Below are 288,358 nucleotides of genomic sequence, written 5' to 3' on the forward strand. Positions count from 1 at the left end.
TGTGGATTGCACTCTCAGCAAATTTGCGGATGATACTAAACTGGGAGGAGTGGTAGATACGCTGGAGGGCAGGGATAGGATACAGAGGAACCTAGACAAATTGGAGGATTGGACCAAAAGAAATCTGATGAGGTTCAACAAGGACAAGTGCAGAGTCCTGCACTTAGGACAGAAGAACCCAATGCACAGCTACAGACTAGGGACCGAATGGCTAGGCAGCAGTTCTGCGAAAAAGGACCTAGGGATGACAGTGGACGAGAAGCTGGATATGAGTCAGCAGTGTGCCCTTGTTGCCAAGAAGGCCAATGGCATTTTGGGATGTATAAGTAGGGGCATAGCGAGCAGATCAAGGGACGTGATCGTCCCCCTCTATTCGACATTGGTGAGGCCTCATCTGGAGTACTGTGTCCAGTTTTGGGCCCCACACTACAGGAAGGATGTGGATAAATTGGAGAGAGTCCAGCGAAGGGCAACAAAAATGATTAGGGGTCTGGAACACATGACTTATGAGGAGAGGCTGAGGGAACTGGGATTGTTTAGTCTGCAGAAGAGAAGAATGGGGGGGGATTTGATAGCTGCTTTCAACTACCTGAGAGATGGTTCCAGAGAGGATGGTTCTAGACTATTCTCAGTGGTAGAAGAGGACAGGACAAGGAGTAATGGTCTCAAGTTGCAGTGGGGGAGGTTTAGGTTGGATATTAGGAAAAACTTTTTCACTAGGAGGGTGGTGAAACACTGGAATGCATTACCTAGGGAGGTGGTAGAATCTCCTTCCTTAGAAGTTTTTAAGTTCAGGCTTGACAAAGCCCTGGCTGGGATGATTTAATTGGGGATTGGTCCTGCTCTGAGCAGGGGGTTGGACTAGATGACCTCCTGAGGTCCCTTCCAACCCTGATATTCTATGATTCTATTCGCTAATGTAGAGTGAAGGTCTGCTCTATTATACTAATGTAAATTCAGAGTAGCTCCAGTGATCTCATGGCATTAGTTCAGATTTATACCAGTACGGCAGAATTTTTCCATAATAAAGAATGTTATAATTAAAAGTAGTCTGTTTGGGGATTTAAATATAAATAAGGCCACGAAAGGAGAGTCCCTTTCCAGGAACTGAAAATTTGAGATAAAAGCTTCAGTTTATTATGGAGATAAAAGAAAAGTTTGAGTTTTTATAAAGTTTCTGAAGAGTGGAGCATTCAGCATTGAGCATGAGAGCTCCTTCTTCCCTTTCCAAGGGCAGCAGATGAGTGAGTCTTTATCTGAAGACAATAAAGCTAAGGGGCCCTACGTGGCATAATAACAGATGGGGAATTTATAAGGCCCATTAAAATGCAGAGTTAGGCTGAGTGAAATTCTGGTCACTTCTACAGAGGGTGCCGTAGCAACAAAGCCACAAGATTCTGTGACAGTTGGGGAGAACCCAAGGATCTTCCAGGAAATCTGGTCTGGTTGCCCCTTCCCCAGCCGTGTAAAATATTTGGGCCAGGGACCAGAAGCATCATTTCAGAATAATTCAGAGTGGAGTGGGGTGGTCAAAGGTGTGTCAGCATATGGAGCATTATATGTGATTACATTATATCCTGCAGAATTGGGTGAAGAGGAGTGGAAGACACAATGGAGCATATAGAGCTATGAAAAATCTGGAGAGGGGACAAACCAAAGTCAAGGAGTGAGGTAACTGCCCCCTTACCCCATAGCAAATGCTGTCCCTGACTGGGACTGGAGTGTCAAACATTGGAAAGAGAGTTAAGACATCAGGCCAGAAAGGTCTGAGTCGGGCACAAGGAGGAGGTTGGGCAGAGTCAGTTTAGTTTGCAAAGAGAGGATGTGGTTATTGGGTAAGAGGAGAAGGGAGGAGGAAGCTTTGAAATACTGCAACTAAAGCCTGAGAGAAGAGATAAGGAGGATGTTTGCTGCACTATAAAATGAAAAACCTACTCTTGCTCCCATGGAAGTCAATGGGAGTTTTGCCATTGACTTCAATGGGAGCAGATGTTAAAGTAGCAGGAAGGGTCAAGTTGGTGAATGGCATCAGTCGGAGAGGCAGAGGGGGAAAACTGCAGTACTACACAAAATAGCAGCAACGGCATATATTATTATAATTTATTATTTGTATTACAGTAGCTATGAGAGACACCAGTCAGAATCAGGGTCCTCCTGTGCTGGGTATTGTATTAAAAATACAGCAAAACAGTCTCTGCTCCAAAGACTTTACCATATACTTAAAGACACTAGTACTTAACTGGAGGGCACACAGTAGAGAGGGTCAGGAAATGATGGTGACTATAGTAGGGAAAAAATGGTTATACAGGCCTCAAATCATCAAACACTTAAGCACATACTTAACTTTACTACTGTGATGTGATGACTGGTGTGTGTGTTGCCTTTCTGTTTCCTACTTCTTGTTCCCATTCCTGTTTTGTTGCTACCTACCTGCTGTTTGGACTGTGATCATGTTTTGTTCAGATTGTTGCTGACTTCACCAGTTCATGATTATTACAGGTTTTGATCGACAACCCACCTGTGTGTCCTGCTTCATTTTTTTTGTGTTTTTAGATTGCTATTTTGGGGTGCATCAGAGCATAACACGTGAATAGTCCTATTAACTTCAAAGGAACTGCTCACAGTAGTAAAGTTAAGGTCATGGTTAAGTATTTGCAGGCTTAGGGCTGGCAATGTGAACATTCCCTAAAGTAAAATTACTTATAAGCCTAAGTCTTTGCAATATTGAGCCCTATACACATAACCATACAAGAAGAGCAATCAAGTTGCATTATTTTCCCAGTTTATTGTTTATAGTATAAACAATTGTCAGAAGATGGAGGAAATCAAACTAAAACTCAAGAAAAATGGACTAACAATGTATAAGAGCAATGGATAACAAAACAGGAGTTGGAACTACCTACATATTTTAGAAAAGGAACACAATTTGTTTTATAAACAGGAACAAAACAACAACAAAACATTATTTTTTTCATAAAAATGTACCCTCACCCTTATCTAAGCCTATTTTTATTAAATATTTCCAACAGACTCATGCCATCTTTTGGGTCAACTCAGAGCACTTCTTTGAGGATGATTTGAGGAACTCCAATGTTCACCCGTCTCTTCTCACAGGTAATGTAAGAAAGCGACTGTTTCAGTCATTTTCTAAACATTTTCTAAACAGTTTTAGAAACATTTTCTAAAACTATGTGAACTATCTTAGCTTTTCCCAACTACTCATGCAACATAGACCTGCTTGGCATACAGCTCCAAATTGACTTACTGAGTTAATAATCCCAGGGGAAAAATGAATAGAAGTTTCATTTCTGTTACCTCAGAGATGCCATGGAGAATCCATGAGATAATCTTTCCAAGTTATACAACACCTGCACCACCACTGCTATGCCACATTCAGATTGACTAAGAGGAATCCTTATATATATATATATATATATATATATATATATATATATATATATATATATATATATATATATATATATATAATCTGTGCATTTAAATGTATTGTGCCTTTCCCCAATAAACCTCTATTCTATGTATAATGTAGAGATATTATGTAAATGCTGTGTGTTGGTCTAATGCTATTCTTAAAGTATTCTTGTTACAGATAGGTAATGCCACTGGCTAACAATACCAGGATTGCATGCAATTATAACCTGGAATTATTTTCCTCATAAGTCATGATTATAATAGATTCTCCCTCTTTATTCACCAACTGAAGAGGGGATGATTTGCATTTCAGAAGATTTTCTTAAACTTCTTTAAAAATAAAGGAATTAATGTTTGAGGCGAGGATAATGACATTACCCTTCATTGTTGGGTATTTGACCCACTAGTGAGAGAGATAAGAACTGTCATACTGCAGCAGAGAAATGGAGTCTACCTTGATATTCTGTATTCAACAATAGCCAGTGTCTGATATTTTACAGAAAGGTGTAACTCTGCTCCACCCATCTAAATTGTTCAGTTGTGTAATAGCACCCATGAAAGGAAATGTCTTCCTAACCTTATCAATCAGTTTATGCTTTGTAGACTGAAGATGGACAGCCCTTATCAATACTTTCTTTATTATGGTAATTTAAGTTGCTTTAGTTGTTCTAGAGAAACAGTAGCTCCTCCATAGTTAAGGTTGTAACTAGCTTCCATTATGCTCTAGATTACATTACATTTCCTTGAAACCAATGAAGCATCTGCAGTGTTATGAAAATATATGTAATTAGGCAAAAATATTAACTAGTACTATATTCTGTAAATAGTTCTGAGACCAATCCTGTTCTCAGTGATTTGAACAGTAAAATTTTGCCACTGATCTCTGATCATGTTGCTATTGGCTGATTGCCGCTTCCTAAGAACACAAGGAAGTTCACTGTTACCGTAATTCCTTCTTGAGACCAAGTAGCGGTGGTCAGTGTTTTTAGATCTGTAGCATCAGGGGGTCTAGTCCACCTCCCCAGGTGGATGGGTTAATTATGATGAACTTGATTGTCATGCACATTGTGTAAAGAGTTGTCACTTTGGATGGGCTATCACCAGCAGGAGAGTGAATTTGTGTGGGGGGGTGGAGGGTGAGAAAACCTGGATTTGTGCTGGAAATGGCCCACCTGATGACCACTTTAGATAAGCTATTACCAGCAGGACAGTGGGGTGGGAGGAGGTATTGTTTCATATTCTCTGTGTATATATAAAGCCTGCTGCAGTTTCCACATATGCATCTGAGGAAGTGAGCTGTAGCTCAGGAAAGCTTATGCTCTAATAAATTGGTTAGTCTCTAAGGTGCCACAAGTACTCCTTTTCTTTTTGCGAATACAGACTAACAGGGCTGTTACTCTGAAACCTATGAAGAGATGGTGAGCAGCTTCACCACAGCTGGTATCCACCCATGACCATAACTGGGTATGGTTAAAGCATGGGTGCCTTACCCCGGTACTTGTGGGTATGGCTGAATTACTGATACCACACAGACGCAGAGAGAAGGAACCACAGCCTCTCGACACCTGCCATCTGATCCCCGGTGCCACATCAGAGTGGCAGAAGGTCGTTGTGGTTTGCACAGAGGACTCAAAGCAGGCACCCACGACCTCTGGGGGAGGCTCTGCCTCTGCTCACAGAGTGCCTTTCGCCATCCCACCGTGCACCCCTTCCTGGGGTGGCCTCCCCGGCCCGTCAAGCTTCCCTCCGGAGCAGGAGCAGGGACAGGGACTCCGACATCCGGGTGCTGGCGCCCTTTGCGCGCATGCTCTACAGAGCCGCCGCTGGGTGGGTGAGGAGGCAGCGGCGGCAGCCAGCGGCAGTGGCAGCAGCTGCTCCTGAGGGCGCTGCGCTTCCGCGTTGTGGGGCGAGAGGGCTAGACAGGGCGGCGGCGGCGGCGGCGGCTGGAGCAGGGGGATGGTGGTCGGGGGGCGGGCCGGCAGCCGGCGGCAGCGGCAGCGAGAGGCGCTCTGCTAAGGCACGCGCCGCACTGAAATTGACGCGCGGAGGCTGCTGAGCCGAGGGAAGGGCGAGCGTGAAAGGCAGGGACTGCGGCGGCCGGCCGGGGCACGTGGAGGGCTAGCAGCGCGGCCACCGCTACCGCTATGTGAGGCGGGGTGGGCGAGAGGGGCCGAGGCCGTCGCTGTCACGTCGCCGCTGCACCGAGAGGCAGCCTCAGGCGGAGGCCGGGGGCCTCGGCAACGGGAAGGGCCCGGAGTGGGGCCAAGGCTGTGTGCGCGTCTGGGGCCTCGGCGGTTGCAGGAAGGGGGACCGGGTCGGGGGGGGAGGAGTGTCGTCTGAGGCCTCGAGAGGAGGCGGCGTGGGGAGCAGATTTACCGCCTAGGGGTCACTTGGGGTGCCCCGTCTCCCAGGCTGTGTTCCACCCCGCGCCCTAGGCTTCCCCCTGCATTAGGATCTCTCCTCCCCTGCCGGCTCAGGGGCTCGCCGCCTGCCCGGGTCCGCCCGCCGCCCTGCTTTTGGGTCCCTGCTCCCGTGAATGAGGGGAACCGCTTGGACTCCGCCACTCGCCTAGCGCCGCCTGCGCTGCAGGGCTCTCCGCTTCCCTCCTGGTGCGCGGCGGGCTGAGGCGGCAGGGAGCGCCCGGAAAAGGGGGAGGCGGCGGCGGGCAGAAGACTAGGGAGCGCCGCCGCCGAGACCATGAGGAAATTTAACATCAGGAAGGTGCTGGACGGCCTGACAGCGGTCTCGTCCTCCTCCTCGGCGTCCTCCTCCTCGCAGCAACAGCAGTCCGGGAACCGGGAGAGCGACATCCCGGAGACGCTCCAGTCCGAGCACTTCCAGCTCTGCAAGGTGAAGGCTGCAGCCAGGAGCCCCGCTCGCAGCCCTGAGGGACATAATGTAGCCATGATGGGCTCTGCAGGCTTTGGGCTCTTCGGTTTTCAATACCTACAATTATCTGAACCTCTCCACTCTTTAGGGATGGGGAGAGAATGCTGGGGGAGTTGTAAAGGGTTTATTCGATTCTTTTATGGGAATCATCATCTTTTCCTTCCCTTGACAATTTCTGGATTGATTCTCTTGACTCTAGGCTATTTCATGCACATAATATTGTGTCTGTTCAGAACAAGCTGGGGAGGGGGAAAGTGGAAAGTAGGGAGGAGAGTAATGGTACCTGGTTATAATGGAAATCTGTTTGCTTTGCGTTTGGCTGATGGACTGGAAGTATGGGGAACCTAACCCTTCACATTTGGAAGTGCATTTATCCTTTTGCACCTAAAACGGGCTGTAGACGTTTGTGCCGAATTTGTTGGATCTTGTTATCAAGTAGACACTGCTGATATTCACAATGTGAGATGGGAGAGAAGTTAATATTGTTTATTGCTAGTATAATTATTGCAGTTGAGGTCTATACATTTATAAAAGGATGATGCAGCAAATTAATCCAGCAGCTGCACCAAGAGGAATACAAACTAATTTGAATATTAATGCCCATCTTTATCTTTACAACACCCAGGGCCTACTTGTTATTTGGTTGGGCTTGTTTGTGTATATTGCTTTACATTTTATCTAGTGTTCCATGCATTTTTACCAGCAATTTAAAAGAGGCAAGGGATCTGGAAAGGAAAAAGCAGTGTTGAGTTAAATGGCCTTGTTTACAGTTGCACTGTAATACCTTATCACTTGCAAAATTATTGAAAGTTGAGAGGCATGGCTGTTTAACATAACCTATTTAACCTCATTAAAGTAAAACCTGTGTGAGCGTGCATTTCTGAAGTCCTAAATCACCACACTGGCATCTGTATATTTATATTTGTAATTTTAATATAAGATTTCTTTAAAATAGAAAAGCTAGCATTTGTATGTCTTTTTTTTTTCATTTGCATAGCTGTGATCAAGGTTAGATCATTATATTAATATTTTTGTGTGAAAGTGAGTCATGTAGTAAAACAGCACAATTCATTAATTTGAATCAATTATTATTGTCCTACAGTACAGTTAATTTGATAACTGCACAAGCAGTAATTAAAATCCTGGCTAGTCAAAATGGGTAGCCATTCCAATAGCTTAATATTAAGTATTGGTTTTGTGGGGGATGTGTGATTTCTTTTAAAACACTATCCTGGAGAGAGAATGCACTGTGTCCTGCTTGAGAAATGGGGATGGCTCTCTGAAGAGCAGTTCTAATGATTTGTAATAGTTTAATTTACAGTGCTGTCTGCGTTGTCAAGCTTCCCAGGAAACGTTTCATATTTTAATTGTCAAATGACTTTTGTATACCACTATAAACAAGAAGCCAGAGAATAGGGGAAGGGTCAAAATGAAATGGAAGTAGTTGGTGGCTTTTTTTTTTTTTTTTTTTTTTAAAGAAAAGAGGTAAAAATCAAATCCAGGTTTCGGTAACCATCTTTTATTTCATGTTCAAGGATAAGCGAATAGATTCTTTACCAGAAATTTTCTGTAATGAATTCAGGCTAAAGTGCTGTTTTGCATCAAATATTTTTTCCTAAATGCTTGTTTCCTTACTGAAGTGTAGTTAAAACTGAATTCCGCCTCCTAATACACTCTTGATTTTATTTATTTTTGGTCTGCTGCTTGACCCACCGTTACTTCACTGCTCTGACTTGTTAGACCGTACGCCATGGTTTCCCCTATCAGCCTTCGGCCTTGGCATTTGATCCTGTTCAGAAGATACTGGCAATTGGGACTCAAACTGGAGCTTTAAGGCTGTATCCTTTCATTCTGTTATAAAAAGAAAATCACTGTGCTGCTGATTGGAGTCCAGTCCTGGCTTATTCTTCTGCTTTGCTGGAGCTAGTGTGAGGAAGCACTCTGGAAACCAGGTATGCGTTTGCATTTGAAGGAGAGGGAAAAGGGGGGAGGGATAGTTCAGTGATTTGAGCATTGGCCTGCTAAACCCAAGGTTGTGAGGGGGCCATTTGGGGATCTGGGGCAAAAATTGGGGATTGGTCCTGCTTTGAGCAGGGGGTTGGACGAGATGACTTCCTGAGGTGCCTTCCAACCCTGATGTTCTATGAAAAGCCTTGGTTGCTGTTGTTGGGTTCTCTCTTTGTGTGCGCAAAGGTGTGCACAAATCGTTTGAGGATGTGCCAGTGCTGTGATGTATGGCTCCTCAGTTTCCAGTATCTTGGGTTGGTATATGTGTCTGTGAAGTCTCTGTTGCTTTGGCATTTTTACAGCAGTTAATCACAAATCAGAATAGAGGCCTGGGCTAGGATGTGTTAAAAGTTTGTGGATTTTCTTTTGGGGAGCTGCTTTCTAACGCTGTAATTGTTTGCCGTTGGCTTTTTAGCCACCAAAAGATTGTTTTAGCAGCACCATTTGATCTTCTAACAGTTACATCATCATCACTGAAATGAACAAGTTACTCAAATTAGCATATGGAATTTGTAGCATAAATCAACAATAACTGTGGTGTTCTATGTTTAACAGTGCATACATTGTACTAACTAAATAAAAATTTAGGTGCATTTATTTGGTTGAGAAGGGGCCTAAATGTCTTTCCAAAAAACGTTGGAATTTCCTGAACATCACTTAATAGGGGAATGTAGTCAATAGAATTTGCTATTATCCTGAAATCTACTGAAGCTTTGACATTTCTAGAAGCTTCAAATATATCTTTCTAGAAAAAATAAGTTAATCCCTTTATACACTGCCGGTAAATCTCATCTTTTTTGTTGTTGTTGTTGCTACTTTTGGTACTCCTTGCGACTGCTTGTAGTATTCTGGGAGTTAGAGTAACATGATGATAACTCCACCTCCTTCAACTAAAAATGAAATACAATATTAATGGATTTTTCAGTCCTTTTAAGCTCTCTTTTCGATGATTTAAGTTTTATATTTACAAAAAGTTAATTGTTATATGAGAGATTCAGAGAGGAGAGAATTTTAGATATAAACGGAGGTTAGACGTGTAAAAACATACAAACGTGATGTATTTTATTATAATTGTTCATGGTAGCATCATATTATAAGAATAATCTTGATATTTTATTAAAACTATTCTTAACTAAATAAATACTATTTACATATATCGAAGATATATCTTACAATTAAGTTGCTATTTGTTTCCTGTAAATAAATAGCCATACATGGCATCCCTAGTTAAGTATTATGAGTGTTACAATGAAGGAGGATGATAGTGAGGGTGACCTGTAAAAGTGGTTAAATGAAGAAGGGAATTAATTGCCTAATATCAGTGTAATAGTATCTTATGAGTGTGCTTGCTTTTTAGTAGGCAAGAGTAAGCATTCTTGGAGGACAAGGAAGTTTAGCTTGAGCAGCAGTGTAAACACAAATGTTTTGTTTTACTCTTCTGATATTTTAATGGAAAAGTTGAAACAGTTGTACCAAACTAGTGAAACGGAGAAAAATATTTCAAAATGTGGTTCTTATCTGAAACATATAACTGGTAAATCTTTGGCTAATGTTTGAAAAATACACTTGCTAAAGGCACTTAAATGTTGTCTGACTTGGAATGGAGGATAAACCATCAGTCTCTGCAGAATTTAAACCTTCACTTCTTGTTTTTGTTTGTTTGTTAGAGAGGGGAAGCATTCCAAATATAAAACAATGTTTGTCTTCCTGAGTGTATAGGCATGACTTTGCTGCTAATAGCCTTCTAAAAGAGAGGGAAATTGACTTTTATTAGTTTTCGCTGCTATTAGCCAGAACCTTGCAGAGGGCAATGAAATTGACAAGAATAGCTTTCACTGTTGATGATTTAATGAATACTCTGAACAGCAACATGGCCCAGAGCTACTCACAGGGGAATAGGACCCGAAAATGGAGTCTAAGGAACTGTATTGAGAAACAGACCCATCTTTCTGCCTCCACACACTCTGGTACCATTTAGATTGAGGTAGGGTGTCTTTCAGCTAGATGAGAAGTCTCCCCACCCCCATTGTCCTGAATCTAATTGGTGGGATTTCCCCTTGTTTTTTGTATTGGCCTCTGACTAGTAAATAGTAAATTTTTAGGTTATGAAATCCTTCTAGTGTTTTGTTACTCGTTGCATATTTCTAACTCTAGATTTGTAATGACTGCTGTAGCTCATATTTAAAGAATCAAATCAGTCTAATCTCAAGTTAAATCCAATACGAGGTATGATGAGTAGGTTTTTAGGCATTTCTCCACCAATTTATATGGGAAATTCCTTTTCATGAGAGGGCCTCAATGTTGCTTCTATTAAAATTTTTACGTGATGCAGTTTTAAACAGGGTTCTAAGGCACTTTAAATTTTAAAAGGTAACATGATTTAACTCATGAAACTGAATGGGTCCAAAATGTTTTACAAATCATGGGACTACCTAGTAATGAATATTATTCAACTATTTTAATGCTTTTTGGACGTCTACATTGAGTAGTTTAAACCATTTAAAAATTGTTCTAGTGAGTAGTTTTGAACTGCTTCAGGTTTTAAAATCAGTACTGGTTAGAGCTATGCATAGTGTGGGCTGGAGTGTGACACCTTCCCTACAGCTTTGCCATTTAATTCCTGTCCATTATGGCCATGTCTGCACCTGGAATAAAAGGTATGTTTTTAGTACATTAAATGACTGTTTAAATATCAGGATTTAGCACACATGATAGTATTAAAAAAAAACAAAAACAAAAAACAAAAAAACCCGCTTTTTTAGGGCTGTGCCACTGTAACATGTCTGGTGAAAATGCTCTAGGCTGACGGGAGAGAGCTCTCCTGCTGGCATAATAAGACGGCCTCCATGGGAGGAAATAGCTCTGTTGGTGGGAGAAGTTTCCCCACCAGTATATCAGTGTCCACACCGTTGCTTAGGTCAGTGTAACTTACCTTGCTTAGGTGGGTGGCTTATTCACGCAAGGCTTTGCTATTCCATGGCCAGCTTGTTCCTTCCTTGAGCAGCAACTGCTTTTCGATCTTGTTGTAGCTTCAGAAACAGAGCTATGGATAGAAAAATGTGGTGACCTCACTCTAGACCTTTCAAACAAAATCACGTGACTTTTTAGTAGATGGAGGCAGAAGATACCATGGTTCTTGTTGCCTTGTCTTAGTCCTGAGTACAGGAACTTCTCTATGCAGTCTCTCTCTTCCAGAATTTCATGAAAGATTGTGAAAGATCTTTAATAGTACGCCATGCTCACAGATGAGACCCTAGTTCTTGCACTTGATAACTCAGTAGATTCGATTCCTTCCCTTCCCTGGATGGAAGGACGTGCTAAGAAATACTTAAGAATTTAGACAAACTTTTTTAGTATCCTAGATGCTGCAAGGAAACTATTAGGGGGAAAAAAATTCTTTCTCAGTCATTTCACATCTCCTTTTGTTCAGAAATCACTCTACAGATATCGTATACTCAGATTTGTCTAAAGTGTATCTGATAATACATTTCCAAAAAATAAAGCTATAGCTGCTAGGCTTTCTCAATACTCGTCTTCAAGATGACCTTTCTTTTGGTGTCTAATTCAATAATGGAATTGTTGAAGGCCTTGTATATGCCAGTGTCTTAGTTAATAAACCTGCTCCTTTTTTGGTTTTGTTCATGCATTTTAAAGATCATTAAAAGCTACAGCATAAAAGATTCAGGGAGTCCAACCGGTTGAAAACTTGATCTGGCTCTTTTAAGGGAGGCAAGGTAAAATTAGTGGTTAAAGCAGGAGATTGTGAGGAGACCTAGATTCCATGTTCCACGGTTGCTTATTTGCTCCATGAACTCCATGAAGCAATTTTCTATGCTTTAGTTTTCCCAGCTGTGTAAAATCCTTGGAGAGTCTCTCAAGAAAGGTACTCCATAAATAAAAATTATTATTCTACAGGCCTAAAAGCCTTCAGTTGCATCTTGGAGTTCGGTCTCTCTAACACTCAAGGTACTCTTCCTGGCTGCGATTATTTACTCTAGAAGATCTTCAGAAGTAGGGGCCTGTCAGTGGAATTACAGCATTGCGTCTTCTGCACAGACAAAACTGTGTTTAGGACTCCATCTGAGTAGGTTCTTTTATTAACCACAGGAGACATTTCTTCCTCATGTATATACACAATTCACAAAAAGTAAACAATTGGTGATCTGGCTGCTCATCATATGGTCAAAATAATATACATTGAAAGGTCCAAGTTCTTCAAAATGCCAGACTCTTCTCTTGTCCTCTTCTTTCTGGCAGTGAAAGAGAAGAAAACTATTGAATCACCAGTAAGTGAATGGCTAAACTTTTACATATTTGAGGCACAGAAAACTTATTTTGGTTGATTTAAGACCCCTCTGCAATGGTCACATCTACAACATGGGCAAAAAAGACGTACACTTGTGTTTTCGAGGCATTATAAGCTGAATGTGAAGTTTTTGATCTCCCTTCTGGCAAAAGAATGCTTCATGCTGTAGTACCTGAATAATCTTATTCTAGATTTGAATCTTTTTCTGTACATACATTTTGACTATATGTATAATTCTCCTTCAGAGTTCCACTGCAATGAAGATCCCATTGTTCTGACTGATGGTCCTGGGTGTAATAGAGGGAAGAAATGGCATCTTATACTTTCCTCTGAATATCTATATCCACCAAACCGTTTCCTCCCATCTTTGGGTGTTGACTTATTCTTTGTGTTGAAGAGAGACTAATCACTAACTTTCTTACAGATCGTAGAAAGTATTTTAAAAGAACATTGTTAATATCGCCTTATGTTCTCTGTGCATGTGAAGATATTATACAGTTCTGATCCCTACTTATTTCACCCATTCAGGGAGGCAGACTGATGCTTGTCTTATATTAAATAGCTTTAATTTTTTGCCACTGTCTCTAGGGAAATAGAAAGTGCTTAGTAAGTTCATAGAATTAGTGGCTCTATATATTCAGAGTAAAACTAACTTTTGTTTTCGATATAGGTCTTTTCTTCTAATGTTTTAAAACATATGTTTTGAGGATTCAAGAAAGTCAAATTAATTTGCCACTTTGTGGTGCAATAACCATTTTTTTTATCATTGTCTGATGAAGGTCTTTTCTTATTCAGAGACGACTCTGTGCCAACACAATTTTGGATGAGGAGTATGTGATAGCACTGAGCAATACATATGTCTCACAAATATGGTAGGTAATTGCAGAGCATGTTCTGACATCATGACATACTATTCTATTGCTTCTGTTGTTTAACCTCTTGTACTCCTTCCTACTATTCATATTTGTTCAAAGTCCAAACAACATGGTTACAGAGGAGGTTTATGAGGGTGGAGCATATCCTAGAAGAGGATGTCCTCACTTAGCTTTGGAAAAGCAGTAGAATTTTCATCAGTTAGTATGTTTTCCTTTATCTCTGAATTAAGGGCCTGGAACAGTAAAAGTATGTTCAACTTGTATGTTACAGTGTGGGACCCTGTTGTAACAACCAGGCAAGGTACTAACAAACTTCAACAGGACTTTATTTTTAAAGTGGAAACCTCTTTACCAAGCTGCTGCTGCGCCCTTGGTAGCTCTCACTCAGCCTCCTTAACACTCCTCCCCCCGCCCCCCCGTTTCCTGTCCTTTCAGACAGCCAGTGCTCCCAGTTCTAATAATTACAAGCAGCATCTAAACGCCACAGACCCCTGAAAAGCAGCACGTGCAGTGGGGTAGTTGGACATATATACTGCTGAATGAGAGCTACAGAAACAGGGCTCATTTAAATTTGGCAACCTGATGTCAGCATGGACTCCTTTTTCTAGAAGGATATAGTTTTGGTCTTGCTAATGTGTCCAATAAGCAGATATGAGGTGACATTAAGATGAGACCTCACACTTCAGAAAGCACAGACACAATGGGAGAAAAGATGTTAGTCTGATTACTCAGAACAGTGTCTATCCGAAAATAGAAGATAATCAAATTTATAAAGTAAATCCTTATTCCTGTGGTAGTCAGCACTTGAATGACCATACAGTGATAAATGCTATCTAAATATTTGTAGAATACGAGAACTTGGGTGAAGTTTTCATTCACTCCTGCATAATAATTCTATGTTAATTGATTCTCATCTGAAGGACGCAGACCGCCCTTTAGGGTAACTTTTTTTTGTGAGAATAAAGGTTACATTTTGTTTTTAATGTATGTCATATTTTAATCCCTTTTTGTTGGTGTGCCTGGCCCATTCCCATCATGAGGTGACACTGCTTTCCTTTTTGAGAGGGGAATGCTGGTATTTAACTTTCACTAGGGTGTGCTCTGCATGCAAGCATGATACCACTCACTAGGAGACCTGATGTATTCACTCTCCACTGGCTAGGAGAACAAGAGACTCATGTCTGTGAGTCAGAATTTGTGAACCAGAATTGTCTGCGTGGTAGTACATTGTCTTGCCAGTGCCATCAGATTGTCTTGCAGCAACTTCTTAAATATGGTTCCTGGTTATTTCGTTTTGTTGAATCACAGTAGGTTCTTGAGTTGTGCTAACTGATCAACAGTCATAATGAGGCTATGCCAGTGGTTGTAATGTTCAGGTCAGCTAGTGATGTGTAAGGTGACCTGTATTTGTGTCATTTGATTTATTTCAGGCACGCTCTTAATTATGATCTTGCATTAAAATGTTTTTTCTTATTACTTTATTTGCTTTGTAAATTAAAATATTTGTTCACACACTACCTTCACTGTTGATTTAAATGTGAGCACCTACCCTTTTAGAGGGTTATGTAAAGATTTACTGGCATAAAAACGATTCACAATCAATCGCAGTTGCACCCTGTGCACAACTTTAAAAACTTTGTGGGAATGGCCTGATGTGAAACAGAGCCTTGGAAATAGAAAGCTTCAGTTTTAACTATCATCCATTTCTTCTTCTTCTTCATATGGCTGATGTAAATGTAGAGCAACAACTATAATTTTACGTTCAGATGGTTAATCCAGATAATTGCATCTGGAGTAGCAGAGTGTATTACAGTGATGCCTCCTTCATATTTGTGAGTAGCTATATATTCTATGGTCTGTTCTGGGTGACCACAGTCGCATAATAGAGAGTCTTTAATTTTCTGTTTGTGCAGCAATTATCTGCGTCTACCATGGTCTGTGCGGATATAGTTTAGGGTAGCTCATGAGCTTCATGGAAGATGAAAGCCAGGGATCTTCTAAATCAGTCTCTCATAAGGCATTTATTTATGATTTCTTGTGAACTCCGTTCAGCTTTCCAAGCTTCATCCGGGTTGAAGTTGCATTATTGAAGGTTAAATGTGTGGGTCCAAAAGGGCTTATGAGACTTCAGGTGGTGGCGATGGATGTTGTTAAGGTTCTGGTGGTTGGGAAGACATACATTTTCCATGACCCTCTGGAATTCCCGGAGGATTGTAGCATCGTGGCAAATGGGTGAGGGAGCAATGTGCAACACCTCCGGCATCCCAGGTGTTAGGGTTGACTTTAGGGTTCTAGTGATTGCATTGCAGTGTTTTAGTTCGACATCAACAAGTTGAGTATGGCTACTTCTGGTCCATACTGGTGCACAGTACTCAGCTGTGGAGTACACAAGGGCCATCGCTGATGTCTGTAACACTGATGCTGATACTCCCCAGCTTGTGCTTGCCAATTTCTGGACCACTAATTCTGTTGCATGGAAGAGCAGTGTAAATCTATATACAGTGTTTATAGGATGAGATAAACATAGAGATTCATCCTGAAACCTGATTTACCTCATTTTTTATTTAAACCAGATCTTTAATTTTATTTTAATATGTATTTTCCCATAAAATGACCTTTTTTTCTATTTAACTTGAAGATTTTAAAATGGTGATTACTTATCTGGTTTGACATGTTGACCGCTCCAGAGGATCTGTTTGAGAATATCCTCATACTGCAAATTAACATAATGCTATTTTGTCAGTCAAAACCGCATCTTTGGTGGTGAAATGAAAAATACACTTTAAATCTATCTGAAATTGTCCAAGTGTTTTGGAGGGGTGCAATGGGCAGTCAAATCCCACAGAAGGCAAGAAGTGGTTAAAGAGCAGATTTGGGCTCAGGCAGTCCCGCACCTGCAAGGCATGCCAATCTTGGCAGAGGAGCTCAGTTTATCAGGGACGCAGCCTGGGGAGGTGGATGGACCTCTCATCTTCAGCTCCCAGAAAGGCGCACCACACAGACTCAAGCTACCTTTGGTTGCCTATGAGTAAGGCTAAGTTTTTGTCAGATATTTTTAGTAAAAGTCAAGGACAGGTCCCTGGCAATAAAGAAAAATTCACAGACGCCCGTGACCTGTCCTTGACTTTTACTAAAAATACCTGTGATAAAATGGGTAGCCTGGGCAGCTGTGGTGGTGGGGGGAGCTCCAGGGTCCCCCTCCACTGGCAGCTCCAAGCTGCGAGGGTCCCTCCTACCTCCCACGGCAGCTGGAAGCAGCGGGGATTCCCCCTACTGCCAGGTCCCCCAGGCTGCCCGTGGCAGCGGGGGTCCCTCTTGCCAGCTGGGAGTGATGGATTCCCCTGCTGCTCGTGATGGCTGAGAGCAGCAGCAGGGAACTGCAGGCTCCCGCCTGCCACCCATGGTGGCCAGGAGTGGCAGCAGAGCACTGCAGGGGCTCCCCGCCTTCGCAGGCGGCAGAGGACCCTGCAGCTCCCATCTGGTGCTGGCTAAAGTCACAGAGTCTTTGGAAGTCAGATTGCATGACTAAATTGCAGCCTTACCTATGAACACAGAGTGATAGGACAAATGGCTGGAGGATCATGATAGGACAGAGAAGTTGGTACTGCTCTTTATTTATGTTAAATTAGTTTCCTTTCCTTTGTGGCCTTGAGAACTGGGACTAAGGGTTTTGCTCTGGGGTAGACCCCCGCACTGAGAATATGAGCCCTCTGAGAAGAAGGTGGGCCAGCGTAGGAAGTAGTCTATGGAAGAAGCAAGATGTCTGACCAGACACTTCAACTACTTGCTACAAGGGTAGCTGGGTCAGAACCCGGCGTAGAGGGATGGGCTGGGTTTCCCTGCAACATCACTTGGAAAACTAACTGGAAGACCTCAGACACAAAGGGCTAGAAGGGCTGTTGAGCCTACATCAGGGCCATTAACCTGGTATGAGATCCTAGGACTATTGGGTGAAAATCCTATTTTACCTGAAAGGGATGAGACCAAAAGTGACCTGACTGGAGGGCCAAGTCACAAGGCAAAAGGGGACCGTAACTGGATCGGGACAACAGGTGTATAGAGGGGGAAACTTGGCCAAAGACAATTTTTTTTACTTGATATTGGATTCAAACATGTTCCCTTTTAAAAAGTATATGCTAGGTAGCTGCAGTAGTTCTGCCAACAGAGATTCTGCAATACAAGTCAGTCAGAATGTATCTACCTTATAGTTCTTTAAAATGTGTGTTTTTAATTTTGCATTGCTGGAATTCAGGGATAGGACTCTCCTAATTTTAGTATTTCTACTGTATTGGAGAGAGGCTCTAAGCACAGATGTTTTTCATTCAAGTGAATTCTGTCAGCTTAAATGTTGAGGAGTTAATGTGTAAAGGTCTTGAAACGTATTCTTTTCATTAGTACAGAGAAAATGAAGTGTAACTGAAGTTCTGCTTTAGGGTTTTTAAGAAATGTCAGGCAAAGCTGATCATGCCAATTAAAGTGTCCAAAACTTGGCTTTCCAGTAATAAGAATGATGCTGAATAGAGTTTTCTTTAAAAATAGATGCCAGGGCTGGTCTTAGGCCACTTGATAAGGTGAAGAGTAGATATAAGTTTTGCAAATCTGCCAGATCAACTGCTAAGCCACTGTTTGTCCCAACTGAAGGCAAGAAGCTGGACTGTGGCCATCATAGGAAAAAGAAGAGATTTTTATCTTGATGTAAATAGTAGCCAACTAAAGCACAAATGAATGTGCCCACTAAATCACTGAAGACCATGCAGGAGTCCTCCATTTTTGTTAACTTTTTTGCAGATTTTGTCTGCAGGCAGTTATGAAGGTCATGTACTTTTTTTTTTAACTGATTGCACAGTTGCTGTCAGTGTTTAGTTTTCAATAACATTTTTAATTCACACACAAATTGAGTCATAATATATTACTAAATAAGAGAACAGCAGAGCTGTAGAAGTATCAATCCAACCTGTATTTAATGCAGTACAGTGGTTTCAAGTTGTAATAACAGTTGCTTTGCAAAATTCTGATCTTATTTGTGAAGGAGGCAGCAATTGTTCTGATATCTATAATCAATAGATGGACAGAAATGTTTAATTTGCTTTTTATGTACTTGTTTGTTACTGTATTTGGGTATCATGGAGAATACAGTAATAGATTTTGTGATTAATTTACATTTAGATTAATTTTACATTAACTGGATTAATGTACTTGGTAATGCCATTAGTATGTATCCCCTCAAGTAGTTAACATTTGTTATATTTTCAAATATATTAATTTGTTTACCGATAGTAATTCACCTTGTGCAGTTGAGAACTGTTTCGTTTTAGAGATACAATTTAGTCATTTTAAAAAGTCATGCTTACTCATATAGAGTGGTTTGCCTGTGTAATACTAAAATAACAGTTTGATTTTGAAGCCTTCCTTTGTATTGCACTTGTCACATGATACTTGTGTATCAAACTGGCTCAATACAAATAAAACCAGAAAAGTATCAATTTGAAGTTGGGTTGTAGCAAGGAAATCAATTATAAAACGGATGAAAGTAAACATAGAATTTTTCAATTAGAGTTCCCGTTAAGTAACTAAGGTGTAATCACTTTTGGCACTAACATGGGAAGGTTTTTAATACTCTAATTCTTCAAAACAGTATTTTTTCGAAGAATTCCAGATTAGTTCAGCAACCGCTCTCTTGAAAGTACAGTACCTAATCCTTTTCTTGTACTGGCAATTTTTCCACAACTGTGCCCTGCCAAAGGTGATTGTAGATCCAGTGGCATCCACTAACTCTGTGTCTGCTGCTAAATTGCTTTCCTTTTAGTTTCTATCCTCCCATTCCTTTAGAAATCTATCCTGAAGATTCTTCCATTTTCTGCAGCATATATAGCTGCCTATATTCTTGACTGCTTCATTCTTTTGATTTCAGATTCTACCCATGCAAGCAGTATTTGCAGTAGACCCATTTTTAGTGACCATTCAATGGACCTGCAAAAATAGGTAACTTAATGGATTATAAAGGTGGGGCAGACTTGTATTTGTTTTGAGGATGCTTTAGAGTAGACTCATGTCATAAATGTAAAGGGAAGGGTAAACCCCTTTAAAATCCCTCCTGGCCACAGGAAAAATCCTCTCACCTCTAAAGGGTTAAGAAGCTAAAGGTAACCTCGCTGGCACCTGACCAAAATGATCAATGAGGAGACAAGATACTTTCAAAAGCTGGGAGGAGGGAGAGAAACAAAGGGTCTGTGTCTGTCCGTACGCTGCTTTTGCCGGGGATAGACCAGGAATGGAGTCTTAGAACTTTTAGTAAGTAATCTAGCTAGGTACGTGTTAGATTATGATTTCTTTAAATGGCTGAGAAAAGAATTGTGCTGAATAGAATGACTATTTCTGTCTGTGTGTCTTTTTTGTAACCTAAGGTTTTGCCTAGAGGGATTCTCTATGTTTTGAATCTAATTACCCTGTAAGGTATCTACCATCCTGATTTTACAGAGGTGATTCCTTTACTTCTACTTACTTCTATTTCTATTAAAAGTCTTCTTGTAAGAAAACTGAATGCTTTTTCATTGTTCTCAGATCCAAGGGTTTGGGTCTGTGGTCACCTATGCAAATTGGTGAGGATTTTTACCAAACTTTTCCCAGGAAGTGGGGTGCCAGGATTGGGAGGATTTTGGTGGGAAAGATGTGTCCAAACTACGTTTCCCAGTAAACCCAGTTAGAGTTTGGTGGTGGCAGTGGATATTCCAAGAACAAAGGATAAAATTAATTTGTACCTTGGGGAAGTTTTAACCTAAGCTGGTAAACTCTACCTTGACTGAGGGATAAACTGGGTTCTTTACCTTCCACTCACCATGGCCAGAAATAAAATTTTTTTAGATGAGATTTTGTCCTCAGTTATATGTGTGCTACTCAATTTGTCTTCAGATTAGGCTTTTTGTAACCTCTTTACCTTAAATAGATTTTTCATAGGTTTAACTGATAGGACCTTGGTAAACAATTCTGTTGATGCATGAGACATAACAGAAATTATATAGCACACTCAATTTTAGCTGTGTTGGCTCTTTATTGGTAACAAAAGCAGTAAAAACGTTTTGTTACTACAGTTATCAAATAAGACTCTGATAACAGATCTGTTTTCTGGATTTTAGTGCAGTTTATACATATTTTTCACTCTTCAGAATGAAACTACCCTTTAATGTTTTGGAGTAGAGTTTTAGGGTCTTTAATATTAGAGAAGTGATGTATGGCTGTAAATGCCAATAATAAACAAAGATCACATAATCAACATTTCAGTTGGAAAGGGCCTCTAGTGTGTGGTCTAGCCCATCTTCTGCATTGTCTGGATTAATTTAATTTAGAACAGCTGATAGTTGGATGTCTAGTGTAGTATTAATAGCTCCATTTTAGTACTAATGACTGCAGTTTCACAGCCTGCCTTGGCAGAATGAAAACATTCCAGAAACTGGGGATTTAAAGCCCTAGAGCCAAATTTTCTGCTGGTGTGACTTCAGCCTCTTCTCTTGTCCTTCTGGTTTCAGTAGTGCCCCAGAAATAGACTCATTCAATGACTGGTGCTTAAACCAGGGTATGGGACACGAGAAATACTGAAAATTTTCATCAGTTGCTCTTTAAGAAAAAACTGTAAATTTCAAACTGCATTGTACAAGGCTGCAAGGAAAACTAATAATGAAAATTATATTTTATTTGTACTTCCTATATTCAGTTTGCATGAATTTCTTTGACATATTTGATTTGAAAACCTTTATTCATCTTCCGTAATTCTTATACTTTCCCTTCACATATTAGAAGAGCAACATGATAAAATAGAGTATAAAAAAGCAGTGCTCCAACTTATGATATGCAGTTATGGAACTTTTGGTCAGGTGCTGCAGCACATGAGTGATAGGTAGAGGAAAAATTGTGCCAAATATTTTGTTGCATAGTACTTTACATTCTGACCTCTCTGCTGAATTCACTGTTGCTGCCTTTCATGGAATGAGTTGCAGAAGTATGTTCTCCTGAAAAAGGCAAGACCAGAACTCTATTAATCAAAAGAAAGATGTACAAACACAGAAGAAATGTATGTTTTTGGTTTTTTTTTGTTACAGAGAACTTTGTTAATCTGTTTGTGTTTTTTGTCTCTGCTACCTTGAGAGCTATTGGTTGAGGGGGCCTAATACACCTGTTTTGGAATCCTTAAACATTGGTAGTTCTGGCAACCCCTTTTTGTCTTTCACAAGTATACGAGAGTTCAGAAACACTGCTTTGTATGTAATTTCTTAGTAAGAAATGTATAACCCTCATCATTCGTGTATGGTTTGGTTTTTCTCTCCACCTAAGTTGGCGTCTGCTAAAGTTTAAGCTATCCCTTGTACTGCTTATCTCATAGGGAGGACATTGATCAAACTGCTGCTCCTAAGAATGAGGCTATTGTTGCACTTCATCCAAGGTAAAGACTTCTCTCTTGGCTTAGGCTTACTCTAATACTGACAGTCAATGTCACCAATTTTTGGGGAAAATGACTGCTGGCCTGGGCCAGCCTTAGGGAAAATGGCACCCTGGGTGAACTTGCATTTTGGTGTCCCTGGTCGCCGTGGGCGTGGTGCCCCCCTCTCCCCCTGGCCGCTATGGGCTCTCCAGGCTCCCCTTCCTCCCTTTGCCCCAAAGGCCTGCTCCCCCCTTCATTTGCCCCTGCATCCTCCTCCTGCACCCACGTGAGGAAACTGACCTGGATGCACGAAGCAGCTGGTATTGCTGCTCACTCCCCCCAAGACTGCTGCTCCTTTGCCCTGCACACCTCTAAGAGGCTGTGAAGTGGGGAGCGAGGAGCAACATCAAGGCTCCCTGCATCCAGGTCACTTTCCCTGTCTGGACTGTGTAAGGAGAGGGCTCAAGAGCAGCAGCTCCTGATGTCTCACAGCCCAGGTGGGGAAAGTGACCTGGATGCAGGGAACCCTGGTATGTTTGTTTGGAGTGGGGACTGTGTGTGGGTGGGGGTGGGTAAAAATAGCTAACAAAAGCCAAAGCTGGCCAAAACACCAGCCATGTGCTGATCCCACTAAAAGGGAACCATCACACTATCTCGTCCTTCACATTTCTCATATGAACTACCAGGGCTTCAATTAAATTTTTGAGCCTATCACCACCTAACCCCAATTAATAAATGTAACTTAATTTAAAAAGAAACTGCTGTTAGTAGGGATGGGAGGAAAGAAGACTTCCCACAAATCTGATCTACCTTGCTCCTTAAAGAAGGGGTGAGAAGCTGAGGTGATCATTGTGATACTGCACCTCATATTCGTCATAGTAATATTACTATAATATGGTTTTGGCATAATTATGATGCATTCTGTACAAGATAAGTCATGTGAGGTGTCACTGGAAAAGTTATGATTTTCTGAATATGATTACCTGGGTAACGCCCACTAGACAAGATGCTTTCAGTCTAGATTGCTGGTTGGGAATGGCCTATTCAGGGCAATGAGCCATTAGGGAAGATAATAGGCCTTCCTGAACAGCCTCCAGACAGTCTGTAAGTAATGGCTGCTATGACTCTACAAGGATATGTGACCAGGCCACATGATTCTGTACTCCATCTTGGGATGTCAGTATTTTTCCATAAACTGTTTCAAAACTTGGTTCCCAAACCAGAGTTCCTGCCATATGCTAAAGCTATATAAGGCAGGGAGTGACGTCATCTGTTGTTCACTTCCCACACAAGAAGACTCCTGGAAACACTTGAGGAACAAAGACTAAACTGGGGGAAAGTGCTGGTCCCAGTCAGGAAAGAAGGAAGCCTGCCTGAAAAAGCTAACCTGAGACACTGCTTCAAATACTAACTAGTATATTAGGCTTAGATTGTGGTTTTGTTTTATTTCTTATGGTAATCTACTTTGAGCTGTTAGCTTTTAAGTGATTATAAGTGATAGCAATCTTTCTGTAGTTAATAAATCTATTGTATATTTTAGCTAAAACACTGTATGTTTGAAGTGCAAAGTGGGGAAAAATCTCAGCTCATGAACAAGAGCTGGTGCACGTCCACTTTACTTTGCAGAAGTGGCAAACTGGGGAATAAATTCATACTGGTCCAGTTTTCACCAGTGCAGGACAGTACAGCTCTGGTGTCTTAGGCTGGGGAGTGTACTGGCTGTAGCCTCTCTGTTGTTGGTTCACATGCAATGGTTGGTCAGGGAGCCTGTGTGTAACTGCAGCTGGGTGTGTCCATACCTGTGTGTATGCTGGTGAAAGTGTAAGACTGGGAGTGTGTCTGCAGCTTGTCACAGCAGCACAGAGTGAGGGAGTCCAGGCTTGTGGGTCAGAGGGCTCAGCCCAGTTCCAGGTGGCACCCCAGGGGGAACCCGTCACAATCAGTATTAGGGATGCATGTATATTAATATGTTGAGTGTAGTAGTTAAATGGAGCAGAGGGACTTTGTGACGTTCCCCTGGTGTTATCTGGACTGGTGATCTGCTAGGTCACTCCAATCCTTGACTTCCCTAATGGAACCAGCCTTATCATGCTCTGCTGTGAGAACCCCCATTCCTGGGCTGCTCACACACAGCCTCTGGTGTGTAAGCTGCTTGGATTGTGCAACTAAATGACACAGCCAATATGTCCAGTCCCAGAAACAACCCTCGGAACCTCCGTCTTGCTGTGTCCAGTTATGACTGCTGGACGCTGCAAACTTATACGAGTTTGTCAGTTTAACAAAGAAATTGATACGCACCAGGCTTGTTATCTGAAGGGGAGTGTCTGACACGCTTCAAACCAAACACCCTGCTTCAGGTAGAATAAAGAAACAAATTTATTAACTACAAAGATAGATTTTAAGTGATTTATAAGTCAAAGCACAAGAAGTCAGATTTGGTCAAATGAAATAAAAGCAAAACTCATTCTAAGCTGATCTTAACACTTTCGATGCCCTTACAAACTTAGATGCTTCTCACCACAGGCTGGCTGGTTGCCCTTCAGCCAGGCTCTCCCCTTTGATCAGTGCTTCAGTTGCTTGGTGGTGATATCTGTAGATGGAGGTGGAAGAGAGAAAGGAAGAGCATGGCAAATGTCTCTCCCTTTTATCATGTTCTTTCTTCTCTCTAGGTTCCCCCCCCCCCCCGCTCTCTTCAGAGTCAGCTGAGCATTACCTCATCACAGTCTCAAACTGACCAAAGGAAGGGGGGTGACTCACTAAAGTGTCCAACAGATCCTTTGTTGTTGCCTAGGTCAGTGTCCTTTGTTCCTGTGAGGCTGGGCTGGGTTTGTCCCATACATGCCCTGATGAGGTGTGAACTGCCCCTTTGCTCTTGGAGAGTTTTTGCCTGGGTTTGCCATGAGGACACATTTTCAGCCTCATAACTATATACATGAAATTACAACCTATAACAATGATTACTATAATATTACCATAACAATGCTCAGTACATCATGAGTCTTCTGAAGACACCCGACACAACAGACTTCGCATTAGATACCACACAATCATAAGGCTGAACATGGGGTGTAGGGCGTTCCCACGGGGTAAAAAACGTTACAGACTTAAAGTAACATTAGAATGGAGGGGTGAAAAGCTGAAGAGCATCTTTTAGTATGATGATTTGGAGGTCTTCCTATTAAATAATAACTATATTGTGATGTGCTAATCCACCCTGCCTTCAGCCCTTACGTTTAGCTGAGGATACCATTATATTGTAAATAGGGCACTGTCTTAAATTATTAAAAATGTCCTTGAATAATAAGATCCAAGAAAATAACCCTGTGCTATTTTTTAAATATTGTACATTTCATCCTATGGTAGGATGGTTAATACAATAAGACAACTCTTTTCATAGCACAGATGCTCAGTGATTCTTTCTTTTCTAATTCTTCTCATCCCTAGTGGTGGTTGTCCCCATTTCCTCATCAAGAAATAGTTGAAGCTTATTCTCTATGGTGTACCTGTTCTGAGGAATAACAAACTTTTAGTAGCTTGACCTGGTAACTTACATCTGAACTTAAATGCATGAAGGTTTTGAAAAATGAACAAACTAAGCCCAATTTTTTTGTTACAAAATGTTGACAGTGATTTTGTTAGCAGCATTTAATGACTTTACTGTTTTTCACATGGAACATAAATCTTAACATGAACATTCCTTATCTACTTTACTATATGAAAAGTGTACATCTAGTGATAAGAAAATTGTTACTTTTGTTTAAATACGCTCTTTCTGTTCTTAATTTTTTATGTTTGTTAAAAGTACTATTGTATAAGTAATTTCATGGTGGTGTCCCCAAGGGGGAAAAAATCTTCAGAACCTCTCTAAGGAGAGGTGCTGAAAGGCTTCTGAAACTTATATCTCTTCTCTGTCTTGGTTAAGGGGCTTGGACAGAGGGTTAAGTGTCCAGTGAGCTGCGTTATCACTCTCTGCAGCCTGATGACAACAAGGGAGAAGCTTGAAAGACTAAGGAGATGATGGTTAAGGGGGCGGAAAAAGTGTTTTTTATAATAGGAGACTTAGTATTAAATTAAATAAAAATTTTGAGAGAACAGATGAACTGGATGCACATATTGTTTGGCTCACCAGCATGGCTAGGCTAACCTGAGTGTAATATTAATATTGAGTTAATAGATGGCTTTTTCCTTTAATTACTCACTGGTTTGTTCTAAGGCTTAGTTCTTTGTATATATTTTTTTCAAAAATCAGTCAGAAGTGTGAATGTGCTTTTTCCCCTCCTTAGTAGACACAACAGCAATGTTGTAGACTAGTCAGTTTACTGGTATATTATACACCCTCTTTAAAAAGCTCTGTATAAAAACACTCATCATTCACTTACTTATTTTTAATAAAACCTACGCATAACCATTGGTTTGTTTTTTTTTCGTGGCTTCTTATGTACTTTTTTCCTCCCCTTGTCACAGGAGGAGAATAATATACAAATTGCCCTAAAAACTGTTTTTATTTTCAGAATGATTTTAGTTTAGGATAGCTGCTATTGTTCTGACTTACTTTTTTTTTTAGGCATAAATTGACTCCAAAATTTCATTTTATACTTGTATTTAATGTGTTTTTGTTTTTTTGTTTTTCATCTCTGGTATTCAGGAATTCTTAAGCACCAAAGTATTCCAATGTTTCCACAGTTTATTGCTATTTAACAGACTATCAGATGTAATTTTTTTTTTTTTTTTTTGCTATAGTCAGGGACTTAGACATGCAACTACCATAACGAAATGATGTGATATGGATGAAATGCAAAAAATATATCCTGCAAATGGAACAATGGATTAACAGCAATTTGACATATCTGTTGTGTTAAGCTACTGTTTTTTTTTGTTTGTTTGTTTGTTTTGCATTCTTTGTATTGTTTGACTGTAGTAATAGTTTAAAATACTGCCTAGATTAGGATATTCTTTAGTGAATTTACTTGCCGATCATGGGTTATATTTGCTTCATAGAGTAGTGTGTAGGGTAGCCATAATGGAGGTGGCTTACAAGTGGGCGTTACTGGCAGCCAGAAAACAAAATTAGTGTGGACAACCCACAGTGTGTTTTGTTTAGTGTTTTGAATAAAATTGTGACTATTTTTAAATTTACATTAGTGCGTCTCTACCTTTTCATTAGTGATGTGCCCTGTTACCAGTGAGTGTTGTTGTGCTCAGGATGGATTGATTTAAATCACTAAAAAGGGAACCTTGATTTGCATTTCTACTTTTTAGCTACTTTCCTAAAGAAAGGTTGGTTGGTAACCATTAAAACATGTCTATTTGTAATCAAATATAGCTTTTATGCTAAATTTGATGGTACTTACTGTATCCTGTTGGTTAGCAAAATCTATACACATTTATTTAAGCAATTGCATAGCTTAACAGTTATTCAGATTCTTAATTCTTTCTCTTTTTGTTATGTTAGAAAATGATGGATAATGCATTTCTTATTTACAAGAGTAACTTTTTACTGGTGATTGAGTCAAGCTGCATTTGGATGAAAATTACAATTCAATTAAAAATGCATATAAACAGCATTTTACATTTTTTAAAATTGGTTTAAACAATTGCAACAACAAAACCTATCTTAAATGTTCTGCATGCATAAGGAGAGAAAGTAAGTTTATCAAAAATGCTTTGCATTTAAAATAACATTATCTTTGTTTAATAAATAATTATCTATAGTTAGTGAATAGAACTTATTTTTCTTCTCAACTTGTCCTTCAGGATTTTAGAACTACTGTAGTAGATCTCATCGTCTCACATCTAGTTTTTATTCATCAAGTGGAAGAGGAAAATAAGCTTTCCTGCTTTTTCAGCTGCCCTTGGTTTCTTAACTTTGAGTGAGCTAGTCATCGAACTAAATTAGTTGATTAAGCTAAAAGGAAGAAAACACTCTCTGCACCTGCAGAAGAGGCTTCTGCTGTCAAAAAGATGGTTTAGCACAACAATAAATTTATAATTCTAAGTGCATATTGGGTGACTTTGACCAGCTCAGCACTTCGGCTATTTTTATACATTCTAGCACTACGTTTGCTGCTGAAGTTATTTTAAATTAAAATGATTTTAATAGATTATAGTAAGTTTAGGCATTAACATAGGTTGTCAAACTTAAAATTTAAACATTTATTTTTAAAAAGAAAATTCTGTTTAAGTATTTTGATATTTTTGAAATCCATTTTTATCCACCCCGATTGCGCATCTATAGGGAGAGAGTAACCACTATATCTTGATTTTTAGTGTACACAGAGTGTAAAATTCCAGTTTGATGGGTTAGTCTCTTGCAGGAGAAACACTGACACTTGTATATCTCAGTTTATCTAAAAGTTCTTGAATTCAAATGTAACCACGTAAATCCAATAAGATGCATATAAAACATTAATATATTTTTCAACAAACCTAAAGGAGAGTCTCAAGAAACCTGTATTTGAATGGAAACCTTGGTATAGTTTAATCAGTGCAGTCTGAAACAAGATACTGTTTAAACCATCTTATGCAATAGCTTTCACAAGGAAAACAGTATGTTAAAATTCAACAGTAACTTCAGTAGAAACTTTTTTTCTGCTCTCTAGTAATCTTTATCTGCAACAATTTACAATAAAATGTTAATACCTTTCCAGCTTTCTTGGTGCATGAATATACTCTCTGATAATTCCATTTCCTATTTATTTTCCTCTTTCCACTTTTCTCTAGTCCTAAAGGGAGAAAGTCATTTGAGTGCCTCTTAGGCCCGAGGCAGGCATCTTTCCCTTTATTTTTCTGTCTTTCCCCAAGTACCTCACATTCTTATGGGGTTGTAACTCCAGCAAAGGAGAGTGGTGGGATGTTGCTTCCCCTTGGCTAAGAGCAACCTTGCATTGCCCTCTAGTGACACTTTTCCCCTCTGCAGATAAGAACAGTGCATTCTTAATTTGTATTTGGAAGCAGCTGGCTGTGAAACTCAGATTTAACTTCAGATGTTTGGCCAAATGGACACAACAGTTCTAAAATGGAGAAGCCAGTTAAAAACGTGCATGCGCACCCAGCTATCCAAAGACTCTAATTTTAAAAGCTACATTTGTCCTTCTGTTTATGTGGCAAATTAAATTGCTTAGCATCTACTTCATTTGCCTCTCCTAATGTGACTCAATAATATGTCACTTCTTGTACTTTTTTATATAGTTATCTCATAACATATGGTACATTAGAGTAGTAGTAGTGTTTAACATGTATATAGTGCTTTATATCCATAGATCTTAAAGCAATTTCCAAAGAGGTAGTAAATAGATACACTTTAAAGAGAGGGAAGTTGAGGTGCAGAGAAGTAAAATGCCTTGCCTAAGATTGCAGAATGAGCCTCTGGAAGAGCTGGGAATAGCACACAAATTGTTGTGTATTATTTGTATTACCATAGTGCCTAAGAGCTAGTCACATGCTAGGCATTGTACACACACACACACGCAGTCTCTGTTCCAAGGAGCTTACAATGTAGGTATAACACAAGCAACAACAAATGGAGATGGACAAACAAGGAAGCACAACGATCAATGAGACAATATTGATTATTGAATAGGCTGCTGAGACCATGGGCTAACTGTTGTGAACATGTGTGGGGTTTTTTGTTTATCACAGCAAAAGAGTTCTAAGGAGGGATTTGAAGGTGGCTAGTCAGGTAGCTTTGCAGATGCTCACGGGGAGTGCCTCCTAAATCTGTGGGTCAGCATGGAACAAAGCATGAGGTACCTGTTTGAAAATTTAACAAGTGGACAATGGAAGCTGGCATTTTGGGCCAATCAGAGCTGTGTATTGACTGCTCCATAGGAAATAAGAGATGATAGATAGGGTAGGGATTGTCTGTGAAGGGCCTTGAAAGTAAAGTCGGGTTTCCTGACTGCCAGTGCAGTGTTCTATCCACTGGACAAGGCTGCCTGCTTCCCCTAATGTTTTAATTATGCTGTCTGTTTATCCTGATCCCCCACCATGGATCTGATTGTCCAATTGTCTTCAATGTAGTTGCATTTGTTGTCAGTTGCATCGCACAATATTGACTACTCTCGCTCCAAGCAACCATCAGGTCCATCCTTGTCTCATTCTATCCAAAAGGTACACACTAAGATAGTATTTCATTCATATGAATTGCGACCAGTGTCTTCTGATTGTGTCTTCGTTGTTTACAGATACACCCCCCTGCATGTCAATTTCCTGCTCCCTCAGGCTCGCCTTACCTTGCAAAATGAAAACATACATTTCAACAGATTAACTTTAATCTCACAGTAAATAGATCCTACTAGCTTCCCATGTTCTTCTGCTCTTTTTCTATTCTCTACCCCTACCCAGTATTTTCAATGTTGTTTTAAAGATCCAGAAAATACAGTACAGACTTCCCAGCCCTTTTTGAAATAGAAATGTGTTTAATTGCTGCTGCTTACAGAGTATTTTTCCTACCATATTTTAATTATGTAGTGACAAAATCATAATTCCTTAAAAACAGCGTAGTGGTGTAAGAACATTTGCTGGCTCTTTACAAACTTAACAGCCTCCAAACATTTAAGCAAGTCTTCTTTTGGCTCCACAACTTCTGCCTTTTTTTTTTTTAAAAAAAAAAACTTCCTATAATTATTGATGGATGATTATTTTATTTTATAGCACTGCACTTTATTTCTCTGCATTGGACCATGCTGAGTGTTGGTGAGAGAAGACTACAATATCTTCTTTTCAGTTCCCAGGCAAAAAAACTCCATTAAATTGGAGTTAGGATTAAGAGTGCATGATGGTAATTTAAGGATAAAATTTCTTACAGGGATGTTTTAATTATCCTAAAACTAAGCATAACAAATCGAGGCAATTTAGCGTTAACAAAAAAAAAAACGCATACATGTTAAAGTATTAAATTGAATTAAGGCATCCAAAGAACCGTAACTCGGCCCTGTGTGATGCTGTTCAATAGTCACATGATTAAGGCATTTTACCCAAATCAGATGAAGCTACTTTAAGAACACATTAGGGTTTTATATATTTCCCCTTATGGTTTTAAGGATTAGATCCTAATAAGGCTACAGCTCCTTATTTTAAATGAAAGAAGTAGTTAAATTAGACTGGTTTACTTTTCCTATTCCCAGCTAATAAAGAAATCAATTTTAACATAAACTGTTGAGCAAGACATTATGTGTTTGGAGGAAGTAAGTAATGCAAAATATCCTCAATACCACTTCTCATTGGTTCCAGCTAACTGTTTTCTTTTATCTAAGTTCCATTGATTTACTTGCATCCTGTTTGTATTAATTTGTATTCCTATTTCTCTTTAGTGACTTTCATTTTAATGTAACTGTTAGCTGGTATTCTTTTCTACTTTGCTAAACTATATTTTGATTTTTTTTATTGCAAACTCTCACTTACCAGTGAAGAAATCAGATGTTATATTTTTTAAAAGTAAAAGTGCTGAATTTAGAGTCCTAGAAAAGAAGTTTATTGCTATAACATCAACTGTATGTTTGGTACTGTATAGAAAGGCATAAGAACCAGTTCTCACTCATTAAAAATGTGCCGTGGGGCTTGGAAGTGACACAGAACAGTGATGTTATAAACAGGCCTTGCCGGTTGTATAATTTTAATTTCCCTTTTCTTAAAGGAATAAAGATTTAAAAGAAGTGATGCTTTTGTTATGTACTCATTCACAAGTGAAAGAAAAGGCAATTGGCTCCTTTAAGGGTCTCTACTGCATTTGGGTTCCACTTACCTGAGTGGAACCAAAGAGGGATCAGGAAGTGGCCAAACCAGGTGATCGACAGTGTGCACTGTGGGAATGGGAGGATCTTTATGCCCCGTGCATTTGGCAAGGAACTCTCTCATGTCAGTTACCAATCAGCAGCTGAGGATGGCTGTAACAAAGATTCCAGTAGGGAAACTGAGGCGTGGTGTCCAAGATACATAGGCTGCAGCCGTGAGGTTGTGACCTACAATAGAGGGACCCATTACAGAGGGTGTCCATGGATACTAGGGGACACCACAGTCAAGGGGTCCTGACTCTCAGCTCTCTGAGAATCAAAACAATAGGCTTGTGTATACTGTAGACGCTATAGTGGCACAGCTATGGTACTGCACATACACTGCTGTAGCACTGTCATATAGACACTTGCTACAACAGCTGAAGAGGGTTTTCCTATCGCTGTAGGTGATAGTTCAGTTGAAGAAAGAATTCACTTGTCGACCTTGTGGTGTCTACATGTGGGCTTAGGTGAGTGTAACTGCATCTCTCATGGGTATGAATTTTTCACACTCCTGAGAGACATAGCTAGGTGTAAGTTTTAAATGTAGCCCAGGCCTTAAGAGGGAGTTGTCCTTGCGGGACGAGCATGGTTAACCTATGGAGGGGAGTTGGTTTCCTCAAATACAGCCCAGGAATAGAGAGGGACATCCCCTGTTCCCACGCGTAGAGAGGATGTGCCATAGCATGAGGAAGATGGACGTAAATCCCTTTGCCACCTGACACTTGGCAGTAGGCTGCTTCCTCAGCAGACCCAATTTATTGAAGGGAAAAATAATGGAGGTTTTATGGACTTTTGGGACAATCTTAATGCAATAGGGTTTCCTGGAAGGATTGGATGCCAGAGTCAGATTGGAAAGTTGTGCAGTGCTCACTGGATTCAGAAAGGGATGAGAGCATAACCAGATAGAAGCTCTCTCCTGTCCTTGTGGCAGTGGCTACCTGCAAGAACTAGGTCAGGGGTCAGAGAGGAGAGTCAAGCAGTGATCCACATTGATAAAGGCCAGCTCAGGTCACTTAGTCTGAGGTGGGTGGAATTTGGTAGTTGGTGCTGAGAGCCAGTGAGGAGACCATTTGGACACAGCTAGACCTCTGGAAGCTTGGATCTTGATTGGCCAATTTTGTCTGAGTGTAAAGTAGCTAGTACACCTCTACCCTGATATAACATGGTCTGCAGGAGCCAAAAAATCTTACCGCGTTATAGGTGAAACTGCGTTATATCGAACATGTTTGGCCTCAAGCATTTCCATTATTATTACAGTATTTGACACAAGAAGTTTTATTCTTGATGTTTTAGAAAGGGCGCATTTGATGTCGTTCTTCACATCAAGCCTGGGGTCGGGGCTCGCAGGCCCACGTCCCTGTTGGGGCTCGTAACTTGCAACCGCGCTCTGGGATTGGGGCTCGTGACCCCCCATAACCAGGTCGCAACCCCCAGTTTGAGAACGAATGTTGTAGATGAGACATTTTTGCTTTACCGTGTTCTATCTGAATTTGTGTTATATTGGATCACATTATATTGGGGTAGAGGTGTACTTTAAATATTCAGGTGTATATAGTCAGGGGGTGTTCTACTTCTCTATCAGGGTTAGTAAGTGCTTGAGCAAAGAAAGATTTTAAAAAGATCTTCGGAATTTAAGGATCATAGAGATCTGAAGGATCTGATACCTTGATTCTAAGTTAAAAACCAATTAAAGGATGGCAAGGTGCGTCAAAATGCTATAACAGTGTGCGGACATTGGGATTTGTTGCAGAGGCAGTCTCTATTAAGATTAATAAGGGATTCAGCAAGGAAGGATTAAGATAGGGTTTGGAATTCAGCAGGGTGGATAAAAATCAATTTTAAAATAGATTATTTAAATTAGTTTTTTAATTTAAATTACATAAGTTTATTTTTTAAATAACAATCTGTTCTAGCAAGCATTGAACAGCTCTGAACATAGTTACAGTCGGGGGGGAAAATTATGCTTATAGTCTATGGTTTTCACATATTTATAGCTTTCTGAAACAATGACCCTTTAGCTGAAATTTCCAAAGTTTAATGCCTTCCTGAAGACAGTTTGTTTTGTTTGGGTTTTTTGAGTATTTAAGCAAAAATATTTTGTCTTTTATCTGGCAATGGTGGAAAAATAGTTTTTGTTGCTTTGATACTGCATTAATGCATCCACAGAATAGCTGCATTATAGGTAGCAAGTACAAGCTTGCACTACGCTACACCATCTTATCATTGTCTCATGATCGGAGAGGAAAACCACTGTCTGACACTCATTTATTGCTTGTCGTCTTTGCTGAGACTGCCAGCAAAGTTATCAAATGTTAAAATGATTTTTCTGATGTCACTGAAACCTGTTGATAACCGTTTCAACTCAGAAATGCCTCTGGCTGGATTTGAGTTTAGTGACTTGCAGGTGATCATCTGAGCTATCCTGACTTCCAGCAGAAGTTTTGGCATGGTTATTTTAAGTACTGTATTTCAAAAGGAAGAGGTAATCTAGGATACAGAAAATATTCTTGATTAAGTTTAGTCTTCATTAGCTTTTAGAGGCAATGTTATATTTATCTCATAGCAAACTGAAGTCCCTGATGTTGCAATGAGTTCCCCTGTGGAAGAGTTACAGCAAAGAATTAGATAAACAATATCAGTTATGTCAAATTCTCAAATATTTTCTTCTTGGTTTTCTACACATTTAAATATGGTGCCATTTATACCCTGACAACTTTTGCTTTTTTTGATTTGGCTTGGGTTTTTTTACTATAACCCAATAAGCAGATGTCTGTTCATTGATTTTCAGAACTTATGTAATAGTTTGTAATAGCTTATCTAAAGTGATCATCAAGTTGGGCCATTTCCAGCACAAATCCAGGTTTTCTCACCCTCTCTCCCCCCCCCCCCACACAAACTCACTCTCCTGCTGGTAATAGCCCATCCAAAGTAACCACTCTCTTCACATTAGTTTGTATGTAGTCTCTAAGGTGCCACAAGTACTCCTTTTCTTTTTCCAAAAGAAATGATTCATGAGTAATTTGATATTTTACAATAAGAAATAGTAAAGATACTAGTTTATATCTATTGCAAATTCAGATGAAACCCAATAAAAAGATTGGGAAGGAAACATAGCTAGCTGTTGCATTTTTGTTGGCCCTGGGGGGTTAAAGTAAACTACTAATTCTGTGTGGAAGAAAGCTGGCATTGTGGAGGATGCTGAATTCTCTGACATCTGTTCCTTGCGTTTTGCATCACTTAGTCAATTGTGTACTGGTTCATCATGTAGTAGAGGAAAAACAAATGAACACAACACAATATTAGTATGTATTGAAGCAGATGGTAATTTAGTATACTTTAATGTGTCTGTACTTTTGGTAAGTGTAGTGTTTAAAAAAACTTGCAAAGACCAACTCCCTTACCATAAGTACATTCCTGCCTGAAAATCTCACTTGTGTTTCACTCCCCGCCAACCACCTGTTTGAAAGTTGTTGGAGGCACCTGACTAGCCAGTTGACATCCACAGCATTTCTGATCTTAGCTGCCAGCCAAAGTGAACGCAGTAAATGCAATTTGTTTTCATCCTTTTAATATATAGGCTCCACTTTGAATGGAACTGACAGTACACAAAACATGTATATATTGTATGCATTCCACTTTCCAACTGTAAATTTTCAGTACAAACAAGAACTAGTTGCAGAACTGCAGAATGCTCAAGGTTCTGCCAGTTTCCTGTAATGAACTTTGAGGTTATATTATATGTAGAAAGAATTAATTGCATATTTTCCATTTTTTCCCTAATTGACATTCTGAGCTGTTTTGTGCTTTTAAATAGTTGCCTTATTTTTGAGAACAAGATACACAGCCCTTTGGCAAAATTGCTACTATACTGCAAGCTTGCTTTCTGGGCTACTTCACACAGAGCATTTGTGGTGTTCATTGCTTTTTTCCCCTCATTATTTTTCTCTAAGTATTTTTCTCTTTCTTCTGGGGTGGAAGAAAACCCTTAATCTTTTATAAGTGAAATTGTGATTTACATTAATTTAAACTTGAAATTGGTGCCTGAGAAACTTTTGAAACATTGTACTGTTGCAAATTCTAAACTAAAACATCTGAAATATTTGATGTGGAGACAGAAGAGAATCTCTGTCATTTGTCTGATATTCATTCTGGTGGCTTAGTGCTAATTGTACTATTTGGGAAAACCCTTTGTTGCAAATATTTTTTTGTTACTCGTGTGAACCCAGGAAATCCTAGCATACAAAGCTTGATAATTTCAATTGTTACATTACTGGAGATGGTGCTTCTAAATAGCTTACCACTAATAACATTTGGATATGAACCAGTAACTCAGATAGTAACTTTTACCAGACTTTTTCAGTATATCATACTTTATACAACTCCATTTTCTCAGCAGTAGATATTCAGAAATAGCTCTGCACGCAATTATACGTGCGTGATTGTGGATTTTTTCTTTGCTTTTGGATGTGCCAAATCAATTTCTCATTTAATTCTGTTTCTACTATATAACATCTCCAGAAAGTAAGAGTGCCTCACCACCATCCATGCTATGTACTGAATAAGGCAATGGTTCTCTGGATAAAATGCTATATGCCCATTCAATTAAAGACTGTATCAATTCTGCTCCCTTGTGCATACACACTAAGGTTGTACAGACCATCTTAATTTTGGTATTTCTTGACTTCTGACTTCTTGACTTTGCAGTCTTAACATTTTTAATATAGTTTATGTGTAAGTATGTAGATTTAAAAAATAAAAGCAAATTCTATTATTTGCAACTGTATAATTCACAGTCCACCCTCAATCATAAATATCATCAAGGTACCTTGGACTTTCAGTACTTTAATATGAGCCTCTATTGCTGAGGTTAAAGTAGTAACTACAGTTAGCTAGCAGCGGAAGACTATTCTCCTATATGAACTAGGTATTAGTGGAGCACAGGTGACACACTGAAACAGTGTGCAGAATGTACTACATCTGAGGCAGGTTTTGGGTTCTATTCTCAGCCATGTGACTTTTTAGTGGGGCATTAGACCTCAATTAGTAAAGGTTACAACTACTCAGAATCAACACTGATCAGTAGAAGTGTATCTAGACATCAGTTTTCTAGTTACCAGCTCTGTGCACCAACTCCTTACGCACAGGGTATTTTGATGGGGGAAAGCATCATGATTCACCTTTGTTTTCTCCAGAGGCTTAGTGCTCTGAGTTGCTGAAGCACAAGACTGGAGCTGTGAATGACCAGTACTGATGAAATTTTGTTGCTTTCGGCAGCAAGCCAGGAAGAAGGTGTAGTGAACAAAACACAAAATAAAAATAGTGGATTTTGTTTTTATTTATAACCTGGCCAGATATGATTGGATTATCACTGGGTCTTTCTAGTGCCAGTCCTGCAGCTTTTCAAAAAATGTTTGGAAGAATTTTCATAAGGTAATGGGTTGACAGTGTTAATACAGAGGTAATTACTGCTATCCCTATAGTATCTGTGATAAATATTTAGTGTTTGGAGAGTGATTTTGATATGTATGATTCTACGTAAGTGCCAAACTTTTTTTTTTTTTTTTAAAATACAACCTTCTTTCAGTAGTTGTGGCTGTGTGGATATACTGTTGTTCCTGGAGAACCTGTTAAAAGATAAATACAAGCTTCTCTGATAACTTTCACGAATGCTAAATCCTCCTTTTTTTGTCTTTTGGCAGCAGAAAATATTATCCTATCAGTTTAATTTGCTGTCTAGGAGTATACCAGAGTCAGTTGTCAGACCATTCACACTGGAAAGACTAAGATTATTTTTGCTGTGAGAAAGGAAAAGACAATCCTGTTTTTAAATAAGATATTTACAACACGCAGTGAGATTAAGAACTCCCATCTTTTTACAATCGCCTATCAACAGTCCATATGTTTCTTTGTGAAATAACTACTGTTTTTCTCTTGGCTGTTCCTTCAAAAAGTTGACATTTTATGAGGTTGTGGTGGTAAACTGATTTACGGTACTGAGTGTCACTTCAATAATACAGTTGTAGATGCTCTATGAAACCTTTAGGTGTCAAATTAAGTTAGACAAGAATAAGATAACTTATTGTGTTATCCTATTGTGACGTAAGTTTTCTGTACCATAGCTGAATCATAGTAGGAAGTAATGTTGATTGAACATTCAAACAGTGTTGTTTGGCGCTCCTAAAGGGTTAAAACAGATAGGAATTGCTGTACTGGTCCAGATGAGCTGTCTATATACCGTAGACTTCTGTCTCTGACAGTAGTCAGTATCGGATGCTTTAGAAAATGGTGCACAAAACCATTAGTGGACAAATATTGAATAACTTTGTCCACAGGGAAATATTCTTTCTGCCCTCAAGCAGTTAGTAGCTGGCTTATGCCAGACTACTTAACTTGTCTAAACCTTCCATATAATTGATGCTGTCCATATAAATGCATCTTGCATCTTTTCTTGCATCTTTTCCTCAATTTTCTGTGGCAGGGAGTTCCACAGGTTAATTACATATTGTTAAAATTCTTTTTTCAGTCTTAATTAGTTCTTTCAATTTAATTTAATGTCGTCTTGGTTTTTGTATTAAATTTGATTGTCTTGTTTTCCTTCTCCATGTCATTCTTTATTTTATATATCTCTACAGCATTCCCTCTTCTTCACCTCCTCTCTAACCTAAACAGACCCAATATTTTGATCTGTCGTTGCATGGAATTCTTTCCATTCTTCTAGTCATTGTAGTTGCCCATCTTTGGCTTTCTTTTCTTTCTGCTATATCTCTTCTGAGATGAAGTGATAGGACCCGAACACAGTAGTCGAGGTGGTGTTCCACCGATATATTGCATATGATAGTGTTATAATATTTTGGCCTAAGTTCCGTCCACTGAAAAGCCCCTTTGATTGTTTCTCTAACCCTGAACTAGAGTAGGAGAGTCAGACCGTTACTGGAGAGCATAAGAAGACTAGAATTTCCTTCAATGAGAGCTCTCAAATCGTCTTTTAAATACTAATTTAAACATGGCCCTGCATTTCTTCACTGACCGCTTTGATTAGCCTGCTGGTCTTAAGGTGTTCCAGCAGCTTTTTCCATTTCCTCACTGCTCTGTAACTAAATGTGAGATAGTGGAAAGGGCAAAAGATCAAAATTAACTAGCAAGTAATGTTTTTCCTACAGTTCTGAAAGGCACCAAAGAGGAGGAGTCCTTATTTCTTAAGGAGAGAAATAAAGGACTCATTGAGAAGTAAGTCTAGGTTTCACCTTTTGTGGTTCAGTCCCGGGTTTACCTCAATCCTACCAATATGAAAGCCTTTCAGTCACCCTCTGAGCATAGAGAGGGTGACAGTGAGTTCACAACTGCCATAATACCTCATTGTCCTTTGGAATTACTTCTCTGCCATTCCCTTGCCACTTTGATCCTTCCTCAGCCAAATTTGTGAAAAGTTTAAGTAATAGTTTTGGAACATCATTAAGATGGGGCTTAATTTATATTGTAAATAAGAACAGGAATAAAGTGTCTGATCTGCATTTTGAAATGGCTTTGTGATTTATAACTTTTCTGATTATTACATAAGCATGTTTTATAATTAACTAAATTGGTAATAATGCAAGCACCAAATTGCAAAGCTATTTAGGACTTGTTCAGAAACATCAAGTCTTTTATAATATTCATTTTTACTAATTTTTTGTTACATACAACAGTTATTCCTTAATAGCATTGTCAGTTTTGGTCGGCCAGGAGTTGAATGCTACTGCCAACATGACAGTGAAGCTGCAGTAATCCAGCTCCAGTTCCTGATTAATGAGGTTTGTAAAGAGTTTAATCTTTACTGTCATTCAAAAAGAATGTACGTCATATATTTAAGGCTGTATTTTTAAAGCATTCAAATACAAATAAGAATATGAATTACTGTTTCATATATTTATCGAATAGTAATAATTTATTCATTGTCCTTATATATTAACTTTGTTCTTGCTCTGTTCCAAGAAAAAAATACAGGTGTCCAAAAATAAACTACTAAAGTAATTTTCTCTTTGGGGTATTTTATCACAGTAAACAAGATAATAATGTTCATAGGTTTTCTTAGAAAAACTATGGTCAAACATTGCAGAATGGATAAGCTCGAAAGCTTGTCTCTTTTACCAACAGAAGTTAACCCAGTAAAAGATATTACCTCATTCACCATCTTTCTAAACATTTGCCAAAGCTATTTAGTCTGATCTTTATTAAAAACATTGTTAATTGAGTAGCTACACATCTGGAATTTAAAGGGACACCATTAATATGAAAGATAGGTCATTTAAAAGAGATTAATTTATCTACATCTGCTCCAGAAACACCTTGCCAATTTTTGTGGCTTAACAATTCTGAGATTTAATTTATTTTTTGCTGTCTGCTGTTGCTTAGTTCAGACAGAGGAAACTAACAAAAATGCTGTCACATATAAGAAGTAAACCAGCTGGAAAAATAAAAATATTTGTTTTCCTGTAGGCTCTTAAATAATTTACTCGGAGATGTAATTTGTAAGAGTTAGTAGGTGTTAACATTGTCAGACAGAACTGGTAGTTTAAAAAACAAACCTTTAATTTATAAATTTTGTGGTAGTTTCAAGAATATTCATGAAATGTGATACAGTAGTTCTGGGATCTTACGGAACAAACTACTGTTTTTTCTTGAGACATTGATGTAAAATAACAGTTATAAGGGATATCAGAAAACTAAATAGTTTTCTAAAAAGAAGTGGTAAATATTTTTCTAAATACTCCATCAGAAATATCACCAAAAGCTTTATTACTTTCTACAAGGCAATATGTGACTTATTTAAGAATTAGTCTTTTTTTCTGTGGTGAAATACACATAGTATATTGTATTTAATGTGATCCAGTAGCTTAAAATATGTACCTTCTCAATAAATAAAACTGGTACTCATTTCCATGTTTTATTAATGTTCTTATTACATTTACCCCAAAAGTAAATTTTTAAAGTTGAAGCTGTTACTTTAAGTAGTAGTATAAATTTACTATAGCACTTTTCAGTTTGAATGATGGTCTTGCTATAAAATTTCTTCACATTGATGTTGGTTAAACAAGTCTCTGGAAACTGAATATTACACAAGTGAAAGATAGTATAAACTTTAAATGTAGATGAACATCTGAATGATCCTTTTTCTCAAGGGAGCTCTTGTGAGTGCCTTGGCTGATGACACCTTACACCTATGGAATTTGCGTCAAAAGAGACCCGCTATACTTCATTCACTCAAATTTAACAGAGAAAGGTAAGAATTGGGTCATAATCACCTGCATATGTATATTTTTAAAAATATATGAAGTGGGTGGGTGGGGGGGTGTGTAAATCTAAAGAACAGATTGATTGAACAGCAAACTATCTCAAGAATATTTTACCTAAACTGCTACAGATTAAGGTTCTGGTCCTGCAACTGACTGTGTGGGCTTGAGTTGCAGGATAATTGGGACCTAAGTTAGTTGAATCAAGTAGAAACACTAACATATTTAAACACCCTTTTATTTTCTACAGTTACTTACAATTCAATTTGTCTGATAAGAATGAGTGCTAAAGATAGTCACCATGATGAAAATTACTTGCAGCTTGATCCAAAACACACTTAAGTAAATAGAATCTTTTCATAGAGTTAATGGGCTTTGAATTTGACACTTCATAATCAGTTGTATTTACATGTTCGGTGTATCCGAGTAACACTGGTACTAAAAATATTTTTAGTGTTACTAATCTCATTAGACCATTTAAATCATCCTTGTATGTGAGACACTGAGTTGGCTTTCAAAGTGGGATTTCAATTTTTTTATTGAAAAATCCAAAATATGTATTGGAGAAAAGTAGAAAGGGTTGATAAACTTCCTTTGAAATTAAAAGGAGTACAAAAAATACAAAATTTGTGGCCTAGAAAACTAGATGTCATTGAATATTGAAGTGCTAGTCCTAAATTTTTTAAATGCTAAGAAGTACTAAAGGATGCATAAGTAGATTGGGTACACATTCTGTAGTAGTTCATTAATTTTGCTTTGTGCTGTGAGAGGAGCTGAGATAGTTGGCTCCTGATTTTATAGTAGACTAATATTTTTGTTCCAAAACTCGTTAAGGAGAATGTTATGATTAGCGTGAAACACAATAGGGTTCACCTATAATTGAAACGGAGGTTGCTGCACTGACTGATGGGATTGAATAGCCTTGTTTGTAGTACTTAAGACTGATCCTTAATGTCTCATACTTTGTTTATTTTTACATTAGGAGTAAGTTTATAGTTAAGGCTACGTTTTAGTCAGGGTTATCTTTAGTAAAGTCATGGACAGGTCATGGGCAGTAAACAGGTTTCAGAGTGGTAGCCGTGTTAGTGTGTATCAGCAGAAAGAATGAGGAGTACTTGTGACACCTTAGAGAGTAACAAATTTATTTGAGCATAAGCTTTCGTGGACTAAAGCCCACTTCATCAGATGCAAAATTCACGGCCTGTGACCTGTCCATGACTTGTACTGTATACCCCTGACTAAATCTTGCAGGTGTGGGGGAGAGGGGGGCGCCACGAATGCTGGAGGGGGGTGGGCAGCACAGGGGCACCGCGGGTGTTTGGGGGCAGGGAGTGGAGGCAGTGCCGAGAGCTGCCTGGCCATGCCTCCGCCTAGGAGCTGAGGGATGTCGCTGTTTCCGGTAAGCGCCGCCTAGAGCCCTCACCTTCCCCCAGCCCTGAGCCCCCTCACATACCCAAACTCCTGCTGCTGCTGCGGGGAGGGGGGCACAGTGGCCCAAGACTGCCCCAGCAGCAGCTGGTGCGGCTGGCCCGGGGCCACCGGAGCTGTTCAGGCGGCCCCCAGGGTCAGCCGCACTGGCCGCTGCAGAAGTCACGGAGGTCATGGAAAGTCACGGAATCTGTGACCTCTGTGGAAAAACTCGCAGCCTTATTAATAATATAATGGAATCTGATAGTTTTAACTGTCTCTTTACATTCAAACTTTACTATTTAGTGAGAATCATAACAAAAATAAACATCAGTATCTAAACACATTAAGATCATACAAATGCTAGACACTGGAAGACAGGTGGGGAATTTTAAGAATGGTTTTATGTATTGTGGATATTGACTGTAGTATCATTAGCATAAGTGTGAGCTTTCTGATAAATGTGTGAATCTTCCACAGCTAAAAAAGACACATTCAGAATCATACTTGTGAATTTAAGCAGGATAAAAGCAAAGTAGATAACCAAATGTGAGCAATCTAGCAAGAGCTGCAAAGACAAATTTTGCTGGTTCTCTGGCAGTGCACAGTTGTTTGTGTGTCACTATCAAAATTATTTTATTTACACAATTGAATTAATTTCAAAGTCTCTAAAGTAGATATCATAGGTCTGCAAAAAAAATGGCCTCTTGACCTATGAAGTGATCAGAATACTCTCTAAAACTCTAATAAATGCCTCCAACACTACATTCCTATCTGGTATTGTGGGATAAGTTTTACCAACTTCCTTGAAAGGTCAGTTTTTTCTTTTGACCATATCATTTATAAAACAAAACAGACTCCAACTCTGTTAGGGGACAGAAAGGTGAAGGATAATTGTATTATGATTACTACTGGGTACTATAGGTATATTGAAGACAAATAATTCTAAATCCTCATTCTTGGAGTCTACAGTACTCCTGGAGAGGATGTATGTTGATTTTTTTTTTTTTAACTGGTTGATATAAGTACTCTTAGTAAGGTTTGTATTTGTATTTATAAGTTGATATTTTTTCATTATTTTGAAGTAGATACTTTACAATGCCTTTGCTTGGATCAGCTAATTTCTTAGGGTTTTTTTGTACAATAAGTGAAGTTTACCCATGAGAAATTTCCTGTGAGCAGAGTTGACTGACGTGTGAATTGAGGACAACCTATGACAACCTAATAATGGAAAAAAAACCTTCAAAATTTTATCGATATTTTTACTTGGATTAGGATTATTTCCTTATAATTTACACTAATATCTCAAATATCAAATACTAGAATTAATCCTTGCACTAATCTCTTATGTAGTTATCAAAGTACGGCAATGTGTTGCTTCAGTAGCAAACTCACTTAAAAACATTTAAACGTTATTTAATTTCTACACAATTACAGTTCAAATGCCAGTATACATATTTTATCCAAATTGAAGAACATCATAGAAAAAGCTACATCTCCCTTTCTTGCCCTTGCATGGTAGCACAAGAATGCACAGCCCTGAAGCATACTGCTATTCCAAAGAATCCAACATTGAACATTTGGGGCACTTAAAAGGGGCACGTGTGTGTCCTCTGACAGTGGAATCTATACTGAAAACAACTCTTAAAGAATGACAGTGGCTGTAGGATAAGTAAGCATTTTTTCCCTAGATAATTGTTCCAGTGATTAATTACACATGATTATTTCAAGTTTGAAAGAAAGATAAATTTTTTAAAATTTCAACTTTCAGCTACTGGTTCTTATTAAACCATTGCTTGCTAAATCAGAGCCTTCCATGTTTGGGTATCTTACCCTTGTATATGCGTATTTCTCTGAGAAACGGTGTCTGAGATATAGAAATAATAAACTGCTGTTCAGAGGCATGTCTCCAAACATGAGAATATCTAAGTGTATAGAACATGGGTGCTGTGAATGATTGAAAGACAGATGTTGAGGCAATTTGTAATTGAGAAGACTTCCATTGAAGCAGTGCACAGCAGCTCTTAGGATTGCCACTAAATTAATAACTGTTATATGACAGAAAAACTAATGGAACTATGGTATGTAAAGATAAAGAAATTTACAAGATGCCAAATGTATATTGAGGAATGTAGAAATATTTTGGTATTGTATTTGAGAACACAAATCATTAATAATACAGCTGCGTTGTAGTGCATACATAGTAGCATCCTAAACTTTGGCATTTAATGACTTTTTGGTGCTTAACCATTCAAGCTTTATCCTTATTTTTTTTTAATAGTCACACAGACTTCTCCACATAAGACACTAAACATGACAACTGTTTCCTTAAGACTCACTACAGTCAATTCAAAACCAAAACAGCAAACATCAACCTTTTTATTTTTCAGATATTTGTAATAAAGGAGAGCAGAACTCTTCTGAAAATGTTCTGTCTAGAGATTTTTTAGAGTTGGTAGAAATGACAGTTGGCAATACTTTCTTATGCTTCATTCACCAAAGTACTCGCCACAGTGATAATTTTTAACTAGTGGCAAATAGACCTAATTGTGTGCTTGTCAATATATAGTGCATATACTACATGTATTCTTTGTACGTTACAGTAAATACATGGGAAATGTCTGTGTCACAAGGAAAATATATACACTACAGATCCAAGCTGGTCTATTGGATTCAGTCATGAAACTCTCACAGGGACAACTCCTGGGGTCATGGTGGCTCAGGAAGAACTCCCTGTGTATGCTCAGAGCTAGTGTGATGCACAGTGGATGATGACAGATGGGTCAGATGCTGAAAGAGACAAATACTCCCAAAAGCATATACAATTAGAATTTAATTAGTCATCAGCTAGAAATTGAAAAGCACCCTAAGGTTAAACTGGTTGATAGCATTGGTGCTACTTAATCTTTCTCTAGACATTTTCTAAGGAAATAGCTCTTCCCTTTCCCCACCCCAACCCCATATTCTGGAACTATCATAGGTAGAAATTGAAAAATAAGGAAGGAAGACATGATGGGGGGTGGAAATGAAATAAACACAGCCTATGATGAATTCTGTTCTTTATGGACTGTATATTCACCAACAAAAAAAGCTTGTTAAAGGAGAGTTAAGGTTGTTTATCAGTGCTTTGTACCCTTCCAGAGCATGGAAGCTGGAAGCTAAAAACAGAAAGTTCTCAGAACCAGTAAGAGTACTCAACCACACAAAAACAGAGACATTAGGAAAAGCCGGGAAATTGACCGGCAATTTAAAGTGAAGGTTGTGCTTCCTGAAAATCAGCAAGAGCATTCTTAAATGGCCAATTTTAAAAATTAAAAAATTTAATCAAAAACACAAAACTTATTCTGCACTTCAAGTGCTGTAAATTTGTAGAGGATACGCTATTTTTCAGTATAACCAAGGTTTACTCTCTGCTTTATTTCAGTGCAACCTGAAGCATAGCCTAAAGCTCCTCTGTTGTATCCATAATGAAATATGTAAGACATCTTAGGGTGCACTGGTACCATGTTTGTTCAAGAGGATGTTGTATATTGGAAGCAAATGATACCCAAAAGTGTGTAGTGATATATTTAATCATCTGTGCTTTATATTGCGGGGAGGAGGGGAATGTCCTTCCAACAGGGAAAAATAAAGACAAAGGCTTTACTAGTCCCTGGGCCTCAACCATAGTTCTGGATGAGAAAATAGATGGCAGCACCAGATTCTGTGTGGAGTCACTTTAAAGTGGAAGTGGATCGAAAATACAAAGGAAAAACTACTTTCACGGCAGGTCAAGGCCTGCGATAACTTGAAATAATTGTTTTGCTTGTGCAATGCACCAGACACTTTTGACAGACAACTGGAGAAAGTATTACATGGCATGCCTCTTTCAGCTGCTTGTTTCTATGTTATATCTTGGTGAACATGTATTGATTGACAAATGGTCTGTGGTAAACAGAATGTTTCCAATCTGAAATTGAACCGCCAAAATGTGAATTGTTTCAAAATGGAGTAATTTATCTTGAGCACACAATCAGTGTGGAAGGAATTTCCACTGATAAAAAGAAAAATTGAAGTTGTACAGATTGGCCGTCTCCCAGGACATTCATAGATATGTAAAGTTTTATAGATCTCTGCTCCTGTTGCAGAAGATTTATTGGTGTTTGCCAGTGCTGCAAAACTACTGCATAAGTTGGTTGAGAAAGGGAAACCATTTCAGTGGTCAGCAGTGTGTGAAGAGGCATTTTCAGAGTTGGAAAAGGCTCTTGTGACTGCTCCTGTCTTTGCCTATCCATGTTTCAGAATGCTTTTTTATATTGGACTAATATGCTAATGCTTTCGTTTGAGGTCAGTATTGACACAAGAACACAAAGAACTGGAGAAGGTAGTGGCTTATTATTATCAAATGTCTAACTTTTCCTGAGATAAATTCTTGCAGTACCTGAAAGGAACTCCTGGAAGTGATTAAATATGTAGAATATTTTCATCACTATTTGTATGCAAGAAAGTGTAAGGTCCCTGCAATGGCACTTCAGATTCAGGGTATCCTGAAAGGCAACTTCCCAGGTCGTTGGAAAAACTTGCAGTACTATGATTTCACAATTGCACACTTGTCTGTGCACAGACATGATAGTGCTGATGCTTTGTTCGGGGTCTAATTGCAAACAGTGCCAGGAGAGCAAGGAATTCATTGCTAAAGAAAGAATGTTCCTAGGAAGAAATGAGTGTCTGCCTTCTTCCCACAGTTTTCAGAAGTGAAAATGTTCCTGGTGTCGTAGAAGTAGACTTTAGAGCAGCTAAAAGCTTTCTAAAGAGAGGATCTTGATATAAGAATAGTATGTGGTGGGAAAATCCATTGGCAAACGCAGCCATTCTGGAATGCAGTATCCCTTCACAATACCAAAATAAATGCTTTCTGGTCACAGTGGGAAAACCTGAAGTTAAAAGATGGAAAAAACCAGCAGGTTATGGGTAAAGGTATTAGCTATTTGTGCCATATAGATTGAAAAGAAAGTTCTGAGGTTGTGATTATTTTAAAACTGCTGAACACTGTGGTTTTGCAAAAATCTTAGCCAAGCTGAGAGGTTTTCTATTGGGTAAAATGCAGGCAGGATGTAAAAAACTGGTGCAGGAAAATTGATGCTCACATTGCAAAGAAGGGTTCTCCTAAAACTGGGAGAGCCTTTCTGAAACAATATTTTATTTATATGTTTGGGTCTTTGCATGAGACAGGCTAGTAATCAATTATTTTGTGGTAGCTATTGACTACTTCACAAAATGAGCTGAAGTTTACCCAGTAAGAAATCAAGGCACTGTGATGGTGGCAGGCATCCTAGTGAATGACTTTGTCGTTCAATTGGGGTCCCAACTGAGTTTCTCCTTTTGATCTCTTTGAAACTTAGAATCCAAAGTGCTTCAGCAGGGATTCATAAAACGTGCAATACCCCAGCTCGTCCATAGTCTAATGGGATGGTGGTGTTCAGCTCACTACCTTTTTATAGAACAGCACCAAATGGACTGGTAACAGAATATCGCATTCCTTTTGAAGGTTTATAGCAGTGCCTCTCAACCTTTTCAAACTACTATACCTGTTTCGGTGTTATACTTAAAAGAAGCACATGGGATCTTTATGGGGAGAAGGCAGCACGCCACATTTATTGAGAATACAACAGGTAGCATATGCTTTACTTACATGCGTGCACACGCGCGTGCGCACACACACACACACCCCTTCCTCTGCCAGTTGATGTTTATAGTTTGGATCAATGTAGTGGCCAGCCAGATTGGTCGCAGAGGGGAGCAGGGCTCTGTTGGTCACGCTCCAGTGCTCCTGGAGTGTGGCAAGACAAACCCAAAGTCCCATGGCCAACCACCCTGTTCTTATAGTCTTTTTTTGTCTGTTGAAGTCTATGGATTTTGCTGTGTCAGTTTGGGACCGGTTAGTTCTTAATTGGTGTATCTCTTGATGTCAACATTCCAATACACCTCCGAGAGGGTCATCCTGTCCTGATTTCGATTTAATCAATTGTCCTGTCTTTACGGGGGCCAGCCTTCACCTCAGGGTCATCAGTCTGCCCTTCCTTCATTATGGATGCACATCGATGGTTCTCTGATGTCAAGTCTCTTCACTCCTTCCTTGACCATCTGGCTATAACAATGGCCTTCATACCTTATCTTTTCCTGATGCATACGTTCCTCATTCACACAAACAGTCTTTTACAGAGACCTTTAAGAATACTAACAGCAGTATTTTATATCAAGTAAAAGACATTGTAAATTAAAGCTTACTACACTTTATAACCAAAACAATTCACATTGGCGCGTAGGCCTTCAACATTCCTCTAATCCATTTAACATAAGACACAACACAGGATCCTGTCTCTTACTAGTTAAGCCTTAAAACAAAGAACTAAAAGGGCCTTATTTGTAATGCATGGGAAACAGAATCTCTCCTAGCCCCAAAGGGTCATCTTTCTGCTATTCAAATGGGGTGGCTGGTAAAATGAAATCAAGACATACATTAGTACCTCTATTCTTATAGTTCAATTATACAATCCTGCTCCTACATCAGAAGTCTAATTTGTCTTGTGTAGCCCCAAGTTTCACCTCACTTAAAAACTACTTGCTTACCAAATTAGACATAAAAATACAGAAGTGGTACAGCATACTATTACTGAAAAATTGCGTACTTTCTAATTTTTACCGTATAATTATAAAACAAATAAATTAGAATATAAATATTGTATTTGCATGTCAGTGTATAGTATATACAGCAGTATAAACAAGTCATTATCTGTATGAAATTTAGTGTGTACTGACTTGGCTAGTTATTTTTCTGTAGCTTGTTGTAAAACTAGGCAAATATTTAGATGAGTTGATGTACCCCCTGGAGGACCTCTGTGTACCTCCAGGGGTACACATACTCCTCGTTGAGGACCACTGGTTTATAGAACAGCAGTCAGTGAGAGTACCACCTATACCCAGCATTCCTCATGTTTGGGCTTGCACTAAGGACTGCAGCAGCCTCTTGTATGGAGATCCTAAAGAGGAATAAAGGAATTTGGACTATGTAGAAACCCTACAATTCAGAACTGGAAAAGCTCACACCTTTGCTAGAGAAAATTCAATGATAGTTTCTTGATAAGATGAAAAGGTCATATGGGGAAACTTTTTAAAGAGGGGACTTGGTCTGGTTCCAAATAATCCTGGAAGAAAGAAGGGGAGGAGTCCAAATCTATATAAACCTTTGGAAGGACCCTATACAGTACTGACACAATAATAAATGAAGTTGTGTATAGGATACTGTTGGGTCCCAGGACTAAGCACAAAGTTATCCCACAGGACTATTCAAGGTGGAACATGATTTCATCATGGCTGACCCCTGCAACTGAGACTGTTCCTGTGGAAGTTGAGGGTGGAAAATTCAGAGTGGTGAATTCCCCATTAGAACAAAATGAGCATGTTCTGTGTAAGCCAGTAAATTCCACAAAATAACAGAGACGCTTCAAGGGCTCAAGAGACCACTGCCATCCACCCTGTTGTTAATTTTCTTTCAGACAGAGAAGTACACAGAAACAGACAGAGAAGGAAGCTGGAATCAGGCTGGACAAGTGGTATGTGAGAAGCATAGAGAGAGGGCTTTTGGGTCTGGTGCTAGCTAAAAAACGTTTGGCGTTATAAGCAAAGAAACTATATCCTATTGTTTTGATTCCTTCTGGGTTTAGGGGAAGCAGGACTTTGTACATTATTTGTAAATAAGATTGCATTAAAGGTACCTATTTCATCGTTACTTTCTCCTCTTAACTGGAACAACCACTAAGACTCTGAATTTTTGGCTATCCTCTTGGTTCAAAATACAGGACAAACTCAAAGAAAATGGACATTAACTTGGCAATGGAACTGTTACAGCCATTTTTAGTAGTGTGCATTGTGAATGGCAATCTAGCCTGCAAGGGTGAAGGGCTTAATCTGTTCTTTCCTTCCTGCCCCCTTCCTATATTTAAGAGGAGGCAGTGTTGCTAGAAAACTAAAAATCAGCACTCCTGAGTTTGAATCCTGTCTCTTCCCCTGATTTGACTCTGCAGTCTTGAGCAATCTACTAATTCTCAGTAGTAGTTTATCCATTTGTCAGATGAGTATGCTAGTACTGGTGTTAGAAGAAAGATGGAAAACTTAATGGTCATGGGCAGGTCTACACTACTGCTTAAGTTGATCTAACTTTACGTTGCCCACTTTGCGCCCCTTGCCCCAAACGGCACAAGTTTCATGCTGTCCACACCAATGCTATATCGGCAGAATTTGAGACAATTTGATTGTCTCTTGCTTATTAAATACTTGCTTACTAAATACTAATTTTGAAGTTCTTTCCTGCTTGGACAATGGAATTTACAGTTTGCCTGGTGTTTGAATCTCCTCCACCTTTTTTTCTTTAAACAGTATACTTTATTTTTTTGTTACTGAGTTCAGTTCTGCAAGTGGAGATTTAACATCACCACAGATATAATGTATTGACTTACTATGACTGAGGTTTTACCTGCATGTGAAGTCTTGTTTTTTAGGTAAGGAAGGTTTTTGTGGTGGTGGGTTTTTTTCCCCCCCTTGGTATTTATCTCCTGCTAAGATTGTGAGGGTCTTGAAAGACAATAACAGACTATGGCCAGAGTTGTCAAACTTGGATGCCTAAAGTTAATCACCTAAATTCATATTCAGATATTTTAATCAATGACCAGATTGTCAAAGATTCTGAGCTTCTCATTGAAGGGTCTGTAGATTAATATCTTTTGTAGCAAATCTGAGAATATAGGAAGTTTATTTGTTAGCATTTAGTTTTCTTAACATATTACATTTCTATCATTTAAAATGCTAGATATCCCAAAGACCTCCACTAGTGCCGAGAAATAAAAATTCCCTTAATGCTCTTGAATCAGGTTTCCTGTAAAATACAGTAAAGAGTCCATGGTAGATTTACTGAAGCATAATAAGTCCGTGTACAAGCATGAATCTACAATTTCCAAATGTAGTTCAACTTTCTGAAGTTTAAGTTGAGTCAAATTGAATCTGGTGAATTTTCCCATCTTAGTTTCCTTTTTAGGCAAAGTGTAGAAAACAATAAGTCACCTTCATAGTCCCTTTCGTGTCCAGTCTCCAATTCATCAGTTTTCTCTCATAACACTGATCATACACAGCTGCTTTATCAGGATGTCAATCAATATAGTTGTCTATTACACTGATTCCAAAACCTAGCCTAGAGACTGGGCACACATATCCCAATTCTCAAAAATTCTGTTTCTAAGGCAGATATTCCCTTCTACTCCATAAAAGGAAAACTTCCCCATTTATTTTGTAAAAATTCTTCTGCTGCAAACATGGTATTTCAGACCATGCAGGATTCTTGATGTCTCAAGAATAGGATTGTTTAGTTGGATAATTTGATAGAACTTTGTGAAATAGCAACACGATAACTGGCAAGAAGGCTTAAAAATAAATTAAAGTAACTCTAGGTTAAACAGAGCCAATATCTTCAACCACTGTCTTAAAAAAAAAAAAAAAACCCACAAAAACCTGATGTATCCGATGAAGTGAGCTATAGCTCACGAAAGCTTATGCTCAAATTTGTTAGTCTCTAAGGTGCCACAAGTACTCCTGTTCTTTTTGCGAATACAGACTAACACAGCTGCTACTCAAAAACCTTTTTACTATGTCATGTGGGGTGTAAAGTTTTTATTGCAATAAATTTGGGAATAATCCCATTACTCCTATCCAGTAATTACCGCTTAGTTCCTTAACATTAATATACTTAGTCCCTTTTTCATTTTACATATGCAAATGCTGTGCTGAAAATGAACAGAAATTATGGTAAATGAAAAAAGTTGCTTGGTTAGCTTGGCAATTTTTAGAATTAAAAAATTTAACCAATACAAAATAATTTAAGTTGGTATATTTTCAAACTGTAAACTTGAGCCAGTATTTTGTTCCTCATTCAGATTACAGTACACTTGTGAATATCTAAAAGGCAACTTTATTAATTATTGTTTTTGAAAGATCAAAGGCATTTTACATGACCTAAATGTATGATGTAACAAGTAATTGTATGAGTTTAATGACTCTCTGCAGTTTGCGTTTTAGAAATGCATCTAGTTACTCTGAATGAAAAACAGTCCAATAGATCAGTGTTCTCCATTGATTAAAATATTGTCACTTTGTCCTTCAACAAAGCAAGGGAGTAACCTGATGAATAGAAGTTTTGATTGGTTTGACAGGCAATTAAATTGAGATGTACTGTAGGGAAATTAAAGGTTAGTTTACAAGGATTCTTGTTTTTTTAATAGAAACACTGTTAAAGAATAACAGTCTTCTCTATTTGGTATTTGACATACGATTTCCATAATATGCATATAATACAATTTTTAAAAAGCTAGTACAAATATCAGTGATCCTTCTTTGAGACTTCCATAATGAAGCTGTTCTTTTCAGTAACTGTCTCTTGTTGTAATTAGTGTTTTGATATGTCTTGTGGTGGGATCATGATAAACATTTTTCTTAAATAACTTTGACAGTTGATCAGAGGCATATGGTATGCAACTAGCAAAGGAAATCCTTGGAGCATGTCCGTAAATTTCTTCTCAAGTGATCCGCCTGTCACTGTTAATATAGTCCCACACACAATTATGCAAATTAGGTTTAAAAATTCATTAATGTAAAATAAGGAAAAATTAATATAGTAAGTTTATTTGGATCAGTGCATGGATAACTAGAGCACAATCTACATCTATATAAAAGGTTTGTGATGTTTTTACCAAGTGCTAAATTTGTAAAAGCAGTATTACTCAAGGATCTAACAAGATCACCACCACCACCCCCAGCCAAATTACATGAAAGAAAGAAATGTGGGGTGCTCTCCTGTAGTCACTGGTAGTGATACAGTCTACACCATCTCTTTTGCTTGTTTTTCCCAATGCTAGATTGTATTTCATTTAACTAGCCCATATCCAAGCCCAAATCTCATTCTGAAATTTCTATTATGCTGTTTGAGATGAATTTTAGGTCTTTAGAGAGTTTGATTCACCGACTAACATGCATCTGTGACTTCCCAGCATGCTGTGATGCTACAACTGCTGAAATTCAGTGGACCTAACCCATGGGGGCATAAAACATGCTTCAACCAGCATGTGTATTTTATGAGGTGCTAGGTTATAACAATGTATTACTAGACTACCTGCTCCTTCCTGTTCATTCTGATACATTGTGACATTTTCCACTGTGATATGTTACCTTATAAATGTTTCTTATAAAGCACAAGACTCGGATTTCCAGTCAAGTTGTTTATGATCTGCAGCATTAAGTTTTTTAAACAAAAGTTAAAGGCTCCCTGTGGAAATCACTAGAAAAAAATAAACTCTCCAACAAATGCTAGATGATTCTATATATTATTCTATTAAAAGTTTTTATTATATTAAACTACTCCCTAGAAATAGTACAGGAAAACAAATATACTTATCCTAGAGTTGACAAAAAAAAATCTCGCTTTCAATAGAGTTAAAAGGTTTGAAGTTTTTTTTAGATTCCTTAAAAGTGGAAAGTGAACTTTCTAATAACATAAAGGCGAAAACGGAAGCAAGCTACCTTATTTTTTGTGTAGATTTTAATTTAATATATTCTTTGTGCACAGAGGTGTATATGATGATGGCCTTTCACTTATATCCTTTTATTCTGTAGAATCCTAAACTACGTTACATGCTATACAGGGATCCATAAATTCCACTACAGGAGTAGCCTACTCCTGAATTAAAAACGATTGCTTATAAGTGAACAATAATCCTACACAGCAGTGACAGCACTTTATGACCAAATTGCTCATTATACAGTTTGCACAGGTGACCAGAAATAGTCGTTGTCGGTGATCCCTCAAGGTCGAGTACGATCTCTTTCACAGGTTTTATTTTTCATCGGTTCTTTGGTGACTGAAGAGTCCGATTCTTGAGCCACAGGCTCTTTGGCAGACATTGCAGGAGGTGTTGGAAGACAGGTTTGGGCTGCGATTGCTGCATGACCGTTGTCTTTCCTTTCTTTTCTGGTGTTTTTCTATGACCATGGCAAGGCGATTTTCCTCAAGAGTAGACCTCTCTGACAAGTCTTCGCCAGTTATCCCTATCATGGGCTGCTGTCTCCCAGTGTCTGGTGTTGCTGACACCCTCAAGATAACATCAAGAGATGTGGCTTTAAAGCGTTTCTCTTGACCTCTGTTTTCTTTCTCCTTCAGTGAATTGTGCATACAGCAGTTGTTTTGGTAACTGTACATCAGGCATGCTCACACAGTGCCCACTCCACCTCAGCTGGTGCTGGATAATCAGGGCCTCAACACTGAAGAAGTTGGCCTCTGTGAGGATACTGACATTAGTGTGATGATCCTCCCACTCTTTTTTGAGGATCTTCCGAAGAAAGTGCTGGTGCTGGCGTTCCAGGTTTTTCAGGTGTTTTCTGTAGGTCACCAAGTCTCACAGCCATACAGGAGACTTGGGATTACCATTGCTTTGTAAACTAAAAGTTTAGTATGTATTCTGATGTTATGATTGTTGAACACCTGGCAAGACAGTTTGCCAAAGGCAAGGCTGGCACAGCAAATTCTGCGCTGAATCTCAATGTCTGTATCTGCCCTCTGTGAGAGATGGCTGCCAAGATAGACAAAGCATTCTACATTTTCCAGTTCTTCTTTGTTGATATAGATCTTCCTTGCTGGGTCTGATGATTGTCTGGGAACTGGCTGATGGAGAACTTTTGTTTTGCCTATGTTCAGAGTTAGCTCTAGGCTGTTGTAAGCTTCAGAGAAGCAATTAAGGACTGTTTGGAGATCCTCCTTTGAGTGTGCAGCTACAGCACAATCATTTGCATACTGGAGTTCAGTTATTGTTGCCAATATTACTTTAGTCCTGGTACGGAGACAACAAAAGTTGAAGATGTTGCCATCAATCCGATATTGGATGCCAATCCCTTGTGGTAGATGGTCTTGGGTTAGTGTTTTCATAGCTGCTAAGATAATGAAGCAAGGGTGGGTGCCATTACAAAACCTTGTTTTATGCCAGTTCGGATGACAAAGAGCTCAGCAGCAGAGTCACTGCACAGGATGGAGGCAGTCATCTGGTTATGGAGGAGTCTTATAATGGTGATAAATTTGCTTGGGCAGCCAAACTTTGACATGACTTTTCACAGAGCCTCAGGGTTTACAGAGTCAAAGGCTTTGGTCAGATCGATAAAGGCCATATACAGCTCCTGGTGGTGGTGTTGACATTTTTCCTGGATCTGCCTGGCTGTGAAAATGTTGTTGATTGTGCCAGCACAACACAACCCAGTATAAGACCTCAATGACAGAACAAGTGGATGAAGCAGGATCACCTCTCAACGGCTGTGAAGGCTGCAACAGAGGAGAAACCTCTAGTCATCTTGAACCTCCTTACCACCAGACACAGGTGCCTCTTGTGCAAAGATTTGTGTGGCTGCTGGTGCGCATCAGCTCCCACTCCATTAAACTACACATATGCAGGCTTCTTTCACAGGAAGAACTTTGTCCCCACCCCTACCCATAAGTCTTGTGGCAATGGGCGAGTGGCAACAGATAGGTGAAGTAATCATCAGGAGTCCCTAGTCACAGACGAACACACAGGTGATGACTGCAAGATGGTCATCATGTGCCCCTGGACTGGGATGGGGGGCATTTTCGGCAAAGAGGGCGGTGGTTGCACTTTTTTCTGGAAGGGAAAACCAGCAAGTGACAGGCAAATGTGTACATGGTGTTGGCTTTGCAATCAAAAACCTGCTAGTCAACCTCCTGACTGAGCTCACAGACGAACACACAGGTGATGACTGCAAGATGGTCATCATGTGCCCCTGGACTGGGATGGGGGGCATTTTTGGCAGCAGCGGTCATGACTGAACAGGCCTTTTTAGGAACCCCTCTGCTCACCCCATATGGGGAAGGGACTAGAAAAGGTGCCCTAAACATATGCTATCCCACCATACCTGACTGGATAACCGTGTCCAGAGAGATCACTCCCAATGCGGTTGAAAAACAAAAAGGTTTCTTGTAACTTGGAATGTCCGTACTCTACTGGACGGATCAAAAAGTGAAAGACCCAAATGCAGAACAGCAGTTGTTGCCTGAGAACTCTCAAGGTACAACATCGACATCACGGCTCTCAGTGAAACAAGATGTGCAGAAGAAGGCCACTTGAGGGAAGAGGGTGGTGGTTGCACTTTTTTCTGGAAGGGAAAACCAGCAAGTGACAGGCAAATGTGTACACGGTGTTGGCTTTGCAATCAAAAACCTGCTAGTCAACCTCCTGACTGAGCTCCCCGTCGGTATCAACGGGCGCCTTATAACCCTCTGCATCCAATTGGTCAATAAGTCATTTACCACTATCATCAGTGCATGTGCGCCAACTCTTTATGCTGAAGAACAGAGAGAATCCTACACTGACCTTGATAAAATTGTCATCCATTCCAAAAACAGATAAGATAATCCTCTTAAGGGACTTTAATGCAAGAGTTGACCAAGATTCTAACATATGGAGTAGCACCATTGGGAGGGAAGGAGTGGGCAAGACCAATTCCAATGGCATCCTTCTACTCTGCAAATGTGCAGAGCATGATCTTGTGATCACAAACACACACTTCAGACAGAGCAACAAGTACAAAACAACTTGGCAACACCCCTGCTCAAAACAGTGGCAGGATCTAAGAGATGTCAAAATCACCTATGTCATGAGAGGAACTGACAACTGTTGGACTGACCACCGCCTGGTGAGGTCAGTCATGCCATCAGGATTGCACTGAAACATAGAAAGCAGTCCAAATCCCACAGATGGCAATAAAACGCCCAAAGACTTGAATCCTCAGTGCACCAAGAGAACTTCTAAACACTCCTCAGTGGAAAACCTGGCCATATGCACACCTGGAAATGACAACACAAGTGTTGAAGAACACTAAAAAGCACTAAAACAGACCATCCATGAGGTTTGTGAGGAATCCATTGGCCTTGCTACCCACTGCCATCAGGACTGGTTTGACGACAACACTGAGATTACAGCCCTTTTGGACCAGAAGAGAAAAGCTTTCTGTGACTGGCAAAACCAACCACTATCCAGTCAGAAGCAGAGCTGAAGTTCAAAGGAGGATCCAAGAAATCAAAAACAAATGGGAGGACAAAGCAAAAGAAATCTAAACATTCGCTGGCAGACATGATATATGTGGAGCTTTTTGGGGGAGATGAAGACCCTGTACGGACCAAGGTCATGTGGCCTCACACCTCTGAGATCCAAAGATCTAGTACCCTTCCTAAAGATAACGAATCCATCAAAGAGCGCTGGAAGGAGCACTACCAAAGGCTTCTAAATTGAGAATTGACTGTGACTGACGACACCATCGACTCCATCTCTCAGCACCCAATCTGGGAAACGCTTGCCAATCCACCAACACCTGAGGAGGTCTGCAAAGCAATTAAACAAATGAAGAACAATAAAGCTCTAGGTCCTGAGGGCATACCAGCTGAAGTACTGAAAGTGGGGGGAGAGAAACTGACTGACAAGCTCCTCAAAATCTGGCGCACGGAAGAAATCCCTGCCAACTTACATAATGCTAACATCATCACCATTTTCAAAAAGGGAGATGGCCGACTGTAGCAACTATCAAGGTATTGCCCTCCTCTCCATCACTGGAAAGATTCGTGCTAGAATCTTACTGAATAGCCTGCTCCCACTTGCAGAGGAAGTACTTGCAGAGTCCCAGTGCAGCTTCAGACTAGAAATAGTGTGCCCACTCTTAATGGGGGTGGATGGAATTGGGATCTTAATGATTACAAATGTTCAATAGAAAGATAGTGTCTTGGAATCCTATTCTTTCCCTTTCATAACTAGCTTCTGTTTTTTGCTTCCGTTGTCCCACTCTGTCTGCCTCATCCTGTGTTTAAGTGTACAAAACAAGGATTAAAAGTTATGAGGCAGTACATGATACAAGTCCTTCTGTCACTAAAGATATACATATTAAAGGATTCCCACTCCTACAGCTCCAAGTTTTAAGTCATCGGCTTTATCAGGAAAGCCGCATGCTGCCATCAGTGGTCCAGTTCAGTTTAATTGAGTTCCTTTGGGGCTGTGCCATTCTAACTAGCAATACTCCTCCAAGTTCCATGCAGTGCATATCAACATCCTTTTGCTCCCACTCCACCATATTGTTACACTGTTTCCAGCAAAAGTAGTCTTTTGTAAAAACTTTTAAATAATTAAAAAACAAATGTTATAGTTCATATTGAGACACAGACTTCCAGTAGAATGGCTGCTTTTATCTACAATTGTAGTCTTCACATGCCCTTTTCCCACTCCTTCAAAGTAGCTAGAGGTGCTCCAATTGCATTGTATCTTTCTCCCCTCTGCCCTGTCCTCCCTCCAAAAACTGTATAGTTTTTCCTCTGAACCAAAGAATTCCACTTACAAATGCATGACACATACTTCCTTGGGTGCTCTGGTCCTATTCCCTTTGAAGAATCCATTGCATCAAGGTGAATATGAAAAACAATGTGCTATTGAGCACTCTACTTTTCTACTCTTAGTGTCACCAGAGCAATTCTCAGTGCTAAACTTTGGGTTTGAAAGCACCAACCATCTCTGTAACACTAAGTCTTTCTCTACACAGAGTTTTGGCTGTGCAACACTTGTTATAACGCATAATTTAGCTGTGGCACCAAGTTTTAGTTCTCTAGCATAATTTATAGTGCTAACCTCCCTTGCAGGAAAAGAAAACACCATCAGAGACAGGTTGAACTAATGAGTGGAGAATAAACCTGAATGGATGAATGTTATCCGTATTAGGGGATCAGTTCTTAAATTGTGCACCTGAAGAGTCTGTTAACTATACTCCTAACGAAGTACCAATATTATGCCCCAGGAATAAAGTGAACCAGTGATTTTCTAATGTGGACTAGAAATATTGTGAATTTCCCATCAGTGTCATATGACATCATTTATCCTGGCACTTGGGAGGTAGCATGCCATCTTACTCTCTTTGTGAGCCACAGATGTCTTTTTCCAGACTTTTCACTATGGTGGCACTGATCAGTTACTTACCTGTTACTTCTTTTTGATGGCTCCCGTTTTCTTTAGAGCTTGGATTGTGGTTAATAGTTAGACTGCTGACCTCTCTCTTGAGTTCTGTTCTTTCTCCAGTTCTTGAAGGCAACTTATTAATGTTGCATCAATGCAGCATTGCTCTGTATTGGTTTCCTGTATGGTCTTCCTACTAGTTACACTTCCATGATATCTTCATTTCTCCATCTTTCAACATGTACCATCTTTATCTCATGTGTACTATGGACTTTCCTGTAGTGCTCAAAGGGAACAAGATTTCCTGTGCACCCGTAAATCTAGTATGCCTTCCTTTGGATCCTACTGACAGTGCATTTGCTAGTCAGTTTGTTGCTCTTCTGTGAAAATGTCAGTTTGCACTTAATAAATGTCTGTCATGGCCTTCTTTCATGTATTGGATATATTCCAAATCAGCTTACCATGGATCCTGCAGTAGATTTCCTTGATAGCAGTTTCTGCTTATTTCAGGATGTTTGGAACCTGTGTCAGGCTGCTCTGTCCAAAAAACTCTATTCTTTGCAATGCTCTGTTCACTTAAGATTTTTCTTATTACTTGTGAACCAATATGTCAAAACATTCTCAAGGGGTGCAAATATAATGAAACTGTGCTTTACTTGCATAACTTTATACATGACCCTTGTGTTAAATCAACAATGCAGGCAAAACTTCTTGATAAGAGAAGAATGCTCTTCCCGCTCCCCAACACCACCACCTCTTCAAGACTTACGATTTTTTTTAAAAGGAACAATTTAATCCAGCTTTTACTGATGATGCCTTGACTTTTTAAATGGACATAGATACCTTACCTGGATGTGCAAAGATATGTATCTGTTTGGCCATATATAAATAATAAATTTGCACATGCAGGTATGGTATTATCACATGTAAATTAAGCTTTTTACATATTTGTGCACACCTTCCATGAAAATAAGACCCTGTAGGAAATAGTATGTGGTATCCATGCTGTGATATACCACCTGGTGTTTGTCGTATAGTTAAATTGGCATTTGCAGTCTCTCAAATTTATAAGTCTTAATCACAATCTAACCTTGCACATTTTTTACATTGCACTTATCTGTATGTTCAAGTAGACTGGAACAGCATCACATTGCTGGCACCTAAATATGTATAATTATCTGGAAGATCAGATGTTTATATTATAAATGCTTGCATGCCAGATTTTCAAACTTATTTTTGGTGCAGGCTGCAGCACATCTGAGAGGTTTTTTTTCAATGAAAAATACTGAAGTCATCATAATAAGTAATTCAAACAGTTAAATACACTCAGATTTGGGAACTGAATGCTTATTATAGTACCTATGTTGTAAAATATACAGGATCTGCAATATAGCCAAATTAACGTTGCTGTTAGAACTTTAATTTCTGCTTTTCATACTTCAATATTAACTGTGCAGCCTTAATGTTGATTTCACATAAGTTTTTGCATTTAATAAGATTAGAGTTTATAACTAGCATAGAATTGTTGCTCTTTGATATCAGCCCTTATGGATTTTATTGCTTAAAGGGGAAAAATGTACATAGGTTTAATACATTAATTTTCCTGTGTGATGCTAGTATAACTGAAATATTTTAGATTTGAACTCTTGCCACCATAGTACCAATATTTAATTGACATTCATTGCAATGAAAAACATTACTTTTTAATCCGTTCAAGAAATAAAAGAAACATTCTTGAAAATGTAACAGCTCATTTACTGCATTCAACACAAAACTGAAACAAAATAACTGATTATTTTATGTGGTTGTAATATGGTTAGTACAGGTTTCAGAGTAGCCGCCGTGTTAGTCTGTATTCGCAAAAAGAAAAGGAGTACTTGTGACAACATAGAGACTAACAAGTTTATTTGAGCATAAGCTTTCATGAGCTACAGCTCACTTCATCGGATGCATTCAGTGGAAAATACAGTGGGGATATTTATATACACAGAGAACATGAAACAGTGGGTGTTACCATACACACTGTAAGGAGAGTGATCACTTAAGCTGAGCTAATACCAGCAGGAGAGTGGGGGGGAAGAAACAGATTGACAGAGCCAGAAGAGTACCCAGAAGTCACCTACTACAGGACAGGCCCAACAAAGAAAATAACAGAACACCACTAGCCATCACCTTTAGCCCCCAACTAGAATCTCTCCAACGCGTCAGCAAGGATCTACAACCTATCCTGAAGGATGACCCATCACTCTCACAGATCTTGGGAGACAGGCCAGTCTTTGCTTACAGACAGCCCCCCAACCTGAAGCAACCACACAACAGAACCACTAACCCAGGAACCTATCCTTGCAACAAAGCCCGTTGCCAACTGTGCCCACATATCTATTCAGGGGACACTATCATAGGGCCTAATCACATCAGCCACACTATCAGAGGCTCGTTCACCTGCACATCCACCAATGTGATATATGCCATCCTGTGCCAGCAATGCCCCTCTGCCATGTACATTCATCAAACTGGACAGTCTCTACGTAAAAGAATAAATGGACACAAATCAGACGTCAAGAATTAAAACATTCAAAAACCAGTTGGGGAACACTTCAATCTCTCTGGTTACTCGATTAGAGACCTAAAAGTGGCAATTCTTCAACAAAAAAACTTCAAAAACAAACTCCAGTGAGAGACTGCTGAATTGGAATTAATTTGCAAACTGGATACAGTTAATTTTAGGCTTGAATAGAGACTGGGAGTGGATGTGTCATTACACAAAGTAAAACTATTTCCCCATGTTTATTGCTCTTCCCCCCCACCTCCCACTGTTCCTCAGACGTTCTTGTCAACTGCTGGAAATGGCCCACCTTGATTATCACTACAAAAAGTTTTCTCCCAGCCCCCCACCCCTGCTCTCCTGCTGGTATTAGCTCGTCTTAAGTGATCACTCTCCTTACAGTGTGTATGGTAACACCCATTGTTTCATGTTCTCTGTGTATATAAATATCCCCACTGTATTTTCCACTGAATGCATCAGATGAAGTGAGCTGTAGCTCATGAAAGCTTATGCTCAAATAAATTTGTTAGTCTCTAAGGTGCCACAAGTACTCCTTTTCTTTTTATGGTTAGTACAGTGAATTTATATTCTGTATGGCATTTTCCCAATTTTTGGATTTTTGTTCCTTTGAAGTTGTTACAGTTGTACAGGCATACTTTGATATATTCTATGAAGAGTTTATTGAGCACTTTTTGTGGTGTAAGGATTTTAAAAATACACTTTGAATAAATAATAAGGATCAGATTCTTGATATTTTATATGTTAACTCTGACCCATACGGGAATATATTTATTAATATATAAAAATTACAAAAATATGTTAAGGTTGCAAAATCAAGAACTCAAAAGCTGGAAAATGCCAGAATTGTTTTTTTCTGATCAATCTTTCTTTAACCCACTTTGGGTCTGTACGCATTGTGATAATTATATTTAACTGCCTGATCACATACTAACTTCCACAGAAACCTCAGTCTTATTCAATGCACAGGGAGAATGGTTAATGAGACATGGCAATGTGGTGAATGACATGGGGTTGCAGGTATGAAAATGCTTATTTGCAAGCTACATACAACCCCACTTCATTCTTGTTCAGTCTGTATTCAACTTCAGCCTGCCAAGTGACTTTTTTTTTTAAACTCTGGAACACAGAATATTTCAAACCTTATAGCTAGGGCTCCGTGCCTGTCGTGGAGGTCACCGAAGTCACAGATTCCGTGACTTTCTACAACCTCTGTGACTACTGCAGAGGCCAGCGTGGCTGATCCCAGGACTGCCCAAGCAGCTGGCTCTGGCACAGCCACACCGGCCACTGCTGGAGCAGCCCTGCAGCCGGCTGCACTGGCAGCTGTTTGGGTGGCCATGGGCAATGGTCCCTGGGTGGGCGGTCAGAGCAGCCACAGCCCCCAGCAGCCGTCCCCGGGTGGGCAGCAGCCCATTGCCAGTCAGCCAGAGCAGCTGCAGTCCATGGCCCCAGGCAGCTGGTACCCAGCAGCTGGTACCCCAGCACCAGCTCCCAACCTCCCCCCACAAGATATTTAGTCACAGGTATTTTTAGTATGTCATGGACAGGTCATGGCTGTCAATTTTTGTTGGTTGCCGTGACTTTTACCAAAAATACCTGTGACTAAAATGTAATCTTGCTTCTAGCTGAAGTAACCAGATAATCCCTACACTTATTATAGCTCCCTGCATCTTGTGGTGGTGATCATTCTACTAGCTTAACAGCTCAAATAAAAGCAGACAGAGTGTAAGTCTTGTAAGTGTTTTAGAGTGTATATTACATTATAACACCAGTTCTCAAACCCACCAAAAATGAGTAGTGTCATTAAAGGGGATGGAGAAGGTTGCAATGAAGCTCGATTTTACTTTACTATAGAAGATGATTGGGAAATTTCTCTCACAAGCATTTGTTTATTAGGGTGTCATAGTGTAGAATTAACAGTTATTAAGGCCTCTAGAAACTTAGGGGACGGTAAATTCACATGGCTGGATGAGATCTATCTTTAAGTCCAAAGAACCTAAAGTGCAAGATTCTGCTGACAGTTACGTTTTTAGACAAGCATTAGAGGGGAATGGGAAGGGCTGGACACTTTGCCCACAGGGTTTCAGAGAGATTTATTGACTGCAAAGGAAGGGTAACTCTAGGAAATCTTGGATTCCATTCCGGACTCTGAAGGAATGTGCACTCAAATGAACACAGATTCTTTAATCTGTTCCCTCTTACAGGCTGACACTTTTTGTCTTGTCCTCTCCAATCTGTCCCTATCCCAGGCCTTCCTATTCAACTTCCCTTGTCCTAATCCCATTCTTCTTGCCTATCCAGTCTGTCTTCACTCCTCATGTTTCTCATCCCAGTCTCCCTGCCCAAAGCACGTTCTAGGTAAAAACTCTGTTTTCTACATACTTGTGGTGTCTTATGCCTGCACAAAGCTGCTTCATAAGTGACCATTAGCTTTTTCCCATGTTTATGTACATCTTCGAGACAGAAATACAAGAGCCAGAGGAAAAAAATATGGTTGTAAAACTCTAATGTTTAGCAGGGACGTAGTGGAGCAACTTCACTGCCTAAAATTATTTTTAAATAAATTTTGTTGAGATTGGTTATAATTCAATATTGCATTATTTAAATATTTTTTGGAAGAAAAACTTTTGGTATAAAATTAAAATTACTTGTCACAATTTATATTTATTGTATTTGATTTATTAACCTGGTGTCTCTTGAAACCAATATATAAAACAGAAGGCAACATCTAAAATGCATTGTGCCCTTGAAACTGGAAAAAAGTAGTAATATGGTGAGATTAATTTTAAAAAGAAGTTGGAAACCCAGTGTACAATTAGAATATCTTAAAATAAATTGCAAATAAGGTATTCAAATTTTAAGTGAAGATTTATCCTTTGTTCCAAGGATAACCTTCACACTTGCAATTTTTGTTTGTTATAGACCGGTTTAATTATATCATAATTTCTGAAGCATGCTCTTTTATGTAGCAATTACACCAGGTCTCTGAAGTTTAAAATTTCATATGGCTGAGTGATTTATATATACAAATAAAATACAATAAAGATAAAATAGTTCCCTCTTCCTGGATTTGGTTTTCTGATGTTGGGCTTTAACAAAGTATTTGTAGGATATATAAACAATTTTCCTAATTACTTTTTTGAATGCATTGTATCTTGCAGGATAACATTTTGCCATCTGCCTTTCCAAAGTAAATGGCTGTATGTGGGTACTGAAAGAGGAAACATTCACATTGTCAATGTGGAATCCTTTACGCTCTCAGGCTATGTCATCATGTGGAATAAAGCCATTGAACTGTGAGTTTGGTTAAGTATTACCTAGCTGAAAACAAAAATATTTGTCCCGGATACCATTGTTAATTATAGAAATGTCATTTGTGTTAAATAACAAATTTAAATAGAAATAATATAAACACATTTTATCTCCCAGAAATCTGAAACATATACATATGTTCTGGTCTAAAATTCTTTTCTACATGAGTGTGGGGAATAAACAAAAAAAAACTTACATCTTTTATGTGATGTGATGAGCATTGCCAGGATAGGTATGTAGATCATGTTGAAGTACAGTATTGATTTCATTTATCTGATGTCTGAAATTTAGAATATGTAATTTTATTTTATAGTTCTTAAGTGAAACTGCAGCTGCCAGACTTTCTTAACAGAAAAGTAGTCTTAAAGTACAGTACAATTCACTTTGTGTGTGAATCTCCCTGAATTTTCTACAGTATGTACAGTTCTCTATATTATATACGCATCTGCATGTTTCTAGAAGAGGGATTCTCAAACTTCATTGCACCACGACCCCCTTCTGACAACAAAAATTACTACACGACCCCAGGAGGGGGTGACTGAAGCCTGAGTCCGCCTGATTCCCAACCAGTTTTTCGGTATTCAAATATTTGACTACAGGATTGTAATGTTCAAAAAGTGTTAATTTATCTCATCCATATGACTTTGTCTGGTAGCTTTTGTTGTAGTCCAATGTCAGATGGCATCATCATAATGATAATTTAATTAAAGGTTTCTGGGGCTCTTTCTAGTTCAGATCTTTTATAGAACATTTATTGTAACTTTAACTTAGGCACACAACTTTTGGACCCGTGCATGCACTTTGTCAAAAATGCCATTGTTTAAATGGCATTTTTGAATGGAATGAGCGGCAGGATGGGCCCATAGACAATAAAACTCATTAGTCATTAACTGTACAATTCAGCAGGATTATTTTTGTGCTCACAATAAATTTTTAGGCTTAAATAACAATGGTTAAAATAAGTGAATTTGGTTTTATTGATCCTGGAATATTTCTTTCATTACTGAACTAACAGTTGTCACATACTAAGTATAGCTAGGGATAAAACACTTATGTGAAATTGTCTTTAATAAATGATCCTGATATTTAGGTTAAACTGAAAGGAACAGAAGCTGATAGTGTATTGACAGAAATGGAAAAGAAATCCAAAAATAGTGCGTGTTTAGCCGGCTCTTCAGTATAGTGCAGACCAATTCATATTTGTAAATTATTTTCAAAGCTTTGTTATTTGATGATTAATTGATGGATTACAAACAGAGCATGCAATACCCTGTGTCATAAATATAAAGGGAAGGGTAAACCCCTTTGAAATCCCTCCTGGCCAGGGGAAAGCTCCTCTCACCTGTAAAGGGTTAAGAAGCTAAAGGTAACCTCGCTGGCACCTGACCAAAATGACCAATGAGGAGACAAGATACTTTCAAAAGCTGGGAGGAGGGAGAGAAACAAAGGGTCTGTGTCTGTCTGTATGCTGCTCTTGCCAGGGACAGAACAGGAATGGAGTCTTAGAACTTTTAGTAAGTAATCTAGCTAGGTATGTGTTAGATTATGATTTCTTTAAATGGCTGAGAAAAGAATTGTGCTGAATAGAATAACTATTTCTGTCTGTGTATCTTTTTTGTAACTTAAGGTTTTGCCTAGAGGGGTTCTCTATGTTTTTGAATCTAATTACCCTGTAAGATATCTACCATCCTGATTTTACAGGGGGGATTTCTTTATTTCTATTTACTTCTATTTTTTATTAAAAGTCGTCTTGTAAAAAACTGAATGCTTTTTCATTGTTCTCAGATCCAAGGGTTTGGGTCTGTGGTCACCTATGCAAATTGGTGAGGCTTTTTATCCAACATTTCCCAGGAAAGGGGGGGTGCAAGTGTTGGGAGGATTGTTCATTGTTCTTAAGATCCAAGGGTCTGGGTCTGTAGTCACCTAGGCAAATGGGTGAGGCTTTTTACCAAACCTTGTCCAGGAAGTGGGGTGCAAGGTTTTGGGAAGTATTTTGGGGGGAAGGACGCGTCCAAACAGCTCTTCCCCAGTAACCAGTATTAGTTTGGTGGTGGTAGCGGCCAGTCCAAGGACAACGGGTGTAATATTTTGTACCTTGGGGAAGTTTTGACCTAAGCTGGTAAAGATAAGCTTAGGAGGTTTTTCATGCAGGTCCCCACATCTGTACCCTAGAGTTCAGAGTGGGGGAGGAACCTTGACACCCTGTTTCACACAAAGCTATATCTATGGGTCTTTCAGTTAATGTGTAAAGTTTTTTTTCAATAATAAAACGCAAATTATTACCCAAAAAATGAGATGTGGCTGGGGCTAATGATTTGTGAGGCTGTAGAGTCCTACATTCTCCGCAACTTTGTGATTTAGCAGCTAATAAATTAGTTAGTGGTAATATACACTTTTGCACATTGTTTTACGCATACTGAATGGTCAACATTAAGGCTACTTTTCTACTGTGGGATAAAATAATAAAGGCTGCTGTATCACTGCTTCTCAATTAAAAAAATCAAAATACAGGTAAATAAAATAAATGTAACATAGTAATAGATTCACTATGGTTGCAGCAATTGCAATAAGTAGCTGTTCACAACATTTTTATCAGTGGGCTGGAAGAAAACATAAAATCATCACTGGTAGAGTATGTAGATGACACAAAAACTGGGCAATGGTAAATAATGAAGAGGACAGGTCACTGATTTAGCATCAATATGGGTTGTTTGGAAAACTGGGTACTAGCAAGCAATATATGTTTTAGTATGCCTAACTGTAAATGTATACATATAGGAACAAAGAATGTAGGGCCATACTTACCGGATGGGAGACCCTAACTTGGAAAGCAGTGACTCTGTAAAAGATTTGGTAGTCATGGTGGATAATCAGCTGAGCATGAGCTCCCAGTGTGATGATGTGGCCAAAAGAGCTAATGTGAATCTGAGATGCATAAATGGGATTTCATCTCAAAAGGAACTAGTTGTAATAGATTTTGGGGGGAAAATGTGTTTGTTTTATTTAAGATGGAAATGTTTTCCCTTTCAGATCGTCCAAATCTCATCCAGGACCTGTTGTCCATATTAGTGACAATCCAATGGATGAAGGAAAGGTATGTTGAATTTGAAAATCTCAATAAAGAGCGAGATTGAGTGATGTGAAAGTGTATTTATTTATCTTTTAAAAAAAGAAATAAACCAAAGACAACCTGATACAAGTGCCATGGATTTTGAGGAAGTACTCAATACATGAGGAAAAACTCCTGATGGAAAGGATATATCAAGGATATACAGGGCTAGGGGAAGCCCAAAAGTATTGAGATAGGCATAGTAAAATAGCATGAAGGGTTTGATCAGATGAGCTATTTGGGCTAAATGAAGTGAGTGTGTGTGCTGAAGCAATGATGAAAGCGGAGATAGAACAAAGGTTAGTTGTGAAGATCCTAGAAGGTATAAATGAAGAAGGAGCTTACTGTGATGGGCAATAGGGATATAGTGAAAGAAAATGGAGAGGCTGAAAACAGTCAGAGGCAAGATAGATAAACTTTAGCATGTGCTTTTTAGGGCTGCTGTCATCAGTGACTGCATGACTCACATGGAGGATTCCTTGTCACGTGTAGGAATAAAGATACAAGAGGGTGGATCTAATGTTGTTGCAGTATCTACTTCATAGAACAAGAATTACAGGTATTTTAAGTAATTTTCTTTCCTTCAACGTTCTTTACTCTGATTATTGCAGCTCCTGATTGGCTATGAGTCTGGAACAGTAGTATTATGGGACCTCAAGTCAAAGAAGGCGGATTACAGATACACACATGATGAGGTAATGACATTATTCTTCAGTTGACTCATTTCCAGTTGTGTTGCAATGTTTTTGTTTGTTGTGATTTAGTCATTAAATATTGGCAATGTTTTGTATGTTTGAACAATGATGTTTAGAAGTGAATACTGTATTCCTCATAACTGTTTAATACCTGCGTAAGTGAATCTGTACTGTCTGTTGCAAGCATACCAGTTGCTTCTAAACATTTTGCTATATTAAAATCATTTTTTCTAAATAGGACATTTATTATTAAATTGTCTTTTTTGCTGTGGTTTGGTAAATACAACTCATATGTTTAAAATGCTTAATATATTTTCAGTTTCTCTAAATTTCCTGCAATGGAAGATTTTTATTGAGAAAAATAGGAAAAAATGCCTATAACCCATAATTCTGTGCAGCTGTGAAAATTTAAATATATAAAAACAACTTACAAATAGATATTGATATCTATAATAATCTATTGTTATCTAAAAATAAAATCACTGTTAATCAATAGTTAATGGACCAAGTCCAATAAAGATGGCACAAGGGTGTGAAGTACTCTTTCCTGTGTCAGCTAAGGCAATTGTACTCAAGGCCGCAAAGGAGTGATTTTCTTCTCTGCTTTGGGTTTACATTAGGGAGACTGTTTCAATATCCTTTATTTCTTCACAAAAATTAAACCAATGGAATCTTGTGAGGGGAGGTGCTGATTTTGTGCAGTTTAACGCCATCCTGGTAATGCTTACTTTTTGGACTGTGCCTCACATTTTCATGTCTGCACAGGACCCATGCAGTCCCCATTAAGGTGGATTTGTGACTAGTTTGCACAACCTGGTTGTGTAATTTTGGCCACCAGAGCTTTCCAACATAGTTTTTACTGATATAAGCAGGCAGTAAACTTGATCCATTGTATGTCTCCTGCACGTATGGGTAAGTGTAAAGCAACAGTCTTACATCTGTCTCGTGTTTAACTAAAAAGAGAAAAGCAGAGACAAATATTTATAGTTCTCAGATTTTCTTCTCCAGATTCAGTAGAAGGGCCAGGCTGCAGGTGGAATGCAGCTACTGCCTGCCTCTCCTGTTGTGTCTATACTGCAATTGGGAGGTGTGATTGCAGCACAGGTAGACATATGTAGGCTAGCTTTGATCTAACTATATCTAGCTTTGAACTAAAGCTAATTTGAGTAATAATAGCAGTGAAACCACAGCAGCACAGCTTATCCTCTCAAGTATGTACCCAGGGTTTGCGGCAAGCAATGCTGTCACATTTTCACTGCTATTGTTTGAGGTAGCTAGATCTAACTAGGTCAAAGCTAGCTTGGGTATGTCTACACATGCTGCATTCGTACCTCCCAGTTGCAGTGTAGACATGCTCTCAGGGCTTCTGGGATGTATCGTGGGGAAGCTAGGGTAATACTTCACCTAAGATGCGCTTCTGGTTTGGAGATGGGAGTTGGGTCAGGCAACAAATGGAGAAACAAATCTGTCTTTGTCTCTCTCACAGTCCTACTTGGCTGTAGAAAAGTGGGAGGCTCCTTTGAGATACTTTTCAGGTTGGGAAGGAGGCCTGGCCAGATTGCAGATAAACAAGCAACCCAAGCTCCCATCTCTCATATAACATAGTGCTTCACATATTGTAAACACTGTACATCAGTCCTGTGAAGGACTGTAGTTGATATTGAAATATTTATCCTATTTTATAGATGAGAAAACTGGGAGAAAGAGAGAAATGACTTGCCCAACTTCATATGGTGGTTGTTTAGCAGGGCTGATACCGGAACTGAGGAGTTCCTGTCTTCCAGTTATGCATTCATGTTCCTAGAACCCGGACTGCCTCTGCAGCTGCTAGTTAAGCTATTAGTTTGGACTTCTCATGACCTAGTCATAACCATAAAAACCTTAGTATCTTTCAGCTTTCAAAAAGTTGTGATAGATATGTATTTTTAGCCTAGTGCTAAAATAAATGAGTCGAATTTACATGTGAATCTAACATTTACATTCTAACAGCTTACTGATTTAGAATCACAGTATAAATCTGTAGGTATAAAAATATATTTCTACTCTTCATATTTTTCATGTAAGAAAATCATGAAATAGAGAGAATTAAAAGTTTAAATTTACACTTTCACAATCTTTTTGTTTTGTCTCTGTTTTCTGTACTGTGCATTGCCACAAAGCAGAGAGGGACAGAAAAAATTGAAGACTTTGTATTGAGAGAGCTCAATACATTTCACAATATTCACTATAAAAAGAGTGGTTTCAGAGTAGCAGCCATGTTAATCTGTATTCGCAAAAAAAAAAGAAAAGAAAAGGAGAACTTGTGGCACCTTAGACTAACCAATTTATTTGAGCATAAGCTTTCGTGAGCCACAGCTCACTTCATCGGATGAATTCAGTGGAAAATACAGTGAGGAGATTTATATACACACAGAACATGAAAAAATGGGTGCTATCATACACACTGTAAGGAGAGTGATCACTTAAGATGAGCTATTACCAGCGGGGGGGGCGAGAAAACCTTTTGTAGTGATAATCAAGGTGGGCCATTTCCAGCAGTTAACGGGAACATCTGAGGAACGGTGGGGGTGGGGAAATAAACATGGGGAAATAGTTTTACTTTGTGTAATGACCCATCCACTCCCAGTCTCTATTCATAGATATGTGGACACAGTTGGCAACGGGCTTTGTTGCCAGGCTTTGTTGTAGTGGTTGTGTTGCACCAGCAACCACACACCACACAACAGAACTACTAACCCAGAAACCTATCCTTGCAACAAAGCCCGTTGCCAACTGTGCCCACATATCTATTCAGGGCACACCATCATAGGGCCTAATCACATCAGCCACACTATCAGAGGCTCATTCACCTGCACATCCACCAATGTGATATATGCCATCCTGTGCCAGCAATGCCCCTCTGCCATGTACATTGATCAAACTGGACAGTCTCTACGTAAAGAATAAATGGACACAAATCAGACGTCAAGAATTAGAACATTCAAAAACCAGTCGGAGAACACTTCAGTCTCTCTGGTCACTCGATTACAGACCTAAAAGTCACAATATTACAACAAAAAGACTTCAAAAACAGACTCCAACGAGAGCTTGCTGAATTGGAATTAATTTGCAAACTGGATACAATTAATTTAGGCTTGAATAGAGACTGGGAGTGGATGTGTCATTACACAAAGTAAAACTATTTCCCCACCCCCAGCCCCCACTGTTCCTCAGACATTCCTGTTAACTGCTGGAAATGGCCCACCTTGATTATCACTATAAAAGGTTTTCTCGCCCTCCCCGACCCCCCCTCCCCGCTCTCCTGCTGGTAATAGCTTATCTTAAGTGATCACTCTTACAGTGTGTATGATAGCACCCATTTTTTCATGTTCTGTGTGTGTATATAAATCTCCTCACTGTATTTTCCACTGAATGCATCCGATGAAGTGAGCTGTAGCTCACGAAAGCTTATTCTCAAATAAATTGGTTAGCCTCTAAGGTGCCACAAGTACTCATTTTCTTTTTATAAAAAGAGTGAGAACAAATTTACAGTAAGGAAGGAGGAATTCCTTCCTCTACAAACTTTCCACCAAGGATTTTCTGTTAATTTAAATTAAATCACTTGTCCCATAGCACATTATGCTTGCTCAACTAGTGAACTTTCTGCATTGTTCTCATGTTTCCAGGTCATGTGACTTAGTGATTGACGTGAATTGAGAATCTAGCTTCAACGCAAGCTATTAAGTGATTGACATGCATGTCTTGAGTGTATTTATAATCATGCCTTAAGGAGTTACAGGCCCCACCTAGCTGTGTAATCATTTTTCTCTTGATTCATTGATTTTGGCATATTTTAGATTTTGTTCTATGCTGAAATTTTTTTTTGTAAAATAGTGATTTGTTTGTTTTGAGACTTCATGTTGTAGCTTGGTACCTCAAACCAAAAAGATATAATAGAAATAATATTTTTTTTTGGTTAATGTAAACTAAATAATTAATAATCTAGTTCAGGGTTCTCAACCTTTTTCTTTCTCATTCTCTCCCCCCGCCCCCAACAAGCTATAAAATGTTCACCTTTGCCACAACTGTTTTTTCTGCATATAAAAGCCAGGGCCAGTGTTAGGGGGTAGCAAGCAGGGCAATTGCCTGAGACCTCACGCCACAGGGGTCCCCGCAAAGCTAAGTTGCTCAGGCTTTGGCTTCAGCCCCAGGCGGCAGGGCTCGTGGCACTGGGCTTCAGCCCCATACAGCATGGCTTCAGCTTTTTTCCCTGGGCCCCTGCAAGACTAACACGGGCCCTGCTTGGCAGACTCCCTGAAACCTGCTCGTGGCCCCCCAGGGCGCCCCAGAACGCTGGTTGAGAACAACTGATCTAGTTAATACTGCAGGCTAAAAACAGTCTGAATGCAGTTACCTATGGGCTGAGAGGACCAGTGCATTAATTGCTTTGGAGAGAACTGTGATGCAATGGATGTTTAAGATCTCTCTTCTACCATCAGGAACTTGTAGGAAAGGCCCTTTTGTGAGTTAGGGTTGGGAGCAATCTAAATCTGCAGGATAAAAAAATCAGAAAATCACTATAGTCTCTAGCCTTTTTTTCGTTTAAATTAAGTGTAAAATATTTCCTAACTCTGCAGACTCTCATTCCAATAATTGTATGCAGACAAGTGTAAACCTCATAACAGCTGAAGTACTGTAATCAGTATTAGCTTCGATAATAGATTAGATACTGAAGTTCAGTACAGCATTGACAGAAGTGCCCAGGTAGTAAAAAGGAAGAGCGTGGCTTTTAGGGTAGACTGTCTAGCAATGACTTTTTTGGGGAAAATATTTTAAAATGATTGAACAAAAGCGTTCTAGATCTTGGATCTACCTCACCTGGGGGCGTGGGAGGTGGTATCTATATGACCTCTATATTTATATAGATATTTGTATATCTATATTATATCAGCCCTATATTTCTATAATTGTATGTATGATGTATCCTGATGTTTTAAAATAAGGAGAGTAGCGTGTCTAGGTAGGTTTGGGTCCATCCCAGCAAATATTTCTTCCCCTCAGAAGAAGAAAAATATATAAAGTAACAATTTGTTAGCTCATTCCTTGTTGTGCAATACTAGTTAGATACTTTTTTCCTCCATGGACAAGGTGCTTATATTTCATGTTTTCAGGACAGTGATTCCTTCAGCTTATAACTTGGGTTCAGTATTGCTAGTCAGATTTGTTCTAGATTTGGGGAAGCCTGAATATGCAGAAAAGATAAATTAATTCTGTTTTGCATATTGCATCAACAAATTAGAACAACCTATGTAGAAGTGAATGGTGGAAAGGAAGCTTCTCTTGATTGCTGCTGTCAGAGTAAGTTCAATATTGCACTTATTGATGTTGTATCTACAGTTTTCTGAATTATTTTTATTGAGCTATTTGAGTGTTTCTTGCCTATGCTTATTTTTCATTTCTTTTTTTCAAAACCTCTGTTTTGAAGTTAGCTGCTAGAATAGGAAAATACTAACTCAAGCAAATGACAAGTCATTGAGAGAGTAAATATGGAACCTCACAATGTCATTTTGCTACTATTTTTCAAACCAACCATATGTAACAGCACATATAAATGTGTTCTTGTTTGTGAATTTAGTTAGTATGGCATTGTTTCTAATAAGGTCAATAATATGTTAACGTATGTGGCTGAAACGGTTTTTAATTTGACAGTATCGGCTTGTCAGTGTTTATAAGCAGTCTCTTTAAAAAACATAACTGCACCAAATCTGCTCAGCACACTTTGAAAGTTCATGCAGTATTTTTCATCATGTGTAGATTGTGGGTCATGTATGTAACTTATGTTGGTGTTTCTGAGACTTTTACTGTAAACACCAAAACAATGTTATTGAAAAGCACAACTGTTTGTGATATTGGCAGAATTGGGATTTGGTGTTGGTAATAAACCAGCTTGTCCTACTTTAATAGTGATTGAACAGTTAAAATAACTGGTCACACAGGAAGTGTCTTATGTGTTAAACAGATTAAGTTTTTAGTGGCTCACTAGTAAAAAGCTGGATAGATTAATTTCCACCTCCACAAAATTCCCACATCTTTGCCTAAGAAATTGGTTTCCAAGGTTTGTCAGAATGCCAAACTGTCTGCTTATTATTGAATCATCAGTAGTGTCTCTTTAGTTGAGCTTTTCACTAAAAATTCTTTTTGTCACGGCAGTGACTGAAGTCTCCACATTTAACACACTACTGTTCTGAGGTCAAATGATTTTTTTTTATGGCAATTTTTGGATAAAATATTAGCTCTCTTTTCTGTAGAAAATAAGAACATGTTTTTAGCTTTTAAAATTGGGCTTTGAGAAGTCTCATTTTTATTTGACCGCTAAAGAACCACAGCCACCTCAAACTTAACATACATGTACTTTATCATATCTCTGACATATTTCATGTTATAAATTTTACAGTTAGAAAGAAAGTTATTTTTGTTGATCATTACCTTTTTTGTTGCTAAGATGTCAGTATGCACCATGTACTTAGGAGACAGGCTTGCATACTGAAGTGAGCTGTAGCTCATGAAAGCTCATGCTCAAATAAATTGGTTAGTCTCTAAGGTGCCACAAGTACTCTTTTTCTTTTAGCCTTAAGAATGTATCTGCACATTCTCCATCTGGTGGATCTCTTTATATGTCTGCAAAAGCCTTCAAAGAAATAGGAGGAGGGGAGTAAGAAATTTAAAATGGGGATGGGATGGTTGTCAACAGTTATGATCATGATCCTGTATGGCCATAATTCAGCATGTATTTAATCACATGTTTATGAACTTTGCTAAATTGGGGTCTATGTGAGCAATCTTTAGTCAGAATACCTATTCTGTCAAAGAAATGCAGACTACAGCTCAGTAGTAAACATGAGGAACTATGGGAGCATGGTTCTTTGGGTCTGTTTTGGTTTTTTTTGCAGTCCAACTGTCATCCACCAAAACAGCAATATTCACCCTCTCTCTTTCTTAAAACTCCATTAGAACAGTTGCTATCCCACTTATAGCCATTTTGGAACAGTTGTGGTTGCAGTGATAGCATATCAGTATTTGACTTTGACTCTGCAATTAATGATGAATGACTGGTTTCCTGACAGAGACCTGCTTTTGAAGTTATATTATATGCTGAGACACTGCCCAAGCACCCATGAGAGCGCCAATAATGGATATGAGCATAACCTCTGTTTTAAGGGAGCGTACTGTAAAAGACAGAATATTTTCCTTTTTTAGGCCGTCTTATGACAAGTGTCTCCAGCACATTAAGGAGGCAGAAACCTATTTTGGCTGAGTGATGTCACTAATGTGGCCCTCGGCTATGCCCTAAGGCTGGAATTTGGCCTACAGCCAAAGGTTAGTGAATACCAGTGGGTTCTAGATCTTGAATAACACTAACTGTACTGTTGTTAACATTATCAGCAGATAACCTATGGACCCTGAAGGAGAGTGGACTAAATTAGTCTTTCTCTTAGAGATCATTATTATCCCCTCAGCTCTAGATAATAATTCGTAATTGAGTCAATTCCTGGTAAGTCTTGCTTCTAAATGTCTGTGCTGTACTTCAGTTTCTAATGCTGAATATATGACACTTTCCATGAACTCTGCATTCACTTGATGAAAACAAAAAGTCTGAATGATAATGCTTTGCACTTCCAAAGCACGTTCCACCTCAGTCTGAGTTTCATAAATATTATTGAATTAGGCTTCCTTGACCCCATGTAGCAACTAGGTAATATTATTCACTATTTATAGATCAGGAATCAAACTACTGAGATGTGACACAGGAAGAGCTGTGTTCAAGGAGGGAATAGAATCCTCTATCATGACTCCCAGTCCTGTGCAATAACTGTAAGAATATTGCAGTTTACTGTACTTTAAACTTTGAAAGAGTGACTAAGGCTTTGTCTACACTACAGAGTTTTGTTGACAAGTTATGCTGCTTTAATTAAACTGCTGTTGCACGTCCACACTATGCTCCTGATATCAGCAGAGTGAATCCACGTTAGCAGCTCTTGCATCAACACAGAGCAGTGCACTGTGGGTAGCTATCCCACTGTGCAACTGTGTTTGGGAAGGGTTTGCAATGCCTCATGGAGCAGGTACAGTCACATGATGAAGGTTTCTCAATCCCATCATTCCATGAGCATCTGAGTAGATTGTCGGCTGCTTTTCAACTGAAGTTTGGGGGGGGGGAGGGGAGAGGCAAGGCAGGGAGTGTGTGGGGGCGGGGGACTAGAGACAGAAACAGTGTGGGGACATTCCCTCCCCTACGGCTCAGCAGTCTCCCCCTCCTTTCCCTGTGCAGCAGCAGCAGCCTGCTCTACCTGCCAATGGTTTTGTTGTGATTCCCTCTGAGATCTCCCACAGCCTCCTCAGTTTCTGGGAGTGGCATCCTCAGCAGCTCTGTAAACTTTCCATGCTAAGGAATGTCAAAGCTTCCCAGAGCTTTGAAAGGAGAGGGACTCATGCCCTACATAGTTAAATGCAGGGCAGCTGAGTTCGTCAGCCAATGCCTGCCTCCCTCCCTGGCTCTGCACAGCACAGCAGTCCTCCCTGCCCCACCCACCCCCCGCAGCAGCCGCCTGCCTGCCGCTGTGTTCCTAGGGAAGAGCAGGAGGATTCCACTTTAATGATTTGCTCTTTGCTGCCAGATGCTCAGCTGTCAGAACTCCCCAGAGCTTTGAAAGGGGAGCGGTGCATGCCTGCAGGACAGCTGAGTTCAAAACAGCGAGCAAGAGCGGTCACGGTGGGCATCCTGGGATACTTGGGGATACCAGTTCTGGCAATAAAACAAATGGAAAAGTCTGCAATGACGTTTTGTCGCTTTAACTTTGCCACCAAAAGCTTTATGCCTCTCATCGAGGTGGTTTTATTTTGTTGGCTAAACAGAGTTTGGCCACCAAAAGTAACTTCTGTAGTGTGTACACCTCCACTGTTTTGTCGGCAAAAGCTGCCTTTTGTAGCCAAAACTGTGTAGTGTAGACAAAGCTTAAGCATTCCAATCAACAGTGAGAAGTAGAGAACAGAATACTTAGCATTTAGGATACTATGTTTGTCCTAGTAATTTGAAAGTAGTCCTTGAGCAAAATTGTTTAGGGGATGTTAAGTCAGTTATTCCATCCTCTGCACTTTCAATTTTTACTTTGGAGGCAGTGACGATGATTGCGCAGGTTTCTGCAGGCAGAAATGAAATAAGATTTTATGGATTCCTTTCATTTTTAACAGCAAAGATAATGAAATCTTCCAGTATAATCTTTGCCTTTACATTTTAACTACAGTCATGGACACCTTGAATTAAACCTGTTTTCCAGGGAATTTCCTTTCTTTGCAAGATGAAGTCTGTAGAATGACACTCAAAGTGTGTTTAAAAAAAACTGCTCCCTTCGTGCAAGACAAGTTGGATTTTAAAACTGTAGTATTGTATGCTTTATAGTAAGAATAATGCATGAGCCATCATTTCTTTGACAGAGAATCATCTGAAAGAATACAAAATCTAGCATTCATATTTAACAGAGCTAGGGAAAAAAGTTTATTTGGAATGTGATAGCTATAATGTTAGAAACCTGTGGTTATAAATTAACTTTTAAGAGCAGTTATTTATAATGCCTATCAAACCATCCTGTGCAGTTAGTTTTTTTTATCATTGTCTTGCAAGATGTTTATGCACAGTGAAATGATAGAATGGAAAATGAGAGCTTTCTTTGTGTCTCCTTTGTGAGTTTCTTTGTACTGAAAGGCTCTGAAGTTCAAATATAGTTATTGTAATAAAAAGCATTTTCATGCCTTATTCATACAATATGAACATAGAATTAATTTTATGCTGTAAACATTCATTTTCTGCTGTTTTGTGGACGTGAAAAAAATAAAACAAAGATATTACTGCATGATTTTTTTATCTGCTTTTTAAATAAATGTTTGGAAATGTTGTAACTTTGTCATTTAAAATTGTCAGGTTTTAAATGAAAAAATATTTTGCCTGCTCTGTTTTAAACTAAACTTTAAAAGCATTAACTCTGAAAATGTATTATAGATTACTATTTTTAGGCTCAGTATTCTGATAAGTGGGTAAACATCAGAGCTTATCCCTGAGCTTTATAGAGGATATACCAAAATGGCCCAAGGGATTGCCATTTAGTCAACAAAGTAGCAATTTATTTATGACAAAAGAATGGATACAGACAGGATCCTTTCCCCCTGCCACTCTCTCTCATGCACATAAAAATGGAAATGGTATTTTTAGAAAGGTCAGAAATGCCTGCAAGTTAGCCATACAAAATGAGCTAAGAAGTAAATCTATTTCTACCAAAGACAATGGAAGATTAGAGTATGGGACAGTGTTATCAATTAGTTGTACAATTCTTGATTATGCACTTGGTTCCTAGATGTCACATTGAGTGGTGCGTTAGAAATACCTTGATGGGATACTATTGGATTTTAAATGCTTTCAGATACTGTTTACATTTTTATCAAATAGGAATTAATGGTTTTATTCCATCCCATCTCTCTTCCTCATCATGGCATTTCTCTCTTTCCTTCTTGTACTACTTTGGAGTATTAGTGAAGGGAAAGGACTCTGGGTTCACCCTTTTGAACTAGTTCCCAAGCTGTGTTCAGTTTATACATTCTTGCAAGATCATAGAAATAGGGAAACAATGCTCTTTACCACCCAGGAACAGTGGAAAACACTATTTTACACCATATGGGGAGAAGAGTTCTCATATACATAGAATTATAGAAATGTAGGACTGGAAGGGACCTCGAGGTCTTCTAGTCCAGTTCCTCGAATTAAGGCAGGACTAAGTATTTTCTAGACCATACCTGGCAGGTATCTTTGATTTGTGAAGTCTGAACAGCACTCTAAAAATAGGCGAAGGCAAACATTGCTAATATAAAAAATGGCTACATTTCCTAAACCAGATCTTCCCAGTAGTGTTGTAATTGCTACTTAATTGCACAGAAGAGTTAATCATCAGTGTCAAATAGAAGGGAGAGAAGTAGAGATTGGAGTGGGGCTAATTCCTGTGGGATGTGGAAGAGATGAGAGGGATCTTGTAGAATGGGGGCAGAGGTTTGTGGCCTGAAATATTGCGGAAGAACAGAGGGAAATATAGGGTGGCAAACACTGAGCTGAGAAGGAAGCTAAGGAACTGGTATCAGGACAAGAATAGAGATGGTGAAATGAAGAAAAGAGGACAGGATGGATATGAGGTAAAGAGAGAGAGAAATGGGGAAGAAAAGAGAACCTTTCTGAAGCACAAGGCTACTTGGAGCTCCCAGTGGGCAGTCTGTTTCCACCTAATGCCCAGTGCTGGGCTGTGTTTATATCAAAATTGATTCATGAATACTTGTTGAAACAGAATAACTTTAATCATACTATTTTAGTTTTGTTCAGTCCCCAGTTTTTCTCCCAAAATAGTAGTATGAGCATATGCCTTGCCTTAAAACAAATTTGAAAGTTTCCTGCTTTCTTATACATTCGTATAAGAACTAGTGCCCTACTCTATTTAGTTGGGGATTGGTCCTACTCTATTTAGTTGGGGATAGGCCCTGCTTTGAGCAGGGGGTTGGACTAGGTGACTTCCTGAGGTCCCTTCCAGCCCTGATATTCCATGATTCTGTGATACTCTATTGTACAGAATCAAAGTGGATCACTCTTTGGTAAGAGCAGGTATCTGTAAAATAGCAGCTTCTACTGAAAAATATTCATTTATAGAGACAGTGAATGACATTTCTACATGCTGTTTTAAAAATTGACTTATTCTATATATTACTTACAAAAATTCATAAAGACCGTTATTTAGATTGCAAATTGAAGCATTCAAAAGTCAGTGCCAGATTTAGTCACCCCTGCCATCTTAACTCTCTCTGCTCTTTTGTGAGGCCATTCTGTGCACAGAATGAGTCATGGAGCTTGGGGAAACTGGTGGAGGGGGAGAAATAGTACATGCTCCTGTAATTAAAGGTTGTTTCATAATGCACATACACAAGGAATCAGAATTAAGATTGCACTGCCAACCATAAATGTGGCATTTTCTAACTTAAGTGGTTGACTTGGCAACCTAAATTAACATGTATAGAGTTCAAAGCCAGAAGGGACCACTAGGTCAACTACTCTAACGTGTCTATCACCGACCCTTAAATTCTACCTAGTTACCTTGTAATGAGCCCAATAACTTGTATTTGGCTAAAACATATCTTCCAGAAGTCCATCCATTCTTGATCCGAAGACATCAAGAGATGGAACATCTACCATTTCCCTTGGTAGTTTGTGCAAACAGTTACACAATCATAAAATGTATATTTTACGTCCAGTTTGAATTTATGTGACTTCAGTTTCCAGCCACTGGGTCTTGTTATGCCTTTTTCTGCTAAATTAAAGAGCACTTTAATACCTGTTTTTTGTCCTCCTGAACATACTTATGCTGTAATCAAGTTACCTCTGAATCTTCTTTTCAGTAAACTAAACAGATTGGAAGACAGCCACAATAGAACTCGAACTCCCATCCTTTCTAAATTGTAGACACCAGAATTGTATGCAATATTCCAGTGTGCATCTCACCAGTGCCTTATACTTACTACTCCCCTGCTTATACATCCAAGCATTGCATTAGCCCTTTTAGCATCACACTTGGAGCTCATGTTGAGTAGCTTGTCCACTGACACCTTAATCCTTTTCAGAGTTGCTGCTTTCAGGATATGCTCCCCCATTTTGTAGATATGGCCTGCATTTCTTGTTCCTAGATGTATAATTTTGCATTTGTATGTAGTAAAACATATTTTGTTTGCATGGGCCCAGCTTAACAAGGTATCCCGAGTGCTCTGCATGACTGCCCTGTTCTCATCATTATTTATCATCTGCCAATTCTGTGACATATGCAAATCTTATCAGCAGTGAGTTTATATTTACTTCCAGATTATGGATAAAAATGTTGAACAGCATCGGGCTTAGTACTTTAGAACCCCACTAGAAACATCTCCATTTGATTATGGTTCCCTATTGATGACTACTTTCTGAGCTTTCAGTTAGTCAGTTCTTAATCAATTTAACGTATGCTCTATTGATATTGTCTGCTATTTTTTTTTATCAGAATGTCACATGGTATAAAGTCAATGCCTTACACTTAGACTTTTGGATCACATCTATGGCGTTACTTTGGTCATCCAAACTTGTAATCTTATCAGAGAATAAAATCAGGTTTGTTTGAAAAGACTTTTGTCTATAAAAACATGTTTACGAGTATTAATTATATTCCTATCCTTTCATTCTTTATCAGTTGACTCCCATATCAACTTTTCCTTTTATTTTCCCCAGGATTGATGTCAGGCTAACCAGTGTTACCTGAGTTATCCTGTTTTCCCTTTTCCTACAGTCTTCTCTAATTTCTCCAGTTGCCAAGACTTATTAAAAATGAACATCAATAGGCCAGAGATCTACTGAGCCAGCTCTTTTAGGACTCTTGAGCGTAGATTCGCCAGACCTGCTGCCTTAAAACTGTTTGTCCCTAGTAGATGTTTAACTACTTTTTCGAGTGATGGTCCCTGTTGTATTTCACATGTGTCCACAGCCAGTGAATTTGAAAGTAGTAGTGTCTGTTGGTCCACACGTGTGCCCTTGCTTTGCCTCATGGTTCGTTCAAGGTGATAAAGGGTGGGATGGGCTGACAGCATCTCCAGTTCCTTCTCGCTGCCGCATGATCAGAGTTGGAACTACTAGTGTCTTCCGTCTCTGATGCACTTGGAAAAATGTTTAGAATTTTATATCGTTAGTTTTTCTTCTAGTCTTTACTGTTTTTTATGTAGTTTTAGCTTTTAGTAATTGTTTCAGCAGAACTGAGACTTTGGGGGAATCTGTTTACTGATTCCTCCCCATCTCAGTACCCACATTCTTTCTTGGTCAACGAGCACCAAGGCTACCTCTACTGCTTGGGAGAAGCCCACACTTCATCCAGGTGTAGTATGTACCAGTCCTTCGCAAACCATACCCAAGAAGACTGGGCTCTCTGCCTTAAAAAGCACCTCATGGAAGCCTCCATGAGGCCTCAGTCAGATCCCTGTCCCCTCTATACATCGGCCTTAGACAGCCAGGCATGCCCCTCAGGCTGCAGAGATAGTCTGGCTCTGATGGTACCACCGCTACAAGCCTAGTACCATGACCTTGTTGGAAGGCAAGGAAGCATGTGCATAAACATGGCAGTAAGCCTTCCTCCAAGCCGAAGAAGGACAATGCACCTTCTGCAAGTTCCAGCACAGATGCACAAGCATGAAAAGAAACCATGCAGACCAGTGAATCCTCCAGTATAGAGCTGCGCACACCCTCAATGTCTGCCTCCCTTAAACCAAGGGATCCATCAGTTCTGGGACAGTCTTCCATCCTGGTGCCAGTCCTGGCAATGGAACAAGTACCATTAACGCCAGGCAGATTAGAGAAATCACTGGAGTCACGTGAACAGTTCACCTTAGGAGAACTGAGATCTCCATACCTTCTTCTGCCATCCACACCTCAGAAGATCTGATTGCCTATCCAGGACCTACCACAGTGAAGTCATACTTCAACTCATCATGCTATGGTTTACACATTCCCACCGGCTCCAATGGTACAGCCACTGGAACCGGGATCTGAATTATCTGAGTATTTCAATGGAGTACAAGGACTGCCTATTCCCTACTGCTGCTCTGGGTATCCAAAGGGACCACCAGAGTACTCTCCTATCCAGCAGCAGGGAAGTCACTGATTTCCCATACCATGGAGCCCTCTACAGCATGTGCTGGATCTGTCCTGCTGGCCCTACTGGGGATCCTGGCCTCACTATCCACCCTCGGAACCTGCCCATTCAGCAAGAGAGACTTTGCCACTACCCCGCTTAGGGTGTCCTCGAACAGATGCTCCGAACCAGTTATGGAGGACAAACCACTCAGTCTGAGTCACTGTTTGAGTTGGTTGGAGAATGGCATCATTGATCAGTAGAGATAGCGAGGAATAAAGGATGTCCTCTCCAGATGCTGCAGTGACTTCGGCTTCCCTTTCGTCCCCAGATGACTTTCGGCAGTTGCAAAAACTTCTGCAAAGGATGGCAGACAACCTTCATATTCCACTGGAGGAAGTACAAGACAAGCAGCATCAGCTCCTGGGTATCCTTCATTCCTTGATACTGAGCAGGGTTGCTCCGTTGATCAACTATGCCCATCTCCAAGCAGCTCAAACAGTGACTTGGACTCAGTGGTTCATCTTCCATAACTGATTTGGAGCAGTTTGGCATACCCATGCCACTTGCATACCTACCCCCAAGGGGGCGGAGAAGAGGTACTACATACCGGCTAAGGGGTCTGAGTTTCTTTTCTCCCACCCCCACCCAATTCCTTTGTGGTGCAAGCAGCAACGGAATGGTTCAGATAGCATCATCTGCACTCCACCCTGACACATAAGGAGGGCAAATGCGTAGACCTGCTGGGACACAAGGTCTTCTCGTCCGCTAATCTCCAGTTTTGAACTACCAAGCCTTGTTGGCCAAACACGGCTTTATCAACTATGGCGAATTGGGGAACTTTACTGAAAAAACTGCCTCAGCAAGATGGAGCCTGTTCCCAGTTCATCCTGGAGGAGGGCAAGCTGTTGGCGAGGACAGCACTTCAGTCTGCTGTCGACACGGTGAATACTTCTTCACACTTTATGGCTACAGATATTGTCACACGGAGAGAATCGTGGCTTCACTCATCCAGTTTCCCCAGAGAGGTGCAAATTCCCTCCACTCCCTCAAGGATTCTAGAGCCACACTTGGATTGCTGAGTACCTATACAGCTGCACCCAACTGGAAATTTTTACCACCTGTCACCTACACAACAGTTCAGGACTCCTCAGTTCTTCCACCAAAGATCATGTGGACCACCTCAGAAGCACTAAAAGACCCAATGGTCCTTCCCTCCTGGCCCGCCTTCACAGCCTTCATCATCACACGTTCAAACCTCTAAGAACTATTTCTGAGTGCCTCTAGAGAGCCGTCAACCACTGTTCCTACTATCCCTTCAGGGGTTATCTAGAACTCCCTTTTTTTTTTTTTTTACCAGCTTAGAGAGCAATAATAATGGATAAGTGGGTCCTGGATGTCATCTGCTATGAATATACAATCAAGTTCATCAACTACCTCATCTACATCCCCCTCCTCAATCCTCCTTCAGGGACCACTCTGATGACATCCTTGCCCTTACCACAAAGGGGAGCGATAGAGTATGTTCCTCTGAACTATCAAGGCAAAGGGTTCTATTCAGCTTACTTCCTGGTATCCAAGAAGAAGGGCAGATGGAGACTAGTCCTGGATCTCTGTCTCCTCAACTTTTTCATCCACATGTTTGAGTTTCATAGGGTCACTTGAGCAGCCATCATACTGTCACTAGTAAAAGGTATGTGGTTTCTGGCTGTCAATATGCAGAATGCCTATTTTCACAGAGGCATTCATCTAACCCACAGAAGATTCCTGAGATTCACGGTGGGCCCTCAGCACTTTCAAAACAGGGTCCTACCATTTGGACTTACCATTGCTCCCCGAGTCTTCACCAAAGTTTTCTCTGTCATAGCGGCCCATCTCAGGTGTTATGGGGTCCTTATATTCCCTTATCTTGACAACTAGCAACTGGGAGTGTAATCCAAAGACGTAGCTCAAATCTTGACCCCCATGTTGCTCAGACTCCTTGCCTCCCTGAGAGTCTGCGTCGATGTCAAAAAATCAACTTTGTTTCCACACAGTCAATAGACTTCATAGGGGCCTCCATTCGCTTGATCACAGCCTGAGCTTACCTACTAAGGGGCAGATTCCAGACTTTGCAGGAACTTGTCGCCCGGGTAATCAAAGGTCTGTCCCAGTCTAGATTTGCCTATCCCTCTTCGGCCACATGGCAGGCTGGACATACATCACCACCTTTGCTCACCTCCACCTTCACTGTCTACAAATGAGGCTCCAGAGAGTTTACTCACCCATGTGACACACCATGGACCTTATGCTGACAGTCCCCTGTATGTGCTCTCTTCCCTCTAGTGGTGGATGGACCTGCAGCAAATTTGTGCAGGGATCCCCTTCCTCTCATCCTCCCTGGACAGGATGATCATCACAGACACATTTCTTGCAGGTGGGAAGCGCACATTACGTTAGTGAGAAGGGTGGGTGAACTTGGGGCCATGATGGCAGACACCCTTTTCACCATGTTCCATAAGGACAAAGTCTCCCTGCACCTACATCCCAAGTTTCTACTAAGGGTAATATTCCATTTTCATCATGAATTCGCTTCAGTTCCTGTCTACAGTACATAGTTGTTCTCTATCCAAAACCAGTGTAGCTGGCTTCTGTGTCTTCCCCCATGCAGCTTCTGATGCATAGAAATGCTTCAGTGGTGGTGGTTGGGCAATGGCTGAACTGACTGTCTGTTGTCATCTGTTGTCTAGCTATCTCCAGCTGGCATTTGGTTCCTAGTGAACTTTCACTAACAGGCTGAAGTTTAAAGCAGGCTTTTAACCTGGTTTGAGATAGAAAATCAGGTGACTGTAACTGGTGGTTGGTTGTCAGCTTCTTCTGCTCTTCCCTGGGTGGCTGCGTGAAGGAAGGGAGCCGTCCTTTTCTAGGTGCTCCCCTAGGCACATGCAAAGCCAGTTAGAGTATGTCTATACTACAGTGGAGTGTGAGCCTCCAAGCCCAGGGGTTCAAGCTAGCACACTAAAAATACCCATAGTGTGGACATTGGAACTTGGACTGCAGCTCAGGCTCTCAGGCCTAGGGGGTTGGGTGGGTTTGCTCAGCCTGCTCCTGGCTCATAGCATAGTTACCAGGTGAGGCTACCGAAGGAGTGGTGAGAGGCAGTTGGGGAGATTGCGCCCCATCTCTTCACCTACCACAGTAGGACTGATTCAAACCCTTAATTTTAAAAGTTGTGGTGCTTGACTCAGGAAACACATTTTTAATTCATAATTAAATATACATTTTCTTTACAAGGTATGGTCACTATTCAGGTGCCATGTGTTGCATGCCACTGGACTAAGTTTTGCAGTTGCAAAATTTCCAGTATGTTACAGCTGTAGACTAAATAACATCATATTCCACTGAAAAGGCCTCCAATGTATAACTGCAACTGATACCTAGATGCTATTGTGACTGGTGCCTTTAAAAAATATAAAATAGGTTGAAATTGTCAGGGTTCCCTCCCCACTCTGAACTCTAGGGTACAGATGTGGGGACCCGCATGAAAGAGCCCCTAAGCTTATTTCTACCAGCTTAGGTTAAAAACTCTCCAGGCACAAATTCTCCCTTTTACCTTGGGTTTAAGTAACGCTGCCACCACCAAGTGATTTAACAAAGAACCAGGGAAAAGGACCACTTGGAGTTCCTCTTCCCCCAGCAATCCCCCCAAGCCTTACATCCCCTTTCCTGGGGAGGCTTGAGAATAATATCCTAACCAATTGGTTACAAAATGATCAAAGACCCAAACCCCCAGGTCTTGGAACAATGAAAAAGTCAGTCAGGTTCTTAAAAGAAGGATTTTAATTAAAATAAATAAATAAATAAAGGTAAAAATAATCTCTGTAAAATCAGGATGGACAATACTTTACAGGGTATTCAGATTCAAAACACAGAGGATTCCCCTCTGGGCAAAACCTTAAAGTTACAGAAAACAGGAATAAACCTCCCTCTTAGCACAGGGAAAACTCACAAGAAAAAACAAAGATAAACTAATCCGCCTTGCCTGGCTTACCTATACTGGTTGCAATATTGGAGACCTGGATTGGAATGGGTTGGAGAAGATGGATTTCTGTCTGGCACCTCTCAGTCCCAAGAGAGAACGCACACACAAAGAGTACAAAAAAAACCTTCCCCCTCCCGCACCCCCAAGATTTGAAAGTATCTTCTTTCCCCATTGGTCCTGTTGATCAGGTGCTAACCTGGTTATCTGAGCTTCTTAACCTCTTACGGGTAAGGAGAAATTCTAGGCTACCCTTATCTGTATGGTTATGACAGAAACCTAATCAAAATTTTCTGACCAAAAATACCCCAACTTTGTAAAACCCACCTGGAAACACACTGAAGTTTTAAAGCCTGCTAGAGAATTGTGATATAAATCAACTGAAGAGCTATACATTTTTTTTGTGTTGTGTAAGTGTGTTGGTGAGTTTATAATTTTAGTATATTTTTTAACATCAAAGCAGCCATAAATAATTTTCAGAGTAGCAGCTGTGTTAGTCTGTATCTGCAAAAAGAAAAGGAGTACTTGTGGCACATTAGAGACTAACCAATTTATTTGAGCATAAGCTTTTGTGAGCTACAGCTCACTTCATCAGATGCATTCACTGGAAAATACAGTGGGGAGATTTATATACATAGAGAACATGAAACAATGCGTGTTACCATACACAATGTAACCAGAGTGATCATTTAAATAATTTTGCTATCGCCTTTTTAGACTGCAGCTGATCCTCTGTCATAAATGTCACTTCAGATTTTCATTTCTGTTACAAAAGATTTGGACTAGCAATGCTAGTATAAAAATGGCATCAGCAGTCCAAAATGATGTATATAGTGATCCAGGTGGTGATGAATGTTGATCTGGTACATCAGGGCAATTCCCAGTTTTCAGTTAACTAGGTTTTATGCCATTCACAGTTTTGTTGCTCCAGTGATGCTCTTTATGATGTTAATTGATCACTAGGAGCTATAAGTGTGACTGTCTGTTATAATTCTAAGTGGCCTGGCAATATCAAGTAATAAGCAGTATCCAAGACACACTAGCAGTTTGATCACACTTCAATCCTAAAAGGTTATTCCACAAATAATTTTAGGCCCTTGATTTTCTTGCTCAAACTTCAAAGATTGTGGATTGTATAACCGTATAATATGAGGCAGTATAATACAGACTAGCCTGTAAAGAGAAAAATACTGGGTGTAAATTTTTCAGAATGTATTGAATTATTTTAAAGGAACGTAAAACTGCCTTTTCTCAAGGTTTGATACAACTCTAGAATACCGGTGTGCATAACTCCATACTTAATAACCATTTGATACACACCCTTCTATAGCTGAAGGTCTCATTATCACCTAAGTAACCAATAAGTTTCTGAAAACTATATATTTAAAAAATTGCCTTGTAATGTACGATTTGAATATATCTAATAGAAACTGTTGCACAGGTGTTAATGTTCAAATAATACAGCTTATAACAGTACCAGGCATTATCTGCCAAATGTTTGCTTGAAAAGAGAGAGTGATTCTCTTCAGACTTATTATTGTAGAATAGAATTTTCTTTAATTTTATGCAAACACTAATACTGCATAAAGATAATATTTTTTTCTTATCAAAACTTTTTGACACACAATGTTGTAACTTCTTAAAAGGAGAAACGGCTCAAAGAAATACTGAATTGTAACAGAAAAATTAAACATGGATAATTCATACTTGTTTTGGTATTTCATGGCTTAATACTTTAACACTAAAATTTGCTGTTTGTGTGATCTTCTTTAAGAAGGGGGAATTGAGACCACACTAAGGCCTGGTGTACACTTCAGAGTTAGGTCGACATAAGGCAGCTTACGTCAACCTAACTCTGTCAGCATCTACACTACAATATAGCTCCCGCCAATGTAAGTTACCCACTACACTGACCTAATAACCATCTCCATGGGAGGTGTAGCGCTTAGGTTGATGTAGTTAGGTTGATGCAGTGTCCATGTAGACACTGTGTTGCTTACATCGCCTATTGCTATTTTTATCAGCCCCTCATAATGTCCCACTTAAGTCAATGCAAATGCTCCTGGTGAGGACGTGCATCACTGGCAGAGTGTAGTGTGGACATGAACAGCCAATTTAATTACTGCAGTGGCTGTAGGTCAACCTAACTTAAGTTGACTTAATTTTGTAGTGTACACATGCCCTTTAAGTTGCTGGTTTTCTGCTGAAGACTCTAAATTCTTCCTTTTATTTCTTTACGCAGGCTATTCACTCTGTTGCTTGGCACCATGAAGGAAAACAGTTCATTTGTAGCCATTCAGATGGCACCTTGACCATATGGAATATAAAATCCCCTGCCAAGCCACTTCAGACAATCACTCCACATGGTAAGAAAAGAATGAATACACACAGGGTCTGGCAGTTCTTACACTGGAAATATGTCATTAAACCTTTCTATAAAATCCTGTTTTATTTAATTCTAGAGCTTAAAAACTACTCCCCTAGCAAAAGGAGTTTTTTCCTAGGTGTATGATGATAACTTCTGCAAAATCCAAGCTGTTTACAAAAAGTCTCAAGCCCTTATGAAAATAAACTTCTGAATGTGAATAATGTAAATCAGTGCCTTCCTAAGTCTTCAGAAACATCTCGAGTGCATTTCTTGGAAATTGCTACACAGATGAATGAACATAAAGTTTGCATTGTGCTTAATGTTGCAATCCATGTATTGTTTAAAATATTTCTGTGGATAAGCAAGTATCTGTGTGAGTTCTTGGAAAATCAAAATTGTGCTATGAAATTCTAGAATTTTAAAGCAAATATGCCCATTACCAAACTAGTAGCCTAATGAAAGGTATACTGAATGTTCAAATAAATAAAATAGTTTGCATTGCTATTTTATAGGAAATCAAGATATAAGTGTGGTTCTTCTCTGGGAATAGGTTTTGTAAAAATGGCAATTTTAGTCACTAGATCAGCTCCCTCTGTTTATTCTAATGTCTGTTTTTAATCAGTTTTCAGAGTAGAACTACATTATAGGGAAAAAAATTTTTTGGTTTCTGCCATATTGCTTTTTGAAGGCTGTCCCAAACAAACATTCCATGTTTACATGATTGTCAATATTAATTGTACTTTTGCATTATATTGAGGCATAAAATACAGTATGTGATGATGTAGTAATTTGTGTGCATATTTTAATTTGTAATTTATTTAAAAGAATAATTTCATAAGATTTCAGCACATTACAGATTTTTTTTTAATGTTTAATATATGAAAAAAAAAAAAATATATATATATATATTTAGGAAAGCAGCTAAAAGATGGGAAGAAGCCAGAACCTTGCAAACCTATCCTAAAAGTGGAATACAAAACAGCTAGAGCTGGGTAAGACTTTGTTTATAAGTCAATTGACTCTTAACACTATATTTGTAGTCTTTGAGAATGTCCTTTGTATCTTCTCATTTGTGGGATATGTACCCAATGTCACTGAGCTTGGGAACCTCTGGAAAGCAGTAGTAAGTGATGAACTATAGTTACTGTTGGGTAAAACATAACCATTATTCTAAAATATGTGTGACTAGAATAGGTAAAAATGACATGTTGATGAATGCTCCGTAGCTATATGCTCCTTCTTTAAAACCAAAGGGCTGGCAAAAATATAAAAATGTGATAAAATAGTATTTGTTGCTGTTTTTAAATCTTCATGATTACATGTTCCACCTTTTAGCAACATTAAAGAAAAACTGATAAATAGGCAGCAAGTTGAGTAAATTTTCAGTTGTGCTAAGTTTTAAGGGAAATCTGTTCCTTTGAAGAATTAAGCTAACTTTATCTAGTAATGAGACCATCAGTAACTTTTTTTTTTTTTTTTTAGTGAAGCAATATGAGTTTGGAGTATGGCTGAATTCTTTTCATATGCTGCAGTAATTTATACAATCACTGTGCATAATTATGTATATTTGTGTATACATAATAAAGCTGTAATTCCAACAAGAGGCTCTGATGACATTACTGCATATTGAGTAGCATGTTCTTGTCACTCGAACTTAATGGAAGACTTTCATCCTTTTATATACAATGAGGGGTTTCTTATTTACAGTTGTAAAGCATTTTGATATGCTTGGGGTGAAAGGTGCTATTTAAAATCATAATATTCATGGAAATCTTTGGAGCTATTTGCAGATGTTCAATTTTCAAATAATCTCCATCTTATTTCTGTTGATTTATTTGTTGTACCTTCTATTATTTTTTTGCTTTCTGTATTGCTTGAATGTTTGCAAAGTAAATAAGACTACTGAAAATTGCTGATTAACAAATGCTTCCATAAATATATTGATATGCTCTACAGTTAATTTTAATGTTATATGAACCATTTTTCTTTCTTTAAAGTCAATTAAATGGAGGTTTAAGGTTTTGAAGCCAAGTCCCAATTTTTTGCAAAGTGCTGACCCAGTCGAGAACAATTGTTCTATTGCACTATTTGCAGCAGTCTACATCTGTCCAGGTATTTCCTTACCACAGGGAGTAAAAACACTGAATAATCATGAAGTCATGATATGTTAAAAAAACTGACAGCTCAACTGTTGTGTCCAAGCTTCTGACCCAAATTATGCTATAAATAACTGAAAAGATGCAGCAAGATAAAAATTCGGCAATTTGAAGTGTTCACACTGCAAACAGTTATTTGAAAAATGTCATTTGAAATCTCCACAATGTAACAAGTTTTTTTTACAGCATGCAGACTTTAACTGATTTTGACATGGTTTAAAGAAGATAAGTTGCAATCAAACAAGCTTAACTATGCACAACCTCTCCTGTTAGTACAGCTTTCCAACTATATTTATTTTTCCAAGATTTTGCTTTTTCCATTGTTGTGTTTTGTTGTTGAATCTCAACTTGTTCCCTACCTTTATTTCTTACCTTAAAACTGTCCTTTTATGCTATTTTTCATGCTTGATGATGTTCAGAACACTGTCAAATTTATTCTCATTTGAAAACAGGGTGGATTTGATTTACATCAAATTGATTTAATTTGATTTACATCAAATTGATTTCGAGTCAGGAAGACTCGATTTAATCATGGTTTTCTACATAAAAGTGCATTCTTGTTGGTTGTTATAACCTTAATACATATTCTTCACAACTCAGAGATAGACGTAGGTTTCATTTTTAGAAGGTACACACTATACATTTTTAAAGTCATTGTCAAGGTTCCTTCTCCACTCCTGAACTTCTAGGGTACAGATGTGGGGACCTGCATGAAAACCTCCTAAGCTTACTTTTACCAGCTTAGGTTAAAACTTCCCCAAGTTACAAACTATTTTACCTTTTGCCCTTGGATTTTCGCTGCCACCACCAAACGTCTAATCAGTATTTATTGTTGGGAAAGAGTTCATTTGGAAACGTCTTTCCCCCCCCCAAAATCCTCACCAAAACCTTACACCCCCTTCCTGGGGAAGGCTTGATAAAAGTCCTCACCAATTTGCATAGGTGACCACAGACCCAAACCCTTGGATCTTAAGAACAATGAAAAAACAATCAGTTTCTTAAAAGAAGAATTTTAATAGAAGTAAAAGTAAAAAGAATCACCTCTGTAAAATCAGGATGGTAAATACCTTACAGGGTAATTAGATTCAAAACATAGAGAATCCCTCTAGGCAAAACCTTAAGTTACAAAAAGACACAAAGACAGGAATATCCATTCAGCACAGCTTATTTTCTCAGCCATTTAAACAAACAGAATCTAACGCATATCTAGCTAGATTACTTACTAAGTTCTCAGACTCCATTCCTGTTCTGTTCCCAGCAAAAGCATCACACAGACAGACCCAGATCCTTTGTTTCTCCCCCCCTCCAGCTTTGAAAGTATCTTGTGTCCTCATTGGTCATTGTGGTCAGGTGCCAACGAGGTTATCGTAGCTTCTTAACCCTTTACAGGTGAAAGGGTTTTTTCCTCTGGCCAGGAGGGATTTTAAACGTGGTTACCCTTCCCTTTATATTTATGACAGTCGTTTATTTTGAAGACTTTTCAGATTAGTTTTACAGCTATATCAGAAAATGAATGATTGTTTGGTTATTTCATTTACCAAAGGTAATTGAAGCAGATACTTATGAAGTCATTGGGAGGTGAACTATCTCCAATTTAACAGGTTAATCATTAATATTTGGAGGATTTTCTTGCCATGTTGTATTAGGAGGAGAACATCTCCAGACAGACCTTTTAAAATGTTTTTGTTTTATTTAACTAAAACGACGTTATATATTCTGGATTTTTTCTTCAACAGCAAACATATAATATTTTAACAAAACAAGCATTTGAATGTAGTTAAACATTCAAGTTTTTTAAAATCTGGTTTGTTTTTGTTAAAGTTATTTAACTAAATAGTTAAATGAAATATATTTTAAAAATTAAATAGACTGTCACCCAGGTCAACATGAGAAATTAGAAATATTGGCTTCTGCAGCTAATTCAGTCGTCTTCACCTTCATTTTCCGGTTTGTCCATAATCTGGAAAAGGAAAAACAAACTTTCCTGCTTTTTCAGGTTCCAAAAGATTTCTCAATTTGGTCCAAAGGAAGAAAATATTCTTTCTACACCGGCAGAAGAAACTACTGCTGTTAAAAGTGAGATGATCACTTCAACAGTCTCTGAATCCAAGTGCTTAAGTGACTTCCTCCAGTTCACTGGTGTGTGACTTTCTTTAAAACATCATCAGCAAACATATATTTCTTGAATGGTTCACCCTTAGCTCTGAAGTTTATTATAGTTGGCATTATGGAGGGATGATTGCTGGATGTCCATGCCATAGCCAACTCCTCTTCTTCAGCAGTTAAGGTTTGACCATGGTACCAAGTATGGAGAATATTTGCAAGAAAATGAGCTGGTGACAGTGCTTGTCCCATTCGTTTTTTTAATGCTTGTAATTTAACTCTGTCATTGCATATTTCTCTTTTTAAGATCTCACTCAGTTCCTTCCAAATTTGAACACTGTCGGCAATAAAACAGCTATTTTCCTGCGTTTTGTTCAAGGCTACAGAAATAGGCTTCAGGGTTCTCAGCATGTGTACAACATTTCTCTAAAGCCAAATGTTGAGAACTTTGGCTGTGACAGTGCCATCTATTTTTTCATGATTTTGTTCACAAACTCTCATCAGATTAGGAAAAAGAAAAGGAGTACTTCTGGCACCTTAGAGACTAACAAATTTATTTGAGCATAAGCTTTCGTGAGCTACAGCTCACTTCATCAGATGCATTCAGTGGAAAATACAGTGGGGAGATTTATATACATAGAGAAGATGAAACAATGGGTGTTACTGTGTATGTGTATGGTAACACTCATTGTTTCATGTTCTCTGTGTATATAAATCTCCCCACTGTATTTTCCACTGAATGCATCTGATGAAGTGAGCTGTAGCTCACGAAAGCTTATGCTCAAATTTGTTAGTCTCTAAGGTGCCACAAGTACTCCTTTTCTTTTTGCGGATACAGACTAACACGGCTGCTACTCTGAAATCTGAAACTATAGGAAATGATGGTGATTTTCAAGGTGAATAGTCTTCAGAATCCTGTACGTTGAGGATGGATTCTCCTAAACAAAACAAGTCAATGCAGTTATTTAATTATTATTACCATACTGCTCATTTAGTATTACTTATTGTATTCACTGACACTCAGTACTACTTTAAAGGTGAAATTGTAAAAGGAAGATCTGCCTATTTCAGCCATTTATTTTTTATCGCAACTGCATCTAAAATGATAGTACAATAGAGTAACTACATTTTTGCTCAAAGATGAAAATTCAAGAATAGTCCAGAAGGAAGACAGGCAGTCCTTACGAAAGAAGTATGAAATAAAAGTTTACCAACCTGAAGATCCTGCATGTTCAGACATTTTCCTTTCATCATCTTCAATGCAGTTTCCTCCTGAGAAGGAACACTTCTCATGATGTTTCATTCAGGCAGCCAAGCCTTGAATTTTTTTGTTGCACTGTTTGCGTTTTGCACGCATGCCTGTCTTACAGGGAGAGGAACTTCATTAAAATATTCCCAAACTGGGTCTCTATTATGGCCTGCTCCATTATAGGTTTTCCCTTCTAGTGAGAGAATGATATGTTAGATCTCAAATCAATGAAGGCTACACTCAGAAAGACCTCATATGCTGCTCAAACAGCTTCACTTTTGTTTCTACTGCCTGTCCCTCCCTTCTCACATTTATCTTCAGACTTCTACTACTTATCCAGATCTATTCGTCCCCCAACAATGTTCTATTCATTGAACTATTTGAAACTTTGCACTTTTAGAGAGAGATAAGGGATTGCGCGTGCATGTAAATTTACAGGGACAATAGGGTTGAGGTCTGTTGTTTCTCACCTCTGTATATTATTTATTTATTTAAAAATATTTTTGCTGTTAACAAGCAGATTATTTCTGGAGACACAAATCCACAGTTTGAGAACTGCAAAACTAAGCATCTCTGATGGTATCTTCTAGACCAGGGGTTCCCAAGCTTGGTTCACGGCTTGTTTAGGGTAAGCCCCTGGCAGGCTGCGAGACGTTTTGTTTACCTGAGTGTCCGTGGGTACAGCTGCACGCAGCTCCCAGTGGCTGCAGTTCAGGTAAACAAAGTGTCTCGCGGCCCGACAGGGGCTTACCCTGAAGAAGCCGCGAACCAAATTTGGGAACCCCTATTCTAGACTGAGCACCAAGTCCCATTAGGTAGATAGAAAGATTAACCTAAATAATCTATACAGGAGCCCCTGAAACCCCATAAAATTGGGTCCCTAATCCATGACATATTGGCACTCATTTACAAAACTTTTCTTAAACATTACATGAATATATTGTCTCATATTATAGAATTAGAATTTATAATCCCTATTCCATGATGAGATATCTTTGAGCTATAATGTATCTTAATTAAAACTACCTTTAGATAAGTTTTTTCCTCAAAAAGCATTTTCTCAAAAAAATACGATGTTTTCAATTTTTTTTTAAATCACTGATTTTTATCCACCCTATTTGAAAATGTCACTAATGTGATAACACTATCTTCCATATCGATAATAGAGAAGTTTAAATAAAGCAAGGCCTAACACTAATCCCTGAAACAACAGTTCACTGGACACCTTAGTTTAGCATATTGCTGTTTCCGGTTCCAATTAGTGCTCTAACTAGTTTAGTTTTTGTCTTAACTCAAAATCTTGCTTTAAAAATTACTTATTCATACTTATGTCACATTCGCTTTGGTTTTGATTAGAATATTCTGTCATGTTCATAGAATCATAGAAGATTAGGCTTGGAAGAGACCTCAGGAGGTCATCTAGTCCAACCCCTGCTCAAAGCAGGACCAACACCAACTAAATCATCCCAGCCAGGGCTTTGTCAAGCCGGGCCTGTCATAAATATAAAGAGAAGGGTAACCACCTTTCTGTATACAGTGCTATAAAATTCCTCTTGGCCAGAGGCAACATCCTGTTACCTGTAAAGGGTTAAAAAGCTCTGCTAACCTGGCTGGCACCTGACCCAAAGGACCAATAAGGGGACAAGATACTTTCAAATCTTGGGTGGGGGGAGGCTTTTGTTTTGTGCTCTTTGGGTTTTTTTACATATTTGTTCTCTCTTGGGCCTGGGAGAGGCCCGACAGAAATCCATCTTCTCCAACCCACCCTAATCCAAGTCTCCAGTATTGCAACCAGTATAGGTAAGCCAGGCAAGGTGGATTAGTTTATCTTTTGTTTTATGTGAATTTTCCCTGTGTTTAGTTTTCTGTAACATTAAGGTTTTGCCCAGAGGGGAATCCTCTGTGTTTTGAATCTGAATACCCTATAAAGTATTTTCCATCCTGGTTTTACAGAGATGATTTTTACCTTTTCTTTTTCTTTTTTCTTTTTTTAAATAAAATCCTTCTTTTAAGAACCTGACTGATTTTTCCATTGTTCCAAGATCCAGGGGTTTGGGTCTTTGATTTGTAACCAATTGGTTAGGATATTATTCTCAAGCCTCCTCAGGAAAGAGGGTGTGTAGGGCTTGGGGGGATATTTTGGAGGGAAGACGTCTCCACTATGATCTTTCAAAAGAATTGCCATTGGCTCAATAAGTTTATTCATTTTGTTATACACCCTGGAATATGTATTAGGATTTGCTGATTTTTACGTGGCATTTTTTTTTTTAAAGTATTCCCTTACCGGCTGTCTATGTCAAGCTTTATATTGGCAAGCTTTTCATTCCTTTCTAACTGTCCATACCTTCCTTCACTTCTCCCTTTGATTTCAAAAGCATTTAAAAATGCAGTAGTTCATTAGCTAAACCAATTCAGAATCACTGATTTATTCTTTATTCATTTCTTATTGAGTCATGTGGCTGTGTGATTGTACCTGCAATAATATCTGACAAACGGGCTTAAAACATAGCCCCATACAGCCAGACTACCCAGCCTTCCCTTCAGGGTTTGTCTGTGCAGGGATTTTTCAGACCAGTAATTTCCAACAGATGCAGCTTCACTGTTCGAGTTTGTGAAAGTTGTAGTGTTGAAAAGGTACGTCCTGGTCCAGGTATAGCTACCACTATGAAATCTAATTTTATTAACATGATGGTAAAATTGTCTGAGCCTGTCTACACAGTAGCCTTCATTGGTGGAGTGGCATGCATTAGGAATTATAGATCCAAACTCTTAGTCTAGTCACAAACTAAGATTGCTGGGAGAATTCTGGCTGCAATCAGTCCAGCTATCATGGCTAACTGCCCAGCAGGAGTTTTTGGTAAAATTAATGTGCTCTGTTGGGATCCTGCACTGGATTACCCAGAAGTTCTGGTTATATAGGAGTGGCAGGGCAGGAGTAGTAGTCAGAAGGCCTGCAGAAATGTAGAAGTTAGGGATCTCCCAGTCTAGCTGAAACAACAAGGAGTCTGGTGGCACCTTAAAGACTAACAGATTTATTTGAGCATAAGCTTTCGTGGGTAAAAACCCCACTTCTTCAGATGCATGGAGTGAAACTTACAGATGCAGATATAAATATACTGACACATGAAGAGAAGGGAGTTACCTCACAAGTGGAGAACCAGTGTTGACAGGGCAATTGGATCAGGGTGGATGTAGTCCACTCCCAATTATAGATGAGGAGGTGTCAATTCCAGGAGAGGCAAAGCTGCTTTTGTAATGAGCCATCCACTCCCAGTCCCTATTCAAGCCCAAATTAATGGTGTTAAATTTACAAATGAATTTTAGTTCTGCTGTTTCTCTTTGAAGTCTGTATAGCTACTTCCAAATCTGTTACAGAATGTTCGGGAAGATTGAAGTGTTCTCCTACGGGCTTTTGTTTGTTACCATTCCTGATGTACGTTTTGTGTCCATTTATTCTTTTCCGTAGGGACTGTCTGGTTTGGCCAATGTACATGGCAGAGGGGCATTGCTGGCAGATGATGGCATATATAACATTAATAGACATGCAGGTGAATGAGCCTCTCATGGTGTGGCTGATGTGGTTGGGTCCTCTGATGGTGTCGCTAGAGTAGATATGGGGACAGAGTAGGCAAAAATGTTTGCTACAGGGATTGGTTCCTGGGTGAGTGTTTCTGTGGTGTGGTGTATAGTTGCTGGTGAGTATTTGCTTCAGGTTGGGGGGCTGTCTGTAAGCGAGGACTAGCCTGCCTCCCAAGGTCTGGGAGAGTGAGGAATCGTTTTCCAGGATAGGTTCTAGATTGTTGATAATGTGCTGGAGCGGTTTTAGCTGGGGGCTGTACGTGATGGCCAGTGGTGTTCTGTTATTTTCCTTGTTGGGCCTGTCCTGAAGTAGGTGATTTCTGGGCACCCATCTCGCTCTGTCAATCTGTTTCCTCACTTCCCCAGGTGGGTATTTTAGTTTTAAGAATGCTCGATAAAGATCTTGTAGGTGTTTGTCTCTGAGGGATTGGAGCAAATTCGGTTGTATCTTAGGGCTTTGCTGTAGACAATGGATCATGTGTGGTCTGGATGGAAGCTGGAGGCGTGTAGGTAAGTATAGCGGTCAGTAGGTTTCTGATATAGGCTGGTGTTTGTGACCATCACTTATTTGTACTGTGGTGTCCAGGAAGTGGATCTCTTGTGTGGACTGGTCCAGGCTGAGGTTGATGGTGGGATGGAAATTGTTGAAATCCAGGTGGAATTCTTCAAGGGCCTCTTTCCCGTGGGTCCATATGATGATGTCATCAGTGTAGGGCAAGTAGAGTAGGGGCATTAGGGGACAAGAGCTGAGGTAGTGTTGTTCTAAGTCGGCCATAAAATGTTGGCATACTGTGGGGCCATGCGGGTACCCATAGCAGTGCCACTGACTTGAAGGTATAAGTTGTCCCCAAATCTGAAATGGTTGTGGGTGAGGACAAAGTCATAAAGCTCAGCCACCAGGTGCGACGTGGCCTCAACAGGGATACTGTTCTTGACAGCTTGTAGTCCATCCTCATGTGGAATATTGGTATAAAGAGCTTCTACATCCATGGTGGTCAGGATGGTATTTTCAGGAAGATCACCAATGCATTATAGTTTCTTCAGAAAGTCAGTGGTGTCTCGAAGATAGCTAGGAGTGCTGCTAGTATAGGGTCTGAGGAGAGAGTCCAAACAGCCAGATAATCCTGCTGTAAGAGTGCCGATGCCTGAGATGATGGGGCGTCCAGGGTTTCTAGGTCTATGGATCTTGGGTAGCAGATAGAATACCCCTGGTCGGGGCTCTGGGGGTGTATCTGTGTAGATTTGTTTCCGTGCTGTAGCAGGGAGTTTCTTGAGTAGATGGTGTAGTTTCGTTTGGTACTCCTCAGTGGGGTCAAAGGATAGTGGCCTGTAGAATGTGGTATTGGGGGGGTTGCCTGGCATCCTCCTGTTCATAATCCGACCTGTTCATTATGACTACAGCACCTCCTTTGTCAGCCCCTTTGATTATAATGTCAGAGTTGTTTCTGAGGCTGTGGATGGTATTGCGTTCTTTTCGGCTGAGGTTATGGGGCAAGTGATGAAGTTTGTTCACAATTTCAGCCTGTACATGTCTGTGGAAGCACACTATGTAGAAGTCCAGTCTGTCATTTCGACCGTCAGGAGGAGTGCATGCAGAATTCTTCTTCCTGTAGTGTTGGTAGGAGGGTTCCTATGGGTCAGTGCACTATTCAGTGGTGTGTTGAAAATATTCCTCAAGTCAGAGATGACGAAAGTAGGCTTCCAGATCACCGCAGAACTGTCATGTTCGTGGGGGTGGTGGGGCAGAAAGAGAGTCCCCGAGATAGGACAGACTCTTCTGCCGGGCTAAGTGTGTGGTTGGATAGATTAACAATATTGTTTAGTGAGTTGAGGGTACCACTGTTGTAGCCCCCTATGGCATGCAGGACTTCAGATAGTTTACTGTCCTTTTTCCTCTGTAGAGAAGTGAGGTGTGCACTGTAAATGGCTTGTCTCATTTTTGTAAAGTCCAGCCACATAGAAGTCTGGCTGTGAAGGAACTCTGTTTGATGCTCTAGATTGGGGGAAACTAAGAGGTTCTTTTCATTCCCCTTTAAACAATCCATTAAGTAATAAATTTGTGTCAACCAGTATCTGTATTGGAATTTTGTTATGCAGTCTGCTTTATTAGTCATCACACTGACCTTCTTCTTTCTCTTATATAGTAATAAGCTATGAGGATGTTCAATAGGTTATTGGAGCACTCCTTAGGACCTTGTAACTTCAACCACCAGAGAAATGCAGGAATAGCCTACTAATGCATATCCCACTGTGGCTTATAGTTGTTACTGTGGTCTTGTGCATGTGTGTGTAGAGTAACTTACACAGATTTTACAATATCCAGGTACAATATACATGTAGAGAATTCGGCACATAAATCTGGGCTTAACTCAACTTTCCTTTTCACTTTGCTATTCACCTTTTATCCTCTCAGGAGCTCAGTAAATTTTTTTTGGTTAAGTACCAACACTGTGTTTGGTTCTACAAAATACAAAATTCAGTTCCTCCCCTGAAGATATAATTTAACATTAAAAGACTTGGGAAGTACAGAGGTTGAGGTAACTTAAGTTTAGCTTTTTGAACCTTTTGACCATTGCAGAAGTGTGTTTTAGGAGAGGGCCTAAATGAAGGTCTTTCATCCAAATTTAAATGAGGGCCTTTATCCACATATTTTCTACCCTATTTATTATAATAATAATGCTTCCGAGGCTGAAAAGTGAATTATACAGTGGTAATGGCCTGGCATCACACATAGTCCAGTCCTTCACCCATCTACATGTTCAATGGGGCTTTGACAAAGTCTTTGATTGCCTTATTTTTGGAGTAGGCTTACCCGTTATGGATTAATTAAACCACAGCAGAAACACCCTGTAGGTGTAGGTTACTCAGTGATCTCAGTCATACTGTTGTAGTCTTGCTCCAAACTGCATGATATAGTCTAGATTCTTTTTTAATAGTTTACATTAAATTTTTAACGATATTGTGTAATTCCATAAGTTTATATAGTGATTTATAGCAAAAGATGCCAAAATCATTTGTAAAATTAATGTGTAAATTTATAAGGATCCACTTCAGCTGTCTCTGAAGTAGAACCGCTTCTGCAGTAAACCACAAATTTCTAACAGCTCCCAGTAATCCTTCATAGCAGTGATTCCACAAGTGAAAAACTTATTTCTAATTGAAACTACAAGAGAAAATTAGGTAGGCAAAATGTAATTACCCAACCTGGTTGGCAGGCATCTAAAATAATTTTCAAAATGGTTCATAAAAGGTTGTATACAGCTCTCAATTATGTAATCATACATTTGATTTTTATATTATTGCATATCTCAATTTCATGTTCTTATTCAAAGTGCATAATTAGCAAACATAATTATATTACACTGTCATTTCAATATTAGGATCTGCTTTTAGTAGTAAACTTTGATTTATTTCATTCACTACAATATGCAAAGTAATGCAATACAAACCTGGAATAGTCTTACTTTGACACCCTTCTTTTTCTAACCTCAACATTGTTGCAGCACATTTTATTGTGACGCCCTTTTTCTCATATTGGAGCTACTATGTCATTTAAATGCCTTAAATCCATTGCTTCCCCCCCTCCTCTGGTTGAGTCAATTGTGGAGTAGAAATATATTTGATGGATTTCCTGGATACTGTTGTCAACTGTATAGTTATTTTGGTTTACAAGAAACCCTGCCAAGTACAGCCCATTTACCCTCAAATTTACATTAGAAGTGAAATCTGCAGAAACTACAGGTACCAACATGCAACTTTCATTATAATATGATAGGTTATGCTGCTCAAATCAAGATATAGTATTGTATGTTGAGGTATGTAGTCTCTGTGGGTAGCAGTACAACAGTAAAATGTCCATTTGAAATTGGTCATTTTCACCAAAACCAATTAACTTCAATATGGTGAAGTTTCTTGACTGTACATTTTTTTTTCATTTCCTTTTTAGCAGTGTGAAAACTAAGGCTATGTCTACATTAGAACTTTTCTCGGTCAGGGTTGAAAAAAACACCCCCCTGACTGACGTAAATTTCACCAACAGAAGCGCCAGTGTGGACAGCGCTATGTCGTCAGGAGACGCTCTCTCCCGTCGGCATAGAGCAGCTACACGGGAAACCTTACAGTGCAGCAGTACAGCTGTGCTGCTGTAAGATCTGTAGTATAGACATAGTCTAACACAGGTAAAGGTTCATGTGTATAGCAGAAGTTGTCAGGCTCATACACAAGCTCAGAACCTCCCTGCTGTGCCAGCTACGCAAGTTCATAGTGAGATACTCCACTTACCAAGCAGCTGCCACATTTTGCACCTGCTTCAGTTTCTGGGTGGCTTTAAGGTGTAGCCTCACATAGAGCACATTGCATTAGTTTTGTCACCTCAAGATTAAATTATGGATGACAGTAGTAAGGTCCCTAATCAAAAGGAGTGCTCATGTCCTCGCCCTCTGCAGGTATGGTGCTGCAGAATTAATATGGTGGCTGGAGCTACCTAATCTTCTAGGAGCACCTGAGAGTGCAATGTAAAGGAGAGCTCTCACTATTAATACAAAAATATAATAACCTAAGATTTAAAAAGTTATAATTTTATTAAACTTGCCTTTACAGAAAGTCAAGACATATTTATCATTACTGTCATATCTATGGGGCTTGGAAAAAAGTACCTCACATGCATATATTTGTTTGTTTATTGTCTGTGACCTGTCTATGACTTTTACTAAAAATATCCATGATAAAATCTTAGCCTTAGTTATAGGCGCAGATCACCACCTCCTTCTGCTTCTACGTCAATGCCTGCTCCATCTAGACTCCCGAGGGGTGCTAAACAGACATTTTGATGGGTCGGCTGGGGATGCCATGCCAGTTTCGATGTTTCCAAATCCCGTCTCTCATATGTGTTTGCAAATCATCTTTCCTATTTCCTCAGTGCTTGGTCCCAGATTACTTTAGACCAATGGATTTTAAGCACTCCTGAAGTGAGATATACCCTCCAATTTGTTTCTACCTCTCCCTCTCTCCCTATCCCTCTTTAGGAACCACTCTCAAGAGGAGTTCCTCCTCCAGGAGATGCAATCTCTCCTTTTGGTGAGAACACAGAGGAGGTTCCCCAGCATGTCAGAGGGAAGGGGTTTTATTCCCATTATTTCCTAATACAGAAAGGAAAGGGAGGTCTCAGACTAATTTTAGACCTGTGCCAACTCAACAGATGTTTTAAAAAAATACAGTTTGTTTGCATGGTCACCCTTGCTTCTGTTGTTCCATCCCTGAATCCTATAGACTGGTATGCAGCCCTTGATTTCATGTGGTGATGTATCAAAGTCACACAAGTGTCTCGGATTCATAGTGAATCACTCTCATTACCATTTCACCATGCTGTCTTTTGGCCTGTCAGCAGCTACTTGGTTTTTCACAAAATATATGGTAGGGATAGCTGCCTTTCTGAGGAGACTAAGAGTACAAATCTATCCTTACCTGGATGTCTGGCTAGTAAGAGATCACAGAGTCATAGAATATCAGGGACCTCAGGAGGTCATCTAGTCCAATCGCCTGCTCAAAGCAGGACCAATCCCCAACTAAATCATCCCAGCCAGGGTTTTGTCAAGCCTGACCTTAAAAACCTCAAAGGAAGGAGATTCTACCACCTCCCAAGGTAACACATTCCAGTGCTTCACCACCATATCCTAATATCCAACCTAAACCTCCCCTACTGCAACTTGAGACCATTACTCCTTGTTCTGTCATCTGGTACCACTGAGAACAGTCTAGATCAATCCTCTTTGGAAACCCCTTTCAGGTAGTTGAAAGCAGCTATCAAATTCCCCCTCATTCTTCTCTTCTGCAGTCTAAACAATCCCAGTTCCCTCAGCCTCTCCTCATAAGTCATGTGTTCCAGTCCCCTAATAATTTTTGTTGCCCTCCGCTGGATGCTTTCAAATTTTTCCACATCCTTCTTGTAGTGTGGGGCCCAAAACTGGACACACTACTCCAGATGAGGCCTCAGCAATGTTGAATAGAGGAGAACAATCACATCCCTCCATCTGCTGGCAATGCCCCTACATATACATCCCAAAATGCCATTAGCCTTCTTGGCTTCTCGTCCACTGTAATCCATAGGTCCTTTTCCACAGAACTTCTGCCTAGCCGTTCAGTCCCTAGTCTGTAGCAGTGCATGGGATTCTTCCGTCCTAAGTGCAGGACTCTGCACTTGTCTTTGTTGAACCTCATCAGATTTCTTTTGGCCCAATCCTCTAATTTGTCTAGGGCCCTCTGTATCCTATCCCTACCCTCCAGTGTATCTACCACTCCTCCCAGTTTAGTGTCGTTTGCAAACTTGCTGAGGGTGCAATCCACACCATCCTCCAGATCATTTATGAAGATATTGAACAAAACCGGCCCCAGGACTGACTCTTGGGGCACTCCGCTTGATACCGGCTACCAGCTAGATATGGAGCCATTGATCACTACCCGCTGAGCCCGACAATCTAGCCAGCTTTCTATCCACCTTATAGTCCATTCATCCAGCCCATACTTCCTTAACTTGCTGGCAAGAATACTGTGGGAGACAGCATCAAAAGCTTTGCTAAAGTCTACACGTCAACTGTCTCTGTGGATGAGGGGAAAGCAGTGTTCTCATCATAGAAGGCAGTTAGACTAGTCAGGCATGACTTGCCCTCGGTGAATCCATGCTGACTGTTCCTGATCACTTTCCTTTCCTCTAAGTGCTTCAGAATTGATTCCTTGAGGACCTGCTCCATGATTTTTCCAGGGACTGAGGTGAGGCTAACTGGCCTGTAGTTCCCCAGATCCTCCTCCCTCCCTTTTTTAAAGATGGGCACTACATTAGCCTTTTTCCAGTCATCCAGGACCTCCCCCGATCACCATGAGTTTTCAAAGATAATGCCCAATAGCTCTGCAATCACATCCGCCAACTCCTTTAGCACCCTCGGATGCAGTGCATCCGGCCCCACGGACTTGTGCACGTCCAGCTTTTCTAAATAGTCCCGAACCACTTCTTTCTCCACAGAGGGCTGGTCACCTCCTCCCCATGCTGTGCTGCCCAGTGCAGTAGTCTGGGAGCTGACCTTGTTCGTGAAGACAAAAACAAAAAAAGCATTGAGTACATTAGCTTTTTCCACATCCTCTGTTACTAGGTTGCCTCCCTCGTTCAATAAGGGGCCCACACTTTCCTTGACTTTCTTCTTGTTGCTAACATACCTGAAGAAACTCTTCTTGTTACTCTTAACATCTCTTTCTAGCTGCAACTCCAAGTGTGATTTGGCCTTCCTGATTTCACTCCTGCATGCCTGAGCAATATTTTTATATTCCTCCCTGGTCATTTGTCCAATCTTCCACTTCTTGTAAGCTTCTTTTTTTGTGCTTAATATCAGCAAGGATTTCACTGTTAAGCCAAGCTGGTTGCCTGTCATATTTACTGTTCTTTCTGCACATCGGGATGGTTTGTTCCTGTAACCTCAGTAAGGATTCTTTAAAATACAGCCAGCTCTCCTGGACTCCTTTCCCCCTCGTGTTATTCTCCCAGGGGATCCTGCCCATCAGTTCCCTGAGGGAGTCAGTCTGCTTTTCTGAAGTCCAGAGTCTGTATTCTGCTGCTCTCCTTTCTTCCTTGTGTCAGGATCCTGAATTCGACCATCTCATGGTCACTGCCTCCCAGGTTCCCATCCAGTTTTGCTTCCCCTACTAATTCTTCCCGGTTTGTGAGCAGCAGGTCAAGAAGTACTCTGCCCCTAGTTGGTTCCTCCAGCACTTGCACCAAGAAATTGTCCCCTACCCTTTCCAAAAACTTCCTGGATTGTCTGTGCACTGCTGTATTGCTCTCCCAGCAGATATCAGGGTGATTGAAGTCTCCCATGAGAACCAGGGCCTGTGATCTAGTAACTTCCGCTAGTTGTTGGAAGAAAGCCTTGTCCACCTCATTGGTCCAGGGCTCAGGTACTATCCAGTGTGTGTCTCATTCAGTCAACCGTTAAGGCTCTGGATCTCCTGGTCAATTTAGAAAAATCTACCCTTTGTCCAGTTCAGAGGATAGAGTTTATAGGAGCAGTACTGTACCCTACTCGTGCTGGAACTTTTCTTCCAGAGGCATGGTTCCAAACAATTCAATCTCTTGTTCCAGATTTCAGCTTGCTCACCCTGTCATAACAGCAACAACCTGTATGATGCTCCTGAGGAATATGGCCAAGTGCATATACATAGCCCAGCATGCCACATTACGTTTCAGGATTCTTCAAAGTTGACTGGCCTCCATTTATTTGCCAAGTTGTCACCCTCTGAGCTATGTGCTAAACGTGCCCTCTCACGTTCTGACTTCTCTAGATTGGTGGACAGACCTGGTCAGTGTAAGTGCAGGCATTCCCTTTGTCCACCTTCAGCCTTCACTGACCTTGTGGATGGATGCATATCCCCTTGGTTGGGGTGCTCATTTGGGTTCCCTCCAAACTCAGGATTTATGGTCCTCACAAGACCTGTCTGTACACATCAGTGTCAGGAAGCCAAAGGCTATCTGTTTAGGCTGTCAGGCTTTTCTATCTCAGTTCAAAGGAAAAACTTGTTTGCTGCTGTTCTCCTATGAGAACAATGTTATACCTCAGCTGGCAGAGAGGAGCCCTTTCCTTCCCTGTTTTGTCAGGGACTTCTGCATTGCCAATTCAATCAATCTTGAAGCCTCTTACATTCTATGGGTGCAAAATGAGCTTGCAGACCACCTAGGCAGATCATTTACGAGTTGCTACAAGTGGAGTCTCCACTCAGATATAGCCAGATTCATTTTCCAGCAGTGGGGGAATCCTCAGAGAGATCTGTTCACAACAAAACCAGTAGGAAATGACATCAGTTTTGTTCCCTACAGGGTCGCCGTCCATATTCCGTCATAGATGCTTTCCTACTATCCTGGTCGAACAAGCTCTGCTATGCTTTTCCCTCCAGTTCTAGTCTTTCACAGAGTGTAGTTAAAGATCAAACAGGACAATGACCAAGTTATACTAGTAGCCCCAGCAGCACTGGTTCTTCACTCTCCTGGATCTGTTGGTGGAGTCTCCAATATCACTTCCTTTGGACTCAAAGCTAATTTTGCAGAATCATGTTTGGCTGCTCCACCTGAACCTGCAGGCACTTCATTTAACAGCCTGGAGGCTACATGGCTAAATTCTAGAGAGGAGTCTTGCTCGGAGCAAGTTTGGGATATTTTGCTAAAAAATAGAAAGTCTTCCACCAGGGGTACTTACATTTCCAAGTGTAAGTGAGTCTCCATTTGCTCTTGTCAGTTCAGGGTTTTGCCAATACCGTCCTCAATCCAGCATAGTCTGGACTATCTATTGTACCTAAAACATTGAAATTTGGCAAAATAGTTCTATCAAGGGCCACTTGGCAGCAATATCGGCTTTGTGACCCCACATGGACAACCATTTTATTTTTTGTAGCGCTACGTCAATCAGACTTTTGAAAAGCCTGGAAATGTTATATCTATAGATAAGATAACCTGTTCCTCCCTGGGACTTGAATTTAGTTTTGTCAAAACTTATGGGGCCTCTGTTTGAGCCTGTAGCAACGTGCTCCTTGCTAGATCTATCAATGAAGGTGGCTTTTTTGGTAGTCATCACTTCAGCCTGGGGCGTGGTTGAGCTGCTTTGATATCTGAACCTCCTTGTACAATTGCCTTTAAGGACAAAGTGTATCTGCGCCGTAATCCAAGAATTCTCTCTCTAATATCTAATTTTGTATTCAGCTGGCCATTTACTTACCTACAGTTTACCTGACTCCGCACTTCAACAGAGATGAACAAGGAAGAAGGGCTTTGGCGTCCTACATAGACAGGACTAAACAATTCCATATGTCAGCTTAACTATTGATGTCCATCGCAGACAGGAATAAAAGTTCTTCCACACTCTTCACAGAGATTTTTGTTGTGGATAGCATCCCGTGTTTGTGTATGTTATGAACTGGCTGGCATTTTCCCACCAAGCAAAGTACCTGCACATCTGACAAGATCACAAGCAGCCTCGGCAGCGTTTCTTGTGAAAGTCCCTATCCAGGATGTTTGTAGAGCGGCAGCTTGATTTGCAGTCCACACATTTACATCCCATTATGCCATCACTCAGCACTCTAGAAACAATGCTAAATTTGGGTGAGTTGTATTCCAGTCTGTGTACACACAGACACCGAATCCTCCACCTGCTTTATGGCTTGTGAGTCACCAACAGCAGAGTGGGCACGTGCAATCACTCGAAGAAAAAGCGGTTACTGACCTGCTGTAACTGTTGTTCTTCCAGATGTGTTGCACGTGTCCATTCCATAACACCTGCTCCTGCCTCTCTGCATTGGAGTCTTCCATCAAGAAGGAACAGAGTACACTATGGGGCGGTTGGGTCCATTATGTTGGGGCAAAGTGCTGCACAAGGCACTCAAGCAGCCCCAACTGGTACCACTATGGGAAAAATTTCTGACTGCGTAGGCTGCACACACCAAGGGTGAAAGAAACATGTGCAATACATATCAAAGAACAACTGTTTTTTTTACATATGATGCCTTACAAGACACCTTTTATATACATGTTATGACAACAGTGTCAGTTGGGGTAGTGAGTGTGTCAGGCCAGATGTGTGTTACAGTCGGCCCTCAGCCAGTGGGCATTGCAAGGCTTGTAAGGTGACAACATTTTAAGAAAAAATATTTTGTCACACAGACAGCCCCAGACAGAGGATGAGAAACAGAACGAACCACATGTGAGATGTTAGTCATATTACTAAATGAGTGCTACTGGATGTTGTTTAGTTTCTATGACAATGAGCATGGTAAAAGAACCTATTTAGAATAAAACAAAACATCAGATCAGTCTTGCCTGTATTAAGTATCACTCATCTAGCTCTCGTCTTTACCAATTTCGTCCAGACACAGTGTGTGCCTGTTAACTATTTTGGCTAGGTCAGATGAAATCTAGATATAAAGCTGAATGTCATCAGCATAACAGGGTAACACGTGTCTAACCTGTGTGGACTGATCCGTTAGGCGTGCTCAGAACTGGACTATAGAGGCATCCTCTCTCTGTCTCTAGCCCAATTAATATGTATTATTTAATACAAAAACACTGCAGCCCATATCTCCTTACTAACCACCCCAATGGCCCCATGTAAATGTTGAACAAGACAGGAGACCAGATGAAACCCCTGCAAAACTCCACACAAACACTATCAGAGAGGAAGAGTTTCTCACGACTGCCTTCTGAGAATACACTATAAGGACAGGTTGTAATCATGTTGATCCACAAACTAGTCAAAATCATCTCACGATCAGCTGTATTGAAGGCAGCTGATAGATTTAATGATATCAGCTCCATCACCAAGAAGAGAGTTACCAATACAACCATTGCATTCTCTCTGTCTCATACCCAGGTTGGTACATTGACTGTGGTTACAGAGCTCTGAGACAGCTATTCAGGAGAGTGGGTTTGGGGGAGGGGGGGGAAAAGAGAACCTGGATTTCTCCTGGAAATGACCCAACTTGATTATCATACACATTGTAAGGAGAGTGATCACTTTAGATAAGCTATTATCAGCAGGAGAGTGGGGTGTGGGGAGAGAAAACCTTTTGTAGTGGTAAACACCCATTTTTTCATGGTTTGTATGTATGAGAACATCTTCTGTATTTTCCACAGTATGCATCCGATGAAGTGAGCTGTAGATCACGAAAGCTTATGCTCAAATAAATTGGTTAGTCTCTAAGGTGCCACAAGTACTCCTTTTCTTTTTGCGAATACAGACTAACATGGCTGTTATTCTGAAACCTTTTCTATATAGGTTTTTGTACTGAGCTTATCACTGTAATATCTAATGTGAGAGATGTCTTGCTACAATGTTTTTAATAATCTTAACCAAAAATGGAAGATTGGGTTTACAGGGTGGTAATAGGATAGTCAGTGGGCGAGATTTATAAAGGGATTTAGGTAACTAAATTTTGTGGATCCACAAAACCCTCACTTAGCTTCTCCTAACCCTATTGGTGCCGAAATTCATTTAGCATCTCTTATTGCTTGGGCCCTACCAAATTCACAGCCATGAAAAATAAGTCACGGACCATGAAATCTGGTCTTTTGTGTGCTTTTACCCTATACTATACAGATTTCACGGAGGAGACCAGCATTTCTCACGTTGGGGGTCCTGATCCAAAAAGGAGTTGCAGGGGATTACTAGGTTATTTTAGGTGGGTTGTGATATTACCACCCTTCCTTCTGCGCTGCCTTCAGAGCTGGGTGGCTGGAGAGTGGTGGCTGTTGGCCAGGCACTCAGTTCTGAAGGCAGTGATTCCCCCCAGCATCAGCGCAGAAGTAAGGGTGGCAATACCATACCAGGCCACCCTTACCCCTGTGCTGCTGCCTCCTTCAGAGCTGGGTGGCCAGAGAGTGGTGGCTGCTGACTGAGGGCCCAGCTCTGCAGGCAGCAGCACAGAAGTAAGGGTGCTGCTGGCAGCGGCTCTGCGTTCAGAGCTGGGTTCCAGGCCAGCAGCTGCTGCTCTCCAGCTGCCAGCTCTTAAGGCTGTGCTGCTGCCTGTAGCAGTGCAGAAGTAAGAGTAGTAGAACTGTAACCCCCCCTACAATAACCTTGCAACCACCCGATAACTCCTTTTTGAGTCAGGACCCCTACAGTTCCACTCTGTGAAATTTTAGATTTAAATAGCTGAAATCATGAAATTTATAATTTTTAAAATCCTATGACAGTGAAATTGACCAAAATGGACCGTGAATTTGGTAGGGCCCTAGTTATTGCTGTAATAGTTTCTGCCTCTGGTCCTGTATGCTGCTAGCTCAGGCAGATGTCCAGACTCTATCTCATGTCTAAGACACAGTGCGATCTTCAAACCAGGTGAAGATAGGCAGGATATCTCACCTGTGTGGCCTGATCCGTTAGGCATGCTCAGAACTGGACTATAGAGGCATCCTCTCTCTGTCTCTAGCCCAATTAGCATGTAATTGTTTAATACAGAATGGAATGGCTTCAGCAGGAGAGACTGAGAGAGACCCATATCAAAATATTCCATAGTCCAGTGGTTTGGGCACTCACTTGAGAGGTGAGAAACCCCTATTTAAATCCTTTTTCCTCATCAGGCAGAGGCGGAGTTGAACTGGGGTCTCCATACCCTGGGTGAGTACTCTAATCACTGGGCTAAAGGTTATAAAGGAGGCCACTTCTGTCAGCTATTCCCACCCTGGCAGTTTTGTGCGAAGGGAGGCAGACATCTAAGCTGTTGTTGCAAGAAGGGGATAGGTGTCTGCCTCCAAGAGAGAGGATTCCTGGCTGTGGATCCCAAACAAAGATAGGTGCCTCCCTTCAGCTCTCACTTAAGTATCTAACTCTGGGAGAGGCACAGGATTTAGGACACACTCCTCTCATCAGCATCTCTTTGACTAACCTACACAACATCCTGCCTGGCTTGCTGGTTTTTGTGGATCCCATTTTCAGATGCCTATCTCTACCTATGCATTGTGTACGGAGCCTAGGCACCTAACCCAGGGTTTTTGGATTTCAGTGATTTTTCAGAGTGTCTAAAAATTTCATGTTGCAATGCCTTTCTCTTTGTGGATCCAAGCTATGGCTTCTTGAGCAGTGGCCATATTGAAGTAAGAGAAGCTATCAATCTCCCTTCCTTCAAGAAAGTGTTGACAATCTATTGACAGGTTTCAGAGTAGCAGCCATGTTAGTCTGTAGCCGGAAAAAGAAAAGGAGTACTTGTGGCACCTTAGAGACAAACAAATTTATTTGAGCATAAGCTTTCATGAGCTATTGTGATTCAATGTTTCCCGGGGATATATTGTATCCAGTGTTAAAATTACTGCTGATTTTGATGATGGTTGAATAAGAAACAAAAAGTATCCCATTGCCTAGGTACGTATTCAGCTATGTTTCACTCTTGCAATTTTATTGAAGGAAATGTAAACTTGTGCTTATTTGCTTTGAAAAAACTCTGTGTGTGTGTGTGTGTGTGTGTGTGTGTAAAAATTTAAAATATTGTACTATAGGTGAAAACACTTTCCAGTAATTTAATGGAAAGTCCATAATCTGCTTTCCCAAGGGGAAGGGGTCAGTTTTTCCATGAAGCAGAACTAATTTGTCTTTGTATTGTTCAGTCATATAAAAAGTTAATTAAACAGTAGGAATTTAATTTACGTGATAGTTACACCATCTCCAGATAAGTATAAAACTGATTTATGGCTAGAATTAGATCAGGTGAGCTGCCTCTGTTTCAAAAAGCTATTCATTTTTATAATAAGTAATCAGACAATCATCAAAAGCTGAATCATCAACTTGAGGACAGCATTAGTAGATTTATTTAGTTGAGTGTTTTTACAATACTCAAGTTTTTGTTGTGGGCCTTTAAATAAAGAGACACTGTCAACTCAAAAATTTAAAATGTCCACTTAAGAAATAGCTTACAAATAGTTTCTGGTATATACTTCCTCTTAAGTCTTGCTGCCATTTTTGTGGTTTTATAATCATACTTTATCTTCAAAATATTTTTCTCCTGTAGCTGTGTGAAAAGCCCAAACAAGTAAAACATTGAAACTAGGCTAAACATTATATTGTCAAATACACCAAGAAAACAAATTGAGAAATAGTAAAATATTTTTATCATCTTTTACAGTATAGTTAACTTGGATGTCCACAATAAGTTTTTAAAAAGTGTGAGTTTTAAATTGATAGTGTCACTTCAAATAAAAAAAAATCATAAAAACAATTGGAGAAATGGGTTTACTTTATATTTCTATAATTCAAGACCACTTTGCATATTTGTGTTAAGAATTAACTATATTATTTTAAAGAAGTGAATAACAAGGAACAACCAAACGGATTTTTAATCACCTACGTAATTGTTATAATGAAGCAATAAAAAATTAACTAAAATTGAAATTAGTAGTGTTGCCAGTATTTTTATGGATTAGCATACCTAACAATGTGTTAGTGTCATTCAATCATGAATGGCTGGACAATATTCTGTTGTCAGAGACAGGTGGAAAGCTTGTGCTGAAGTTAGAGTTGACAGCATTTCTAATGGAAAAATTGTTCTCATTGTGTTTGAAAATCCTAAATATCTGTGATTTTTACTCTCAAAATCACTCTAAAATGTTTATGCATTACATTAAAAAATAAATGTTAAATATTTTTATTTTCTATTTGTAACAAACTTTTTGTTGCCAGCATTGGCCTGTTCAGTAAATGTAATTTACTCTAATATCTCAATGTAGTGTGTATAACTTTGCCTCAAGTAATACAGTTTGCACATTCACTTACTGTGTAGTCAATTAATCCATTTCCATTTCATTCAAAATGAAGTTCTTTGACCTTCTATCACCTACATTAAGCACCTGATGTTCCATAATTGTATGAGAACATTGCTGTTCTATTTCCATTCTACAGAATGGAAAAAAAAAGTATTTACTCTTTCTTATTAAATTATATTGCTGTACTTTGAAATACTTTGTGAATATAAGCTAGGAACATCACCCTACTACATTAGATCCATTAGTATTTCAGGTCCAGTATCGTGGACCTGCCTCTCAGAGAGCTCTCCATATATGATACTTAGGAAGAAGGGAAACTTAAAGCACTTAGCTCCACAGTTCAACACATGGTGCCATATGGAAGGGAGAAAAAATGTCTTTTTAACCACTGGGGTGGTCAGCAGTACATCATATGGTTTGAGATTTGATTGTTGTTTGTTAATTTTGAGGGAGTAACTGGGCCCAGAGATGTTAATGTGACTTTGTCACTGCACAACATTAAACAGTTATAAAAGGCTTTGGGTACTGGAATACAGCAACTTCAGCCTGCTTAGTCCTATGGCAAACACATCATTAAAATTTTTAACTATGTATTAAAGATACAGAAAAAGAGGGAAAAGCTTTTGAAAAGTAAGGTATGAAGCAAGGCTTTTATTTTCACAATATTCTTCCCTTTAGCTGGTAGAGGAAGGAAGAAAAATTCTTTTCTAACAAGTTTTTTAGATGGTATTAAATATGTTAACTGGCCTTTTGGGGTAAGAGAAGTTAGTTGAGATGGGCTGGAGCTGATGCTGTTGCTACTCTTAAAGTCTGATCCTACTCCTAGAAAGCAAAACAAGAGAAGCTTACACAAAAGGGGAAAGAAATGCGCAACAAAAATTGAACTTCCATCTCTGTGGCTGATTGACTTGCAGCCTCACTGCTGGAGAGAAACAGGCCCAGCACACATTCCAATCAGCCATTCCAAGTCTTGGCAAACTGGTACCTGCATCTGGCTGTTTTAGGGTACTGTCTTGAATTGCTTCTTTGGTCACAGGTTCACAGTAGTGTTGCAAAATATACAGTCTTTACTAGCTAAGCCGGACTCTTACTAAACAGAAGATAAATGGAAAGAGACAGGAAAGAGAAGAAATAAGGTAGGGAAGGAAAATGACACAGTAGGGAAGGAGGCGGGATGGTGCAGGAACCAAAGCCTTACATCCCAGGTGGTGTTTGGGATCTAGCCAGAGCCAGTGAAGGTGGCAGTGTCCTCTGGATTCCTTTCTCTGACTTTTGATCTCATCTGGACATCTCTCAGGATTAGGACAACAAAGGGCTAACTGCCGCAGTGAATCCTCACGTCCCAGGAGAGGGTGTGTTATGCAGCCTTGATGGAGAAGCTTGCCTCTTCTGGTTCACTCATCTCTCAGCTAACAGTTGGTTAGATTTTTCTTCCCCAAAGTCTTTTTAAGGACCTCAGAAAAAGTAGCTCATTTGCTCATTATTTTGTCCACCAATTAAGCCTAACTTCCAACACAGCAATTTTGGTTAATTGATTTCCTGTCCCACACTTTTAATTTTGAACAGGTTTCAAAAAAGAAATAGATCAGTTCATGGAGGATAGGTCCATCAATGGCTCTTAGCCAGGATAGGCAGGGATGGTGTCCGTAGTCTGTTTGCCAGAAGCTGGGAATGGGCAACAGGATGGATCACTCGATGATTACCTGTTCTGTTCATTCCCTATGGAGCACCTGGCATTGGCCACTGTCGGAAGACAGGATACTGGGTTAGATGGACCTTTGGTCTGACCCAGCATGACCATTCTTATGAGGAAATATTAAGAATATCAAGTCTTGTCTTTGCTGGCAAGTTAAAAAAAAAAAAAAACTGGAGTGCAAGTATTCTTAGCCCCCCCCAAGCAGTGCTGGTTCTAGCAAATCTGGGGCTCCCTGCATAACTATTGGATCAGGGTCCTGAACTCTGCTAATAAGATTCAATGTGCAACTTTGTCTCTGATTCCTAACCCAAATCCGTATACTATCTCCGAGCTTTATGTGATGTGCTATGGGGCAGAATAGATAAAGCACTCAGAATAGGTGAGTTTTTGTAGAGATTTAGAGGTACGTTGGATAAAGGTTTTTTGTTAACTGGAAAGAAGGGACATCTGTGAAGTATATCAGGCGGGCCAGTTATAAAAGAGGAGACATCCTGTTACTCTAAAGGGCTCAAGCTATTATGACCACAGAGCTTTGTAAGCTCAAAGTAGTTCATACTCCAAATTGCACAATAAGGAGACTTAAGCAGTAAACATCATAGTACTATTTCAACCCATCTCTGAGAGGATCCTCTGATTTGGGGTGTCCGTGCAGCTGGATGTTTGACAGCACATCTGAACTGGCTCTGCCATTAACTGAGAGGACATAGACAATGTCTTTTGCAGAGAATTCTTTTCCCAAGCCTGTGTCAGGAAGTAAAGTTATGTACGTGTTAACAAAACCAAAAAAAATGTTAGTTTCTGAGAATCCATTCCCCTTCAGTTGCTCAGGCTGTAGCACTTAACTCTGACCTCCATCAGTAGTCAAAGCTACAGACCGAGTACACACTGTGTGGATAGCGATTTCCAGTCACTCAAAATATATCTACCATTAGTTGTGTCCTCTTCAGCTCATATTAAGGGGCCGTGGGAAAACGGATCACACTTTCCTTTTCAGTATACCTTTCATAGTCATAAATGCCTGTTTTATTTCCAGGGAGCCTTTCATCATTCTGTCGGGAGGCTTATCATATGATACTGTAGGAAGAAGACCCTGTTTAACAGTCATGCATGGGAAAAGCACTGCTGTGCTAGAAATGGATTATTCTGTTGTTGATTTTCTAACCCTCTGTGAAACTCCATACCCTAATGGTAGGTTCTGTAAAGGTTATACTTTTACCCATTCTCTTTGTATCTTTACTCTGCCAGAATACTCCTTACTGCTTCTGCCTCACTATTATATCTCTGTGAGGGACAGGACTGGACCAATATCATCTGTTGTAGCTATTGTCTGTCAAGTTTTGTTTCAGCATTCTTTTAAAGGTGAAATAGGTTTCATAATAAACCCCAACATCAATTATAATGTTCTGAAAAAGAATTAGTAATTACATGTGGTTTTTCTCCTTTTAAAAATAATACAATTTATTAAAATGTGCATGCATACAAGCATTTATAAAATACAATGCAAAGACAGTTATAAATAATATTATTAATGATTAGCACTTACCCAGGCCTTTTAATCTACAGTGATTGTGTAAATATTTACTAATTATTGTAACATTCCTGTGAGGTTGGTATGTAAGTTATCCATGTTTTACAGGCAGGCAACCTCCATCAGAGATTAAGTAGTTTACCCCAATTGACAGAGAGAGCACAGTGTTTCTTCTGGGATTAGAAATTGGTTTCTAGTACTATGTTCAGTGCTCAGGCCATTAGAATACATCTCTTTATTGTCTGTCAGAAATGCAGTGTACCCATTGAAGAAATACCTTTTGGAGATCATTAGAATGTCAGTACATCTAATAGGTAAATTTTCAGTGTTGAAATGTTAGATATTATATCACATGCTCAGAATAGAAATCACTGTAAAAATGAGTTGTTGAAGCACGTCAGCAATATATTCAAACTGATGTTTTAAATGAAAGCATTACATTATTTTTGTGACTGTTCCGGGGCTTGCAATTGGAAAAAGAAATGAAATTTCATAAGGGAGAAAAGTTTGTGCACATCCCCACTCTAAGAAGTCACCTGCCATGTCTCAAGACCCAGAGTTGTTCAAAGCAGTAAAACCTTCAGTGTTTGTCCGTCATCCACAGATGTAAATGTTTTAAACTATGGTTACAAAAGACCCCTGTCACATATCCTTCTGTAGTGCCTCTATTTCCATTAGCTGGAGCAACCACTGAACTTGCTGGTTCATTTCTGTTTTCCTCATCTTGTTGTTTGTTAGTTAATTAATTAAATAAAAATAGCTGTTAGTATAGTTATTACTGGATGAGGATTTGGAGTTGTGGTAGGCTGATACTGAACTACTGTGAACTCTTAGCCATAAATTTGGGTATAGGTGTACCTCGGAAGTCCCAATGGTGGACATTGAGACACAGCAAGGTTCATTTAAGAGTACTTTTTGTACTAGCAATATATTTGTAGCAGACCAGTATTTTCAATGTCTTGGTGGTGGGACTTGCATCTTATTCACTCAGTCTTACCTGTAAACTTTTTGCCAAAGGTTGAAAGGATAGAGGTGCAGTTGACCAACCAGGAAGAACAAGATCTGTCCAAACAAGTATTGCACACTTACAATATTGTGGTTCATTTGCTCTCCACAGAAATCCTAGTTTGCAGGCATTCGTGGCTCAGAATGTCTGGCCTACTCCAGGTTAAAATTCTGGAATTGCCTTTTAATGCTCCAGATTCTGGTTCCACACTGGTGCTCCTTTCAGATGAACAGTCTTCAATTCCTTTTGTAAATTAGGTCACTTACTGTTTCTTAATCTCACACAGTGAAGATCCAAAGAATCAATTCCGTGAGGGGAAATAATGTTACTGTTAGTAACTGGCGTTCTCTGAAAATATTGCTTTTGCAGATCAAAACGCCTTCCTTTTCTCAGTGTTCTGAAATGGATTTAATTGAGAGGGAGAGGAAATGAAGATAGGTGGATGAGGTCTTTACAACCTCAATTTTGAACATACAGATTTGTGAATACCTGTGCATGCTCTAATGGTGTTACTGCTTATGGCTAGTAAAGTGTGTGGTACGCAATCTCCTGCAATGTGGACTGCTGAGACTATATGTTAGGAGAACTAAAATGACTAATATGTAACCTTTCTGTCTGTTTTTAGATTTTCAGGAACCATATGCTGTGGTAGTTCTTCTAGAAAAGGATTTAGTAGTTATAGACCTTGCACAAAATGGGTAAGAATCTAGGGTGTAATGCTGGGTATATGGAGTGTCTACTTAAAGGCTGGCCGCTGTGTATCCATTTGATGTCACCTATCAATGCTCCACTTGCAAATGAAAATAATTTTTAATGGCACTTACTGGAACTATGTTTGAGATTATTGCCTTACTAAAACTCCCAATGGACTCTTGACAAGCAAATCCTTTTTAAAGAGCATCTAATTTTCTGTTCTACAGTTTGGTTTTAAGGACTAGATTTTATTTAAAAAATTTCTACTTCCATATTTTTATAATCACAAAGAACTTATGAGTATGACCTACTCTCTGGCAGGCAAGTGTAACATGGCATACATTTATAATTGAGTAATTATTGTTCTATTTCTGCCAAGTTTATTGTCTTCCAGCTAATAAGAGAGAACTTTTAGTGATTTCATTCATGCTAAGCCCATCTGGAGAAAGTTCTTTGATGCCCTGCACCTAGCAGCCAGTAGTCTGATAGAATGTTAGTATTTTGCTAAGATTGTAAACTCTTTGGACAAGGATTGCCTTTTCGTTCTGTTCTTGTATAATGTCTAGCAAACCAGAGTCCTGGTCCATCTATGTGCTATAGTAATACAAATAATTAATATTAATAGTTATCTTAAGTAGGGTTGCCAGCTTTCTACTCGCACAAAACTGAACACCCTTGCCCTGCCCCGCCCCTCCTCTGAGGCCTCACCCCCTGCTCACTCCATCCCTGCCTCCCTCTGTCACTCACTCTCCCCACCCTCACTCACTCGCTCATTTTCACCAGGTTGGCTCAGGGGGTTGGAGTGCGGAAGGGGATGAGGACTCCGGCTGGGGGTGCAGGCTCTGGGGTGGGGCCAGGGATGAGGGTTTTGGGGTGTAGGAGGGGGTTCCAAGCTGGGGGGTGGAGCCAAGAGGTTTGGAGTAGGGGAGGGGGCTCCAGACTGGCGGTGCAGGTTCTGGAGTGGGGCCAGAAATGAGGTGTTCAGAGTGTGTGAGGGGGCTCTGGGCTTGGGCTAGGGGTTTGGAGTGCGGGAGGAGGCTCTGGGCTGAGGCACGGGGTTGGGTTGTTCGGGGGCAGTGAGGGCTCCAGTTGGGGCTGCAGACTCTGGGGTGGGCGTGAAGGGTTTGGGGTGTAGGATTGGGCTCCAGGTTGGGAACAAGTGGTTTGGAGGGCGGGAGGGGGATATGGGCTGGGGTAGGGGGTTGGGGCACTGGAAGGGGTCAGGGGTACAGGCTCTCAGCAACCCTTACCTCAAATAGCTCCTGGAAGCAGCCACATGTCCACCCCTTTGGCTCCTACATGGAGGTGCGGCCAGGCGGCTCTGCCCACTACCCCGTCCGCAGGCCGTCCCCGCAGTTCCCAATGGCCACAGTTCCTGGCCAGTGGGAGCTGCAAAGCTGGTGCTTGGGATGGGGGCAGCGCATGGAGCCCTCTGGCTGCCCCTACACTAGGAGCTGGAGGGGGGACAAGCCGCAACTTCCGGGAACCACGCTGAGCTACGGCAGACAGGGAGCCTCCCTTAGCCCTGCTGTGCCACCAACCAGACTTTTAACGGCCCAGTCAGCAGTGCTGACTGGAGCCACCAGGTCACCTGGCAACCCTAATCTTAAAGTCAGCATCCTTAGTCCACATGTTGAAATAATTTTCTTTATTTAGGGGAATTGATTCGTGTGTGTCTATTTATTTAGAGAAATTGGGCAAAACCTGCTAGGTAATGAAGGGAGAGTGAGGCAGTCTAAGATACCTGACTGAAAAGAGAGCAAGATTTTAAAAAAGGAAAGTTGAGGCTTCATACCTACCTCCTGAAAGCATAGACCCAAGAGTCAGAAATCAACTTTTATCTGCGGAGCACAAGAACTAGAGCTCAGTAACTTACTTTTTCATTTCTTTTGCTACAGAACCATTAAGAAGTAGTCTCTACAGTGACAATTTAAAAAACTTACATTACAAGGATAATATCTTATCAACATCTTCATCAGCTGAGCGAGCAACCTTTGCAGAGTGCAGTAGCTGCATTTAATTGTTTTGCGCTATAGGCATATTTATTATTTGTTGTTTATGCATAATGCTACCCAGTGTGTGCTAAATACTTTTTAGACAGACAAGAAGGCATGGTTCCTGCCCTAAGAAGCGGACAATCCAATCTGCACTATTTCTTTAACTTACTTGGCAGATAGTAAAATTATACAAATATTTTTAAAGTAAATTGACAGGCTTCAGTGCTTCATGTGTATTCTGGATCAAATTGACCACTTCTCTTTTGTTGGATTAACATTTTTTCCCTTTTCTCCAATAAAGGTATCCTATATTTGAGAATCCCTATCCTTTGAATATACATGAATCTCCTGTTACCTGTTGTGAATATTTTGCTGATTGTCCTGTGGACCTCATTCCTGCACTTTATTCAGTTGGGGCTCGACAGAAACGTCAAGGTTACAGTAAAAAGGTAGGTATAGGGTGCATATACTTATTTGATAATGCCAGTGTAAAGTGTCATTTATTTCAATCTGTTATTATTAACCTTCTAGGAATGGCCTATCAGTGGAGGCAACTGGGGTTCGGTCACTCAGAGCTACCCAGAGATAATTATTACAGGGTAAGTGATAAGAGAGTATACTAACTTACTCAAAATAAGTAGAGTGCATTTTTATAGTTCATATTCACATAACCTATAGAAAACAAAATAATTTGTATGGGAGGGGTGAATAATTAATGGAATGTACAGAAAACTCATTATCTTAAAAACACCCTACAAGTAATAGCTTTTGAATAACACATTGAAAACATATGGTTAATATGTATCTATTACGTACACTGGGTGATGATATTCTGTCTGTGCAACCCTATCAAAGTGTTTGGAGTTAAAACAAAGTGAAGGCAACTATATGTTGAAAAAAGAAAAGGAGTACTTGTGGCACCTTAGAGACTAACCAATTTATTTGAGCATAAGCTTTCATGAGCTACAGCTCACTTCATCGGATGCATAATGTGGAAACTGCAGAAGACATTATATACAGAGAGACCATGAAACAATACCTCCTCCCACCCCACTCTCCTGCTGGTAATAGCTTATCTAAAGTGATCACTCTCCTTACAATGTGTATGATAATCAAGTTGGGCCATTTCCAGCACAAATCCAGGTTTTCTCACCCTCCGTCGCCCCCCCCCCCCCCACACACACACACACAAACTCACTCTCCTGCTGGTAATAGCTTATCCAAAGTGACCACTCTCCCTACAATGTGCATGATAATCAAGGTGGGTCATTTCCAGCACAAATCCAGCAGAAGAGTGAGTTTGTGTGTGTGGGGGGGTGGGGTGAGAACCTGGATTTGTGCTGGAAATGGCCCACCTTGATTTTCATACACATTGTAAGGAGAATGGTCACTTTAGATAAGCTATTACCAGCAGGAGAGTGAGTTTGTGTGTGTGGGGGGGGGGGGGGTGAGAGAACCTGGATTTGTGCTGGAAATGGCCCAACTTGATTATCATACACATTGTAAGGAGAGTGATCACTTTAGATAAGCTATTACCAGCAGGAGAGTGAGGTGGGAGGAGGTATTGTTTTATGGTCTCTGTGTATATAACGTCTTCTGCAGTTTCCACAGTATGCATCCGATGAAGTAAGCTGTAGCTCACGAAAGCTTATGCTCAGATAAATTGGTTTGTCTCTAAGGTGCCACAAGTACTCCTTTTCTTTTTGCGAATACAGACTAACACGGCTGTTACTCTGAAACCTGTCTATATGTTGAAAAGAGAACCATAGCCTCATGCAAAAGCAGGATGGGAGCAGAATCTTTGTTACCAACTTGCTTTTGTGGGAGATTCTCATCTCATTGTCAGATAATTTGTAGCCAATTACTAAAATACCTGATATATTGTTGCATATTACATAATATTTCTAGAAACAACAAGTTACTTATGCTCTTTGCAAAAAAAAATACACTTTTTCTTCCTGGATTCCTTCATTGTACTTTCTTGTCTGTAGTATCCATCATTGTTACAATAACAGAATCATTGAATTGTAGGGTGGAAGATGCCACATGTCATCTAGTCCATCCCCTCATGCTAAGGCAGGACCAAGCATACATAGACCATCCCTGAGAAGTGTTTGTCTAACTTGATCTTAAAAACCTCCAACAGGGATTCCACAACCTCCCTAGCTAACCTGATCTTGTGCATAACTATTGTTATAATTATAACTATAATATTATAATTCCAGTCAGGAGGTGTATCCACTAGAATAAGCTGCCACCCTCAAATATATTGCATTCGCTTGTTGTCACTAATTCTTAGATATATTTTCCTTTGCTATTTACAACTCTTTGATAATGTTTAAACTATTTTAATTTACGTCATAGGCTTCCTTGAAACACTGCTTTTAAATATATGTTCATGTTTAGATAGCTGTTGAGTTCAGTAATCAAAGGATTACCAACCTGTCAGTCTTTTTCTTTTAAATAAGTCCCAACAACTCCACTCTAAAGGAGTAGCAGGAAAAACAGTCAAAAGGGATTCTGAAAGACCAGGCAGGACAGCATTGGAAGAACGTGAGCAGAACAAAACATTTATTATTGTATATTTCTTTAGCACCCAAACACACCAATCAGAATTAGGAACCCATTGAGCTAGGCATTGCACAGAAATTCAGAAGGATGCTGTCCCTGCTTAGAAGATCTGAGTCTGTGACTTTATGCAATGCTTCTGTAGAACATGCTGGTCCCAGCATATTAGAGAGACAAGGTGGGTAAGGTAATATGTTTTATTGGATCAACTTCCTGTTGCTGAAAAAGACAAGCTTTTGAGCTTGGTTCAGTAAAAGGTACTACTTCATCTACCGTGTCTCCCTATTAGTCTGTGATGGACATTTTCAGAGGGGCCTAAACAAATTAGATGCCTGTGCCTAATCCCTATTGAACTTGAATTGATTTGGGCACACAACTCTCTTAGAAAAATTCAGAACTCTTAAAATGTCTCCAGCTGTGTACCAGAAATTGAGGCACCTGAAATCACTAAGCACTTCTTTGCCATCGTACCTACTGGTAGTGCAACAGAGGCATAATGCTAATCAGAATATGATAGCTCTGTGGTTTATGCTAAGTCATTAATGTAATCTAGTCTAAATCTTCCCTACTCATTGCTAACCCCCTTATTTTTTCCAAGAACATGTTTTTTAATGTTTTTTTTTTATTTCATAGGCATGCTGATGGGTCAATCAAGTTTTGGGATGCCTCTGCAAGTAAGTATTTTGAATAATTATCGTAACTTACTCAGACAGCCGAAGAGTTCCCTAAACTTGCATGCTTCTGCTGTATAATTGCTGGCAAGCTGTCCTCATGTTATCTGCTTCACACACTGTCAGTGCCTTATGTTAATCTTTGAATTGTAATAGACTTAACTTGGGTCTATTAATTTTTTTTTAATAGTTTAGTGTTTGATTTTTACTCCCCAAAAGAAAACTAATTATTGGAGCAGGCTGGGAATGGGAAATTTGACATTCTTAAAACCTCTGTCTTATTTTCCTGGAGGTCTCCTCTATTGGCACATAGGTATAAGAGAGGAGAAGGGCAGGAAAACAGTGGAATTTTAGTGAGGCATCTCTGTCTATATCAGGGGTCGGCAACCTTTGAGAAGTAGTGTGCCAAGTCTTCATTAATTTAAGGTTTCGCATGCCAGTAATAAATTTTACGTTTACAGGGCCCCCCCGACGGAACCCCAGACTGGCAGCGGGCTGAGCAGTGCCGACGGCTGGGACCCCGCTTGGCAGGGGCCGGCAGATGGAACCCCAGACCGGCAGCGGGCTGAGTGGCTCAGCCTGCTGCCGGTCTGGAGTTCTGTCTGCCGCCCGCGCTGCCAGTCTGGGGTCCTGGCTGCCGGCCCCGCTCATCCTGCTGCTGGCCTGGATGGACGGAAACCTGAGCCGGCAGCACGCTGAGCGGGGCCAGCAGAAGGGACTCTGGCTGGCAGGGGCTGGTGGACAGAACCCCAGACGAGCAGCATGGGCGGAAGATGAAACTCCAGACTGGCAGCGCACTGAGCTGCTCAGCCTGCTGCCAGTCTGGGGTTCTGTCCGCCTGCCCCTGCCAGCCGGGGTCCCGGCCGCCGGCCCCGTTCAGCCCACTGCCGGCCTGGGGTTCCATCCATCCAGGCCAGCAGCGGGCTGAGTGGGGCCGGTGGCCGGGACCCTGGCTGGCAGCAGAGTGCCACTAAAAATCAGCTCGCGTGCCGCTTTTGGCACGCGTACCGCAGGTTGCTGACCCCGATCTATATTTTGTTCTTTCTAATGCAAAAAGTAACAAGTGTATATTTATAAAATATAAGTTCATGATAAATAATAGCAGCTAGAAATAGTTGTTTCCCACAATTCTTGCTAGCAAAGCACAGAAATGAATTAAGTTCATCCATAAATGCATCCAAATAATTCAGTGGTCCTAAGGTTAGAAAGTAAACTATTTCTGATACAGTTTTGAATTAGAAGAGCATTGTTGACACTAGTATGCAAATAAGTACATACACATATTTAGGGTCATGTTGTGTCATTGGTATTCAAGCACAGCTCAAAAGGAAGTTGTTTATCCTTTATATGTTGTTAGGAGTACTACATTTTTTGCTGCATGGATATCCTGTTTTGTAACTCTTCCATCTTCACCTGATTTCTTTCTAGGAAAAATTAACTGATTTTAGCCGAGTTTAATGAAGTTCTAAGGGCTTTTTCCTTTTTAAATGTCTAAATGTGGATATATTTTCATGAAAGAACTGAGAATGTTAACACTGTGTAACCCTGCTTCTATGCATCCCTCTTGCTGAAAATTGTTTGGGAACCTTTGTAAAGGGAAAAAGGCGACAAAAAGGAGAAATGAATTCGAGAAAGATATCTGTTTAAATTGAAAACTAACTTTGTTGTATATTCTTATTTATTCCTAGTAACACTGCAAGTACTTTACAAGCTTAAAACAGCTAAAGTATTTGAAAAATCACGAAGTAAGGATGACAGGCCAAACACAGATATAGTAGATGAAGATCCATATGCCATTCAGATCATCTCATGGTGTCCAGAAAGTAGGATGCTGTGCATAGCAGGAGTTTCTGCACATGTCATTATTTACAGGTTCAGCAAACAGGAAGTGACAACAGAAGTCATTCCGGTAATACTATCACTTTTTTAATTGTATGGATTTCGGCTGTAGTAGAAATATATTGATGATTTGGATTTTTATCATGATTCATCCTGTTGGTTAAATTTTCATAGGTAGGAGATCTTCAAAACTAGGAGCAGCTTCTTGCAAAAAAAAAAAAAACTGAATAAAAGTTTTACTACCCTATTTATATCTTTCTATAGGAGTTGGATGTGTGTTGTTAATAGGCCCAATTCAGCAAACCACTAAAGCACCTGCTTAACTTTAACTTCATTGGCACTTAAGCATTCCTCTACCAGTTGCTAGTCAGGTTCTAGGTTAAAGGTTTTGGTTCTAATTTAAAAAGCAATTGATGGATCAAGCCCAAGCTGCATCAAAGGTCAAATTTCAATCCCTGAACCACTGCTTTGGGTGAGATCAGGAGACAAAGTATTCTCAAGGGGATCTGGCAATAGAACACTCGCCATTCAAACACCTCTTTTATTCCACTCTGAACCTCCCCCATTCATAGGCCCTGACTTTCAAAGGTATTTAGGTGTTGCTGCAAGTTCAGTGTCACAATGCCTAGCTGATTTAGGAGCCTAAATCTGTTAGGGGATTTAGGCACCTAAGAGTCAAAATCCCATGGACTGTTAAGGGATTTTGGCTTCCAAGTACCTAAATCCCTTCTGAAAATGAGATTTAGGCAAATCAGTTAGGCATTATGACACTGAGTGCAGCAACACCTAAATATCTTTAAAAATCTGAGCCTTGGCCCTTATATATGTAGTATTTCATTTTTGTTCAGCAAAGAGCTGCAAAAAGTGATATTTTTGAACTGCTTTTCTGTACAAAAGCTGGCCTGACATACTGATTGTCCATTTGAGTTTTTATTAGCACTTTGCTTAATTCACATATACATTTCTGTGGCTTTCAAGAGGCAAATGTGGGAATCAAAGGAGAGTGGTTTTCATCAAGAAGAAAGATAGTGTATTTTATTGTTGCTTTTGCTTTGGTTTAATTTACAGATGCTTGAAGTACGGCTGTTGTATGAAATAAATGACATAGACTCTCCAGATGGTGAGCAAGCGCCACCGTTGCCAACTCCAGGCACAGGTTCCAATCCTCAGTCCATTGCCCCCCAGTCACATCCATCTACGAGCAGCAGCTCATCTGATGGGCTCCGTGATAATGTCCCATGTTTAAAGTAAGTGTAAGAACATGGAAAGTTTATGGTGCACTTTTGTTTATAATATTGTATCTTCTTCTTTTCATTGATCATAAACTTGATAAGACTATACTGACATAAGTGCTTGTGTGCATTCATATTGCGACAGAAAATCTATCATAGCCTTTGGACAATCCTATACTGACGAAGGCAACATTTTGCAAGCTTGTGAAAGTTGAGCCCCATTTCAGGAATCTGAAACCTATCAAGAGCACAAGAATACCCCACCCTCCATGCACATATGCACACATACAGAAACCTTGCCATCTGTTGTTTAAGAGTACCTATCGTAATTTTACATACCCTGTTCCTAGTTGGTCTTTAATGCCCCCTCAGTGGCCATGCTCCACACTTAGGGAAATGCTGATATAAATCATAATATACGTGCTCTCCTTTCTAAAATGTTTTGATGAGAAAATAGTTAAGTGTTGACACCGGTATCATGGTAGCTGATTTCACATCCATTGAAATGAATGGGGCTGTTCACACCACAGAATTGTTATCTAAGGCTCTCTGCAGCCTCAGGGAGACATGTCTACATTGGTTACACTTGGTTCATGTTTTTAAAATTTTTATTTGCAACCATACTAATTAGTTTAAACTGGATACAAATAAGTCTGAGACTCTGGAGAACAACTGAGACCTCTTTTTTGCACACACTCACTCACGCACACACACCACATGCTCTTCAAGCCCCGCTAGGTGTTGTGACGCAAACTTTGGGAAACATTGGTCTGAAGGATGGAATAGATGACCTGTTCTAATGGAACTTTTCAGATCTGTTTTCTGACATTAGAAGTGATCATAGATGTATCATCTGTTCCATCGGTTAATTGTAAATACTGTAACAAACATGATTTTTTTATGTGAGTTCATTCGAGAGCGTAGTGATTGTCTGTCTGGTTTCACCCGCATATGAACTTAAAGTAGCACTTGATCCTGCCAGAACAACAGATGCAGTCATATCTCCACAGCTTTGATGGTCATACTCCTGACAAGACACCTTTCAAGATCCATTGTTCCTACAATGCCAATACCATTGTACCTACCTAGCATAACATGTGATGTTCCTCAGCTAGTGCACTGCATGCCCCAAGAACAAATATGGGACTGAAACCAGACAATCACTATTCTCTTGATTGAACTCACACACAAAAATAAGACAAAAACACCATATCACTTCTGGGTGAACACTTTTCACACAGCAATCCCTTTATATCTGACCTCTCAGTTCTCATCCTCAAAGGAAATCTGCACAAAAACTTCAATTGTTCTCTAAGGAAATCTGCACGACACCTTCAAAAGATGAGCCTGGAGCTTAAATTCATAACTTTGCTAGATATGAAAAATCATGGACTTGGTAAAGACACAGATTTATGGCTCATTACAAAAATCTATAACCCACTAACCCTCCCCCACAGCTGCCTTCCCCCCTCCTTTTCACTGCCATGACTTGAGAGGTGTTAACAGGCCACTTAAAATTATAGGGTTAGAAGGGACGGCAAGGTCATCTAGTCTAACTCCCTGCCAAAATGCAGGATTTGTTGTGGCTAAACCATGCAAAACAGATGGCGATCAAGCCTCCTTTTGAAAACCTCCAGTGAAGCAGTTTCCACAACCTCCCCAGGCAGTCTGTTCCATTGTCCTACTATTCTTACAGTTAGGAAAATTTTTCTGAGATTTAATCGAAATATGCTATGCTGTAGCTTGAACCCATTGCTCTTGTCCTGCTCTTTGTGGCAAGAGAGAACAACTTTTCTACGCTTCACCTTGAATTGTCCTTTGAAACGTGTTAACTACTTATGCTTATCTGTTCCACCTTCTATTTAGTTGTGACATTCTGAGTATATTTCCCAGACCTGAAGAGGAGCTCCGTGTAAGCTCACAAGCTTGTCTCTGTCACTGACAGAAGTTGGTCCAATAAAAGATATTGCCTCACCCACTTCGTCTCTCTAATACCAGCTACTGTTCACTTGAGGAATCAGGAGTGGAGTGAGGGTTCCCAATTTGTACCCTGCTAAAGGCAGTGTTGTTATGCCTCTAGATCACCATATTTAACCTGAGGACAATACCAATTAAAAATCCTCACTTGCAGATATAATATTTAGATTGGCATGTGCTTTAGCTGCCAAGTTGTAAAAGTAAACACGCCATCTTAGTTTGCAATCCTGGGTTAAATCCACAGCCTAAAAACTGATTCTGTGGACACACTTGTTTTCTATGTGTGGGAGCTCTTTCATGCCCTACCAATATATTGAATTGCAGAATATAAAGCACTAACTTACATAATAAAATACTCCTATTGTATTTTTGGTTGAGCTGTGAGTACGAAGGTCTTGCACTCAACTCAGCAGCATTTCTGCTCTCTCTATGTAATACCATAACTTCTGAACACAGCATCCACTCCATTCCATAATTTCAGGGAATGTTCTTGGCAACAGTGGATCTTGGAGAAAATTGGATCTCCAACAGCACTTTGGATCTTGGAAAAAATTGGAAAACTGAAAAGGGATACATGGGGGGCACGTGGAGCACCTGTCCTCTGCCCCTGCCACAACTTCAGGCACCTCTGCAATTGTCTGTAAATCAAGCAACTGGTTGATGGCACTCATTCATGCCTTCCAGCAGAACAATAGCCCATCTCATCTCTGACTGTCCTCCCAATTAAGTTTAACTTGTTGCTAGCCTATCTCTAACTGAAAGAAGATAAGTAATAATGGGGAGTTGGAGGTGGTGCAAAGGAGGATTGGGGACATACACATAGCCTCTTGCACGGGAGGGAGAATAGGGACCGTGGAATGGGGAAAGAGGGGCAAGCAGAGAGGTCCTGCCATGGGAGGAAGATTGGAAGAGCCTTGAATGGGGGGAGGGAGGAAAGGAGGCACACACAACCCTGGTGTGGGGAAGATTGGGGACTCCAGGTATAGGGAAAGGGGGATGCACATAGAGCCTTTGTCATGGGGCGAGAATGGGAGACTCTGATATTGGGGGTGGGATATTCGGAGATCCTGGTATATGAGAAGGGGTATGCCTAGAACTCCTGGCAGGGAGATTGAGAAACCCTAAAGTGGGGGAGAAAAGAGAATGGAGGGTACACACAGAGCCTGTGACTTGTTGAGAAGTGGGGGACCCTTGAATGGGAGGGTATTCAAAACTTCTGGTGCTACCAATTCTCTATGGGCTTGTGGCCTTCTGTCATACCAGCAGCCTTTGCCTGAAAGCCCCTGCCTACCTCAGTTAGTCATACATACACATCATATTCAGATCCCTCCTCAATATAAACTTTTTACATTAAAGCTTCAATTCCTAATTCTCCCCTCTTAGAAACACAGAATCCGTGACATGATTTCTCTACTAAAGCCACCATACGATACTAGTGCTGTTTACCCTTGTCCTGCACTTTCCCGTCCCTCAGTGTTTAGAATCATTACTCAGGTTGTTTTAAGTAGTAAATCTAAGTATCATCACAAATAATGGGAATTAAGGTGAATTAACTTTTGGTGCATTATTCTTATTTATATTGTGTGTATTCATTTGGTAGATTGCAATATTCAGTAATTCTCAGTTTCCCTGCCTTGTACAAGTTAATGAGATCCTATTGTATCAAAGTGGAGAGATGAATATAAAGACATTATACATTGTATTTATATTGCAGAATAAAAAGCTCTCCCCTCAAACAGTCTGCAGGCTACCACATTGAACTGGTTATTCAACTGGTATGGGTGAGTGGAGAACCTCCACAGCAGATAACCAGTTTGGCAGTGAACTCTGCCTATGGCCTGTAAGTATATTCTGTACTTTTTACTAGTTTTCTAATAAATTTCACTAGAGTGGCTGTCATCTAAAAAGTCAACATTTGTTTATACCGACTATGTAGGAATATTGGAGATGCCATCAGTTTTCCTCTATTCTTAAAGTAAATAGATGCAATACTTGTATATAAAATCATGAGTGGTGTGGAAAAAGTGAATAAGGAAAAGTTATTTACTTGTTCCCATTATATAAGCACTAGGGGCCACCAAATGAAATTAATGGGTAGCAGGTTTAAAACAAATAAAAGGAAGTTCTTCACTCAGCACACAGTCAACCTGTGGAACTCCTTGCCTGAGGAGGTTGTGAAGGCTAGGACTATAACAGGGTTTAAAAGAGAACTGGATACATTCATGGAGGTTAAGTCCATTAATGGCTATCAGTCACGATGGGTAAGGAATGGTGTCCCTAGCGTCCATTTGTCAGAGGGTGGAGATGGATGGCAGGAGAGAGATCACTAGATCATTACCTGTTAAGTTCACTCCCTCTGGGGCACCTGGCATTGGCCACTATCGGTAGACAGGATACTGGGCTGGATGGACCTTTGGTCTGACCCAGTATTGCCTTTATGTTCTTATGTTCTATAGTAACAGGTGGTATCTTTTGGCACATATTGACTTTTTAATGGTAACCATGATAATTAGTCATTTAAAGTATGTTTATAAACCTGGATTTATAAACCGATACTGAATATCCTAAACTAATCTATTTGAATTTATTTAAAAAAAAAACCACATAAAAACATTCAGCATAGCCAGACAAGCATCTTAAAGGATGACAGGAGACATTAGATATGGGTTTAATCAGGTCACAACTTTATTATTGACAGATGTCTGGGACTAACCCGGCAGATAAAATGTGTGCAGTGCACATGCAAAATTTATGTCCCTCCAGCAGATTCACTGCCGGGACCTTGCCAATTCCAGGGTGGGAGGGCCTTCCACAGCTACCCCCTATTTATCCAGATCCCTCCAGCAATTCCCTTGCTGGGACCTTACTGACCACGCCCCCTCGTAGGAGGGGGTTAAAGTGGACTATAATGATGGGGGGGTTTGGCTCCCTGCTGTACCAATCATCGGAGTCCCCAACTGCCCCCGGCTTGCTCAAGCACTTCTCCTTAATTCCTTTTCCGAGACATTTTTTCATTCTTTTGTGCCTTAATTTATGGAGTACCTGCACTGAACATCCGCTATACACTTAAATAAAGAGTTGCAACATTTGGCCTACCACCTGTCATGCTGTGCATGAACTGAGCCTACCTGAACCTGCTGCGAGGAAGGCGAAAAAACCCCCACTTCACCTGGCCAATATGGTGGTAAGGGAAAAATTCCTTCCCAGACCCCCTTAGTGTGGCGGCTAGCGTAATATCCACACCAGATACAGCTAAACACCCAGCATATTTGTGACCTAATTAGGGAGGGTGGGTGGGTGCTGCCTAGCCTGTTCTGAGTAAAGGGAGGGAGGGGCAAGGCCCACTGACCTTTTCAAACACTACATTCCTATGTGGTGAGTCATTTACCACGCTGACTGCTCTTTCCAGCTGCTTTACGTCTTCCCTCCTTCCCCAAGCCAGAAAGCATTGTCGCTTTCTCCTGGCCAACCAGACAAACTCCTCCCTGCTTAAGTGCAGGGTGGCGATTCTCTGAACAGAATTTGAAAGTTATATGTAAAGTTTAAATGTTTTTAGTTACATGAACAGTGTAATTTTCAGATTTCAGATTTTTTTTGTGCACCAAAAATCTTAAAATGTACAGAGTTGTATGTGAGTTTGTGTGTAATAGATTTAAAAGAATCCTGTCCAGCTGCCTTGTTTTAGCTAAGAGCAAGTTATAAGTTCATTAAAATAGATTTCTAAAAGGAACTTCAGTAGACCTTTTCCTCATAGTAATGGTAGTTATTCTCACTAAAATAATAAAGTAAATGACCAAAAGGAATTGTATTGGCAGCATTAGAGAGAGTACATTTTGCATCCATTATAGTGAAGGGAACAGTGTCTCGGGGGTTGGAAGGGGGCTTCTTTGAGAGAATCTTTCATTAGGAAATTTGCCCAATTATTTGGCCTATGGTAATTATATCTATTTATATAACACCATAAATGTATATTGAACTTCCAAAAAAAAAAAAAGGTATACAGGGAAATGTAAATTCTAGAGATGAAACTTAACTGTGGAAGAAAAGCATCTACTGTAAAAAAGTGTATTTTATAAAATGAGTTGTAGAAATTCTTTCTGATTTAAATTTGCTCATTTTGCAAATAAAATGATCGTTCTGCTAAATGCCAGCTCTACAAACCCCAGTTAGAATCTGGATATTATTAGAGATTCCTTTAGACTCAAATATCAGCAATTGTGTTGTTGATGAACAAGTCATAATTAAATCCAGTTAATTGTCACATAGCTATCTATGTTGGCTCTGCAGAGTCAAACAGGAGTAAAAACCATTCAAATTCTCTCTTTGGTAAGTGAACTCTGTAGCTACAGGAAGCTGGTTTATTGAGGAGAAAGTACTATTTTTAGTCACTTTCTAGAGCAGTGAACTGCACTTTAAAATATTAGTTCACACAAGTATTTATTTTTTTTAATCCTTTTTCAGGTTCATTCAAAAGATCCATTTAAAATAAAAAGTGTTTTTATAATTTTTTGTCAAGGACAGTACTACATACGAGAATAAAAACAATAGCAACATTTGACTTATTAGCAACTTTATTGGAGCCTTAATCTTTCCTCCTACTCTTCTTCTTCCAGAGTAGTTTTTGGCAATTGTAATGGTATTGCAATGGTTGATTACCTGCAGAAGACAGTGCTCTTGAACCTTGGCACCATTGAATTGTATGGCTCTAATGATCCCTATCGTAGGGAACCTCGATCTCCTCGCAAATCTCGGCAACCATCAGGAGGTAAGAATCGTTGGATGTTGCATTTCAACAACGGTATCTTTCTCCATAACTCATAGTTGGGCTGTCAGTCACCACTTTGAATATAAGCACATTAGCAACACAAAATGTATATTTTTGTATGTATGTTACATGTCTGATCTTTGAGAATAATTAATGGAACATTGGTTTGTATTCGCATTCTCATACGTGATGATTCTTCACAATTCAATATCTTGAATCAGAGGTATCTGAGAGGATCTATGCTAGATCCCTCCTGCATTTTTGTCCCATCCTCCCTGACTGACCCCAGATGTCATTTTTCTCTTGTTGTTAAGTTGTATTTGTGATATGAGACTAAGCTTTGTTGTAGACTGAGCTTTATGGTGGGGAAGTACTTGCTGTTTTTATTGTGATCAATCGTGTTTTTAATTTGTGTTAAAAGCACCTTAAGCAACAGCTAGACAAGCATTGTACACATTCATAGAAGTATAAATTAAACACAAAAGTTATAAGAACTTTAAAAGATCTTAATTAAATAACCAACATAGCTTTATAATTGTCAGAGTTTTGTAAATATGCCTAGATAATATCCTGCAATTTCCCTGTCATGTCTGCTCTCCCCACCAATCTTCTCACACTTACGTATACCACTTTTCTCAGCATAGAAGGGACATCAACTGGCTACCTTTGCTTCTGCTGCTATCAGTTTAAAATTTCTTATCACTAGGAATGTCCATAATTATCTGGCCTCATGGAATATTGTGCTCTTCTCAGAGGGGAAACCTCAGGGTATGAAATATAAATGCATATTTTAAATTTGTAAATCCAAACTTGTAAAATAGGTCGTGTCAAAAAATTAGGTGTGGAGGGGAGGAGTTGAAATCGCTATTCTGTTTTTCTTAAATTGCTGTGACCTTTGTTCAAATTCTTCATATAATTTCTGAAATAAAAACAGCTAATATTTTTGAAAAACAACTTTTTGTTCAGCTTAGTTACATGGTGGATTTTTTTAAATGAAAAAATGTTATTTTGAAAATGATAAAGTGTGCATGAAAAAAATTGTTACCTCAAAATGGCCACTTTTCAGTGAAAAAGGAATTATTTGAAAAATTTCATCCAGTGATAGTTTTGGTTCAGATGAAATGAGCCAGGAGAAGATTCAAGCATCTTCTTCTTTTATCTCAAGTGTTTCACACTGTGGCAGGATACCTGGGGTACAACCTGGAATTGTGGGATCGCTGTGCCCCCTTAATTCTCCGACCTAGGGTGTCTCACAAAGCTATGCCAGTGATAAGTAACAAAACCCCTCCAGATGCTATGATCACTCAGCCGTCAGTATGTAGAGCCACACACCCAGCTAAATTGCATGAATAATCCCTGAGCCACTCATGAATTTTACAGAGAGAAGCACCAGCCAGTCACCCCAGCTCCCAGCCTTGAACCCCTGAAATATACTGTCTTACACTGCTCAAGGTTCATAGGAAAGTTGACATGCACCAGCCTTTGTAATCTGAGCTGAGATTCCCCAAGTACTTCAACCAAAAACACACTGTTTCAGGTAAAATACAATATAAAACAGATAATTAACTACAGAAAGACAGATTTTAAGTGATTATAATTAGCGGTCTTAGAGATCAAAGTTTGTTACCTTAGAATTTACACTAAGTTTCTATTTTTATTTCTAACTTTAACAGACTAAGCAAGATTTTAATCAAGCTGTCTCTCACCCTAACAGATGTTTACAGTTCCTCAGTACACAGACTGGACTCCCTTCCAGCCTGGGACTTATCTCCCTAGTTTTCAAGTCTTTGTCTTCCAGAGGATCTTACAGGTGTTGAGATGGATGGGGGAGGAGAAAGAGAGACAAGTGGTGCTGTTACGGTCCCCTTTTTATACTTTCTTCCAGCAGCTAGAAAAATCCTTGCTGTGACATGGGGGGTCAGGCAGTCCCTATTGGTCACACAGTCCCCATTGTATACCTGCCTTCTCTGGGAAGACTCTGGGATAGTAGATGAGCCTTTAATACCTGTCTGGACCATGATGGTTGCTTCTTTGTTGCAACTGAAAGCTGTGGGTGTTTCTCACAACATATAGGAAAACTTTATAACTTCACATACAGTGATAGTATATTCAATCTGATAGGATATTAAGGTTCAACAGATCAATACTTTTTAAATGATACCTCAGAAGGCATACTTTGTACAAAATCTATCATAATCCTATGACGGAGGTGAATATGGGGGCTTCAGGTTGCTATCTTGAGGTACAGTGTCACATATGCACCATTCTTTTTTTAGATTTATAGATGCTGTAACTGAGGTAGGTATTTCTTGATAGTAAATCATTGGTTTGAGAAACATCAAAATAAATACAAAATGAAGTTCAGTAGTTGAACTGTGAACGCAAAACTAAGAAAAGCACCAATTGCTGCTTGTATTACCTACTGTATTATAAAGCATTTCAAAGATTTTTAGTCCTTTATTTTCCTTAATGGATAGACGTTTCATTTTAAAAGAACAGAAACTTCCCTCCTCACCTCCATGGGATATGATCAAAACAGGTAGTCTGATAGGCTTAATATTTTAGGTTCTTAGGGAAAAATGTTAGTAATCTTTAATACTGCTTTTATATAGTCAGATTACAAGTCACTCTAGGAGATGCTAGAAACTACTTGTTTAGTGCTCTTGGTCTTTGTCACTGTAACATCTTGCCAGCATGATTAACTGAACCGTTCTTTCACATCTGTGTACATGTTTATTAGCTGAAATATCCAGTACGGCTCATAAAGATAATGAAAAGAGAATCTTCACTTGTGTGAATCTTGACTTGTAGTGTGAATTCAGATATTTAGACTTTTTTTTTCTTCAGACTTTAGTTGCACTTACTAACAGTTTGTCTGCCTGGCAAAAGCATTATATAATCCTGATTATTCAAGTTATTCAGTAGGTTTTTCTGTCTCAAACACACTATGTTTGTGTCTAGTCTTTCCTTTTTTCATTGCTTCATTAAGGTATGCTGACTGTGGCTCCTTGTATGTGCGGCCTTTTTAACTTCTATTCAGAGTCTGTGAAAAAACTTCACACCTCTCATATAAGTCAGTCATTTAATGGCAATAAAATATTTTTGAACATCTGGATTTGATGTAAATAACTTGCTGTTCACACACCATGAATTTTTTGTTAGTCCATTTAAATAACTGTCCAGTTTTAGAAAGTGGTGGTGTAGCTGTGTCAGTCCCAGGATATTAGACACAAGGTGGATAAGTGTAATATCTTTTCTCACCAACAGAAGTTGGTCCAACAAAGGATATTACCTCACCCACCTTATGTCTCTAGTTTTAGAAACTGATTTTGGCATGATTTGTTCAATCATATACGTGTATCATATCTTTTACTTGTGGCACCACCGAAATACATTTGGTTGAGGGCAGGATTCCCCAGATACAGGAACTGTGAAAGATCGTCATAAGACTGCCTCCTTAGGACTCCCTAATGAGCCCAAGCATGCGTGGCTGGAGCTCACAGTACATCTAGGCAGGGCCATAGCACACAGCACTGCAGAGATGCAGGGCAGCACTATAGCACATAGGGCACCCCCAGGAGGCTGCCATGATTTAGACAGACCCACAGAACTGAATAAAATGTTAGACCTGCTCCAGCCCCCAGAATACTCCATAATCAAGTGGGTGCAAAGCAAGCATAAAACCCTTCCCCAGGGCAGCTTATTCTGTGCTGTAATTCAAAAAGGCGCAACACAGAATCTCATTCTTGTTTTTTATTTTATTTTTTAAAACGAGGGAGAGGAGAATAACTGATCACATAGAAGACTGTTTTGTCTTATGAGAAGAAAGAGATGTACTTTAATTAAACTTTTTAAAAACTTGTTTGCTTGCTAAATTAATCTCTAGCTTTCAGCTGTTGGTATGTATTTTTTTGCCGGGAGAGAGGAAACTGTTCGAGCAACCATGCAATTACCTAATCCTTTGTATCCACTAAGGCATGTGGATCTCTGATAAATAAATCCATGTGCCTTAGTACGGATAATTAATTGAAGCCAAATGTTTAATCTCTACTAATGCAGATTTTATAGAAGAATATTTTAAAGAATGAAAAAGGTTTCCTCCAAACACACCAATAACATATTTTTTGTTTTTTTATCTTTTGTGGTCATCTCTAAGACAGAAGCACAATGCATACCAGTATAGAGATTAAAACAACGAGGAATCCTTGTGGCACCTCAGAGACTAACAAATTTATTTGGGAATAAGCTTTCGTGGGCTAAAACCCCCTTTATCTGATTCATCAGTATAGAGATTGTTACATTTAACTTAATCTCTTATTACTTGCAAAAAATTACACAGCAATAGTGTTTCGTAATTGATAGTTTTATGTTTAAATAGAACTATCAAAGAAGTAAAATATCTTATAAGGTAGAGCTGTGTGAAATTATCAGAATTTTTTTTTATTTGCAGCATCCCTGACTCAAGTATAACCTGGTTTCAAAATGCAAAGTATTAACATGATCTTGTTTGAGCTTTGAAAGAAAGTGGTTTATTTGGAAAGTGGTTTTTGATGTGGAAATTTGATGTTTTTAAAAAATCTAAAAATTTAGTACTTGAAATGCATTTTTATGCCTAGCACATCTTCAGCAGCAGTAGTGTGCTCATAACCGACTTATGTTCTTCTTAGTAGTCTTGCTCTTACCCATCTCCCTCAAATAACCATTCATGTAAATTTACTGATACTATTGCTGCACGAAGAGAAACTGAAAATACCTTGATATTCTCTGCAATGGGAGCACCAGTTTCAAAATTTATTTTAAAATCATGGCATCACAACAACACAGATGTGTGTACTTTGAGTATGTAGCCAAGAGGATTTCTGGCCTTTTATCTCATTTAAGCAAACTAGGTTCAGTCAGCATGATGCTCTTGTGACAGCAAAACATACTGCTATTATACGTTAAAGCTGTTTCTTCCAGAGTTGGTAGGGATGAGAACTGCTGACGGGAGAAATCCCTTGTATTTTCATCAACCTCTTCCATTATGTTCTGTCCAAATGAAGGAACAAAATGAGCTATAAAAGGAAGGAGCTATAGCTGCCCTACCTCACTATCAGCCTTATGTCTGTGGTGTTTCTTTATATGTGTGTATTTTTTGTAGAAAGAACATTGATGTACTATGTAAAATGTATCAGTTAATGAATTAACAAGATGAACATTTTTTGGAATATTTTAAAAAGTTGGTGAAAAGACAAAAGGTCTTATGTCATATGGCCTAGCATATGTGAGCCTGCATTTAGATGACACTGCTTGCCAGATTGCACCCGCATCCATTATAAGCCTGGCTAAAGTCCATCCATTCTCCTACAAAACATCAGGTGAGTATGAGTTGTGGTCCACCATACTACTCAGCATTATCAGCATTACTGTCAGTGGTCCTATCAGGACTGACCTGGTGGTTAATCCCAAAAACAGTAAGAAGGGTCTTCTCGCTTCCGCCTCCCACAACTGCACTGATTATGGATGTGTCTGGAACAGGTTGGGGTGCCCACCTGAATCACCTCCAGATACATGGAATATAGTCTGAAAAAGATGTGTCCCTTCACAAAACGTGTCAGAGCTGCAAGTGATCAGGTTACCTTGCTGCCTGTACTACAGAATTCCACGCCGCAGTTCTTAACAGACAACACATTTGCAATATATTACAGTGGAGTCCACTGAATACGTGGATATTGACAACATCCAGTTAATAACAAGATTTTGCCAGGAACCAATACTGTCCCATTGACTTTAATGTAAATGGTATGTAGGCAACAGCATACCATTTATTGACAACATTTTTTGAGAAAAAAGGACCCACCTCTACAGGCAGGTTTGTGAGACGGCAGCCAGGAAAGGAAATGTGGGGACATGCCTTCCCCAGCTGCAGTCCCATAAACCTGCTTGTGACCAGTACTCAGTCCCTCCCAGTGCTTCCTTCTGGGGCTGCATCCCTACAAACCTGGCTTTTCATTCAGGTACATAGAGCACCACCTTACCAGCAGTCTCTGTATGCCATCCACTTGTTCAGTTATGTTCAGTTTACTCACAGCCCACAGTAACCAGATTCCTGAAAGGGTTACTGCATACTTACTCATGCGTCCAAGAACCCTCCTACTTGGAATCTTAATATTGTCCTTGCAAACCTCATGGAGCCCCCTTTTCAAGCCACTTTCTGAATGCTGCTTACACGACCTCACTCTCAAGATGATACTCTTAGTCGCTATCACTTCAGCTGCAGGGTCAGTGAACTCCAGGCTCTTATTGTTGATACCCCTTTACCCAACATTGTACAGGCATAAGGTGGTATTGAGACTTCATCCTAAGTTTATCCCTTAAGGGGTTTTGGAATTTTATTTGAACCAGTTTATCTGTTTTCTCCCCTAAACCTCACTCTTGTGGAGCGAAACCACTCCACAATTTGGACATTGAAAGGGTCTTGTTAAATTACAAAGCTCTTCATCCCGGCTTCTCATCTCTTTATTGCCATCTTTGGTGTTTTGAAGAGTCAAGCTTTCCTCTGCCAGAGAATATCAAAGTGGACCACATAGTGCATATCATTCTGCTATGAAATGACTGATAAACCTTTCCCTCCAAATTTCAAAGGTCACTCTGTTAGTAGACAAGCTGCTTCCTCTGCCTGCTTCTGGAACATTCCCATGTCTGAAATCCATAAGGAAGCTGCCTAGAGTAATCCCCTGGCTTTTGTTAAGACCTATGCTCTTGACCTAGCTGCAAGACCAGATGCCAAGTTTGAAAAGGCAGTGTTAACATCACTGTAGTGGGGTAGAAACTCATAGTGCTTCTATAGTGCCCACCTATAAAAAGGGAAATAAGGACAACCCAGGGAATTACAGACCAGTCAGCTTAACTTCTGTACCTGGAAAGATAACGGGGCAAATAGTTTGCAAATTGATTGCTTAATACCTAGAAGATAAGGTGATAAATAACAGTCAGCATGGATTTGTGAAGAACAAATCATGTCAAACCAACCTGATAGCTTTCTTTGACAGGGTAACAAGACTTGTGGATGCGGGGAGGGGAAGTGTAGATATGGTATATATTGACTTTAGTAAGGCTTTTGATACTGTCTTGCATGATCTTCTCATAAACAAACTATGGAAATACAACCTAGATGGAGCTATTATAAGGTGGGTGCATAACTGGTTGGAAAATCATTCCCGGAGAGTAGTTATCAGCGATTCACAGTCATGCTGGAAGGGCATAACGAGGGGGTCCAGCGGGGATCGGTTCTGGGTCCAGTTCTGGTCAATATCTTCATCAATGATTTAAATAATGGCATAGAGAGTACACTTAAAGTTTGCGGACGATACCAAGCTGGGAGGGGTTGCAAGTGCTTTGGAGGATAAGATTAAAATTCAAAATGATCTGGACAAACTGGAGAAATAGTCTGAAGTAAATAGGATGCAATTCAATAAGGACAAATGCAAAGTACTCCACTTAGGAAGAGACAATTGGCTGCACACATACAAAATGGGAAATGACTGTCTTGGAAGTAGTATTGTGGAAAGAGATCTGGACGTCATAATGGATCACAAGCTAAATATGAGTCAACAGTGTAACTCTATTGCAAAAAAAGAAAACATAATTCTGGGATGTATTAGCAGGAGTATTGTAAGCAAGACATCAGAAGTAATTCTTCCGCTCTACTCCATGCTGATTAGACCTCAGCTGGAGTATTGAGTCCAGTTCTGGGCACCATATTTCAGGAAAGATGTGGACAAATTGGAGAAAGTCCAGAGAAGAGCAACAAAAACGATTAAAAGTCTAGAAAACACGATCTGTGAGCGAAGATTAAAAAAATTGGGTTTGTTTAGTCTGGAGAAGAGAAGGTTGAAAGGGGACATGATGATAGTTTTCAAGTAGATAAAATTTTGTTACAAGAAGGAGGGAGAAAAATTGTTCTTAACCTCTGAGGATAGGACAAGAAGCAATGGGCTTAAATTGCAGCAAGGGCGGTGTAGCGGGGTAGTCACTCCACTCTGGCCCTGAAGGGGTTAAAACAGTCTTTGGAGAGAGGGCTGCCTGGGGGAGCCAATAGTAAAAGCAGCCTTGGAGAGGGCTGTGGCTGGGAAGAGCTAGGCTGACTGGGGGAAGCAGCCACAGCTGGGGCCGTGCCCAATCAGGCCACAGCTGGCCCTATAAAAGCGCTGTGAGCCAGGAGCTCAAAGGAGTCTCACTCTAGCCCTGGAGTGGGAAGGGCTAGCTGCCTGAGAGCGAGGTACCTTAAGCAGAGCAGTGCTGGGGAAGGGCAAAGGGAGCTGGGGAGCTCCAGCCTGGTAAACCCCCAGACTGCAGGCCCAGAAAGGTCCTGGGGCTGCAGAGGGGCAGTCGGGGAATAGGCAGAGGCAGCTGGTCCTAACCCCTTGCCGGTGATGAGTGGCCATTACACTGCAGTCTGCCCCAGTGAGCAGGGGCTAGATGATGATGGGCAGTAGCCACTGAGGCAAGATGGGTTTAGAGGGTTGGGGGTTCCCCAGGAAGGAGATGCGTGGGGGTACTGCTGGGGCAGAACCCCAAGGGAAAGGGGGAACTGGAGTCTGGGAGGGACACTGGGCCAGCTGCAGGCGAGACACCGGCTTGCGGAGGGCACTCCAGGCTGGAAGAGCTAATTCCCAAGACTACCAGCAGGAGGCGCCACATCAGTGAGTCGTTGCCTCGCTACAGGCGGTTTAGGTTGGACATTAAGAAAAACCTCCTAACTGTCAGAGTGGGTAAGCACTGAAATAAATTTCCTAGGGAGGTGGTGGAATCTTCATCATTGGGGATTTTTAAGAGCAGGGTTGGACAAACAGCTGTCGGATGGACTAACCATCAGAGAAGTGAAGTTCTGGAATAGTCTTCCAAGGGAAGCAGTGGAGGCAAGAGACATATGTGGCTTCAAGACTAAGTTTGATAAGTTTATGGAGGGGGATGGTGTGATGGGATAGCCTAATTTTGGCAATTAAATTATCTTTGACTATTAGCTGTAAATATGCCCAATGGCCTGTGATGGGACACTAGATAGGGTGGGATCTGAGTTACTACAGAGAATTTTCCTGGGTGTCTGGCTGGTGAGTCTTGCCCACATGCTCAGGGTTTAGCTGATGGCTATATTTGGGGTCGGGAAGAAATTTTCCTCCAGGGCAGATTGGCAGAGGCCCTGGGGTTTTTTCGCCTTCCTCTGCAGCATGGGGCACGGGTCACTTGCTGGAGATTCTCTGCACCTTGAAGTCTTTAAACCATGAGTTGAGGATTTCAATAGCTCAGACATAGGTCAGGGGCTTGTTACAGGAGTGGATGGGTGAGATTCTGTGGCCTGCGTTATGCAGACTAGACGATCATAATGGTCCCTTCTGACCTTAAAGTCTGAGTCCAGATAATACTTAGTCCTGCCTTGAATGCAGGGGATTGGACTAGATGACCTCTCGAGGTCCCTTGCAGTTCTGTGATTTCTATGAGAACATGCATAGTGCAGGTGTGGCCCAATGGAAAATGCAGTTCAAGAGAAGGTGCATACCTTGAGTGGGATCCACATTGATGACAACATTTTGAAGAACCATAGTTACAGTAAGGTTAAGTAACTTTTTTCCTCACAGGATAAGTCTTTGGTTTTGACATTCAGAAAATATTCATTTGTTAACCCAGACTCCAGAAGATAACAACTAAGTACCCCAGAGTTTTGAAATAAGAAAAACTGCTTTTTGCATCTACTTTTGCCCTCTATATCAACAATGCAAACACACTGAAGTCTGTAGAGTTGCACAGGTGCAAGTGAGTACAGCTTGATTCTGTCTGTTCTGACTTGGTGTGTGTAACCCTCCCCATCTCCTCCATAGTCTCTACACATTCGTGGGGTTTTTTCCGAAGAAGGTTCAGACACTAAACTATGATTGCACTGTGTTGAAAATCTTGTTCTGCACATGCAGATACTTTCTTCTAACAAATGATTCAGTTGTGTTTCATTTGTGCAATTAGTACTTGTATTTAGATTAGCATGGTCCATCATAACAGATCCTCTGAGAAGGTTAATATTCTTAAAAAACATAGTGAAAGCTTTTAATAAAAAACAAAAACAAAAAGCATAACTGGTAACTTTAAATTTAAAAAAACAACAAGGAGTCCGGTGGCACCTTAAAGACTAACAGATTTATTTGGGCATAAGCTTTTGTGGGCTAGAACATGAAGTGGGTTCCAGCCCATGAGAGCTTATGCCCAAATAAATCTGTTAGTCTTTAAGGTGCCACCAGACTCCTTGTTGTTTTTGTGGATGCAGACTAACACGGCTACCCCCTGATATTTAAATTTCAACACATCATTTGTCAAGTCATAAAGAAAACAGGGGATCAGAAACTCCATTTGTATCTCTAGTAGGCAGTATGCAACATATGGGATCCCAATGGTTTGACTTCCTTCTTTGCATCTAATTCTGCATTCTTTAAGTGTGCAAAGTTATCATTTCTTTCAGTGAAAGAATCTTGTAACTACAGTCTTGTGATTTGTATGATGATGGTGTCATATTGAGTGTTATATGAAAGTCCTCAACAGGGGAAAAATAATTTCACTCCCCAAAAATAAACCATAACCACCTTATATCATCAATCCATTTCTGAAATGAAATCAGTGAGTTCTGTTGAAAAACCAATGGTAAAGGATCACCTAAGTGTGGCTTCAGGAATATAGTATAACTTTACCCCAAAAAAGGAAAGTAGAAATTATTTTAAAATACACAATAGTGGTCACATGTTAATCTTAAAGTATTTTATAGAATTCCTTAATATTGAAATCCTCCTATTCATCTGATTTTATCACAAACATAAATTAGTTTTCTTATTTCACTTAACATTTTAGGTCATACTTTACTCTTTTGTTTTGGACAGTATACATGTGCATTGAACATGTATACTGTGAAATAAGAAAACTTTCCTTTTTTGGGGTAAAGTTATACTATATTCCTGAAGCCACACTTAGGTGATCCTTTACCATTGGTTTTTCAACAGAACTCACTGATTTCATTTCAGAAATGGATTGATGATATAAGGTGGTTATGGTTTATTTTTGGGGAGTGAAATTATTTTTCCCCTGTTGAGGACTTTCATATAACACTCAATATGACACCATCATCATACAAATCACAAGACTGTAGTTACAAGATTCTTTCACTGAAAGAAATGATAACTTTGCACACTTAAAGAATGCAGAATTAGATGCAAAGAAGGAAGTCAAACCATTGGGATCCCATATGTTGCATACTGCCTACTAGAGATACAAATGGAGTTTCTGATCCCCTGTTTTCTTTATGACTTGACAAATGATGTGTTGAAATTTAAATATCAGGGGGTAGCCGTGTTAGTCTGCAACCACAAAAACAAGGAGTCTGGTGGCACCTTAAAGACTAACAGATTTATTTGGGCATAAGCTCTCATGGGCTGGAACCCGCTTCATGTTCTAGCCCACAAAAGCTTATGCCCAAATAAATCTGTTAGTCTTTTTTTTCTTAAATGTTTGCCAAATATTATTTTTCTGATTAAATATTGACGAATTGATTAAAAAAATCTAGTGAAAAGTTTCAGTATTTCTGAGGTAATACTATAATTCTTCTGTCAAACAGACTATTTTAGTGCTGTAACTGAGGTCAGCCTCTTAAGTGAAAGACTTATTAAATAAATAAATAAATAAAAAATCTCCCCTCACTCCCCCTGTCAAGTGGGAGAAACACTTGCTTAGTGTAATATAGAGGCTAAAAGTTCACAAGTTCTAGTTCAGGAAAGATTGTAAACAGCAATTTTATTTTCTATTTTAAATTGTTCTTTGTATTTTTCAGCAGGTCTTTGTGATATTAATGAAGGGACTACAGTGCCAGAGGATCGCTGCAAGTCACCGACTTCGGGTAACTACAGTTTTTTCAAATACTTTAACATTATAGTTGCACAGAATGTGACACGCATTGTTCTAAGTTGTGCCAGAAATGCTTGCTAAGTAATTATATAGAAACCGTCTATGTTAGCTTTTTCTTTCCATCATGTTTTATTCATTTTGCCATTTAAGATTTCATTAACCATTACAGAATTCTGGTTTAAATCAAGGACAATTTATCTGACTTGGAAATATAAACCTAGTTTCTAGTAAGGATGAGTCAAGTGGCATGTGTGAGTTTCAAATAGTTATGCTTCAGGGAGACAGCACACAGGCAAAGATATTCTTAGATTGGAAATACATGCTATCTATGAGGCTGTGAGGAAAGTGAGGGTCTCATGCTACAGTATATTTTATGAGTGCTTTTCCTATTAATTTTGTCAATCACTTGTGTGTGTGTGTGTGTGTGTTGTGTGTCTATAATATATGGCAAAATGAATACAACACGATGGAAAGAAAAAGGCTATCATAGATATATATATATATATTTACTTCACAGCCAGGGAGGAAAAGGGATCTTGGCTAGAGATTGCAGTGTGGAGCTCCTGAGATACCGGTAATATGACACACTTGCAACTTGTGACTACAATAATAGTTTAAGTGATTTCCATATCTGTGCAAATCACAAGTTCCAACTGGTACTGCTAAGGTTTTTCTGTTTTTAATACAGGTTTACATGGTAAAATCTTTGATAAAGGGAAAAAAAATCCTGTTTTTTGGGGAAAGCTATTTTTGACTGACTTTTATAGTGTGAGTTTACTGCCATTTTCTCATGAGGGTGGTAGCTGAAAATTTTTGTCAGGCTCTCAGAATTTTCTGGAAGCTAGCAGACTTCCAAAATAGGAGCTCCCCACTCCAAATAAGTTGGCTTTTCCATTACACTGGAGCTGGATTTTTAAAGGAAAACTGCGGTGATTCACTCTAATAGCTCAATAGTTTAATGAATAATAACTCATTAGGGCTCCGCTCTTCCAAATACTTAAGAATGCACTCATAATGAATATATATAGTATTAAAAATGAATTTTCAAAAGTGTCTAGAAATATCTGTCACTGTTTCACTTTCCCATCACTTTCATCATACTCTTAATGGGAGCTATCGTTTTACTCATTCTCCCTCAGAAGCTCTAGTCTGATGAGATGATTACGATTTAAAATTGCAGATTTATTTTATCTGGATATTTAAAAAGTGCCTAAAAGGACTGGGTGGGAACATATATTAAAATTAATTCATCTCATGAATAAACTAATGCCACTATGAATGATCCTTACCACAACAGCCTATAAAGAATACTAAATACCAAAGTCTTTGATCCTATTTATACCCTCTATAGCCTAAAGCCCTTATTGAAAGCTTGGGTAAAAAGGATACGTCTTTTAGGGATCCCAGAATGTCAACAAATTCATACTCTGCTCTTCAAACTGTATTCAGAGTTTCAGTGTACATCATCAGACTGTCAATCTGTCAACAGTTAAGATTTTCCTTTTCAGAAGGGCAATTGAGAATGGAATTGGAATTTGACCAGGACATGATTAGTAGATTAATTCTACTTTACATTTAAAAACAGACAAACTCTACTTCACATTTTATAACCAAATTCTACTAAAGAAGTGTGTTGCTATGATATAGTTACCTAAATACAGAGTTTGTTGAAGTGTTAAACCTGATTTTGGGCTACCCTATACTCTGGTGTAGAGAAGTATTTCCCTCATTTGGATTCAAAGATGTGCTTCCTATTTGTGTAACCAAACAAAAAAACGCTCATCCCCCACCATGTCCAGTAGATGCAAAAATCTATGATCCACTTACTGTATTCTGCTGTTGTTTCAGTGAAATACTTCTGCCTAGATTTTAGGTGATGCTGGTGATAGTTCTAACTGAACTACTTGAATTTGACAGGTAGAGTAAGTAAAATGACCTAACCTGGACATTTAAATTTAAGACAAGTTTTGATTAAAAAAATAATAATTTAGTTAATAGAGCTAAGGAGATAATTCCAATAAAAGGATTAATATAAATGAACCGTAAAATATTGACTGAGGTATAATTATTTGGTATGTGTGGGTTGTTTTGGTTTTGTTGATTTCTTTTGTTTTTTCAAAAGATAGCAATTTTAGGAGTAAATGAGTGTGTTTCACGAGAAAAGACTGACAACGAGAAGAGGTGAAAAAGTAGACATTTCACGGATGAGAAGAGGGCAAGCAAAGAGAAAAAAGCATGGGGAACATATGGGGAGGAAAGGAAAGGTAGAGAAATAAGGAGACACCCAAAAATATTCATCCTGCAAGGATTAGCATCTTTTGTGAAAGTCAGGTATCATGGGCCCCAGAAAAATCTTTATGTAGACATCGCAGGTGGAAGGAATATAGTGAACCTTAAACTAAGGAAGGAAAACTTGGAAAACAAAGAAAGGAAGAAGACTGGGAAGGTGATAAAGAAGAAAAGAAATAGGGTGGGTTTTTCATCAGTATTTCCAGCTTATCACCAGTCTTCAAAGACTTTATGAGGGAAAAAACACTGGATTCAACACTGTACTTAAATTTGAAATTCAAAAATTTCAGTAAATTCATTTAACATAATCTCTCCCCGCCCCGCCCCCAATCAATTTTTTCTATCTGAGTTAGGGGTCAGGTACAGTATTTAAATAAATTCTACTTGTATTCTGTCATAGAAGAACCAAAGAATATACATGCATAGTGCAGAAATTTAACACACTCTGCTGGGTAGGTAATAAAAAACAAACATCCATCCTGGGTATGTTTTGTCTTGAATTAGATTAAAATTCAGAAGTGGGCTTCTTAAGATAACTTAAACATTTAATTTGCAGTAACAGAAAATGGAGAAATGGGATCTATGGGGCTGGAGATAATAAGTTGTTGGCTTCACAGAGGGACTCTTAGGCCATATCTACACTTACCGGGGATCAATGCTGCTGCGATCGATTTAGAAGGGGTCAATTTAGTGAGTCTAGTGAAGACCCGCTAAATCGACTGCAGAGCACTCTCAGGTACCCCACTGGAATGAGAAGATTAAGGTAAGTCACCGGGAGAGCATCTCCCGTCAACTCAGCATGGTGTAGACACCGCAGTAAGTCAACCTAAGCTATGTCAACTGCAGCTACATTATTCACTTAGCCGGAGTAGCGTAACTTAGGTCTACTTACCACAGTAGTGTAGACAAGGCCTTGGAGAGGGCAACAAGACTGGGGAGGACCTATGAGATGCTGGGAAGGTGGGGAGTGGATATTGTCAGAACTTAGGAGCTCCAGAAGAAATCAGAGCATCAAACACTGATAGACTAAAGTTGCAGAGAATAGAAGGCAGATTTTGGTGTTTGGAGTTTGTCTAGTTAGGGAGAGACTAGCTATGGGGTAAGACTGCAATATCCAAATATAACTTTAACTTTATTAAGCTTGGCATTTTTTAAAAATTCAGTGAATATGGTTTTGGAGCTTACAGTTATAAAATAATGCTCAACTAGAGCTTGATTAGGAGACTGGTTGTACAACAGTCTGGAAGATCAGTGTTTGGGACTGAAAGTCTGAGACCTCTTCGGTCAACTGAAGCTACAGCATGAATGGTGTGACAATTTGAGTCTTCCAAATGAACAGAGCTGCAACTTCAGTTACCCTCTAACTTCCTCCACTGCGTGGTTACACAGATTTACAGCTATAAAAAAGGCTCCATGCCCTTGCTAGTTGGCAGAGCATCCTCTAGCTTTGAGACACCGAGAACTAAATTACAGCAGAAACAAAATGAAAACCAAAACAAAGAGATTATAAAAGCATTAAACTTTGTTTCCCTCATCTAGTGCCCTGGATAAAGTTGCATAAAATATACAAAGTGCCATGCTTGGATACCTAAAATAGTAAGAAAATAATACCCTTGTAACACTTTCTGTCCTTTCTATTGGTGTGGGGTTTTTTTAGTGATTTAAAAACCTGCAGTGTTGGGTATTTTAATAAGATTAAAAAAGCCACCAAGTTAAATGTCTCTAAAACAGTGGTTCATAAATCGTAGCCCATTCACCATCTGTGGTCTTTAGAACCACTGCTTGCAGAATTAAGTTTTCTGTTGTGGTGTTGGGATAGGAGTTGTTTGCAGAATAAAACTGCTGCTCTAAACAGATTTCTTTCTTTGAGACCAAATGATGCTCTATATTCCATTTGCTCTGTAGATCCAAATCTGGATAAATTCTTTGTCCTCTTATTTACAGACCAACATACTAGGTGTCCACGTATTAAAATGTTTATATTAAATAAAATAAATGTCTCTAACCAAAATAACCCAGATGCACTGTGTTGTGGTAGTGTCTTGCTCTAATACGTAATTTTGCTTCAGATTACCTGCTTATTTTTGTGTACGCTTCTTTATTGCAAAGAGTTTGGCATCTATAGTGCCACCACATAACAGAAAGCTTCACTAATCTTTTGATCAGTACTTTGATGTATCTTAGCTGTGAAGTCAGTGTGACAGTATGTTAAGTCTCATAAGACTTCTTAAATATAATGCATAGTCTTTCTGTCAGATAAGTGTTGTACATGTATCTTGTTTTGTGAATGTCCATTTTGCATGTCTATTTCATTCTGTCTTCACTCATATAGGTTCTGGTTCTCCAAACAATTCTGATGATGATGATCAAAAAATGAATAATTTTATAGAAAAGGGTACAGTATTTTTATTTTAACAGCATTATTTATTTTGTTCAGTTCATCCTTTTAGTACATTTATAGTTTTTGACATTTTTTGTTAAAATATTATTTACAGTGAAGACCAAAGGCAGAAAATTTTCCAAGATGGTAGCCAATGATATAGGTAGGAACTAGAAAAATTCTGCTTTCTTCCTAATTTAGTGCCTTACTCTATGCAACACTAACCCAACAGCAAAAAATTTCAAATTGTAGTGTATTTAGTTCTTAATCTATCTTTCCCTGTGCTAAATGGTAATCCTTTGGGCTGCTTCTGTGCTAAATATATTGGGCACAATGATTAACAAAATCAAGGAGAAACGGTGTTTTAATACTTTAGTTTATATGATGTGCACCTTCCTATTTATTTGGGAGAAGAGGTTCTACTTTATTCTGAAATATTAAAAGGGTTCAGTCTATGCAAATTGCAACATACTATTACGTTTGTTGTGGTGCAGTATACTTTAGAAACTGTTGCTGATTTACTTCCTTGTAAATGTCACACCCATATCCATAAGGCCTAGTTTTCCCTACAAGTTTTCAAAATAGTGGTAGGATTGCATTTTCCTTCAGCATAAAAAGGAATGAGAGCTATATATATACCTATCCTCATTATCAATACTATAACCCAGAGCGGTATATGCTAGCGGTATCCAGCCATAATATGACAAGTCACCAGTCTATAAATTCTTTTAAATAAAAGTTGCAATTAAAAATGGTTTGAATTATGTTGTATGCAAGCTAAGAAATGAACCCTTTTATGGTCAGAATGGAAATATGATGGATTGATAATCTAACACATGGTCAGTAAGGAAATAAGGCAAATGGGTATTTGGTGTATTCTGGGAAAAGGTCTCTTCATTTTTCTAATTTATTCTTATTTCAGCATTAGTACTTTAAGATTTTTATTTGTTGTATCTACATTGTATGGTAGCAATAAGATTTAGTTATATTCCTTTGGAGATATTTTATTCCAAAGATTTAATCTGTGTTGTTATGTATAACAAGATTGTTTGGTATACCTCTAATGTCTTTTAGAATATAAGTATACTTCATAGAAAGAATAACTAATAGTGTAGTAATAATTATTTACCACAGATAAAGAAATTGTTGAGACAATGAGTGAAAGTAAGTTTGAAAGTGACAATCCAGAATGACATGTCCAACTTCCACCATAGGATTTTGGTACCTCACTATCACGTTTACGATCTTTTCTGGACCTCTTTCATAAAGTAATATCCACAAACCTAGTCCTGCGGAGACAAAAGTGGGTGGTGAAGAATTCTAATGTTTGCTGGCTGGCAAATGACTAGCTATTGTATTTTAATAGTTAGGGTCCCAGATAGACTCATTAGCTATCTTTAATTGTGAGTGCTAAGCACAAAAAGTTTGAACCCTCTATACACAAGAATTTGTTCCATTACCTCTATCATAGAGGTAGTTTATGAGTAATCTACGAACATAGGTTCCATTACCTCTATCATAGAGATATTTTATGAGTAATCTACAAACAGCAGAATTTGCTGAATAAGGTATAAGACTAGGAGTTGAGATAATTGGATTTTTATTGGCTCTGATTTATAGTTTGACCTTTGGCAACTCACAACTTTTTCTGCACCTGAATGGAACAAAGGGAGACCAACAAGTAATGACAGTGCAGCAACTAAAGGGAAAAATATAGCACTCAAAATTCAGAGTTGTATGAATGTTGATGTGAGGAGGTTGTGAAGGCTGCTTACCCTGTCCCACGTATGGAGACTGTAAGAAATGCCTCTTAAGCTAGTAAAAAGACTCTATACCAGAGACAGCAGGAATGTGGAAAGAGGATGTATTTTTGTCCCAATCCTGATTGGAGAGCTGGCCACAATAATAAAAGCATCAGATGTAACAGGATCTCTCTGTTCTAAACATCCCAGGACTGAAATAAGAAGGGTGTTGGAAGTCAGTTTTATAACACAATGGTAGAGTAATCTGACACAGCTTGCAAAATTTTACCTGATGGTTTTACATGTTATCTTTGCCTGGTAGAAAGGTAAATCATCTTCCTCTTAAGTGTTCCAAAAGGAGTGTTCTTTTCTATATTTTAATAAAATGACCTATATTATGCAAAAAATTGCTTTTAGTTATGTTAATTGTTGACCAGGCTGTCTGAGCTGTTTAACTTGACTCTGATGTTGTAATTTCTACTGTGTCATCACTATATTGCAGCATTATTGTATTAATAAAACAAATCAGTGATAATTATACAGAATTATACACATCTGTTCCATTCTAAAGTCTTTCTAAGGGAATAGAATAGTGTCTTGAATTTGCTTCACAACTCAAATAATGTTCTAGAACAAGTTTGAAAGAATTGCATCTTTCAGGAAAAAAGTGATATGCAGAGTTAACTTGAGCCTGATGTTAGCTATGTGTAATATCCTTTAATTAAGGCTACAATTTTGTCATGAATGTCGTGGAAGTCACAGAATCCGTGACTTCCAAAGACCTCCATGTCTTCAGCTCGGCGGTTGGGAAATGCAGAGTTGTGCCGCCTCCCACAGCTGCAGGGAGCTGTGAGGTATCCTCGCCATCTGAGGCAACCGGCCCCCAAATTCCCAGCCACCATAGTCAGCAGGGGTACACCAAAGTTCCCAGCCACTGCGGGCAGTGGGGGTACCCCCAAAGCTCCCAGCCACCATAGGAGGGGGTTAGCCTGGCAACTCACTGCTGCTAGCAGGCAGGGGGACTCTGGCAGCTCCCTAGCCATTGCCATGGGGGAGCAGGGGGACCCCTGATGCTGGGGAGCAGGCAGGGGACCCTGAGGCTCCCCTCTGCCGCTGGAGCCCAGAGCTCCCAGCCACCCTGCAGCTGCCCAGTCCCTTCCCATTTTATCATGGATATTTTTAGGAAAAGTCAGGGACAGGTCATAGGCTTCTGTGAACTTTTCTTTATTGCCCCTGACCTGTCCCTGACTTTTCCTAAAAATATCCATGACAAAATCTTTGCTTTACATATAGTCCATGAACTCCACATTGTAACTTGAAATTTCTGCTATCAGTTTAATAAACTGTACAATCGTTGAAAATTTTGTCATCTCACTCATAATTATTTACTAGGTTTGTGAGTAGACAGCTGTCCTACTAATAATGTAGGAGCCCAGTGAATCTATCTAGAAGAATTAGAAAATGCCCATCTTCATGGTTCTTACGTTGCCATTATGAATAGGATTGTTGTGTAATTTTACATTTGAAATGTATTAAGGAGTGACCACTTGAAGTCGGTGAAAACAAAAATACTTTTTTGCATTGCCGTTTACTGTACATTGTATGTGGCATGTTTATGTTGCATGGCTGTTTTGTGAGCTTATGGTGCTACTTTAATATCTTCCTTTTCTCTGTCATATTACAGAATGTCACTGTCTCTTGCCATTATTTGACATTAATAATTGCATGTTTTATCTCTTCATTATTTCAAAATGAATTGTGATCAGTTGGATAGGGATTGGGATATTTTGTAAAACGTGTGCCATCTATGGTTACCAATTTTATTGATCTATTGTAAAACAAATCATTTCACTTTATCAAATGTATAATCAGATGGGACTTGTCTTGTGGCATGATTGCAGTTCATTGCATTGCCACACAAGAAACTCTGAATTCCAAAATAAGCTTCTGGAATTCTTTGTCCCCAACCTGTTGAGGATTTAGCCCATCAGAGAGGCTACTCTTGGATATTAGATAAGGTGAAGTTACCCACACTTCCCATTGCTCTAACTTGCAAAGTATTATTTTCATAGGAAGATACTAATCTTGTCCTTGTGTTCAGTTACCTGCTGCCATCATGGCAGCAATTAAGGGTAAGGAGGTGTCATTCATGAAAGGATAATTGAAAATCTAGCTCCCACCTAACTGAAGAGAAAAACAGATACTATTCCAGTGGCAGGACCATAAGGAATTGTCTCCCTAAAGAAAATTTATAGATGTCTAAATCTTTAAACTGGGGCTGTCAAGCAATTAAAAAACTTAATTGTGATTAATCATGCTTTTAAACAATAATAGAATACCATTCATTTAAATATTTTTGGATGTTTTCTACATTTTCAAATATATTGATTTCAATTACAACACAGATTACAAAGTGTACAGTGCTTACTTTATATTTATTTTTTATTACAAATATTTACACTGTAAAAAACAAAAAAAAAGTATTTTTCAATTCACCTAATGCAAGTACTGTAGTTCAATCTCTTTATCATGAAAGTTGAACTTACAAACGTAGAATTAGGTACAAAAAATAACTGCACTGAAAAATAAAAAAATGTAAAACTTTAGAGCTTACAAGTCCTCTCAGTCCTACTTCAGCCAATTGCTCAGACAAACAAGTTTGGTTACAATTTGCAGGAGATAATGTTGCCTGCTTCTTGTTTACCTGAAAGTGAGAACAGGTGTTCACTGTTGTAGCTGGCACTGTTGTAGCTGGCGTTGCAAGATATTTACATGACAGATGCGCTAAAGATTCACGCTTCAGCCACCATTCCAGAGGACATTGATCCATGCTGATGACAGGTTCTGCTCAATAACCATCCAAAGCAGAGCGGACCTACGCATGTTCATTTTCATCATCTGAGTCAGATGCCACCAGCAGAAGACTGATTTTCTTTTTTGGTGGTTTGGGTTTGGTATTTTCCACGTCGGAGTGTTGCTCTTTCAAGTTTTCTGAAAGCATACTCCACACCTCGTCCTTCTCAGATTTTGGATGGCACTTTGGTTTCTTAAATCTTGGGTCGAGTCCTGTAGCTATTTATAGACATCTCACATTGGTACCTTCTTCGTGTGTTGTCAAATCTGCTGTGAAAGTGTTCGGAAAATGAACATTTGCTGGGTCATCAGCTGAGACTGCTATAACATGAAATATATGGCAGAATGCAGGTAAAACAGAACTGGAGACATACTATTCTCCCCTTAGGAGTTCAGTCACAAATTTAATTAACATATTATGTTTTTAACAAGCATCATCAGCATGGAAGCATGTCCTTTGGATGGTGGCCAAAGCATGAAGGAGCATACAAAGGTTTAGCATATCTTACACGTAAATACCTTGCAATGCCGGCTACAAAAGTGCCATGTGAATGCCTGTTCTGACTTTCAGCTGATGTAAATAAGAAGCAGGCAGCAGTATCTCCAGTAAATATAAACAAACTTGTTTGTCTTAGTGATTGGCTGAACAAGAAGTAGGACTGAGTGGACTTGTAGGCTCGATAAAGCTTTACATTGTTTTATTTTATTTTTTAGTGCAGCTATGTAACACAAAAAAAAATCTACATTTGTAAGTTACACTTTCACAATAAAGAGATTGCACTTCAGTACTTGTATGAGGTGAACTGAAAAATAGTATTTCTTTTGTTTATCATTTTTACAGTGCAAATATTTGTAATAAATAATATAAAGTGAGCACTATAACTTTGTATTCTGTGTTGTAATGAAATCAATTTGAAAATGTAGAAAAACATCCAAAATATTTAAGAAATTTCTATTGGTATTCTATTTAACAGTGCAATTAATCACGATTAATTTTTTTGAGTGAATCGAATGAGTTAACTGCGATTAATCGACAGCCCTACTTAAAACAAACCTTTCTCCTTTTAATCATTTTATTGAAGATATGTGCTTATCTAAAGCTTCTTTATTCCTACAGGTTCATATCTATAGCAACAAATTGATGTCCGAGTTAGAATTATTGGTTTGTTACAAGATGAAGAAAAACTTGCCTAAACACACAAACCTGCAGTGTTAGCACAAAGAATATAAAATAAACTGGAGTCACAAAGTCACCATTCCAAATTTACCAGATGTATTCTAGTTATCTAGTCTTTTGATTATTTTAGTAACACTCCTAGGACTATTCAGGAATGAACATGACTCAGACACCAAAGCACAGACAATGTCTCTTTCTGTAGGCTCATTATTATAGCCAAACTTTCATTTGAATTGTATGAAAAGCTAACTATGGAGCAGTGGTCTCAACTTGCAGTGGGGCGCGGTCTAGGTTGGATATTAGGAAACACTATTTCACTAGGAGGGTGGTGAAGCACTGGAATGGGTTACCAAGGGAGGTGGTGGAGCCTCCATCCTTAGAGGTTTTTAAGGCCCGGCTTGACAAAGCCCTGTCTGGAATGATTCAGTTGGGGATAGTCCTGCTTTGAGCAGGGGGTTGGACTAAACGTCCTGAGGTCTCTTCCAAACCTAATCTTCTACGGAATAATTATAATGCTCTTATATTTATATAGCTCTGTTTATCCAGATGGAGCCCAAATACTTAACATGGTTTAATAGCTACTTCTACAAACTATACTACAGGAAATACTTTGACCACTGCTCAAAACAACCACATGTGCAGTGAGGCATGGTAAATATTTTGCTACTACACAACAGTGCACATACATCTCATGTGGCCTTTAGAGCTTTTACTGCTGAATTAGTTAAATCTGCTATTCCTCATTTTTAAATAATGATCAAAATTTACCCAGCCACAGAAGGTTTTCTTAAGGTTGACCCGTGTTACAACCAGTAGAGCATTTTTTATAAAATTCTCTAATAGAGACAGTCTTAGAGGGAGCTCCTCTGCACAACAAATCTCATACTATGCATACAATATAATATGTACAAAAAGGAGATAAGATACATAGACCAAATGTTTTCTGTTTAGCTGAGTGAGAAATAAAAGCAAATGATCAGTATTCTAGTGAGTGATTCAGGTTAAAAGCTTAACAACCAATGAAAAATAAGATGGTTTTCCCATTTTTCTCATTAATTAAAACTGTGAAGTATTTTCTGTTTATACACAAGGTGACACTATTTTTATTTAACCTTTAATAATTATTCACATTTCTTACTTTGTGCTTTCCTGACTTGTTCAACATACTGTCCACACTATTAGATATTTTGAAATGTTATGCTGTGAACAGACTATATATTTTAAGCACCTTGTGATCTCTCCCTCAGCAATCATCTCTGCAATAATTATCTTCCCTTTAAATATGTTTTATCTACTTGTAGTATTAATAAAACAAATACATTTTCATTTTGTAGAGTAGATATTTCTTTTCCTTAATAAACTAATGTGCAGCAGAATCATCTTGAAACTTATTTTTATCAACCATGATACGGAATTCTAGATTTTTATTGCCTTGATGTTTTTTAAAAAGGAGGGATGTGGATCTTAGAATCTAAGACCCATCAAATTTTCATGTACTCCAGATCACCAGTGAATTGGATTTTATCTCTTGTGCCAATTTCAGCCTTTATTTTTAAACTCCTTGGAATATTGCCATGAATTGTTTAGTGTTTCAGAATTTGTATGTCTAGAGTGACATTTCTTTTAGATTGGCAGGAGTTGTGGACCAAGCTGGATGAGCAAGCATCTCAGAGATGTGATTAAGAAAAAGCAGAAAGCATACAGGGAATGGAAGATGGGAGGGATCAGCAAGGAAAGCTACCTTATTGAGGTCAGAACATGTAGGGATAAAGTGAGACAGGCTAAAAGTCAAGTAGAGTTGGACCTTGCAAAGGAAATTAAAACCAATAGTAAAAGGTTCTATAGCCATATAAATAAGAAGAAAACAAAGAAAGAAGTGGGACCGCTAAATACTGAGGATGGAGTGGAGGTCAAAGATAATCTAGGCGTGGCCCAATATCTAAACAAATACTTTGCCTCAGCCTTTAATAAGGCTAAAGAGGATCTTAGGGATAATGGTAGCATGACAAATGGGAATGAGGATATGGAGGTAGATATTACCATATCTGAGGTAGAAGCGAAACTCAAACAGCTTAATGGGACTAAATCGGGGGGGCCCAGATAATCTTCATCCAAGAATATTAGAGGAATTGGCACATGAAATTGCAAGCCCATTAGCAAGAATTTTTAATGAATCTCTCAACTCAGGGGTTGTACTGTATGATTGGAGAATTACTAACATAGTTCCTATTTTTAAGAAAGGAAAAAAAAGTGATCTGGGTAACTACAGGCCTGTTAGTTTGACATCTGTAGTATGCAAGGTCTTGGAAAAAATTTTGAAGGAGAAAGTAGTTAAGGACATTGAGGTCAATGGTAATTGGGACAAAATACAACATGGCTTTACAAAAGGTAGATCGTGCCAAACCAATCTGATCTCCTTCTTTGAGAAAGTAACAGATTTTTTAGACAAAGGAAACGCAGTGGATCTAATTTACCTAGATTTCAGTAAGACGTTTGATACCATGCCACACAGGGAATTATTAGTTAAATTGGAAAAGATGGGGATCAATATGAAAATTGAAAGGTGGATAAGGAACTGGTTAACAGGGAGACTACAGTGGGTCCTGCTGAAAGGTGAACTGTCAGGCTGGAGGGAGGTTATCAGTGGAGTTCCTCAGGGATCAGTTTTGGGACCAATCTTATTTAATCTTTTTATTACTGACCTCGGCACAAAAAGTGGGTGTGTGCTAATAAAGTCTGTGGATGATACAAAGCTGGGAGGTATTGCCAATTTAGAGAAGGACTGGGAAATCATAGAGGAAGATTTGGATGACTTTGTAAACTGGAGTAATAGTAATAGGATGAAATTTAATAGTGAGAAGTGTAAGGTCATGCATTTAGGGATTAATAACAAGAATTTTAGTTATAAGCTGGGGACGCATCAATTAGAAGTAATGGAGGAGGAGAAGGACCTTGGAGTATTGGTTGATTATAGGAGGACTATGAGCTGCCAATGTGATATGGCTGGGAAAAAAGCTAATGCGGTCTTGAGATGTATCAGGAGAGGTATTTCCAGTAGAGATAGGGAGGTTTTAGTACCGTTATACAAGGCACTGATGAGACCTCACCTGGAATACTGTGTGCAGTTCTGGTCTCCCATGTTTAAGAAGGATGAATTCAAACTGGAACAGGTACAGAGAGAGGCTACTGGGATGATCTGAGGAATGGAAAATTTGTCTTCTGAAAGGAGACTCAAGGAGCTTGGCTTGTTTAGCCTAACCAAAAGAAGGTTGAGGGGAGATATGATTGCTCTCTATAAATATATCAGAGGGATAAATATTGGAGAGGGAGAGGAATTATTTAAGCTCAGTACCAATGTGGACACAAGAACAAATGGATATAAACTGGTCATTGGGAAGTTTAGACTTGAAATTAGACAAAGGTTTCTAACCATCAGAGGAGTGAAGTTTTGGAATAGCCTTCCAAGGGAAGCAGTGGGGGCAAAAGATCTATCTGGCTTCAAGATTAAACTCGATAAGTTTATGGAGGAGATGGTATGATGGGATAACATTGTTTTGGCAATTAATTGATCTTTAACTATTCATGGTAAATAGACCCAATGGCCTGTGATGGGATGTTAGATGGGATGGGATCTGAGTTACTACAGAGAATTCTTTCCTGGGTATCTGGCTGGTGAGTCTTGCCCATATGCTTAGGGTTCAGCTGATGATAATTGGGACTTCTACTAGAATATACTAAATTTTTAAATCTGACACTTTCATTTTCAAAGAAAATTCAGAAGAATAAGCCTGAGTGGTATTGTACCCTGCAAGAGTAGGGAGCTCACACATGCGTCATCAGTGTGGGTGCAAAAAATGAACACTTATTTAATTTCAACAAAGATGACAAGTGAGAATTAGCTGTTTTTCAGCAAAGATGACAAGTGAGAATTAGCTGTTTTTCAGCAAAGGGAAGTCGGGGACTTGTGGGGGAAGAGTCTGTCTATCTGAGTATTCTATCATAGTAGTATCTGGGTATTCTAAACATTTCTTTTAGGTAGGGAAGTATTATCCCTATTGAGGGTTTGTCTACACGGTGCATTAGTCTGCAGTAACTGGAATATAAATTGTAATGTGCAATAGCATGATGTGCACTAACTGGTCCATGTGGACCCTACTGGCATGCACTAAAAGTTCCCCAGTGTACACATTAATGCACACTAGGGAACTTTTAGTGCCCACCAGCAGGGTACACACATGCCAGTTAGTGAATGACATGCTAGTGTGTGTTAGAATCTGCACATCAGCTAGTGCAGACAAGCCTTAAGTGATTTACCAAAGGTAACACATGAAGCTGGGAATTAAATCCAAATCTCCTGAGTCCCAGTCCTGTGCCTAAGACACAACACCTTTCTGATCACAAGACAGACAAAAGTGTGATAATTAATTGTTCAAGTAGCAGTTAGTTATAACTTGAGTGTTTTAGTTGTGTACTTGCTTTATAAATGGACTGAATGTAATCACTGTTTTCTGTAAGTAAAATTTTACCATGTTAATTTAATTTTCACTTTATCATTACAAGGCTGATAGATAGTTCTGAACAATATTAGAACACTTATAATATAAAAATCAGGTTTTGTTATGTAACTCTATGAATCCCTAAATGAGTGGTTTTAAAAATCTATCAGTTGTATTGCTTGTGGTGATAAGAGAGAATTAATGGTTGTCTTATTTCTTTCGAAGAAACTTTTTGTGAAGAGAAATTTATTTACTGTGTATGGAACTGCAGGCTCTTTAGTTGCTCTGTGTTGTGTTTAAGGTTTTACAGTCTTTATAGTTGTAGGCTTTTAAATTATGTTACATATGAAGACAATATGTGTGAATGACTGTCAAAATTTGACACAAGTTGAGGAATTGGATAGTTCACCTGTCACACATGGCTTCACCTTTTTATTACTTTGTTTTACATTCCTGGTATCTTAATATTCCAATGTTTCAGTGTCCATAAAAAGAGCAATTTTCTGTCTACATGTTGGTAGTGCACCACTCACTGGGACACCTAGCAATATCACCCTAACTGTTCCAGAAATGGATTTTTAATGAGGCTTGCTTTTTTCATTAAAAAAAAATGCTACCTTGTCTTCTACAAGGTAACCCACTGTTGGATCCTAGCTATGCTTGAGTTAGAAAAACATCTTAACAACTGAAGTAATTTAAAGAACTCTCTAAAAGGCATTTCTTTAGAACTACTTTTAGGTTTTCCTTAAATTTACAGTATTAAATCTGTATTTAATGTGACTGCATAATATTTTTCAAACCTGCGTTTTATGAGACTAACACGAAATATATCAAAATTTGAATGACTGACAGATTATCCAGCAATACCTGTCACTCTCACAGTAGAACCTTGCTAATAAACTGCTCTTATAATTCATTCCAATTTTTGCTCTTATGTGGGGGAAACACCATTTTAAATACAAGGTGCTGTAGTGAGATGTCCTTTTACTAGGGCTTAATTACTTTTTTTTTTTTTACAAAATAGACTATAATGTGTGCGCTAGTGTAGCCCTGGTCACTTGGAATCCTCTTATCCTACAGGAAAGTGAGTGTCTCTTCACCCCAAAGAGCAGAAGAGGATTAAAGTAGCCAAGACTACCTATTATATAATTAAGATTAAAATAAATGACTGCAATAAATGAAGAAATTGCGTTGTACTGCATCGTGTTTTCCTTTTTAACATCCTAATTTGCAAAACTCAGTATTTCACAACGGTGCAATACCCTAATGGTCCAAACTATCAAGGTCCTACTATATTTTACCTAAGAAAACATTGTGCATATTGTATATAGACAATATATTGCTTGTTGTTTCTGTATTTCCATAACTTTGCCCTAAATTTCAGAATATTTAAGATGGCTTTAAAAAAACTGTACAAAATTGTAAAATCTTTTATCTTAATGTGGCATAATTATAAATTACATCTTCTGCCTTTTATATATGTCAAGATGATGATTACATTGAGAGAAAGAGGTGTACACTAAAGTTGTGTAAAATTCAGCTGTTTGCATGCACAGGGCTTTGTGTGAACTGTGTTCGTTGCCAGGGGTTTGTATAACCTGCCCCCACATCAGTTTTGGTCTAAACTTGGGGTTTGAACAAAGCAAAAAATGCAAACAAAATCCATGAGTTTTGTCAAGTTTCAGGCAAGATCTTAAGGATGGCATAAGCTTAAAATTTTGAGTCTGAATTTCAGTTCTCTCCTCCCCAAAACTTAATGGGATTTTGGATGTAGGGATTTTGAGTCAGGCTCAACTCTAGTGGAAACACTGCTTAACACAAGGGTTTCAATCATACAGAATTTGGATTAATTGCTTAGTACTGAAATTGGATGTAATAAATTGCGATGTATTAAACATTTGGAAAATGGCAATCTGTTAATAAAAAGGCCAACATTATCATATTTCTTTTAAAGATATATTTTATTTTTCAGCAAAGATGTCCAGAAAGTTAAGTTTGCCAACTGAACTAAAGCCTGATTTAGGTAAGTTCAAAAATAAAGGTTGACCCATATTGCAACTGTGTTTTATAGGAAGAGTAAATTTCCATAAAGTAAGAATCCAAAATATGTGTTTAAATAGACATGTAAAATCTCAGTTGTTGTCATCCTAATTGTACGCACACAGATTTATGCGTAGTTGTTAAATTTTTATCTGAATTTTTTGAGGCTGCTGTAATTCTTATGTCAGTTACCTTGTGATGTCAGGAATGTTACCAGAGGAATATTACCAGAAAAATGTCATGTCTGTTTGGAACCACATAACAGGGAAAATGAAGTTTTACAGACCTCCCAGGAGATTTTAATTAAGGTCCTATTCTGCAAACAGTTACACTTGTAGTTGACTACAACCAGGCTACTAACATGTTTAAAGCTAACATGTGTAGAGCTAAGTTGATGTATAACTGTTATAAGAAAATGTTATTTTACGATTTTGTTGAGACATAGTACAGTAATTTCATAGTAAACATTCTAGTTGTACAGCTTGCATATTAAAGTTTAGAAACACAAATGATCATTCAGTTGCATAATTAAAGAGGCTTAAAATAAGCATATTTTTCAGCACATTGTTATCTTTCTTGAATATTAAATCCACAAATGTAGATATAGTTTTATATCTGTCACAACAATCCTATTTTGCTCAGAAAAAGAAACTGGAGAATTCTTATATAATGCACACAAGAAAGGTACATGCAAATCAAAAGTCAAAGGGACAGAATTCAAGAAGTCATTTGCAACCCCCAGTTTCAGTGAGTTACCAGAATTTTGGTTAGCTTCTCTTACGCTCGGTAATGGGTCAATTCAATTTTATCTTCAATATGCAGCTCAGTTGGAGACCGTATAATTAAGGCACTTCTATTAAAAAAAAAAATTTGACTGCTTTTAAACTGATTTTCCAAGATTCTTGTTAATGACAGGAAAATATAATCTGTAGCTAATCATATCTACAAATTACTAAATTTGGGTATTACCGATATTTAACTGGAAAAACCCTTGATTTATTTTCTTCCCCAGTAAATATTAAAATCTTAAGAAGAATCTTTTTGATGAGGGTGCTATAATCAGTAGCTGAAGTTAGCAGAACAAACGATTCATCATGTATTACACGTTATTTTCGCTGGATATATGACTCTGTACCATATTTTCTTACTATAATGCAGAAAGTAGTAACTTTTCAGATAAAGCACAGTTACCTAGGAGATTTTCTCTCAGTGGGGAAAACAATGTAGCCCATTAATGAAATGGCTCATTATGCTGTGCAGTAATGCTTCTATGAATAAATTACATAAGTAAATTCTGTTGATTAAACCTCAATCCTGCTAGTACACAGAATTTCCAACTGTATCTGTGTACCAGTGAGGGCTTAAAACTAGCATAATCCAGGCCTAAACAAAGCCATAGTGTAAACTACACCATATTTTCAGTGATAAATTTGATTTGCCTTTTAGTAAAAGCATTGGGAGATGCTAACTGAAAGAGAATGATTTGTCAGGAATTTAAAAATCACACTCATGCTTGAGTACAAAAGAGAATCTCTAAAAATGTTGACCTCTCTGGTATTTACAATGTGTGCAGCTGGTAACACATGCTGATGCAGATGTTGGTAGCATTTCCATTATAATAGCCTATTTTTAAGGAGTTGCACAGTAACTTTGAATTAAATTAAAACAAAATTACTTTGTGCTTATGATTTGAATACCCTTTCATGGAGCTACTTTGTGCTCAACCTTCTTTTAGTCCAGGGATGACTGCCGGAAAAGCTTATCAATGTCACTTCCTATAGCACTCCAGAAGAAAGTCTTCAATTACCCAATTTCTTTGTTTTTGAACATTACCACCAAAGAACTTTAGGTTTTTTAAGTGACCTATGCCAGAAGTTCAGGCTAATGTGAATAGCCAGTGAGTCCTCCTTCCATCAATCTCCTAAAGTCGGAGAACAGGACAAGCTATTTATCACCATGGTATGTGGGTCCCTTTACAAGCTTAAACTGAGATGTTTGTCTCTTACTAAGATAATAAAAGGCTTCTGCTGTTTGATAAATGACTGTCTTTTGTCCCATGCAAAAGATGAACACACACAATGACCATCTAGGACAATTATATAGTGGCGTACTCTGCAGTTGAAGAGATTGTTGCAATTAGAATACAGCATAGAAAATGGGGTCAGTGGGCAGGAGAGGAAATGTAATTAGGGAAATATTTAGCAAAAGGAAGTAATCTATGGAGTGAAAGTTACTACATGCTTGATTTTTAAAGAACTATCTTTACAAAATATGCTAAAAAATCCTAACTGTAGTTTATTTTGAAACTTTATGCTGTATTTTGCAGTGCTTTTTAATTAATGTAAACTTGTTTCAGATGTCAGAGACAACTCCTTCAGTCGATCCCGGAGTTCCAGTGTAACTAGCATCGATAAGGAATCCCGAGAAGCAATTTCTGCTCTTCATTTCTGTGAGACTTTCACACGGAAAGCAGATACATCACCTTCTCCATGTTTATGGGTTGGGACTACTCTGGGTACAGTGCTAGTCATTGTACTGAACCTACCCCCAGGAGGAGAACAAAGACTAAGTCAGCCAGTAATTGTTTCTCCCAGTGGTATGTACAAGACAGGAGATTTGCTGCATAACGTGGCTGGTATTCTGCATTATTATTCTTGAGGGGTTTTTAATGTTTTTTTCTCAATTATGTAATAATTCCATAAATAATTATACAGTGCTCCCTGTTTAAGTCAGGACAGCGTAGTGTTTTGGTATTCTAGAAAGTTGCTATGTCACTCATGTGTTAGAGATAACTGATTTGGAAAATTGCTAATCAGGTTAAGTCTGAACTGCAAATTTACAATCTGGTATAGGAATATCTGGTCAATGGGGACTACTGTTTGTGTAGCAAGAATGACATTTGAGTAGCTCTACTGCAACACACACAGTGTTAACAGTATAACTAGAGGGAGACAGCAAGAGAAGAATATTGTTAGATGCCACAATCTTTTTATTCACCTTGGTCTCAATGAAGTTCATATTAGATTTTCCCACTACAAAAAAGAATAAAAGTTGTTTGACTATAATGATTGAACCAGCTGGTACTATGTCCTAAGGACAACATTCTTCTCTCAGACCCATATGGCAGATTTCAGCTTTCCCCCTATGCTATCTCTGCTTTTCCTCAATGCATAGAAACTATCATGACCTGCTCTTTCCTGGTCACACACCTTGTTCAACACCAGTGTCTTCGGGTCACTAGTTCAGCCCTTTTGCCTGTCTCAGCGTCCTTTCAGAACACTTGCCTGTGAATATCTGGCCTGGCTGCTTTTCTTTCCTCTATTTCAAGGGCCCTCTAGATCTCTTCAGAAAAATCCTGATTGATTATGTCTTCGATTTACAGGTTGGAAAAACCAAAACTTTTATTTAATCTGAGTAAATATAACATAACAATAGCTTTCAGTAACCATTATACTACTAGGAAGGAAGATGCAAGAGAGCCTGCTCGATTATACCTAAACATGTCTAATTCAAAGAAGAAAACACAGGTGGACACTTCTGACAGTTAATAGTATTCATCATAGATGGTATTAAACACAGTACAATTTATTGATGCTATGTTTTGGAAAGCATAAATGCCTATGAGGAAAAGTGAAAGCTGTATATTTTTAACATCTAAGTTTAAACCACATGGGTTCCAGCTTGGTCCGCCTTTAAAAGCCTCAGCTGTTTCTTTGCACTTTCTTGTCAGTCTCTCTGATTCAGGAAAACATCCCTGTTTAGGAAGGTCGATGTGCTTAATTTCAAGTATATGCTTAATTTCCATTGTAGTCAATGGGACATATACACACACTTAAACTTAAGTTCATGCTCAAATGCTTTCCTGAATAGGGATGGTCTTAAGCAAAAGTTTAAATTTTTTTTTAATTAGATTGGCCAAAATGTTAGTTAATTTGAGTTTTACTGCAGAAGAGACCAGGCAAATCTGAAAGTTCTGTTTGGAAGGATGCCTTTTATGTTTGCCAGTTTTTTTAAAGACTATTATTATGTAGTTTGGAAGACAAGTCAGGAAAATTATTTTAGATATCATGTCAAATTCTATATCCTAGGAACCATTTTGAGGCTAAAAGGGGCAATCCTGAGAGTGGCTTTTCTGGACACTACGGGATCTTTAGTTCCACCAGCACGTGAGCCGTGGAGAGAACACAATGTTTCTGAAGACAAAGATGAAAAGGATAAATCGAAAAAACGGCGGCCTGTCTCAGTGTCCCCTTCCTCTTCTTCTCAGGAAATCAGTGAAAACCAATATGCAGTGATATGTTCTGAAAAGCAAGCAAAAGTTATCTCACTGCCATCACAGAACTGTATTCATAAACAAAACATAACAGAGACTTCTTTTGTTCTTCGTGGAGATATAGTGGCATTAAGTAATAGTAGCTGCCTTGCATGTTTCTGTGCCAATGGACATATTATGACTTTTAGGTAAGATCTATTTAATCATGATTTAAACATTAAAACGAGATAAATTATAGTTCCCTGCCACTTCCTATCCTGTCCCGCAATGCATCCTGTTTCCTCAATCCAGAGAAAAAACAAAAAATATATATTCAATGATGATGATAAACCTGTAGGAATAGTAACATCTTGGGGGTGGAGGAAATTTGGCGACTGGATAATATTGAACTTGAAATTTATTCCTATACGAATTAGGTTCAAGCTATAGTTTAGATGAATTTCTAACAAATAACATAGGCTAAACTCCTCTAAAGTATAATATAAAATTGTGGTGTTTAAGTTTTCACATATGAAATCCATAGTTTACTTTACTGATTTCATGATTTGTTACAAAACTTGTGTTACATATTGAAAGCCAAAACCTGCTCTTCCTTATCCCTATCCCTTGTTTTGGTTTATTTTACATTTCCTTTTTCCCCTCAGTTTGTTCACTTATGTATTGACTGATTTTTTTTTTTTTTTTTTGCTTTAATATTCTCAGGAATTACTTTCTTCCCAACAGTGCTTGCAGAAACATGCACTATTTGTCTAAAATATTGCACAGAAAGAAAAAAAAAAATGCCCAAAGAACATTATTAAGGTTGCAAAGTCAAGCACTCAAGTTAGGAAATGCCAGAATTAAGGCTGCTGTTGTTGCTTTAATTTAGTCCCTTGTGTATGTATGCATTATGATGCAGTCTTTAATCACATCTTTGATGACATTACTTATCTCAGCATGTTTGTGCACACGCGGCAAGTAACTCCCAATCCCTTCCTTTTTTTCCTCAAGGACTCCCAGTCCCAGTTCTCATACCCCAAGTCCAAGTCTTCTTGCCTAGACAGCCCGAGTGTCTTATGAGAATCCCAACTCCCAATCACATTTTCCTTACTCCCACTATCCTACAGTTCTACCCTTCCCCTCCCCTAGGCTCCTTGTCTCAATCTACTGACCACATTTACCCTCACCTGGATCTGGCCCTTGCCCTCCTCAGCATTGAAATCAAGGAACTTCATCCACCTGTCTGGGCCCCGCAGGAGGAGCATTGAGCGCACAAGAGAGACAGGCTCCTGCTTTCAATTCTGGTGCCCTGACCCAGGGTACCACCCAGCCACCAGCAGCTCAAGATACAGTTGTGGGGAAAGTCCTGCTCAGTGCAGATAAAATCTTCATAGATCTTAGTGCAAAGGTCTAGCAAGTATCTGCTAAGCATGTCACACAAATTTTTAAAGGCTTATAAATTGGCTGATTTGGGGTAGATTTTTAATAATTATTAATAATGTTTATTACAGGAATGCATAAAGGCCAACGAAGAGTGGGGCCCATTGTTCTAGACTAATGCTAGGCACTAGAGTGTCTCAAAGCGTACATCTACAGTGTAATTTTGATCTCGGCTAAAAAGACCCATGCTAGCTCCAATTAAGCTAGCATACTCAACTGAACAGTGCCTGCCCAGGCAACAGAACGGGGTAGTTGTCCTGAGCCCAGTCCCATCCAAGACCATACATAGGGACAGACTTAAGGCAGCTAGCCCATCCTGCTGCCTGTGCAGCCATGGCTACGTTACTGTTGTTAGCGCTTGCGCCATCAGAACTTGCATGGGCCTGACTACCCAAGCTGGAAATTACACATCCTACTCCAGTATAGACATACTCAGAGAGATGGCTGCCAGAATATTATAACATGGGAAAAGAATGTTTTCCTTAGCCTCATTCTCAGAAACTGTTGAACCATTTTGGCTGAACTAATAAAAAACCAAAACCACACGGCCTGAGGCAGATACTTGGTATAGAAAGTGTCAGCTAAAATGGTTAAAATTTGGCAAAGATCTAAGTCAGTGGTTCTCAGCCAAGAGTATGTGTATCCCTGGGTGTAGGCAGTGGTCTTCTGGGAGTATTCAATTAATCTAGATCAGTGTTTCTCAACCTGCGGGTCACAGCACGGGTTCAGAGGGATCACAAGTGCAGGACCAGCCTTAGGGGGTGGCAAGTATGACAAGTGCCTGGGGCCCCACACCACAGAGGGCCTCGCAAAGTTAAGTTACATGCTTCAGCCTCACCACCTGGCGCTCGGGCTTTAGACAAGGCTCACAAAAACCAGCTCAAGTATGGCATTGAAATGTAAGCACAATATTTATATTCCAATGAATTTATTTTAAAAAGTGCTGTGACACTTTTTTGTATTTTTATGTCTGATTTTGTAAGCAAGTAGTTTTTAAGTGAGGTGAAACTTGGGGTCTGCAAGACCAATCAGACTCCTGAAAGGGGTACAGTAGCCTGGAAAAGTTAAGAACCACTGATACATGCAACTGAAAATAGGGTCTTATAATGGGAAGCGTCAGGCAACCAGCCCTGCCTATAATTATAACATACAGCCAAACAGTTCTCATAGGTCATTCTAGGACTCTATAGTGTGAGGCAGATATTTCTTCAAGGCCTTGTTTAAAATAAGATTAAGGTAGATCTACTCTGTCAAAAATCCTTAACTCCTAGCCTACAGAACCATAAGAACAAAATATCACTAGTCCTACATGCTTTCAAAACATCACTCAAGAGTGCTGGTCATTTTGGAAGAAGAGAATCACTAAGGAGAAAGAACGAGGAGTACTTGTGGCACCTTAGAGACTAACAAATGTATCTGAGCATAAACTTTCATGGGCTAAAACCCACTTCATCAGATGCATGCAGCGGAAAATACAGTAGGAAGATATACACAAACACATACAGAGAACATGAAAAAATGGGTGTTGCCATATGCACCATAATGAGAGTGATCAATTAAGGTGAGCTATTATCAGCAGGAGAAAAAAAAACCTTTTGTAGTGATAATCAGGATGGCCCATTTCCAACAGTTGACAAGAAGGTGAGAGTAACAGTGGGGCGGGGGGAATAATCATGGGGAAATAATGTTACTGTGTGCAGTGACCCATCCACTCCAAGTCTTATTCAAGCCTAATTTAATGGTGTCCAGTTTGCAAATTAATTCCAATTTAGCAGTCTCTCATTGGGAGTCTGTTTTTGAAGGTTTTTTTGTTGTAATATTGCGACTTTTAGGTCTGTAATCAAGTGACCAGGGAAGTCTCACCCATTTTTTCATGGGGTGTGTGTGTGTGTGTGTGTGTGTGTGTGTATGTGTGTGTGTGTATCTTCCTACTGTATTTTCCACTGCATGCATCTGATGAAGTGGGTTTTAGCCCACGAAAGCTTATGCTCAAATAAATTTGTTAGTCTCTAAGGTGCCACAAGTACTTCTCGTTCTTTTTGTTGATACAGACCAACACGGCTACCACTCTGAAACTAAGGAGAAGTTTATTCTGTTAATCTTATCATCCAGTCTTCTCCCAGTCACAAGATATAACCATTTCTAAATTAACAAATTCATCCAAAATGATGGATAATTAAGATGTCAAAGAAAGTGATCATAAATATGTCATTTAACTTGAAATATTTAAAACAGATGGAAAAAATTATCCTTCAAACTTGTGTGGAAACAAGATGTTTCAGATAGATACATAGATAGTAAATTATATAACATTACTGTATTTTAGGACATAATGAAAAGGACAAATTTTGTATTGATTCATATCATTTTATATAAATCTAGTATATAAAAGAGGGTTGTCAACCATCTGGCTTGGATCCAGCACACTTGATGTATTTGTGTCTCACTTGAAATATGCAGATTGTGTTGAATCTAAGGCAGGAGTGGCCAACCTGCGGCTCCGGAGCCACATGCGGCTCTTCAGAAGTTAATATGCGGCTCCTTGTATAGGCACCAACTCTGAGGCTGGAGCTACAGGTGCCAGCTTTCCAATGTGCTGGGGGGTGCTCACTGCTCAACCCCTGGCTAAGCCACAGGCCCTACTCCCACTCCACCCCCCTCCCCTGAGCCTGCCATGCCCTTGCTCTTTCCCCCCAGAGTCTCTTGCATGCCATGAAACAGCTGATTGGGAAGTGTGGGGATGGAGAGGGAGGCGCTGATCAGTGAGGCTGCCAGTGTGTGGGAAGTGCTGGGAGCTGGGTGGGCGGGAGGGGGGAGCTGATGGGGACTGCTGACGTATTACTGTGGCTCTTTGACAATGTACATTGGTAAATTCTTGCTCCTGGTCAGGCTCAGGTTGGCCACCCCTGATCTAAGCCTTCATTTAAGAAGTGTGTAGTTCAAAGTTGCAAGGAAGTTGTTCAAAATAGTAAATGATGCAGTGTTATCTCACTCAGTGTGCAGACAGCCTAAAAATATGGCTCTGTGATGTATGAACTTCCCTACTCCTGCTAACTCTGAAGCCTAATTATGGCACTTAAATGTCTGCATAATTGCTGTATTTCATTGCTAATCATTTTAGGAGATGTAAAGGGAAAGCAAGCCCAGAGGTAGTGGGAATTATGAGTTGTTACTGGGAGGATATACAGAGGGAAGAACTGAGGACATAAGGAAAACGGGGATGATGGAGACAAACAGTGATAGGAGGATGGAAAAGGAAGAGGGAAAAAAGGGCAGAAATAGGGATGGTCCTAAAGGTGAGCATATTTGTCCACTAAGTGACACTGAACATGACATTAAAGTTTTCAACAAATAATAAATAGCTTCAGTTATGACATCTTGACCATATTCTACCCTCCTTCTTTGTGCAAACCCCACACTGACATCAGAGGTAAATATTCCTAAACTGGTAGCCTGGCCCATGGAAGACACTAAAATTTTATAGTTGAATGAAGTTCACCTCATATAAAATATACAGTCCAATTACATATGGCTTGGCTATGTACGTTGGTAAAAATCTAGTATAGTTTTACGGCTTCCATTAATTGGCAGCACAGTTCTGTTTGTTTGGCATACTACAACGTTCTTTTCTTAATATTACTAATCTCACAACTTGAAAATCCTGAGGGGGGAATTATGATTTGATGATCATAATGATATAAAAATTAAATGTTAGCAGCCCCTTGTTTTCCTTACTCCCCCCCTCTTGTTTTACATTTTGCAGTTTATTTTGCAGTTGCTCTTTTTAGAAAAGTATATTTGTAAGTTTTCAGGCATTTCATACTTAGTTTAATCATGTCTGAACTTGAAAGTCCTAGAAAATAGTTTAGAATTTTATGGGAAATTTGCCCTTAAAAATAGCCTTCTAGGCTACTGTGGGCTACGCTTAGTGTTTCTTATTGAACAAGTCCATATATATTTCACACCTCTCCATTCCCAGTGCTAGAGAATGAGAGCACGTCCTCATTATTGAGAACTGGCATCAAGAAATAGATCAAGACTTCCGCTCACAGCTGAGTTTAAAATCTGCATTGATTCTTTTTTTGTGGGGTGTTGATAACAACCATAGTGCCTACGATATTTATCATTTCCCCTTATGGAATGGAGTATGCCTTCAGTCCACTCCATCATCAACCTGTGATAACAGTTGATTCACCAGTAAATTTACAGATCCAGTACTTAGCGTATTCTCCATTCCTGGTCTTTCAAGAGATACTGGAATATAGGCATACCTTGTGCAATCTGAAGTCTTCAGCCCTGAGTTGAAAGGAAAGTGACAGAATTTCCTTTATCTTTTGAGGACAACCTGTTGTTTGTTTAACGTGGACATTGTACTCAGTACTGTAAACTTACTTTAAATTGTCATGTGGTCCCTGTCCCAAACCGCTTAAATCCTAATTAAACATAGACAATAGTCAGACTATATGTAGCACACATTTTTAAATGAAACCATTCTACAGTGGGTTATCATACAAAGACCTCATGGAAAATGCATACTTGACGGAGTGCAGGGAAGTCTTTTGAACAAGAGGATGGAGTTTCAAAAGTAGGGAATAGCATGAAAGAAGGTCCAAAAATGAGAGCAAAGATTAAACATGGAGAGCTAAGAATATAAAGAGGAGGGAACTTGTGTAGATGTAAGCAAGGACAGATTTGTGCCAAGATTTTGAGATGAGAAAATCTGAATTTGTGAAAGGCAAGAGTAAGCCAATGAAGGGAATTCCACTGTCTACTGCACTCTCCTTTTTACAAATGGATCAAGTTTTTAGGTATTTTTCTGGTTATCTATGGCATTAGCTGCATCATTCTCCTTCATTCTGGAAAAGTATTTCTCAAATAGGCAAACGTTTTTTTTTTAAAAGTGGCTTCTCATCAGTAAAGCAGTTCAAGACTCTCTTCCAAAGCGTCAATGTCTTGTTTTTTTATTTTTTTGTAAAGCCTGACTAAAATGTCAGGCATTATCAGGTATCAAAATAGAGTTGAGCTTTTTGTAAATTATTCTTCTTGACCTACTGGTATCAGTCACTGCCAGTGAGAGGTCCAGAAATTTACACACCTTCCATCCTACTTCTCTAGACAAGCTGTTTAGGAGTTTAGATAAACAGGGTAGAAAGAGGTTACGCACAAATAGCTCTTTTAATGAGGATGGCAAACCACCAAGTTCTGATAGCTTAGAGACCATCTGTTGTGAAGCAGGGTTTTCCGAGATCTGCTTAAAATTATTCTGTAGTTAGATTCACAGTTTTTAATTGTTCTTGGTTCAGGTTGTTTTCCACACAACTGTACAAGTATAAATACGTGGAGACTAAATCATGAGAACTACATTGTGCAGGGAGTTTAGCAAACTCTGTAGCATGTCAGTCATTTTCTCTCTACTCCTGCTGAGACTTGAATTACTGATTTCACTGCAGACCACATTTCTGTGTCTCAGTTTTGGGAATCCAATTCTATTTCTCAATATTGACCTGCACAGTACTACCACATCTGCTGCTGTTCTACCAATCTCAATTTTGACACACTTTGACAAAATTTGAAGAATGTGTCACTTTTCCCTCTCCATTTTACGCCCATCTTTCCTTCACCAATTCAAGGATTCACCTCTCAGCCACCAACTGTCCAGCCAGAATTTGGAGACACTCCTTTCCGAGTTAGTTAATACCATTCTAAACAGGTCACTGAGGAGGTTACAGGTACTCCCTCCACCCAGGGCTCAGTATGCTATCAATGCAGTGTCTGCAATGCTTGCTAATCTGCAGAGAATAAGCAAATGGGAGCAGAAACCAAATGTCCTACATGGTACTACAGAGCATAGGGCCAAAAAGTACTGTCTACGCTAGGAAAGTTCTGTAAAAAGGTTTCATTGTTACTAACACTGGTTCAACTCCACCAGTGTTATCAATGTTGGGAACCTCAGTGCAGCTGACCTGATGACTGCTGCTGACATTTTCATGTAGCTCTGCTCTAAATCTAACTAATTGACCCAATTTGGACTTCCTCTTTAAGCAAATCCCTTATTCAAACTAAACCTCTTTTTAAATTATGAGCATGAGACTCTTTAATATTTTAGATTGCTGACTTAAATGCAGTAGGTGAATTTTTAAATATCAAAGATCCAAGCAGTATGAGCTACTAGATGTATTGACAGAGAAAATTGTGGTTCTTCTGTACAGGATTTTTACTCCAGGATCTTAGCCCCTGAGCAAAAAAACAAGTGAGACTACCAAAGCTCTTAATGTTTTTTGGTTCCCGAAGACAGTGGCAGTAGATACCATCATAAGCCCTGTCACTGGTCGTTGCACACACCAGTTTATCCACTGCTTTGGGATCTTAAATTTTGTTCATTCTTGACAACGATCAGCAAAGGAGCATCCCTTGGGTGCTGCAGTCTTCCAACCACCACTCCAACTCTTCCACTGTGCCTCATTTTAGTGGTATTGTCTCATTTCTCTTTGTTCCCTTTGCTTTCCAGGCATGTCCAATTTTTCATTGTTCAGTTAGTTTTTCTGAAGCTCTTTTCCCACTACAGGGCTGGGAAAACCACTAAGATGCTAGTTCCCAACTTCTTAAGAGCCAAAACTTTTGGTTCTGTGGTCCAACTTTTAATTTCAGTGTCGAGTGCTCTGGTCTTTTGACACCACTGACTTGGTGCTTTTGCTTGGTGTTTCAGTGCTCTTGCTCAGTTTTGCTTTGTAATTTCAACAATTATTGCTTTAGTGTCTTTTCCAAGGATTCTACTCCTATTCATTTCCATAGCTGTTTGTTCTTTCAGGGAGGAGTTTGTTTCTTAGGAAGGAAGGAAGGAAGGACACATCAGTTTCAAGGGATGATGCATCAGAAAGATGTCATTACTTCAGCAAATGTCCTGTATCCTTGGGAATTTTAATATGCTATGTAGGACTGTTCTGCATCTTCAGTTGTCACCATATGCACTCACTGTTATGGGGAACACCTCAAATTGCTCATTGAGGTACCTCATCTGGCACAAGGCCAATCAGAGTGCTTTGAAAGAAAAATCTTCAAAGTATAAACCTGAGTCAGTTTTGATTGGTAATCATGGAAATGAAAACTCAGTGTTGGCACTGCCCAAGAGAACCAATTTACCTGTAGGGTCAGTGGCCTAGCTTCACCACCAAAGTGTCCTGCATCTTCCTGAAAGCTGGACTCCATCATAGGTTGAATCCACTGGCATCTAGGTGTTGGCAATTGAAGTTAATGGTGATGACCTGAATTGATAACTGATCAAAGAAGTTTTAGATGGTCACCCAGGGAGCCTTCATTCTCTTTTAGAGGCAGAAGTCTGGCAATGTGCTCTTGACCTGTAGACACTTACATGCAGCTAGGAATACATGTCAGGAATTGAGCATCTCCAGTTCCTTTTATCTGATGAATGCTATCAGTTTTGTATTGTCTCTTTTGGGCTAGCATTGAAGCCACCTGGCTATACAAAATGCTCAGCAGTAATAGAAGTCTGTTTGCACAGGCTGACAGTGTATGTGTTTTCCTACTTGAACAATTGGCTGTTCAAAGGATCAGTCTCTTTCACCACAGATTATGAACTACCCAGTGTCCCAACTTGTCTCTAGCAATCAGTTGGAATATATCGGAATTCAGCCAGATATGGTTTAACTCTCAAAGCATTCTTAGCCCAGGGCAGGATCTGGGACTGCTGGTCTGGCGGAAAGGATATGCAAGAGCCAGCAAGTGTGATCTTGGATGATGCTACAAATGTTTGGCCTTGTGAGGCAGCTGCAGTGGACCTTGAAGCACGCAACACATGGCCTTTCACATCCCATTAGTATGACACAGTATGATATTCCGGCCTCAGTGGCCTGGTAGCAGACCAGGCATAATCCTCTTTAGGGAATGGATTTCCAAATGCCACCTCTTCACACTGTAGTGCAGAAACTGCTTGAACAACCTTCTTCACCTGTCTGAGTCTAACCTAAAGTCTAGGTCCATCTAAATTCGTTGGGTAGCTGCTTTGACTTATCATGCATTGGTCAAAGATAGATCAGTGCTTCCACAGCCCCTCATCATCAGGTTCATGCAAGGGCTCAGGGCTTGACATATTTTAGTACCCTTTCCAATTAAAATGCCTCCTGTGTCATGAAACATTAATATTGTCCTGACAAATTATGATGTGCCTTTTAAAAGACTCAATGATTATTTTCCTTGTAGCAGAGACTTGAGCTTGCAGAGTGTCTGAACTTCAGATTCTAGTAACTAATGCTCCTAAACTAACCTTTACTAGGATAAGTTGGTGCTGCAGAGTAATCTTCAAAGTAGTGATGGAGCTCCACCTTACTGAGCTTATTGGCAGGACAACATTTTTCTCATATTCACATGCCCAGGCAAAGCCCTTCTCTAGGTCCATAATATTAAAAGTTCCTTCCATTCTAATGGAGCAGACGAAATACCTCACACGAAGTCCACCCAATATATTGCTTTGTTTGATATCCATCACTAAGATAGCTGTGATTGACCTAGCTTGAAGCTGGAAAAATGTGTTGGCTCAATCAACCTTCGAGCAACTTCCTCTCTGTCTTCAGTTATTTCTATTTCAGATACATGCAGGTCAGCCACTTCGTCCCTGCACCACATATTTACAAAGCAATGCTGCTTGAATTCAGCCCCTACGGAGGAATCCTGCTTTGGTCTCTCTCCTGCAGAACCTATTTCTGAAGCAGGGCAGCCGAAACTCTCCATCTCCTTGATATGTTTCTTAAGAGATGTCCCTTTAGTTGGCTATGCATTTGAAATTTTGTTTTCTACAGGCTATCAGGCTTGATATTTTGAAGAGATGCCTCATGTGAAGAAAAAATCTTCTTGTATATTTTGTTGCTATTACCCTTTTTCTTTGCTGCTTGTTTGTTTCATTTTTGCCTTTACATTTTTTAAATCTCCAGGAGTTAGAATCCTACACAGCTGGTATTTTTAGAGTAGGAGGAAACTACTTGGCATGTAATTCTTCAGTTCTGAAGATAACCTCTTGCATGACTTTTGCTCTCTCACCCAAGTTCCTAAGGGAACTTTAAGATGGTGGTCTGTCTTTGTTTGCATTGAGTAATTAATCTTTTCAGTCATTTTATTTATGATTAGCTAACTTATTTCAGGGGGTGGGAGTGTAGGAAAGCAATGCTTTCCAATAACATAAGAAGCTAACTGAAGAGTTCCAAGGATGATGTTTACAGCCCAGAGATTGTATGTCATCACCAGTACGGGGCATGGTTTATGGTCTAGCCCACTATTGCTGCCTTTGGAGAGTTCAGCCTAACTTGTTCTAGTGCGGCCAAGAAGTGAGAATCCTGCAAGGTTATATATTTAAAAAAAAAAAAAAAGTACAAGGTAGGTAAGCTTTGTTTCCTCTTAAAATGCAACCAAATTAGGGAAAAGGGGAGACTAGTTCACACCAAAATGGTAGAAATCTTTTTCTTCTTGAGTACTTTCCATGCCCATTTCCCTATGAATAGAATAGATGCTCTAAAAAAAAGTACACAATGAAATAAAGTATCTTCTAGTGAAACTCAGATCACTTCTGGAAGAGGTAATCTTGATTTTATAGTGTAGGTTTAAAAGTGTGTGTGTGTGTGTGTACTAATATGAAAGGGCAGTAAAATTTTGTGCTAGAAATTAATTGTTCAATCCTACTTTAAATTTTAGGCGATAGACTTTTCTACTACCGGGTGGGTTTTTAGGTCTAAAATCAAGGAGCTACCTCGTTCACTACATGTTGTTTGTTATCACTGAGGTTTCATGCCCCCACTGAATTATGCTTGCTTGAGACCAGTCTACTGCAGTACTGTTAGTAATGCGATTACAAAGGATAAGAGGAAGAAGAGTATACTATAGTTTGTAAATATAAGTTGAGAAACTGAACAATAAAAATAAAGGTAGTCTTCCTTAACTTAAATTATCTTTTAATTCTCTTCTCAAGTTTGCCAAGTTTAAGGCCATTGTTGGATGTATATTACCTGCCACTTACCAACATGCGGATAGCCAGAACATTCTGCTTCACCAACAATGGACAGGCGTTGTATCTTGTCTCACCTACAGAAATCCAGAGAATCACATACAGTCAAGAAACTTGTGAAAACCTTCAGGTAAAGATTAGAGTGTTAATACTGTTGTTTCTTCATAAGTAGGTATCCTCTACAGGTCCCAGATCTTAATTCTTGATAATCACATGGTAGATTAAAACCCCTGCTAAAGAAGCTATGGTGCACTGGAGGGCTTTACAGTATATATAACACATCATGATCTGTGGTGCTTCAGTTCCCTTTCTGCCAAATGGTGCTGAAACATCTCGTGTACATCTGTGGGGCAGTCTTTTCCTTTTTTTGGTCAGTCATGTTCCATGTTAAACTTCCTTGATAATTCTTGCAGTTAAGGACTTCAAAATTACTTCAGTCAAAATGGTAGTAATCAAAGATGCATGCTGCCAGAAGCAGAGAGCACATACTGAAGGCATTTTGATTGACGCATTTTGTTGCGGGAATTTCAGAGATGAAGCATGAGATTCTTATCTCTTTTTTGGCCCCATATGACAAATAAAAGGTCCAGAACAGCATAAAGGGACTCCACAAGTGCCAGTTACGGATGGGGAAGAATTCCCGCAATGTTAGAACTGTGGAGGATGCACGTGCAACAAGCAACATGTTGCAGGATTAGGGCATTATCCTTTTTTGGAAAATCTTCAACATCAGTGCATAGTTGGAAGCATGTAAGCATACAAGCCTGATTCTTAGTCCACTTAGTCATCTGTTCTGGCTTTATAACTCTCCTAAGAATAATTTAGATACAAATGGAACTGACCATTAAATACCAGGATGTGTTGCATACTGTGTACACTTCAGTGTGTGTGTGTATGTGTGTTGGCTGCCTTGAATATCATGTAAGCATCTTGGGTAAGATTTTCAAAAGCAGTCCGCATTGTCCTGACTTTGCTCCTATTGAACTTAGTGGAAGTTTCACTGCTAATTTCAATGGGAGAATAGTTAAGGAGCACCAAGTGTTCCTGAAAATTCCACCATTATGTCTGCTTCCCACAAAAGGGATGGGACCAAAGAGTGTGGATCTAGAGAGGACCCAGTATCTCAGAACTTCAATCAAAGGTAAGGGTGTTCTCATGTATCTTTATGCCATGAAGTGCAAATTTTAATATCACTGTAGAAACAGAAATTCTGGGATAGAAACAGGAATTCTATCCTCTGACAACCATCAGGAATTTGTGCACTGTACATCTTCTTATACTGTTACAGTTCATGAGAACTATTGCTCCCATACTGTTGGATTAGTTCTTTTCCATGCTAATGAGCCATCTGGGTGAAACAGAGAAACAAATGAAAAAAATGTCCCTGAAAGGATAACATTTTGCAGGAGTTTTCAAGTAACACAATAGGGGTGAAATCTTGGCCTTAGTGAAGTCATTAACTTCAGTGGGGCCAGGATTTCACCCTAGAATTCTAAAAAGTGAATCCATGAGTATCCAGTCGCTGTCCATCCTAATGTTATCTCATTTTAAAAATTCCAGAACTAAGACAGCTTTTCAGCCACAGCTATAAGTCAGAAGAAAAGCTGAGTGTTTGTTTTAATTGGACCTGACTTACATGTTCTTGAATTTGTGTGTTTTGCATATTAGAAATCAGAAAAAAACATAAAGGCAGCTCGTTATATAATGAAGACATGGTGCCACAATGAAATATTAGATAGCCACAGACTTGTGTATCAGAAGCGATGGAAATGACTTGATGTCTTGAAATTAAGCAATATGTAAAAATTAGGCAGGATAACATGAACTACATATAAAGTATGGACATAAACTGGACATGCAGAAATGTGGTAAATGTAGTTTCAGCAGGAAAAGAGTTAGGGTTGCCCAATTTTTAGTTGAGGGAAGACATTGCTATTCTTAAATATTTATTTTCAAGTACTCTTGTATTACAAGCTCAAACTATTCAATAGCAGATGACTTTGAAGAGTTTCCTGATCTGTTCTTGACTTCTATTCAGGCATATTGCCAAACATAGAAGATACAATTCTTCTGAATATCTGCTGCAAAGTTCTCTCCTAGTGTGAATACGTTGCATTATGAAATTGCAAACCCTGAAGGTAGATGGTTAAAGTGAAAATGGACTACAGTAGTCTTATGTTTTTATAAGAGTCTTTAAAAAGGAAATATGTTGTTTCTTGCAATAATTTTTTTTTTCGTTACAAAGGAAATGTTGGGTGAGCTCTTCACTCCAGTAGAAACACCAGAAGCCCCAAACAGGGGCTTCTTTAAAGGCCTGTTTGGAGGTGGTGCACAGTCACTCGACAGAGAAGAACTCTGTAAGTTCATTTCTTTTATTCTGAAAAGTATTTCCACATGAGGGAAGTGGTGAACCATGCAGAATGTATTTAAATATTCTGTACAATTGTTCATTAAAAGAAGATTAATGTTTTAAAGAGAAGCACTCAGAAATCGGGAAATAAGATTTCCTCTGCAAACATAACTCGCATATTTATATGCAATATAATGAAATCCTTAAGTACGAGATCACATATTATTTTCCAGTGAATCTTCTGCCTCATTTATGCAGGGGTTGGATGGTGCAATAAGTACAACAGCTGATACATAATTATATTAATCATCACCATTCATATGTGGCCTCATACCTGATTCACTGAGCACCATCCACCCATTGTACTGATTACTCAAATATGGAAGGGAAGTGGTAAATAATGAAGCACACAGGCCAGTAATACAGAAAGATCTGGAGCACATTTTAATATGGCTAAATATAAAGTTATAAATCTAAAAACAAAGAATGTAGACCATACTTACAAAACAGGTAAGTTTATCCTGGGAAGCAGTGACTCTGGGGGGCAGGGAAAAACCACCACCACCTAAAACAACCACATTTCTGCATGAAACCTAAAAGTTTGACAAAATTATAGAAGTATCTTCAAATGTCTTCAGAATGGTAGTTTTTAACTATAGGCCTCACTTCAGGTTCCAGTTGTAATGTAAACGAAACAATTAATTGATGCCATTCTTTTTTTAAGCAGTCAGTAATATAATTCTATATTGTTAAATGGAATGAGAACCATTCTGTATGGAAATATAAAATCTGATCAGAAAATCTCAAGATATTGCAACAACCCTTTCAACCAGAAATGTGCATATTCTGATCGCAGTAAGAATAAATTGAAATGGAAATTTAAAAAAATAATGCTCCAGAAATTACGAGTAATTTTTTTTTATATCTTTTATTTTGATATTATTTTGTTTTCTTAAGCTAAGACTTAAACAGATTATTATAAAAAAATTTTTTTTCTCTGATGAAATGACCTGACACACACAAAATAATCAATATGATTTTTAATCAGGTCTGCCATTAGGTATTTGGTGTCCTAAGTGAAAAAATAATTTGGCCCTCCTTTGACTAATGGAAAAAAGTACTAATTTTACAGTAGCATATGATGTGAGGGTAATAATATTATTTAAACAGTAGTATTTGTTTTTTGTTTTAGTCAAACAGAATGCTTAAATGGATGATAATTTTGAGTTAAATTCCTAATTTTTTCTGCTTTGAAGTTGGAGTTAAACAGTGTCTAATGTTACCACTAATCAGTTTATAGGAAGCCTTATTTTTCTGTTTTGGGTATCTTGTTCCTTGAATATATGTAGTTGGAGAATCAGCATCTGGAAAGGCATCAAGAAGTCTTGCTCAGCATATCCCAGGGCCTGGTGGTATTGAAGGTGTTAAAGGATCAGCATCTGGAGTAATTGGTGAACTGGCACGAGCCAGGATTGCACTAGACGAAAGAGGGCAGAAACTAGGAGAATTGGACGAAAGAACAGCTGCTATGCTAAGTAGTGCTGATTCTTTCTCTAAACATGCTCATGAGGTGAGTCCTTTTAGTGCATCAACATGGTGCTATATCAGAGTTGTATGAGATGTGCAATTAACTTTATATTCACTGAAAAAGAGAAAAGATCTGCAAGAAATAGGAATCAATATGATTAATACTTAACACTTCCTTTGTCTCCCTATGGAGCATCACATTTTCCCCTAATGGTTAAGCTGACAATGTCTGCCATTAAAGTAACCAGCCTCACCATATAAGAATTTTTTACAGAGCTGGACTGTGCCTATCTGGCATGTGTCATGGTGGATACTGCAGGTTAGTTTCCATTGTTAAAGGAATTCATGTCATGGAGTTGGGTATCTTTACTCTATTTTATTTACATTATGTACATGTTCTATTTACACTATGCACACGAGCCCTGAGGAACTTAAATGCAGATAGACCAACCGTATTGTTTCTACAAACAATTGCAGAAATCCCAGTTTGATCATTCAGAGCAGCCACCAGGAACAGAGACCCTCATTGCAGGCCCTCCAGATCTCTTCCTGTCCTGCTACCTGCCACTGAACTTTCACCCTCACAATCAGGAGCCAGAAAGGCAGCAGCAGATTCACGCTTAGCAGATTTGTGATGGAATCTGCTGATATTACTGTTGAAGAAATTCATCACAATGTGAAAAACTTTGTGAGATAATGAAAAATAAAGAACTGATTGTCTTTTATGTGATTGTATCTCTGCATGTCTATGGCACTGTATGGAAATGTTAATTGTATTTATATCTTTACCTTTTCATTTATTTTTAGATGATGATGAAGTACAAAGATAAGAAGTGGTACCAGTTCTGACAACCTACATCCAAATAGATCAATTTAACTTTATCTTGAGAAGGGAAAAATGTCCTTTTTTTCTTTTAATTAATTTCTGCAGGACCATTGGAGTTGGAGGAGTATTCACTGTCTGTTGGATAGTGTTGTTTCCTAGCACAAATCATACACAGTTTTACCTCAGTCATATGGCTTTAACTGAGGAGCATTATATTTAAAACAGACGCACACAAAAACTTGAGTGTTTGTCATAGCTGTGGGTTTACTCAGCACTTGGGAACAGAGGTGACACAGGACACTTGGAGAAGAGAGGCAAAGGGGAAAAGATGCAAGATGGGCAGTGGCAATGCAGGATCAATCCTGTGTTAATATGTCATATGCGAAAAGTTTCTGTGTTGTTGTAACTGATGCCAGTGTTTCACCCTCCTGTGAGGAGAGGCAATAAATCAGGGGTCCGAGAGCTGGAATAAAGTTGTTTGTCTTATTGAAGTATAAATAGCTGACTTTCACCTACCCTCCCTTCCATTACTACTGAAGAAGAGTTATACTCTGTTTGCTACCATCTCTTTGATCAGACAAGCTGGAAGTCTGAAAGTTCCATATTGAAAATGTATATAAAGTTGACCTGTTCATAGTCTCTTCTTGGACCCCTGATGTAGTATTCTTGTATTCATGTCATACTTTGTCAAGTGCAAAACAAAAGGATAAAACATTTTTGCATTAAAAAAAACTCAAGTGAATAATATGAATGAATTACGTATCATGCTGAGAGTTTTCATTTGTGTTAAGGCTGTGCGAAGTGAAAAGTGAAAACATCTCCATTGTGGTGAGAAGAATATTTCAGTGTCTTTTATGTATCTTCTTTCATTCAGCTAAATCTTTCCCACTCCCCTCCTCCCCCACACAAAAAAACCAACCAACCAATTATTGGTTCAGTTTGTAAAATTTTGGTGTTGGCTATCAGTTTCATTCATCCTGTGAATTTTTATAAATGTTTAACAGAATATCTTTTTACAGCTATTTAATTAAAATTGTTGAGATGGTTCTAAGCAAAAACTGTAGCTAACTTATCCCCCTTTTGTTCTTTATTACCAAATCAAATAACTTTGGACTCAGGTTTGAAACAGTTTTAAACTCAGTGAAGATGCTGTTTCAAGGATAAGGGCAAGCATCTAATGTTAAGTAGCTATAAGTCTTTTAGTTTATTTCTTAAATCCTGTTTGTAGAGCTACTGTACAAGTCTGTATCTTAGTAGCTTCAAACATTCAAGACCTACTTAAAGATTGGAGTTAGTCTGCAAAACTATGTTTTCAGTAAATGGAAATGATACTGAAAATGAACAATAAAGAGGTTCTCAGTATTTCACAAAATGGAGGACCACACTTTTTAAATTTGGGCAGGAAAAAAAGTAAGCATTGTGCTAAATCAAAGCAGCATATTGGGTTAGTGTATGACTGCTGCACCAAAGCCATAACTGTAGGGATGAACAGTTAGAAAGAAAGAAAGACAAATCCCTGAGAAGAAAATGTTTGCATTGTAAAAACTGCATGATTTCATTATTTTAATCTCAAATTGGAAATAGTGACTAATTGCGTTTTGCAAGGGGGAATAGTTAGAGAATAACAGTGGAGAAGTTTTCTGAAAAGTTTCCCATATTGAATCATTAAGATAAACTCCTTCTAGCACCGTAGCTCTACACGTTTGTCATGCACTCCTCTTCAGGAATTCCCAGGGCAAAATTTGTTATGCTTACATCTAATTGAAAAATGCTGTTATGGGTATATAAGCTTACTGTAAACTTGACTTATTATTTGAGAGATGCAAGATATGAAGTGTTAATGATTCTTAATACAGTTCAAAAAATTATAAGTTTTGTCTGAGAAAATGTGTTCAGAATTTTCTATACAAACTGGTGAAATAACTTAATTTTATTTGGGGGTGAGGAAGTTGTTAATGGAATTCACTGACTGCCTTTTGGTTTATCAGTACTTGAGGGTGTACCACACATCCTGCCATTCTGTGCTATATCACACACAATAACAAGTCTGACTATATATTTAAATTTTTGTTAGGGAAAAAAAGTGATGCACAAAAGAAAGAAGTTACTGATATGGACATGAAAATGCTAACAAGAAGTTATAGATAAGGGTTATATTAGCTCCAGCTATTTTGACCACACGTTTGTTTCATCTCTTCTGTACGGTACCTATTTCAGTTTTGCAGTCAGTTTGCCTACTGTGTATTCAATATACATTAATCTTGTGTTTGCTTGCAATCCAGCAGCAGAAAACCAGATAAACTTACATGAGATCAATTTAAAAAGAAATTCTGAAGTGGTTGTTTAATTTTTCCCTCACCCTTAAATTCAAATTAGTTCTGTTACTTTCCCCAATGGAACTGCATTTCAGGGCAACAGGAATCTATTCAAGAAGCTACTCTGATCAGTCTTTGGGAGAGATATTCTTAGCAGTGCTTATCAACAAGTCATGATGTCATATCCATGGAAGCTCCCATCGGATTAAGAGGGAAGTCTTGCTTAGTCTTCCCAGAAAGAAGCACTGGACAGCCATCAGCAAGCAAAGCAAGATAGGAAGGAATAAGAGAGCATATATTGGAACAGGGAAGATGTCTGTTTCTTAGGCACTGAACAGTCTCATATTTTCCTTAGCATTGTTTCTGTTTCTCATGGGTCATAGTATATAACTTAGTTTCAAAAATTAGTGAAATGATCGTTGCTTACAAAATGAACACACAATGGCTCTTTAGTCAATTATAGGGACTACATAGCCAATTTTAATTGCTTTTCAATCTAAAATGTTGCCTGTCAGTGTTTTTCCTTGGAAGGAAGTTTGTTATGCGGAAGCTACGTGGCATTTTATTTCCTATTATTTCACAAATTTTATACAGTGAACCCACATTTCAAACGGAGAAGGGAAACATCACCTTTTATCCTGTTGATTAGCTTTTCAGTCCTTTGAAACTTTTTTTTTCTGTGTTTGGAAAAATATCAGAATACAACTGAACTATTACACTTCTCTCTCTCTCTTTTTTTCTTATGGAAGTGCAAGAAACTGCTGCTACTTGTGTTAAATGTTGTGTGTCACATTTAATTTAATTATCTTAAATTGAAGAAGCATTGCTTGAGTTTAGAAATCCTGTAAAATTGTAATTTGTTCTGAATGTTATTATGTATAAACATAAGCATATTCCAAATAAGTCTGAAACTGTTACACCACCCACATCTCAAGAGAGATTTGTTCTTTGGAAAATGATCAGTTAGAAAGTATTACACTAATTTACAACTCTATTCCTTGTCTGTTTTTATACTTATGTTTTGCTTGAGGTACTCCTTGCATGACAATTACATTAGAAAGCTATATCCAAAGGTGACTTTTTTTGGCAGTGAATTTTTTTCCCTGGCTTAATAAATAGCACTGATCTGACCTGAACTTTAAACTTGAAATTATTTCCTGCACTTTAAAAGCTTGGTATTTTATTCCTCAATTTTACTTTCCATATTTCTGTAGTTCTGATTAATTATTTGTATAAAAACACTCTCATACAAGACACAGTGCTTAGAACAGACTAGTCTTCACAGCTGATAATTACAGTTTAGAATATAGTTTAGAAAATGTGTGCTTTTTTTAATCAGCAAACATTGTGTATATAAATATATACAATATAGAGTCTAATAAAGGCACTTACCCTGTGTCAGCATCTGTGGTTTTTAAATAACTACAACACTTTCAGATTGGTTTCAAGATCATACAGTGGCAATCTGTTATATTTATACATACTGTTATAAAATGCTTTTAGTTTTAAAATTTTTTTATATATGTACACTTTTACCTTTAATTTAAAAAAATGTGTTAAAATTTAAGTCAAAGTACTTAAAAAGTATGTATATTATCCATACAAAATTATGTTTTAAGCTTATAATAAGAAATGCATTCATATCTCATATAGAGATACAATTACTAAACAAAAAAAGCCCATTTTTTTCTTCAGAAATATTCTGCAGAAATGAATCATCCTTACTATAACCTCCCTTTTGGAACATTCCAAAATAAAGGGAAGGGAAAGTAGTACTTTCAAAAAACAAAATCTAATTGTAAAACCCCTCTCAAGAGCTGCAGATTGCTGTTGGATGTTTACCATAATTTTTTTGTTTTAAGATAAACAAAATAAAATAAAAACTAGATTTTCAGGTATTTTTTTCAGCTTTTCTAATAAATTTCCAAATATAAGGGAGTTTTATGTATTTTTGTCAATTAAAGTTTTCCTTTTGTAGTTCACTAATTTTGGTTCTTCATCAGTTTTGTACCTGCTGATCAATATTATTTGTTTTCAGAATACGTTTTAAAAAGCATATTGTCTGTGTCTGAAGTCCCCTCATCATTCTATTCATGGTTTGATTTACCTGGGTGGAAATTGGATTGCAATTGCAGTGCTGTGTTGATGTATGTTGTTGGAATTGTGTGCAATGATTGCCTTCCTTTTCAGAGTAATTTCTCAATTGCACTTTTTCCTCATTCTAACCAGTTTCCTATATAGTCTTATGTGAATCTTTTCCTGTGGATTTTAATGACTTTGCTGTCACTGCAAAAATTTCAAATACTTTGTAGACAGAAATTAACTGTTGGGAGGGTGAGGGGGTGAAGTTAAAGTGAAAAATATATGTGGATCAGCTGAAGTAACTGATTTAACTATTTCCATTCTGACAGTTTAACTTACATTTAAAAGCAAAGCTGTTTAAATTATGCCCATTTCTAATCATCATGTGTCTTGTATAAATGTACTGTAAACTTTATATTTGGTTATAGTGTTTCAAGATAGCAGTGTATTTCTGGAATGTTTTACACTTCAGAAAAGACTGATGAATTCCAGGCCTAGAGATCCAGATAGCAGTTAAAGGTAGAGATGTAATCAGAAAATAATCAAATACAAGATGTGACTAAGTCAGTATTACTTTTAATTTTTCAAGTTAAAACACATCAAAAACTATTTTAATTTTGTTATGCAACTGTAGTAATTTCTTTTGACAGTTGCATGCCTTTTATTAATACTTGTTATATATTACCAGTCAAGACTGATTCATAGACATTACATGTTTTAAACAAACTAAGTTTAAGGAGTCTTATATGAAGCACCAATAATATTCAGCAACAGGCAAGGCAAGAGGGGAGAACATATTTTAAGTATTCCCTTTTTAAAATGTAAATAAACAGTAGTACGTTACTGCAGACCTGAGCTCCATTATGGTTCAGTGGTTAGAACTAGAAGAAACATGCTACTGCTTCATTGTACCAGCACAATGGAAAAATGGAAAACATCAGTAAATTTTTCTAATATTGCCCACTTTTTGGGTACGCATGCTTGTGGTACAGTTCTTGCTTTATGTATATCTTTGTACATGTGTATGGTGGTTTTATTTTATTTTGGTTTGGTTTTTTGTTCATTGCAATTTATTTTTCAGTTAAGTCTTGCTGAGCCCCCCTAGGTCTTGAGGGTTATTACTGGGAAATGCATTTTAGATAGGGTTGCAAATCCATCTGTCTACAAATATAGTTTCATATGAACTGCAAATTCTACTGTTACAAACACAAATGTTAGATTGTGTAGAGTTATTTTACTCATACTTGAATTAAACTGTCATCATAACAGAACAGTTAAAATTAAGTATGGAATATTTTTGTAAATAAAAAATACCTGTGCAGCTGGTATTTTAAATGGAAAATGTATTATACATTAATGTTTCAGAAAAATGTTCATATGTGTATATGAATGTCTCATTATGCTGAAGGGCTCTGATTGGGCAAAATAAACTACTCAAATTTCTCCTGAAAGATCTCAAACTGACTTTTTTTTTAATTAGTGGTTACTTGTTTTCCACTGAATGTCTTGTTTTGTTGTATTGTATAGTGCCCAGTTACTCTATTCAGAAAGGATGTTTCCCATCTGACAAACATATTCTGAGCATAGTACTGTTAAACATTTTAGTTTCTGTACATTGTGCATTTGACAGCAATTTGGGTATATTAGTTTCATTTTTTGTCTGATGCATGCCCTCCGATAAGCTCCAGAGATGGTGTGTACCACTAACAGCAGAAGCCAGAGCAGAACTGAAAGTGAAAATGAACAGCAAGGAGCAGGCAAATGTGCACACAAATATGGAAGGGTTTGGGCGATTAGATAGTTTGCAACCCTAACACCCTTGCCCTGTCCCTTCTCCGAGGCCCCGCCTCCACTCACTGCATCCCCCCCTGCCTCTATTGCTTGCTGTCCCCCACTTTCACTGGGCTGAGGCAGGGGGTTGGAGTGCAGGAGGGGGTTTGGGCTCTGGGAGGGAATTTGGGTGCAGGAAGGGGGTTGGGATGCGAGAGTGGGCTTAGGCAGGGGTTTGGGGTGTGAGGAGTATGGGCTCCAGCTGGGCGGTTCCCGGAAGCGACTGGCATGTTGGGCTCCTAGGCTCGGGGGCAGCCAGGCAGTTTTGTGCCTGCAAGCACCACCCCCATTGGCTATGGTTCCTGGACAATGGGAGCTGTGGAGTCGGCGTTTGAGGTGGGAACAATGTGCAGAGATCAGCTGCGAGCCAAAGGGATGTGCTGGCTGTTTCTGGGAGACATGCAGAGCCAGGGCAGGTAGGGAGTCTGCCTTAGCCCTGCTGCACCGCTGACCGGACATTTAGTGGCCTATTAAAATCACCCCAATTGGTTTCAGTAGCCACCAGGAGATCGAGTCTGGGAGACTTTCAGCCAGTCTGGAACGGTTGGCATCACTAGGAAGGGTGGACCTGAGCATATTAGACAAGGGGGTCCTAAAACCTATCCAAAAGATGCTTTAAGTATAAATGGGATCAGAAAACTCATCAATGTATTTTTGTACAAGAAAGTCAGGAGGCTGCTTATCAGGAAGTTTCTGATCTGTAGTATTCCCCCAATGTTTTCTGGGTTTTGTCTCCTTTCTCTGGAGCATCAAACATGGCCACAGCTGGAGAGATGACAATAGATGCAGTGAGCTGGTCCTCAGCTACTTGGCAGGTGGGTCTTGCTTATAAATTCAGGGTCAGGAAAGAATTGGCAGTCACCTTGGATTTCCCCCACCCACCTTCCTTTGCAACATAGGGTACAGATCACTTCCTAGGATCATCTGGGTATATCTCATTTAATCATTTCCCTGACATTGCAGAGGACTCAGGCATTGGTGTACCTCACTCCCACCTATCCTCTCCCTGTGGCACATACTAATTAATTCTCCTCAGGTTTATAGTACATGGGCTTGATGTGGCAGTGGCTGGGTGGTGTTTAGTGGTCTGTGATATACAGGAAGTCAGATTAGATGATCTGGTTGTCTCTTCTGGCCTTAAACGCTATGACTCTAAGCTAGCCCTGGGACTACCAACAGACAGTTATGATCACCCATTTTGCAAAATAGACTTTATAAGGCAAATTTTTTCTCTACTGCCATTTTAAGATAGTTTAGTAAATCTCTAATAATTGAAAAAGAGACCACATTTTTTCTATTTTTCCCCCCCTTCACTATCCAGGAATAGAGACATTTGTGAACTTCCATTGATGAAATCAGTGCACTGTGTATGCTGTTATATGGTGCCTGTTGAATTTGCAGATGATCACCTCTAACTTTCAATTATAAAATTGCTTTTGGCCTTTACAGTTGTAATGAAAACCTTTCCAAATGTAGATCAAGTGTAAGACTTAATGCAATGATATTTTCCGAAGTCTGGAGGCAACCTGAAGTAATAGCTCTGAGATGTGTGAACTGCCCCATTCATCTGAGAGTGTCTATTTTGAAACCAAATAATGTCAACTTTAAAATAACCAGTAGTGCAATATTTAATGTTGATAGTAACATCCAACGGTGCAAGAATAAATTGCATTTTACATCTTCCGTAGGTGCTCAGTACCCAAAACCTCCAGCTTCTCTCTTGTAACTTCTATTATATTATGCATTTTAAATACTAAATTCTGCAGTACACTATGACTTTTAAAATAGTGACTAAAATTTAATTTACTATGAAATGAGGGGTATCCTATGTCCTATTCAATTCAGTAAAAAAAACAACCCAGGTTATTTGAAGCTATGGCAAAGCCTCCAGTCTTTTCAGATGGAATGATGCAGCATGAAGCCAGAAAATACTTAAGGGCAAGCTGCTGGCAACCCCTACATTTAGGGCTTGACTGGCCACAAGTTGTACCACCAATTAAAATCAGCTTTTGCTGGGAGAGAAATTAACCCCTCTCTCACTTGAATTTGTCAGGGAAGTTTTGGCACTGTGCCAAAATAACTAATCACAAACGTTCTAAAGCTGGGTTTATGTAGCTGGGCTGGACTCGGAGCTGCCAGAGTAGCTGTAGTGGGGAAGTGGAAAAAATGCAGGCTGTGTTTCCCTTGGACTTGGCACAGGGCCCCAGTATCCATGCCCGCTCTGGGAAATCCTAACGGGGCAGGGACAATGATAAGCTCCCTCCACCAAACACCCCCTGATCCCAATCGTGCAGTCTTCTGACCCCATCCACCTCCCCCGTATATCTCATAGGTAGGGCCCTACCAAATTCATGGTCCATTTTGGTCAATTTCATGGTCATAGGATTTTAAAAATAATAAATTTCATGATTTCAGCTATTTAAATCTGAAATTTCATGGTATTGTAATTTGTAGGGGGGTTGCAGTACTGCTATCCTTACTTCTGTGCTGCTGCGTGCCCCCTTCAGAGCTAGGTGTCAAACAACTGCCATTCTCCAACAACCCAGCTCTGAAGGGTGACAATATTGTGACTCCCCTCCCCCTAAAATAACCTTGCTTTTGGGTCAGGATCCCCAATTTGAGAAACGCTGGTCTCCCCTGTGAAATCTGTATAGGGTAAAAACACACAAAAAAAGATTTCACAGGGGGAAACCAGCTTTCATAGTCCGTGATGTGTTTTTTCATGGCTGTGAATTTGGTAGGACCCTACACATAGGGCAGGCACATCTTTAACTTCAGGGGTAGGAGAGGAAGACAAACAAGCCAGGCTGGGCTCTCCTCCCCCATCCCCTTCAGCTGACCACACCTAGCATCCAATCCCTCTTTAGGATAACAGCTTCTGCAAGCTATTATTTTTTGTATTATAACATAGTTAGTTGCGAGTCTGCTGTGGTGTTGAAGGTGCAGAGTCCAGACCCTGCTGCTATCTGATGGGGGATTGCCACTTGCACATAAAAGAATAGTTAAGCTTTTTCTTTTAAAAAGATAACCACCCCTGAAAAAAACAAAAAAACCTTAACACTATTTGGGTTCCAAAGTCAAGCACTCAAATGTTAAGAAGTGTCAGATTTCCTGCTGCTCATGCAACCTGTGTGTACATTCTGATATCATCTTTAATTACATGATCACATTTACCACAGAACCCCTGCCTAATTCACTGTAGACGAGGCAGAATTAAGATTGCACAGAAAGCCATAAATCTGGCATTTCCAAACGTGTGTGCTTGACTTTGCAATCTTAAATAATGCTCTTAACATGGTGAATTACCTGGACTAAAAACTTCTTAATTTATAGGTCTCAAAATGCAATTGTAAATGGGGACTTGTCATTTGGGGGGGGGGTGTCTAGTAGGGTCCCACAAGAATTGGTTCTTAGCCTTACACTGTCTAATATTTTTATCAACAACCTAGAAAAAACCAAAATCATCAGTGATAATGTGGAGATCATACAAAGCTTGGGGGAGTGTAAATAATGAAGAGGATGGGTCATTGATACTGAGCAATCTGGATTACATGATAAATTTGCTTGAGCAAACAATATGCATTTTAATAAAGCAAAATGTAAAGTTATACATGTAGAAACACAGACTATAAGTCATACTTACATGCTGGGGGGCTCTATCCTGGAAAGAAATGAGTGAAAATGCATTGGGTCAGATCTTCAGCTGAACTTGAGCTCCCAGTGCAACACTGCCGTCAAAAGGGCTCATGTGATCCTTAGATGTATAAACGGGATATTTTAAGAAGAAATAGGGAGACTAAATTATGTATACTTGGCTGCTACTGGAATGAGGTGTCCGCAATTGAAGAAACAAGTTGATAAATTGGAGGGGGTTCAGAAAAGAGTTCTGAGGATAATTAGAGAGAGATATTCCTTATAGTGAAACTCCAGGAGCTCAATGTATTTAGCTTAACAAAGAGAAAGTTAAGCGATCACTTGTTCACAATCTATAATACCTACATCGGGAACAGAAAATGTATAAAGGGTTCTTTAGTCTAGAAGACAAAGGTATTACAGGACATAACTACTGGAAGTTGAAGCTAGACCAATTCAGGCTGGAAATAAGGTGATGGTAATTAATGCTTGAAAAATGTTGTATTGGATTCTCCATCACTAGCAATTTTAAAATCAAGATTGGATGTTTTTTCTCGAAGACCTGTTCAGAAACAAATTAATTCAGGGGAATTACCTGTGTTATGCAGATCAGAACTGATAATCACATTGGCCCCCCAGCCTTATCTATTAATAGTTTTGTATACATACTAATCAGGCTAGTCAATTATTTTTGTCAAGGTCCAGACTCCAGAGAAAATAAGAAGTAAAACAATTTTGGGGTCCATTCAAAAGCATCTGGCGGTCCAGATGTGGCCTGTGGTTCACCTATTGACTACTCCTGTGCTTAGTCCTGTTCACTTGTCATAAGCAAATACGGTTGTGCATTCTATTGCCACAGGAGGGCAGTCCTACCTAGCATTTCTGCATTAGCCAATGGCAAAAATTACTGTACACCATCTCAAAGCAGTTGTTGTGTTCTTAATGGAAAAAACAAGTCTTCACCTTCTTTGTCAGACAGACAGATTTTTGGAACGTTCATTTAACCATAAACACTGCATAAATATTCTATGATTAAATAACTTTCCCCTTTACATTTCACCATGTATCTTGGTCATCGTTAAGATGTTAAGCTACAAAAGACAGCTAACAATTGGGTTATGCTGTGATTTGTATAATGACAACTCCAACTTTCTTAAACTCTTCATGAGAGCTGCAGGGCACTAAGGCAAGAAGGACAGCAGCAACAAGTACATAACTGCTGGTTGACTTAAAAACTGCTGTAATGGGCGTCATGAAGGATCGCTACTACAAATTCTCAGTCATGAGCATGTTAAGATTTACAGTCTCATTTATAGCAGTTGCCAGCCTCAAGTTCTGCATGTGACTTCACAGCATCCACAAGTGTTCTAAACACTTCCTAGAAAATACTAGTCTTGCTCTGAAGCGCCTGCATTCTAAGGCCTGATCCTGCCCATGCAGTGGTAAGTTTGCCAATTGCACGGCCTGCTTAGTAGCTTGTAAAAGGAATTTTCATTCAAATATGGTTTCTGCAGTGCAGGAGACTAACTGTAAAGAACAAGCTGAAACACTTTCATACAACATTGAATAAAAAACATTTGCAAATGTGAGAGAGAAGTAGTAAAATTTCCCCAAGCACACCCAAAAATTGAAAAGCAGCTCAGGAAGTATTAATTGGCATACCGTTGTTTACACGGCAGAACACTACCTAGTGAATGTTACTTATATGCCAAGGTTACACAAAATGCAATATACAGTCACTTATTCAGAAAGGGAACTGTCCACATTGTTTTTAGAAATATTTTCCCTTAAAAAAGGGGCAGACAAATTTAGCTAATAAAAAGCTCCCAACCCATCCTAGCAGGGGACAACGTATGTGGCAGAAATTGTTAGTTACATTCATCTCTCTCTATCAATATACCTACCAGAAAGACTTGTAGGGAACAACTTTATTTCACTGCTTTTTTCTTCATTTTAGGACATTTAAAAATCAATGTTAGAAGTGAACATAAAAGGCATTCTCATTCCTTCGCTCTCTTTGTTAAGCCCTGAACCTTCATAGAATCATAGAATATCAGGGTTGAAAGGGATCTCAGGAGGTCATCTAGTCCAACCCCCTGCTCAAAGCACGACCAATCCTCAATTAAATCATCCCAGCCAGGGCTTTGTCAAGTCTGACCTTAAAAACTTCTAAGGAAGGAGATTCCACCACCTCCCTAGGTAACGCATTCCTGTGTTTCGCTACCCTCCTAGTGAAAAAGTATTTCCTAATATCCAACCTAAATCTCCCCCACTGCAACTTGAGACCATTACTCCTTGTTCTGTCATCTGCTACCACTGAGAACAGTCTAGAGCCATCCTCTTTGGAACTCCCTTTCAGGTAGCTGAAAGCAGCTATCAAATCCCCCCTCATTCTTCTCTTCCGTAGACTAAACATTCCCAGTTCCCTCAGCCTCTCCTCATAAGTCATGTGTTCCAGTCCCCTAATCATTTTTGTTGCCCTCCGCTGGACTCTTTCCAATTTGTCCACATCCTTCCTGTAGTGTGGGGCCCAAAACTGGACACACTTCTCCAGATGAGGCCTCACCAATGTCGAATAGAGGGGAACAATCACGTCCCTCGATCTGCTGGCAATGCCCCTACTTATACATCCCAAAATGCCATTGGCCTTCTTGGCAACAAGGGCACACTGTTGACTCATATCCAGCTTCTCATCCACTGTAACCCCTTGGTCCTTTTCTGCAGAACTGCTGCCGAGCCATTCGGTCCCTAGTCTGTAGCGGTGCATGGGATTCTTCAGTCCTAAGTGCAGGACTCTGCACTTGTCCTTGTTGAACTTCATCAGATATCTTTTGGCCCAATCCTCTGATTTGTCTAGGGCCCTCTGTATCCTATCCCTACCCTCCAGGGTATCTACCTCTCCTCTCAGTTTGGTGTCATCTGCAAACTTGCTGAGGGTGCAATCCACACCATCCTCCAGATCATTTATGAAGATATTGAACAAAACCGGCCCCAGGACCAACCCTTGGGGCACTCCACTTGATTGGAGCCATTGATCACTACCCGTTGAGCCCGACAATCTAGCCAACTTTCTATCCACCTTATAGTCCATTCATCCAGCCCATACTTCTTTAACTTGCTGGCAAGAATACTGTGGGAGACCGTGTCAAAAGCTTTACTAAAGTCAAGGAACAACACGTCCACTGCTTTCCCTTCATCCACAGAGCCAGTTATCTTGTCATAGAAGACAATTAGATTAGTCAGGCATGACTTGCCCTTGGAGAATCCATGCTGACTGTTCCTGATCACTTTCCTCTCCTCTAAGTGCTTCAGAATTGATTCCTTGAGGACCTGCTCCATGATTTTTCTGGGGACTGAGGTGAGGCTGACTGGCCTGTAGTTCCCAGGATCCTCCTTCTTCCCTTTTTTAAAGATGGGCACTACATTAGCCTTTTTCCAGTCGTCCGGGACCTCCCCCCGATCGCCATGAGTTTTCAAAGATAATGGCCAGTGGCTCTGCAATCACATGTTTGCATGTTTGGTTTGGTTTGGTTTCAGGGTGACTCTCTGCATCACCAGGGACAAAATTTTGATTGACGCCACTGATAAAGAAACCAAATTTTTCTCTTCCATTGTTCCACTATTCTGCTCAGAAAAGTCACCAGTTTCTCTCCTCGGAGCAGTTACAGTTTGACTCTAGAAACTTGAGACACAATAGAAGTGAATGCAGCTCAAACAGCTGTGGTTAATATGTCTGCTTTAGTTTGACTAAAAATCATTTATATAATTTAAAAGGAGCTTGTTTTTAAAGGACTAACTAGTTCCAGAAGAGTTCCCTGCTGATTGTCCAAACCCCCAATACCTGCATACGCTAATCCCAGAGACGAGAACAGATTATGGGCTGCTGCCTAGATCCCTCCTCCTCCTCCTGTGCATGTAAATAAACTGGAAAAGATGTGCAACAGTGCCAAATAGTGCCACTGTTCCTCTTGTCAGTATCACAGATATGAGGACTTCAATAGCTCAGACATAGGTGAGAGGTTTTTCGCAGGAGTGGGTGGGTGAGATTCTGTGGCCTGTGTTGTGGAGGAGGTCGGACTAGATGATCATAATGGTCCCTTCTGACCTTAATATCTATGAATCTATGATAGAGATGCCTGATTCTGGTCTCAGTGAAACCCCTGGAAATCTGGAGTCGCACTAAAGACTTAACACTGGATTGCCAGAGACTAGTAACTGCCTGGAAGAGGCACGGGAGGTAAACAGAGCTGAATGTCCTGAGGATTAAGGGTCTTTTGACTCTGTTATGTGTACAGATGCTGCTCTTTTCTTGCTGATTTGATTTGAACCATTGCTGGCTGGTTCAAGGGGCCACCTGAATCAGCTGTGTGTATCACAGCTGCTAAGTGCTTAGTGCAATTTAGAAAAGTGCCACAGTGAGTTACGTGACTAACTCCTATAGAAAGTCACTGATTTTAATGGCAGTTAGGTGCTGAATCTGTTTAGGTGCTTTTGAAAATTTCATTAGGCACCTACCTGCATCATTAGGCACCTCCATGCCTTGGAAAATCTGCTTCAAAGTGGTGTTGGGCCATTTTCAAAAGTCAGAAGGGCCCAAGTTAATTTTGGAAAATGGCACTTAGGTTCCCAAATCACTTACTCACTCCTGACATTTTTACCCTGTATCTCATTTCAAGTGTATATTTCAGTACTGCCCAGAGGCCTCAGCCAGGTCCCACCCATTGTGTTAATCCTTGTGCAAATGGAAGAGGAGGTGCACTTTCTATGTAGCTGCCCCGTAACTTGCGCAGTCCGGACCTATGATATTCTCTGCTTGCTGTAGGGATTGTTAAGGGAATAACTGCTGAGAAATTCCCTGCTGCTAGCCTGAATCTAACAGACAATCACTGGAATTAGCGCAGGGAACAGTTTGTGGGCTGCTACCACTCATACTGTGCACATAGGTGAACTAGATGTTTGTTTTAACAGCTTGACTACCTGTCTCAGAGCATAGCAATACCTCCATTCTCAAAGGCCTCAGGGTAAGTTACTGACCATTTCAATCATCTGTAAAGTTGAAAAATCTGTCTTGAGAACAAACTTCTCATCCTTTATGATACTGCTCTGCTGCATAAACATGTCACTGGCAAAGGAATTATGGAGTGTTGCTTTCAGTTCCAGCTTGATGTTTACTACACAAAAAAATTCTGCCTTTTTGTGCGAGTTTAGAGAAGCATAAATATATGAACATTGATTGTCTGTCAGATTCACAACACAATCACAGAATAAACACCAGCTCAGCTGTTTGGTAGGCTTCACTACTCCATAGGCTATCTGCAGAATCAGAGGAAAGCCAAGGGAATCTTAAAACACACCCCTGACCAAATGCCAAATTCTCCTGTGTGGGCTTTTCCTCAGGAGTGGCAGCAAATTGAATATTGACTTGCAGAGTTTCCTGCTTATTATTCTGATGGGAGAAGAGGAGAGGACTTGGCACCCAAAACTAACTAGTGGGTCTTCCAAGATGCGCAGAGATCCTGCAGCCTCACTCCCTCTGTTCCTGAAGGGGGAACTGCCAGCGGTGCACAGTAGCAACTGCAGAAGCAATTCTATGAGTTTTAAAGGAGCTGAAACAGCATTAATGCCATCTGAGGTTTCTCACTGGACATCTCAGGGTGTACAGGGGAGCACTGGAGCCAGAACTACCAAAATAAAAATACTAGAAATACAAATCTGTAAGAATAGAGAGGTTGATGCTGCCTGAGGGATGGAAGCAGACTCTAGACTCTAAGGATAAAGGGGATCTCTCATATACAAACTTCCAACTACACATGTTTTTCTGAGAGGCTTTTCTTTGCAAAGAGGGGGAGGGCAGGGCTCACTTTACCCTTAGGTTTTATGGATCTTCAGTGCTACTTCTTTGAAGTCCTTTAGACCAAATCATGTTTACCAGGTGCAGTCTTTCTTACTAAAACTATCAAACATTCTGTACAACACCTCAGTTGAAACCAAGCTTACATCCTTTTTTCAAAATGTAGTATAAGTGAAATTGACATAGAAAGTTAAAGCAAGGTAAGGTTTAGAATGCAGGTCTTCTGATTTTGTATAAAACTCCTAGGAGTAATAAACATGACTTTATGGCTAAGGAGGGGTTATCTTCCTGACAGCTGCTTGTCCCTAGGGTAACATAAAGCAGAAGCCTTCTGGAATTCTCTTGGTTAGCTTGAATATTTCATATAATTAAACAAAAATGTATGCATATGAGGTACTTTTCCGCGTATGTATGAAAGATGATAAATAGCTCTTAAGCTTCAGTAAAGGCATAGGAAGGTTTATCATGACCTGGCAAAAGAATAAGCTATAATAAGTTTATTAATATCATTTTTTCTATCACAAGGGCTTGGACGTCTCAACCACCTGACTCCAGGAGAGGGGTTCAGGGCTGTGGATCACAGGCAGAAATAAGCCCTGCCCCCTTCACAGAGTTTGGAGCAGAGGACACAGCCCTCTCCTTGGCATCGCCCAGTGGCTAGTTTAGGCAGCTCCCTACCCAGTGTGCTGGCTTTTGTGGGCCCCATTTTTGGGTACCTTTCTCTCCCCATGCATTGCATAGGGAGCCTAGGCATCTAACTCAAGGTTGGTGGATTCCAGTGATTTTTCAAGTCACCTAAAAGTTAGCTATTGAGTATTGCAATCCTTAAGTCCCTTTGTGGATCCAGGGCCCTGTCCCTAGACAGAATTGCCTACACAGATCCACAAAAACCAAAGGACAGATTTTTTTTTAAATGTCCTCTTTTGGCTCACAGCAATATGAAGAATTTTTTTGAGCTAAATGCATGGCTTTTTAGGAGGACTGATTTCAAAAGAAGTATTGAGAGAGAGAGATTAGCCATGAACTAGTGGATTTATATAGTACAGGGCTTTACTCCTGTGTACTTTTTCAATGTGATACTCAGTTTGGCAAGGGGTTAAAGGATATATGTGCTTAGAAGACAGAGAGACTGCAAATGTTTCCAAGCATACATAATACATTTTGTCGGGGGGCGGAGGGGTGGGGAGAAAAGGGGGAAGAAGTCAGCTTTCAACTTCAGGCTTGCTGGTTGAACCCAGATCACTCCCTAATGACCTGCAATTAAACAAGTGCAGGCTTGTAATGTCTTTCAATAATCTAAACACTGCAGAACAAAGAAATTTTTCTAATCCACAAAAAGGAATGGTAATGGTGAGAAAAACTACATGACCTATAATACGTATCGATTTGCCTTTTTTATGCCATGCTATTAATCTTGCCCTTGAATGGCCATCTAATGTCTAAGAGTTCATGGACTCAACTACAGGGCACCTCATCTGTGCCATCCACTAATAGAGAGATGGCAAAAGAATGTAAAATTCCCTTACTTCTAAAAGAATATCTTTAGCTTTAACTATCTCCAGCCAAAACTTAACTCTTCACAGCAAGCCCTTGGAGAAAAGCTGCCTCTGAGAGATGTGTCAAAGGGAATAATTTTCAGACTTAGAAACCCAAAGCAAAGCAGAAGAATTATGACTAAACAGCAATTGCAAAGCCAACAGCTATAAGCAGATGCATACTATATGAAACTGCTCCCTCACATGAAATAGAGGTTATAGTTGCAAAACCACATGGAGAGATGTGGACACATGCCAGCACACTGGGGAAAGATAAATATGTTCTGGACTAGATATACTAGGGGTTCATTGCAAGAGATGCTGTCAGGTCAAATTTGGCCCCCAATTAAGGTTTTATAATGAAGTTTTTACAAAGCCCAAAGCTCTTTCATCTTTACTATGCTTGCTCTGGAGAGCACAGAAAAGGGTGTTTCTTTTCAGTTTAAAGCATTCTGGAAAAATCAGGGAATCAGCTGTCACCAGCTACATGGTGACTGCGGCAAGAGTCCTTTTTCTCCCCATGTATAGCGCATACCGGCCGTCTGAGCTGGGGGGTGATTCCAGCTGGAGGAGACATACTCTCACTAGCTCGGACTGAACATACAGTGCAGCTTTAGCAGCGTGAGCAGTGAGAGGGATTAATAATCTCAGCTGAGGTGATAGGCATGGTGTCTCAGCAGTTAGCCCCTCCAGCTGCTATGCTGGAACAACTACACATTTTTACCATGCCCTTTCTGTTGGTGCTCAGGCGAGTCCGTCTCCTCCAGCTGGAATTACTCTCCCAGCTTGAAGTATAGACATACCCATGCTCCCTGCCATTGCACAATGAATTAACACTAGCTAAAGCCTATGGTCCTACACATAGCATCTCTAGGTATGGTGCTTCACCACTGTTTGATCAACATACATCATATGAAGTAAAGGCTTGCATTAGCTGTATTTTCTCAATGGAACCAAAATGTTAGTAACAGAAAATCTGCTGAGGCTACATGGAAACAGGGCAGTGGCTCGTGCTCATCCTGTGACTCAATTGCCTAGTGGTCAGGGCACCCACCTGGAAGGTGGGAGAACTAGGGTCCAGTGCCCCTGCTCCAATGCTTCTTTAATAATTTCTCCACAGTGGAACACTTCAGCAGGAGAGATTGAGACCTACTGGATCTAGCCCCACAGGTGAGATAGTCAGGGAAATGTCTAGCTTCACCTGTACGGGGGCTTAGGCATGCAGACAGCTTTAGAGTGAGGCAGAAGTGCTCATGCCCAGTGGCAGAAATGTAGATGCCTTGGGGATTTTTACAGCAGAATATAGATGCCATGTGAGTTCTGATACCTACAATGGTAGATGGCAGTCAAACCAGGATTTTATAGTTTGCAATGGCGCCTAAATCTGGTGCTTACATCCACAACAGTCAAATTGTGTTGTGGATCCGGGGCAGGATTTCTAGTTCAACATTTCAACTAAATACAGCCAGAGGTTTACTTCATATATGAGCCCAAACCTAGATCTCTTCAAATTAATTTTAGAATCTGCTGTATTCTGCCTGTCACAATTGGCTTCTTTGTTAAGTCATTACTGGAAAAATGTACCATTCTGTAATAACTCTGATTAGAAGAATAACAATGTTTTCTAACTGATCAATAAACAAAAATCTACATTTATTTGGCAGGGGGCCCAAATTGCTACTTCTAAAGCATGAAGTATCAATCTGGTTAATAAGACTATTTTAGGATCACTCTTATTTCTGATTTAAAAACTACTCTGCTATACTCCCATTGACAGAATGTAATATAGGAATCACCCACATGAAGTGTGTCTCAGTCTTTTTCCTTGTGTTAAACTGTGGAATAGTCTGTCAAAGAAAGCAACAGCAGCCATCATCTGAGTCATTTAAAACTTGACTGCAGCAAGCCCTAGGGAAAGCTGCACACTATAATCACAGAGTGGTGGAGGGAAGGGGCAGGGATGAGCTCTAAGTAGGTATTTTCCATGTCCAACTTGTGTTTCCTGAAGATGTAACTTTGGTGAAACCTCACTAGAGCTCTAACACAAGCCAAAATTGTGTGGCTAGTGCCTGACTGCAGTATCTTCTGAATTGAGAAACATGGAGAGAATGAATCATTTGCACAGTGACTCAGGTCCAGGCAGCAGCCAGTTCCTTTACCTCAATCTAATTTAGTGAATCCCAGATAATTTGGTAATAATAATAAATTAGCACTTATGTTAACTAATCCACACAACAGCCTTGTGAGGGATAGGTTTTACAGATGGGGACCCCACCCAGGGAGAGGTTAAATGACTTGCCCAGAATACCATTCAAGTGAGTCACTGCCAGAACTGTGATTAGAATTGAGGACTTTAGTTTTTGTTCATACCACTAGATCATCTGTTTTCCCAAGAGTGTGTTTATCCCCCAAGAAAACCACCTTTTCTTACAGTAGGCTTCTATTATAAAATTCACAATGCATAAATTACAGGATCTTACTGGAGTTAAACAGTCAATCTTTTCCATATGAGTGCATAATTTTGGCTGGGAAAAGTATTATCTGAATATAATGATTTCCTTTCCAAGCCAAAACTAAGTAGGATAGCACATTCAACTGCTATGAGAAATGACACATATTTCAGTTTGAAAAGCTGCTCTTTTTGACAGTGGTTTTACTGAAGACAGTGGTTTTGCTGAAGAGTTGCAATCTTCTTAAATAGAGTATAAATAATAGCTAAAAACTGGATTGGAAGCAGAGTAAACAGATGATTAATTCAACAAAAAAGCTAATTTTCACACTGATTACCCACCCTTGCTCACAATCATCACTTAATTACATTAGGAGGCTGTTAGATAAGGAACAAATCAAATAATTCAATTGATAAACTAAGTGACAATACAAATTTAGCTCATTTCAATCCATATGTAATTATTCTAGCAAGGCGCTCTTAGCTCTGTTACACAAAAATATTCCTCTTCCAGTTTAAACACAGCTTCAAAAACCTGATTAAAAGACCTGTAAGTAAACAATGTGGGTGATATTTAAACCTCAATTCCTATGACTCATCAATTTCCAAATACCTATTTGGAAACTGTTCTAGGTTGACAAATATCCCATGGCTCTCTGCTACTCACCAAAATATTTCATTTCTATTCTCTCTCTCTCACTGCAGACAAATCCTCACTATTGCTCATCGTCACCTACATTCTCCTCATTCGCACTCCCCTCCAGGCACTTTCTGGAGCTCGTCAATACAAGTGAGTCCATAGTTAATTAATAGTTTTATTTTTCTTACTGTGTATTTCATACATTAATTCTCCTCAACGGGTAGTGATCAATGGCTCCATGTCTAGTTGGCAGCCAGTATCAAGTGGAGTGCCCCAAGGGTCGGTCCTGGGGCTGGTTTTGTTCAATATCTTCATAAATGATCTGGAGGATGGTGTGGATTGCACCCTCAGCAAGTTTGCAGATGACACTAAACTGGGAGGAGAGGTAGGTACGCTGGAGGGTAGGGATAGGATACAGAGGGCCCTAGACAAATTAGAGGATTGGGCCAAAAGAAATCTGATGAGGTTCAACAAGGACAAGTGCAGAGTCCTGCACTTAGGACGGAAGAATCCAATGCACCGCTACAGACTAGGGACCGAATGGCTCGGCAGCAGTTCTGCAGAAAAGGACCTAGGGGTTACAGTGGATGAGAAGCTGGATATGAGTCAACAGTGTGCCCTTGTTGCCAAGAAGGCCAATGGCATTTTGGGATGTATAAGTAGGGGTATTGCCAGCAGATCGAGGGACGTGATTGTTCCCCTCTATTCGACATTGGTGAGGCCTCATCTGTAGTACTGTGTCCAGTTTTGGGCCCCACACTACAAGAAGGATGTGGAAATATTGGAAGGAGTCCAGCGGAGGGCAACAAAAATGATTAGGGGACTGGGACACATGACTTATGAGGAGAGGCTGAGGGAACTGGGGATGTTTAGTCTACGGAAGAGAAAAATGAGGGGGGATTTGATAGCTGCTTTCAACTACCTGAAAGGGGGTTCCAAAGAGGATGGCTCTAGACTGTTCTCAGTGGTAGCAGATGACAGAACAAGGAGTAATGGTCTCAAGTTGTAGTGGGGGAGATTTAGGTTGGATATTAGGAAAAACTTTTTCACTAGGAGGGTGGTGAAACACTGGAATGTGTTACCTAGGGAGGTGATGGAATCTCCTTCCTTGGAAGTTTTTAAGGTCAGGCTTGACAAAGCCCTGGCTGGGATGATTTAATTGGGGATTGATCCTGCTTTGAGCAGGGGGTTGGACTAGATGACCTCCTGAGGTCCCTTCCAACCTTGATATTCTATGATTCTACTCATCAGACATTCAGTGCCTTTCCAAGCAGAGGCTGTCATCCACCACACCTTCCTCAGGCAAACTGCACTGATAGGACCTCAAACAACCAATAGTATTTAATAGCTATATTTTACTTCCTAATACTAACAGATAACTTTACCATAGTCCTGACCATATAAGACCTGGTCTTCTTCCCTCAGATAGCAGAGGGAACAGGCTCAAGCTCACAACAAGAAACTGATTTACTGTGTGTGTTTAGAAACCAAATTTCATGGTTTAAGATATTTTCTTCACTGAACATCAAAATAAAATGCACCTTTTCAACTTTACATCCAAGTTCATACATTGATGTGTCCTTCACTGCATCACAGAAATACTCAAGTCATGTAAACAGCTGCACTTAAACTGTCACTTCAAATATATTAATTTCTAAATCTTCAAAAAAAAATGTACAAAACAGCACAACTCCATTGCTGTTAGCTCACTCACCCATGTCTATATTTTGACCCAGCTTTCATTTTTATACTCTCCAGAAAGGCAAAAGTATTATTCTCTAGGCAATGAATGTGATTTTAATTTACCCAAATTCATTTACTGCAGAGATGTTTCCCGGGAGTCCCAGGGTTGTGAGGCACCTTGCCATCACTTGCCCTTAGTGATGAGGGACCCTTGTCTGAGCCTGCTATGGGTCAGTTCTCCAACACTACCAGGCTCTGAAAACACAAGCACTGCCTTCCAGGCCTCCACAGACCCTGCTCTGTCTTTCCTGGTTAATGACAGGTACACTCCAAGCATCCCCTGATGTGCCCAGCACATGATCCACTCTACACTCACAGAATCCCCATCTCCTCTGCTCCCAAAATAACAAATCCTCCCAGCTTACCAGTTACACTTTAGATCATAGCTGCACTTAGGACATGGCACTTAGATATGTTTCAGTAAAACCTATAAGTTTATTTAACAGAGATTTGAGACAATGCAAGTAGAATTAATGGAAAGAAATGGTTACAGATAAAATAACATGCTTCTTAGAGCCTAAACTTAATTAACAAGACATTCCCCTTTCATAAAGTTTAGCTCATCCAATGTCTCTCATCCAGCATTAAACAGCCAGACAGACTGTGATCCTCTGTTCATAAGACAAGCCAGCTGGCAATTTGTCTCCGCAGTGAAGGATAACTGGATATACCTCTGCACCCCCAGATATAGTTCCAACAATATATTGTTTTCACTTGTAAAAGGGCAAGACCTGCTGCTTGTTTTTTTCTGTCTAGAATCTCCCCTGGAGACTTTGCAAACGCTTGATTAGCATTTTGCTCAGACTGTAAATAGGCAATTATTGTGAAATATATAATACTCAGTCTACATGTAGCCAAACAGGTAGATAAGCATCTCCTGCCTGAAAGAAAAAGAGAGACAAGGTGGGTGAAATATCATTTTTTGGAGCACCTTCTATTGATGAGAGAGGCAAGCTTTTGAGCTTACACAGAACACTTCTTCAGGGCTGGGTTTTGCTTCCTTTTTCTTCATATTGTAGAGTTTCCATTTCCGATGACAAAATTTGATATCTTCCTTTGTTGTATGCAGTGTTGTTGTAGCCATGTTGGTCCCAGGATATTAGAGAAACAAGCTGGGTCAGATATCTTTTAATGGATACTCTGTGTAAGCGTGAGTCTTTCACCAACAGACGCTGGTCCAATAAAAGATATTATCTCACCCACCTTTTCTCTCCAACATCCTGGGCCTAACACAGCTACAACCAGGGGTGAAAGTAAGGCAGTACAGGCCGGTAAAGCGTACCGGTAAAAAGTGGTCGCTGATACCAGCCCATACAGCTGACTTTAAAGCGCTTTAATGTCGTTGCTCCTTTTCCCCCCACCCCCGGGCCACCGACTGGGGGGGCAGGGGGGCAAAAGGAGCAGCTGCCCCGGTGCTGGCAATTTAAATCGCCACTGGAGCCCCGGGCAGTGCAGGCCAGGCAGCGTGGATGGGCTGGCTGGAGGACACTGACCTCCAGCCCTGCCCCTTCCGCCTGAGGCCCTGCCCCTTCAGAGGGGGGCGGTGGGAAGACAGAGCTGGACCCTGTACCAGTAAGAGTTCAATTTTACTTTCACCCCTGGCTACAACCACACTGCATGAAATACACTTGTTTATCATCTTCTGGTAACCAGCCCCAACTCACAGACCTTAAGAACATAGTTTTCAGTATCAATACATAACTCTATACACATTATCTGTGCATACATTTTTCAATGATTATGAGGACCAGTGTGAGAGAGGCTCTCAGCAGAGTCCTTACTTGGACAAACTATTATGTAGATACCAGAGCCAGGGGATCCCTGTAATCCTTATGCACTTCTCTGCCAATTGGAACCAAGAGGTCCCCAGGTCACACTTTCTTAAGACATAGCACAGTAATACTGTATGTCATTACTAAAAGAAATGTATTACGGTAGGATTAAGGGTCTACGTTACAAGGGTCTATGTTACCCTACAGCTAGTAATGTCAAGGTTATGGCTGAAAAAATGTTCTTATGTTCCATGTCTAGACGCCATATTCAGCAAAAATACTTTTTTTAATATCATGTAGTTTCCTATATCTAGGGTGGTGATTGAGAGATTTTACCTAATTGGCTATATCAGAGAAATTCCAAATTTCACTATAAAACATAATAAAGATGGTCTTTTCAGAGATTTCCTCCCTCGCCTCCATGGCATTGTGGAGTTCCATATTTATTGTGTCTCAAGGGTAAGAGCCAATAAAAACTTATTTCTGTCTTTTGAACTAAGCAGATGTGACTCTGAACACACACACACACACACACTCGTTCCAGGCTGCTCTGGTGCTCCCCCTTGCAGGCGGATATTGTCTTGCAGGTGAGTTCTTACTTGATTTTTCCTCACCCCAGTAAGTCCAAACAGACTGTTAGATGCTAAAGAGCATCTCCTTGTGGTGAGTCTCATTTATTAACAGAAAAGCCAATGCACAACAAACAAAAGCTTTCACATCAACATCTCAGCTGGATGACTTGGTCATTCTTAGCCCATCTGTCCCCCCACCTGATTCTAGTGCTCACGTCTACTCACGCTCTTCCCCAGGGGTTCTCTCAGTTCCAGTTTATGACACTGGTGTTGGTCCTTTTGCCTCTACTGGAGTAAGATCCTTCTTTGGAGTCAGGGAGGTCCATCCACTGTGTCTCTTCTTCAGGAACAGCAGGTGATCCTGGCCAGGCCAGGCTTCCAGCCATGTCAGGGATACCCTTGTCTGAGACCAGGCCCTTTTGGATGCTGGCTGACTGTAGCCCTCTGTCTAGGAGGCTCCCTTGTCTAGGAGCACCTCTTACAGGCTCTCCATTGTGGTGGATCCCAGGAGAATTCACCCTCTTTGCTCAGGCCTCTCCTTCAGCCTCCTCCCCAGAGAAGCTTCTCATCTCCTTTTGGAGTTTCCCCTCTGACTGAGCTTGCGTAACCTTATTAGATTCAGAGGCTCATTTACTGATCAGCCACCTGGGGAAGTCAGGGTATGTCTATATTGCAGTGTAAGCCTAAGGTTAGTAGAACTGGAGTTAGCAGACCCAGGGTTTGTTAACCTTGGTCTTGAGAGTCTACACTCATTTGTAACCCCAAGTTAGGAATTTTTGACCCCTAGGTCACAAGCTGGGTCTCCAGTACCTACTGTGCATTATGCAGGCCTGAATCCAAATCCAAATATCCCAGACTTCCTATTACCTTCTAGCCCTTTGTTTGTGGTGCAGTATGGGAAAACTTGACTGTCCACCAAATTTGACTGAACAAAGGACAAAGAAAGTCAGCCTGTGGGATATTTTTGGTGACCTCCCAGAGTAGCAGCCCAGTGGGGCTGGGTCTACAGTGCAATGCAATAGGGTTTGAAGCCTGGGTCCCAGCTTGATTCAGGTATGGATCCTCCACCGCCATGGGGTCCTAGGACCCTAGGTCCAAGCCTTAGGTTAGCACAGTGTGTATGTAGACAGAAGGGAGCTCAGGCTTGAGCCTGTATTCAAAAACTTGGCCTTACATAGCAGTTTAGACATACCCTCAATTACCGTCAGGTGGTGCCTTCACAAGGCAGGCACAGGCAGACTGGATCCTAACTCCCCATAAGGGGCAAGTACCCCATGATAGAGCTGTTCTGTTGAGCAAGTAGGGAATCACTTTTATACAATCACTTTTCAGAGTAGCACTTTGTTTTAACTGTAAGACTTAATTCAGAACCCAATTTACCTGTATTTTCACTCAACTAGGGTCAGTCTCACTCTTCATAAAGGTCTATGTTCTCTAGAACTTAGTTTGCAATAACTACAATAAAATCTGCATAAATTGAGTTTTCTCCTGGGAAAAAATACTTTTAAGTCTGCTTGAAGTACTCAGCTTCCAGTCATGGCATTGCAGTGCAGGTGAAATAATGCAAGTGTAACTTGTACTCAGAAACTAAAAGACAAAGGCTGTTGAATGGAATGGGGCAAAATGTGCAGCATTATATTAGAACCACAAAGCAATCTGTTCTGTCAGCTAAATTGTAGGAATCCATCACATTGCAATGAGGCTTTCACAGGCAGTTTAGGTAACTTTATTTGATACAAAACTCAAAACAATAATGGTAGTGTAAAGCACAGGGAAAACAATTTACCCCACTTCTGACAATTATTCTTCCTGTATGATGGTATCCCCATTAGCCAGCCATAGGCAATAGCAAAGCTCAGTATTTCAGCTAAGAATATGGATTGAACAAACTGGCTAGTCCTAAATCTATTAGCCAGCTGAAGCCAAGAAGCCCTTATCAAACATGCATAGAATTCTAAAATATGAGATCATTAAATCCAATAATGTTCCCAAAAAGAATTTGAATTTTTATTAAGATTCTTAGCCAGCTATTGAGAATCACTTTGAGAATAAAATGCTGTCATCTCAAGCAGCAGATATTGAGCATTTCTAATGTATTATCATTCACATAAATAACATGGAAACAATTCTTTACCATTTAGAATGGACAATGGAAAATACTTGTTTCTGGGTGTCAGACAAAATACGAAGATACATTATTCCAGCTACTAACTCTGTATCAACGATGCACACCTATCATTGCTTGCTGAAAATACCTTCTGCTGTTTTTCTAAATAAAGCCTTAATTTAATGGGCTTTGAAACCTTGCTGTGTAACTGAATAATCTCAATAGCCTCTGATAAACCTATTCTCAAAAGATTCTTCTGAGAGAGGGATTCTGCTGGCATCCTATATAAGAGATACTGACTGATGGATTTCTTCCATGCTCAGATACTGCAGGAGTTAACAAATCACATTTTGTCCCCATTGAATTCTCATCATGTCTCACGTTTGCCTCAATCTGTTCAGGCACTTTACTTGGTTTTCAATTCCAACTGTATTCCATGGTTTTAAAATAAATACATATTTTATAATGTGGCAGCATGCTGGTGAAAGTTCCTACATAGTAAACAATTATAAATGAATTTGAGCAGCTTCCTCTCAACTGTGGGGCAGGGAGTGAATGGATACATTGGAAAAAATTGTAAATAGGAAAGGAAGATCTAAGGAAAAAGCCTGGATTCTGCAGGTGTGCCATGCCAATCAGGCCGTGAGCTCTGCACAGCATGAACAGCATTCTGAGACATATAAACCATTCTTGATTCTGTCAGTGTGGAATCCTGAGCAAGCATTAATGCACAAAACAATGGAACACATTAGTGTTATGAAAAGCACAAGGCAGCAAATGCTTAGGCTCCAACTGCATCTTGAAACACAGTTAATAGGCCAGATTTTTTTTCAAGCTATTTAGTTGCCTAAAGATGAAAATAGACACCTAGTGGGATTTTCAAAAGCACCTAGGTGCCTGACTCACACTGAAAATCCCCATGGCACCTCGCTACATTTTGTACATGCCTAAATACCTTTAAAAATCTGGCCCATAGCTGTGATCCTGTTAAATCACTAAAGCTAAACACTGTCAGCCCAAGTCAGTACTCAGACAATTTCTAAGGAACCTCTGGTGATGTTGGTGTTAGGGGCCCTGTGCTGCTAGAAGTGTTATTTTTAGGACTATTTTTGGTCTTTACAGTACAGCTCCCATGGCATTTTCATAACAGTTTTGGTGTCTTTCTTGCCGCGCCTCCCCCCGGAATTTCATAAGTTAAGTGGATTTTATATTCCAAAAACTATACTTTGCCTACTTGTAATTGCTGCTACAGTTTCTATTACATATACTATTCTTCATTTTTGGTCCTAACCTGTTGTGTAGGACTGAGGTGAAATGTTGGACTACTGATGCATTTAACCCCAGAAGAGGCAGCATGTCAGTGACAGAAGACACTACCTCTATATTCCCCTTTACCTGACTCGCAGGAAGGCTCTGGGGCTTAATGTTTGTAAAGGGCTTTCTTCAAAGAAAGGTGCGACAGAAATACAAGCTACAAGAGACTATCTAGCAGGAAGTATTTATCTAGAACTGAAAGCAAGAGAGAGAAGCCATAAAAGCATCAAGTTTCTATACTGTGGGCCGATCTACCATTGAAGAAAGATTAATATCCTCACTGCTAGCACTGTATAAGTGCTGCTGCCATAAATATAAATTACACTTAGCCATTGATATATCAGCAATCAAAGACTTAATCAACGGTCCTCATAAAAATATCCCAGTTTCAACAACTTTCGGTGTGTGCTGATGACAGATAAATACTAACGTACTCTCTGTTGCCTTCCTTCCATGGCTTTTAGGCTCTGAATTAGTCCTCAGTTCCAGCAACGCTATTGCATTGGGAAACTGGTTACAGAAAACATTTTACATTTTGTTTTAGTTCTTCGTGAGGCTTAGAAGAGGATGAGATGATGATCCAATGGTAAAAAAGCCCATGCACTATCTACACTACAGTTTCCCCCCTTGGTAGCACAGGGGCTGAAAAGCTAATATTTTTTTCCTACCGTAGGCAACATTTATCAGTGCAATTCAGTCTCGAGCCACTTGTGCTGCTTGCTTTGCCAATTAATAGGCAACAGCAACAGTCCTAGAGTGTGTGGTTCTGGTTATATTAATTCAAGAGTAGTTTGTCCTTGAGATGTGGTTCCCTTAAACTGTGTTCTGACCATGTCTTGGGGCATTCCTTCTTGCAGGCTGTTCTGCGTTTCTTCAAGGGAGATCCAGCCATTCTTGTACCTGGGTGTAATTCATTTCAGTCATTAGGGTTCTCATCATTCACATCTGCAGAATCTCTTCTGCTTCATGCTCAAGTGTCCTGCAGTCCTCTGCCTACTGGTTTTTAGGCTTTAGTGTTTCTTTGATCTTATTCCACCCCTGCAACCCAGCCCATATTCTACTTGTTTTACTTAGAATGACCCATCTAGACGTTAGTTGTTTATATTTCCTGTATTTTAATTTGTCTTCATCTCCTTGCTAATGGCTACTAATATGTAATGTAACCCTTCTGCCCGTCAGAGTTGGCAGCAACAAGGGCCGGGTTCAATATCTAGGGGTTCCATTCCAATAACACAATGCAAACCGGCTCGAGCCCCCACCCAGTGACCTGGGACAAATATATACCACCCCCGCTGGGCGCCTCCAATACTTCCCCTCTCGCAAGCACATAGTCTGAGTGTAGCAAAAGTCTTTTAATAACAGAGAGAAACAATGTGGCATTATGTTGGGGAAACACCACCAACAGGATTCATAACACAACCCATGAGCAAAAAACAATCCCACCCCAGGCAAATTGGGGCATGCCCTTTTCCCTTTGGTTCTTGAGTCCAGCAACCCCAAATCACCCAAAGTCCCAAAAGTCCAATGCCCCAAAAGTCTCTGTCCCTGGTCAGGGCAGCCCCAGAGTTCGAAAGTTTATCGGCGGAGCTTTACCTCCCAACCTGGGTGGAAATGGGACGGGGGTAAGAGGCACCTTACGTGATCTGAAGCTGACCGCCCCATAGCTCCATAGCGGCACTCCGCTCCACCAGCCGCCCCACGAACTCCTTCGCTCAGCTGCGCTCCGCTCCGCCAGCCGCCCCACGAACTCCTTCGCTCAGCTGCGCTCCGCCAGCCGCCCCACGAACTCCTTCACTCAGCTCCACGGCCCACAAGCAGCTCCTGCCATCCACACACTGCTCCGCGTCGAACTGCTTCACCAGCCGTCCCGCAAACTGCTCCACAATATATCTTCAGGCTCCCCCACTACTTAACACAACACTCAGTGATTTCAGCTCTTAGGTGAATTCAGCTTATAGTAGGGGAGCCCCAGTGCTGGTGCACTGTCAGCCCAAAGTGAGCTCAGCAGCCTATAACTAGACTTCTAATGAAATCAAAATTAGCTCTGATATTCCACAGTGGAGAGAGGAGGAAGTGCAATCAGCATGTAAGGCCCTCACCAAGGGGCCCATGCCACCAAGTATTAATACTTGTCCCCAGCCTCTCTCCATTCACACAGTTTTGGAACCCATGGCCCTTGCCTAGCGAGTGCTACTTAGTTGATGGTGAATCCCTCCATCATAACAAAAGGCCACGTACAGTTCCAAGCACAGTTCCCATAATCAGGGTAATAACAATTTATTCTTCCTGCCCCAATAACAGAGACACTGGGGATCCCACGGCAGCCAAAGTGACCATTTGGGCAGCTATGGTCTCATTCTAGGCATGGTGGATGTGCCTATGCAAATGAGATCAGCCCCTGAAGTTCTTTTCCACAACTTGCCACACCTCACCACCAGATGTCAGGGTGGAGCTCATCCTGACACTGCTTACAGTAACAAAGCTTATGTGTAATTAAAATCCAAGGATAAAGGAATAATTACAAAGTGAAAACAGGGTGATATAGTGGCTAGGGCAGGGGTCAGCAACCTTTCAGAAGTGGTGTGCCGAGTCTTCATTTATTCATTCTAATTTAAGGTTTCCCGTGCCAGTAATACATTTTAATGTTTTTAGAAGGTCTCTTTCTATACATCTATAATACATAACTAAACTATTGTTGTATGTAAAGTAAATAAGGTTTTTAAAATGTTTAAGATTAAATTAAAATGCAGAGTCCCCCGGATCAGTGGCCAGGACCTGGGTAGTGTGAGTGCCACTGAAAATCAGCTTGCGTGCCACCTTTGGCACACGTGCCATAGGTTGCCTACCCCTGGGCTAGGGTATTAGACTGGGAATCAGAACATTGAGGTTTTATTCCTAATTTTGCCACTGATTTACTATGTGACCTGGGGCAAGTCACTTCATCCTTTTTGCCTCTATTTCTCCTCTCCTACTTGGTCTCATGTATTTAGACTGTAAGCTCTGCACAGCAAGGATTGTCTCCTATGATATGTGTGTACAGCACCTAGCACAATGGGTACTCAGTCTTGGTTGAGCCTCTAGGAACTAGTAGAATACAAATAATAATAAATCAAACATATTTGGTACTGTTGTTGCTCTGAGACCCTCTATCAGAGTGTGTGCAGATTCGCTTGCTTTATTAGCCACATCTTAATTAGAGGGACCAATAGAGACATGCTAATACTGTTTGTTATTCTGTCTCTCATGAGACACGTTATGGACACTGAAGAGTGGTTGCTGAATTAGAATAAAAAAGATGTAGATATGAAACCCAGAAATCTAAAGTCAAGTGCACTCTGACTCCATCTCAAAAATCTCTTCACATAAAAAGTTCTCTCTGTGTGAACAGTGGCAGTTTCCCCCCTCTAATCAGCAGAAAGGTATCAGTGACCAGGACGTTGGTGATTGTGCCCAGTGGTCAAAGCAGGTGTCAGTGGCCCAGGGGTTGGAGACAAAGGTCACAGCCAACATCAGGAATCTGAGCTGTGGGTCAGAACTAGGTTACCAAGACCAGGAACAAGCAGGAACTATCACAGCCACTTTGAGCAGCCACTGAATTGCTGCTGGGCTTAAGAGCCGGTCTGCTGACCCTTTCAATAAGTCAGGTGTCATGGCCAAATAGTTAGCCTACTACAGGCCAGCTGCACTCATCAGGTTATCCAGAGATTTTTTTTCTGCTGCAGGTCCTGATTCCTGACAAAATGTCCCAGGCTATGTAGCTAACTTATTCACCCAGTTGCCCTTCATCCCTCCTAGTGACTGCCTCACAATGCTCCTCCAGGTCCCTCTGCCTCCAGCCCATTGCTCTCTAGCTCCTTCTGTACCATCAGATTCTGTAGGTTCCCCCGGCTGCCCTCAGCTTCTGTGCCCCCAGCTCCCTTGTCCACAGGAATGTCTACACTTCAGTGGCACAGCTGCAGGACTACAGTTACACCACTGTAGTGTATATACTTCCTACAGTGACAGAAAAGGTTTTTCCATTGCTGAAATAAATCCTTTCCCTGGAGAGGCAGCACACAGGTCAACAGAAGAATTCTTCCGTCTACATAGTTGCATCTACAGTGGGGGTTAGGCTGAGGTAAATGTGTCACAGACGATGTGACATTTTTCACAGCACAATATAGCTGACCTAAGTTTTAGGTAAAAAGAAAAGGAGTACCGGTGGCACCTTAGAGACTAACAAATTTATTCGGATGCATTCAGTGGAAAAAAGTTTTTCCACTGAATGCATCCGACGAAGTGAGCTGTAGCTCACGAAAGCTTATGCTCACATAAATTTGTTAGTCTCTAAGGTGCCACAAGTACTCCTTTTCTTTTTGCGAATACAGACTAACATGGCTGCTACTCTGAAACCTAAGTTTTAGGTGTAGACCAGGCCCAAATTCAGTTCCCCTGCTTCCCACAAATTTTAATGATTCTTATAACAGCCCCAAAAAGGATCAAATGCAACCATTTTCTCCCTGTAACCAAATACTCCTAGATCGATATTTGCTAAATTAAATACACATGATTAACAAAATTATTTCCTCCCTGAGGATTCCCCACCCTGGATCTGAGGGCATAAAAAGGGGCAAACTGCTCTTAAAAGCCCTGCACATAGCAATACTTCACTGGTTGGAGGACTTGCTGTTGAGAAGTACAAAATACTCCTTTTCCACCCCAACCCTTCATCCCCTGCATCTCTGCTCTACGGTCTAAGCCAACTGCCTCTAGGAAAATCTGCTTTTTGTTCACTCTAATGAACTATTATTATTGCCCTGTCCATTCAGTCACCAAGCCATAAAATTCTTTTAGTTATTTATGTTGTAAGATTATCTTGAGTGCTCCTTCAAGAGAGATTTCTGTGCTATTTTTTGGCCATGTCATGCTATTTATTGATAGAGGTTCTTTTAAGATGCTTATCACAGTGGCATGAAGTGTCTTTCAAAATTATTAAATATACACATAAAGATATATTTAGCATTTTCCTCTGAAGATGCAGAGGTTTTTGGTTATCTTGGTATATTTCAAGTATAGAGTTCCAGATTCCTGGACCACTTGCCAAGACAGTTCTGTCTCTCACACACACAAGTTTCAGTCTAAAGGTTGGCACTTCCATTGTTCCACTGGAGTGTATAATAGATATAATAGGAGTTCCTGATCACACTGGGTGAGGTGGTCTCTCAGATAATTGAGACAATTGGACAGAGGGCTTTGAAGATGAATGAAACCTTGTATTTGATTTGGTATTTTGAACGCAGGATCAGGAAAGAACGCAGTGCTGGGGCGATTTGTTCTTGGCAGCCTGTGCTGCTGAACACACATTTTAAATACAAGGAATTACAAGTGAGTGAGTGTTGAGGTCACAAGTGCATGGTCACATTGGGAAAGTCCAAATCCAGAAGGAAAAGGTACAGTGTTCTTGTCAGCCATAGATGGAAAGTAAAACTTGATACCTAATGATTTTGTTAGTATCTAGGTTCCTAACTGCTCTGCAACTTCAAAAGGCAGGTTCAGACCTTTCAAACAATGTGGAGGGACATGGCTCCCCATTCGGGAAAACTCCATGATGAGACTGCTTCCAAAGGTGAAAAATACCTTAAGAGCTTTTAGAAAAAAGTTAGATTAATTCTAATAATAATTTTCTCTCCATTCTTCTCATCTATTGAGTATGATAGAGGCATGTCTTAGTCCAAAATGTCTTTAATTCTGAGTCAGGAATTCAGAAAAGAAAAATCAGCAGATACAAACTTTTACTTTCTACTTTCTCCCTTGTATCCAGGTCTGCCGTTCCTACAGTAGGATAATTACAGCAGTGGAATCCATGGGTAGGCTTTTCACATTCCTTTAGACTATGCACAGTATTTAGAAATTTTACTGAGGTACCATTCTGTGCAGAGCTTTCCAGCTTTTCCTGCTGAGGCCTGGATATGTAGGATGGGATTGTCAAAAGCAGCTAAGGAAGTTAGGCTCTCAGTACCTTAGGTGCTTTTAAAAATCCTACCCTTAATTTGACTAATGTGTTGGAGATGACCAAGTTGCTGTCTTTCCAGATTTCTTTATACAACATAAAGGAACTCTTACCCCATTCTCTACACTGATGAGTTTTAATCTCACCTGGAGTTTTAATCTCACCAGTATGACTGACCCCTTGAAGAGAGATGGGCCCAGCCCCATCTGTCACTAATTAGTTGCTCCCCTGCTGAGGCTCTGAAGTTAGGGGGTCCGGTGATAACCAGTATCCAGTATCCATACTGGCTGTGGGCATCTTACCATTATGACACTGTATGGCCCCACCAACACAAAGGTTAACGATGAAGCAGATGATTTTTACCACCAAAGGCCGTCAGTCCTTAATGAAATTCCGAGAAGAGATGTCATTATGATCCTATGCAACTTGCACACATAAGTAGGAAAGGACAAGTATTCTCAGGAAGGTTGGGAATGGTCAGCAACTGCTGGGAATTTGTAGCTGCCAATGATGCAGTGATTGCTGACGTGCTCGTCTTCTACCCAAAGATTCAGAAGCAGATGTGGTACACTCCAGATACTTTCACTAGGATTAAGAAAAGGAGTACTTGTGGCACCTTAGAGACTAACAAATTTATTGGAGCATAAGCTTTCGTGAGCACCTTAGAGACTAACAAATTTATGGCACCTTAGAGACTAACAAATTTATTAGAGCATAAGCTTTCAAGAGCTACAGCTCACTTTGAGCTGTAGCTCACGAAAGCTTATGCTCTAATAAATTTGTTAGTCTCTAAGGTGCCACAAGTACTCCTGTTCTTTTTGCGGATACAGACTAACACGGCTGCTACTCTGAAACCTTTCACTAGGATTGTTATTGATCATGTCCTCTTTAACAACTGTTCGCTGTCAACAGTCATGATATACAAATCCAGAGTTGGGTGAAAGAATCCATTACTAGGTGACTCCCAGGTAGATGGCCTGGAAGTGGGAACTATAGGGAGTCCAAAGGCTTCTCTAGGAGACTGTGCTCAGGGCATTGGATGAGAGAGGTGATGGACAGGCCTCTGGGAACATAGCCTATATTGGACAGAGGAACCACTTTAATTTGGTATTTTGTCTATGTTTCTGTTTGACCAATAAATTGTGCAGTGAGGCAAGGCATGGCACCGATCTTCCCTGGGCCACAGAGCTAGGTCACTGGTTTGCAGGAAGTCTCCTGGATGCTAAACTTACACACAGTCCTTTAAATCTTACCTAGGGTCTATATTATGGATATGGCATTTCTATATAACTGTGTACCTACATGATGGAGTCTGATCACCTGCAGGATGTGCCACTTCCTTTATTTTGTGTATTTTATAGAGGTATAAGATTGTCAGTACCAGGAAGAATCAAGGTCAAAGTAATTGTCACCAGATTAAGACTAATATTAGAGAAAGTAGTAGGTGAGGAAGAGTGCAGCAGCAGACCAGGCCAATGTCGCATTGATTCATGCTCCAACAGTTGAAAAAAAGTGAGAATAGCGATTAAAGATTTTTGCTGTTTTCATCGACTTTAGGAAGGCATTTGATTTGGTTTGGAGAGAAGCATTATGGAAAGTAGCAAAATCATATGGAGTTCCAGATAAGATAATAGCAATTATGAAAGCTATGTACAAACACTCCAGCAGTGCCATAAGGATTGGTGGAAAATTGAGCAACTGGGTCAAGTCAAAGATGGTGTCAGATGAAATCACCATTACTTTTCATCATGTTCTTAAACTGGACATAGATAATGTTACAGTTGGAGGGCACAACTCCTTAGCTTATGCAGATGACCTTGTTCAACTGGCAAACACATTTGAATTAATGATGGCTGTGGGCATCTTACCACCATCACAGCATATGGTCCTACCAACATGAAAGATAATGATGAAGCAAATAATTTTTACAAGCAAAATCAATCAGTCCCTCATGAAATTCTGAGAGGAGATGTCACTATGATCCTATGCAACTTTCATGAATAAGTAGTAAAGTTTGATACCTTGAAAAATGTATGCAGTCAACTTGGACTTACAATAAATGCCAACAAGATAAAGTGGTTGCATCTTGGAAAAGTGACAATAGATAAAAGTGTTGAAATGCAAAAGCGGTGAAGTCATAGAATCAGAAACTTATGTCTACCTAGGAAGCTTGATCAGTGCTGACAGTTCCATCAAGGATGAGGTTAAAAGGAGACATGCCTTAGTCCCAAGTGCTGCACAGAACCCAAGTGCTGTACAGAAATTGACGAAAGTATGGACTGATCAAAACATTGTGTTACCAAAGTGAAAATTTATCAAACCAGTGTGCTTGCAGTATTACTCTGTGGTCCGAAAACAGCTGCATTAAATGAATCAGATATCAGAGCGCTGAAGGCAGTAGAGATGAGAGTTCTTCAAAAGATGGCAGGTATAAAGTGAGATTATTTTAAAGACAAATTAAGAAGTTAGGAGAGTAGGATGTAAAATCAGGGCATGGTATTGGATACAGTTGAAGAGATTACAATGATGGGGACACTGCAGAAGATAAACAGATGATAGGATGTCAAAGAAAATAACGCAAATGCACACAAGATCAATCCGACCTAGAGGCTGATTACAAACTAGATGGTGGGTCATTGTACACAGGGACTTGACCCAGGCTAGGCTTACTAAAGGAATAAGACAAGGGCAGGAATGAATGGTGTTGCTGCACTGCTCCCTGTGTCTGCAAAGATACTCCAGGATGAAATAAAGAATAATGGGATAAACCAAAATTAACAGCTAAAGTGTTGTCAGTGGTAAGCTTTCAAATATGAGAAAAATATTAATATATGTTAATTTCTATAGCACTTCCAAGGATCTTTAATTATTATTACTATTATTTGTATTGCAGTGATGCTAAAAGGTGCGGAGGCCATTCATAGCACTGCTAGGAGAGGGTAGGGGAGGAATTCTTCCTAGCTCACTGTTTCAGTAATCATGCCCTGCTCTAAGTCCCTTCACGGGCATCCTGTTCTCCACTGCATTACATATAAGCTTTTCTTAATCCTCTTCTCTAAGGTCCTTCATGATTCAGCACTCTCCTCCCTAGAAAATCCATTGTTTTATTAGATTTTTTTTTTTTTTTACTGCTGACTTTGGTCCACTAAAAAAATAAAACCTTTACAAACATTTAGTCCACTTATACCACAAGGAAAGCATCTCCATGCGTTCTTGCATGGCATAAACTCCCCCAAAACACCAGAAAGCCACTATTTTATCATTCTTCAAATCTCTGTTGAAGACTTGGTTCTGTTGTGAGGCCTACAGAACACCACCTGTTGATAAAAGGCAGGTACCTAGTGTGCTACGTTGTGTGCAACATTAAGCCACATGAAAATGTGCTTGTATTACTGCTACCTCATCTTTTCTTTTCCCCTCTCCGACCCATTTGTTTGTATCTTGAATCTTGTAAGTTGCTAAGATTGTAAGAGCTTTTGGGCGGGGATCATCTTTTTCACTACATTTGTAAAGTGACAGCCCAGCTCCTGACTGAGGCCTCAAGGCATTACTGTAACACAAACAATTAATAATAGTCAGAACTGGAACTCCTTATGCAAAGTGTGGAAAACCCACCATAGAAGACATGGTCCCTGAAGTGCTTAGTCTTATTTAACAGAAAATGCAACAAATGAATATGGAAAAGCATTTAAGTCTCAAAACACAAGATCCCTGTGTTTGAACATAAGCAGTATTTTTTATGAAGAGAGTCACCACCTAGTGCTGTTACACATTGTCATAAATATAAAGGGAAGGGTAAACCCCTTTGAAATCCCTCCTGGCCAGGGGAAAGCTCCTCTCACCTGTAAAGGGTTAAGAAGCTAAAGGTAACCTCGCTGGCACCTGACCAAAATGACCAATGGGGAGACAAGATACTTTCAAAAGCTGGGAGGAGGGAGAGAAACAAAGGGTCTGTGTCTGTCTATATGCTGGTTTCTACCGGGGATAGACCAGGAATGGAGTCTTAGAACTTTTAGTAAGTAATCTAGCTAGGTATGTGTTAGATTATGATTTCTTTAAATGGCTGAGAAAAGGATTGTGCTGAATAGAATAACTATTTCTGTCTGTGTATCTTTTTTGTAACTTAAGGTTTTGCCTAGAGGGGTTCTCTATGTTTTTTTAATCTAATTACCCTGTAAGATATCTACCATCCTGATTTTACAGGGGGGATTTCTTTATTTCTATTTACTTCTATTTTTATTAAAAGTCTTCTTGTAAGAAACTGAATGCTTTTTCATTGTTCTCAGATCCAAGGGTTTGGGTCTGTGGTCACCTATGCAAATTGGTGAGGCTTTTTATCCAACATTTCCCAGGAAAGGGGGGGTGCAAGTGTTGGGAGGATTGTTCATTGTTCTTAAGATCCAAGGGTCTGGGTCTGAAGTCACCTAGGCAAATTGGTGAGGCTTTTTACCAAACCTTGTCCAGGAAGTGGGGTGCAAGGTTTTGGGAAGTATTTTGGGGGGAAGGACGCGTCCAAACAGCTCTTCCCCAGTAACCAGTATTAGTTTGGTGGTGGCAGCGGCCAGTCCAAGGACAACGGGTTGAATATTTTGTACCTTGGGGAAGTTTTGACCTAAGCTGGTAAAGATAAGCTTAGGAGGTTTTTCATGCAGGTCCCCACATCTGTACCCTAGAGTTCAGAGTGGGGGAGGAACCTTGACACACATAGTCATGCAAGTTCTTTTCCTTAGCAGACAAGCAATGTACTTCCCCCCCCCTTTTTTAAAGAAATGTTATATTGTTGCTTTTGTGTTGCAGGTTCTTTGAGAACAAGCATTGGTGTTTGTGCTGGGGTACCTGAAAGGGGAGGGATGGTTTGTGTGCCATTTGTTATCACCTCTGTTCAGGGACCGATGGTTATAGTGTAAATAATTTACACTAAATAAATACCCACACTCCACATTACTGATTTCTCCTCTAATGGTAAACCAACCTGCAAGATCCTGAAATCTGCCATTACCTGTCAAAGAAGGTGGCAATACAATAGGAAAATTGTAGACAGAGAGAGCCTAAGGCTAAAATTTTCAAAACTGGCCACTGATTTTAACTCTCTTTACTTTTGGCTACTGAATTTGGGACACTTTGGTCCTGATTTTCAGAAGTGCTGAGCACCCACCATTCCCAATGACATCAATAAATTAGGGGCAGAGCTGAGAATACAATCTAGAACTTCTGATTCCCAGTCCTGTTCTCTAGCCACTTTACATTACTCCTCCCTTAGGAACAATGTATAAATCAAATAAAATTTTAACTCTTTAAAGCTAAAGTGGATTCACTTGTTTAAAATACTTTTTAAAAAAAACTACTATAGGGATTTCAAAATTATTTTAGTGGATAGTTGCTTGCATATTTCTCCAGCCAAGGAAAACCATACATTGGCTGCATGTACTGAAAGGGATAGGTGCTGTTAAAGCAAACACTCTGTTCCCTGCTGCGCTTCTATGAATCATAATGCGCAGTGTAATTTGAGTGAAGTTTTTATTCCGTTGCAGAAATACATGGGTGATTGGGTGGCCTTAAAGTAATGAAATGTAATGAGACTGTGAAATACCTTACCCTGCTGCTTGCCAGCATAATACATTTTAGATTGTTTTCCATTATATTACCTCAGACTGCTAGACATTTGAGTTAATGTAGGTTTATCCTATTTCATAATTAAAAGGAGTTTATTTTGAGATATTTTCTTTCCAGCGCTGCAAAGGTTATTTTATTTTCCTGGTTTTGTTTTTGCTTCTCCTGTGCATTTCTTTCACTGACTTACCATTTGAACACCTCTTGCTTTTCATGGGTCTTTATTTCCATTAAGTGTCTAGCACTAATTAGGCTCTGTTGTCTAAACTGCACCAAACACTTCACTCAAATCAAAGAGCATTTAATTAGTTAGGCTGTAACCTGCAGTCTATCTTGCAATGTTAAACTCAAATAAACAGTTGAAATGCTTGGTCCAGCCTCATGTGAATATAAAAAAGTTTGTTTAATAGAGGACAATATTTCCATTTCATTGCTGCTGTAGTATAATGTGATGAAGTGACAAGGCCTCTCCACCTACTGCTGTTAGGGGCTCAGTGTGGTAGTAGGGTGTTGGGAGGCCAAATTAGTACTTAAGCTTAGCTCCTGCAAGGCACGCCACATGAGCAGACAGCTCCACAGGGCTGAGTTCCTTAAAGAATCAGGGCCTTAGACTGGCAGCTGCAGAATACTCTAAACACCCAGCAGTTCCCATTGCGATGTTTATGGCCACCATTTCAAAAAATCTCAGAGCCTAACCTTTTTTGAAAATCTGGGCATTTATTCTGGTCCTTAAGTGGGAATTGAGCAATTCTGAAAATCTGATTCTAATTGTGGGTGCTGAGCATCTTTGGAAATTGTGCCTCAATTGTGCCTCAGTTTCCTCATTTTATAATATTGAGATATCTGCCATGTTGCCTACTTTAACATTTCTTCATGAGTCTCATAGGGTTATCAACTTTCTAATTGCAGAAAACCAAACACCTTTGCCCCTCCCATCCTGTGCATATGAACTATATTCTTTGTTCCCAGATATATATATTTACCCACATTAAAAAGCATACCGTTTGCTTGCGCCCAGTTTACCAAACATGATAGATTACTCTGAATAAGTCCTCTTCATTATTTACCATTCCCTCAATTTTTGTGTCATCTGCAAATATTATCAGGGAGGATTTTATGCTTTCCTTCTGGTCATAAAGATGTAGATATTAAATAGCATAGGGCCAAGAACTGATCCCTGAGGGACTCCACTGAAAACAGACCCACTTGACGACAGTTCCCTATTTACAGTTACATTTTGAGACATATCAGTTAGCCAGTTTTTAATCTATTTAATATGTGCCAGGTTAATTTTGTATCATTCTAGTTTTTTAACCAAAACATTGTGCAGTACAAAGTCAAACACCTTACAGAAGTCTAAGTATATTACATCAACACCATTACCTTTATCAACCAAACTTCTCATCTTGTTAAAAAAAGATATCAAGTTAGTTTGACAGGATCTATTTTCCATAAACCCATGTTGATTTGCATTAATTACATTACCCTCCTTAGTCTTTAGGGCCAGAATTCTGCACTCAAATGAAATGTAAAACTTTTAAATATCTGTTAATCAACAAAACCCACAGAAAGATCTTCCTCAACTGATTTGTCTACATAAATCAGCCTTTTCAGAGAGAAACTATGCTGAAATCTGAAATCTTGCTCAAAACGTAGTTGCAATGGTTGGCTAATAGCTTCAGACAGGGCCTATTAGTTTGCAAAAGCAGGTTCTGCAACATAACAAGGAAAATACATTAGCTAGCATGTTAGATTCCCCTTTAAAAAAAATTGAAAAGTGCAAGTTCAGAGGTAGGGAAGAAAATTAATATAAGCAAAACAGAATCCAATTTATAATGCTTAAATCAATTTATTCCAGTGGCATGCAGAACACTGCAATTCTCAAATTGCTTTGGTCCATTAGCATAGCTGAATATTAAAAGAAGCAGATGTATTCATAGGGATTCCATTGAAAAGTACAAGAACGATATCAACAGTGTAGCTTTTGCTCACTGTGCCATTTTACAGTCCATTGCTGTTAGGACTGATTGCAGGAAGCCCTGCAGCATTACAGAATGTCTTACTAGTCCTTCCCAGCAATGAAATCTGAGGAGGTCGTGCAGCATAAGGCATCAGGTCTCCCCACCCAAGTAAAGCAAAGACCTCCCAAATTTGGTGGAACTGCATCATTTAAAAAATATTAACTATTTTTTTGTTCAATGATAGCCCCCCCCCATCACAGGATGTCTGGTTTTTAAGGGGATATGGGCCTCGTCCCACCCGTGACAACCTGCCCAGTTGGGAAAATGATTTTGGTCACATGGCAGGAAGGTCATGTGACTAGCTCAGCCAGGCATAGGGATATAAGGGAGAGGTCTGACAGGGAGTAAGGAGCTTGAGTGGGGCTGCCAGGTCAGGTTTCCAACTTTCTAATGGAACAAAACCCAACACCTCTGCCTTGCCCCTTTCCCGAGGCCCTGCCCCAGCTTCCTCCATCCCCCTCTCTTATTTACTCCTTCTCATAACACAAGAACTAGGGGTCACCAAATGAAATTAATAGGAAGCAGGTTTAAAACAAACAAAAGGAAGTATTTTTTTCCCACAATGCACAGCTGACCTGTGGAACTCCTTGCCAGAGGATGTTGTGAAGGCCAAGACTATAACAGGGTTCAAAAAAGTACTAGATACGTTCATGGAGGATAGGTCCATCAATGGCTATTAGCCAGAATGGACAACGATGGTGTCCCTAGCCTCTGTTTGCCAGAAACTGGGAATGGGCAACAGGGGATGGATCACTTTCTGATTATCTGTTCTGTTCATTCCCTTTGGGGCACCTGGCATTGGCTACTGTTGGAAGACAGGATACTGGGCTAGATGGACCTTTGGTCTGACTCAGTATGGCCGTTCTTATGTTCCCCCATCCTCACCTACTTTCACCAGGCTGGGGCAGGGGGTTGGGGTGCAGGAGGGGGTGATGGCTCCAGCTGGGAGTGCAGCCTCTGGGGTGGCACTGAGGATGAGGAGTTTGGGCTGCAGGAAGGGGCTCTGGGCTGGGGCCGAGGGGTTTGGAATGCAGGAGGGGGTGCATGCTCTGGGGTGGGGCTGGGAAGGCTCCGGACTGGGGCAGGGGGTTCTGGTGTAGGAAGGTGAGGGCTCCGGCTGGGGCTGTGGGCTCTGGGGATGAGGGGTTTGGAGTTCAGGAGGGTGTTGGGGGGGAGGTGCAGGCTCTGGGAGGGCGTTTGGGTGCAGGAGGTTGGGATGTGGGGTCCCGGCGTTGTTTACCGCGGCTCCCGGGAAATGGCCGCCAGGTCCCTGCAACCCCTAGATGCATAGGTGGCCAGGGAGGCGCCGCGTGCTTCCCTCGCACCACAGGTGCTGCCCCTGCAGCTCTCATTGGTCACAGTTCCCAGCTGTGGAGCCGGCCCTGGGTGCGGGGGCAGCACGCGGAGCCTCCCTGGCCACTCATGTGTCTAGGGGCTGCAGTGACCTGTGGTCACTTCCGGGAGCCACGTGGAGCTAGGGCAGGCAGGGAGCCTGCCTTAGCCATAGGCCCCTGCTGCGCCACCAACCAGACTTTTAACAGCCTGGTCGGCGGTGCCAACTGGAGCTGCCAGGGATCCTTTTCAACCAGGTGTTCCGGTCGAAAACCAGATGCCTGGCAACCCTAGTGCCAGGCAGGACAGAAGCTTGAAGCTGCAGCTGACCTGAGTCAGAAGGGAAGAGACTGCAGAGTGAGAGAGACTCCTACAGTGAAGATGCTGAGACACCAGGGCAGTTGCTCCATCTAGGAAGGGCTCGGAGTGGCTTGCTATAGCAGGGAACTGATTTGAACATTGTAGATCAGTGGTTCTCAAACTTTTGTACTGGTGACCCCTTTCACTTAACAAGCCTCTGAGTGTGACACCCCCCCCCCAAAAATAAAAAACCCATGTTTTAATACATTTAACACCATTATAAATGCTGGAAACAAAGTGGGGTTTGGGTTAGAGGCTGACAGCTCGCAACCCCCCATGTAATAACCTCGTGACCCCCTGAGGGGTCCTGACCCCCAGTTTGAGAACCCCTGTTGTAGATTTTATTTTGGAACTTGGAGTTTAATTCTAAATTTCTGTGTTATTAAATCCAGACCCCAAGGAGGAGTGTTTGAAGCCAGCGTGTACAGTTAATTGAGGAGGGCAAGAATGGACCCCAGGTCATGAAGGGGTGCTCAGGAGGGAGACATCCTTTTACATTTGGCATAGTTCACAGGATTGCCTGCATCTTCCTTTCTTGAACTGCCAGAAGGTGGGAAGTATGTTCTACTCCTTTCCCAACCCTTGCTCTAGAGCTTTTGAGCTTGGGAGCTTGAAATACAGACTTGAATCCAAACTTTCAGAAAGCTCAAGGTGTTCACATTCAGAACACTATGAAAACAGGTTCTCATTGCCATGTCTGACCCAAACCTTGATCCAGACTTGGATTAATGAGTTTGGTTCTGGAGCATCACATTTATATACAGTAACTTTGCAAATGTAAAACAGCCAACTCCTTCCCCTTACTCTGAGCCTCAGCGACTGGAAAAAGATCACATGAAAGGCAAGAGCTGACATGAAGCACTGTCTTTTGGGAGATCTAGTTGGAAGGCTGACAAACTATTGTAAAGCTGGAAAAGGGTAAGGTTTGACAGTAAGGTCATGGATGATTTATTTCTCATTCCTTCTTTGAAATGGGAACATCTACTGGGAATTTTGGGAAATATTTGATTCTTTAAAATGTTGATTATTTGGAGAGGAGCTTTCAGAAAAACATAACACACTTTAAAATGCCTTTGTTTTGAGCTGGCATGGTGATAGTTCAAGTTCAAGGCCAGAAGCCAGAAGCATAAATGGGCCAAACTCCACTGATATTGGGCAGCTGGTGTGAAATAGTGCCATATCTTTTGCTTCCAAGGCTAACAGACGCATTGTGCTCAGTCCTGTGGGCAATTGATCAGCAATACGGACTGCTCTGAAGGAAGTTTTATCTGGTACTCCTTTGGAGAATCACCTTGACTCATTCTTGCAAGGAGGACGCCTAAACTTTTGATAGACATGAAGACACAGAATGTACATTCTCTACCTTCTTCCTGTTGGTTGCTACTATATGTGGTTCTTGCTAGCATTTCCTGTCTCTCTGTTGGGGGATAAGAAACACTAGATATAGTGTATAGCAGGCGAGCTATGGAAGATGGAAAGAGCCTTGCAGGGATGGTGCTCAACCCATGCACTACTGAATGCTTTTGTGTATGGGAATTAAAAAATGGGGGTTAGAGGAAAATCAATGACAGCTGAGAGGGGATAAAGTGGCGGTGGTGTCATGGAATAGGAAGGGGAGGATGTTCAGCAAGGAGGTGAAGCTGTTGGGCTAGAGAGGGGGGAAAAAGCAAAAGGGAAGGGGATGAAGGGACAGGCAGGAGGTGATAAACAGGGGAAGTAATGAGGCACAGTGGTTCAGGAAAAGATGGGTGGGAGATAGAGCAATGGAGACAGAACAGACTGGGGTTGGGATAGAGCAAGGAGAGTTAAGGGAGATAGATGAGGGGAGTCGAGTATATGTTCAGGGGGAACTGAGAAGGGCCACTCTTTGGCAGTAGCTGCAGTTGTGTCTAGTACCCAAGTATAGGAGGGGCAGAAGTTAAGGGCCAGATTTTTAAAGGTATTTCAGTGCCTAAAGATGCAAATAGGCACCTTGTGAGATATTCAAAAGCCCTTAGATGCCTAACTCCTAATTGAAATCAATGAAGGGTTTTCCATTGACTTCACTGGGACCAGGATTTCACCCTTTGATTTTACAGAGGTTCTGTCATACTCCTAAAAGTACCAAGAGGCTAATTTCTGTAGATCTGAAGAGCCAGAAAGGGACATCTTGCTGGAAGAGGCAGCTTCTCTACTTATCCAACCCTCCATTAAGGGAGTTGGGATTTAGCACCACAACTGTTAGGTCAGGCAGCATAACCTAACGAAGAAAACCATACCTCCAGTTTTACCAGGACAGTCTCTTTTTTTCATATAATGTTTTCTTTAAGAATGCCTAGCATGAAATGACAATCTGGACATGTTTATTCAAGACCTGTGCTTACATGTAATGCATTCATTCATACCATGTAGTGAGTGTGTGTTCTAACTGAAACTCTGTTCCTCACTGGAAAAAAACTGAAGGCTGCTTAAAGATTGTTGTTTAATATGTTTGTGTATGTGAGCTTGATAGAATACTCTCTGATGAAGTGACCAGTATGAAGAAGTTTGTATAAGAGAAGATAGATAAACAGAAAGTGAACAGTAATTGTGTGAATGAACACTGTGTTGAGCTATTTAACTACTATGCTTCTGAGATGATGTTTTGTGGAAATACCGGATTGTAAACTCTCTGGAGTAGAGACTTTGTGTAAAGTGCCTAGCAGAACAGAGCTCTGATTCTCAGTTGAAATTCCTAGATTATACCACAAAATAAATAAAGTCTAATTTTCCCTGTGTTTACCAGAAACAACAGCTCACTGGAATAAGCATTCAATTTGATGAAAAGCGTTTGGAATAAAGAAAAAAAACTGCATCAGTGTACACACTATCAACACTGTCTTTTTGCTCAAAATGTATATTAAGTCACTTTTTAGTGTTTCAGAACAACCCATTCAGAAAATACAGGTTTTCTTCCAGACAGGAGGGAAGGAAGCTACTGGTCTTCAATGAAATTAAACAAGGTATGAGCAAAAAAAATGGAAGCCCCATGTACATATAGATCAGCAGGGGGATGGAAAGTCCAAGGGAAGGGAAAAACAGGATGCAGTAATCCTGAGTCTGGGGACAATACAAAGAGTTTGGGAAGATATTAGAAGAGTGGAGAAGCCATCTTGGCACCCAGCACTATACATAGACAGGGGATTAGAGCTCTTGCAAGCTTAGAAAGATGAGTCCTTCAACCAAAGGGGTTGAAGTCTCTGTGAATGGAATACTGGTAAGGAAACTACCATGAAGACAGACTGCAGCTGGTTAAAATAGGTCTTAGCCTTTAGAAAGTTTATTTTTACTTTTGTTTGCAATCCTTTCTAACTTTATACCTTCTACTTGGTATCACTTACGTGCTTTTGTTAATAAACTTATTTTTTGTTTACAATAAATGAACTCAGTACTCTGCTTGAATGGAATTTACTCCAATTAAGTTAAGAAATTTACTCCAGGGGAAATTCTTCACCACTGCACAATGCAGAAATTAATGTTTTTTGTGCATAATTTCCTTTCTCTGACAGAAATGGGCTGCAGTGCTGATGGTTACCACTAGCAGTCGCTAGACCTGGCAGAGCCCAGCTCACACATAGATGACATTGTGGGGAAGGGACTGTGGAGGAGAGGGGAATACAGAGTTCCTGGCAGCTGCAGTTCCCAGCACACCCCAAGGGAAGGAAACAGCAGGCCATAGGAAACTCCATAAAAGCCTGGCTGGGACCCAGCAACAGGCTGTTTCTTCTTCTGGATCCCTGGGCAGGAAAGGGGGCTGGTGTCTGGGCTGAGGGGCCATGGGAGGGGAGGTGGACTGGTTTCTGGGCTTGGGCTCGGGGTGAGCTGGTATCTGGCCTGGGGGAGCCACAGCTGGGCGCAGGGGGCAGGTGTCTAGCCTGGGGTGAGGTATGGCTGAGCTTGGGGTGGGGAAGGAGGTGGGTGTCTGGCCTGGGGGGATCACGGCTGGGCTCTGGTGGGAGGAGGAGGGTAGTGTCTGAGCTTGGGAGGTGAGGGTGGGTGGGTGTCTGAACTGGGGGGGCCACAGCTGGGCTTGAAGGGAGTGGGGCTGGTGTATGGGCTGGGAGGCCTCTGCGGCTGGACTCGGGGGAGGGGTTGGGGGGTCCGGCCCCCTGGCTGGGCTCAGGGGGGGGGCTGGGTTGTCATAAGGGGTTTCTTTAACTTTCTACTCCTGGGGGACTTTTTGTGTATGTCTAGATTGTTACAGACATACTTGCTGACAGGTATTTTGAAATAAATTACCAAAATAATTGAAACTTGTGTGATTATGTAGTGTTATTTTGACAAATAAAATTTGAAGGATTTTAAATATTACGTGTTGAATTTTTATTTCTTTGGCACAGAATTTTTAATTATTTGGCACAGAATTCCCCCAGGAGTAGAAACTGTAATGTGCTTTTGTCTCTTTAGTGGAGCAAACAAACCTCATTATGTTTCTCTGAGTGTTCCAGGAGAGGGCTGGACCCTTCAGGGCAGATAGTTTTGAGGAAATTCGAGACTGGGTGTTGGGATCACTTGACTAATGATAACCAAGGCTGGTGGAGACCAGAGCAGGGCTGCAGTGTAACAAGCAGGCTGCTGGAGTCAGAGCTGCTGAGCTCAGTGTATGGTTGTATGCTAGCTGGGAGCATCCAGATAGGGAGCTGCTGCAGCAGCAGAGCATTTTAAGGCACTCAGGGTTACAGGACAAGCAGTAACACAATCTCTCACCAGTCTGAGTTGAACCCCAGAACATGACAACCCCATCTTGCATCATGGAAACAGGACAGTTCCAGTCACGTAATATGTGCCCTGCAGCATCCATACTGAATGAGATCCAACAGATATTACATGCTTCTCTCACAGCAATAGGATTCCGAAACAGAAGTTCAAGGATTGTATTAGCACTCTTATAAGGAGCAACAGCAGACATAAAATTATGTAGAGATTGAGGTAAATATGTGACAATACAGAAAAATCCTTAAGATTAAAAATATCTTTAAAAATGTGTTGTCATGTCTCTCAAATAGCACCATAAACAAACTCCCCTTATAAAACTCTCTCTTATAAAACAATCTGAAATAATGCACTTTAACAGCAATAAATTGACTGATATGCTGTTTGAAAATTTCCCCAAGGGTCCAGCCAGGATGAACCCTTGGCCACTTACTGGCACACTGAGACAGTGAACTTCTGTTTAAAGTATAGATAGATATATATATAAATAAATGCTTTACATCCTTTACATTTTCTGAGCCAACCTGTCATTGCTGTGAAACATCTTTTCTGACAACATCAATCATAGTATATTGCATTATATCAGTAATATAGCCTGACATGGTGAGACCAGCCAAGAATTGCCTCCACTCTGGCAGTTTTCAAAAAAGCACAGCTTACAGAAAAATATAGTAAGAAAATAATTTAAGGAGATGCATTTTCTTATCCTTCCACTCCTAATTTTGGGGCCTGATTTTTCTGGCACAGGATATTAATAAGTTCCATTGACTCTTCTATGCTACACACATCTTGCAGTAATCTGGACCCTACTGTTTGGTACCAACTTGTTTATAGGTTAAAAACTCAGTTATTGCTTTAACAGTGAATATTAAGTACTTGCTATCTACAACAGGCCTAAACAGACGTGCAGGTTTTGGAACATAGAATCATAGAATATCAGGGTTGGAAGGGACCTCAGGAGGTCATCTAGTCCACCCCCCTGCTCAAAGCAGGACCAATCCCCAACTAAATCATCCCAGCCAGGGCTTTGTCAAGCCTGACCTTAAAAATATCTAAGGAAGGAAATTCCACCACCTCCCAAGGTAACACATTCCAGTGTTTCACCACCCTCCTAGTGAGAAAGTTTTTCCTAATATCCAACCTAAACCTCCCCCACTGCAACTTGAAAATCACCTAAAAGATTACTAGAATTTCCAGCACAAATTCCAGTTAATTTTCCCACCTTCATCACCTGATAAAGATTTGGAGAATAAAGTTGAAATTTTGCCTACAAACTTAAAAAATAAATATAGTAAGCTATGAACCAACCTACAAACATTCAGTAGAATAATCTCTATTTTTATTCAATTATAGATAAAATATGTAAGCTTTATGGTCCTGATAGTGCACTTACACACATACTTAAGTGCTGTGCGTAGCTCTATTGATTTTAGGCTATTCACGGTACAAAGTTAAACATACAGTATGTATTAATGTTTGCAGGATCAGTTCCTATGTAAGTATTAAAGTATGTACACAATTCTGGATTGTGAACTCTCTGTCTTTGGGTTTGATTCTAGTTTTCTGCCCTCAAACATGAAGAGGGCAGAAAACTGTCTGTAATATAGGAGTGAAAGTTTGTTCCCACAATCTGCACACATGAAGGACCTACTACAAGACTCCAAATACGCAATTTTCCTCTGTCTACCTGGTTCTGGTGAGGTCCATATCAAACTGCAGCTTCAGTCACCCTCAGAGAAAAATGGTCTCAATTCCCTTTCTGAAATTCCTGTTGAGCACCATAAGGGGAGAGGCCCTTTTTTTCTCATTTATTTATAAAAACTAGGTATTATTATTGTTTTCTTTCTATCTCTAGCACTCTCATAGATGTTCAGCTTCTGGTTCCTGTCTCTATTGGCAATGTCAGAGACAAAGCCAACCATTCCACATGTTGTGCACTAGCATAATCCTCCCTTGTACTGGACTAAGTTATCTACATGCTACGTGTAGTTTTTAAATTGGGTTGAGGGAGTCAGGATGAAAAGAGTGTAGCTTGAACCTATCAGCCTTTTGACTCATTGTGCCCTCTTTCTGTGGTGCATCCTGGGAATTGTATAAAACATGCAGATGTGCCTGCTCTTAATTTTCAACTCATTTCTAATTTGTTATGCTGAAAGGCCCTAGATGTGAGGCCAAATTCTGCCCTTGTGATATATGCAGAGATGAAGTAATATATATTATACAGATGAAAATGCTTAAAAGTAAAATTTGACCCATAGTGCATAGCGTATATCTATCTATCTATCTATATTGAAATTAATGTGAAAATTTTGTATTTAATTCCTAAAAATTGCTAATCCTTTGAGTCCTACACTAAGGCCTTGATCCTGAAAACACTTATACATTTGCTTTATTTTACTACTATGCCTAGTCCCATTGAAATCACTGAAAGTAGTGAAGTTAAGCATCACTCAAGTGTTTGCAGGATCAAGACCTCAGGGTACATCAGAATCTACTGAGTTTCATGAAGTGAGATGTCTTTGGGATGTGAGGTTATGTAGCACACAACAGCAGGGCCATACAAGTGCCATTTCTATCATATGTGCTAAACATCCACATAGCGTCAAATGGCTCAAAGTAAATTTAAGGTTTGGACTTAAATTGGCAAAAGCAATTAGGGGGTAGGATTTTCAGATGTGCTTAGCATTAACCTAGCTCTGCTCCCAGTAACATTGGTGAGAATTTTATAATTGACTTCAATGGGAACCATTAAGTCAAGCTGAGTGCGTTTGAAAATCCCATCTGTATAGCATGTACTGCATTGCACAGGTGGAAACATTTACCATCTTTTTCTCCACAGACAGTTCTCCAAAATGCTGTTGTCTGGGGGCTTCTAGGGCCCCTTGAAACAGATTTTTTTTATGAGAACCCTACTGAATGTGGATTGTTAATGTGACTATCTTAACTATTATGGCTTCCGAAGGTTGGAGATTCAGATAAGCAGGCAGAATTTTAAACCTATGGAAGCCTCTGGGCCTGTGTTCCCTGGTCCCCTGCATTTATTTCCCACTCCCTCAAAAGATTCCTACTACCTGTAGTGGTCTTTGTTCGAAGGAAGCTAACAGACCTGTTTTCTTTTCCTTCCTCCCTCACACTCTAGAATCTTCAGTGGTTATTTGTCTTCTCAGAGAATGGGGACAGCACAAGCCTATGGGATAGCTACTTCATTCTCTCTTTCTAGGGGAATGGTGGGCAGGGGGAAGTAAGGGAGATCTTTCTCCCCTCATGTGGCATGAGCATACCTGCTGGGAGTGGAAAATTGAACAGCTTGTGACTTTTTCATTCTGGCTACTCCCTACACTCTTGTCATATAATAAAAACAAAACAAGACTCTTGAGGAAAGACAGACAAACAGAACTGCTGAACGTACCATTGGACAGCCTGGTCTCTTTGCACCTGGAAGAGCTGGTGTTCTCCTCCTTCCTGCTCCAGGGCTGGAGTGCTACAGCTGGCTGAGAAGCAGCATGCCCCTGCCGGTTTTGCAACTGCTCTGGCTCTTCCAGTCCAACCCACCCTCCTTGTCTGAGGAGAGAAGATCATGCTGCTGCTGTAACCCCTTTCCCAGCCCTGGGCAGGAGGTTTAAAATCTTCTGTGTGCTTCCCTTTCCCCTGCTTCTGAAAGGTAAGGGAAACCTAACATGCTGGGAGAACGGATAGGGAGGGAAATCAGAAACGCTGTGGGAGGGGATGAATGCTGGCCTCTCTCCAGTCATCTTTTGCTGTAAGTAAACTTGCAATCTGCTGCTTTGTGCTATCTGCACCTTGGTAGGTTTGTAATTGTTTGTACAATGTAGCTCTGTAAAGTTTTCTGACATGTAATACCTCTCATAAAAACTGGGCTACCTAGAATTACCTTGCACTGGAAACGTTGTTTGCTGCCATCAGCTCACACGCCTTGGAATAAAGGCATTGCAGAAAATTTGTGTTACACTTTCCAGAATGAAACATCACTCTTTTGAAGAGCAAGCTTCATTAAAGTGGGTTGTGACTTTAATTAAAAAACAAAACTCAACCTGTTTGGTTTTGTCTTCTGTATTCTGAGCTCCAGGCTACACCCCACCCCTCTCCACCCCTTTTAAACAAGGCTCAGTGTGACAGAGGGCCCTGGCCCCCTGTTAAAGGGACTGCTTCCATTTATATGCTTACATAACCAAACGGCTGTTCGCAAAAGCTCAACAAAAACAGAACTATTCGGATACCATACAGAGTTACTACTGGACACCTAACAAAAATAATCTATTGCTTTATTCATACTGGGGTCCTCCCACTTGAGAGTTCCACCTGAGCCCTTCAGGTACAGAAGACTTTCACAGGACTCAAAAAGTAAATTTTTGCACTGCCGATCTGCTCCTGCACGTTCTTTCGCTGCAAGGGTAGCCAAGTGCAAACTAGATTCAGCACATCGTGCTTAATACCCGGTGCCTGGCTGCGCCCTAGACAGTCTTCTGGAAACCGCTATGCGCGTGTCCTTCCAGTTCTAAACCGCTCCCTCCACGAAGAGCCCTTAAACGCACTGCTGGCTTGGACTTTCTAAGGGCCGAATCCAGCCCTAGGCCGGGGAGACTCGCTGAAAGCCGCAGCACGGGGCTGAGAGAGTGACTGGCTGGAGGGCTCAGCACGGCGTGTGCAGTGGGGGGAAGGGAGGTAGCTAGAGTTGTTTGGGGACAGCTCTGGGCTGCATTTACACCAGAGGGCTTGAGAGGGCGCTGCCGGTCCAGAGTTGGAGAGAGCTGAAGAAGCGCCGGGGAAGACCCTGAGAGAAACAGACTGAAGCAGCAGCCCGGCTTCCCAGCGCCCATAGTCACTGACACAGAGTCACCCGCTGGCGGCGGAGAGCGCGAGAGGAGGCTGAAGCCTGAGGACTTTCTTCTCCCTACCCCCAAATTCCTAGAGGAAAGTTTAGAGACTCCTCCGAAAACTCCCCACCCACCCGCGAGCATCCCCCCTGCAGCTGCTTCCGTTCCCGGCTGCAAAGAGGAACCAAACCCACTAGCAGACAATGCTAGTGTCACGGCTTCACAGCGGCTTCTGATTCCTGCCGGTAGCCGCTGCTCTCGGCAGAAGGGCCGTGGGGCAGAAGGGGGGCGGGAACAGCAAAGCGTGGGGAGGGGAGCAGCAGCAAGACCAGCTGGGGCCCCTAGCGCTGCTGCTTCCTCTATCTCGCACAGATCTCCACGTGTTTCTTCTTCCAAACCTGGGATCAAGTTTGGGAGCCCCGGGGGCTACAGCAGACGCCCAGACTCCTGCGAGCCAGAGCCGGGGAGACATTTCCCCAGCTGCCCGCTAACCCCGGAGCGCTCTGCTCCCTTCCCCGCCCGCAGCAGCAGCACTCAAAGCCCACGCAGGGCGCTGCCGTGTTTCCAGCTGGGGCGGTTGCTGCTACCATGCAAACGTATGGATGACCTACCCCGCTGTCCCGCCTCTGTCCCGGCAGTCCCGGGCCCGTGGCTCCTGCCGCTGGAGGAGCCCGGCGGGGCGGCTGACTGGGTCACTTACCTCAGGCGGGTTTGCTCCAGCAGGGCGTGGAAGTTGGGGATGGCTTGGAGCGAGGGGGGCAGGTGTGGGCAGGGGGCACAGGCGGACGGGGAGGGGGAGAAGAGAGGGACGGGAACAGCCAGTGGGAGGAGGGGGAGAAAACCCCTCTGCGTGCCCGGGGTAGAGAGGAAATCTGCTCCCCTTGCTTCAGAGAGCTCCGGGCTGGGGAGGGAGACGAGCCCGAAAGCACAGCGGGTGTCACACACACGCACACAGGGAAAACAAAACCCGTTAGAAACAAGAAGACAGCGGGGCCAGCTCAGCGCATCCGCCGAGAAGACAAATTGTAGCGGCCGCCGCTCGTGAATGCACAGGGCGGGCGGGGCGCCTCCGCCACCCAAACAAGCCCTCAGCAGCACCGCGTGCGGCTCCCTCCCGGCCTCCTGCCTCCGGCTCCCGGCAGCCTCGCCTCCTCCGCCCCTCCCCGGCCAAGAGCGGCTCCCCGGGCCAGCCGGCGGTACAGGGCCATCCCAGGCACGAGAAAGTTGGGAGCGGGGTGAGGGCTGGTGGCTGAAGAAGAGACTCCCCCCTCCCCAGGACTGCGTGGGGAAGGTGGGATTAAAGGCGGAAAAGGAGGAGAGGGAGGGTGGAAAACTTGAATTTCTGGGCTTGCTGTGGCGACGCGTCTTGGCCATCCCCGCAGAGGTGAAGGAGAAGCAGGGAAAGTGACTCGGGGGAAGTGACCGGGATTATTTTTCAATCCGAGACGAGTCTTTTGAAAAGGAAAAAGAAAAGCAACGGTTTGCACGCCCTGCAGAGCGAGCTAGCAGGAAGCCTTGCTCAGACACATGCTGCTGGGCGAGCGTGCAGGCTCGTACTCTTCCTCAGCTCAACAGGGTACTAACGTTACAAAAAAGCAGCACATAGTAAACAGAGACGCGTCATGCAACAGAAAAAAAGGAAGATGGGAATGAAGGAAAAAAGAAACTAAAATCAGGAGGAGGCGGAGAAAACACAGCGACAACAAATTACTTCCAAAAGAGAGTGGGTGTCTGCCGTGACCCGGGATTTTAAGGGGTGCGCCTTTAAGTATTACCCCTTTTTCCAACCCAAGTCTCTCTTCTCCACTGACACAGGCTCCTCTGCTTGGTTGTAGGAGAGAAGAAGGAATAAGCAAGAGGATTCGTTCAGCAGCGCCTGCGATCTGTGGCTGCTGCTTCTTTGGAGATTTGTTTTGTTCCTGGGGGATGCTGGTTTCCAGACCTTGACTTGTGCATGTTGCTCTTTTAATTTGATCGCAGATTTTGCTCTGGTGGTCGCTTGTTTTGCAAGCGAAAGAAAGGGGAGCCTGGCTTGGTGTTAAAAGTTGCAATTACTATTTTGCAGCTAACATGTGCACCAACATAGTCTATGAGTGGCTGAAGACCCTGCAGCTTTCCCAGTACGCGGAGTCCTTCGTAGATAATGGCTATGATGACCTGGAGGTTTGCAAGCAAATAGGGGATCCGGACCTGGATGCCATTGGGGTGTCGGTGCCCCACCACAGGCGCCGAATCCTTGAAGCAGTGGTGAGGTTGAAAGAGGAGGACGAGACCGCTGCTGGTCTCTATTTCACCTTGGAGCCTCAGCAGCAGCAGGGCTTGTCCTCCCCTTCCCCAGAGATCTACACTAGCCACCTGGTGGAGCAGTATGAGGCTAAGGCTTGGAGGGAGCCTAGCTCTCGCCATCGTCAGGGGAATCAGGGGACCCTCAGGAGCCAGAAACTTGGGCCCCGCAGCAAGGAGCTGGTGATTTACCCAAAACTGAAACTGAAAATCATGATTAGGGATAAACTTATCCGGGATGGGATCAACCTGAGCAAGCCCCCTTACTCCAACAAGGTAAGCAGGTCCTGTATCTTTCCCTTCTCCCTGCCCCTTGCATCAATAATTCATCTGAGCTTGGGTGCATCGGGGTCAGGAGTCTTAAACTGTTGTAGGAGCTAAACGTATGCCCCGTATTTAGGAGTGGAATTGGAGAGTTAGGTGTAAATATTGGTTGACTGTGTTTGGATCAGGTACCAAATCTGCTTGAGTTACCTTCGTTTGTGGTTGGGATTTCTGGGTACGATAGGAATGGATAAACCTGTTCACTGCCTATATACAGCAACTGAAAGGAGTGTGGCCAAAAATTGGTTGGTTCTGGGGGAGGGATGGTAGCTCAGTGGTTTGAGTGTTGGCCTGCTAAACCTTGGGTTGTGAGTTAAGTCCTTGAGGGGACCATTTAGGGATCTGGGGCAAAAATTGGGGATTAGTCCTGCTTTGAGCAGGGGGTTGGACTAGATGACCTTCTGAGATCCCTTCCAACCATGATATTTTATGATCCAAATGCTTAGTTTATGTTGCTGTTGTGGTGGGATGTGTCGAGATCTTGTTTTGGTTTATTTTTTTTATTCTCTGTGATAGAAGTGGCTAGACTAGTTCTCTAGTAAAGTTTGGGTCTTGAGTTCAAAAATAGGCATAATCCAGTTTTATCCTCTATTTTTTTCATTAATATGGGAATTATAGGGATCATCCATATTGGTGAAGATAACTTTTTGGTGTCCATTTCTGTTGGTTAATATTTTATGAAACGCCGTGTAAGGATGCAAGAGAATAATTCTTTCTGTTAACTTTCTTGCTAACTAGAGAGTGGTATGATTATTCATCAACCGTTCCAGGTATAATTTAGTCTGTGCACGGGGGACTATATATGAAAGAATAGAAAAGTACAGTTCTTGGGAAAAATCCGTTCCAATTTGGTGAAATCGCATTCTGTGAAAACTGTGGCTGTAACCCACTCAAGTTCCTTGAAAAAGTTAAAATATTAAAGGAAGGTGAGTTGGCAGATATAAATTACTTGGATTGCATAAAGCCTTTGATAGTCTGTACTGAAAATATGATAAGAAAAATAAATACTCATGTAGTTAAGTGAAAAGGTCATTCCATTGTTTTTTTTCACTGAACTAGTTTTTTAATCTAAGTGTTGTACTGTATGTTTACTTCACAGTTAAGAGAAAGGTCAGTGGTGAGTGCCTCAGGGAATGTATTGGGACCAGTGCTAGTAAATATCTTATTTAATGATTTGGGTTCTGATTTTTCAGAAATACTGAGCACTTGCAATTCACGTTTACTTCTGTTAGAGTTGTGGGTGCTCAGTGCCTCTGAAAAGCCTTTATTGGAAAAAACTGGCAGCTAGTTGTTGAAGCTTGCTGAAGAGGCTAAATTGGTTTTGTTAGTGAAAGCTATTAAGGATTGTGAAGAAGCACCCTATCAATGTAACTGCCACTGGGGCATTGGACATGAGAACGCTAAATGAAACTCAACTATGGTAAGTGTAAACTAATGCACAGGATTAAAAATAATCTAAACTTCTCATATACATTGATGGACTCTGAGCTTGTGGAATCCTCTGTGGGGAAAAGGCCTCATAGATGTCAAAGAAAGCTCAATGAAGATGTTTGGCAAGGATGCAGCAGAAGCAGTTAAAAAGCGAACAGGATGTCTAGATGCATTTAAAAAGGAGTAGAAAATGTCATGCTATATCTAACCGTGTAGACCCTCATGTGGAGAACTGTGTCCAGACTGGGTCACCCCTTATGAAAATATAGTTGAAATTGAAAGGCTCCAACTCACCTTGCTTTAATATTTTAACTTTTTTCACGGAACTTGAGCAGGTGATAGCCACAGTTTTCATGGGGATCAGAGATGTGTCACAATTTACAGATGAATGGAGAATGCTAAAACTAGCCTGGAAAGAAGAGTTACTGGAAAGGAAACTTGGTATTCTGAAGTGTAAAAGGATGACTTTATGACCATTAAGTTGCAGACGTGCTAGGACTGAAAGGATCTTAAGCTTCAGGACTTAAATTGATCACTTGCTGGTGTCTGGAAGGAAGGCCTCTCCTTGTTTTTCCCATGTATAGTACAGAACAAGTGGATGGCGCTCTTGTGATGGTGATTTATTTTTTTTTCACCTTCTTCTGAAACATCAGGTATTGGCAGCTCCTTGAGACAGCATACCAAATTTGATGGACCGGTGGTATGATCTAACATGGCAAAGCCTATATGAATTCTTGTATCGTGTGTAAATACATCACCTTCTGAAAACTTATTAACTGTAATTTGGAATGAGTGATTTTTCTCTCATAAATTATGATTTGCCTGACTCTTCTTGTTTTCTAAACTGCCATCAAAGGTGTCTCTCTCTCTCTCTCTTTCTTAATCCTTCACTTGAATCTAGAACTTTTAAATAGTGGTCACAGAAAGTGTCACTGGAGCTGCATGCTGTCCATTTCTGCGATTATATTTGATTTGTTTTTTACAAGCAGACAACTTTTTCCTAATGTTCGATCTTCCTATTCATGTGGCCCATTTCTTATCAAATAGATCTTCTACTATATCTGTGTTGTTGGAACATTCAAATACTAAGATACAAACACACAGCATCAAGGAAGTTCAAATCTATGGCTGCTGATTCTTCTTTCACTCTCCTTATTTATGTGTGATGGGGTGCAGCTTAACGACTTGGGACCAAACCCTGCTCATCTTGTGCAAGTAACAGCATTGACTTTAATGGGAATACTTGTATAATTAAGTTGGTAGGGTTTTAGCCTCAAATGCAACACACTGAAGTATAAAGGGGTGGGTGATGAACAGAGTGACAGCCTTAAGTTTAAATTTCCTAGCTTTATGTCAGCTTGTCTCACCAACTTATTTATTCTTGGATGATATTTTTAGAATAGAAAAACCTCTTGGCTTTATAAATCCTCTTCATGAACCAGTTCACAATCATATAATGTTAAAAGAAAGTACAGAGTTGGCATGATTTAAGTGTATGTTATTCAACATGTTGTTCCAAGTGTCACCCATTACTACAGTCAGTCTTCACTATTCCCTTTGAGCCATTTTTAAAAAATCACGTTGTGGTGATTACTCTGAACAACATCCATTGAATATCAGAAAATAACATGCTGTATCATACCTAGTTTGGAAAATGGACTTATTATGACAGTAGTAATTTTTTTTGGAAGTTTATTACTTTAGAAGAAGAAAACCTGATGTGCCTTTAGCAAAATTTGTGCTATATTTTTTGTAGATGATATATAAAGTCTGCATTTCAGAAGAAATTGCAAGTATCATCTTCTAAGTAATAAAACACAACTTTTCAAGGTTTACTGCTTATTTATTGCATATATTCAACAAAAGGTGTGCCGATCTGAGAGTAAATATGACCTGGTGCGTAGGGCACTGACCACCAAGCAATTTGAGGTCTGTTCACAGCTCTGCTACGTGACATTGTATGAGTCATTTCCTCCTGGTTTACCCAATTGTAAATGGAGGATAAAATATACTTACCTTTCCTAAGTGTTTTTTCATCTGTGGATGAAAAATGCTATATAAGAATATATTTATTTTTGGATTTCTGTTTGTTTCCTGATAATGCCTACTGCTTCCATTAAAAATGTTTTAGGAGGACCTCAAACAACAAACTTTATGCAGGCTGTTTTATAGAATTTTATTTTTAAATGTCTCTGGGAACTGGAAATACTACCACCACCTCTAGTTTGTGTCCTTTAGCTTTTTTAGTGACCTCTGGACTTGGAAGACACAAACTGAATATATATCTTATATGGCAGTGTAGGGATGAGGGACTGTAGAGCCATCACTTGCAATATTTTTGTTTTTGTGTTTCAAGGTGAAGTATGTATCTGCACATCAGTAGACATAAAGAATCTGGATAGTATTTCTTTTGAATCTGAACAAACAAAATTAGCCCCAAATTAAAAGTACTTGACTATGACTACTTGACATAATTTAATATGACTTGCTTTAAGAAGAGTGAATTTTGAATTCAAGCCATCTGTCTAGGGTGATTTCAGACGTGCGGGACTATCACTAACCATATTGTGGATTTACATGGGAGTTAGAGCAAGGAAGCACTTTTTCTAGATAATTCTTTATTTTCAGAGATAAAGTAACTGAGGAAAACTTCACAGAAGTAAAATTTTGGCTCTCGCCAATAAAGCTCTTGAATTTTGAAGGCCTATTTTATTTTCAAGTCCCCTGTATCTGACTGATCACATTCAGAAGTCACAAGTATCAGTGAGATTCTTAAAGAGGTGGTGGATATCTAGTTTACATTTGGGGCCCAATCCTGCAGCTGCTTTATACATGCCTCACTGAGATAAATGGGAGCTTCATGTATGGAGTAGCTGCCGAGTAGGGCAGTTGATTTGTGTGAAAACATGTCACTGGTTAAAAAAAAAAAAAATCTGAGAAATCTTTCTCTTCACATGTGCAGTTTTTAATTATTTTTTTTCTGATTGGTGAGGGAATTACAGGTGATACAAAGCAACTATTGGGAGATAGGTCTAATAGTGAAAAGGAGCCTCAATGAATTAAAGCCCTGGAATCCATTACAGATTCATGAAATGAAGCTTGTTTCTGACTTGACTTGCCTACCTTACAGGGCTCAAAGAACGAGAAGCAGACTCTGAAAGGAATGTGCCTTATGAAAGATGGAAGGAAAAGTACAAAGTAATTTTCTCAGGAACAAGTGAGATGAAGGGGAGATGAATATCTTCTCTGGGGAGGGGGAAGAGTGCGAGCAACAACCAAATCAGATTAAATAAAGAAGATAGGACCTTTGCTTCATTAAACTCTTTTGGTGATGTCAGTGCAAAGCAGACTGTTTCAACACTGTGTGTGAGAAGTAGTGCTAGAGCAGATTTGTTAGTCTATATCTAATCTCCTAAAGTTTGCGAACAATTCTGCTTAATGGCTACTAAAATGTTACTTTGGTATGGGACAAGGTAGTCACAACTTTTGTATATAGACAAATATAAAGACAAGTGGGGACATATAACTGTGGAACATGTCAAGAGCAATTAAGTAGCCTATTTATCTTTTATATAGTCTAAGTGACATCTAATAGTATAGTGAAATTTCATTACTGCTTCTAATTGAAATGAATGTCCTGACCTGTTCTTGAGGAACTTTATTCAATTTTTGTTCCATTGAAAATTGCAAGTACATAAAAAATAAATTCATTAAAACATACATACATTATTAAAAAATAACCCAAGCAATTAAGACGATTTGCTTAGCAGCAATAAACTTGTACTGATGTAGATTTCAATATTTATTACAAAGAGTTCTCATAAAACCATGTACTGTGACATAGGCCTATGTGACCTCATCTTCATTCACAATATTATTCCTGAATGCTGATTATCAGCATGCTTGGAAAGTGTATACTAAAAATAACATAACATTTGAGGTCATAACATTGGGAGTGCATGTAAATGTTCAAAATCAATAAACTAGATTCAAATGAGCATCTATGCAGACATCTACCCACATTTCCCTCAGAATTTAAAGATCTATGCTAATAAGACTCAACTCTTCAATTATACTATCCTGTAGTTAGGATTGTGAGCTAACCACTGTGATATTAGTTTCAATATGTTTAAGTCCTTGGCATTATAGAATATGTTTAGATAGATAATATCTAAGAGGTAAGGTTACTAACTATACACCTTTAAATTAAACACCTGTACTAGGTTCAAAAATGGAAAATTTGGTCAATGCTTTATAAAGAAGCAAATGCAATATTGTGCTTTGCAGAAGTGGGAACATTCACCCATGCTAGACTTAAACATGAATCTTTCTCTAAAGATCTGGTTGCTTTGGAATAGCTGTATCACCTATGAGTAGTGGAACGTTTTGAAATATACCTTAGGGAAAGCTGCCCATTGACAAATGTAGTAGTGCATTCATTTATTGCCATGAAAACATTGTTACTACTTAACAAAGCTGTAGGCAATGTTTGTGAAATGAAAAGAAACCTCTGAACTTCCCTTTGACTTCTTGTTCACTCCAAGTCTGTGTGTGTGTGTGTGAAATATATCCCCTCACATATGCTATTAGATTCAGAACCATAATTCATAAAATTACAGCAAACATACTGGAAAAATGTTGACTTCCCCACCCTACTAAAGCATAAAGGTAATAAGTTACAGTAAATAAGTATGTAGTACTATGCTGTACTTGAATTTAGCCTGTTTCTCAGTACTGATTAGAATAGTGAGGCCTTTAGTACCCTTTGAAAATGTTTAACATATCGTGAATCTTAATGGCTCTGATTATTCTGCTTCGGGGAGGGGACCTGGATAGGGTACATCAGGGTTGGGTGGGGCATAAAAGAGTGGACGTAATAATTCTGCAACATGCTGCCTCCTTTACTTCAATCCTGTGGTAGTTCCAGTCCCTGTAGAACATCCATGGTGCGTTCTATGAAGCAGAAGAGGAAGAGAGAAGACCTATGGGTAGTCTGTACTATATGGCATCATCCCCACTTCCCTGTGTCCTAGGGGTTTACCAAGTTTTTTTTAAAAAAATACTAGTCCTGTCACTGGGAAAGAATGGAGGGCATGGAAGTAGTGTGGAGGCACTGAGGGTGAAATTCTGGCTCTACTGAAGTCAGTGGGAGTTTTGCCATTGATTTCAGTGGAGTCCGGAATTTACCCTTAGACTCCATATGTGTTCAGAGATCTGTGCGAATCCCGGGACATGTACATATTTAGGGGATACAAATCTCCTGCCTGTTCTGTGAGAGGAGGTGTGGTGCAAATCTCTGTATCTGATAAAATAATTCAGAGGAGTAGTCCTCACAACTATCATAGTATTCAAGCCCTAATGAATTCAACAAAAATTCATCCTTTGGGTATCCATCAACGTCGAGTCCTTAGGAGCACTGACGGTCTCAGGGCATAGTAATCATGGTCTCCTTTATTGAGAACTGTTAGACAGCCCCATCTCCATCAGTACATAAGTTCACCAAATTTTGCATACTGGTCATCCAATCTTAGCGAATGCCATTTCCTTTCTTTTGGCAGAAGTATCTCCAGATCTTAGTGCCCGTGCAAGATAGACAAGCTATTTTTATAAAATTTACCTCATTTTGGATTTCCCCATTTAAAGGATCAACCCGTTTCCCACCCTGGAGCCACACTGCTATGAAAATCCTATTGTCATGGATCTGAGGAGCTTAGTACAAAAGAATAGGAAAAATTATCTGTACTTCCCTGAAAATTTCCTTTTTTTGAGTAATAAGGTCCACAGATCCAGCCCATTGTGGAGAAAAATGGATCATCCAGAGTAGATATGGAAATTGCTATTCAAGGGTTTGGGTTTGTTGTTGGTAGCTGGAATTTACTAAGACATTGTTGTGCTTTTTTTTCAAAGTATATTTAACACACAATGTTATTTAGAAGAGTAGATTTGAATTATTTTGGCAGTACAAGTTATCTCATTTAGAGGGAAGTTCAAGAGGCAAGGAATTTCCCTGCTGCCAGTGACTGACAGTTCTGGTCCTGCCAAGCTGCAAACTGGTAAGTACCCATTATAATGGATCTGTGAATTTTATAACTTGAAGAAGGGAAATGTTTGGATAGGCACAGATAAATTTTCCTATTTCTCTTCCCTGTGAGTTTTTTTTCTTCCACATATAGGAGAATTTAGGACATTACTATTATTACTATCATATACCATAGACTGAAAAAAATAAAGAGGAAAGCTTCTATTAAACAATTTGTGATTTAACAATTGTAAAGCTTTAACTTTTAGAATCTCAATTTATACTGTCATTAAATAATTGCCCATGCCCCCCATTGTCTGACACCCACTCTATAATTTCATGCAACTGTGACCATTTAAATTGATAAAAAAGAAAAAAAAATGCTTAAAAATAAACCATCAAAACTATAAAAATAAATTTAGTTCTACTTTTGTAGGAACTGAAGGAAATTAGAGGCTCCGTTCTAATCTGAGGCATATCCACAAGCATCACTGCACTACTTGAAACGTGCAGTGGGAGATTGTTCAGTAGACAGGAATATCATTTACCACACTTCAGAAATGAATACGTAATATCCCTTACATAAGATTTACTTTCTGTTTTGAGAGCCCTGCCATACCTAGGGAGAATGGAGTGAGCTAAGAATAGATTGGTAGCTTTAACTTTTGAAATTTCTTGTGTTGTCAGTTTAAATTAGACCCTTTACTCTGTTTTTAACATTGCTATCTGGGTCAATTTCTTTGTCTAGGTTAATATGACATTTTACACTGATACACTTATCTTGACAAATGTGGTGTACTATATACTCTGCAGGGATCTCCATTTATTAAAATAGTGTGGCAGTATGATGTTTAGCATTGCTATGTTATTTTAAAAACTGCTCTGCAATGGGAAGTGGTGCATGGGCGAGCCATCTCCCAACACTGCCACTCTGTTGGTGTGCAAACTGAACTAACCTGAAATAATGTTGATGGTGAAGGTTTTTAATACAGTATATTAACATGTTACCTGCAGACACTAAAAAGGTTTTGTATTATTAGTCACATAAATTGCAGATTTCTCTCTGGTATCTTGTCTGCGAATCTTCCACTGTTGACGGTTTCCATGGGAATTGGGGGCAGTAGAAACTGTCAGTCATTTGGGTGCTGAGTAGTTAGGATTGTTCCTCTGTTGCTCATTCTGACAATAGTCAGAATTACAGATGATTAAAACACACAACAAACATCAGTCAATCAAATGCAAACCAGTGTAAGTGTTTTCTTCCTTAACCTGTTGGACACTAGACTCTGGCTCTGACAGGCTATCAGTGTTCCGAGAATGGGGGCTTCTCAACTGAGTCCTGCTGCGAGATTTGGAGGGCCAAATTCAAAGGGTTTGAGACCAGAAGTCCATGGGAGCTTTTCCAGTGATTTCAGTGGGAACCAAGGTTTGGCCTGGAGCGTTCCAACCAACTGTAGCTGCTGCAGTGGGGCACAGGGAGAGAAGTGAGATGATAATGATAACCGCAGCAACAAAAAAACACTGCCAACCAACTCTGAAAGGTCTGAAACCCATAAACAACAACACTTCTTGTTGAACCAAGAAGAAAAGACAATAGCAATGTAGAGTCTTCACCATATTTCATATGTTCACACCAGGGTGGATTTATTTAAATCAAAGCAATTTAAATAATTGATTTTAATTGTTTTGCATTTTTACCTTTTAGTTATTTTCTTAAAGAAAAGTTGATTTTCTTTGGTTGAGAACCATGAAACTTTTTGATTTGCAAGTAAATTTAGCCTTTATACTAAACGTCTTTTTGCTAGCCAGAAAGATGCACTTTATCTATACCAGGGGCATGTACAGGAATTTAAATTTCACTGCTTCTGGATGAGCATGTTCTGTGCTCCTGCCATGGCCCCAGGCTGGAGGAGCTGTCAGCTCCCACCATAGCCCCGGAGCCTGAGGAGCATGCTTTCCCCAATGTGGCCTTGGGGCCCAAGGAGCTGTCAGGAGGAGTTCTGTGCTTCTGCCAATTATTGGGTGAGGGGGCATGCCCTTGCTTGCCGTCCCTTGTGCATCCCCCTGTTCGATACACATTTATTTAAACTATTGTATAGCTTAAATTTTTGCTAGATTAATTTTTTACTTGTGATCTGTATCAAGCACTTATTGGGTAGAAATTCAAATTCAATTAAAATGCACATAAGTAGGATTTTTTTAATTAAATAAAACTACTTTAGATGTACTGGATACATAAGAAAAGTTTATCAAACCATGTTTTGCATTGAAAACAAAATAATTTACTAAACAAAGGACATATTATCTGTAGTTAGTGAACTGAACTGATTATTTGTGGTCACAATGTACTTCAAGATTTAGAACTAGTAGATTTCATCGTCTCACACCTAGTTCTTTATTCTTTGATTGGAAGAGAAAAAAACAAGCTTTCTTGCTTTTTCAGATCTCACTTGGCTTCTTAACTTTGAGCAAACTGTCACTGAAGTGAAACTGGTTAAATAAACTGAAATAAAGAAAATACTGTCTGTACCTGCAGAAGAGGCCACTGCTGCCAAAAGTTGATTTAGCCATTGGACAAACTCTGGTCTCAGGTGCTTATAGGTGACTTCCCCCGACCCAGTTGGGTGGTTTGACTTTCTTTAAAACTTGTCAGCAAACGTATATTACTCAAATATTTTTTTTGTAATTAATTTATTTAATTTAATAGTTGATAACAAGGCCTTAGGATATGTTGTCAACTTCAAATTATACTTTAAATAGATTTTTTAATTGTGCATTTACTTTAAATAAAAAAATGATTGAAATAAATCTGAATTTTTTTATCCGCCCTGGTTCACACTTTAATAAACACATGAATAAGTTTCTGCAAAGTTTGCATTAGAGAGTTATGATTGCAGTCTCTTAACTAGCAGTTGACAGTGGAAGTGTGCTAATGCTGTCTGAAAATCCAGAAGCAGTGAGACATCTGATAGAATCCGGGACCTGTGAGCCAGTTTAAATTGCACAGTGCTCCAAATGCTTCGCTTTACTGACAAGGATTGTTTTTGTTTTGTTCATTGTTGAGTCACAGGCTGAAGTAGGGATGTCTGATTACCACCGTATGTAGCATTAGGGAGATCATTACTGGAATACAGTGTCCTCTTCTGGTGACAGTGTTTTTAAAAGGATGTTGTTAAGTTGGAAAAAATGTTCAGATAACAGCTACAAGTATAAGTCAAGGTCTGAAAACAAATTTTCATGAAAATTTCTTAGTTTTTTTAATTAGAATTCAAAGAAATTTCACAGAAGTTGCAGAGTTGCAAAAGTTAGGAATTTTTCAACCATCTCCAGTAAAAAATTCTTGCTTTGTACCAAGAAATCTAGTAGCAATGTATCTCCCTCCTGACTCTATGGAGATGCTGCAGGGCATGGTTAAATCTCCCTGTAAAGTTATTTGAGCATAAGCTTTCGTGAGTTACAGCTCACTTCATCGGATGCATGCAGTGGAAAATACAGTGGGGAGATTTTATATACACAGAGAACATGAAACAATGAGTGTTACCATACACACTGTAACGAGAGTGATCAGGTACGCTGAGCTATTACAAAGTTTTTTTTCTCTCCTGCTAGTAATAGCTCAGCGTACCTGATCACTCTCGTTACAGTGTGGATGGTAACACTCATTGTTTCATGTTCTCTGTGTATATAAAATCTCCCCACTGTATTTTCCACTGCATGCATCCGATGAAGTGAGCTGTAACTCACGAAAGCTTATGCTCAAATAAATTGGTTAGTCTCTAAGGTGCCACAAGTACTCCTTTTCTTTTTGTGAATACAGATTAACATGGCTGCTACTCTGAAACCTGTAAAGTTAACAGTTCCACCAGCAGATCCCATGGTTAGTCCAGCAAAGTTTCTTCCATAATGACCAGAAAATGTCACAACAAAGTGCCATAGGACAGGCAATACTTGTCCTTGGAAATATTTATTAAAGGGGTCCATGTATCTGTTCTAGTAACTTTTCTAAAATAAATTTGAGAGGATTAGGAGAATCGGTGCCCTTAATGTAATGCAGTGGTTGCTCTCTAATCCCAGGCTTCGTGGCTCAAATTCCATCTCTTGCCTCAGGCAGACTTCACAAGCAACTCATTTTAAAACTCTTCCTCTTGGAGGAACCATAGGTTTATTAAAAAGAAAACCCAGAAGTGGCCATGGTTCCTCAAAAACTAGTCAAGAAAGATCTGAAAAGCCTGTTATATTTTTGTATTAACATTTCAAAAAAGGAAAACATTAAAAAAGCTTAGGAAATATGGCTGAAACAATTTATATTGAAGAATCAAGAAAATGAGACAATTCTTTCCATTGTTTGTCCTGTTCAATGGAAATTGTCAGACTCTCCCTAGGAGGATCAGGTGCGGGGCACGGGGGAGGGGAAAGAGGCTGTTTTGAAATGGAGGATTTTTAATTTCTTTATGTACAATGTTAAAAAGAATTATTTATATCTCAGGGATTAAGGTGGAACAGGAAGAAGTTGAAAAGGATACAGTTAAATATTTTCCATCCAGTTCTAACATATAAACCTGCTTCATGCAGCCAGTGACAGGAAATTATAAAAAGCGAATGGGATCTTTCCAGTAAGGAGGGGCCTCTACATAGACCAAAAGGACAGGACAGATGTAGCCTCTCTCTAAAATAGAAGTGCCTCTAGCATTTCCAGTGAAGGGTATGGAGAAATCCTTAAAAGGATTATTTCCCCCCTCTTTGTGATTAAAAAACAAACACAAAAAACAGAGAATTGAAGCAGCATTCCATAGCATAATTTAACTTCTCACAGATATCTTGTGTGCTAGTCTGATCACTCTCTGGGAACAGTTTTCAATACCCCTTCTTGCCCACCCCTCCTAAAAAAGCTAATCCCTCCTGCTTCCCCTCCCCCCAAAAACAAAACAACAACCAACAACTTGTAACTTAATTTGCTGCACAGTTAAAGGAAATGGACTAAATTCACTGCTGACACGAAAGGTTGCAACTTGGAAGAAATCAGTGGAATTTCACCCATTTATACCCGTGATGAATTGGGGTCCAATGATTTATATCTCTCTCTGATGTGTCAGGGGTACTCAATAAATCATGATGGGTTTGGAAGGTTTTCCATTTGAATTTATTTAATTTGTGATAGCATGATAATATGCTGTCTTATTGCCTTTGCAAAAGCTCACGCTGGGTTGAGTGGAAAAAAGATTATCATAATTATGGATTGTCCAGCTCCCTCACTGAAAGTTTTGCCCTTAACATTGCTAGAAGTACTCAAATAGTATAATTATAGTGTATTACTCTGGTGTAACTTGTAATAAAATCAGATTCTTTGTGTCATTTAGTTTTAAACTGTGGAGCTTGTGTATCTCCATGGGAATTTTTCAGGGACCAGAATTTAGCCCTAAGTAACTATAGTGTCTGAACTATGCAAAGTGTCAGAAGTATGAATAAAAGAGAATTTACATTACAAGGTTATTCATACAGTATGTTCCTTTAATTCTTGATCCTATGTAACAGGTAATAGGCCACCACAGTATTCTCTCCCTGTGTGTGAGGGGTGGCGGTTGAGGGGGCTGTTATGTTGGCTTATAGAAGAAGCAACAGACGTTCACTAGAGAACAAATTCATTTGATAGAACTGGCTTTATAGAACTTTAAAGTGACTACAGATGATGCAGTTGTCAATAGTATTGACTAGTGTTTGGAAAACAATGAAAAGAATATAGTGCTATGACCCTTCTTACTGCCTGGATAAGAAAAAAAATCTGTCTTTTAATACATAATGGCTGTGTATTAATGGAGTCTTAAGTTTAATGTAGTATTGAAATACAAGACAAATGTAGTGAAGGAATTTCAAGAGCCTTTTCCCACCAAGTTATAATTTGATCATGGAAGAATTTTTCTCACTAATGTGACACATGCCATAACATTTCTAAAATGTTACAAGGTCGAATTGAAACAACCAAATCTTTTAAATTAGCATTGCTTGCTACAGCAGTCATATACTGTTTGTGACCCAGGCACCCCCTTCCGCCAGCTGGCAGAATGTATAGGGTTTTACTGGGATCCTCTGGTGAGAGATATGCATGTCATATAATTGAATGCTGTCATGTAAGGTCTCTTCTGCCGAGAGTCAGTAGCCCACTGGTCGTCGTCATAATTGCAAAATGTATCCGTGGATAATATTTTAGAGTGTTATGTATCTATTCTAAAATTTATGTTCTTAAGGCCTTGAAATTAAGGCAGGTCACCTGGAGGTGACAAACCTTGGAAATATTCCTTTCAGGAGGAGGTCGCAGACACCTATCTTCCTGTCTAGCCGTTTGTGTATTGACTGCCTCATGCTGTGTGCCTTTTTGCATACTGAGCCATAGGCAGAAGAAAAGATGGTTCAAATCTACAAGAAAGGAAATCTACAAGATGAAATGAACAGCAGGGGATGTCCTGTTTATGAATAAAGACAAAGGATGGGAGTGTTTTACCTGGGGGGAGGGAAAGAAACACACAGTACCATTCACCTAGGGAGCAAGCAGACCACATGGCTGTGATCCTCCTTTCATGAGACAGACAACCTGTCTGTAAACCAATGCAAGGATTTTTTGTGAGCATTACTCTACAAGATATTATTGTTAATTAAGTTTAGGCTTTAGAATGTGTTATGATTTTATTTCATATGTGACCATTTGTTCTACTTGCTGCTATTTGAATCTTTATGCTTTGTTAAATAAATAACTATTTGATTTCATTACATACATATCTGAGTGCTGTGTCTGAAGGAGAGCAGTGATCTGAGGTGGATTTAGTAAGATGGGTGTACTGTTTCTTTGGAAGCAGTGAATTTGTGAATATTGCAGGTGCTAAGTGGAACAGGGGCTGGACACTCCAGGGATTGTTTCAGAGGGCTTGAGGGTTGTAGTGTGCCTATTGCTAACTAAGAGAGAGAGAGAAAAGGAGGGGCTTGTAGGGCATAAAGGGGAGGGCTTGTGATGCTGGTGGAGTCAGGGAGCTGACCCCCAGCAGGAACAGACATGCAAAGGGCGGGTGGAAGCCAGGTGTCTCAGTCCTGGGTACTCCTGGGAAATGTCACACTCTCTTCCTTTTCTAAATTTTTAAATTTTCTTTTTTAAGTATGTTTAAAATTTTAAGTATGTTTTCAGTTGTATCTATATCTCCTTTTCATGATTAAATTATAATACATATAAAATAACAAATGTAATTGCTTCATTTTAGTGTTGGATTTTTCCCCCATTAGTTAATTTGTAGTGCTGTCGGTAAATACCATCATACCGGTATTCAGAGACTGAGTTAATGTATTCATAAACAGGCACGGAACAGATAGTAACAGTGCAAGTCTCTCTGCTCCATCCCACCTATACACCAGAAAAGATGATCAAATGCCTACGTGATATATAAGATTTAAATACACAAATAACTAATCTGCAGGCAAACCTCTGTGTGCTTGAGAGGATTGTTCATACCTCTTTGTGGCCATTTAGTCCTTGGCATTTCTGCTTAGACTACCAGAAACAATACTGATAAATGTATGTATGTGGAAAGAGCTGCATGTAGCATGCCCTTTGTGATTGCTGTGATTATACAGAAGTATAGATGATATGTAATAAATGTTATCCATACTGAGACATAACAATTTTGTGAACACAGTGACTAGGTCAGTGAGGGGAAATGATAGGAAATTCTTTAACTCAATATACATTTTGGTGGTCTTGATCTAACTTATATTTGGGGGCTGTGGGAAGAACAAACAGGGAAGAAACACAATGGTTTCCCCAGATAAGAACACCCCAGCACACACTTGAAAGACAGTGGGCAAAACTGTCAGCTTCAAGGACCTTATCTCCTGTTTCCAAGGAAGGTGCAAGCTTGTTTTGCCATTCAAAAGAATGCTAAACAATTAAAATGCCTCTGAGAAATGGAAGGTCCTCCCTGGTCAGAAGCTGTCTAAGGCAGAGAGAGAGAGAGAGACTGTGGAGGGGAATCTAAAGAAATTAATCCTTCCCAGGTCCAGGGAATGGTAAGATTTAGGGAAAAGGTAGGTACGAGCACAGCCTGGTTGAACGTTTTAAAAATATATTTTCTTTGAAATGCTTTTTGTTCTAATAAATGATCCTTTGCTTTAAGGAGGCTGTTTGATTGGTGGTTACCACTGTCATTGCCCCAGAGTGAACAGAACTACAGGGTCAGAGCCTAAGTCAGTCATGCTCAGGCAATCCCTGTTAGTACAAGGGGACTGCAACCAGGGGACTGATCTGAGAGCGAGAGGATCATGTGATTCCACCCAGAGACAGTTGACAGCCTGAGACCTGGGAAGGGGGTGCACTCAATGAGGCCAGAGGAGGTCAGAGGTGCAGTTCACCCAATAACTGCAATAACTTAACAACTGAAAATCAAAAAATTTAAACCTGAAAAAATAATTTTTTTTTTCATTTATTTCCTCTGCTTGTAAGACATTCATTTGCTATTAGTGTAATAAGAATCACACTTTGAAATAGTCCTTTTTGGGATTTTAGCGAGTCTATTCTTTGAGTGGAGTTTGAAGCATTTCTCTTCTAGTATTTTTCAGGTTGTTGGGGTTTTTTTGTTTTTGTTTTTAATTCCACCTGAGACTAAAAATATTAGCGATAGATGGAGCTTGCCTTCCCTCTACCAGTTTAGAGAAATATGTTTGTGTTTTAAGGATTGACTTGCGCTCAACTATAACTGTCTTGGATGATTCAGTTACAACCCAACTGTCAGCTAGCACAACTAAAAAGTTCTTTTGTAGTGTAGACAGGACTTTAAACTGGGACTGTCCAAAATTTTAGCACACTTTGGGGAAACTGGTAAGATCCTTTCTATACAACAACAGAAACTGTGCTTTACTGGTGTCTGAGAATAGCAGTTTTTCCCTTAGCAATTGTTATAGTGTAAGTGTTGTGTCTTGAAATATGCACTCCTTTTGTTTTCAGTAGATTGCAACTGACTTTCAGTTTTGTTTTGTATTTTACAAGAATAGATAACTCAAACGAAAACTTGCACACTTTTACCTGTTGCATTACTGGTTCAACTCTGTTTTATATTGGAAGGAACTGAAAGTCATTGCCATCAGACATACATTTTGTGGAAATGGAAGGAGCAGTGTGTGTCTCCTGGTTCCTAATGTGCCCACATTACAAAACCCAATAGCACAGCTGGCACCTTTGTTGATAACTTCAGCACAGAAGCTAAGGAATGGAAGTAATGGTAATAAACTCATCTATTTGATTTCTTCTAATTAGGTTCGTTCATGTCAAGCTTACGGTGCTTTTTCAGGTCAATGAGAGGAAGTTTACAGTGCAGTTTCTTATTCTGCTCCTGTCTGTAGGTAAAGGTTTTCAGACTCCAGGGCTATTAATTAGTATTAAATTCACCTAATAAAGCAGTGTAGGACAGTGGTTCTCAACCAGGGGTTCGAGGCCCCTTGGGGGGCCCGCGAGCATGTTTCAAGGGGGCCCCAAAGCATGGCTGTCATTTAGACTCACTAGGGCCCAGGGCAGAAAGTTCTGCCATGTAGGACTGCAGCCTAGGGCTCCGAGTCCCACCACCTGGGGCTGAAGCTGAAGCCTCAGCAACTTAGCTTCGTGGTGCCCCCTATGCCATGGGGCCCTGAGCAATTGCCTTCCTTGCTACCCCCCTAACACGGGCCCTGGATTTTATATGCAGAAAACCAGTTGTTGTGGCACAGGTGGGCCGTGGTGTTTTTATAGCATGCGGGGGCAGGGTGTTCAGAAGGAAAAAGTTTGAGAACTCCTGGTGTAGAAAATGCAGCCTCTGACTTATTGGGAAAAATAAATGCAGGTTGCTCCACAGGCCTGACTGAGAGTGATGTAAATTTGGGCGTGTCCAAAATGTGAATATGGAAGCCCTTATTTTGATTTCTGTACATGCATAAATGTCAATATCTAAATAGTGCTTTTATGCCTAGGTTGAAATTTCTATGCATTACTGTTTGTGCTTTTTATTGTTTTATCTGTTATAATAGCTTTGTATTTAAATACATCAACAGCTGTGTGTTTATACTTTAAATATAGACAATAATTTGATTCTGTTTTCACATCGTTAGGGATAATATTATGAGGCTGCCTGTCCGAAGGTTTGCATAACAAAGCAAATAAACTGAAAAAAGTCTAAATTTGCAGAATAAACCCCATTAATTTTCTTGGACCTTTTGTAATATGAAACTGACAAACTTTTAGAGTACCAAACTTAGCTTATTAAAAAATTTGCTGTTCTGTTGTGTACATTGAAAGATTGTGAGGGGAGAAGGGAATGCCTTCCATGAAGAATGTATTGCCATTGTCTAAACCAGTGGTTCTTAACCTGGGGTGCACGCACCCCTGGGGGTGTGAGATGCCCTTTCTGAGGGTGCGAGACATGCCAGATTTTTTTAGAAGGTAAATCATCGAAAACACAAATTAAGCACAGGCACGTAAGTACAACTACTTTATTTAATCAAACCTATCTATTAATTAACATTATACATTTTTTAATGATTACTGTAATATACAAACAAAAATATATCTAAGTTTAAAGAACTGACCTACTTCAACCATTTTTGATAGGGGGTGCGAGAACATATTTTGAGAACCAAAGGGGTGCAGGCAGCAGTAAAGGTTAAGAACCACAGGTCTAAACTGTTTAATTTATTGCAGGGATGTCTTATTAATTAAAAAATAACTTTTTCTGAAACTTTTTTTGCTGTTTTAAATAATTATTTGAATTACAAATAGCATGTTTATGGTGAGCAGTACACTGTAAGACCATTGTCACATTTTCACATGTTGTATGTTACCAGGTTTTAGGGATACAGTGTTAGTGGCAGAGAATTTTTAATATCATGGTTTGTTCGTCTGTATTTCTGTAGCAATGTAAAATGTATCTTAACACTGATCTTGTTAACATGTGACTTCTGCATTACACATACATAGTCAGAGTTGATGAAATAAAGAACGCTGTGCAAACCACACATGTGCCTCAGATGATTCCCCTCCATCTGTCATCAGCTAAATTTCCATTTATAAGATGATGTCCATATGCTTAATCATTGATGGACCTGGGTATTTCATTAATTACCATGGTTAGAAAATATGGTAGGCCTTAAACACAGATAGAGTTGTGTTACAGAAATGTGTACTGATGATTGCAACAGGAGAAATTCCTGTTTTCTTTGTTTTTTATCCTTTTTTAATGTATTTCGTAAGCGGATTATAAAATTGATTTTATTTTTAAAAATAATCTATTTCCAAGGCATCTGTCAGAGTATGTGACTGATTTGAAAGGCTTCTCTGTCAAAGTGGGCTGCTCTTGAAACACCTGTTTGATCCAAGAAAGAAGCCAACTATGGCTTCAGAATTAAGTGCTACCTGGTAATCTTGCCTCCCTCTTGTGGTAGGATTTTCAAAACCAGGAGAGAAACTTCTCTAATCTATTTTGTGTATTTGGAACCTGAACCTGTATCACTGAAGTCAATAGAAGTTTTGCCATTAATTTCAGTGGGAACAGATGAGGGAACAGACTGCATAGCACCAGTCAATCTAATGCCACTGTGCCAAATGAAATAATTTAGAATTGCATAGTGCTGTCCAAAGAAGACATCGTTGTGGATGCTACTCTTCCCCCCTCGCCCACCCATTTTAGGAGGCTTTGCTTAGCATTTTAAAAATGTATGAATGCGAGGTATTAGTCCCTGGTTATATAAGTTTGTATCTGGAAGGGGGCTTGAGTCTTCTCACATTTCTTTGAAAAATGAGTTCTCATCAGGGTGCCAAAACAAGGGATGGTTCTGCAGACTGAGGAGCTGTAGCTCCTCTTTCATTACAAGATTAACAAGGTCCCTCCTCTCTCCACTTTTTTTTTTCCTTCAAAAAGATCACTTCACAGAATTGTTGAGCAGCATGCCCTCAAACAACGTGTCATGGCTGCGGCTGCTTTCGTATTTTTGCTTGTGAGGTAAGGGAGACAGAGTGAAAACATTTACATGTGAGAAATCTTTAAGGGAATATACATACAATGTTTGACAGAGAGACTCAAAAGACTGTATGTAAAAAGAATGGCAGCTGTACCCTGGTTATTTACTGTCACTGGGAAATTTTTCCTCATGCCAAGTCTAAAATATCATAAAGCATAGCAGAAATCTCATGTCCTAGCACCTACTTTCTAATTTTCAGGCCTCTGTTTAGGATGCTGTTATTCATACCGAATATAGTATGTACTCTGGTCAGCCAGTTGTTCCCAGGTGAAGACCTTTTAAATCAGACAGACAAGCAAGCGAGGATGAGACCCTTCAACCTGTCTTTTGAAAATAAATACCACAGCATCACTATACCAAAAATAGCTGATGATGCAAAAAGCTCTACAGATGATTTTGACAGTCATGGACTATTCAAAGAACAGTCACTGGCAGGTTCACTTAATTGTCCTCTTATGAATAATGAAATGTCTCATGATTTAAAAAATAAATTGTAATCAGATTTTTTTTAATTTTATTTGAATTTTTAATATTTTTTTTTCTAATATGTACAACTTTTAAAAACTAAACACACAATCTTTTTCTGTTTGCACCAATTTATTTCCCATGTACAAGCCAGTATTTGGGGACTGGAAGGGGAGGTGCAGGAAGGAGGGGTTGGTTTTGTTTTCCATTATAAGCTGCAGAATGGTGCTGTCACACTAATTTAATGTTTCTGTAATAGGGTGTCAGGATTTTCCTGTTGCCCCATCCTGTTAAGAGGTGTTGGAACCCTACAGGTTAATTATTGCTATCTCACTGGGGCAGGCATGAGTCATTGGCCCTCCCCCTAAATTGCCCTCTGGTAGAGGGAGCTAGAGCCTGAGGGATGCAATAGTAGGAGAAGCCAAGCTTGAAGAAAAGGCATAGGCTAAGATAAAGGAACTACAAGAGCAGCCAGGCTTGAGGAGAAGATTTAGCCTTGGAGTTGACACTGTATTATTTTGGAATTATGTACTTCCAGGAGAGGTGACTTTTTGACTCAAGTGTGATGGTAGATTTTGTTTGGAGATGGGTGGTAATTCTGGCCCATTGACTTGTCCTTTCAATGCCAAATGGGAAATTTGTCAGACATTAGAGCTAAAACATTCACACTCTTTATTCGTAGTGTGATGACAGGACTTAAATGGCCTCTTGCCAAAGAATCCTTTTTCTCTCCAGCGTTTCTGGTTTATTGCAAGAACGACAGATGTAATTGTAACTTTGAGACCCTATGAGCGTAATTCTTATTTACACTAATGCCACTTTACATCACTCTAGAAGTGTAAAAGCACCTTAGTGGAGGTGCAAGTAACATTTACATTTACTTTAAGGCCCTTTTTTGCTTCCAGAGCAGTGTAAAGTAGCATTAACGTAAATGAGAATCGGGCACCTAGTTTCCCAGGTATTGTCAGTGATTTTTGAATGCTGGAAAAATTTGAACAGACTTGTTTCCTTATATTAGCTTAGCATTTAAATCCTAGAGCTGGTTGTTGTTGGCAGTTAGTACCCGAAGGAGATGTCTGAGGGGAGGGAAGACTTCTACAGTTTTATGGAGCCTCCCTGTCCCTGGTCTGGTACTATATGAAATCATATTGTGTACCCTGGCATTGGCAGTGCAAATTTCTCACACTTGCCCCTCAGTATGCCTAAACTATGACCAAGAGGGTATCACCTCCAGGCATTTGAGAGCATGTTTCTATGACACTAAATTATTGGCCTCTCTGCTGAGATAGTCAAAAAACGTGTCAACTGTTTCAGTAGCTTTTTGTGACAGGGACACTTGTCCAAGGAGTGTGACCACCAAGTTGTTTCACATAGGCCACCAAACAGCTCTGAGAAGGGAACAATTTTCAGTCACTTTCACCACAAATCTGAGCTGGATTTTGAAGGGCTCACTTGATAGGTTGGGCTCTTACTTATTATAATGATTCATGCAATGAATTGTGCAAGAGGAAGGGGTAGATTCCTTACAACGTTTTCATTCTGACAACTTTAAGTTATTGTGAAACTCTGTTGTCAGTTTTGTGCCTCTGATGATCTGATCTTAATGGTGCTTGTAAAGTGCTGATCTTTACTGTTATGATAAAAACACCAATGCCAAGTGAGAGTACTGTGCACAGTGGGCCACTTCCTCAGAGACAGTTTGACTGCTCTGTGACCACCAGTATAATATGGCCATAAACCTAGTTTCATCTGTCCAGGTAGGTTTACCCCTGTGTAAGGCTGATCCTGCACAGATGTAGAGCAGACATAGTAGCTTGTGTCCCACACACCCTTCGTGTTGCTAATTTAGTGAAAAAAGAGCAGGGGAAGGGAAAAGAGGATCATGCTATGCTGCACTTTCAGCACCCTGAACTTGTTAAAAGCTAGCGTAAGATAGCACTGGAAAATGGCATGCACAGAACAGCACCAAAAGGAGGGCAATGTAAAGGAGGCTTTAAGCAACTCACACGCACTGATTTGTATAAGCATTCTGACCATTCCCAAGGATCTGGCCTAACATGTATTGAATATAGTAGATTGTACCATGTCCATTCTAGCATTGCTGGCACAGTTAGAGCTGAAGAAAACAGAAATTCTCCTGGGTCACAGACAAATCACAATTAAGTCTCTTAACTTTCAGACATACCCTCATTTGATACAAGTCAGACACAAACGTGTAAACCTTTGAAAAAGTTTTCCCCTACTAGGCATGTCATGTAAAAAGAAATGTGTCTGTGTTGCATCTCCCTTCGGATATATTGACCTAATTCAGGGTCATTGGGAATATCACGTATTTTAATCATAGCCTTGTGGTTTTTTCTGTTCATGTATAAATTCTGTGTTTTTGTTCTCCTCGCTCACTGGATGTGTAACTTGATGGGATAACTGCTTCCAGGCAATTGAAATACTTTACTAAATAATAATAGTTTGCACTTTTATGGCCTTCTTTTTGCCAGGATTGCAAGGTGTTTTATAAACATTAATGCCTGGTTCACACTAGAAAATTAGGTTGGTTGAACTATGTCAGTCAGGGGTATGAAAAATCCACCTCCCCGTGAACTGTAGTTAAGCTCACCGAAGTCCCTGTGTAGACAGCATTAGGTTGACTTGGCTGATGCCTCTTGGGGAGGCGGATTACCTATGCTGATGGGAGAATTCCTCCCATTGGCATAGGTGGTGTCTACACTGAAGCAGCTATAGCGGCGCAATTGTGCTGCCGTAGTGTTGTGCTGCCGTAGTTTAAGTGTAGACAAGCCCTAAGTCTCACTAGTGGCAGGGAAGTATTTTGAGATGGGTAAACTGATGTAAAAAGAAGTTGAGTGATTTGTCCCAGGATATGCAGCAAGATAGAGCCAAAGCCAAGAGTGGATCTTAGGATTCATCATGTCTCTGAGTTGCCTGCTCTGACCTCTGGTGCACGAATGGTATTTGATCTGAACATACAGGTGAATGAATGCCAGACAGAAGTATGGATTTAAGCAGCAGCCTGCAACTTTACCAATTTAAGTTTGGGGGTGGGGGGAAGCTATATACCTCCTATCACTCTTGTGTAAAGGTATTTAACTGAGCCCTGAGGTAATTGGGCTCCTGCCACATAACTAATAACTCAAGGTAGACCCTCCTTTCCCTACCGCTAGGACTCTGCTCTCTTCTGAATCATCCTGCTGTCCCCCATGAGAGGGGTAGTGGGTACCAAGGGAGGGACCTCAGTCCACAAAGACTTTTTTCTCTCCTTCTCCTATAGGCACAAGATCCACCTTGGTGTCCTGTACCTCTGGAAGCTGGCTTTTTTTAGCCTTTATTCACACTGGACGTTGGCTGCAAGTTGTGACAACCTAAACAGCCTCATCTTTCCTAATATTAAACTTTCTAATTCTATTCCTTTCAATCCAGCTCTGCCTCTACGACACTGTGAGGAAGGCAAGAACACCCACTACATCATGGTCAATTTGGCCCAACAGGAAAAATTCTTTTCTGATCCCAAAAGAGGTGATCAGTCAGACCTGCACACTTTTTTTTTAAACACTATTCAGTGGTGTTCAAGTCCAGTGTGTTTCTAATCTTTCACAAGGTTTGAGGTGAGAATAATAATGAACAATATCGGCCCTAAAAGTAACGTGGGAAAGTTTGTAAGCCAGTGAAAATGGAGGCTGTGACTGCGATCGCTGGAGGGGCTGTACTGAGATTGCTCCATCGGGGCAAATAGCAAAGAATAGGGCAGACGATCCTCAAAATTTGTGGTCTAATAATTAGATATACCAAGCTAGTAACAAAACCACTTCTGTAATACCTTACAGGTTACCAAGAAGCTAAAATACAGTTCCCTTCAAGCAAGCCAGCCTTTGGCTCCCACTCAGACAGCCAAGTCTATATAGTGAGGGTTATTTAGAACCTTATTCACCATATATAAGTTCTATCAATCCCAAGACATTGTACACTTTACCCACCAGGTCAGTTAATATTTCAGATCCTACCCAAATACACACTTGCCACCAATTCTTATTAACTAAATCTAAAATTTATTTTAAAAGAAAAGAAAATGTCACTGTGGTTAAAAGATCATTAGACATACAGATATGAATAGAGTTCTCAAGTCAGCTTCATAGTAGAGATGGCGAGGATGCTAAATCCTTCCCGAATCAGTCGAATAGATCAGGTGAGAAAACCTGGATTTGTGCTGGAAATGGCCCACCTGATGATCACTTTAGATAAGCTATTACCAGCAGGACAGTGGGGTGGGAGGAGGTATTGTTTCATATTCTCTGTGTATATATAAAGTCTGCTGCAGTTTCCACGGTATGCATCCGATGAAGTGAGCTGTAGCTCACGAAAGCTTATGCTCAAATAAATTGGTTAGTCTCTAAGGTGCCACAAGTACTCCTTTTCTTTTTTCGAATAGATCATAATCCAGTAGGCAGTCCATGTGTAGAGTTTGTTCAATTCTTCCATGAGAATTTGCAGGGATAATCCAGGATACACTTGGAGCCTCAGTCTTGCGACTTGAACTTCCCCTGATAAAGTATAACCAGATTTGAGATAAAACAGGATCAAGCCTGAAGCTTCCTTTATAGCAGAAGCTCAGCTGATAAACCCCTTGGTCCCAAGTGATCAAAGGAGGCATTCCTTGGATGAAGAATAGGTAATACATATTGTTGCTTTGAAGTAAATCTCTATTTCTTAGGTATACACAGATAACTAGTTGCATTGATTAGCATAAGGCAATTAACCATTCAAACGGCTCATAGGTAGTTTACTACAAACATCAAACAGAAATAGAGATTATGATATTACACCACACGTTTCATCTAAAAGTTAATATCCTCTTTTGATGTCTGAATCAAAAGAATATAGTAATGAAACATTACAGACAGGAACCAAAGTTTAGCATCTACAAGCTAATTAGATCACATTGTTGAACTTCTAATAAGATATAGGTAAACACAGACAAATAAAATTAATATCTAGTTCTGATTCTCTGACAAAATACAGGCTTACATTTCAAGAACTCTAGATTATATATCATGGCTTTCCTAACTGTCTACAAGGAATGGACCTATTTACCATTTCAATACTTTTCTAACATGTCTTCAAAGGTTGATTTTTGGGTCACTTAGCCTGCTAGTTGCTTAACCCTTGTTGGCTCAGGGTCACAGAGGCTTAGAATAAAAATATCTTCTCAGCCATAACTAAGGTATCACTAACATGTCATTTATAATGTCTAACCTTACTGTGATAATCATCAATGTGGGATTTCTATTTTATACTATAAAATAACAGACAAGGCATAATTTTAACTGACATTGTTCATATTCTCTTTCCAAAGGCCTTTAGAGTAAACGTGCAAATCACAATTTACTTATCAGACAGTGTCTGTTGGAAGTTATGGTCCATAAAAAAACGTACATGGAATGAAAAATATATTTCTTACAGATGTTAAAATAAATTTTGAGACAATGGAAACAAAGAATGACATTTAATTAGTTTACATGTGTATGTACCTAGAGAGATGGAAATGGTTATCTAATAGGTTTTTTTTCTTTCTAACATGTTTCCTCTTCCAGTAATTTGTTCAAAAGAGAAATTCATAAATATGTATCTTACTAATATTTATGGCCCTCTTAACATCAACTGTCCGACACTCACATATATGATAAAACTCTTGATTATTGCCAGTGAAACACAGTAGGTCAGCCAAAAATAAGTTGTGTTTTTTTCAATATATTTTATCATTCGGCCAGAGGATTTTCCTAGATCCATTTGTTTAAAAAATGGACATTTTGCCTCTCCTTCTGAAGATATTTTGAGTGGTAATTCCTAGCAGGTATTAGTCCTTGCACATGGGTTCAAGTTGCATGTATATTGTTGTGGGCTTTTTGAAATTATGTCAGTTGTTGCAGATTTTTTAATTGTAATTTGGAAACCCAGATGCATTAACTAAACAAGCAAGAATGCCAAGGCTGCTCCTGAACCTGGCTTTTCTAAACCACAAGGCAAAGTGCGGCTGCTGCCACAACCACTCTGCCAGATAATGTACATGTTTTTAAAGTCAGTTTGCTGAGCTGCAATTCTTGGCAACAAAGTAATTTTGAATAATAGTAAGGAAATTTATGGATTTCAATTATAGCTCATAGTGTGTCATAATTTCAGTTTTATACCCTGTGCAGTTCAGTGTTTTGGATTTTTAATGGATCTAGAGCCGTAATCATAAAAGTGATTCAAAATGCATCCAGTAATTACAGAGATTTGCTGTTGCTTTTGCATTAAAAATGATGATGATTTACAGTCAACAAAATTGCAGTCTGTGGATGTCGTTAGGATACTCTTGCCATTACACTGCTTATTAGTTATGGTCAGTGATTTAAGGCTTAAGAGCTGCACATTAGAAAGCTGTAAAATTATTTATTCTTTAATAGATAACAGTAAATTTGAAACAGACGTTATATTAATTATAATCTTGTACATTAAAGAATACATATGTATCCTTTTGTCTCCTCTTTCAGTGTTTTTAAATTAATTTCAAGTTAAAATGAAGTGATTGGATTATAACAAGCAATGTACTATAAATTTCATTGTCTTTTGATTTCTACTACTTTCTACAAATTTTAAGATTAGCTGCAAGAGTCACAGCAGTCTCAGAAAATAGAGTAGTAAATCAAGTCCTTGCTCCTTTTCTCTTCCCCAAAACATATATTTCTAGTTTTTAAATTAGGTTAGTTAATATGCTTTAATCACATGCACTTAAAAGTCATACACAATTAACTTAAAGGTAGCATGTTAGATTTGTAAGCATAAATTGGTGTGATACTTTTTGGACCTCTTCTGGAGATCTTTACACTCAGTCAGGGATAGAAATAGAAATATTTAAACAGTAAATTTTCTTTCAATGGGTTTAGATTGGTATAAGGTTTGGACTGGTACATAGGTTTTCTTCACCCTTCTCCTGCCTTGCTTCCTAAATATTCCTCTGCTCTGTTTTGTTCTCATTTCCCTCTGATATAACAAACTAAGGCCACCTTTTAAGAACTGTTATTTCTATACCGGTATATTTTTGAATCCTAAACTGTTGAGTGAGTCAATGTTATTCTAACAAATTATTTTCTCAGAACATTTTAAAATTTCAGCATTAAACAAATACACTTTTCTCCTCTTGTTGAACTTGGTAAGATTAGGTGGTGATCTGATTGCTAACAGTCAAGTCACAAAATAAATCACACTAGTACAGTGATTGTTTAGACAACTATTCAGTAGAGACATTGACCAAAAAATACCATAACAGGAAAAAGTCACAATTGTTGAATGACAGCAATTTGTTTCTACAAAATTCTCGTATTAGGAATGTCCTTTTTACTTTAGCCAATAACATCAAATACAACAAAATTTACAGCACTTCCTTTTAGCCTATATTTTATTTGTGTAAAATCCAGAGGATATGAATAGTTTAAAAATGTACGATTGTCCTAATGGGACATTCCTGTACTTATATCTTACTGTGAAACCTTCCAAAATAAAGTCTAGCTGTTTTCCTTCTAAAGTTCCGACCACAGGGATTCTCCATCCAAGATGACAGAAAGAACACTTTAGAATCACACTTGGATCAGTCATATCTTCATTTAGATCTCCTTGGGAGTTTTGCACGAACACAGGGCCTGATTCTCCAGTGCTTTGTACCTTATCTAGTCAATTACATCAGTGCAAAGTGGGTATAAAAGCATTACTAAATTAGGATACAGCATTTACACCCATTTTGCATGCGGGGAAGTGACTTGACAAGTTGCAAGGCAGGAGAGAATCCAGCCTCAACCCCTCACTTAGCCTCTCCCAACTATGTTTTCCATATGGTATGAAAGGTGTGTTGGCTACGCAGTGTTCAACAGTATAATATCCATCCAAAACATGCAAATGTGCACTGTGTATCTGAATGTGAATTTTCAATACAGACACAAAGATTTCTTCCTTTTTGACCATGAATTAGAATTGTGTAAGAATCAAAGATGAGAGGAACTCCTGTAACAGCAAAGATTAAAATAAAGATTCAGGATATAGCTAACCACTTGTTGCCTGGGTTTAGGATGAAAATTTTCATCATAGGCTTGTTATTGCATCATTGTAAGTGACCATTATGGGTGTTTAAATACTTTGGAAACTTTTGGCCACTGACTGTACAGAATGGCAACTATTGGAGACAGAATACTAGATTAGACAGACAGGTCACTAGTCTGAGTTATTGTAAGTCTTCAGTTACTTAAATCTATGGAACTTCTATTGAAGAAAGATAGATAAAATGCATTAGCAAAATTAGTGAAGAACAGTTCATTTCTAAAATAAACATAGTCCCTGTAATATTTTATAGGCCAGATTTTTGCTTGACCACCTGAGGATGGTTGTTTTGTTTAGTTGTTGACTTAGAGCTACTTGTTTGTTGAAGCTCCATCCTCCTCATACAAAACAACGATGATTGAACACCAATTTTTCAGCAAGTGTGATGTGTCAGAACATAACTCTCTGATATTTCTTACTCAGATATTTTTACCACTTTATTTTCTGGTCCCAGTAACAGTACATTCTGTCTGATTATAGAGATGGCTTACTTGTTACTGTTAGGGGGCAACTACACTTGTAATTCCCCATTGTGGTCCACTAAGGGCATTGTTTGGTCTAACTTAATTTTATCCTGCTTAGTGCTTTCTAGTTACGTTTTATATTAACAGCAGTTTTATGCCAATGTGTTCAGCAATCATGTCTTAGGTTTAATGACTGTTGTTTTTATTCCTCTAGTTATAATGGATGTGAGTAAGGGCACAACATTTCACTCTGGATAGAACGTCATAAAATTTGAGTTTTTCATTTTTTCCTGTATGTCTCCTACCTTAATTACATCCATCTGACTGATTTTTGTCTAAATTTAGACTGTATCCAGGCTGCATGTCCTCAATGGCCATTGTAATACAAGTTACACAGCTAGGTGAATCATAATTAACATTTTTTGAATTTGTGAATCTTTTTATCCAAATGTGAAATGATCAAACTTTGTCTGAATCTGTTACCTGAAATTCAGCTCGCTGTAGAAGTTACCCTTTGTAACTCTGGTCTTCAGAGTTTGTGATTAGGCTGGGAAGCTCCAAGTGCATGAATAGTTTTCACTTTTGTGTTTAACACACAGGTGTTTACAGCATTCAGCTACCAAGTGGATGAAAACAGGAAACCTAGGAGCATAATGTATTATAATGATTCTGTGCTGCTCATTGGGTTTTTGGAGCTAATTATATAAAACACTAATGGTCTGAAAAGCAAGACAAAGTGTCTGTATAGTAGCACTGCTTCTCTCCTGTAGTTGGAAGTTGCACTGAATCCCTCTGATCAGCTGAATGTTGGTAAGTTTGCAGTATGCAAACTGTTCTCTCCTTTTACCACCAAGTCTGTCAATCTCTTCCCTCCCTCCCCCCCGCCTCTAAGTGACAGATTGTGAGATATCAACAATTTGATGTTTTTATAGAAAATAAGTTAGATATATGTAATGATCACTACCACTGTTTGTTAACATTTAAATTAGAGCTGTCGATTAATCGCAGTTAACTCATGTGATTAACTCAGAAAAAGTAATCATGATTTAAAAAAATTTATCGCAAATTAATCACAGTTTTAATCACATTGTTAAACAATAGAATACCAACTGAAATTTGTTAAATATTTTGGATGTTTTTCTACATTTTCATATATATTGTATTGTGTTGTAGTTGAAATCAAAGTGTATATTATTTTTATGACAAATATTTGCACTGTAAAAATGATAAACAAAATAGTATTTTTCAATTCACCTCATACATATACTGGAAGTGCAATCTTTTTGTCTTGAAAGTGCAATTTACGAAAGTAGATTTTTTTTATTTATTTATTTTTTTTGTTCTATAACTGCACTCAGAGTCTACGGGTTCACTCATTCCTACTTCTGGTTCAGCCAGTCGCTCAGACAACCAAGTTTGTTTACACTTACAGGAGATAATGCTGCCCTCTTCTTATTCACAATGCCACCAGAAAGTGAGAACAGGCATTTGCATGGCACTTCTGTAGCTGGCTTTGTAAGGTATTTATGTGCCAGATATGCCAAACATTCAGATGCTCCTTCATGCTTCAGCCACCTCCTTCCAGAGGACATGCTTCTATGCTGATGATACTCATTTAAAAAAAAAAATGTGTTAATTAAATTTGTGACTGAACTCTCTTAGTGGAGAACTGTATGTCCCCTGCTCTGTTTTACCTGCATTCTGCCATATATTTCATGTTCTAGCAGTCTCAGATGATGACCCAGCACATGTTCATTTAAGAACACTTTCACTGCAGATTTCACAAAACACAAAGAAGGTACCAATGTGAGATTTCTAAAGATAGCTACAGCACTCAATCTAAGATTAAGAATATGAAGTGCCTTCCAAAATCTGAGAGGGATGAGGTGTGGAGCATGCTTTCAGAAGTCTTAAAAGAGCAACACTCCAATGCAGAAACTACAGAACCTGAACCACCAAAAAAGAAAATCAACCTTCTGCTGGTGGCATTTGACTCAGATGATGAAAATGAACATGTCAGTCCACACTGCTTTGGATTGTTATTGAGCAGAACCCATCACGGATGCATGTCCCCTGGAATGATGATTGAAGCATAAAGGGACATATGAATCTTTAGCGCATCTGGCACGTAAATATCTTGCGACACTGGCTACAACAATGCATACAAACACCTGTGTTCACTTTCAGGTGACGTAAACAAGAAGCGGGCAGCATTATCTCCTGCAAATGTAAACAAACTTGTTTGTTTGAGTGATTGTCTGAACAAGAAATAGGACTGAGTGAACTTGGAGGCACTAACATTTTACATTGTTTTATTTCTGAATACAGGTTTTTTTTGTACATAATTCTACATTTGTAACTTCAAGTTCCATGATAAAGAGATTGCACTACAGTAGTTGTACTCAGTGAATGGAAAAATACTATTTCTTTTGTTTTTTTACAGTGCAAATACTTGTAATAAAAAATAAATATAAAGTACACACTGTACACTTTGTATTCTGTGTTGTAACTGAAAGCAATATATTTGAAAATGTAGAAAACATCCAAAATATTTAATTCATAGAATCTCAGGGTTGGAAGGGACCTCAGGAGGTCATCTAGTCCAACCCCCTGCTCAAAGCAGGACCCTGGGTTTAGCAGGCCAATGTTCAAACCACTGAGCTATCCCTCCTAATAGAATAAATGGTATTCTATTGTTTAACAGTGCGATTAATCATGCGATTAATTTTTTTAATCGCTTGACAGCCCTAATTTAAATAAGTGACTATTCTCCTTTTTAGAGTCCTATGATATTAGTCTCTTAAGAAAAATATTTTGAATACACTTTCTTGTGTATTAAGCTCCTCAACTGGGGCACTGCTACGCAGGTGTAGGTTTTTGGAAAACCTTTGAACTCCAAGTGGGAAGTGCCTGTGCTGAATTCATACATCTTCTAAATCAATACATTTTTAGTAGGCTTAGAAACTGACTTGACCCAAAGTTATTCGACACAACGATTGTGATTTTTTGTGTGTGTGTGTGTACAGAGGAGGTCTTTAAGTCTCCTAGGATTATATTGTCTACACATGTTATATAAGTTTTTGCAGAACTGGGGCCTTTACCAGGAATGGACTAGAATGTGCTATCTAGGCACATGACCTGTAGTTTGGAAGAGTGCTGGTGGAGATGGAGGCTGTATTCACAGCACTTTACACCTTTGTGGGAGTGCAGTTGGCTTGCTGCAAGGTGCATAGTTGGGAAGAGCCATTGTCCCACCTCCTTTGGGCACCATGCCTTTTCATGGGAGTAGGGATATACTGGAATTCTGCCTGGCCCATATGCAAGCTGTGAAGCCATGGGCAGCTCCTTGCCCACCCACTGCATGCCCACAGAAGAGCTGATAAGAATCTGAACCAAAATTAATAAACACAACTCTGCAATGACATCATAGACATTGCAAAGCACTAACGATTTTTTGGGGGAGGAGGTGATAGGGTAACTTTTAGAGGGATCTGTGCATTTTGTGAGTGCATGGATGGCTAAAATTTTTTGCGTAATTCATATTTTGCAAAACTTATGGGGCCAAATTAATCTCTGATGCAATTCTGTCACATTCACTAGCGTTGAATTTGGTTCATTTTATCCCTCTTTATTTCCTTTAAATTAATAGCAACAGCAACACCTTGATCACTTTTCAAAACAAAGTTGTTTCTTTCAGTTATATGGATCCTATTATAAATTGTAATGTATAATAAATACTTTTTTTGTAAGAGGAAATATCACAAAACTCCATAAGGAATTCCAGTAACACATTATTTACATTTGGGTTCTTTCTTTAATTATTGGTCATCTAGTCATATTAATGTCCCCTCCTCTGTTTCCTATCTAATCAAAATTTTCATTTCTCTGCCCCAAAATGTGCCCTATAATATAGCCATTAGTCCTGTATGTATATGTACATAGACCTGCAAAAACGGTCTAAACCACATCCCAGCCTGTGTGTAGAAAGATAACTGCATGTAAGAATGAGGGTGCCTCCCCTGTCTTGTTGAGCCAGACACGCTAGCCTGCTGCAAACACAGACCCAGGTCCAAACCACGTCTCCCAAAAACTGCAGGCTTTACTGAAAACAGCTTAAGAAGTGCTCCTGTCTCCAACACCCAGATACCCAGCTCCCAATGGGGTCCAAACTCCAAATAAATCCGTTTTACTCTGTATAAAGCTTATACAGGGTAAACTCATAAATTGTTCACCCACTGATAGAGAGGTATGCACAGCTGTTTGCTCCCCCAGGAATTAATTACTTACTCTGGGTCCATTAATAAGGAAAAAGATTTTATTAAGTATAAAAAGTAGGATTTAAGTGGTTCCAAGTAATAACAGACAGAACAAAGTAAATTATCAAGCAAAATATAACAAAAACACACAAGTCTAAGCCTAATACAGTAAGGAACTAAATGCAGGTAAATCTCACCCTCAAAGATGTTCCAATAAGCTTCTTTCACAGACTAGACTCCTTTCTAGTCTGGGCCCAATCCTTTCCCCTGGTACATCCTTGTTCCAGCTCAGGTGATAGCTAGGGGATTTCTCATTACTTCCGCCCCCTTTGTTCTGCTCCGCCCCCTTTTATAGCCTTGGCACAAGGTGGGAATCTTTTGTCTCTCTGGGTCCCCATCTCTCCTTCTCAATGGAAAAGCACCAGGTTTAAGATGGATTCCAGTAGCAGGTGACATGGTCACATGTCCTGTGAGACCCCAAGGTTTCATTCTTCTGGGTCTGACTCACAAGAAGACTTGCAAGTAAACAGAGCCATCTGCAGTCAATTGTCCTGGTTAATGGGAGCCATCAAGATTCCAAACCAACATTAATGGCCCACACTTTGCATAATTACAGTAGGCCCTCAGAGTTATGTTTTATATTTCTAGTTTCAGATACAAGAATGATACATTCATACAAATAGGATGAACACACTCAGTAGATTATAAGCTTTGTAATGATACCTTACAAGAGACCTTTTGCATGCAGCATATTCCAGTTACGTTATATTCACACTTATTAGCATATTTTCATAAAATCATATGGAGTGCAACGTCACAAGCACACTGATGTTAAAATAAAAGATAAGATTAATATGTAAAAAGTTACAAAATTAGGGCTTGGGGTTATGGCAAGTATGAAATTGGAATTGTCTTGTAATTGTAGCTAAAAATAAAGGTCTACCTTATTAATGTGTGGTCTCTTAATTGTACATGAGTAGGAATGCAACTTGTCTGTAAGGTGTGGTATTAGGTACAACACTTCAGTGATTGGCCTCAAAACAAAAAAAAACTGCACGCACATTTATGGGGTCTTCTGTAAGTGCTTTGGTCAACCACAGGCACTCATGGCCGATCAGTTCTAGGTCGAGTTCAGTACTAAAGATTTTAACTTGTGAATTTATTATTAGTTTAGTTTCACCACTCGTTGAAAAGTGGGAACATATTTTACTGTATGAGCAATAAGTTTCACCAGCACATCTTCCATCAGAGGAACATGGTAGATAAGTGATGAGTGTAGATCAGGAGTGATAAGGGTAGAAAGGGGATGAAAGGCAGAGTAATTTATTACACTCAATTAAATTTGTTCCTTTGTTTCCTGGAACAGGTGTAATAAATCATTAGGTGGCGAGGACATGCCATGAATGAGGACAGAGACAATATATTAAGTGGAGAAAAGCAGGCCAAATTTTAACACTGTCCCAAATATAAACAAACAGGACAGAGGCAGATAGTCATTGTATAAACAAAATATTACCTGCTCTATGAAGACTGGAAAAAATTCTCTAGGTTCCTAAAGTCCCATGACATGGCAAGTACGGATTGCTATGAGTAACTAAGTACATTCTTGTGTCTAGAAATTTTCTTGACACACAGGTAGATCCTTCAGCATCTGTACTAGACAAATAAACTTCTCTTTTGCTCTCCGAATGTTATCTTCATCTGTTAATCCTATGCAAGGAACCTGCAAGTCTGAATTATCTGACAAATTGTTACTTCATGCTAACTGAATATTCCCTTGCTAAGATCAGTATGGGTTAGCTACCATCAGAGGTGACAGGAGTGCCACTTACTCTAGTATGACAGGTTTCAGAGTATCAGCCATGTTAGTCTGTATCCAAAAAAAGAAAAGGAGGACTTGTGGCACCTTAGAGACTAACAAATGTATTTGAGCATAAGCTTTCATGAGCTACAGCTGACTTCATCGGATGCATGCAGTGGAAAATACAGTGGGGAGATTTATATACACAGAGAACATGAAACAATGGGTGTTACCATACACACTGTAATGAAAGTGATCAGGTAAGGTGAGCTATTACCAGCAGCAGAGCGGGGGGGAAAGGGGGGAATCCTTTTGTAGTGATAAGCAAGGTGGGCCATTTCCAGCAGTTGACAAGAACGTCTGAGGAACGGTGGGGAGTGGAATAAACATGGGGAAATAGTTTTACATTGTGTAATGACCCATGCACACCCAGTCTCTATTCAAGCCTAAGTTAATTGTATCCAGTTTGCAAATTCATTCCAATTCAGCAGTCTCTCGTTGGAGTCTGTTTTTGAAGTTTTTTTGTTGAAGAATTGCCAGTTTTAGGTCTGTAATCGAGTGACCAAAGAGATTGAAGTGTTCTCTGACTGGTTTTTGAATGTTATAATTCTTGACGTCTGATTTGTGTCCATTTATTCTTTTACGTAGAGACTGTCCAGTTTGGCCAATATACGTGGCAGAGGGGCATTGGTGGCACATGATGACATATATCACATTGGTAGATGTGCAGTTGAACGAGCCTCTGATAGTGTGGCTGATGTGATTAGGCCCTGTGAGTATTTGCTTCAGGTTGTCTGTAAGCAAGGACTGGCTTGTCTCCCAAGATCTGTGAGAGTGATGGGTCATCCTTCAGGATAGGTTGTAGATCCTTGATGATGTGTTGGAGAGATTTTAGTTGGGGGCTGAAAGTGATGGCTAGTGGCATTCTGTTATTTTCTTTGTTGGGAGTGTCCTATAGTAGGTGACTTCTGGGTACTCTTCTGGCTGTGTCAATCTGTTTCTTCACTTCAGCAGGTGGGTATTGTAGTTGTAAGAACGCTTGATAGAGATCTTGTAGGTGTTTGTCTCTGTCTGAGGGGTTGGAGCAAATGCCAGACTGGACAGTCTCTACATAAAAGAATAAATGGACACAAATCAGACGTCAAGAATTATAACATTCAAAAACCAGTCAGAGAACACTTCAATCTCTTTGGTCATTCAATTACAGACCTAAAAGTAGCAATTCATCAACAAAAAAAACTTCAAAAACAGACTCCAATGAGCGACCGCTGAATTGGAATTAATTTGAAAACTGGATACAATTATCGTAGGCTTGAATAAAGACTGGGAGTGGATGGGTCATTACACAAAATAAAACTATTTCACCATCTTTATTCCGTCCTCCCCCACACTGTTCCTCACATGTTCTTGTCAACTGCTGGAAATGGCCCACCTTGATTATCACTACAAAAGGTTTCCTCCGCACCCTGCTCTCCTGCTGGTAATAGTTCACCTTATCTGATCACTCTTGTTACAGTGTGTATGGTAACACCCATTGTTTCATGTTCTCTGTGTATATAAATCTCCCCACTGTATTTTCCACTGCATGCATCTGATGAAGTGAGCTGTAGCTCACGAAAGCTTAGGCTCAGATTTGTTAGTCTCTAAGATACCACAAGTACTCCTTTTCTTTTTACTCTAGTATGGTAAACAGAAATCCTCCAAAACTCATTAGCTCACTGAGATGACAGATGTCTGTTCCCAAATCTGAGTTGCGCTTCACCATGCCAGGAAAAACCTAGGCCATACCCTAAACTCTCTTCAAACTTCCTGCCCTCCTTTTGATACTGATCTACTGCATTATGGCTGCTAGTGGAACCTCTTCAGGCTTGGGTGTTGAAGTGTGAGCCATGGTTCATGAGTACCTGCATGTCCTAGTTCCTTCCTTCCTTCACCAATGCACCTGTCCTCATATGTGAAACTAGATCTCTGCAGCTTATAGGTGAAATTTACCGCAGAGTGGAAAGCCCACTCAGAGCCCTTTACCCTACCTAAGCTCCATTCAAATGTGTACCACAGAGTTACCTGGTTCATAGGACCTTCTATATATTCTCTTCACTGGGGTGAATTTCACCTGAAAGAAAAAAATTACAGCAGCAGAAAGAGCATTTTAAGTTGCACATCAGAAGGAGGAGCTGTTCCCTCTGATGTTTTTCTTTCCAAGCTACAAGATGTTCAAATTGACTGCCTTTCTGGGCAGTACAGAAAAAAAAATTCCAGATATTACACCCTTTAAATCATTTCCCTATAGTCTTTATCAAAAGAGGCTCCAATCCTGCATGTGCCAGTTTTGCAATTTGTTGGCATCAGGTTTTTTGTTTGTTGGAGATATTTTTTGTCCCCTGAAAGAGAATGTTTCTGTCTGAGAAGCATGACTCCTTTCTCTCACCTGTTTTGCTGGAGTCACATTTTCATACATACCTCCAGACTGATGGAAAAACCCTTTCCTGCACAGGTGGCTCTGGCTGAGGACAGCTCAGACTTAGGCCTTCCAGCCTTTGATCTGTTTACATTGACTGGTATAGCTGGAGATGGTGCCCACCACTGGATCCTCAAGTCTCACTGAGTAGGCATGGGGAAGATGAGTGCCTGTGGGCCATATGACAGATAATAGCACACACATGAATTATCCAATCATTGTTATGCCCATCTGCATAGCATGTTATGCTCTCTCCCCATAGTAGCAACCTGAACAACTCTCTTATCTTTCCTTGAAGCCCCATTTGCATTACGCTCACTCTCTTTTACCTCATCTTCGATTGTCTCATAAGACATCAATGTGAACTAATACATAACCCACTTATATCTCCTTCTTACTCTATGTAATCATCCTGTTTCTTGAAACCCAGATATCCAGAAGCCAGCCACGTTTGGCTGTCTCTTCTGGACCATTTGTCTCTCCTCTGAGCTGCTCAGCCAGTGCTTGTCTGCTATACTATAAGATAGGAAATGTAATCTCTCATTAGTAACCTGTTAAGTAGATACAGAATCCTGAGGGTTCTCTCATTCGTCTCCCTCTGTGCCCTGAAATAAGATGATTTTCTTCATAGTGGAAAAATATCAGCTATGAAGAGCTAACACATGAAATAAGCCACCTCTTGATGATGAATTCAAGACATATGATATGTCACATGTTGGAAGGAATGTAATAGAGATAAATGGATGGTGGAAAATTCTATACTAAATATGAAATCTTCAGAATGGGAGACCCAACATTAACTCCTCCAAGCCACATATGTGAAAATGCAAAGCCTTTTTTGGGGAAAGGGTTAAAATAAAAGCTTGAAAACATCAAAAATAGACATTGGTATTTATTTTTCCTATATCCTAAATGTGCCTTATGATAAATACCAATTCAGTTTTTATTAGAGAAATTAATAAACAACATGTAGTATTTAAAGAACTGAATAGAAAAAAACGATAAATATTCTAGGGATGGGGGAAGCAGCAAAAATAGCAAATATAAGTGCAAGAATGGTGGATAATATATAATTTGTGTGTGACTTTTTAAAAAAAATTGGACATTCTGTAAAACTTTTAAGTGCTGCGTGTTTTGAGCAGGAAAATGGGAAGTTGTATATCTGCCAAATGAAATACAAGTCCCATGCACTGCTTAAGTCCTCACTTGCACCCACATGCATAGTAGGACGTTAGTGATGCATGGGACTTGTTCTGGCTCTCAGAATAAGACTGGCTTTCATCAACTGCACACATCAGGCATGTTTTCTGCCCAACCATTCCCTGCCTGGCAATATCAGTCTTTACAAGTTGATTGTGCCTCAGACATAAAAGTAACAGAAAGGATGGAAGGAAGAACCTGAGGAGGAGAGTGGAAAGTAGCTAAGCAGGGGAAGGCTGTGAAAGCGCAAGGGAGAAGAATGTGCTACATTTTAGCTTTGCGCTAATTGGCTGTTTGATTAAGTGAGAGGAATTAATGCAGGTTTGGTCTTTTTTATTGGTAACTAAAAAAACTAAGTTTAAAGCCATATTGTTCCACTTACGTAGAAAAAGTGACCTAGTAAAAGGGATTGTGGTGAGGGCTTGATGAGGATTGTATTACGTATGTGCCTGGAGGTCCCAGCTGAGACCATGCCCCATTTTGTTAGGCACCATACAACTCCATAGTAAGAACTTACAGTCTAAATAGACAACACAAAGTGTCAAAGGTGCTGGAACTAGCACCACCTGGCTTGAAGTGGTTTCCATCATTTTCAGGGTTTACAGTTTGGTTCAATGGCTCTCAGCACCCCCACTATACAGAGTGTTCCAGCACCCCTGCAAAGCATGGGAGGGGCACAGAAGTGAAAAGAGATTGAGCTGGGAAGAGAACCCAAACCTCCTGCCTTCTAGTCAAGTGGCTTATCCACTAGATCATGCTGCCTCTCTATGAAGCTTATATAGCTAATTCATATGCACTGTTAACCTCTCTCCCATTTGAATGGCACTGCAATTCCTTTCTGAGAATTTGTTATTTTATTTTTTGGCCTTTCCTAATGGGCCAATCTCCTGAATAGGCTGCCAGGATGTACAGCAAGCATTTGCGGTCTTCTGGGGCTTGCATCCCACCAAGTCACATAATGTTTATCTTATCTAATGAAGCACTATAGGAAGAGACATGTTTTCTGCCCTATTCTGCACAAAATTAACTAGTCATATGAATTGCATAGTAAACTGACTGATGTTCTTTCCATTCCTATTTACTTAATATTGTAATATAGCAATATGCTATGTTTTCTCTTATCACGAACAAAGCCACTATTCTCATTTTATGTTCACAAAGTTTTTGAGCAAAGCTGAATATATTTTTAGTGATAGTGCAATATAAACATAGGAGCATTTATGTTAATTATTCTTTATTATTCTGTTTTAAGGTGGGCAGAGGTTTATTAGTGCCTCCCCAGACGAAGATGGAAATGCTGTAGAACATAATTATAAGCGGTTCTGCTTGAGTTTTTGTCTGTGGTTTTGGCATTTGTTTTTGATAAACACTGGTTTGTTTTTTTTTATTTAACTACTGTAGTGCTCAAGACCTGTGGTTTCAAGCTAGTATTTAGTGTTCCAGCAGTTGGATTTCATGGGATTTGACAGAGGGCTAGTCCAGAGTTAATTAGGTTCTTGGCTTTTAAGACCAATCATATTTCTGAAGCAGAAAAATATACACAAATTGTCCAAATTAATATTTACTTTGGCTGATTGAAGAAAGAACTTTTTTCTTTTAGGGGAATTGAAGATTATTTTAGAAATAAATTGTACTCTGTAAAAAATGTGCCTTTTTTCACGAGGTGGGATTTCTGTTATTGCAAGTTTTTGGATTTTTTTTTTTAATAATTATTTCAGGAGTTATCCCCTAAAGGCTGCTAAAGTACTTTTTCACATCCCACATACTCATTTCTATTTCACTTACGGAGTAGAATCTTCTGAGTCAGAGCTTTAATATTTTAGTGGCAACCAGATTGAAAGATTCTAATGTATTTAATAATACCTAACTTTTATGTAGTGCTTTTTAATCAGTAGATCTCAAAGCACTTTACACAAAGGCAGTCAGCATCATTTTAGAGATGGGGAAACTGGGGCGTAGAGTGATGTGATTTGCTCAAAGTCATCCAGCAGCCATTGGCAGAGCTGGAAATAGAACCAGTCTCCTGAGTCCCAGTCCAGTGCTGTATCCACTAGGCAATGCTGCCTCCAGCAGCTAGGTTTTTGATTAAAATTGTACTAATAACTGGTAGTACCTGAAATGGTAATAGTTAGCACCAAGGTTGTCTCTCTTCATATTCAGGGCACTTTTCAAACATTAATTATTCTAATTATCTGCAAGGTTAATATAATTATCTACAAGGTTATATTTTATTATACATTATAAGTATCATTAATATGCTTAATTATCTACGATGTTAATTTAACTTTCAAATTCATCCAGAGATCATGCTGTCCTTCCCCAACCAAAACAAAGATATTAGTGTTATGATTTGAAAAATATGAATAAAATCATATGGAGTGGGAAAGTAATTTCACTCGGCAGCAAATGTAGACTATCATATTTCTGTTAAGTTTATTTTATTTATTTAACATTAAGGTTTGTCAGCGCATTGCGAACTTGTGAAAGCAATGTACTTGTTTACTTATTCTGAGGACAACCTTAGGTCCGGCTCCTGCAAATACTTAATGATGTGTGTATCGCTGTTCAAATGAACGGTCCCCTTTGACTTTAACTACTCACATGAGCAAACTTACATGTGTTTAGTTGCATGTGTTTGGAGAAGCAGGCCCTCAGTTAAGTGCCTATTGTGATATGTGCAAATAGCTGAATCATTGCCTGGGCTTCTGGAAGAAAGAAAGCTCAGTGAGATTCCCTGAAGCCACCTATGAGAGCTGAATCACCGCTTATGTACAGATTTTCCAAGATCTGTAAGAGCTCCGAAATCACTAAAAGTCTAGCACTGTCTATGCAGAGGCTGTAAGACTGTGCATCAGCTGTGGTATTGGTTATCTTAGAGCTGGTATACACTACCATTTAAGACAATATAACTTACATCACTTAGGGGTGTGAAAAAGACACCCCCCCTGAGTGATATAATTACATCGACCAAAGCACTGTCCACACCAGTGCTATATCAGTGGGAGATGCTCCCCTGCCAACATAGCTTCCACCTCTCATGGAGGTGGAGTAATTGTGCCAATAGAAGAGTGCTCTTTCTAGAACTTGCTTTCTTTGGGACAATTTTTTTTATTTGTATAAATGTCTTTTTTTTTTTTTTTAATGTTGGAAACAAATGGCTTAAAGTCTACATTTATATCTGGTTTTTACTTTCCAGAAGTTTTGCCAAAAGCCGTTTCACTGGAACATTAGGAAGGAAATAAACTTTTAAACATAATTTAAGGCCGGAATAGTCTTTTATGAATGTATTTTTGTATCCTGCTTTTTGTAAAAATGACATTATTTCAAAAATGAAATGCTTTTTAAAATACATACGGGATAAAATAGTGTATCACTAGGGCTAAATGTCAGGAATTTCATTGTTCTCTATATTTGTTTTATTGGTTCTATGCGTTTAATATTTTCAGTAACCAGTTTAAATACTAATAGCTTAATTCAGTAAAATCTTTTAACAGTGCTGAAATCTGCCAAAGACCCCCCTTGTGCAACAATGCAAGCGCTTATATAATACTGCTTTGGGGTCCACTGTTTTATTTTAATACATTCCTGAAAGTCTTTCTCTGTATGAGAGTTTCTTCTGCGGAAAATAGGATGGATGGACCTATAATTTAAAACGTGATTCATTCATGCTTTACAGGCAGTTTTTGCCTGAAATGTTTAAAAATCCTATTGCTGCCCTAGGGCCAGATGGGGATACCATTATTCCTGCTAAGTATCACCTCACTCCACAATGACTTCTGTTGACTTCAGTGGGCCTTCCAGTGGTGTAAATAACTATTCAACAAGAATGGGGAGGAGCCCTCAGTGAGTAAGAAACTGGGTAATTGAAATGTATACAGGTGAGAAGCACAGTCACAATTTATTTTGAATATAGACTTAGTTTGTATTATCTTTACCCAATGCTATGGCTGAAAATTTTAATTCCTGCTCACCAAGAAATTGTTCCTGTGTCAGTGACAATTCTAGTCCCTCCGTTCTTGGAAAGAACCTCTGTGTTGTAGACAACGGACACAACTGCTATAAAAATAACATACTTGGGACAGCTGCAACCAGAACATCAGACATTCAAATCCCAAAACACACAATAGACAGTGATCATGTGAACTAAAGAAAAGCTCCTTTAGCTGGAGAAGTAGCGGGTCCCTTAGCCTATTGCTGGGCTATCAACTAGACTACTAGAGGTCAACATCACTCACTTATACACACAAACCAAGTATATTACATCCTATGAACAGAGAGGATCAGACTCGGCAAAGCTGGTAAAGAGTTACACTCCTGCTCCAGCTAAGCTAATTGTACACCAGTACAGATTTACTCCTACAGGCCTTGTCTTCGCCAGGCAAAAAGATATAGTTTTAACACATTAATTAATGTGTTAAAAACTTAGTGTACACAAGGCAATTTGTAGTTTTAGTATGTGTTAACTAGTCAAGGTAAACCCTAGACTCCTCCATAGGCGTTGACTAGACCAGTTTACGTGTGTTAAAGGCTGTGTGCCTTGTCTACATTAGACTTTTAAAATGTGTTAGTAACATGTTCTAACACACCTTTAAATTCTAGTCTAGACAAGGCCGAAGTGGAGCGAGTGGATTTGCAGGATTCCTAACCTCCCTGACCATATCTAGTGATAAGTTATCACTGCCTACTTGTTCCTTACCTGCCCACTTGTTCATTTTCTGCCCCCTTGCCAGTCTGATGATGAAGTTGCATCTGTTTTGTTCCAGTGGAATACAGGGTGACTGGTCTCTTTAAAAGGAGAGGAGGGCCAGCTGCACCCTGTGCCATAATTATCTGCTTCACAGCCTAAGTAGTGGTACTATGGGGAGTCAGGTGACAGCTAATAGACACCTGGCATTATTAGAGGGCTGAGAGAGATAGGTCTGACAGTTGAAACCCCAGTGAGTGGGAAGGTTAATTGCTGTGAAAGACCCTGGGCCAGGGGCTGAGAATGGTACTCCAGGGAAAACTGACTGAGCGGGCCAAGTACTCTCTGGAGCAGAGAAAACTCCAGTATAGCCCAGAAGGGGGCTGGGTACAGGGCCCAGAGAGTGAGCGTAAGAGAAGCCCCAAAGGGCAGAGAAACCATTTTTCCTTGTTTGGGACTTTTTTGCTACCCTGGAAGGGGTTATGTTTGTCTGTGACTTGGCCAAGCCACATCTCCAGCAAAGACCAGTATGAGGAGAACTAAGGAGGCTCACCTTAGGGTAGGGAACTGAGGCAGTGTGTGTGAGCAGTGGGGGCACTACTGGGCAGCCATGTCCTGTGACAGCCACACATTGACAATAATTTTGGCATAGCATATTTGCATTGCTCTGTATGTCATTAAATGTATACCTTAGTATATATGTGCAATATGGCTGAGATATGGTTACTGTTAAAACCATAACTGTTGTCCATATAAATTCGAAGCTTTAGGTTGCTTTAATGTTGTTTGCTATTAATTTCCTTTATCTTTCTTTTAAAAGAGAGAAAAATAAATGCTCTTGCTTTTATCTGAATGTGTGAATCTCAATGTATGTTTTTATTTGGATGTTTTCCTTTAAGATTACACACTGAAACAAATGCAGTAGCCTCAGACAGACCTCTGAAATTAAGCATGTTAAAAATGAGTAGATATAAGAAGTCTCTCACAGTACAGCATTTTTAAACCCTCATAACTTTCTTTGTATACCAGTAGCAAAGGCACTTTTCTCTTTTGGACCTAGTCCTGAAAACATTTAGCACATTCTTAGTGTTATGCACATGAGAAGTCCCATTAAAGTAAAGTTTAGAAGATTGGGGCCTAAGTGTGTTGCAAGTCTGAAGTATTAAAAATAACTCATTTGTTAATTATCCATATGTGTATGCATGGAGTGGGGGAAGCATCTGGAAAATATGAAGTGTGAAAAACTCCATTTTCCCCATGGTCTTATAACTCGAAACATCCCAAAAGAATTTTACTGAACTAACAGAAGAAAGTTTATCTTCTGGCTGAAAGCAAACATGAGAGATGTCAACCCAAATGATAACTTTTCCAGAAAGCTATAGGAGCCTAAAAAACAGGAGTTAAGAATAAAACTTCCTCCTCAACCATAACTATAGAGTCAGTGCTCTAATGATACTTGATAAAGTTGGGAAGTTAAATATGGCATGTCAAACTCCATCCCTAACGCACATTGTTGAATAAAAGGAAAAAGAATAAGTGGTAGAACAGCCTGAGTTGCAGCAGGAACATCAGCCTTAATTCTAATGTCTTAGCTTCTTTATTTATTTAACACAGTGTAGTTTTTTTTTGTACTTTAAAATTTGTTTTTATTGTAAAAACCTTCATAGTTGGAGCCTAAGTCTGCACAGGAATGTGGATATCTCATGGTTCCACCTTCATCCCACCATGACCCTTTCTAGCCTACATTTTAATCAACTGTGTGGGGTGATGGTCCTGCAAAGACAGGTGATGCCAGGGCTACTGCTCTAGCACGCAAACGTTTCCCCAGCAGTGTGGCCAACAGAAGCATCCTTAGGTTGAAACTGACCAGAGCTTATTTTAAAGCATCTGGGCCTGTGAAAGAAAATGAAAAGGCATGAAAGTGTGACTAGCCATACATTTTACTCTACATGCTGTGATCTTGGACAAGGTGAGCAGACGGAAGGAGAGCAGATGATATGCAATAATGGAAAGATAGGACTAAAAAAATCTCAAGGGGGAGTGAGAGGAAAAACAAAAACATACACAAAATAATTCCAGCAAACCCCAAAGGACCCCAAACTAAATTTTGAGGGAGAGAATTGTATTTTAAAACAGACCATATTGCTTAATTATAATTTTATGCTGAAGAATGTATGTTTATTTTTGACTAGTCTAAACAGTGGGGATAATTAATTGGATAATTAATTGAAAGGGACTTGGAAATAAAACCTCTCTTCTTCAAATGTTTGAATACTGTCTCCCCCAGTTTGACAAATGGACAAGGGGAAAAAATCTTCTCCCCACAAAAAGAAATTAAAACACTCCATGGAAGACCACAGAATGTTTTATTTGCCCCAGAGACTGGAATGGAATCAAGTATATCAGAGGTTTATGACAGTGAATTTTGCATAATTTTTCACCAAGCTGATGATGTATCTGGAATGCATGAATTAGGGAGTGATTGATTCTGCTAAATTTGCATCTTTGCACCCTTCTGTGCCCATCCTGAACAGCTGTAAAGTTGAATGGATGCTATTATGTTAAATAACCTGTAGCAATCCTGCTTGCAGCTTACTAGCCATATTTAGTGCATCCTCTACTAGCTAGCTGAAACTCAAGTTTTGCCAGTAAATCATACTCTGATGGCCCTAAACCAAATAGCAGCTGCTATAAAGACCATTTTGTAATCAGTGGGTAAAATGAGCTTATAATTTGGCTGGTTGGAACTTTTAAATAGGGAAATCAAAACATCCACCCCTTTTTATAGGGCTTTTCTCAGGGTGGAATGCATCCGTTTCATAATGGTTGATGTTTACAGATCAGCTTAGATTTTACTTTAGTACTCCAAAAGAAAACAACAAACTGTTAAGAGGGAGGAATAAGCTGATTTGCATTGTTGAAATAAATTATGTGCCAAAAAAACAATGTTGAGCTTGAATATGTAATAACAAAGCATTCAAGTATTATATTCTTCTATGGGCAAAACTGTTATTTTTTTTTAATTTAAACCCAGAACAATTTTAAATGTGATCGTAGATTTTCCCCTTCAGAATGCCTTACCGGCAGTGTGCATTTGTGTAATTAAGGATGCTCCTATAACTAAGGCATGAAAAAATGCATCAGAGCCCCTAATATCAGATCTGAGACCACCTTTGTTTCTGGCATGAATTATGAATGCCAAAATGTAAAGTTATTGTATCAAAAAAAATCTCAAATAATTTCTACTCCAGTATTTTAATTTTGGTTGCATTGTTTTTATAAATGAGTTTTCACTGTGGGAGTGCAAGCAAACGCCTGAACTGTGTTACACAAAGATATTTGTGCACAACACTGCTCAAAAATAGCGGGTAAAACATGATAGTCCTTAAAGGACAGTTCTCAGGAAGTGTTCAGGAGCAGGGCCTTGACTTTGGAGAAAGAGAAAATGTGCTATTATGGATTGGTAGTTGGAGGACAAAAGAGAGCATTACATATTTTCAACTGTGTTTTTTCCTAGAAAACCTCCACCTTTCCCCTCAGATTGCCACAGTGATATTTTGAAAGGCATACGCTGCCCCGTATGGTAGCTTTGAATATCTAGACATAGTCCCCATTCCCTATAAATTAATGGGAGTTGTGTGTTTCTGCATCCAAAGCTGGAATTTGGCCCATAAAGCACTGCAGTAACAAAACAGAACAATCCACTGGTTTTCACCTTGCTTAAGACCTTATCTTTTTTTTTTAAGTTGAGGAAATTTTACGTTCACTGGATAACTTAGTTGCACTGGCTTTGATTGTTTTCCTATTTTAGTGGTGTCATGAAATAAAGTACTGTATGTTCCAAATCCTCCCAAGCAGGTTTGAGAGTATGTCCTGTGCCATTAGATCTTTTCTTGGGGTCCTCTGGTAATCGAATACAAATTAGATTGGAATGTCTGCTTCTGTTTTTATAGATCACCATCTTGGTGTTTTAACTGATCAAGTTTTATAGCATTATTAAAAAGGAGCTTTTCATTTTGGTCGTTCTAATTTGGTTTTTCAGCTCTTCATTCTTTATGTTTAATAGATTAATTATAATTTTCTTAATGGAGTGGAAATCATTATATTGGTTCATATAGGTGTCTGTCCTTTATTTGCTGTCTCTGAAGACTTTCTTCAGGATCATAGGTTTAATAATGCAGAGCTTAGCAAGCCATATCTCTGCTCCAGTGGATATACTAGACAGCCCTTTAGCAAAATGCTGTCAATGAGCTGATATAATCCTTATATGCAAATGTATTCAGAAATCTTGAGATGCTTGTTCCTACCATTATATTGGCCAAAATTAATTCAGGAGATCTATTTATTTACTTTTATTTAAAAATCATTTTAATGTGAAAACAAAAAATGTGGTTGAATTTGAAACCATCACTAAAAAGAGCAGTGCACAGTTGAACATGATGTTGCAGTTGCATATTCTGTTCTTAAAATGCTAAAAATATATAAAGCCTTCATTACTCTAATCTCCCCCTTTCACATGCACACAAAAATATCTCTAGCCAAGAAAAGCTAGTTGAGCTTTCAGTACCATATATTTTCCTGCTTTTGTGAAGTACACACTGTACTAAAAATTCTAAGCCACAACTTTGATATAAAGGACTATTTCATGTAAAAGGAAAGTAATTTGAATGTCTTGCCAAGCCATAGTAAAAGGAGAATGTAACATATATTTGTGTATTTAAAACTATGTATTTTTAAAATAATTCAAAACTCTATTGTAAGCTGTACAAATAGCCTAGAACAGAGATACTCATGAGAGCTATACACATGTATTAAATAAATTATTACAAAAGGCAAATCCATCAAACTAATAGACCTATTAAATGGATGGAATTTCAGAAGAGAATCTATGTATTTGACAGCTCTTTACCACGTAGAGCATTTTGAAATAGTTACTTACACAACACTCTACATGGTGTGTTATACATTAAAGTATTTCAAAAAATAACTATAAAATGTTATGCTCTTAGTTTACTGCTTGTCAAAATGTGCTGGTTTGAACTTAGCTTCCTTTAGGATTTCTGAACCTTGCCAGGTTACTTTAAGTTTTTGTTGACACTAATTAGTAGGGAGACTTGCAATTTAATTAGTATTACATTTAATTTCATGTTGCATTACAATGGTTTGCACACTGTGTTGTTAAATAGATCATTCTGGACTTTTTAAAAATATACCATTTAGTTTGTTTCAGAGAAGATGATAAAGAATGCTAATTATGGAGATGAAAAGCAGAGTTAACTGATTAGTATGATGATCCGATGATTTGATTGAGGTCAGCAGTCACTTAGGAATAAACCAGCTGCTAAATCCTGCATTATTTTAAGAAGGGGTGACATGTTAATATTGAGGTCCAGTTCAGATGGACTGACAATTTTTGTTTTTTGTATAAATTGAAGTTTAAAACTAACAAAGCTGTCCCCCCTTACTTTGCTCCAACATCAATTTAATGAAAATTAATTTACCTGCTTACCAGAAAGTATCCGTTTGTAAAAGAGTGCTGGCATCTCAAAATGAGTGGTGTTGGGTAGATTTGGGAATGAAAGTGAACCTGCATACATTCTCCAAGAAAAAAAAAGAAATGCAGTGTCCTACATTTACCAGTAGCTTTCTCCTGTTGACATTATCTTGCTCCCACCGAATCCATATCAAAACTCACTTTGGTTTCAGGAGGAGAAAGATTGGGCCCTTGGGTTGGTGGAGCAGCAGGCTTCTTGGCTGTTTTAAAACCCAAAGTTCTTGAGGAAACCATGTTGCTCTGTTTTCCTTGCTGGTGGAAGCTATTTATTATGCAGAAGTGCTCTTCATCTTGGTAGGATTGGGTGGAAGGGGGGAGAACATTGCACAACATTGCATTATACTACTTTCTGATAGGCATACAATCCATAGGGTAACATTCCTGGGAGAGGATTGTTGTCCTGACCAGAGCTGGTCAAAATTTTTAAGCTAAAACTTTTTTTTCCACCAACAAAATTTCGAATTTGGGTCAACCAAAAGATTTGTGAATTTCTGTTGATATCACCAAATTGTTTTAGTCAAGGGGAAAAAACCCTGAAAAAGTTGAAATGTTTCATTTTGACATTTTCAAAACAAAACATCTCAATTTTTCCTTTCAAAATGACTTCATTTCGAAATTGAAGGAAATTTCATTTTAAAAAGAAAAGTTAAAGCTCAGAAAATTGAAGTGAAATGTTTTGTTTTGGCTAGAACTAAATGTTT

At 39.7% G+C, this 288,358-nt stretch overlaps 2 protein-coding genes across 12 annotated transcripts; both read left to right on the top strand.

Moving 5' to 3' along the window:
* The first annotated feature begins 5,386 nt into the window (after window positions 1-5,386).
* On the top strand, window positions 5,387-189,691 carry STXBP5 (syntaxin binding protein 5). Of its 11 annotated transcripts, none has more exons than XM_073337566.1 (29): window positions 5,388-6,282; window positions 8,062-8,159; window positions 39,404-39,485; window positions 40,854-40,954; window positions 49,907-49,963; window positions 65,165-65,299; window positions 68,346-68,409; window positions 69,036-69,119; window positions 90,085-90,208; window positions 91,124-91,202; window positions 117,304-117,458; window positions 119,430-119,502; window positions 121,796-121,943; window positions 122,026-122,093; window positions 124,696-124,736; window positions 126,422-126,642; window positions 127,641-127,819; window positions 131,496-131,621; window positions 134,395-134,546; window positions 146,389-146,454; window positions 151,084-151,146; window positions 151,247-151,294; window positions 163,372-163,422; window positions 165,796-166,035; window positions 167,528-167,900; window positions 179,105-179,270; window positions 181,386-181,497; window positions 182,840-183,060; window positions 183,825-189,691. In XM_073337566.1, exons 1-29 carry the CDS (start codon window positions 6,130-6,132, stop codon window positions 183,864-183,866), a joined length of 3,522 nt encoding a protein of 1,173 aa, XP_073193667.1. In that variant the 5' UTR covers window positions 5,388-6,129; the 3' UTR covers window positions 183,867-189,691. The 11 variants fall into 11 exon arrangements, with proteins under 11 accessions (XP_073193677.1, XP_073193667.1, XP_073193668.1 ...); XM_073337567.1 differs by having other exon boundaries at window positions 146,392-146,454; XM_073337569.1 differs by lacking the exon at window positions 151,247-151,294.
* Window positions 189,692-237,857: 48,166 nt separating this feature from the next.
* SAMD5 (sterile alpha motif domain containing 5) lies at window positions 237,858-241,075 on the top strand. The gene is made up of 2 exons (XM_073336673.1): window positions 237,858-239,123; window positions 240,938-241,075. The coding sequence occupies exons 1-2, from the start codon at window positions 238,635-238,637 to the stop codon at window positions 241,073-241,075; spliced, it is 627 nt and encodes a 208-aa protein (XP_073192774.1). The 5' UTR covers window positions 237,858-238,634.
* The last annotated feature ends 47,283 nt before the right edge of the window (window positions 241,076-288,358 follow it).

The sequence above is a fragment of the Lepidochelys kempii genome, chromosome 3, assembly GCF_965140265.1.
Source record: "Lepidochelys kempii isolate rLepKem1 chromosome 3, rLepKem1.hap2, whole genome shotgun sequence".
NCBI classification, from domain to species: Eukaryota; Metazoa; Chordata; order Testudines; family Cheloniidae; genus Lepidochelys; species Lepidochelys kempii.

Bases quoted from the DNA above. Each gene is read 5' to 3' on its own strand.
- SAMD5 (XM_073336673.1), top strand. From the start codon at position 238,635: ATGTGCACCAACATAGTCTATGAGTGGCTGAAGACCCTGCAGCTTTCC. The intron at 239,124-240,937 runs GTAAGCAGGTCC...GAACTTGAGCAG, and splicing joins AGCCCCCTTACTCCAACAAG to GTGATAGCCACAGTTTTCAT.
- STXBP5 (XM_073337566.1), top strand. From the start codon at position 6,130: ATGAGGAAATTTAACATCAGGAAGGTGCTGGACGGCCTGACAGCGGTC. The intron at 121,944-122,025 runs GTAGGTATAGGG...TTAACCTTCTAG, and splicing joins GTCAAGGTTACAGTAAAAAG to GAATGGCCTATCAGTGGAGG. The intron at 166,036-167,527 runs GTATGTACAAGA...TCTATATCCTAG, and splicing joins AGTAATTGTTTCTCCCAGTG to GAACCATTTTGAGGCTAAAA.